Source organism: Balaenoptera borealis (assembly GCF_965194805.1).
Source record: "Balaenoptera borealis genome assembly, chromosome: 9".
Lineage (NCBI taxonomy): Eukaryota > Metazoa > Chordata > Mammalia > Artiodactyla > Balaenopteridae > Balaenoptera > Balaenoptera borealis.
In genome coordinates, this window is record NC_138873.1 from 36443477 (window position 1) to 36731834 (window position 288358).

The 288358-nt window shown below is 38.8% G+C and overlaps 3 protein-coding genes across 15 annotated transcripts; all 3 read right to left on the bottom strand.

Moving 5' to 3' along the window:
- Positions 1 to 7564: 7564 nt before the first annotated feature.
- HINT3 (histidine triad nucleotide binding protein 3) lies at positions 7565 to 24384 on the bottom strand. Of its 2 annotated transcripts, XM_082406297.1 has the most exons (6): positions 24065 to 24384; positions 19436 to 19487; positions 16719 to 16836; positions 12333 to 12402; positions 10082 to 10208; positions 7565 to 7957 (listed from the first exon to the last, which is right to left on the bottom strand). In XM_082406297.1, the coding sequence occupies exons 1-6, from the start codon at positions 24202 to 24204 to the stop codon at positions 7925 to 7927; spliced, it is 540 nt and encodes a 179-aa protein (XP_082262423.1). In that variant the 5' UTR covers positions 24205 to 24384; the 3' UTR covers positions 7565 to 7924. The 2 variants fall into 2 exon arrangements, with proteins under 2 accessions (XP_082262423.1, XP_082262422.1); XM_082406296.1 differs by lacking the exon at positions 19436 to 19487 and having other exon boundaries at positions 24004 to 24363.
- A 12530-nt stretch (positions 24385 to 36914) lies between these two features.
- Positions 36915 to 191280, bottom strand: NCOA7 (nuclear receptor coactivator 7). 12 transcript variants are annotated; one of them, XM_082406126.1, is made up of 17 exons: positions 189552 to 191280; positions 183876 to 183961; positions 155676 to 155786; positions 115680 to 115900; positions 98373 to 98452; positions 95099 to 95206; positions 91032 to 91145; positions 90351 to 90476; positions 88695 to 88879; positions 83557 to 84602; positions 82145 to 82313; positions 53855 to 54002; positions 46579 to 46704; positions 44763 to 44915; positions 39939 to 40034; positions 39426 to 39499; positions 36915 to 39047 (listed from the first exon to the last, which is right to left on the bottom strand). In XM_082406126.1, exons 3-17 carry the CDS (start codon positions 155723 to 155725, stop codon positions 38912 to 38914), a joined length of 2832 nt encoding a protein of 943 aa, XP_082262252.1. In that variant the 5' UTR covers positions 155726 to 155786; positions 183876 to 183961; positions 189552 to 191280; the 3' UTR covers positions 36915 to 38911. The 12 variants fall into 12 exon arrangements, with proteins under 12 accessions (XP_082262252.1, XP_082262255.1, XP_082262253.1 ...); XM_082406129.1 differs by having other exon boundaries at positions 188797 to 191280; XM_082406127.1 differs by having other exon boundaries at positions 183876 to 191280.
- Positions 191281 to 198333: 7053 nt separating this feature from the next.
- On the bottom strand, positions 198334 to 216847 carry HEY2 (hes related family bHLH transcription factor with YRPW motif 2). The gene is made up of 5 exons (XM_082406244.1): positions 216599 to 216847; positions 214598 to 214676; positions 214378 to 214461; positions 211967 to 212048; positions 198334 to 207356 (listed from the first exon to the last, which is right to left on the bottom strand). The coding sequence occupies exons 1-5, from the start codon at positions 216679 to 216681 to the stop codon at positions 206671 to 206673; spliced, it is 1014 nt and encodes a 337-aa protein (XP_082262370.1). The 5' UTR covers positions 216682 to 216847; the 3' UTR covers positions 198334 to 206670.
- Positions 216848 to 288358: the final 71511 nt, after the last annotated feature.

The window sequence follows — 288358 nt, forward strand, 5'->3', positions numbered from 1 at the left end:
GAGAGAATTTATGTGAAAAATTTGCAAAATGCTGCAAATATTTTTCTCAGCAGAAGATACAACAAGAATATTCCTGTCTTACTAGTCAGAATGAGAACCTAAGATAATCTCCTTAGCTGAGAAAATACCTAGTATAGCCTCCAAAGTTAGGTGATTTCCTGTGGACCAGGCATGTTGACTAGAACTAAGGCTTCAGAGAAAGTTTTTAAAATTCCAGAGTGAAAATAAGATAAATGTATTCCAAAAGCAAGGAGAGGAGAAGTAGAGGAAAAGAGAGTCAACAAGATGGCAGGAGCTAGACGACACTTTCCCCTTGCCCTGCAAAAGTTTGGTTATTAGGTGTTTGAAATGCTTGGCGTGGGTGGATTTTTTTGAAACTCAACGAGATTTCACACCTGAGTTATATTGGTCATGGATACTGCCATGAAGGACATAACGTCAGGGGGATCTTGACATCTAGGTTACACTCTTTTTTTTTTTTTTTTTTTAAGTACATTTTTTAAAAAATTAATTAATTAATTTATTTTTGGCTGTGTTGGGTCTTCGCTTCCGTGCGAGGGCTTCCTCTAGTTGTGGCAAGTGGGGGCCACTCTTCATCGCGGTGCGCGGGCCTCTCATTATCGCGGCCTCTCTTGTTGCGGAGCACAGGCTCCAGACACGCAGGCTCAGTAATTGTGGCTCACAGGCCCAGTTGCTCCGCGGCATGTGGGATCTTCCCAGACCAGGGCTCGAACCCGTATCCCCTGCATTGGCGGGCGGACTCTCAACCACTGCGCCACCACGGAAGCCCCTAGGTTACACTCTTGATTTTTGGATTGAACGTTGCCTGAAATTAGGGTTATCGTTGTGTTTGATCTGATTTTGGTTTGTTATGGTAACGTTTTAAGGGACTGAGAGATTAATATACAACATTTACTGACTAGTAATATGGATCAGTCACTGGGTTAAGGCAATGGGAATACAAAGATAAAAAATTAGATCCCCCAACCCTAAAACAGCTCTAAATCCAGTGGCAAGAAATATAACATTATTTCCTGGCTAGACTGTGTAAGGTCTATGCTAGGAAAATGCCATGGATCACAGCCGAAGGAATATTTACTAATGCTGTGGTTGGGGATGGGAAGTATTAGAGAAGACTTCCCAGAGGAGGTAAAATTTTTACCTGGCCTTTAAAGGTGAACAGGTTTTGAAAGGTGTGCTCAGTTTAGTTAAAATAGTAAAAATGTCTGGCATGTGGAGTATAAGTACAGGAGACAAAGCTGAAAAGGCTGATGAATAATCTTGAGGGTAAATGGTGAGGTTTTCATAAGCAAGAAAATTGCATAATCAGGTCAGCAATTTAGAAAGAACTCTGATGGAGGCTGTGTTAGAAAGGAAGCAACTGGAGGCATGAAGCCCAGTCAAGAGATTCTAGTAATATTCAAGGCAAGAGAGGATGAGTGTCTGAAAAGGCAAAGACTCTGGGCACTTAAAGGAATGAACTGATTTCTGTTTTAGGTCCCTTTAAGGCAACATCCTTATGCCAAAACTTTTTTGTGTCTATCTGAGGGGAAAGTGTTTGGAAATTGTGGGCCTGAGAGAACACTCAGGCATACATGTTCTATTTATTGAATGTATAAATATGTTGAGAATAGACTGTAGGGTGGGCAAGGACAAAAGCAGGGAGAAAGTGTGGGGACTAACTGCAATAATCTAGGTAAGAAACGCTGAGAACTTGGCCAAGATGACAGCAGTACAAGTGGTGAGACGTGGTCAAATTCTGAATATATCTTGAAGATACTGCTGACAGGGTTTACTGATGGGTTAGATATGAAGTGTGAGAGACAGGAGTCAAGATTTTTGGCCTGAGCAACTGAAAGATTGCAGTTGCCATTAACAAAGATGGGGAAGACTGAAAGGAATGGGTAGGAGAAGGGGAAATTTTAAGCTTGAGATGCCTGTTTTATATCAATAGAAAATATAATACATGTACCAATACCTGAAAGGTATTTGACTTTGGGATTGGTTTAATTAATGGATGATTGTTAATTGTGGATCCATCTCTACCTAGGTGGCTTTAAATAACTAATCGTACAACAAGGATCTGATTCTTCTTAGTCAAAGGTACACTTAGCCATTTTAATTAAGTTTATTTAAGCTGAATCAGAGATCTGGTTTTTTGTATTTATATTGCTAAAATAAAAGCTGACTCATAAACAGATGAATCAACAGGTATCAGCTTTATTTTAGCAACTTAGAGTACTGGGCACTTAATGAAAGTGTGGGCATCAACTTTTGTAGATGACCTTTTGACATCAAAATCTAGAAATGTATGAGTGTTGCAATAATAAAGACTGCACTCTTGACTTTGGGTTCTTATATGAAAGAAGAGGTATGTCTACATCTCTTGACAGTGAACCACTCCTACTTTAGGATTAGCCAATTTATTAAACATCTTTCATTTGAACCTCTGTTTATAGTACTGCTGAAAAAGTCCAGATGACCAAGTGGGATTTATCCCAGGTATGCAAGGCTCGTTCAACATCTGAAAATCAATTAATGTAATCCATCACATCAACAAACTAAAAAAGAAGAATCACATGATCATATCAATAGATACAGAAAAAGCGTTTGACAAAGTCCAATACCTATTTATTATTAAAAAAAAAAAAAACCTCTCGGGCTTCCCTGGTGGTGCAGCGGTTAAGAATCCGCCTGCCAGTGCAGGGGACACGGGTTCCAGCCCTGGTCCGGGAAGATCCCACATGCCACGGAGCAACTAAGCCCGTGCGCCACAACTACTGAGCCTGTGCTCTAGAGCCCGTGAGCCTCAACTACTGAAGCCCGCACACCTAGAGCCCGTGCTCCGCAACAAGAGAAGCCACTGCAATGAGAAGCCCGTGCACCGCAACGAAGAGTAGCCCGCGCTCGCCACAAATAGAGAAAGCCCGCGTGCAGCAACGAAGACCCAACTCAGCCAAAAATAAATAAATAAATTAAAAAAAAAACCTCTCAGTAAACTAGCACTAGATAAGAACTTCAAATTTGACAATTTTTACAAAATATCTACAGCTAACATCATATTTAATGATGAGAAACTCAAAGCTTCCCACTGAGATCTGGTACAAGGCAAGTATGTCCCCTCTCACCACTGCTGTTAAACATTATAACTCCAAGGTTTAGCTAATGCAATGAGACAATAAAAGAAAATTAAAAGTATACAAATTGGGAAGAAAGACATAAAACTGTCTTTGTTCATAGGTGACATGATCATCTATACAGAAAATCTGAAAGAATCAATGAAAAAACTACTGAAACTAATAAGTGATTACAGCCAGGTGGCAGAATACAAACTTAATATGCAAAAGTCAATTGCTTTCCTATATACCAGCCATGAAAAAATGGAATTTAAAGTTATAAACACAATACCTATTTATATTAGCACTCCCCCCCAAAATGAAATACTTACGTATAAATCTAACAATATATGTACAAGATCTATATGAGGAAAACTAAAATACTCTGATGAACAAAATCAAAGAAGGACTAAATAAATAGATACTCCATGTTCATGGATAGGAAGACTCAATATTGTCAGGATGTCAGTTCTTCCCAAATTGAGCTATAGATTCAATGCAATTCCAATCAAAACTCCAGCAAGTTATTTTGTGGATATTGAAAAATTGCTTCTAAAGTTTACATGGAGAGGCAAAATACCCAGAATATCCAACACAATATTGAAGAAGAACACAGTTGGAGGACTGATGCTACCCAACCTCAAGACTTACTATAAAACTACAATAATCAAGATGGTGAGGTACTGGTGAAAGAATACAGATAGTTCAATGGAATTAGACTAGAGGGCCCAGAAATAGATCCACATAACTATAATCAAATGAACTTTGACAAAGGAGCAAAGGCAATACCATAAACTAAAGATAGTCTTTTCAACAAGTCGTGCTGGAACAATTGGATATCCACATGCAAAAAAAATGAATCTAGACCCAGACTTTATACCCTTCAAAAACGTTAACTCAAAATGGATCATAGACCTAAATGTAAAATGCAAAACTATAAAAGTCCTAGAAAATACCAGGAGAAAACACAGATGACCTTGAGTATGGCAATGACTTTTTAGGTATAAAATCAAAAGCACAATCCATGAAGAAATAACTGATAAGCTGGACGTAATTAAAATTAAAAACCATTGCTCTGTAAAAGATCATGTCAAGAGAATAAGAAGACAAGCCACAGACTAGGAGAAAATATTTTCAAAAGACATAACTGATAGAGGACTATTATCTAGAATATACAAAGAACTCTGAATACTCAACAACAAGAATATTAATAACCTGATTAAAACAATTGGAAAAAGATCTTCTACCAAAGAAGATACAGAGATGGATAATAAGCATATGAAAAGATGATCCATATCATATGTCATCAAGGAAACACAAATTAAAACACAAGTGAGATACCACTACATACCTATTAGAATGACCAAAATCCCAAACACTGTCCACACCAAATTCTGGCAAGGATGTGGAGCAACCGGAATTCTCATTCATTGCTGGTGGGAATGCAAAATGGTACAGCCACTGTGGAAAACTTAGCAATTTTTTACAAAACTCAACATACACTTACCATATGACCCAGCAATTGTGTGACTTGGTATTTACCCAAAGGAGTTGAAAACTTTGTCCACATAAAAACCTGCATATGGGTGTTTAGAGCAGCTTTATTCATAATTGCGAAAACTTGGAAGTAACCAAGATGTCCTTCAGTAGGTGAATGGATAAACTGTGGTATTGCCAGACAATGGAATATTATTTAGTGGTAAAAACAGATCAACTATCAAGCCACGAAAACACATGGTGGAACCTTGAATGCATAGTACTAAGTGAAGCCAATTTGAAATGGCTATATACTGTATGATTCTAATTATATGACATTCTGGAAAAGGCAAAACTATGGAGACAGTAAAAAGATCAGTGGTTGCCACGGGTTGGAGGGAGAGGGATGAATAGGCAGAGAATATAGGACATTTAGGGCAGTGAAAATACGTATAGTCTGTATGATACTATAATGATACATGTCACTATATATTTGTCCAAACCCATAGAATGTACAATACCAAGAGTGAACCCTAAGATAAACTATGGACTTTGGGGTGATTATGATGTGTTAGTGTAGGTTAATCATTTGTAACAAATGCACCACTCTGGTGGGGAATGTTGATAATGGGAGAGGCCTTGCATGTGTGGGGGAAGGGTATAAGGAAATCTCGGTACCTGTCTCTCAATTTTGCTGTGAACCTAAAACTGCTCTAAAGGAGTAAAGTCTTTTAAAAAAAAATTTTTTTTAACTCCATAGGCAAAATTTTACACAGTATTTTTCCATATTGATTTAGCAGAAATTTAGCTAAGTAAACAGTTTGAAATAGTTCATTATTAATAATTTTACAATTCTGCAGTTAAAAAAAAGTATCACAACATGCATAAATAATGCTCTTGATACTATTTTAAACATTTTTAAGACAGGTTATGAATTAGCTTTGTACTGAGCTAATGTTATAGATGACTAGAGAGTTACCAAATAATTGAACTACTGAAAAGGCTGAGTGAATTTTGTCATAATTTGATTATTAATCTTTACAAGAGAAGAGCCACTGAAAATGTAAGGTTCCAAGGGTTTTCCAACAAAGGAGAAAAACTTACTATGAGAGGGTATAATCTCATATAAATTAAATCAAATGGCTAATCACATTTTTAAGAGGTCCATAAGCCATTTGAGAATTCCTTAAATACCTTACATATCGTTATCATAATACTGTCAATTATATCACTATAAGTTCACATAGTACAACATGTTGCACATGTTGAAAATTCCTTTTCTGAAGCTGATCACAGTTGAACTGATTTATAGAAACATGTAACTGCTAATCTGTGTGGGTGCTCAGCAAGCTACTTAACAAAGCAGTGCTGAAAAACCTGTAAATCTAATTTTGAGAGCCCATAACCCCTACTTCCAAATTCCTCTCTCCACCTTCAGTGAACAAAATGGAATTTGGATCTTCAGTTGTTAAGTAAATAATAATGGAAGCAGAACCCAAGGAAAGTACATGTTGGTCTCTCAGCCTAAACTTCCACTATCTACCTGCCTAACATTGAGTCTCAAATACTCAGTTCTACTGCCACCTGCTCTCAAAATTGTTTCCCTCTCCACAGCCTCTGCTATGGACATTTTTGTACTTAACATACCAAATTGTACTCACTGGTTTTGTCTGATCCTCGTATTAGCAATTAAAGGCAGACTGTCCTTTCTCACTTCTATATTTCCTGATCCTGGCAGTGTCTGGTACATGTTAAATGCTCACCGAATTTTTTTTAATTTTTTAAATTTTTGTCTGCATTGGGTCTCCGTCGTTGTGCACAGGCTTTCTCTAGTTGCAGAGAGCGGGGGCTGCTCTTCGTTGTGGTGCGCGGGCTTCTCATTGCGGTGGCTTCTCTTGTTGTGTAGCACGGACTCTAGGCGCAGGGGCTTCAGTAGTTGTGGCACGCGGGCTCAGTAGTTGTGGCTCACGGGCTCTAGAGCGCAGGCTCAGTAGTTGTGGCACACGGGCTTAGTTGCTCCACGGCATGTGGGATCTTCCCGGACCAGGGCTCGAACCTGTGTCCCATGCATTGGCAGGTGGATTCTTAACCACTGTGCCACCGGGGAAGCCCACCAAATGTTTTTTGAATGAATTAATGAACAAATGAACTAAACAATATTGATTCCAGAGGTTGTAACTAAGTATTTCATTACTTAAAACTATGTTTAATATCATCCCCCCAAAAAAAGGAAAAAAAAAAAAAACTACTCTTCTCAGCCTGTTTCTAAGATCAATACTTTAATCCTTATGTTCATTTATATTCATGTACATGGTACAGTTATACACTGGCACAATGTAAGATTAGCTTTCAGTACTTATTTTTCATTCACATTCACTATTGTTAGTGTAGATTAGCACCAAAAGACAATTCCTAAAGAAATATGTCTCATTAAATGATTTATAAATATACTAATGTTGTTATTAAAATAAATTTTCTCATCCAACCTATCTCTACTTTCAAATCAGGACTTTTTCATGATAAAAGACAGGTCTAACCACTTTTTAATTCTGATTTTCCTTTGGTACAATAAACAAGCCATAAAGCAACAGTTTCTGCCAGTTTTAATACATTAATGTAACCACTTATGTTTCTTCCCCATTTACGTTCTTACAGGTAAAATTCCATTGCAATGAATTCTCTTGGATAGCCAAATTGATTGTTATAGCAAATTCACTGTTACAGTGAAATTATTTTATATATATTACATAGCTTCAGGATCAATTTATTACAAAGATGCTAGGATTCAAGAAGTGAAAACCAGTATCTGAAACCTGAGTAAAAAGTGACACATATACAGTTCTTTCCATCAATAAGATCAGAGATCACTGTGTAGTATGGTACTCTTTATTTTGAAATTTTATGTGTAAAATTATAGAACAATCAAGAAATAATTTCTCTTTCTCCTTCATATAATAAAGGCTCCAACAAAGTACTTTTTATTCCAGTTTATTCTTCATAAATAAATCACTATTACAATTGACTATCTATTGAGAAATAAAAATGTTTGAACTTTAAAAAAAATACAGAGCCCTTCTTGATTAACAGAATTTGTTTTAATGGGATTTTATCTATAGTATCTTATACCTTAGACAAGGAACCACTAAAACAAAGTCAATGACAAAATATTCATATAACTATATCACAGATTTCAGGAAACAAACATTAAGAAACAATTTAAGACTACCCAGTAATAGCTTCTCATAAAACCCAATTGTAATTAGACTTCAAAGAGACCAGAATATTAGTTTATGTTGAGCCAAAATTAGGAAAATCTTCCACTGTTGACATTTTCACGTTCTTAGATTGTCAATCAAATAATCAGGCTGTAATGAAAACATAACACATTTTTTTATTCTAGTTATCATAGCCTACATGAAATAATTCTACTGGCACCCCTATTATAATAAGCCACAGCAGAAGAACTGGATACTACATATTCTGTTCCTAAAAATATCTTACAAAAAACTCTCAACATAATAGTTTTCAAACTATAGTAAAGGTGTTTATTCTATACTGTATATAAATAGGCAGATTTTTATCCACATTGCCTTTTTGTTAGATAGTTTCAATAAGGAAAATAAATATAATACTAAAGACATGGAAGAACCTGAAATGCATTTTACTAAGTGAAAGAAGCCAATCTGAAAAGGCTACATACGATATGATTCTAACTACATGATATTCTGGAAAAGGCAAAACTGGAGACATTAAAAAGATCAGTGATTACCAGGGATTAAGGGGGAGGGAGAAATGAATAGTCAGAGCACAGAGGATTTTCACGGCAGTTAAACGATTCTGCATGATACTACAATTGTGGATATATGTCATTATACATTCATCCAAACCCACAGAATGTACAACACCAAGAATGAACCCTAATGTAAACTATGGACTTTGAGTGATAATGACATATCAATGTAGTTTCATGGATTATAACGAATGTATCACTGTGGTGTAGGATGTCAACAGTGGGGAAGACTGCGAGTATGTGGGGACAGAGGGTATACGGGAACTCTGTGTACTTTCCATTCAATTTTGCTGTGAACCTAAAACTGCTCTAAAAAAATAATAAAAACAAAAAGAATAAAAAGTAAACTAAAGCCTTCTAGTTACATCATTTCAGATACTTTTCTCAATCATTATATATCTGAAAAATTATGTAAGATTTCAGAATAAACGTTAATATTTTTATCTTGATTTTTTTCAGTCTCATAATATATACTTAAATACCTAGATTTAAGGAGAGTTGAGATTCCCAGGATGAACCATTAACAGATCTCATAACTTTGTTCATTCATTTTTTCCCAACTAAAAAATCATGTAAGGAAATAGTTTAAAAAGTATAAAAATGTATTTCTAATTATTTTTTACTATAAAAGCATAGATAGTGTAGAAACTTAGAAATACAAATAAGAAAAAAATATCTGTTTTTTATCATACTGATTTTTTAAAGAGACCACACCAGCTTCCTACAAAATGTCCCACTTTTTAATTTCAAATATATACACCACATCCCTTAAATATATTTTTAATAAAATAAAATCATCTGGACAACAAGTTGAGGAGAGAGATAATAAGTTTGAAATATGAAGTTTGTAGAAATCAACTGCTTTTTCATTTCTTTTGTACTATGACTATAATAATAATCTGCATTAACTAATGGTAATTACTTAATTTGCAATTTGATGGTTTTTCAGATATAGCAACTATAGGTCACCTTATCATCATGGACACATAAAATAAGAAACATAAATTACTATCAAGTGGCCCTGGAAGGACAGAGTCATTTAATAACTAAAGCCTGACTGTCAGATTACAAGCCAATAATCAGTTGAATTCTATTCTACTTTTGCCCTAGTAAAGCAGAATTCTGCAATTTTTTTAGGCTCAAAGCCTCAACTTCAGATCTAGTAGCTGATGCTACTACTTGCATCAATTTCTGCAATGAGGTTGATGATGACAGAGGCAGCAGATAACATTTACTGAGCCCTCACTATTTGCAATGTACAGTTTAAGTGCTTTACATGTTAATTATTTCATCAATCCTCTTATCAACCCTAGATGTAGGCACTATTACCTATACGTAGGTAGTAGATAAAAAAACTTGGGCCTTAAAAAGTTTAAGTAACTTGCACATGGTCACTCAAGTAACTAACAGAGCCACAATTCAGAATTCTGAACTATTAATGCCATGAACTTCTATATCATATCCTCTGCTTACAACTGAGAGACTTTGCCATAGTATCTCTTCCTACAGATTTGATGACCTGGAAAAGTACCCCAAATTAAAAATATTATTTTAGATATGTGCAAATAGAATGTTAAAACAGATGATCAAGTCTATAAGAGGTGTAAGTGCCCACTGTTGCCAAGAAAAGAAAAACTACAACAAAAAGGACAAATATTTTAAATATTTTTGATGCTGCTAGCATAACAATAATACTTACTGTGATAAACCAATAGGAATTCACTTTATAAACCAATTTTGATAAGAAGCTAAGCTGATCGGCTGGTGCCAGAACATGAAGGTGCAAATGGGAAATGGAACAGAATGGTGGCACATGGAAACCCATTCTGAAACAGCAAGGTAAGAGATAATTGACAAATTAGTTCTACAATAGTTTAAAACTACATTTTCAGGTTAAAACACATAAATATTAAAGATATTCAAAACAGGTTACCTAAGGTAGACAGATTACCACTCAAACATCTCTTTCACTGTTTTTCTTTATGAACTTGAGAGTATTCACACAGTTCATCTTCATGTTGAAGTTCACAATAAGATAAACTCTTCATTGAGAAAGGCTTTCACAGAATATTATGCCTCTGTATAACCCTTATGAATTCTGAGCTGGCAGTATGTCTTATTACTTCAGTTCTTATCATATTAAGCTTTAACTCTCCTAAAAGATGCCTCTGCAGTGAATCTTAAAATTACTGAACGCTGAAGTAGAAGTAGGATTCCTTTTTCCAAGACATAGCCAGTAGATGGCGCGCTTTCTCCTTTAATGAAGTGGTCATTTCCTTACCCTCACTAAAAAAATTTTATCATCACTTAAGTTTCTTGAATACTAAAAATAAGTTAGATGATAACTATTCATAACTATTTGCTTTATAAAATATTTACAAGAGAATTCCTTTGGTAAAATAATTTTCTAATATGATTTAACCTCTTAAAAATCCATTTACAAACAGTTTTGTAAGTCTACTTTGTAAGTGGAGCAAGGCACACCTGTAACAATAATTCAAGCCTAGAAATATTTGCCTGTTCAAACTAGAAGTAAGTCTCAATTTTTAAAAAAAGACTAAAAATGACTGGGAATGTGGGAAGAAGGCAAGGAGAGGTGCTATAATGCAGCAATACAGGACAGACTGTGGAGTCAGATCCGTAACATATTGAAAAGCTTCTACCACCACCCAGAAAAGGAGACTAGGTTTTCCCTCTATGAAACAGGAGTCATATAATGGAATCAAGTAATCTAAAAGCTAGAAGTAACTCAAAGGTTCACTCAACCTTTTCATTTTAAAGATTTTAAAGATGGGGAAACCAAGATCTAAAAAGTTGAAGAGACTTCCCAAGGTCACAAAGTTAGGCAGTGGTAGAGCTAGAATTGAAACTCAGGGCTCTTGACAACCAGTCCAGTGTTCATTCTTCTAATGAGCACTTCTATGACTGGGAAGGGAATGTGCTGATTTTGACCACAGGGTCTCAAGTACCATCTGTTCCTTGTCATTATCACCCTTGGATATAGTTCATAATAGTTTTCACAGGATTTTCACACATTCAATCTCATTTTAGACTACAAGTAGGCAGAGCAGGTATTATCTTGGAGAGTTTAAATGACTTGTCTAAAGTAACACAGCCAGTACAACTATAGTAGCAGCAAGTAACACTGATAGCATTAGAATTCAGGCCTCTGAATTCCAGTTCAGAGGTGTCAGAAGTAATCACTATGCCTGCCTTGGTACTACTTTGATCATACAAGGCAAAATCGAAACCTTTTAAAAAGAAAAAATAAATAGATTAATTAAAACAGTTACCAAATTGAATATTGTATGCTTTTACTCAAACTTTGGTTAATGTCAGAGTTCAGTTCAACAAATTCAAGTTACTTTCATGCTAGAAGGGTAATAATGTATTTTTAAATCATATAGAATAAATTTTTTCTAAGGAAATTCAATTTACTCACAATTTTATAGGAATGCACATATTGAACAAAGAGGACTAAGTAACTAATTTTACCTACCCACTGCTTCAATATACTTGTCTGTCCAAAACTAAAAGTGGTGATTATTAGACGATGTTGAGATGTGAAAAAAAGTTTTATTAAATTTACCAATGAACAATATATTCACTTTCAGGAAAACTGCATTTAAACCATGAATTCCGCCATCTCTACTTTCATTTTCCTGAGGAAATAACATTTCAGAAAAACCAACTGCATACAAATCAATTTTCACTGCAAAGTAAAGGAGCTGTTACAGTGGAGGATTACTAGACTGAATGTCAATATTATGACATAGTATGAGTGTGTTTCATGTTTGGTAATTGCAATCATTGTTGCTTTTGTTGTGATCATCCATGTACAATGCTTGGTGTCAGTCTATTTATCTCTTGTAAAAATAAAATACAGTGTGTGTGTGTAAAAAAAAAAAAACCAACTGCATATATTGGTTTTTATCTGGAAGTATACATACCTCATATTTTTGAAGTCAGTGAAATTATTCCTTTCAAGAATGGTTTTTCCAACAGTTACCATGTTCTCAACTACAAAACAGTAAAGAAACTACATTACACTATAGGAGACATTAAGTTCACTACCTAGTTATTAACCCGAACTTTTAGGGTCCTAGTAAGAAGTCGTATCAAATGGACACACATTTAAAGACTCATCCAGTAGCTCTAAGTTACTAAGAAGTTTGCTTATCAACAACTGAAATGAAGGTTCAACCTATCACAAACTATCACACATAAGCTGACTTTGAACAGCTGTTGAGGGATATTATCAAGTGACTGTTTAGGACATCTGATCCTACTGAGGTCTAATTCTAATCATAAGGAAACCAAGTAATTAAACAAAAACTGTTTGAGTTAAGAGGACAAGAAAACTTTGAATTTGTCTTTGAACTCAAATTAGGAATATGACATCCCTTCATGTTGGCCCAGCCGTGACTAGCTAAATGTTTGTTTTGGCTTCCAAACTCTCATTTGCCTTAGCATCTTTATTGTCTCAATGTTTTATGGCCTTCCGGTGGGAATATACTTCTCCATTAAAAAAATTTTGGTAACCCGAGATCTTCAAAGCACAATGCCAAACTTTAGATCTCTTTTGTTTCTGAATGGTGTAATCAAGCATTCGAAAAGAGAAGAAGTGAGAGAATCTGCAGAGGACAGTTGTTATAATGAGGCTTATAAAATCATTGCTAACAGTTTACTTCTCTAAGTCAGGCTTGAGTGCGAAGGCTTCCATGACAAGGCCAGTACCACAAGGTCAAAAAAAAAGCTCATGTTACTTCGAGCCAGACTGTATCTTGTTTTCTTTTAAAAATACTCCCAAGATGCAGGGGTTGGGGGGAGGGGTAAATTATGAGGCTGGGATTAACATATACACACTACTATATATAAAATAGATAACCAACAAGGATCTACTGTATAGCACAGGGAACTATACTCAATATTTGTAATAACCTATATGGGAAAAGAATCTGAAAAAGAATATATCTATATGTGTCATTGAATCGCTGTGCTGTATACCTGAAACTAACATGATATTGTAAATCAACTATACTTCAATGAAAAAATTTTTTAAAAAAAGAGATGGTAGAAGCATGCTGCATTCCATGTAACAAGATAGAGAAGGATTTTCAGCATCATAAATCTAGAGACTTTAATTGGATGACAAATTAAACTGAAAATAATCAGAAGAATGTTGACTAGTTTCTGGTTCAGTATGGAGACTTGTGTGATTATTCAATTTGCTTTTGCTTTCAACATAAAACCATCCTTGAAAGTATAATTTGAAAAAAAAAAATACTCCCAAGATGCCAAACATTTGAGTAAATAAAAAAGATTGTTTTTTATTTTCATTTCTTTAAAAGACATATGATTATTTAACAGCACCATGGCATTATAAAGTATATAGATGAAATATAAATGACAACAATAACACAATGTGTTGCAAAGTTTCTCACATTTTACATGAATTGATACAATGTTAACTCTAAGTAGGCTGTGATAATTGCAGGATGTGTATTTTAATTTCTCTAGAACAACCACTTTAAAAAAATACAAAGAAAAATAGCTAAAATGGCAAGAGATAAAGTGGAATACTAAAAATTATGTTTGATCAACCACAAGAAGGCAGGAAAGAAGAAACAGGGCAACAACAACAACAACAAAAATGGGACAAATAGAAAACAAATGGCAAGACAGTAGACCTAAATCCAACTATGTCGGTAGTTATATTAAATGCTTCTGAACTAAATGCTCCAATTAAAAGAGATTTTCACATTACATTTTTTTTAAAAGAGTCAGACCCAATTATATTGCTATCTTCAAGTCTTTAAATATAAATATTCAATTTGTAAGTAAAGGATAGAAAAAAATACCCAATGCAAACAATAAGTAACAAGAAAGTTGGAGTATCTAAATTAATGTCATACAAAATAGACACAAGAAGTATTTCCAGACATAAAAAGGAACATTTTACAATGATAAAAATGGATCACTGAGAAGACATGACAATCATAATTATGTATTCACTTAAAATCAGATCCAAAATACATGAAGCAAAACCTATTGTCTCTTTCCTATTTCATTGATATCTACTCTACTATTTCCTTCTTTATACTTTATTTTGATCTGATTTGCTTGCCTCTTTCTAGCATCCTAAACTGGAAACTTAGGTCATTGGTTTTGTACCTCTTTTTCTAATATAAGCACTTAAAGCTATAAATTTCCCTCTAGGCACTTCTTCAGCTACATTCTACAAATTTTGTTATGTTGTATTTTTATTACCAATCAGTTCAAAATATTGTCTTTTTTTACCTATTTATTTAGAAGTTACTTAAAAGTGTTTTAACTTAAAAATATTTAGTGCTATTCTAGATTTTATTATTTATTTTAATTCCATTGTCATCAGACAACGTATTTTATAATATTTTGATCATTTGAAATGTATTGAGACTTATTTTATTGTCCAGAATATGCACTATCTTGGTGAACATGTGCTCATAACAAAGTGTGTATTCTATAGTTAGGTGAAGTTCTGTTAATGTGAATTATAGTCGCAGTGCTTGAGAGTATTATTAAGCTCTTACATATGCTTATTATTTTCCCAACTTTATAGACTGTATAAAAATATTAATTGCAAGGACTTTTAAAGTTTTATTATGGAAATATTCAAATACACACAAAATCAGTAAAAACAGTACATATAATGAAATCCCAAACACCCACCATGCTGCTTCAAAATTAGTTAACATTTGATTTGCAACTGTTATAAAAACTTTTAACAAGAAAAGAAATACTAGAAAAAGAAAAGCAAGCATAAACACATTTCTCCTTCCTTAAGAAAAACAGTATAAAAGGAAATACTTAAGGCTATGGTGGCTGTTGCCTAGTACTAAATACTGCGTGTATATTGGCCTCCCTCTGTTGGAATGAGCATGAAACATACTGATAGAACTTAAGATGACTAAGGAATTTCACAATATCTAGAAAAAACAGTTTAAAAACTGGTAATTCAGTAGTCTAAACACTAATAAACCACATATCGAGGTTTTCATCAAAGAGATTTCTTAGTCACCTTCAAAAATCTGGCCCAATTTATCTATCTTGCCAGCTACCTTAAAGTATTGACCAAACATCCCAGACCCTGATGACAATGGCTATTGAAGCAGGTTTGAAGTAAACTTAGCAATGTCTTAGTAAACCGTAGCTGACAAGTCACAGGAAATCATGTATAGGAAAATACAGGATACGCCTGTAAGAGACAAGATTTCAGAATCTCTTTTTCAGAGGCTAAAAGTTCATCACTAAAATCTCATAATTAAACTTTGGTCCTACTTCATCTATGCAGGAAATTACAAGGTAGGAAACTACAAGGCACGTACCAATATGGTCTCACTCTCAGGTAATATGTACTCATATGCCATACTATAACTTATTTGTTTATAACTTTTTTAAATTAATTTTTATTGGAGTATAGTTGCTTTACAATGTTATGTTAGTTTCTGCTGTACAGCAAAGTGAATCAGCTATATGTATATATATATCCCCTCTTTTTTGGATTTCCTTCCCATTTAGTTTACCACAGAGCACTGAGTAGAGTTCCCTGTGATATACAGTAGGTTCTCATTAGTTATCTATTTTATACATAGTAGTGTATATATGTCAATCCTAATCTCCCAACTCATCCCACCCCACCTTGCCCCCTTGGTATCCATACGTTTGTTCTCTATGTGTGCATCTCTATTTTTGTTTTGCAAATAAGTTCATCTGTATCATTTTTCTAGATTCCACATATAAGTGATATTATACGATATTTGTTTTTCTCTTTCTGACTTACTTCACACTGTATGACAGTCTCTAGGTCCATCCACGTCTCTGCAAATGGCACAATTCCATTCCCTTTTATGGCTGAGTAATAGTCCATTGTATATATGTACCACATATTCTTTATCCATTCTATTTGTTTATAAGTTTTCATATTATCTTTCACTTTCAGAATCAAGAAAGCCATCATTTAAAAAGCATAAAGAGGCATTATCTTTTAGAGATTTTAAAAATTAAATAACATGGCATCTGAGATTTGCTTAAAATCCACTGTGGGAGAAGGTTAATACATGTAAAGAGATTGGCCACAAGTTAATAAATGTTGAAGTTGGGTAATAAATACATGGAGATTATACTATTTTCTTTCTTTTTGTATATATTTGAAATTTTTCATAATGAAAGTTTCAAAAAGCCATAATGCTCCTTTATCACAATACCTGGCTAAACTGTTTCTTTTCATTTGTCACTGCCATCACTGATGTCAATTCAAGATGATATAACCATGAAGAATACTGCCATCAACTTACCCAGTTCTATTTGATCTTTCTTTAGATATCTGCAGTTTCCAATATGCATCTTTGGCACCACAAGGTAATGATGAGGTGCTGCTGCCTTGGTATCTTTGAAGCAAACTAGGTCTTCATTCTAAAGGAAAATGTCATTTGTTAGTGAATTTTTAAAAAGAATTTCCTAATGCTGTTCTGGCATGTCTTAAACATCATACATAAATCTCAGTCTGATAGGGAAATTATGCTTATGTTACAACTAATCTCCATTGGGCAATTTTGTGATTATGCATTATGTCCATAAAGACAAGCTTTAGCTTCCTTCATGAGATGCTCATTTATTCCAGAGAAGAAAAAGACTTATATAAAATCAATTTCAGGAAAACAATTATGAATGAAGTTCATTAAAACTTCATTACCATAATCCCAGAGTTTTTTTAAATTTCATTATATATTTCTCCATCTCTACCCTAAGGTTTTTCTACTCCTAATATGTACTTTTAAAGGTTCTACCACAGAATCATAGCAAGACTGATAAATTCTTTTTTACATTTAATTTTTTTCCAAAGTGCCATTTTCTTCATTTATAACATCATCTAGCATCTATATATCCAGGGGTTACATTTTTAAACATTTTTTACAATAATTATAAATACTTTCTCTTTATGTTTACTTGCCACTTTATAGCATTAAAAAGACTGTGAAAGGGCTTCCCTGGTGGCGCAGTGGTTGAGAGTCTGCCTGCCAATGCAGGGGACACGGGTTCGAGTCCTGGTCTGGGAAGGTCCCACATGCCGCGGAGCAACTGGGCCCGTGAGCCACAATTACTGAGCCTGCGCGCCTGGAGCCTGTGCTCCTCAATGGGAGAGGCCGCGATGGTGAGAGGCCCGCGCACCGCGATGAAGAGTGGCCCCTACTTGCCACAGCTAGAGAAAGCCCTCGCACAGAAACGAAGACCCAACACAGCCAAAAATAAATAAAATAAATAAAAAAAAAAAAGACTGTGAAATGCTGAAACAAACTCTACTATACTGTACTAAGTTATGTGTCCAGTCCATTACATGTATGGTATCAGTTTTCTGGTTTCTATACTCCACACAGTAATGTAAGGAAAAAAGAAAAGGAAACAAAAAAGGGAGTCTTTCAACCTATTAACATTTGAGTTTCAAGTTTTTTCAAGAGAAAAATCTATATTCCCTAAATAACCTTATTCAATATCTTATATTAAAAAATTAGTCAAAATTAAATAAAATCAGTATCAATAAGCATAGTTTCCCAGAATGCACTGTTGCTCATTAGTTCCCCATTCCAAGAACTAAAATTCAGTTGGAACAAGGGCCTCATATCCATGCCAATGATCTTGATTTCAATGAGAATAATGATGAAAGGCAATTGTACATACTGTACCACGAACTTCCTTACCAGTATCCATACTGCTCATCTAAGCTTCAGGTGACTGACAAATTGACCTGCAGTGAGACCACAATTCAGTGAATGGGACTTTTTGTCTACTTTAGCCCCCAGCAGAGCCATGACTGAAATGGAGGGCAGCAAAAATACGGTATTACGTGTCCCTTTCCTACCTCAAGGCTTCTATAAAATGTCCACAATATCACTCTATTAAAATATTGCTTAAATATTGATTTTGTTGCTGTCCTCATTTACATACCTTCAACCAAGAGCTGCTAAACTGTGGGGGCACAGCAACACAAAAATTTCGATTATTTTTCCAGCTATTGAGTGTAACCTGCCTATAAGATGAGAATAGAGAGGGGGAAAACTTGTAACTTTTAAGACCTTGAAGTAAACAGTGATGGGTCAACTGAATGTAGCATGAGCTATGAGGAAAGTACACAAACAAGAAATGAATTGAGGTGCTTGCCTACAGAAACAGGGATTTATGCTGTGTTTAAAGAATATGAGAATCCTATTGCCCCCAAACTTTGAGGAAAAATCTATAGCAGCTGTTGCTTTGTGTTAATATATCAGGAAAATGAAAGGAAAAGAATCTGTTACTCTCTTCGGCTGATGCAAGACAAAGGTTTGAGGATGAGATAGAAAATTTAGTAGAAACAGAAAATCATGAGAGGTGACTAGGGATAATGTATGCAGCATACTCCCCCCAGCGCCGAGAGGAAATCTTCTGATATACTGGGGAGCGTGATGGGTTTCCTGCAGTTCAGGGACAGAGACTCAGACCAGGTGTTGTGTGTATGTGTGTGTATGTGCATATGTAAATTTATGTAAATATGTGTACATGTGTATATATATGTATGTGTGTGTTATATATACACACACACACACGTGTGTGTATAGTCCCAGAAGGCTGGTTGACTTGGGGAACCCCAAGAGCTAACCCTAACCCTAAAATAACAAGCATGACAATTATTTCCATTTTTATTATGGTTTTTCCGTCTAGTAGTAACTTTAAATATTCATATCCATGGAATGTTTTAGAAAGGGATAAGATCGAAAGGGATAAAACCGCAATGTTTTTGAATGTTTAAAGTTTTCCATTATTTACTTAATGCTTCCAGCTGAGAAACAACTAGTATCGGGGGTCAAATCTAGTACAACAAAAGTGTACTTCCCAGACTGATTCATAACACAACAATTTTATATGTCTTTATTTCCCCCTCAATTATGGCATTAACTTTTAAAAAATCCAGAGGTAATTCTTTCTGGTACAGAATACATCCCGATTAGAATTATTTTGAGATAATATAGCTGAATTCTACCTCAAAGCAGGAGTACCACTTCTTTAGATTCATGGAACTACAAAGTGCCAGTCTAAAGGATAACAGGAGAAAAACATTAAAGAAGCTCTTAAAAATCTGCTGTCTTACATGACTCAGCCATAAGAATGAACAAAATGCCCAGTTCTGTCTTCATCTCCCAAAACCCTATTTTGAAAGGTTTTGTTTACTAAATGTCATGTGTGAATATTTTATTTTCCCAATTCTCGTTAATTAAAAAAACCTACCAATTGACATAACTGTCATCATCACCAGTAGATAAAATTCCTGTCAAAAGCAAAGAAACGACGTTTTATTTAGCCTATGCAATCAATGATTGAATTAGATTTCCATTAAGCTTTCTAAAATACTGAAACTGGCTCTCTGATGTCTCTCCTCATTGCTACTACTGATCTAGCCAGTATTTAGACTCTTCATTTAAAAGAAAGACTGTCCTCCCATTCCACAGATAAACAGGCAAAAAATATGAAATGATATTTGTACAAGGCTATTCTTTGCAGCATGATTTATGATAGCAAAAGACTGAAAATAACCCAACTGTCCATTAAATTCAACTAAGACTGGCTGAATAAATTACAGTAAATCCATACAGTGGAGTATTGTGTAGTTATAAAAAGGAATGAGGAAGATCTTTATACACTTATGAAATCATTTCTGGAATAAATTCCTAAGGTAAAAAAGAAAAAGCATGGAACAAGGTTAAGCTATCTTTTGTGTAAGAAGGTGGAGTATAAATATAAACACACGCATACATATCTACTCACAAAGGAAAGATAAACCAAAAATATTTTTTTTGGTTTCTTACGGGGAAAGAGGTACAGGGTAGAGATAACAAGAGAATGGATACTAGACTTCAAATGTACTTTGCTGTACAATTTTGATTTTAAAAGCATGTGAATATTTACCATACATTTTTGGACTCAAAAAGAAAAAAAAAAGAGTAGTCCTTAACAATGGAAAACAAACAGAAATGAGTGAACCTAACTATATGTCATGTTGGTAGCATAATTACACAAAGAAAAGATAATTTCAAGTGACTAAAATACAGAATTTTGACTACTTATACCTAGTGACACCCACTAAAAGAGAATTTTTCATTTCAATTCAGATCATAGGCAAGCTTCTCAAGTGTAGGACATGCCATATTCATCTTTGGGCTCCAAGTGAGTAACACATATCAATAGTAAGCCTGCAAAAACTGTTTAGTAAATGACAGTTGCTTAAGTAGAAAGATAAAACTACCGATATTCCCTTATCTACCCCTTAAAAAAATGATGTGTCATTAGGGTTTTCATATACTTTTCCACAGAAATGGATGACCTTCGGGCTTCCCTGGTGGCGCAGTGGTTAAGAATCTGCCTGCCAATGCAGGGCACACGGGTTCAAGCCCTGGCCCGGGGAAGATCCCACATGCCGTGGAGCAACTAAGCCCGTGCGACACAACTACTGAAGCCCGCATGCCTAGAGCCCGTGCTCCACAACAAGAGAAGCCACCGCAATGAGAAGCCCGTGCACCACAACGAAGAGTAGCCCCCGCTTGCTGCAACTAGAGAAAAGCCCGCGCAGCAACAAAGACCCAACTCAGCCAAAAATAAATAAATAAATTTATATTAAAAAAAAAGAAATGAATGACCTTCTTAAAGTTGGAATTATGGCCATTGTTTGATTATAACAGCGTTTCTTAAACTTTTCTCATTATCACCCTCCTAAGGAACATTTTTAGACTTTTTCCTAATTGCCCTCCCATGATATGTTAATATCACAAATATATTGTGTATCTCTCATGTCCTATATGGCATAGCTGTACTTTATATATAAAGAGTAAACCATATACTTTCCTCCTTCACCTCCTTCAGGGCTTCATTCAAATGCCACCTTCTTAGTGCAGCTTTTCCTGACTAAAAATTTAAAATTGCATCCCTTTTCTCCTTTTTTGTTCCCATCTAATGAACTATGTATCAATATTTTGAACTATGTATCAATATCTATTCTCTATATAATATTTTACTTATTATGTTGCTTACTGTCTATTTCCTGTGAGTAGAATGTAAGCTCCATGAGGACAGGGATTTTTGCACATTTTATTTACTGCTATATCCTAATGCCTCCAACAGTGCCTGACACACAGAAGGCACTCATTCAAATACTGAGTAATGGATGAGTGACTGAGTTTCCTCTTTCTCAGGGACAAAGCTCTACCACCCTGGGCCATTTTAAACCTCTCTCCATTGGCACCTTCCCATTAGGATTTAAACGCACCAAAGTCTTCACTGTTTTAAAAAGCTTTCTCTCGGGCTTCCCTGGTGGCGCAGTGGCTGAGAGTCTGCCTGCCAATGCAGGGCACACGGGTTCGAACCCTGGTCTGGGAGGATCCCGCATCCCGCATCCCGCATGCCGCGGAGCGGCTGGGCCCTTGAGCCACAATTGCTGAGCCTGCGCGTCTGGAGCCTGTGCTCCGCAACAAGAGAGGCCGCGATGGTGAGAGGCCCGCGCACCGCGATGAAGAGTGGCCCCCGCTTGCCACAACTGGAGAAAGCCCTCACACAGAAACTAAGACCCAACACAGCCAAAAATTAAATTAATTAATTAATTAATTAAAAAAAAAAAAAAAGCTTTCTCTTAACTCCATCTCCTCCTGTAGTTACCTTACCTTTTCCCTTCTCCCCAAGACTGCCAAACTTCCTTCAAAAGTTGTCTGTATTTGCTGTCTTCAATTTTTTATCCTTCAGGTTCTTATCAACTACAATCTGCCTTCTGCCTCACCACTGCACTGCAGTTGCTCTCCTCAAGGTCAATGACCATCACTCTGGGGACAAAACCAGTTCTGATCTAAGTTGCCCTCTCTGCAGGCATATTGGAGAATCACCTAACCCAGATTCGAGGATTAGGGAAGGCTGATGTTGCTGCCAATTCCTATCTTCCTGACATACTCCCTTCTCTTAGCTTTCCTAGTTATCCCTCTGTTTCTCTCTTCTCTTTTCAGGTCCTCTTCCTCTGCCTCTCACTTATGATGTTAGTGTTCTTTACAGTTCTGTGTAGGGAGGGGCCCCTTCACTTCTTACTCTACATATACTTCCTAGGTGATCTCATTAATTTCCCTCTTTTCAATTTCCATCTATAAGCTGACAGTTCCTATAATCTGAGCTAGAGATGCATATCTCTGCAAGTGTCAGACGCCTAAATATCCTTAAATTGATTGGCTTTTCTTCATTCCCACTACTACATCTTATTTCAGGCCATCATCAGGCTGGATTACTTCAACAGCCTCATAACTGATCTCCATGCCTCCAGACTGGTCCTCTCTAAATCATTCTACAATGGTGTCAGATAATCTTTCAAAGATCAACCCTTTCATATAACTTCTCAACCCCTTTCTTCCAACCCAGCATTAACAGTAGCATTAAACACTGTAGAGCTTCCCTTCACTCTTCAAGTAAAGCCAAAACTCCTTAACATGAATTACAGTAGCCTTAATAACGTGGCCCCTTGTCTACCTCTCCAGCCTCATCTTTCACCACTCATCCCCTCAAACTCCATGCTCCAGTTAGACTGAATTTCTGTTCTCCTGTGGCAGAAACCAAACCTCTGAAGGTGCTCTTTACCAGGGGTATCTTCTCTCCTCCTCACCTGACCAATGCCTACTTACTTTTTCATGTCTCACTTCCTCTGGAAAGCCTTCCCTATCCCTTCAAATCTGGGCCAGATGCTCCTCCCACCAGCCTTGCAAAATACTGCAGGTGGTAAAACCATCTCACCATACAACAGGGCACTGTTACCAGCTGCCTCTTCTGTCCCTTTAGATTATAAAATCCAGACAGGGACTATCCTTTACCTTGCTCACCAATGAACAGTGCTTAGAAGGAAGTCAATTTACTTTTAACAAATGAATGAATGATTACTACAAAAACAACAACAACAACAACAAAAAACCACAAAGAAGCCCAGAATCTTTGGAGCTGAGTCTTTCAAAAGATGTTTCTTTAAAGGCAAGTCGAGCTGGTGGAAGAAAGTGCCTACCAGATCATCTGTTTTAAAATATCTGGACAAAGTCTTAATGCTCTGAAAATGTCCACATATCCTAACTGATAACATTTCTAAGGAACTGGACCCTTTAGTGGAAATCAGAATCTATTAAGTAATAGTTTGACCTCCGACTCACTCCTGCCAGCCTATTTTCAGTCAATATAACAAACAGGCTTTTCACAATTACCATTATCTATTTTCTACTGGTTTCTCTTCAGTACCAGTATTAAGAGTGCGGAATGTAAAAGCAGTGTCTAGAAAGGCGGGGGGAGGGGGGGTCCCTTTAATAAAATCAGAGGCCATACATGGCTATTGTCCACTAAATACCTCGGCAGCTGCAGAGAGACTTTACCACTACATTTTCTCCCCTTAGCATAGCAAAGAGGTGGCTGGTGACACTCCCCGCGCCTAGAGAAGCAAGTCTGTCATTATCACTAGGACACCCAGCCTCCCCCAGCCCCATTTAACAGGACCCTCCCCACCCGATCCAGGAGCGATCGGGTCCCCGGTCGCGCGTCGCCGCCAACCTCACAGTACAGGAGTTCAGTGCTGGGATCCTGCTGCGCCGCGATCCGGCAGAACACGCACTTGCTATTGTAGTTCTCGAGCTCCGGCGACTCTGCGGCGACGGCGGTGGTCTCCGAAGGGGACCCCAGAGGTTCTGCAGCCGCCGCTGCCTCAGAGTCGGCACATGACTTCCTGAAATCGCATTCTTGCTCCTCCGCCATCGCCTCCGCTCCAGCGCCGCCGAGAGCCTCAGGATTCTCCCGGACAACAGGGCCTACGCAGTTAGCCTCCCGCACCTCCTAGATTTTACCTCGAGGCGTCGCCCCTCGCCTGGCGCTGGGGCGGACAGGGAGTTGGGCACGCGCGCTGATCTCGGGCTACGCTAGACCGAAGGCGACTGACTAGCTGCGGAGCCGCAAAGCCAGAGGCTCGCCTGCACGCCGGCTGCCACCAGGGGACGTGCGAGGACGCTACACGGAAGAGCGGTCGGCCGCGGCAGTCGCCCATCCCTCTGCGTCTCGTTGGTAACTACGCAGGACTTCCGCCAAAACGCAGGCTCGCGCCCCACGTCGCGGTGACGTCACGGGAGCGCCCTGTCCTCGGGGCGGAATGGAACCTGTTGACGGTACTGAACGTCGTTTCCCTGAAGCCTGTAATGTAAGGTGCCCCAAGAGTGTATAACGATGTCTTAAAAAAAAGTTTTTAAAGTTTAATTTTTTAAGCTTACAAATTCGTAGATTTTAAGAGAATGAACAAAATTTCTAGAACTTTGTTTTCAACAAGATCATATTTGATGCTTTGCGTACGCATTTTCAGCTATGATAATTTTAGGTGCTAAGCTCAAAATGTGAAACTGAACTTCCCATCTGTCTTTAATTGTTGTTGTTGTTGTTAACAGCACCAGCTAGATCAAAATAGCGCGCTTTATCTCATTCTTCATACACGGGTAAGGCGGAATCCTGTAGTTTATAGTCTGAAATATTCCGGAACTTTACTGCCTGTGCCTCATTATGCCTCACCTGGACCACTGCGATATCCTTCTAACTAGTTTTCCTCCTTGAGTTTTCTGCCATTCAGGCAAAAACCGTGTGTTACCAACCCAGGTGCTTGGACTCTTTATAACTTTTCATAAGGAGTCTCAGACTAAACTTTTAAAAGGCCTCTCAGGGCCAGGAAAGCCATGCCAAGGGATTATCACAGATTTTGCCTAACAGATTTGGATGAATTCCTCCCTTTTTGAGGTTCCCCCCAAAATACCTTGAAACTCTTGCATTTGTTTGGAGGTGGCCTTCCTTATATATTGGATAAAGTTTCTGGGACCCTCTGAGTTTCCAATTTCTGGAGGGTTCAGGTAGAGAGAAAATATAAATGTTTCAATTCTACTTAGGGGTGTAATTTACCAAACTGCTATAAATCATTATTAGCTTGAGGGGAAGGGTTTCCTTGTATCAGGAGAACACAGAATAAAAACCAGTAATATCTCAGGCGAGACCGAAAAATTATAGCCATATCCATCAGTTTCCTCAATCCCATGTAATTAATAGTTTTATAGAGCCATCTGGTTTACCCAGTTCAGCGGTATGATATGAAAGTTATCAGAAACTTGTACTTGTCAAAAAGCCCTTTCTATGAACCTTCCTGAAATGAAGCATTTTTGTTTTTTTAAATTTATTTTATTGAAGTATAGTTGATTTACAATGTTGTGTTAATTTCTGCTGCATAGCATAGTGACGCAGTTATGCATGTATGTACATTCTTTTTCATATTCTTTTCCATTATAGTTTGTCACAGGAAATTGAATATAGTTTCCTGTGCTATACAGTAGGACCTTGTTTACCCATTCTCTTTGTAATAGTTTGCATCTGCTAATCCGGAACTCCCAATCCACCCCTCCCCCACTTGGCAACCGCAAGTCTGTTCTCTTATGTCTGTAAGTCTGTTCCTGTTTTGTAGATAAGTTCTTTGTGTCATATTTTAGATTCCACATATAAGTGATATCATATAGTATTTGTCTTTCACTTTCTGAATTACTTAGTATGATCATCTCTAGTTGCTGCAAATGTCATTATTTCATTATTTTTTATGGCTGAGTAGTATTCTATTGTATATATGTACCATATCCTCTTTATTCATTCATCTGTCAGTGAACATTTAGGTTGTTTCCATGTCTTGGCTGTTGTGAATAGTGCTGCTGTGGACATAGGGGGAGTCGCACCTGTCCTGACGATGTCCCTGGTGATACCTGCGATTGCTTTGCTCACTTACCTGTTACTTTCAAAAACTTGCTTCCCATTCCCAAACCCTGGACTTGATATCGTTCCCTACCATGGAAGTGGGAGGAGCAAAACAAAGTATTTGAAAAGTGTCTGGAGTATATGTCCTGGTGTGGGAACAGGCAAAAATATAGGCATTGTGTGTGCACAGACAGAGCTGCTACCAGGTGGGGTTCTGGATAGCTCCCCTGAGAAACAGCAATTTGAGTTGTGTGACAATAAACTAATTTTAAATTTTATTTGCGAAATGGAGTGCTCTTTTCTAATTTCAAAAGGTCACCATATGGGCCAGTAGCACCCCTGCTTCAGAGCAGGCTCTGGAGTTAGACAGCTGTACAACTTACCATCTGTGAAGACATGGGCTAAGTTTTTTATCTTTCCCTGAGAGAGAGAGATATATATATATATCTGAAGCACTCTGTTGCACACTTGAAACCAACACCTTGTAAATTAACTACACTTCAATAAAAATAACCAATATTGAAAATAACATACAATATGAATGTAAGTCACATTACTGTTATCAGTAGCAAACATTTATTAAGAGCCAACTCTGAACATCATACCATACTAAAACAAGCCTTTATTTGTCTGGCTTTCCTCATCGCTTACTGATCCATTTCTCTGCTCTCCTTTGCAACCAAGCTCCCCCCCAAAAGTTGACTGTACGCTTCCCAATCCCTCTCCCCCTCATCTCTCACACTGTCTCCCATCAAGCTTTCACTGCCATCATCCCGTCCAAACTATTCTGTCAAGGTGACCAATGACCTCCATGTCACCAAATCTAATTGTCTCTTCTCAGTGCTCATCTTTTCAGCAAAAGTTGGTTATTATCTTCCTCTTGAAAAAACTTTTTTTTCCTCTTGTTTTCCAGGACACCACACTTTCAGCTTTCCTCCTACTTGATTGGTTGTTCCTTCTCCAGTCTCCTTGGCTGCTTCCGCTTCTTCCAAACCTCTCTCATCACTAATGGGCTTTGGTCCTAGGTTTTTCTGTCTCTCTCTCCCTCCTTCTCTCTCTCCTTCCCACTCACACATAAAAAGCTGTACATATTTAACATATACAATTTTTATAATACTCTTCTCTTTAGCTATACTCACTCCTTTGGTGATCTCATGCAGCCCAATATCATCCCATTAGTCAGTGACAGAGCGGAGAGCCCAGCCCAAGCAGTCTAACGGGAACCAGTGCTCTTAAATCATGGTACTTTGACGTGTACATGTGTTCAGATATGTCTAGTATGAGTCATGTTTATTAAATATACATATGAATTTGTAAGAAAAATGCCTGAAAGAATACATACCAAATATATTTGCATTGTGATCTCTGGATGGGTAAATTATGTCTTGATGTTTTTCCTTTTTTTGGTTTACCTGTATATTTTATGTCTTCAACAATGAAAATATAGTACTTTTGTCATAAGGAAAACATTTTAACAGATTTTTAAAATTCAGGATTCCAAATAAACTTCATTTCCTTTAATCATTCTCTGTTTCATAAATAATCTCATTCTACAAATTTTTGAGTTGTTCAACCCTGATGTCAAAAGCCATGAAGCATTTTTAGGCAGATTTCTTGGTGTTTTGGGGAGAGACAGACAGTGGAGCTACTACAACCATATGTCTGATACAGTGCAGTATTTAGTCCATTTTGCGGTGAGGATATGGAAAGTGTGTTGGTGAGTTTGTCTTAATCTTATAAAGTATCATCTCGACAGTAAACACCCCTTTTCCACATCCTAAATAGAAATTTCCTGAACACAAATACAAAAACCTTCTCTGGCTTATATTTAGTAAATAGGAATAACTTTTTGCTGTTTCACCAGTGTCTCAAGAATTTTAGATTATTCTGAAGGTAAAAGAAAAGTGTGGACACATTTCCCTCTCCTTAAGAAAAACAGTATAAAAAGGAAATACTTAAGGCTAGAGTGGCTGTTGCTTGCTACTAAGTACTGCATGATTTTGGCCTCCATCTGTTGGAGTGAGTGAGATGTCTAACAGGCAAAAGAAGGGGAGGAAGGAGTGCTTGTGTGTGGGAAAGGAGGGAAATTTCCAGTTTCCGATTATTAAACTGCCTTATTTAGAGCTCTCTTTGAACAAATACTGGCAAGTGGCCCAGAGTCCCGACTTGTGACTGTTTGAGCTTTGCTGAAGGACTTTAAGGGAAGTCCTGATTTGTTGTTCTGAAGTGGAAACTGTGTAAATTATTTGTAATGGAGAGAATGATAAAAGAAAAAAAAAATCCCCTCTCCTTATAGCAACTTTCCCATTCCTGCTGTTTCCCTGGTAAGTTATTTTGTTTACTTGCCTACAGAATATAATGCAGACACTTCTGCTTTTTTTCATAATACTTTCCTGAGAGCCATGTCTTCAAAGCATTGAAAATAATTTCTACTTTTATCAGAAATAAGATTACACTTAGACTTTGCATTTCTGGTAAAGAATTCAGCATAAACAAAGTTTGATGTGACTAACACCATAATAGTACTCCCTTACCTTTGTCTGGCATTTTGCAATTTTCTAAGGCACTTTCATGTATGTAAATTAATATGATTCTCATGACAAATCAGAGAAGTAGATTTTATTACCCCTATTGTAGAAATGGAGAAAATGAGACATAGGAAGATGAATCAGCCTACTCACGATCATTTAGTTGGTGGATGATAGAGGGATTCAGACCTTTAGTGGAACCAGACCAGAGGCACTTCCTTTCTCCCTCAAATCAATAGAAAACAGCTACCACGTAAATCAGCCCACCTCCATTCTCTTGAAGTTAATGTAAATTTTCTTGTCAAATTCACACCTGTATTTTTTCGTAATCTCAAGGCCAATAAATCTCATCTTCACCATTCATTCTTTTTCTTGTTAAAAATTTTTTTTAATTTTTCTTAACTGATACCCAAAGTGTCTTATGCTTCTTTTTCCCCTAACGTTTTTCCATCTCTGACCTCTTTGAATCTCTTTCCACTTTAAAAGCCACAGTTTCTTTGTAAGCACCCTAATCTGTATCCTCAACTTCCTCACAGAACCATACCTTCACCTTCTTGCCTTAACTGAAACCTGGCATTCCCCCAAGGATATCACTTCCCTTGAGCATTGACAAACAAAAACTGCTTTTTCTCCCCACCTTCCAGCATGCTGAGAGAGCTTTGGAAGCAGTGCTGGCATTCTCTGGCTTCTAACTGCCAGTCCAGGGGATCCCATTCCCACCTGTATGCAGCTCCCCACCCTCTGCGCCCTTTCGAGTGTCACGCTATAGCACGAAGCATAATCATGTCGTGCACCAGCTTCTTGGTCACTCCCCCAGATTCACAGAGAGCTTCAGGACCTGGCCCACAAATGCTGCCAGACTCCCACGTTATCTCAGACAACCTCAGCGTCCGTGACTCATAGCTTCTCAATCACACAAAGGGATTCCAGTGCCCTTTGCCTCCATTCCTCTTTAACACAACTCATTCCTGTGGCAAAATCCTAACTTGACATTTACCCAGATGCCCTGAAAACCTAAGCTTTAATGACTCTTCACACCTCTGAAAGCACCTGTCCTAGCAACTTCCTGACTTCTTAGTAATTTCTGTTCTTGATCTTTCTTCAATGCTTTCTGTTGCATTCCTACCTTCACTTCCTTCCCTACACAGCATAAACCCCAAAAGCCCATCATTTCCCAGAATTGCTTCTGGGCACCCACCATGCCCTCCCTCTATTTTTGCTGTACTGCCACTAACTTGCTATCGCCTATGGTTATCTAATTGGTTAAAGACATGGGCTGGGGAGTCAGACTCCCTCAATTTCTACCATTTAGTAGTGATTCCACCTTAGGTAAGTCATTAATTTTTCAGGGCTTCCGTTTCCTCAATTGGGAAATAATAATAGAGTACTTATCTCATGACCGTCACAAGTTATTGTAAAGATTAATTGCGATAAGATATGTAGAGTGCTTAGGATAGTACCTGATGCATAAGCGCTCAATAAATATTTACTATTTGGATTGGCCAAAAAGTTCATTCGGGTTTTGAAAAACCCGAATGAACTTTTTGGCCAACCCAATATTATTACAAATAAACTGCTTGATGCTGCTTCTAAAAAAAAAAAAAATCACATAATCAAATTAATAAGTGCCAATATATGCCTAAATCTGCAAAGCAAAACACAAATCAAATATTTTTTCACCTCTCTCCCTAGATATTGCCCACTTAAGGGAGATGCTTGAGAAAATACCCTTGTAGGGCCTGAGGACCTCTGATACCATCATGTTATCTATTTGTCCTCCTTATCAAAGGTAAATGGGATTAACAGACTGACTAATGTCTGTTATTCTTAAGGTAGTAACAACAAGGATTTTGTGCGACCGCTTCCCAGAAGACAGACTAGAAGAAATAGGCATAAGATGTGAATAAGACATCTCACAAAGGAGAAAACATAAATGGCTAAGAAATACATTAACAGATGCTCATCCTCATTAATAGGGAAATACAAATTAGAACTACAATGAAATAACATTGCACATTCTTGAAACTGGCAAAAACTAAGAAATCTAACAATATCAGATGTTGGACAGAATATTCTAATAGGCATGTAAATGGTACAATCACTTTGTGAAACATTGAGGGGTTATCTTGTAAAGCCAAATACTCACATACTCCATGGACCAGCTGTTCCATCCCAGTGAAGCTCTTTCTCATGGGCCTCAGGACAATGGTTAGAGCCAGACAAAACTGCAAGCAACTCTGTGCACTGACAGGAGAATGGATTAAATAGTGGTATATTGGTACATTCACACAGAAGAATGTTAAACCCACACACAAATGAAATATAGCAGCAATAACAACATGAAAAAATCTTAGAAACAGTGTTGAAGGGAAAAGAAAAAAGCGCATCTCTAACAAGTAAATGTATATATTGAATAGTATAATGACATTTTACATCTATTAATCCATTTAATTCTCCTAACATCTCTTTGAGGAAGGTAGTATTGCTTTCATTTTACAGATGAGGAACCTGAGGCACAGAGAGTTTAAGTATTGATAACTTGCTGATAAGTGGAGGTTCCAGGATCTAGCTGACATTTACTTCATGCTTACACAGTACCACACACTTGCCTAGATTATTATTTTATGAAAAATGCTCCACATAAAATGTCCTTGATTTATCTGCCTGATTTAATCTTTCTTCCAAAATCAACACAATGAGTTAGAACTGGAGAATCCAGTTTATCATATGCCTTTGCACTCTTTCAACCTTATCACAAAAGTGCAAGCTCACTGGATAGTTTGATATTCCTAAAATGGTCTTCTGAACTGTTTTCTAGATTTCACATGTGGAAACAGAATGTGACTCACTTTCAATGCCCTAAATTAGCCCTGAGGCCTGGAACTTCCCTTCAGTCTACACTTTTCAGAATGCCAGTAACCAAGAGATCTGAAAATGAAGGAATTCGTTTCCCAGGAAGCATCCACACACACCACCACCACCACCCTACCCCCCAGAAATCTCTTCCTCAGTCTTTACTTAATACCCCTAAGACCCAAAGGACAGAATTTGAACAGCTAGAGGAAGAATCATTTCTTCCTGACTCACAGTCTTAAGAATAATGCTTGTAAACTTGTGACTAAGCACTATATAGCAGGGAGGGGAGGAGAGCCAGGAATCCAGAACCTTTGTTTTATTCCCAGGTTCTTCTGCTTAGCTGTGCAATGCTGGGCAAATTCAAATTCAAATTCTCTGGGGTTCATTTCCTTTAGTTATGCACTTTGCTCAGTGACAAACATTTATCAAATGCCTCCTAGGTGCCGTGCACCCTGCCAAGCACTGGGGCTATAGGGGTGCATAAGACGTCATTAGCCACAGAGGACCTCCCAGCCATTAAAGAGCTGTCTTTCCAGAGTGGAAAACTATGGATCTTGGTGCCTGAGGTGGTTAAGCAGAGTGTGGGTAACCTTGTGGTGGAGATGTAGAGACTACACAATGGTCAGCATACTGTTGTGGTTAAGAGCTCAGCTCTGGGGTCAGTCATAACTATACATATCCTGGCTTTAACCCTCATGAACCCTGTGACTTCAGGCAAGTTACCTAACCTCCTGAAGAATCAGTTTACTCATCTCTAACACAGAGATAATAATTACACTATATTCAATTTGAGGATCAAATATGATAAATTCATATAAAAAGGAGGGTGAAAGTCATGATAAATAAATGTTACCTGTCTTCCTCATTCTCCTCTTCATATTATTATTGTTAATACATCATTTGTTTCTCAGCAAGGCGTTGTTGCAGGGTTTGGAGGTTTAGAAGTCGTCCATCAATCTTGCTCAGCTCTAGCTAACTCACTGGAGGATGGTACTTTAGATGGATATTCAGATCTTGTCCCAAGACCTTTCCTGAAGATGTTGACATGTGTTAATGGGATGATTACAGGCCAGTGCAAAGTGAAGTTGACCTTGGAGGTGGTTACTTCTAAATGTTCTGAAGTATGGGGGATGGTGTAATTAAGCATAGAATAAACAAGAGGATGCATTTTAGATAAAGTGAGGATGTGTTAATACATTCTATTGGGAGAGGTTTAAATAAAGAGTGAAAATCATGCAGAATAAACTTGACTTGATCTAAAAAATTGTGGTCCAGAAATTTTATCAGGAATGAATGATGAATATGACTACAAAGAAATTGTAATTAACTTCTCATGTATTAAAAATGCATGTATTTCAAAAATATAAACTGAGCGAAATATTTGCTATATTTTGTCATCTATGTTTATGACAAAGGGCTAATTTTGTGAATATACAAAAGAAATCTTACAAATCAGTAAGATGACGAATAACTCAATAGAAAAATGGATAAAGGACTCGGACAAAATATTCAGGAAAAAAGACACAAATCTGGCCAATACGTGTGGGAAGATGTTCAACATCATTCATGATTAGAATATGAAACTTAAGATAACATTCAGCAAAGATTAAAAAGAGATCAGTATAACCAATATTAGTGAGAGTGTGAGGTAACAACTAACTGGCATACTCATACACAGTTGGTGTAAACTAGTATAACTTTTATGGAGGAGTAATTAATATCTTTTAATATAAAAAGTACATATACTCTGACTCACTGCTATAAGTTATCTTACAAATATACAAATTCATAATGCACAAAGTTCTATATGCAAGGATGTTCACTAAGAATTATTTGTAATAGCCAAAAAAAATCCATTAGTGAAGAACTGTTTAAACAATGACAGATCCATGCAATGAATAATGAGGTAAGTCTACCTATATCGATAAAAAATGCTGTTCATAGTATATTGTTAAATCAGAAAGACAACTAAAGAACAGTGTGCATAGTATGCTTCTGTTTATATGAAGAAGATATAAATAAGGATATATGCATAGAAATGCCCTAGAAGGAAACACAAGGAACTTTTGTGGTTGTTACCTCTGGGCATATAGGGGAGGAAATGTTTGTCTTTTACTGAATTCCCTCTGTACTGTTTGAAAACTTTACCATGAACACGTATTACTTTTATAATTAAAGAAAGAAACAAAACCTCAGTTTAAAAATTCTAAATAGCAAATGGGAACCATTGAATATGTCTGAAAGTAGTTTTCATAACTAAGTTGCTATCTTAGAAGATGAACTTTCCTTTGCAACTCTCACATCATTAGTTGATTCCTCCATTCAAGGGAAGTATTTCTTCACTAATTTATTTATCTAACCCTTAGCAGTGCCTACTTTACGTCAGACACTATTTTAAGTGCTCTAATCATGATACAATCATGGGGTGGTTATTATTATCCCCATAATGGAGATCAGGAAAATGAGGCACATAGAGGTTAAACTACTTAACCAAGGTCACATAGCTAGTAAGCTCTAGAGCTGAGATTCAAACCCAGACTGTCTGGCTCTAGAGAATCCATGCCTTAATCCATGTTTTGTTGCCTTTCGAAGTCTTTAGAAGCTTTGAGTTCTACCTGGGTGATCTGGTTGTGTGATCTGCTGAGAGGGACATATGTCATATACCCCCCACCTCTCCTTGGGACACCCCAGGTCAAACCTACCCACTTTTCTGACCCTTTGGAGAATCTAAGAGGGAAACAAATGCTGTAAGAGAACAAGACTAGGCCTTGCTGGGTATGGAGTAATAATGGGGCCTTTTAACAGCTCTCAAGGTCAACACAGTACCTCAACACAGCGTATCTTTGTAGAAATATTCTTACTGTTAATTGGAATCTTCAAAGATGAAAGGGCTGATCTCAGTCAGCTGTTAGGTAAAATGTGGCTGATCCACCAGCCTGTAGAGATTGTGGTTAAACCATGGACTGCTGTGGGGATTAAAGGCTGAATTGATTGGCTGAATTCCCATGTTTTCAAAATATGTCAGGGTAAGGAGGATTTTTTAGCTGCAGAGACATGAGAAGACATGCCTTATCATCCAAGTTTGTTGAATGTGAATGTTTCTTGTAGGTGTTTCTTGTTTAGCATATTCCTCAGTGTAACCTCAGAGTTATATTAAGCTAGATCAAGGTTACTTTTTGTAACCCTAGAAGTGGAGTGGTTGATGAAATGACGGGCTTTTGTTGATAGGGAAATAGGACACCAAGATTATCTAATCGTCTCTTTTCTTATGCCTTTTGATTGCCCTTCATTCTAACAGGCTGATATTGAAAACTTTCTCCACAGGCAGTCAGGTTCTCTGGGTGTGCATGTGGCCATTGGGCATCCCAGCTGGCAAGCTTAATAAGGAAGATTGGTCACTGACTAGAACTGTTTGAGGCATTTTGGGCAGTTCATTATTCCTTGATGATTCTGAAACTGGTTGCACAATTCTGTGTAAGGAATGAATTGTTTTTCCTTCCTGTGGCTCATTGTGATTGTGATGGGTGCCTGGTGAGGGGTATGGCTCCTATAGGACTGCCATGGCAGTAGAATGTCCAGTATGGCAACAAAACACATACTGATGGCCAAGGCAGGAAATGTTTATTTGAGACAAGGCCTGGGCACTGGGAGAGGTTTTTCATTATTTTTCATTGAAGACGAGGATCAGTAATCCTATAGAGATCTAAGTTTTCAGTGTGATCAGGGAACTGAACCCTCTGGTCACTTTATTAGTTGACGACCTAAGCAGTGAGATACAATGTTACTTTAGGTGGTACCACGTTTTGTAAGGATCCGTAATGGCAGGGACAAATCAAAGTACTGAGAACTAAAGGTTCTCTGTGGTGAGGGAGTAACAGTCTGAGTTCATTGCTGATGACATAACGATTTGGCTGTGCCAAATCTTGATCTCAAGTTGTGCTGTTCAACATGGCAGCCACTGGCCACATGTGGCTAAACTTAAAACTTTAAGATTAAATAAAATTAATAAGGTTAAAAGTGAATAAAATAAAAAATTCAGCTCCCCAGTCATCCAAGTCACTTTTCAAGTGTTCAACACCAGTATGGTAAGCTAGTGGCGACCGTAAAGGACAACGCACATTCATGGAACAGTTCTATCAGAGTAGAATGTTCTGTTGAGCAGCACTGATCTAGAAAATAAATAGGTCTCCAAAGATATTCTATCAAAAAACACCATTTGGATGCTTGCTTGACCATACCATGGAGTCTCTGTCTGGTTTTTATTCTGAACCACTAGAGATCTGAAGTAGAAGGGTGGAGGCAGTAGGATTTTAGATTTTGGTGTGAATTGTAAAGTCATTTTTTCAGTTAAGATACCTTTTGTTGGCAGATCACTATGGATAATGGTCATAGGCAAGGAGGTAGGAGGATGCGATGCTCTGAGGTTAGGACTTACCCTGAATGAGGAGTGTGTGACCTGATTGGGCAGAAGGAAGTAGTCAAAGGTACCTTTAATACTTGCACAAAGGGCCAGTACAGCTGTTTAGTTTCTGGAACTTCCTTTGGTTTCTGACCTCCGTACCTTTATCTGATTATATTGGTAAAAATAGGTTAGGCATCCTAAGAAGAACATGAATCTCAGCTTCCCTTTCTGGTTTAAGAGATTCTTATTGCCTTCCTCAAAAGGCAAGTACTTCTTTTATTAGTCCTGTTTCATATGCCTCTAAAACTTCAAAAGGATTTAAGGAAAGGGAAATCAAATGAAGGCCAATAATACTTCTCACACTAGTTCAGGGTGTTCCTGGTGGCTTGTAGCATGGGGTTGTATCTAAATCATTTTCAACAGAGTCTGGTGAGACATTTGGTTGCCCCCTCCCGTCCACATCTCTTGATGTAGACTCATGAACTGAGGAATTGGCAAGGAATGAACACTGTTTGAGGTCTTCATCTTTAGGGGCTAGGAGACAGGATGTCAAAGAAAATCAGAGGGTAAGGTAAGGTGTCTCTCATGGAAGTTAGGAAGTAGGTCAAGAGAGAGATGTTAAAAAGAAAGTCACTATTCAAAGAACAGCTAGGATTAAGAACAGAGAAACTGCTAGACAGAGCCAAGAGTTTTCTCTAGTAACTGTAACAGGAGCAGTTTTCATGAACTGATGAAAGAATAGGAGAGTGGCTACCAGGAACAAAGAGGGAATTTCCAAGGCAGCAATAAAAACACGAGCACTGGACCTTATTTATTTAGTCTTGGATATTTCATCAATTCTCTCATGCAAGTAAAAGCTCTAGCATGCAATAAATACTTGTTGAATGAATCCTCAGGAAAGGAAGTCACACTGAATGCATAAATTCCTTTATTGAAAATATTGGTCTAGCACTGCATTACATATATTCAATATCCATAAATAAAGGGCCACACATTTCTGATTGGACAATACTGTTTTAAATAGAGAACACAGCATCTGGATATGCTCTCACAAGTATAATATCATGGACTAAACTAGGTAGGAGTGAACTATATGCAAAATGACCATTTTGTTAATAGCATATGGTTGCAAATGGCATAAATGGTAAACGTGATCATCATGAGACATTCCTGGTATCTCATACCAACACATCATTTAACAAGCAGATTAAGGTTAAACTGCCAATAAGTTGTTAATCAAGAGTTCTCAATAGGAGAACTTGGGTGAAAGTACACCCAGGCTATAGACTTAAGATTTTATAGCGTTCATTTAAACTTGCATGGAATGTGGGTGGAGTAAAGTAACTGTTGATCTGACAGGAGGCCACTTGGCAATTCGTTTGTTCTCTTTTATAAATAGTCTAAAATAAGAGAATAAGCTAAAGGAAATATTCTGCCAGCTTAAGGCCAACATTCTAAGAACTGTTTACTTCTTTAAAATGCAGGTAAATAAACACTACTTTTTATTAATTTTTCCTTCAAAGATCACGGGGTATGTAACTTATGACAGACCACTTTCTCAGCTTTGGCTATTATTTAACATTTTTTTCCATTAGCAGTCTTTGGCTTTCATAAAAGTCTGACAGTCAATAATATTTGTTAAAATTTAACAAGTCTTTATTATTAACTTTAATAAAAGTGTTTTATGATGTGAAAGTGAGTTGATATTAAAAACAAGTTTTTATTCCAATTTTGGTATGAATGCATTTCTTTGCATTGATTTTTCTCAAAAGAGTCTAGAAATCAAGACAATTGGGATAATTTGACATTTTTTTCATTTGATATAAAATATACAGAAATTAAAACAGTCTCATTTCAAACAGAGGCCTGTTCATTAATGCAAAAACTTGGGGAAAATTATGCAAAAAAATCCAATAAAAATACAATTTTTGTTATTAACACGTGATTTTATAAGAAGCAAAACATTTTCTTTTCAAAAGCAGGGTTTGTTCTAAATCTAGGATCATAAAGGTATACATTTCTGTAAATATCAACTTATGACTGAGAGAAATAGCTTATTCTTCTTTACACAATTATGTTCTGAGTAAATAACTAAAAATGTACCTTTTGAATGACTAAATGGAAAGCTGGCCTACAACAGTCAAATCAATAAACATTGGTATTGAGTTTTAAAAAATTCAGGATTATGTGCGTATATATATGTGTGTATACATATATATATTTGGACATTAAGCAGCACATACATATACATATCACCCTAAACAATCAGGGCAAAAAAAATTTAATATAAAACTATATAAATCAAATGGGTTTGTTGCCAAAACATAGCACAAAATGTGTACATTTCTTTATTTCAAGATTTGACATATTAAAAGAAAAAAACTGCCAACACATTTCAGACAATATACTAGAAATAATAAATAAAACAGTTTTTAAAAATCATATATTCCCTTTAAGTGCTGCGCACTTTGAATTTTTCTAAATGAGACTAAACTTTTCCATGGCAAACAATAGTATGCTGTACATTTTGGTAATGAAAATTATATTGATAAATATACAAGGAATGTATATATTTCCACAGTATTTTCTTTTTCACAGTTACCAAAAATAAAAATTGCATTCAACTCACATCTGTAAATATTCTGATTCCTCACTGTATGGATCTGAAGGAAGTGAGAGTATAAAGTCTTTCAACAATCTGGACTTCAGATTTCTTTCTTCATCGTCTGCCTTCCACATGTACCTTTCAGAATCTCTCTGCAATGTGATCACACGCTGAGATGATGGCAGAAAGAAAGCACTATGATGGGATGAGGCAGTCTGGGCTGGGGCTTGGTCTTCCAGCCAGCTTTCGCAGGCCTGATTGAACCCAGTCTTTTTAATGTTGTATTTTAAGGCAGTCTGAATTTCACTCAAATGTCCATACCTCGATATCTTGAACTATGAAGTCTTCCTTTTTGGAAAGAATATCATTATTAAAAGTGCTGCAGGAGTTGCTTCGTCCATGGTATAAATCAGCATCTAGCCATAAACCAAATCGTCCCCTGAAAAGGTTAATAAAACAAAATGGTGAAAACATTTCAATTTTATGTGCACACTTTCTGTCCTCCCTTGCCCCAACTTCTTTCTTTTATGCTATAGACAGACAAAACCCTAAACTGCTTGTAAAACAAAAGGTACGTTTCCTTTATTTCATTTAAATGACCCATCTTTCCTAAAAGATGGGTGGCAGTAGTCCCTCATTGAGAGACATAAGTAGGTCATTTTATCTTCAATTCTTAGTGTCATGTGTTAGACCACACTGTCCTAAATAATCGAAGCACATGGGCTAGCTAAAATCCCCTGACACCAAAGTTTCAGTTACCTGGGTCAAAACAGACTCACTCAGGTCAGGTGGTAATTAATAATAACAACAACCTTACCCTCCACCACCAAGTTCCAAAGAACTTATGTCTCCATTGATAAAGTATGAGTTTTCTCCACTCCACTTAAAGACCTTAGGGCAGAAACACAAGACAGAGAACAGATATTTCAATCTGGAGAATTCGCAAAGAGGGAGTATCAGCATAGTACCTGTGTGTGTGCAAGGGCACTACCCATTGGCTGAGGAAGCTGACTGCCAGACCTCTCCCACACCAGGATGAGATCTCCAGAGGGGTTATGAGGTAGGAAAGACCTCTCAGGCACATGTTGGCTCTGACTTGCAACCCCTCCCTGACCTTAGACCATGCAAAAGAGCAGTTCCCAAGGCCTGGGGAGGGAATCTAAGCAGTTTCTGTGCTGCAGTCATGAAGTGCTGGCCAGGCTAGAGTGAGGCCAGAGGAGGTTACAGGATGGGACAGCTGCTGCTCCAACCACAGCCCCCCACCTCCAACCCCACCGACGCTCCTGACATTGTGACACCAGGAAGTTGGGTATTTCTTTCATCTAGGTACCTTGAAGTTAGGGCTAAACGTGTAGAGAAAAGTTTCGCCTGTGCCATAATAGTGATCACTGAACTTGAAAGGATGAGTTGCGTATGCTCCAAAAACCTGTCAAAAGAAAACAGAAACCTTATCTACTTTCAACCAGAAACCTCCCCAAAAAAAGACTTTCTGAAATATTTTAGCACAATCCTATTCTGAGATCTCATTATATCTCTTTCAGCAAAGATCATTACTAAATCAGAGTTCCTGAATAAAAAAGACCACCATCAAACAAATAAAATGTCCCCAGTTCTCATTAGAACCCAAGTGGCTTAGAGAACTTATCTGTCAAAGGCCAACAATTGCTCCAGTTTTAAAAGACTTCCGAAGTCCACTATAGAGACAAATTTCTTTTAGTGAATACAGAGGACATACTGGAAACATTAAATAACAAGATGCATCTTGCACACAGAAATGAGTGGTTGAGAGAATGAAGGCCTATCTCTGATGTGTTTTATAAGTAAAATGGTGGCCAGAGATTTCCCTGGAGAAAATAATTTTTTCTTTCCTTTGATTCGTAAAAATGAGTTTTCAACATACTTATTAAAACTGCATGCTTAACATGACTGATCCAATATATCTTAGTTCAAAATGGCTTTTAAGAAAAAAGTAACAATTCCATAATACTGTGGGCTTTAAAGGTGGTTTAGATGTATCTGAATCAATGATTTTTCTATTATTTCTTATTGGGGTTGGAAGGAGGAGTGTTTTCAGAACACGCGTGTCCACTGCTTCAGCTTCCTGTTCTCTGCTCAGATCCTGACCAGTGTGTGCAGGAGTGAGGACTGGCAAGAATATATATTCTGGAAATGTCCCTAGGTGATTCTGATATATCTTCTCCAAATCCCACTTGAGAAACAATGCGTTTTTTTTTTTAACATTTATTTATTTATTTGTTTGTGCCAGGTCTTAGTTGCGGCATGTGGGCTCCTTAGTTGCAGCTCGCTGGCTCCTTAGTTTTGGCATGCGAACTCTTAGTTGCGGCATGCATGTGGGATTTAGTTCCCTGACCAGGGATCGAACCCGGGCCCCTGGCATTGGGAGCATGGAGTCTTAACCACTGCGCCACCAGGGAAGTCCCAAGAAACAATGCTTTAAATGGAGTCTACCTGAAAAATGCCTTATAAGTTTTCAAACTAATTTAAATTGGATTATCATCATCATGGAATCTCTTCTTTACCAAGTACACTCAGTTCCTAGCTCCTTGAAATACTAAAAATTAGGTAGAGTAGAAGTCTAGACACTCTTTCTAACCCATGTTCTTCATACCAAAACCTGTCCCTAGAGCTGTTAAGAACAAGGAAAAAACAGTAACAAATTTTCTTAGCAATCATGGAAATCTGTTTAAGCACTGGAGATATGATGATACTAAGAAATTACTGTTAATTTTTTAGGTATATAGCATTATGGTTATGTAAGAAAATGTCCATTTTATTTCTTTCTATTAACTTAGGAAGAAATTGTAGAATAATGGTATTGTTGGGTCTATACCATCGAAAATTTTAACATGTTTGACAGTAACAGAACAAAGGAATCCATGGGAATGAATGAAGATAGCCCAAAGTGGTAAAAGGAAGGTTAATATGACAAAACCTATAAATGTATAATTGCTCTCCTTTCTTCTCTCAGCTTTCTTAGTAGATAAAAATTATACAAACAACTACGTAACAATTTATTGTTGAGTTTGTAATATATATCAACGTAATATAACAAAATTACCACAAAAAGTGGAAAGATGTAATAGAGCAATATAGGAGTAACATTTCTATATCTCACTGGAATTAAGTTAATATAGATCGGACTCTATTACCTGATGATCGTTCTATTATTTTCCACAATGCTTTGTGGTATAAATTACTCCACGGTCTCATTCAATTAAATTTGGGCCCCTTTGCAGGGGTAGTTTCTGTGGCCAGTCTATGAAGTTTATCCTGACTCCAGGAAGGCTCTCCTTAGCTGTCTCTTTCCCCGGTTCTCTCTGGTAAACTAGATGGTCTACAGCTTAGTTTGCTGCCTTCATGGAACTATCAGCCTCCTCTTAGCTGTTTACCACCAAAATTTTCATTGTTCTCTAGAGTGCCCCTTGGCTTGACCTTCCCCATGTTCTTCTAAATAACGTCAGTTCCTTTGGGGAGAGCTTCTGAGCTATATGTTTTATGGTCCGCCTCTTCCCCTGGAGCTGGGGGCTGGACAGTGACCTGCTTTTCTCAAAGGTACAATCCTGTTTTATGAGCAGGGTGCTGGGCAGGGGCAGTAGCCACTGGTCTTGGCTCTGCTCATCTGACATGGAACTTCTGCCCTATGTGCTGGAGCAAGGGCAGTAGAGACCCCTGTATTCTCGGCCTGCCACGCAGAAGGTAGAGCAACTGTCCTCTGAGAAGGGGCTGGTCATAGGAAGAGAGCCCTGAAATTTAGCCTCTGAAACAGAGATCTTGGGTAGGGGATAAGACGTGCTGGGGACCTGCCCCTAGAGGAGGCATATCATAGTCTTTGCCTGGGAGCTGGCGGCTGAGGGATCCTCATCTTGTCCACACGTGCCCAGAAGGAAGCTTCTGTCTGAACAGGGGTTGGGGGAGGGAGCAGGCTGTGCCTCCAAATGCCACAGAATCTCACTATTATTACTGGGCTTCATTAGATTTTCTTAAATAAATGGTTCTTCACTTGCTGTATGCCCTTAGGGCAATTTCCAGAGACTTTAAGTGATTGTTGTTTTTATAATTCCCACCAGTAATGGTTGTTTCACTGGGGATTGATTCTGTAGAACTCCTCATGCCTGCCATTCTGCATGTGTAATGCTTTTATATTAGAATTTTATATAATTCATTTCCAGATAAATTTACAGGTGTTGTTCTATCATGTTCCCAAACACAGCAAAGCAGCATCCTTGCCTTAGGGGTAGATGGGGTGGGGAAAGCAGAGTTGGTGTCCAGGTGCCTTCAAATAACACAGATGCCTCCAGGGCACCAGATCCAGTAAGATTATACCTCTAGACAAACAGTGTAATCTTCAGGTATAGGCAGGCCTCCTTTACATATCTGCTGATAGGAAGCTGAGTAATACTGTGCATCATCAAAACCTGCTCTGTGAGGCCAACACATTCCCCAACAAGTCATCTTTTGGTAAATTAATAGAACTAATCTATACTTATGGTGCAGGTACGTGTGTGTGGTCTAAAACCATCTAGCCCTATCTCATCTAAAAAGTAGCACCTAACTTTGCAAACATTTCACTAAATCCCTAAGTAATTCCATTTTAAACCTTTGTTATTATTATTTAAATTTTTAACTTGACTCTCCCTACTATTCAGCTTGGACTATGATTAAATAAAGTGTTCTCAATCAGTAAATAACAGTAGTTAACAATGATAATAACTAAACTATTCCTCACAACTCTTAACCTACTTACAGGAAAGATCACAGTTGAGAAAGACAGTGCCTTTAGTACCCCCCTTCTCTCTGCTAATTTTTCCCAAGACAAATTATGACAGCAAAAATCTATTTCCCCTAAAATGATCCCAATTATATGGCTTCTCAGCAAGCCCCCCAATGCTTAATAGTGCCCCACATCTAACAGACACTCATTATACATTTTCTGAATGGATGAATAAATAAATGGTTGTCAAGTAAACCCTGCTTCCAAATGCCAGGAAGAGAAAATAATGACACCTACATCTTAAAAGTGTAAAGAAATTTCTTCTTGCTATAATAGAGACCAAGTTGAAATGAATAAAGAGCAGACTTGAAAGATGCTTTCCTTTTGTGAAGCAGAAGTCTGCCTGGATGGTACATGAAAGAAACCTGGACAGATTCCACTCATACTCCAGGCTAACCGAGGGAAGAATTATTAGCCTAGGGGAGATGGGGGTAATATCTAGATTTCACCAGTGCCTCCAAGACCGACAGCAACGTGGGTGAAAGTGCACTAAGCAATGGTCCAGAGCATTTTCTCCTGTTTCATAACAACTGGGCCCTTCAGGTACAACACACCATGGCCTTAACTGGCTCTCCATCTCAGCAACTATGCAGGCAAGGTTGGTGGGCACTACTTCAGCTACCTGGAAGAAGTTCTGGTATGGCACTGGAACTTCTTTCTGCAACTATCTCCAAATCTAGATTTGACTTTTCTTCCAGCTTCTCCAGTTTTAGGTTACAGAATATCATTATAGCTTCCTACTCCATGATGAGTACAGGAAAAAAATTCCTTAGAATGTGACTATTTGGAGATGCGCTCCATTTTCTTTTTTAGAGATGCATTCTGAAGTATGTAGAGGTGAAATGACATAATAATTGGGATTTACTTCAAAATACTTCAGGGAAGAAAAGCCAATAAAGGAAAGAATGAAGTGTATGTGGCAAAGTCCTGCTAACTGTAGAATCTGAGTGATGAGAGGTCATTGTATTAGTCTCTCTACTGTTGTGTAGGTTTGAAAAGCTTCATTAAAAAAATCTTCCTCTATAAGAGGAACAGGGCTTCCCTGGTGGCGCAGTGGTTGAGAATCTGCCTGCCAATGCAGGGGACACGGGTTCGAGCCCTGGTCTGGGAAGATCCCACATGCCGCGGAGCAACTGGGCCCGTGAGCCACAACTACTGAGCCTGAGCGTCTGGAGCCTGTGCTCCGCAACAAGAGAGGCCGCGATAGTGAGAGGCCCGCGCACCGCGATGAAGAGCGGCCCCCACTCGCCACAACTGGAGAAAGCCCTCACACAGAAACGAAGACCCAACACAGCCAAAAATAAAAATAATAAATAAATAATAAATTAAAAAAATAAAAAAAAAAAGAGGAACAAGCCTCACCTGATTATCCATATCTTTGATGACCAATAGGACAGGACTGTCTAGTGATGCTGACTTCCGGTAGAGAGTTTTCAAGCTGGTCCCATGCTCTAATGTGCTGTATACGAGTCTCCATGGATACCCCTGTACCCTTGCTGGAAGGCGTCGGGCCAGCTGTGAATCCAAAGATGAGGATGTAAATACACAGTCTGCCTACAAATCACTCATGAACTTGTAGCACAAAACAGATGCCTGTGGCTCAAACTCGATAATTACACTACTTCCATATTGCTCTCCTATACTCTAGCAAATATTTGCCACTATAAACCAAGAAGGGAAAATCATCCCTTGGCAGGGATGCTCCCCAGAGCATGCATTCCCTCTCAGGGATGATCCTGAAGGGTCACTATGCCACTATATATTTGAAGATATAGCACCTAGCTTGATAAAGAGGTATGAATTAGACACATGCTCTCTTGTTTACACTTCAACCTGACTTTCACCAAGCAGTTCATGTTTCTCGAATTGTTCTTTCTAAACCTTCAAAGGCTGCTACTGACAGCTGTAAATTCCCACCAAAGTGAGAACAAGAAGACACGGGTGTTTTATGCTAGTAATCAGATGTACTCTGTCCTCATTACACTTGTATCTTTCACTTACATTAATATTTAACTTAAACTTGGCTGCCATAAATATCAATAATGCATATCTCTTCAAAAATACACACAAAGGAGGCTATATAAAATGTTGAAGTCCTCAAGAATGCTTGACATAGTTCTAGAATCAGCATGAACTCCATCCCTGTAACTGCTTGGTCAAGTCGCTTAGCTTTCCTGGGCCTTCACAGATGGCATTTGTAAATTGAGGGACTTGAACTTGATGATTCTTTAAGGTCTCCGAAATTCAGGCTTCTAAGCTGACTGATGGGGGAAGTACAAGAGGTCCCTTACTAAAGTTCAAATACAAGCACATAGTATTTCATAAAAACTCAAGTAAGAGATGTTCAGAAAATAGAAAGTAAACCAAAAAAAAAGTACAGAAAAAGGAAAATTACTCCTAGTGGTAGGTGGTTTTCATAAAGCAAGTAAAGTGTACTTGCTATATGACTTTTACTGAGCTCAATAAATTGAAACCATCGGAACTTTGCGATAATCATTAGGATAAATTTGGATCCTTTTAAAATACATTAGGACGGGGCTTCCCTGGTGGTGCAGTGGTTAAGAATCTGCCTGCCAATGCAGGGGACATGGGTTCGAGCCCTGGTCTGGGAAGATCCCACACGCCGCAGAGCAACTAGGCCCGTGAGCCACGACTACTGAGCCTGCACGTCTGGAGCCTGTGCTCCGCAATGGGAGAGGCTGTGACAGTGAGAGGCCTGCGCACCGCAATGAAGAGTGGCCCCCGCTTGCCGTAACTGTAGAAAGCCCTCGCACAGAAACGAAGACCCAACACACCCAAAAATAAATAAATAAATAAATTTATTTAAAAATAAAGAAGAATCACCTGGGGAGTCTTCTAATACAGATTCTTATTCAAAAAAAAAAAATACATTAGGACTATAGTAGGACACTTTAAAAATTGTTTTGAAGACAAGAAATGGCTTTTTGTTCAGGTTTGGGGAATGGATGTAGGTGTCTGGCCAAGTCCTCGCACTCCCAAGAAGGTGGCAGAGATGCTGCCTTTCAGAAGCAGAGAAGGGCCCTGGTTAGGCTGCTGGTGTTCTTCCTTTAAAACTCGGCTCATACTTCACCCCAAGTGAGAAGAGCAAATGTCAGGGGTGGGAAGTGTGTTCTAAGGTTGGGGAGACACCCATCCTAAGTCCCCAGGAAGAACCCACCTGCTCGACGTGCATGTTCTCCAGAAGCGCACTGCGGGGCTGCAGGATCGGCAGGGCTGCCTCCTCCTCATCTTCGTAGTAGCTACACGTGCTCTTCCTGCGTTTTGCCTCCTCAACGGTGATGATCTGAAATGGAGAAGACAAATAAACCAAGAAAAACGATATTTTTGCTTTTCCTTCACCTGCTATAAAGGACCTCAGGTACACAATTGCCTGTAACAGGTAGGGTTTTAGCAGCAGGACGTAAGTTGAGCCAGCACTTTGGGGGAAATGGCTAATCACAGTGTCAATTTCAGAGCAAATGGAGAATTTAACACAGTACAGCTACAGCACTTAATATGTACAAATTAAAGTCACAAGTTTTCCAGTTTTACTATTGCTCAGTCATCAAGTAAGAATTATGTATAACTCCACAAGCGACTTATACCCTTGAAATGCCCTAAATTATTCTCCATTAGCCTGCCTCTAAATTTGAATTGTTAAGGGACTAACAGATATCATACTATGAGCAAGTCTTCTATAAATAGGGAAATTGGGAAGATAAGGATAGTCCTTTAATCAGGAATCCTAATGTTTTCTCTCAAGGCTGTTCGTAGCAACCAACCCTGACAGAAATAGCGGATGATAACATCTACGGAAAGCAACAACAATACAAAGAGACACAAAGCTTTAGTCTAAATTACAATTAGGTATGATTCTTTATGGAGAGTTGAGAAACCATCAAGATAATCTTTCCTTCAAAGCTGAGAACAGAAACATGATGTTGTACACAACATTTATTATTTCATCATAAATACACTTATAAACTACCAGGTTAAAAGTCTTTTTTCTTTTGCCTCTCTGAAAGTCTGGATAAATCACTAAATTATTTTGAAATTGAAGGATACAGACAGAAGGTAACTAATTCACCAAAATTCCTGAGTACAAATATTAATGACTTTTGCATCATAGAGAAAAAACATTTACATTACATTTAGTGAAGGCTGTCAGACAATGACTACTTAGTTTCCAAAATGCTGTCATCTGAGCCGGATTTACAGGTAAGGAAATAGGCCCTTAAATTTTACCGTCTTCTCAAGGGGCATTTACTTAAAGAAAACACTGTTGAAGAATCACAAATCCAGCATTTTAAATGTATTAAATAAAGCACATATTTTGGGGGAACTCTACATTTAACACAGGTACAAAATGGAGCTGTGGAATGAAAAAATCAGTATGGAGTTTTGACTCCAAAGGGAAAGGGCAAACCACACCATCTCTCTCTCCAAAGTGAATAAAATACCTGCTCTGGCTGAAATATCAGCACGATCCTTTCTAATTAGAAAGCATTTCGAAGCGTCTGAGCGGCAGAGCTTGGAGGATTCACGGGCACATGATTAGCCCTCAGGACTCCAACATACCTTCACAAAAGGCTCTTGGTCCGGTCTGGCACAATAGAAAATCTGAATGTCCAGGGGCAATCTTCTCATGGTGAAGTAGTGGGAACTGCCTGCTTGCTCTCTAAAGAGGTGCAGGTTTTTTCTCTTATCTGCCTCCACACCACTGTTACTTACAGCCACACTGAGCTACAACTGTTTATGCAGTATCTAGTTTCCTGCATGATTGAGTTTCTGTTTCCCTTAGGAGAGAGTTCAATATTTCTACAGGAACACACCCAAATTAGGATTTAGAGCAAACACACACTTCCTGTTAGGCATAGCTGTGAGGCTGTAAGAAGACACTTTCACCTTTGAAACGGTGGTTTCCTAACAGCACAACAAAACCTCAGTGTTTTGTGTTTTTTTTTTCTTCTTCTCCGTCTTGTACTTTTCTTCCCAATTGTCCTCCAGCTGGCCTGAGCTAGCTTTTCTAGCCCTGCCTTTTCAGATTTTTTTTTCTGCATCCTAAAGCGAAACCTTCATTTTAAAAGTTTATGTGTGTTCCCTGACATCAGTTTGAATCTCAAAGGAAAGATGAAAAGGAGCCTTTACCAGAGGTAGGTTCATTACGCTTAGAACAATGGTGTTTCACTTCAATACCGTCATGTTTGTTAGGTATGAGAAACTTCAAAGAACTGAAAGAACATCCGGTTTATATGAGGCTGAGAAAAATGTTAGTTTAGATTCAGTTTTTCTAAAGAGCTGGCAAAGTAATATTTACCTTTTAACCTTTCAAAATATTAATCTTAATGACTAATAAGCATGATGAGTCCTCCTCTACTGCCCAGATCAGATATCAGCGGGTTGGAAAGAAATGTAGATTACCACTGGATCAATTTTCAGGGATCTTTCTGTGAGTTTTCCAGATCGAAAATGGCCTCTTGGTCTCCGGTACCCCTGGGAGATCGGGCGCCACTACACAGCTCATCCCGGGGGTCAGTTCTAATGAGGCTCTGGGAGATAATTGGTGACCAGTCTCAGGTCAGCCAGAACTTATTCTCAGTGCAAGAGCCTGGACACAATCTAGGGCAGAATCACTTGGATTTTGTGCCAGTGAGACAGCATTCTTTTCAGCGCCTGACACTTCATGACAGCTAACATTTACTGAGTGCTTTCTATATGATGGCAAGTGCCAGGTGCTTTGCCAGGCATGTGGCACAAACAATTCCAATATATCATTTATCAGCTTTTCAAATTAGCAAAAGTTTTAAGAAAGGGATAATAGAAATAGTACTTTCTGTTGCCAGAAGCACAATGAGAAGAAGGGTATTCCTCACATTTCTGGAAAATTGTCATTATATAAAAGATTAGGAGCCTTAAAAAAAATCAATACCATTATACTAAGTAATATCACTTCCAGGAAATTAGGGGAATAGTCAGAGTTACAGATCATCTCATCCTTGTGAAAAACTTGAACGAACACGATTCCTAAAAGTGGGGAATTGTTAAATAAATTCTGATTGAGGTTTAAAATATTATGTAACCATTAAAATGAGGCTTCAAAATCTTTAATATGATACAATTCTCACAAGATGTCAGGTGAGAAAAGTCAGATACCAAACTATACATAGAACATTATCCCATTTTGCAAAAATACTCTCCCCACCCTTACCCCCTAGAAAACACCCTAAAATAGGAAAAAAAAGAGTCAAAAAAATGTACAAAAGTGATAAGTGTGGTTAGATATTATTTTCTAAATGTTCTGCATTGTGCTTTTCTGTAGTTTCCAAATTTCCTATAATAAAAGCAGGTGTTACTTTTATAAAATTAGGAAGTAAAGCTTATTTAAAGAGCTTGGGTGTGGAGGATGGACTAGTGGCTGGGTTGACTGGAGGTGCCCTAGAGTTTAAGTGAAGGGTGCAGACAGCTGACTAGGGCAGTGGTCCCCACCCTACGTAAGATCAGAATCAACAAATTCTAACTAGAGATGACTGACTACATATGATGATGAAAGAGAAGAATCTGGGTTGATATCTAGGCTTCTGGCTTGGGGCACCACTAATTAAGATGGGAGTACATGAGAAGAAGCAAGTTTTGGGGAAAGATGAAGAGACGTTTTGGACATGCTGAGGATCAGACACCTGTCAGGGAAGTGAAGGTTCCTCTTCCCCACCCACAGAGAAGCAATTCTATCACAGTGGCCTGGCCTTAAGGTAATGCTAGTAAGCAGAATTTGCTCCTGCATGGGAGGGAGCTTGGACAGCATTCTTCTCCTCATTGTACTTTTGGACTTTCTCTTCCATGTGGCAAGAAATAGGGATAACAGTCCAGTCACCTCTCTCTCCAGTTATCTTTTCTTTCCATGTCCCAAGTGTTAACAAGTACACTAGGAGCTTGCAACAAGCCAACCCATTTCTTCCTCCTTCTCCATCCCTTCTTCTTTTCTTCCTCTTCCACTACAGGTCTAGAGACACCTTCTAAAGGGATTTGCCCTCTCATTCTCCTCAGTGGCTCAGTCTGAGTGGCTCACTCAAGCCCACTCTACCCTAGATCCGGAAGGAGACCTTTCTCTCTCTGCATGCCCCTTTAGCTCCTTTTCCTCTGGTGCTGGTAGGTGTGGCCTTTTCTCCCACAGGAGTTGTCAAGAGCTGAGATTCAAGGTTGGGATTAGTGGAAAGATGCAGAATAGGCCTAAAAGAGGGCTGCTTCAGTTCAAGATATTCAGGCCTAGTCGGGAAAGGATTAAATCCCCAGTGAAATTTAAACCTTCTCTCTGGCCCTCCATATTGGGCAAGAGACCATAGCCTCACTAAGAAAATACACATTTCCTAGCTATGCTTCCTCTGTGCGCATATCTCATGGGGGTGGGGGCCTCTTGGGCACAGATGGTTAGGCGAGGAGGACGGGAATTGATATTCTTTGACGCCTTGGCCAGAAGGCCAGTGTCACACCATCTCTGCCTCGTGGAGACCCAGTCATGCCTGTGGGGCGTCTATGTGCTCTAGAACAGCAGCCTGGAAGAAAGGTGTGTGGAGGAGACAGAGGTGGGAGTCAGCAGCAGAAACCTCGAAAGCCGATGAGCTTGTCCAAGGAAGATGTAACAGACGAGAAGAAAAGAGAGCCAAGGATAAACTAGGGAACACCATGAGAAAAGGGACAAGCAAAGTATACTCAGAAAGACTGGCCAGAGACAGAAAAAAACAGAGTTGATATGAAGAGCCAAGGGAGGGAGAGCCTAATAGGCTTAAATATTTTTAATCAATGGTTTCAAACAAGAAGCTTATGAACTGTGGGAAGACAAACATGCAAACAAGTAAAGTGCTGAGCGATACACTACAGAGCTATGAGCTACGGGCTGTGGAAGGACAGAAGGAGTAACTCTGGCTGAAAGCATCACAGAAGTGACAAATGAGCTGGACCTTGAAGGATGACAGGAGTCTGACATGGAAAGCTGTGTGTGTGCATGTACACATTCGGGCTGGGAGGGAGTGAATGAGAAAGGGACGAGTAAGGGCAAACACACATATGAAAGGACCTGGCATTCCAGAAGGAGCTAGACCCAAGGGGCAGGCCTCATCACCCTTAATCATCCCAGTCTGACAGAGTTCCAGCCTGGGAAGATCTGACTGCCCACTTGATGAATCTAAACCCAGACTGGGAGTATTGCTGGAGAAAACCCGCCCTCACTGCAGCCTGGTGCCAGACCCCACCAGGGCTTTCAATACCAGACAGCCATCCTACTGCAGTTCTTCAGTTGGTATTTTTCCTAGTCTCTATAGCTGCTACTTCAGACCTTCTCCGTATTCCTCTAAGTCTTCCCTCCTTCACTTCTAGGAGATGCTCCCTCCTTCTGCTGCAAAGAAATAATCAAATGAGCAATGCCACAATTTACCACCACTGAGTCTACATTCTATATGCACACATCCTATTCTTTTCTGCTGCCCGACCACCTAAGACCAATTCTATCCCTACCCCCACATTCCCGGCCAATTCTCGGGGATGCAGCCTCCCGCTTATTCCCTCTCCTATTCCCTTATCTCCTGTACCTTCTGTTCCACCGTTCCCGCTGACCTCATCCAAAAGGTTACAGTCTCCCTCACGAGAGGGAAAACCTCCCCACCCTCACCTCTTCTTCCAGCCTTTCATCTCATTTTTATTCTCCAAAACCAAATTCGAGTTGTTTGCCCACCTTTACCAGCTCCACTTACTCACCCCCAATTCATTCACTGAACATTGGTAGCTACATTTTGAAGCTACCACTTTAATGAAACTGCTTTTTGTCAAAGTCACCAACTATTACCTCCTTGGTTTTAAATCCAAAAGACATAGCTTAGTTCTTACCTTTTGACTCCTCTGCAGCATTAGACATTTTTGACCACTACTCCCCTCTTGAAACATTCTCTTCCCTTGGCTTCTAAGACATGACTTTTCTTGTCTTCCATGCCCTCCCCTGGCTGTTCCTTCTCAGTCACCTTTGTGGGCTCGACTATCTTTGGCCCCTTAGTGCTGGCATCCTGAAGGGTTCTCTCCTGAGCCCTGCTCCCTTGCCAATGGACACACTCTCCTAGGCTGACCTCACCTACACTCACAACTTCAACTTTGCTAATCACTTCCGAAAGTATATCTTCAGATTTTTTCCTAAGTTTTATTCTCAGTTGCCTCTTGGACATTCCACAGACGCCTCAAATTTAGATTAAAACCAGAACACAGAGCATTTTCTGCTGAATCTAATCCTCTTGCTATGCTCCTTGTCGCAGTGAAGGGCAGGTACCTCGATCCCTCCAGTTCCCATTCTAAAAACCAAGAGATCAACCTTGACATCTTCCTTACTTTCCACATGTAATTAATTACTCTTAAAACCCTGTTTTCCTCCTTCTAACTATCTTTCAAAAGCACTCAATTTCCTCTATCTGCACTGCCACTCTTTCAGCAACTGTTATCTCTCAACATTGATTACTGCAAGAGACTCCTAATGGGTCTTCAAGCCTCAAGGGTTGTCCAACTCCATGAACATCTGCCAGCAAGAGCAAGCTCTCCAAAATGCATATCTGTATTTATTTCTCCAGGCTCCAAACAGCTCCTACTGGCTGAAGCTGTTTGAAGACAGCTCAAACTGCTGCCTTCCTACTGCCCTTAGGAAAATAACCAAACCAAACCTATGACAGTTCATAGGTCCTTCGTGATCTGCCATTTCATTATCTCCAGCTTTGTTTCTTGCCACTCCCTCAGCTTTGCACTCTATGATCCAGCTACACTGAACTCTTACTAGTTCGTCAAAAGCCCCACACTCTCTGTTTCTCCCCTGGGTCATTCCTCTACACAGACTTCTCTCTCTGGCCAGAACATGTTCCATGTTCCATGTCCCACTTTCACCCCAATTGCCTGTCCTCCCACTTCTGATCTCAGCTCAGATTACTCCTTCTGGGTCGCTTTCGCTGATCCCCTAGCTCCATTCAGGTGCCTGGGTACATGCTCCCATAGCACGTGGCACTTCACCTACAATGGTAATTATCTCACTATATTGTAATGATTATCTATACTCCTTGATGCTAAATTCTACTTATCTCATCCACCGTGCCCCTAACATGAGAAGGGTGTGGTAAGTGCTCAAAAAAATTATGAACAGTTTTTTAGGCCAAATTAAGAAGCTTGACTTTCATCCTGTACGTAATGGAGACCCTGCAGCAGTTTCAAAAAAGAGAAGTGAAATTACTGGGTTGTAGGGGTGGAGGTGAGGTCTTTCTGACACACATAACTAGCTTCAAACAGAGGAATAAGGTTTTTTCCCCATGTGATTTCAAAGAGACACAGGAAATCTGACTTCTTGCCAGCCAAGAAGTTATTGGAATTTGGACACAAGAACATTTTGTTTGTGGACTGGACTTTAAGGGACAGTCTAGCCCTCTCTTGAGTCTCACCTCCCAGCTCTTGGTGGTCGGCTCACTGAAGAAGTTGTCAATCATATTCAGTTCTTCTTTTTCCACCACCACAAAGCCTTGCTCTTTGGCATCTTTCCCATAGACGTCAGGAGACCACTGAACAAAGAATGTGTACAAGTGATCCACCCTGAAAAACATGTTCATCACAGGGGTTAACACCAAATCTACTTTCCTGGCAGGCACCAGTAGGAACTTGGGCATGTACAGCTATCTTTTTCCTGCTTGGCAAATCCATTTTGCTAATTGGGAAATCTCCCATGTTGAAGATAATCTCTGCTAATGCATTCCAAACTTTGAAAATAAGTCAATAAATGGAAGCTAAAGTCCACAGACACTGAAAAAATGTCTTTGAATCTGAGGGAAAGATCAAGAAATGGGACATAAATGTAAAAAACAATGAAATATTTACACCAAATGTTTTTTCCTCATTGGGTGTTCATTTATTGGACACCTGTATTCATGGGAAAAAAATTAATCTGAAGCTTTAGATGGGAACAAAGATAAGCAATATTCCAATGGGTCTTATGTAGATTGAAGCATTATTATATCATAATTTTAATAAAATATCTTTAATAACTAGAAAATATCAGGGATAGTATTAGCTGTTATTTTAACATTAGAAAGAGACAATTTTATTGATATCGGAATGCAGTTTGCTTCCAATAGCTCTGTTCTCTTATACATATTTAACATCTGAAGCATCTTTCCAGACTTGATCAATAGAGAGGTGGCTAGTTCCTGAGCAGAGGGTGGGGCTTTTGGTCCCAGCACCTACAATATCCCCCCACCCCCTGCCCATGTAGAACAGTCAAAAGCTCTCTGACCTTAGATTCTACACCTGCAACCATCACCGTGGGGGAGTGGAAGATAGATAGGATCAAATGATTCTTAAAGTCTTTTCTAATTACAAACTGGTAATTTCAATTTGAGGCTACTGTTTGGGACAATGTTAACTTACTGCTAAGTTTTTAAAAGTTATAATTGTAAAAATATTATAACACAATTGCTATAGATTGAATGTTTGTGTGCCCCTAAAATTTGCATGTTGAAATCTAATCCCCAGTGTGATGGTATTTGGATGTAGGACCTTTCAGAGGTGCTTAGGTTATGAGGCATGATTGGGATTAAAAGAGACCCCACAGAGCTGGCTAGCCCCCTGTGCCATGTGAGAACACAGTGAAAAGACAGCCGTCTATGAACCAGAGTGAGCCCTCACAAGACACCGAATCTGCCAGCACCTTGATCCTGGACTTCCCAGCCTCTAGAACTGTCAAGAATAAACCTCTTCTTTATAAGCCACCCAGTCTATGGTATTCTGTTATAGCAACCTGAACAAACTAAGACAAATATTAATTAAAACAAAAAAGAAATGTCACTATAATTCTAATATTCCCATCGGTCAAACTGTCTTTAGGTTTCTATAGTCCTATCTGTTCTTGAGCACATGTACACAGTTTTCTTTCCATTGTTATCAGGGCTAAGACATAATTGTTTGTTATATGTAACATAAAATAATGCATATTTGCCATGTTGCTAGCCCTTGTACTGACTTCTAAAAAAAATTATTTATTTATTTATTTATTTATTTATTTATTTATGGCTGAGTTGGGTCTTGGTTGCTGCGCGCAGGCTTTCTCTAGTTGCGGCAAGCATGGGCTACTCTTCGTTGCGGTGCGCGGGCATCTCACTGCAGTGGCTTTTGTTGCGGAGCATGGACTCCAGGAGTACGGGTTTCAGTAGTTGTGGCACGCAGGCTCTAGAGTGCAGGCTCAGTAGTTGTGGCGCACGAGCTTAGTTGCTCCACGGCATGTGGGATCTTCCCGGACCAGGGCTCAAACCCGTGCCCCCTGCATTGGCAGGCGGATTCTTAACCACTGTGCCACCAGGGAAGCCCCTTGTACTGACTTTTAATGCCTACATTTCATGAAAGTAATAAACCATAATTACCCAAATTCCTATACCTTTGGGATATTTAGGTTTTTTCCATTTCTTTGATTATACAAACAACGTTACGATGAACATCCTCATGATCTATGCCTTTTGCCACCTTTTGAATTATTTCCTCAAGATTAGTTCCCAGAAAAGGGATTATTAGGCCAAAGGGCATGATTTTATAACTTGTGATTCATCCTGCCAAACTGCTCTTGAAAGGCTGACTAGTTTACTCTGACACGAGCATTGCAGTTTGCATCTAAGTCTCCTAACAATCCTGCTTATCCTTCTTTTTCTAAATGAATTTAATATATATTTTAAGTTTTACCCGACTCACTTTGCATTTCTTTGAGTGGTAGTGGGTTGAACATTTTTTAAAAGTTTTCTTCCGGGCTGCTTTCATGAATTGGCTCCTTGTGATTGTGGAGTCAATGTTTTTCTTTTCAATATGTGGGGGCCTTTATATAATGTAAATTAACCACTATCAAATGTATTTCTAAGCTGTTTTTTCCTTTTTATATTAATTATGCCTTTTCTTCCATAATATAGAATTACCAGTTTTCATATATTTTATACACACACACACACACACACACACACACACACACACACACACACATCCTCTCGGTTCCGTTTCTCTTGAGATCCTTGACTAATACAATGGACTACTCTGAAAAGCTGTATAAGAAACTGATCAAAATGGTTATCTCTGGGGAATGGAATGAGGTAGAAGAAAGACATATTACATTTTATATATAGATATATAGATATATAGATATAGATATATAGATATCTTTCCATAAATTATTTAAATTTTTGGACTAGGTAGTACATTTTATAATTTGAGAATTAAAATTATATTTCAAAAGGCAAATAATGAGAAGTTTCCATCTCACTCATATCCCTGTCCGTCACATTCTGGGTCCACCTTTTTCCCCTATAGTTGACCACTTTAGTATTTCCTTGTGTGTTCTTGTAGTGTTATTTTTGTAGATAGAAATAAATATGAATATAGATTCTCTTTGTCTTTCATTTCTACAAAAGATAGTACTATTCTCTATCTAGCTTTTTTCACTAAACAATATAGCCTGGATATCCTTCCACAACAGTATAGAGATGGCTTCCTCATTCTTTCATAGCTACACAGTACTTTACTGTGTGGATTTATCATAGTTTATGTAACCATCCTCTCCAGCTGGACACTTGGGTTGTTTCCAAGACTGTGCTTTTATAAACAATGCTATGATGAGTAACTTGGTATGTCATTTTTGCACGTGTACAGGTAGAGCTGTAGGACATATTCCCAGAAGTGGGACTGTGTTATCAAAGGAGCAATTCACTTATGCTTTCTATATATAATACCATGTTGCCGTTTTTAGGGAGGGAATCATTTTTTGCCCTCCTACCAGCAATATGTATACTCTTTTGAATCTCTGAACTATTATTAACATGTAGTATGACATTTCCTATTAAAAGTTAACTTAGAAAAAATCATGACTCCAGAAAGGTTTGATAAATATATAATTCTAGTGCTTCCCTGGTGGCGCAGTGGTTAAGAATCCGCCTGCCAATGCAGAGGACACAGGTTCGAGCCCTGGTCCGGGAAGATCCCACGTGCTGCAGAGCAACGAAGCCCGCACGCCTAGAGCCCACGCTCTGCAACAAGAGAAGCCACCGCAATGAGAAGCACACACACCGCAACAAAGAGTAGCCCACACTCGCCGCAACTAGAGAAAGCCCACGTGCAGCAACGAGGACCCAAGACAGCCAAAAATAAATAAATAAAATAAATAAATTAAAAAAATATATATATATATAATTCTAACTCTTTTAGTTTTCTAACACCTAAAATTTAGTCCATCCTAACTGTATTTTAGAAAAAAGTTGAGAACCAATATGCTTCACTTTAACTTTTGGAAAAGGACACATTTATTACATGCTTATCCACATCAAATAAAATGACTTCCTAAGTATTTGTTGGCTAGCTTATTTGTGAGAAAGAGGAAAGCAGTCCCTGATACGTGGGAGCTAGCCTGCTCCTATCGGCCAGGCCCCAGTGTTGGGAGAAACTGGCCTGGCACTCACAGCTAGGCCCTGGTATTCTCCCGTTGAACATTAACAACTTCACAAAACATCAACGTCCGGCAAAGCCACTCTATCACCATGATGAATCATGACAGAAATGAGACCACTGGGGTCTGATATCTAAACACAAACATTGTCCAACCACAAAAATGACCAAACATCTCTCTAATCTGGCTAATATAAATGACTGTGCTTCTTTACCAATTATGGCACTAGCCTCTCTAGTTTTTCCTCCTTCTACATAGGATTTATAATATATTCAATCACAGACTGACTTTTGCTTCCTGACAGCTTCCAATCTAGAGCAAAGTCCCACTTTTTTAAGTTATCCCTCGAATCACCTAACATAAACCTACATCCTGTGACCCCTTTCAAGCACCCTCTTACTGACATGGCCCTCGGTCCCATGCAGTGCATTCTCCCTCGTTGCAACAAGTCAACCCAACACATTCAATTTCAGGTGTGTTCCTGGTTGTCCCTGGCTGCAGTGCATCGCTTCCTTCAATAATACTCCCTGTGTACCCACTATGTGCCAGTGACCCTGACCTTGAGGAACTACCTTCTGGAATATTAGGGTTGGTGGAGATATAGGATATCATTTAATCCAACTAACTCTCCTTAGATGTAAGCCCCCTTAGATGGGGGCTCTGAAGTCTACTATCAGCATCACAGCCAGGACTAGATCTCCTGAGGTGGCAATCAGGGTTCTTTGAACCACACTACAAAGTCCTCCCCTTATCCCACACTGATTTCTGAATTGTTTCCCACTTAACTTCCTGGTTATGACACACGACACATTTTTATCACTTTTTGAACCTACTTTCCATGAAGCACTGCTCGTTTATCCTCTAACATTTTACTCTCAAAGGAGAAGTCATTGTACAAGCATAAACACTGAAAAAGCATCCCAAGAAATGCTGAAAGCTCATGCTGACATATACCCCTGTGTAAGACTGCAAGGGAATGAGGGATGAGGCACAGATTTGAAGTTAAGATTTCATTTCTTCTTAGATATTATAAGAAAATATCAATTGTGAAAACTGCAGGTCAATACAGATTTTAAGGTGAGATCCGATCTTAGCAATTGCCAGTCACTTCCCTTTTTGGTGACAAAGACATTAAGTTGCTTGGGGAAACCATCTGAGCAATCCTTTTTATTATGTAGATGCAAGGTGAGTAGGACTTATTATTCTGGAGGAAGTTATAATTGAACATTCCCTGCTTGAGGAAGACAACTCGTTCCTCCAACCCAGGGGATGGGATGGAAGGTGGGTGAGAGAGAAGATCTGTATAAGAAGGAGGATGTCCTAAGAAGGAGGAATTGTGTGCCTAATACCTCTCTTTCAAAGTTCAGGATTATCAGAGCATCTCTGATGAATTAACGTGGTCCTAATAGAGGTAAGACCTTGGGAAAGGATAATACCCCTTCTTCCACCCCATCCTTCTTGACGAGAAACTATTCAAGGGGGTGGGGGGAATGGCCTGGTCTAGACTCATGACCCGGGATCCACATGAATGCCATGGTTATCTTAGGAGCAGGTGAATGTGGGCATGGTGTGCTGCTGGGAAAACAGTGGGCATACTATGGAAGGAGATGGCTACATGTGTCATACACATATGTGTGAGTTCCCAGGAGCTGTAACAAGTGAGGGGCGGGGGGAAGGTGAGTTTTGGCACTAAGTATTCTTGCCTGCCCTGTGCCTTTCTCTCTAGAAGAAATATGTCAACCCGGGGCAAGAATCTGGGATGACCAAGTAAGAGAGGATTATTCCAAATCTCTTCTCTTGGGACTGCTGGATTTCCAGTGAGTGGTGAATCAGGCCTCTGGGATCATCTGTTGCCAGAGTGAGTGGCCTATTTTGCAGCAAGGTCAAGAGCAGCTAGGGCCAGCACTGGGATTGTTGAACTTACCACAAAAGGAAATATCTAGAAAGGAGGGAAAAGGCATTCTCAAAATACCACAGAAAAGAGGGTCAAAGTCGTAACAATTTTAATGTTAAACAGAGAAGCAACCTTCTGTTTTAAGCAATGCTGATGAAATATGTCAGCTACCTGAAAAGAAAAGACGTGATTCCCTGCCTTGAGGACTTCACATTGCACAACAGCTCTAAGAGGCAAGTGTTACTATGCCCAGTTTAAAGATAAGGAAACTGAGGCTCAGAAGATTAATGTGCCCAAACAGCCCATCTCTGGAAATGTTCCAGCCAGTCTAAGCTGACTGCCTCTTCTTTTGTGAATGCTGAACCCTAAGGGGGGTGGTACATTTTTGTACCTGTCCACAGACAGAGGTCTCATACTATAGGTCAACTACTTCCTTGGCTTTGGGTTTTATTAACGAAGCTCAAGTAAGTGTGAGATGCCCTGAGTGGCCCTTAGGTCACGTGCGGCCCACCCCCCATTCCTGCTCGTCCACGTTGCACGCACAGGCGCCCATCACCGCCAGCACTGTGCTCCACGCTTGGGGAACATCGCGGGGCAGCCGCCTCGCCTCAGCCACGCTCCTGGCAATGGTTCTCCACTGGCTGCAACAGGCAGGGCAGCAGCCCTGGACCACCTCCCACCTCCCTCAGGTGGTGGGCTTTATCTCTGCAACCAACGAAGTCGCCCCAGCCTCGAGAAGCCTCAGGTGAGATGGCAAACCTCCGAAGTATGTTCTGCTATGGGGCAACCTGATGGGAAGTGCTCGTGTCTCTCCTCTCAGACATCCAGGGCACTGGCACACCCCAGTTTCCCTCAACTACAGGCTCCCACATAAAATCTTCTCATTCTCTCATGTAGAGAGGGCCCTCACGCTATGCCTCTGGGGGAAAAGCGGGAGTGGACAATTAAAATGGCCTGTTCCACAAGAGAAAATTAAAGTTTACTTGGAGCCAATCTTATTGCTTAATTCTTAGGCCCCTGGAGACCAAAGAGAAGAGGATGTGACTTCATCTTTTCTCCTTCTAGATTAGAGTGGCACTAAGTTTATTTAAGTTTATCTAACCTAATTCTTGGAATGGCTCTTTTTGGCTAACTTAACTGGATTTTCCTGGTGGTTAGTTCCCAGAACTGAACCCTGCCCTCTGGAAACAGGCCTAAAGTTCTGAAAATTCCCCTCCTAGTCCCTCTGGGTTCACCTCGCCCACTCCTTCCTCCTGACTATACCAGTTCCACTCTCACCTTGACCCTCAGCCCTCCTCTTTCCCCAGCGTTAGCCCCTCCTGGATTCACACACCTCCAGGCCAGTCTTTCCACCTCACCTGCACCGCCGCCCCCTAGAGGCACACAGCTTTGATCCTTCCATTGCACTTGCCCTTCCAAATGCCTGCCCACAGAAACAAACATCATCTTTCTAACTGCTCTCTTGGGATGATGCATGTTGCTGAGTTTGCTTATTGGCGCTTAATGGATCCACTACAAGTCAAGGGCACCTAACACTGGCCAGGAGAAACCCTCCCTCGTGGGATTCTCTACTCCCCTCTAGCACTCTTCCTTCACTGCTTTGCACAGCAGCTATTCCAGGCCTCTACTTTCTCAAGCTCTCACCCCCGCTCTCCTACCCACCCACCCTCCCTGAACAGAGGACTCTCCGTTGTACCATTCTAGTAATGCACTCCCCTCTGCTCACCTCTTAATGACCTTTCTCTTCAGAAGAAGGAACTACTCTCCCGTTCTAACCCTCCTCTCTGAACTTTCAACAGCCCCGCTCCTTAGTGGATTCCCTCCATTATTCCCACCCCACTCCTCCATCCCTTTATCTCCTTCACCTTAATCCACAAACTTACTTGCACTTCCTTAAAAAATAAGCCTCAAGATTTTGTTTCTCCCTAAAGTCTCCTTCCTATACCTCATCTTCCCTTCAGATTGTACTGTTAACATCTGGGTTATGCATTTTTTTCCAACTCCTTTTCATTCCTGATTTTATTAACCTTTTAGTATATGCCCTTTCTTAAACCTGCCTCAGATACTGTCTGGAAGGAGGCAGGGTTTTTAAATCTTCTTCCCTCCTTCACTACTTTAGTGAAGCTGATTTCCTCAAACTCGACCTATTGTGAGTTCTCAACAGTATCTCAGTTATCATTTCTCTTGATCTCTGAAAACCTGTTGATGGCTTTTTTGAAACTCAGTGACTCACCCTGTGGTCTCCATGAGTCACTGAGCTTCTGGCTTCAGTTACCTCAGGACACTATCTACAGCCTCTGGCCAAGCCAACACGATTACCAGTAATACCACCATGCTAGCTACTACGTGGTCATGAAGCAATAAATGCAGTAACATGTGTGAGCACGGAACTCACAGGTCAGGTACTGGGTCCTGGAAAAAGCTAGTACTTAAGGAAGAAGCAGTAGAAGTGGTCCTGGAAGGAAGCCAAGAGAAAGTGGCAGGGAAGTAGAAGTGAGCTGATAAAATGCAAATCTGATCACTTTACCCAGCTGTGTAAAATCCTTCCAACATCTCCCTGTAGGTTTTAGGATAATTTCAAACTCCTTAGGCCAATCTCCCAAATGTGCTCTTTGCTCCAGCCATATGCTCTTGTATCTCTGCTCCAACATCCATTCTAATTATTATTATTATTATATACATAATATAATTATTATTATAATATATAATAATTTTTATTATTATTATTATTTTAAGAAGAGTGATGACAAAGGTAAGCCCAGTGGAGAATCATTTCACACTGGGGTCAGGGACGGCTTCCCAGGGGCCAAGGGCAAGCTGAGTTTGTTTGTTTGTTTGTTTGTTTTTTGGCTGTGTTGGGTCTTTGTTGCTGCGCGGGGGCTTTCTCTAGTTGCGCTGAGTGGGGGCTACTCTTTGTTGCGGTGTGCGGGCTCTAGGCACGTGGGCTTCAGTAGTTGTGGCATGCGGGCTCAGTAGTTGTGGCTCTTGGGCTCTAGAGCACAGGCTCAGTAGTTGTGGCACATGGGGTTAGTTGCTCCACGGCATGTGGGATCTTCCTGGCCCAAGGATCGAACCCATGTCCCTGCATTGGCAGGTGGATTCTTAACCACTGCACCACCAGGGAAGCCCCCAAGCTGAGTTCTGAAGGAGGAGAAAGAGCCAGTTACTGGAGGAAGAGAAGTGGCATTCTACTGGAGGGGACATGCGCAAAAAGACCTGGCATCTTAAGGGCAGGGTGATGCCGGAAGGAGGTCAAACTGGATATGGCAGAGGGAAAGAGGGGCAATGCAATCATGTCACTGGTGGCTTCTGACAGAGGATTCTGTGATAGGGAAAAGCTGCTGAGATGCAGTGCCTGCCCAGAGTGATCCAGGCCCTGCCCTAGAGCGAGCAGGTTGAGAGAAATAAACAAAAATTCCTAACACAGTTCCAACAACACAGCCAGTGGGCATCTGAGCTGGGATGTCCATGTTGAATAGAAACTCATCAGGCAGGGGAAGAATTCCTGACAGGTAGAATGAAAGAGCAAGTTTTACTCTTTGCTAATGGAATGGCAGGAAAGGAAAAAAAAAAAAAAAGAGCCAGAGGGGCCGGGTCACTGGGTCAGAGAAAGCCCTGGGCATGAGATAAAACGCTTTGACCTTATCCTGAGGCCACTGTTTACCGAAGTGCAGCAGGGGCAGCTCCACTGACTTCAGGGGATACACAGAGGAACCCATTTTCATATTACGTATTTATCTAAAGAGTATTAGGAGGAAATGCAACTAGCATATTATATACTTCAGATTTCACAGATATTACTGCTCAGGAAAAGCCGAAGTAAAAAAAAAAAATGATTTGATCTAAATCCTTTGAAGACAACTATTAAGTAAACAGTAGTACAGATGGTTCGCAGATATGGGGATATTTGGAAAGGAAGTGAATGACCAAAGCCTGAGAAGCACCACTAGGCAACACCCAGGGCTCCAGCAGGGAAGAAGCCTGGCCAGATCTTTAGTTTAGAAAGACTGCGGTGGAGCCAAGTAGGGAAGGTCAGGAAGAGATAGGACCGACTAGAAACAAAGGCTCTGTGGAGAAGGCGACAAGGTGATCCAGCCATGAGATGATCAAGGCCAGAGCCCAGGCGAGGCAGTGGAGATGGGGAGAAGATTGCCATCCACACTCCTCCAGGCACAAAAATAATCCCCACCCATCCAGCAACTGGTAATACCAAAACCCAGCACTCAAGCTTTGTTCAGGTTTTCTGTCTAACTACAAATTTGGGCTTCATCAGATTTCTTCAGAAGCCTCAAGGCTCCTTTAGAGATTCACCCCAAAGGAGACACCATATTCAAGTTACAAATCCCCATTTAGCAGATAAAGTTGTCATCTCTGAAGAAGAAATTCTTTGAAGGTAAGTGATAAAGGTCCTCAGAAGGCAGCAGGCTTACCTTAGAGGCAACAAAGCACTGCCAATTATAGCAAAGGAAGCAACAGCAGCAGTAACAACTAACTTTCATTTAGTGCATGGACAAGCTTATTTGTTTCTCATGATAACCTCAGGAAGTAGCCACTGTAATTATCGGTCCTATTTAATGGTGGAAGAAACAGATGCTTACACAGATTAACTAACTTGCCCAAGGCCACACAGTATGTTAGGGGCGGACCTGGTATTAACCTCAGGTCAGCTCGTGGTCCCTACCAATATGCTTCACCATTTCCTTTATGGTCAGTCCCTCTGTCCTGGTTTTACTATTTCATAAAAGCCCATCACTGACAAAGCTGTAGGGTTGAGGGATATAAAAACTGATGACAAATCTGAGTTGATGCTTGGAACAAAACATTATTCTAACTATTCATAGATTAGGTGTATGGGCTTTAGGTATGATTGTAATCTATGCTATCAAACAAGACTACTAGTTACGGTGGGATTTTATTTACTGTTGCTTTTTTCCCTTTTTTTTTTTTTTAACATAATTGTGAGGTAAAGTACAAAAAGCACACATTTCTAAGCTAAAGACCTGACCTCCCAAGTTGGTGCCACTTGTTATCAGCTGGAAGCTTAGAGAAAGGTCCTTAATCTCCCTGAGCTTCTAAAATGAAGATAAGAAAACCTAGCTCCTCAGATAGGTATCTGGAGCATTAAATGTATAAGTTCATTCTACTTTCGAACAGACCTTTTAGAAAGTCCCTTCCGTGTGATTCTCTAAAATCCTGCTACCACATAAACCAACAAACTTGACCAAAATGACCCAGAAGCAGTTAGGCACTCTTGTCTTATCAAAGGTCACCTGACCAGTAAGAAAAGAAATTGGGGCAATACACAGCAAGATATAACCCCTAAATCACCCACTTGATTTCAAAACTATAAGCAGGAACCACTAAATAACTTAATAACTATTTCATTAAAAATATACTTCAGAGTACATTATGGCACAGAGAATAGGAAATAAGATAAGGAAAGGGAAGAAGAGAGAAAGAATGTGACCTAGAGAATACTGAACTATATACGTATGCAGTCCCACTGTTCACTTGTATTGATTGTAAATTAAAGATATTTCAAGGCACTTTGGCCTAAAACCTTCCCAGGCTCCTCCATTCTGAATACAGCCACAGAAACCCAATAAGGCAAAGCACTCTTGACCACAGAGGTCGTTACTAGAAAACTATCACCTTTTAAAACCCACCCTCAATGGCCTGACCCAAGGTCCTTATATGAAAGGGGTCATTTTAGGGACTTCCCTGTCAGTCCAGTGGTTAAGACTCCGCGCTTCCACTGCAGCGGGTGCAGGTTCGATCCCTGGTTGGGGAACTAAGATCCCGCATGCCATGTGGCGTGGCCAAAAAAAAAAAAAAAGAAAGGGGTTATTTTACTTGCTTGTAAGGCCCCTTCTGGAGCCAATATTCTACAACTCCAGATGAAATCAACGGTTAGTAATGCCCTGATGTAATGCCCATTCTTAAAGGTTCTTTGTGTGTCTATGAAAGGAAAACATTATTTAAAAAGCACCAACTAAATAAGCTTCTTTGTTCTAGTTCACCAAAAATAATAGGAATCTTTTGAGAATCACTATCAAAACAAAAGTTATAGTTACAAAAAGGATCACTCAAAAATAAGTAAAAACTGGGACTTCCCTGATGGCCCAGTTGTTAAGACTCTGCACTCTCAATGCAGAGGGCCCGGGTTTGATCCCTGGTCAGGGAACTAGATCCCGCATGCCTCAACTAAAGATCCTGCATGCAGCAACAAAGATCCCGCATGCTGCAACTAAGACCCGGCACAGCCAAATAAATATATATTTAAAAAAATAAGTAAAACCCAAAAGTTTATGTTAATATCAATGCTGGAGGCCTTCAGTTGGCAGCCTGTGGCTTGGATTCAGCAGCAGATGGGTGCTTTTTAGACTGCTCACCATTTTTTTTTTCTTAAACAGTGGCTAACACCGTAAAATTGGGGAGATTTGACACACATAATCCATAATTCAATTTCTTTTGAAAAAGATGGGAAAATGTAGCAACACCAGGCTCACGTTCCCACATAATAGCATTAGGTTGGAGGTCGTGAGTTACCGAGCAGCTGATTCCCAGAGCAGGTAGTTAACACTGGCCCCTGAGCTTCCCTCCCTCCATCCTTCCATCTGGCCCCTGCAAATATTTAGGTTGCAATAATCACTGTTTCTGCATACTTACTCCCAAACGCTATGTGCAGCACCCATCGGCAGGGACTAATTATCCTGCAGTGGAAACAGGAGACAAGCTACTCTCCAGAGCGCTGGCACTCGCTCCTCCACCAGAAAGCACAGCCACGACAGTAGAGCACTCGCTTAAAAAGGGGGTTATTTTTTCACGTGCTTAGGTCTGACTATAGAGTCACTGATTAACTCAAGGCATTTGCCAAAGCTGGTTAGTGAAGTTACTGATGGGTGGCTGCCTAAGAAGGTGCTTCTGGAAAACGATGACGAAATTCTAGAATTTTAAGTCAGTGAAACAAAGGTAAAATGACCAGGAAAAGAATGAGAGGAAGAAAGATCACTTCAAACCATTTTAAAGTGTTAAAAAAAAAGAAGTGAGAATATTTATATAAGTAACTAATAATCCTATCACTTATATTTGTTCAGTAGTTTCCTCAAACTTAGAACTTGTGTTAAACACAAAGAGAGAAAGATAATTCCTTTAAGGAATTATTCTGGAGACCTTTTTGAATTTTGTCTTTATTAGTGACATTCTCACCTTAAAACATCATTATAAGACTACAGTATGACATAAAAATCACCAGGTTTGTATTCTGAAATATACCTAGCTTGGCTAAGTACGGCCTAAGTTGTTCTAGAAACTATAGTACTTTAAAGATTATTCAGCACTATGGTCTTCTTGTCACAGACAGTTATTAAAGATTTCAATTTAGCTCTGATCCCATTAAAAGATAACTTTTGATCAGAAAATCTAGCATTAACTATGGTTAACGATTTCATGGTAGAAAACTAGGTCAGTCTGTGATTCCTTTAATTAACCCTTTTTTCTCTAAGGAAAATGTAAAGAGCATTTTGCTTAGTCTTCATGAGGGTCCTTAGGACTTGGCTATCTTCCCATTGTAAAGTGAGTTTAATAGGAGAATCAATTTTTTTAATGATTTTACTTCTCGTTAACAAAAGTAATGCATGCTCACTAAATGCATGCAGATAGAATATTTAATGGCAGAGAAGGATACTCTTAAGTAAAAGCAGTTTACAAAAGAGTGTGTGTATATCTATACATACACAATTGTATATATATATACACTATTATTACATTAATCCATCCATAGAAAAAGGCTGAAAAGCTACAAAAATAAAGATAAATTGTAGTTATCTTTGTGTAACAAAATTATAAACATTTTGTTTTCTTTTTGCTTTTTTATATTCTTCTAAATACTATATAAAGTCTATGCATTATTTTAATTATAAGTGATGTTATTTAAGCATTTTTATCTATTAGACTACAGGCTAATTTATTCACGCACCCATCCAACTAACATTTAGGAATATATTATATTCTAGACCTTATGCTGTTTCTAGGACACAGTGTCATAAGACTTGGTCCCTGTCCTCAGAAGGTTAAAGTCCAGTAGGAAAAAGCCACAAGTAGTCCACATTTGTAGAAGAGTGTAGTAAGTGTTATGATAGAGGTGAAAGTATAGGGGAGCGGCATCTAAACCAGACAGGGGAAGTTCTTAGAGATGATATTTGAACTAATTTGTGCACTTAGGTGGGGTGGGTAGGGGTGTGGGCACCCAAGCAAGCAGCTAATAAGTCTGATTCATGTTTCTTAACACTGAAACACAGAAGGGTCATAATGGGAGCAAGAGATCCTAGAGATGTTAAATGGATAGAATAAGCTGGATGTGGTGACTGAGCAATGTGGGGAGATGACTGAGAAGCAGGATTATGCCCACATTCTGGCTTTGGGGACTGAAAGGCTGGTGGTACCAGTTACTGTGATGGAGAAAACAGGAAGCAGGAGTTAGGGGGACAGTGGCAGGGACAAAGATGGAAATAAGGGGACTTCCCTGGTTAAGACCTCGCGCTTCCACCGCAGGGGGCACGGGTTCGATCCCAGGTCCGGGAACTAAGATCCCACATGCCGCGGGTAAGACCGAAATCCTAAGGAAAATGAACAAAATTTTTCTTAAGAAAAATGGAAATAAGAAGCCCAGTTTAGGGCATGATCTGTTTTGAGTTTGTTTGATCCATGGATGATCCAAATATTGAAGGTTACTAGGTATATATGTGTTTGGGGCTCAGTAGAAAGTTCTAGACTAAAGATAGCTGGACATGATTGGCACATAATAAAAAGAATTAGGTGCAGGCAGTTGTATATACAATAAGGAAGAGAAAGAGTCATTTAAAGGGTAACATTTAATGAAGAAACAAACTAGGAAGGGATGATAGAAGGAAAGAAGGTGTGAAAGAAATGAGGGATGGTCAATGGAGTCAAATGCTGCAAAACGTTAAAGTAAGATAAGAACAAAGTAACGCCCATTTGTTTATCACAAAAGGGAGAATGCCTCGCAGATTCACCAATCCAAAGCAGCAGGATGCTCAGGGAAGGACCTGGGTACTTTGTATGTTTAAAGGCTTCTAGACGACTTTATTACAAAGCTAAGTTTGGCACCCATTGATCTAAGCCATAAATTCTTTGTTAATGCCATATACTTTCATATCTGTGAAACAGAATACACTCCGCCACAGGCTTCAGTCCCCAACATGCCTGAATCTAGAAACTGGGGATGACCACTCCTGTGAGGGGAAAAGGTGCCGGACTTCACTTCCTCTCCCCAGTGCCTCAGTACCTGAGGGTTGTTCCCCTGTCAAGTGCAGGCTGGGAAAGGGCTGTAACTGTCAGTCTAGGGAGGGATCACTGCAGGGTGTATTGTTTGGGGAAACAAGGATTTACACAGGTAGAGAAAAGAAGGGAACCACCTGAATTCGAGAATATAGTATTTTTAGAGGTGCCAAGCTAGAAAGGTCCTAGACTTACTGAGAAAAGCCCACAAAATGACTAATTTCAGTAAAACCCCAGATTCAGGCAGATCAAGAAAAAGCTAGAAAGGTAGGTCAGTCTGCAAAGAGCTTTTAAAAACAAACAAGGGGTTTAGACTTGAATCCTGAAGGCTTAAGATATTTTGGGGGCAATGTGACAAGATCAAAATATCTTTTTAGAAGATGTGGCCATAAGGTACAAAATAGATTTTAAGGGGGGACTTCCCTGGTGGTCCAGTGGTTAAGAATCCGCTTTCCAATGCAGGGGACGCGGATTCAATCCCTGGTCAGGGAACTAAGATCCCACAAGCCATGGAGCAACTAAGCCCACGCGTCACAACTACTGAGCCCGCGCACCACAACTAGAGAGAAGCCCGCACACCGCAACGAAGATCCCGTGTGCCGCAACTAAGATCTGACGCAGCCAAATAAATAAATAAATAAATAAATAAATAAATATTTTTTTAAAAATAGATTTTAAGGGAGTAACTAGAGAAGCGGAAATTACAGTTTACGTATAAAGTGCTGTGTTCACGGTAATAGTCATATAAAATAAGGTACCTGGGTCTTCAGAAGATGGAATATTATGTGGTTTTTTGTTTGTTTGTCTGATTTTGGTCAGATAACCACTGTAGCACATAAAAGTTCATTCTAATAATAAGCCAATGCTAGAACCAGCCTGAACTAAGTTAAGACATCTGGTATCAGAGAAAGGACATTTTAGTCAAGCTCTTTATTTCCATACAATGTTCTGATTAGACTACTTCAATTCAATTAATGAGCACCCATAGAGTATCACCCATAAAATACCAATCACTTCCTCTCCCCATAACCGCTGAAATATATCTAGCCAGACGGAAGGCACTTTATCAAAGTCCGAGTTGAATAAATTTGAGGATACTGCAAATTTTCATTTCCTCACTAGCCAAGAAATGACTTTGACTGTATGAAGTATCCCTTTCCCATTCCCATTTCAGTGATTTGTTAGCCCAAAGAGTATAATCAATACAGTTTCGACTACTTGCTCTGGAAACTGGTTATGAGAATGGGATTTGAAATCAAAAAGATTTGAGTATAAATCCTGGATTTGATATTTGCCAGTTTGAACAAGATGTTGAAACTCAGTGTGTCCCAGTTTTTGTATTTGTAAAATGGGGAATAATGCCACATGGCTCACAGAACCATCATGAGTATTAAGTGAGATAACCCATGCAAAATAGCATCCAGAGTACCATGCCCAGCTCAGAGTCAAGAAGGGTATCGAGTGCCCTGCCTGCCCTCTTGGCTCTCTGACTTAGAGCTGGGGAAATGGATAGTTCAGCTGGTGAATTAGTTTCTTTGATATTCCCCTTTGAGTTTCTAAGAGTGGCAATCCTACTTTAGAGGATGAAGATATCATAAAAGCATCTTTGTAAAGGTAGGTGCTCAACCAGAATAATCTGATGCATTTTACAAAGTTGCAATTCAAGCACCAGAATTATATAATGGTCCAAAGATGCTTAGACCCATAGTTTGAAAATGAGTAAGATTTCAGATAGATAGCACATCATGAAAAGCTCAGTACTCATGACTTTCAGAATTTATTCTAAATATTCCAAAACTAAGACAGAATACTTTTAAAGACAAAAGGAAAATACAAAGAAGAGTTGAAATGTAGATCCTGACTAGGATCTGACATCAACCAGTCCCTCCTAACAATGTAACATAGCTTTGATGGCCAAAAGGTTACATAAAGGGTCTTTGTATCTTTGGCTGCTACTTCTAGAAATGTGAAAAAGGGAAATAAATCTCAATTTGTATTTACTATAGTATAAAACCAACAAAGATTGGACTAAAATGGTCTCTAGATAGATAGAGATATCCAAGTATCTCATAAAATTAAAATGTGATTAGAGACAAATTTTTTTTTAAAAAATCAATTATATTCCATTATCAGTACAAGGAAAAACAGTAAAGAATAGAAAATAAAATTAAGAAATTCCTACAAAATCCTATTTAGAAAACAGTAACTATGAGCATGAAACTCTAGATAGAGCTAAGGACTAGCAATGAAACATTTAATATGAAATACTTATTACTTACTTATCCATGGGATGAGCTTTCCACTGAATATCTTTGGGGGAAATGCTGACCTAAAGAAAAGGCACCCTTCCTAAAAATGGGGGCTTGAACACTTGGTTCTACCCTTTGAGGTAGGCAACCATGGAGAACCCTGGAGAGAGAATACACACACTTGCAGGAAGTACCTACTGCTCACAAATTGGATCTGAGAAATATGCATATGACATGGATAGCACCTTTTAAAAGGACAGACACCTGTGTGCTCATGGGTACATAACTTAAATTTTGTAAGTATTAAAAAAAAAAAAATCCCAACCATTACAAAGTGCTTGGGAGCTTCAGTTATTCTTGACATTATGTAAGGAAATACCACGCTTTCTAAAACAGAATCAACTTAACATATATGATGAGTTTACTCTAAATGTGGGCAGGCACAAAATGTTAATTATCCCACGTAAACCAAAGGGCTTGTTGATCTCAATTAGAAACAGATTACAGAAACATGGTATTTTAGAATAATTTTTAACAAATATATATTACAAAATATAAATATCAAGGTATAAATTAATTTCTCATTAAAAGAGTCACACAGAATAAAAATCCCCAGGCCACTACTGACTTGACTCCGTAACAAATGTTATATAACAAGTGTTCACTCAACTTTAAAATAAAACATTTAAAAAGCTATATTTGCTTCCTTTCTCTTATACCAAATGGACAAAGAATCATACCGCTTAGATTTCCCAGTATGTGGGGCAAAGGGCACTCATGCTGGTGGTGTATAAATTGCCACACACTTTCATGTGCAACCTGTATTTAAATGCCTTAAACGTATCCTTTGGTTTGGTAAGACAACCTGAAGAATTTTACAAAGGTGTTTCATATAGCATTGCTTATAATGGAAAAAAAAATTGGAATAACCTTATATACAAAGCAGAAACATAATTAAATCAACCAGGAAACATAATGGGGGCTACTAATTATATTGTTCATATACATATAATAGTATAGTAGTACATAATGTGGAAAATATGCATAACCTATTAAGTGGGGAAAAAACCAAATTGCAAAATAGATTCTACCTTCCTCTCCCCTCCCGCTTATCTGTATGTTCAAGTGTTGCTAAAACTATCTTACATAATTATTTTCAAGTTTAAACACATTTAAAAATACTCACGGGCTCTCTCTTTCCCCCTTCCCCTCTCTTATTAGTTTACTTATTACACAAATCACACTAACCAATTAATTCATCTTGGATTAAACATTTATATATGATTTGGTAAATTCTACATAATTCCCACTGTTAACTCCATTTCCATCTTATTTATTTTAGAAGCTGGATATTATGAAATCAATTATTATGAAACATTTCAGAGATTGAGGCCATAAATAATTGAAAATAAGAAAACTTTTAATTTGAATAGGAATTATTGGTTCTTTCTAAGAAAGGAAATATCTCAGTGTTAAGAAAGGAAAAAAGACAATTGTATTTTTTATATAGAAGAGTATCCAAATGTTTGGAATACAATCTATATTGTCTCTAGAAAGTGCGAGGAACTGTTTTCATAAGTCTTATTTATTTATAACTAGCCCAGTGCCTGCCAGGACGTACACACTCAGTAATTGTGCAACTATGATCTAGTTACTTAACCCTCACCATGACTCGTTTTTCAAATTAGGAAATCATGTTTCAAATGGATAATGTATCTCATTCTAGGGCCCACAATTCCTAGGGATTCTCATTCATCTCAGTCCAATTTGGGGGCTCATTATGCCATTGGCCAGAGCCGGGCAGCCCAAGGCTCCACACCTCTTCCAGGGCAGGACACGATTCTGTCTTCTTAGACATCAGATAGCTTCTGGCACAGGCTCGCACAAAGTAAAGGTGCAAAAAATAGATGCTTGTCAATAACAACAACCTTATTGCCTGTGGTACTTTATCAATTTAGGATTATCTTCCCGATAAAATATTCCTTTAGGAGCAATAGTGTTGGGTTTTTTTTGTTGTTGTTGTTTTGTTTTCAAATTGAAGTATAACTTACAATATTATATTAGTTTCAGGTGTACAACATAATGCTTTGGTGTTTTATACATTAGGAAAGGATCACCACAGGCAATCTAGTTACCATTTGTCACCATACAAAGTTATCTATTGTAGATTTCTGATTTGTGGTTACTATGGGATTCATGTATGTTGACCTATAACTACATTTACTTGTTTTAAGCAGGTAATTATTTAAGTTCCACCACATTCTAAAAGATCTACGTTTTTACCCCCCCCCCCCATTTTGTGTTTTTGATGTCATATTTTACATCTTCATGTTTATCCCTTAACTGTTTATTGTAGTTATAGTTGATTTTACAATTTTTTGTCTTTTAATCTTCTTACCGGGACTTCCCTGGTGGCACAGTGGTTAAGAATCCGCCTGCCAATGCAGGGCACACGGGTTCGAGCCCTGGTCCGGGAAGATCCCACATGCCGCGGAGCAACTAAGCCCGTGCGCCACAATTACTGAAGCCTGCGTGCCTAGAGCCCGTGCTCCGCAACAACAGAAGCCACTGCAATGAGAAGCCCGCGCACCACAATGAAGAGTTGGCCCCGCTCATCGCAACTAGAGAAAGCCTGAGCGCAGCAACAAAGATCCAACGCAGCCAAAAATAAATGAATAAAATTTAAAAAAAAAAATCTTTGTACTGGCTTATTTCAGTGGTTGATCCACAGCCTTTACTATATATTTGTCTTTACTAGTGGGATTTTTCCTTTTCTATAAATTCTTCTTGTTGAAGCTTTTTCTCTTCCACTTAGAAAAGATCCTTTGACATTTGCTTTTAGAGTTGGTATAGTATTTATGAACTCCTTGCTTATCTGAGAAGTTCTTTATCTCTCCTATTCTGAATGACAATCTTGCCAAGTAGAGTACCCTCGGTTGTAGGTTTTTCTCTTTCAGCACTTAAAATTTATCATGCCACTCCCTTCTGGCTTGCAAAGTTTCTGCAGAGAAATCAGCTGATAGCCTTATGGGGATTACTTGTACATGACTCTTTTTCTCTTGCTGCCTTTAGAATTCTCTCTTTAAGTTTTGCCATTCTAATTATGATGTGTTGGTGTGGGGTTTCTTTGGGTTCATTTTGTTTGAGACTCTCTGTGCTTCCTATATCTGGATATATGTTTCCTTCTTCAGGTTTGGGAAGTTTTCAGCCATAATTTTATCAAATACATTTTTGACCCTTTTCTTTCTCTTCTCCTTCTGGGACCCCTATAATGTGAATGTTAGTATGCCTGGTGTTGTCCCAAAGGTCCCTTAAACTGTTCTCATATTTTTCTTTTTGCTGTTCTGATTGCATGATTTCCATTATTTTATCTTCCAGATCACTCATGTGTTCTTCTGTACCACCTTGTCTGCTGTTAATTCCTTCTAGTATGTTTTTCATTTTAGTTACTGTAATTCTTCAGTTCTGACTGGTTTTTGTTTTCTAGTTCCTTGTTAAAATTCTCACTCTGTTCATCCATTCTTTTCCCTAGTTCAGTTAGCATTCTTATTACTAATGTTTTGAACTCTTTATCTGGTAAATTATTTATCTCTCTTTCATTAGTTGTTTTTTCAAGGGAGTTTTCTTGTTCTGTTGTTTGAAACAACTGTATCTGTCTCTATGAAATTAAGTCAAACAGTTACCTATCCTGGTGTTGACGGAATGCCCTTGTGTGGAAGCATCCCGACACAGTCTGCATGTGGCTTTGGTGGGAGAGCTAGATATGAAATGAGCACAGGTCATGTCTTTCCCCAGGGTGTGCTGGCAGCTCTCACCTTGGTGGGAGGTGGAGCTGGTGATGGAAGCAACAGAGCCAGAGCCAGGTGTGAGCTGGGGCTTCTCCTGTGCTCAGTGGCTGACACTTCCTCATTGGGGGCAGGGGCAGGTCCCAAGGTGCTGAAGCAGAAGCACTGAGGTTCAGGTTTGAGCTGGTTCTGTCCCCTCTAAGTGTGTGCCCTCCCTGCTCCCAGCATCTGCACCTTTGCCCCAGAGGAGAGCAGCACTGGGGCGGGCACCTGGAGTGGGCCGGGGCAGCTGCTGGGGCAGTCCCAGAATGCCAGTCAGCGCTCCAGACCACACTCAATCTGCCGGCTCCATGAGCACCAGGAATGGCTCCTCTTTCTGCATTCAGAGGCAGTGCCAGGTCCAAGCTGGCTCCTTCCCCACAGCTGTGCACTCTCCTCGGCAAGAGCAGCCTTAGCCCTAGCGGGGAGCTGCATCAGAGAACAAGAGGGGCCCAGACATGCACTGGGGTGGTCATGGGAAACTGCCCATGGGAAACCAGTCAGCATCCTGGGCAGTTTCATCCATCTGCTTCCTCCGCCTTGTTTCAGGAGAAAGCAAGTGTGTGCGTGCTCTTCAGGAGCAGAGTCTAAGTTCCTTGCAGCCCCCCTGCTATTCCCACTGGTCTTCAAACAAGCCAACGGGTATCATCTTCCCTGTACTGGACCCCAGGGCAGGGGCACCCAATATGTGGTTCAAACCGCCCACTCCTCAGGGAGGATCTCCCAGCCCATGTAATCTCCTTCCTTTTCTGTGTCTCCTCCTAGAGGCACAGGTCCTGACCTGATCATTTCTCTTCCCTTTCTGACTTTGTGTGGATCATTTTTTACAGCCTTGGTTGTACAAGAGTCTTTCTGCCAGTTTCCAGTTTGTTTTCAGTGAGAATTGCTCTACATGAAGATGTATTTTTGATGTGTTCGTGGCAGAAGATGAGCTCAGTGTCTTCCTACTCCATCATCTTGATCTTTAAAATTATTACACTATTATTGACTATATTCCCTGTACTGTACATATATCCCAGGACTTACTTTATACTTGGAAGTTTGTACCTCTTAATCCCCTTCACTTATCTTGCCAATCCCCATGGCAACCATCCAGTTTGTTTTCTGTATCTGTGAGTTGGTTTCTGTTTTGTTATGTTTGTTCATTTAAATTGTTTTCTAGATTCCATGTAAGTGAAATCATACAGTATTTATCTTTCTCTGTCTTACTTATTACACTTAGCATAACACACTCTAGGTCCATCCATATTGTTGCAAATGGCAAGATTTCATTCTTTTCTATTATGGCTGAGTGATATTCCATTGTGTTTCTTCCTTACCCATTCATCTATCGATGGACACTTAGATTGCTTCCATACCTTGTTTATTGTAAATAATGCTGCAATGAACAATGGGATGCATATAACTTTTTGACTTAGTGTTGTTTTCTTCAGATATATACCCAGAAGTGGAATTGCTAGACTGTGTGGCAGTTCCTTTTTTAATTTTTTGCAGAACCTCCATACTGTTCTCCATAGTGGTTGTACCAATTTGCATTCCCACCAACAGTGCATGAGGCTTCCTTTTCTCCACATCCTCACCAACACTTGTTACTTCTTGTCTTTTTGATGACAGCCATTCTGACAGGTGTGAGGTAGTATCTAATCATGATTTAGAATTTATTTATTTATTTTTGGCTGTGTTGGGTCTTTGTTGCTGCGTGCAGGCTTTCTCTAGTTGTGGTGAGTGGGCGTCTCACTGCGGTGGCTTCTCTTGTTGCAGAGCACGGGCTCTAGGCGCTTGGGCTTCAGTAGTTGTGGTGCACAGGCTTAGTTGCTCCGCGGCATGTGGGATCTTCCCAGACCAGGGCTCAAACCCGTGTCCCCTGCATTGGCAGGCAGATTCTTAACCACTGCGCCACCAGAGAAGTCCTCTAATCATGATTTTGATTTGCATTTCCCTGATGATTAGTGATTTGAGCATCTTTTCACATGCCTGTTGGCCATCTGTATGTCTTCTTTGGAAAAATGTCTATTCAGCTCCTCTGCCCACTTTTTAACTGAGTTGTATGAGATCTTTATGTTTGAGTTCTTCATGTGTTTTGGATATTAATCCCTTATCAGACATATAATTTGCAAATATCTTCTCCCTTTCAGTAGGTTGCTTTTTCATTTTGTTGATCATTTCCTTCACTGTGCAAAACCTTTTTAGTCTGATGTAGTCCTATTTGTTTATTTTTGCTTCTGTTGCCCTTGCCCAAGGAGACATATCCAAAACAATACTGCTGAGACCGATGTCAAAGAGCTTATTGCCTATGTTTTCTTCAAGGAGTTTTATGGTTTCAGGTCTTACATTTACATTTTTAATTTATTTTATTTTTGTATGTGGTGTAAAAAAGTGGTCCAGTTTTCCCAGCACCATTTATTGAAGAGACTGTCTTTGCCCCCATATTCTTGCCTCCTTTTTTGTAAATTAATTGACCATAAAAATGTGGGTTTATTTTGGGGCTCTCCATTCTGTTCCATTGATCTATGTATGTTTGGTGCCAGTATCATACTGCTTGGATTACTATAGCTTTGTATTATAGTTTGAAATCAGGGAGTGTGATGCCTCCAGCTTTGTTCTTCTTTCTCAAGATTGCTTTGGTTATTTGGGGGGTTTTGTGGTACCATACAAATTTTAAGATTATTTGTCCTATGTCTATGAAAAACACCATTGGAATTTTGATAAGTATTGCATTGAACCTGTGGTATGGACATTTTAACAATATTATTCCAATCCATGAGCATGGGATAGCTTTCCATTTATTTGTGCCTTCCTTGATTTCTTTCGTCAGTGTCTTATAGATTTCAGCATTTAGGTCTTTTACCTCCTTGGTTAAATTTATTCCTAGGTGTTTTATTCTCTTTGATACAATTGTAATTGGAATTATTCTCTTAATTTCTTTCTGATAATTCATTATTAGCATACAGAAACAACTGATTTTTGTATATTGATTTTTGTATTCTGCAACTTACTGAATCATTTATTAGTTCTAAGAGGTTATTTTTTTGTTTTTGTTGGACTCTTTAGGGTTTTCTATATATGATATTGTGTTATCTACAAATAGTGACAGTTTTACTTCTTCCTTTCTGGATGACTTTTATTTCTTTTTCTTGTCTGATTGCTGTAGTTAGGACTTCCAATACTATGTTGAATAAAAGTGGCAAGAGTGGGTATCCCTGCCTTGTTCCTGATCTTAGAGGAAAAATTTTTCAGCTGAAGTGAGTCCTTTGTATGCAGCATATAGACAGGTCTTGTTTTATCTATTCAGCCACCCTGTGTCTCATGATTGAAACATTTACTGCATTTATATTTAAGTCATTATTGATAGGCGTGTACTTATTGCCATTTGGTTCATTGTTTTCTGGTTGTTTTTGTAGTTCTTCTGTCCCTTTCTTCTTCTCTTGGTCTCTTCCCTTGTGGTTCAGTAATTTTCTTTAATGCTATGTTTGGGTTCCTTTCTCTTTATTTGCTTGTATCTATTGTAGGCTTTTGTTTATGGTTACCATGAGGTTCATACATATTGACATGTGTGTGTATGTACATGTATATACATATGTATACATATGCATACACACACATGTACATATACATGTGTATATATATATATAGTCTATTTTAAGCTCATAGTCATGTAAGTTCAAACATATCCCAAAAGCACTACATTTTTACCACTCCCCTCCATGTATTATGTTTTATGACATCCTATTTTACCTTTTATTTTGTGTATACCTTAACCATTTATTGTAGTTATAGTTGATTTTACTCCTTTTGTCTTTTAACCTTCACAGTAGCTTTTTAAGTGGTTAATCCACTGCCTTTACTATATATTTGCTTTTATCAGTAAGATATTTTTTTCATATATATTTTTATTTCTAGTTATGGTCTTATCTTTTCTGTTTAAAGAAGACCTTTTAACACTTCTTGTAAGACCTGTTAGTTCAGTAGTGATGAGCTCCTTTAGTTTTTGCTTGTTTGCTCTGTATCTCTCCTTCAATTCTGAATGATAAACTTGCCAGGTAGAGTATTCTTGATTTTAAGTATATTTCCTTTCTACATTTTAAATATATCCTGCCACACACCCTGGCCTGCAAAGTTTCTGTTGAAAAATCAGCTAATATCTTATGGGGCTTCCCTTGTATGTGACTAGCTGTTTTTCTCTTGCTGCCTTCAAAATTCTCTTTAACTTCTGCCTTGTTAATTATATCTTGGTATGTATCTCTTTGGGTTCATCTTGTTCGGGACTCTCTGTGATTCCTGGACTTGGATGTCTGTTTCTTTCCCCAGGTTAGGAAAGTTTTCAGCCATTATTTCTTCAGATAAGTTTTCTGCCCCTTTCTCCCTTCTTTTTCTGGGACCCCTATTATGCAAATGTTAGTGCATTTGATATTGTCCCAGAAGTCCCTTAAACTACCTGCATTTAAAGTTTTTTCTTTTTGCTGTTCTTATTGGGTAATTTCCACTATATTATGTCTTCCAGATCACTGATCTGTTCTTCTGTATCATCTAATCTGCTGTTGATTAGGAACAATAGAGAGGAATAGTGAAACATGTTTGTGAACTTAAGTCAACAGGAAAACATTAAGGAGCTGCGGTACATTGCATGAGCCAAAGAGACCTGCCCATGAGAGTACACTGTCACACAGAAGGTCTATGAGAGCATCTTATGACCTAGAAAGAAAGCCACTGCTAGGGCAACTTCACTCTGCTGCTGAAACTCCAATGATATGAAGACCCATTAAATAGAAAGGCAAGAAGAAATGCTCAGTTTGATGTAGCAAGGGAATCCAGAAATTATCATCAGAGTGAGAAAAGCACTGCACGCCACTTCCTAGCTCCTTAAGGACTTTGTTGAGCTTAAAGTCCTGAAGAATTTCATAAATTGGAAATAAAAATGAACTTTTATTTCTTGTGCACTTGGAGTTCTGGGTGGGAGTGAACTATAGAATTTCTTCATCTTTCCCTATCTTAAACTAAAATGTAGCTTTACTTAAGGGTAGGTAGAGATGGAAATACATAAAGGAACAACTGAAAAAAAATTCCTAACATCTACACAAAAAATCATTAACATAGTGAGATAATGTCTCCCAGAAAAATCTTTGGTTAATTAATGAATAGCTTAAGAAAGAAAACTAAGAATGTCAGGTTATTTGTTAGCCAAAGACAAATAAATCATGGACACTATAAAACACAATGTAATAGAATTCAACAAGTGACCTACTTTAAAAAGCTCACAAAAACCACCTCTGTATGAGGTCAAAGAGAAGTACTATTTCAGCATTACAGACTTATTCTGGGTTAAAGAATGACAGTAAAATAACTACATGTGTGAGATTGCAAAAAATTTACTCTAGAAGATTCCTTGGTATGCAGAAGTCTCATTAAAGATAATAAAATTGAAAAATCCTAATGTCCTCATATTATAAACAGTACATTTCTCCAGAGAAAAAAACATATGATAGGTAGTTTTCCTGACGGATGAGGAATCCACATAACCTAAATGTGGCTGAAAGTTTCAGTGCTTTGTTTTCCCCACCTTTAAAATCAGTTTGACCATCTATGACATCTGATTCTAGAACTCTGATTTTAACAAGGTTTCAGAAATTTATTATTTAAAAATATTTCAACAGAAGAAATGTGAAAGACACACATTTTCTTTGTATCTCCTCAGTGTCCCTAGTTTAAAGTTTCGTGGAGATAGCATTGGGGCTGCAAGCATAGGACAGGAGTGTATTTTGTAAATAGGAAACAGATTATGTTTAACATCTATGTAAACATGGGTCTGTGTCTAAGACAGAAAAAATATTAACAAATTTGTTCATTAAAATCCTATTAATTATCTTCACATTAAACTATGATTTATTAAAATCAGGCAACTCGATGAGAATTATCATTCTGGGTACTAATCAGCCAGAAGGTGTGCTCGTGCTTGAAATTTAATTTTGCTTTATTAAAAATTCATGCTTGGGAGTTCCCTGGCGGTCCAGTGGTTAAGACTTGGTGCTTTCACTGCTGTGGGCCCGGGTTCAATCCCTGGTTGAGGAAATAAGATCCCACAAGCCACAAAGTGCAGCCAAATAAATAAATGAAATGACCTCTTCACTACTGAGATATCAGGGGGAAAGTTCATTTTAAAAAAAAATAAAAATTCATGCTTATGGACGCTCAGTGAGTATTTGTTCTTGGTAGGTATGTTAGCCAAAAAGTATGCCTTGATGACTAGTTAGGAGAAGGAAAAATGTGTGGATTTAACAATTTTGAAAACTAATTGCAAGGCCTTTGTAAAGAAATTTTTATTCTATTACATACAAAAGAAAAACAATTTTTTCTAAAAATGTTTCCTAAATATTTCTATTATAAAGATGTCTTCAGTGACGTACGGCTGAAGAATGTCCATGTCACTATCCCTGCTATGCTAGACTGTCACATCACCAATAAATTTTCTTCTTTGGCAATTTAAAAATACAAATCTCTTTAGAGGTATATAGCCCCTCGAGCGCACCCAGGTGATCTCATGTTACACTTCTCATGCTGTTGAGTCACAGATACTTTTCTCCATAAGGTGAAAGTAATCTTTAGTCCCCCCAGAATAACAGGCACTTTAAAATTAAAATCATGCCTCTCTATTGCACTTGGGGTTTGGATCTGCTCCATCATATTCCTTTATTCCCAACAGAATAGCACTTCCAATTACTGGCACTTTAGAATATCTCAATCTTCCTTCATTTAAAATTCAACTGGGTAGAAAGTTTTGAAAGTGGTTCGGCACACAGTACCTATGATGATCTCAAATTTGCTATATTGAAAACACCCTTTAGCAGAAAGCTACTGAAATAATATCCTTCTAGAAATTCTAAAATGTACAATTAAGAGAAACCTATTATTCAAGAATAAAATTATTTCAAGATTAAATTAAAAATCAAGATGCAATTAGAATCTACTTGACCAACAGAATTCCCATTCTAGCTCACACTCACCTCTCCCGAGGAACAGCAAACCAGTACTCTGGTTGCTTTCTTCGTTTGCCATACTGCTGGACCATGGCTGCAGTGTGAGTGGCAAAGGACTTTCTCATTGGTTTTCCCACTTTAATGCACAGAAACATGGGTGGAGTCTTGCTTTTCTCTTCTTTTGAAGGAAGTATATCTGAATCAACATGAAAAAAATTTCCTCATTATTGACGATATTGGTGATAGTTGGCATAAACATCATACAACATCGTCATATTAGGACTAATTAAATTTTTCAGATCTTCTTTAGCACAAAAGGAAAAAGCTTTGGATGCTTCAGGTTTGTCTACATCACATGAGATGCTACAAACTTAGGAATAAGGATAAAAACCAACACACAAAACAGCAAAGGGTGGAGAATTGTGACAACCCACAAGAATACATATTAATGAACGGTACTGAGGACCCAACCACACCATAACGCAATTCAGTTTAGAACTGAAATACCTTCAAAAACCTTTTAAAACTCCTTTAGGTTTAGAAATACAAAGTGAAAAAGGAAAGTTACCTGAAAGATGTAAAAAAGCAAACTACTTTTGAAATAAAATTCTATATCATAGTTTAATGTTCAAAATAGATAGCATATATTGCTAGTTTTTCCCAATTACAGTTGAGCCCTGAACAAAACAGGGTTTAGAGGCGCTGAAACCTGTGCAGTTAAAAATCTGTGTATAACTTTAGAGTCGGCCCTCCATGGATTTAACCAACCATGGATGGCGTAGTACTGAATTTCGTATTTATTGAAAAAAATCTGTGTATAAGTGGACCTATGCAGTTCAAAACCTTCTAATGTAAAGATATACCCTATTGAGAAAATACTGTTCTCAAATAATTATACTACTTTTGCTATTGCATGTACAAGTTTTAGGAAGGCAGCTATACAGGCATACCTTGGAGATATTTGTAGGTTTGGTTCCTGACCATCACAATAAAGTGAATATCGCAATCTAGTAAGTAACACAAATGTTTTGGTTTCCCAGTGCATATAAAAGTTATGTTTATACTATACTGTAGTCTGTTAAGTGTGCAATAGTATTATGTCTAAAAAGGTACATCTTAAAGAATCCCTTATTGCTAAAAAATGCTAACCATCATCTGAGCCTTCAGTGAGCTATAGCAGTAATATCAAAGATCACTGATCACAGATCACCATGATAATGAAATGAAGTCTGAAATATTGCAAGAATTACCAAAATGTGACACAGAGACATGAAGTGGGCAAATACTGTCGGAAACAAGGTGCCCATAGACTTGCTTAACACAGGGTTGCCACAATCTTCAATTTGTAAAAAAAAGAAAAAGAAATGCAATATCTGTGAAGCACAATAAAACAAGATATGCCTATACAACAGAATATAAAGAAATTAAAAATGGCTTACCTTCAATGGGTACCTGAATTCTCTTTAAAAGCCATAACTGAATTTCAGATTTATTATCCATTTGTGCACCTTGGCAGCTGTTGTCCAGAGTAGATTCCAAAGAGGAGTCTGGATACACTTTATTCATATTTTCTTCTGTAGAAGAGCCTAGTTGCAATGGAAGGGGTGCTCTCTCTTTCACCCAGGTTTTAGCTGGCTGTTCACTGCCCTCAATTGGGGGATCACCTTCCTGGGGAAGAGAACTGCTAAGAGTGATGTCTATTCCCACTGGCTCAATACTTTTGCCATCACTTAATTCTGCCTTCTGCAAGTTATCAGGTAACTGTGACCCTTCTTTGTTCTTATTAAGGTAATATTCAATGAGCTTAACTTTACCTAGATCTTCATGGATGTTCAATGTGTTTTCCACCTGGCTTTCTGGGGAACCAGACTGCTTGTCCACCTCTGGCATTATATCTTGCTTCTCACAGGTTTCTAAATCTAGGGTTCCCTTCAATTCAGCATCACACTCTGTTCCTGAAAAGTTCAGGGCTGACTGCACCTGCATTTCCGTAGTAGAACTGATTATTTGTGATTTAGTCTTCCTTAGCTCTGCTGGGTCAAGAGAAAGGCACTCCTTTGAGGTGTCTCTTTTGTCCATTCCACTATCATTTTGAGAAGAAACTTCTTCCAAGTCAACGAAGTCGTCTTCTTCTCCTAAGAGAGAATTTTCTTTGGCTATAGATTCAAACGCAGCCTGAGTGTCAGAAAGTTCCTTGCTAACTGTAGCTACTGCAGTAGACCGTTTGATTGCCTCTGCAGAGAATTCCAGTTTCTTTAACTTGTCTGACACAGAGCTGTCTGAGGGCTTCTTTTCTGTGTATTCTGTTGACTTCTCCAAAGGTCTTGTTGTTTTGGAATCTGAAGTGATGGTTCTCTCTCCATTCTGCTGCCGTTTTTCTTTGTTGAGAGATTTGAACTTACTGAATGGGTTGATATCCTTTTCTGAAGCCAGGTCTTCCCATTCTCCAGGCCTGTACAGAGGACAAAGATCCTGAGGTAGGTCACTGTGGGGGGAAAAATGGTGGGTGCACATGGAATGTTAAAAACAAAAACAAAAACGAAATGGATGAAAGGCAAAAACCAAAACAAAACCCAACCAAAAACCAAAACATAAATATATAACAACTTAAATTTATGTTTAAAGGACTTTAAAATAAGGAAATGAAATCCAGAAATTGACTTCAAAATGAAAAATAAAATCAACTATAAAAAGTGGCAAAATAAAGAACCATGACAGTTGCTCGCATATCCTATTAGAAGCAAATGAATAGTATTTGAGGTCATTTATGAACATGGATATGTCACCCACCAGATTTTTAATGATGAAATAATGTTTCTGATTTTCATGAAGGACAAAGGAGAGGGACTGTTTCAGTACTATGACTAAAATTCCTTAGATATTCAAGGCTTTTCCTTTTTTATAAAATAGTACATAAACCAACTACATTAATTCTGAATGGCTCATTGACTGAGTATCTACTCATTTAACTGCTCTATAAAATGACTGACACTGAACCATAATTTTGGAAGATCCGATGCTTCCAATAAAAGACATCCTTCTACTCCTGAAGGAGATGCAAGAGGATTATTTCCACTATTATTGTGGATATATAGCACCTGCTCCATTTTACAGTTTAAAATTTTATAGTTACCTGGGACACAGTCAATTGTTTTTCCTTAATAACAGATGCTTTACTACCCAGATTTGAGGTTTTATCAGTTACTCATTGCCATAAAGTAAAATTGATATTGTAATAAAAGAGTTAAGAAAGTTATACTAATTATTATAAGTAAGAGCTCATTTAATTTACTTTTCTATAAAATTTTAAACTGGGACACAGTTAATTGTTTTTCCTTAATAACAGATGCATTACTACCCAGATTTGATTTACACAGAAAATATTGATTAAACATGCTCTCCAAAGTGTAAAATAAATTGTCAAGAAACACTTTTTTAAATCTGTATTTCTGCTTATCTTAGTGTCGATACTGGGTTAAAACACAGAGGTATAAAAACCCTATTTAAAAATAACATTTTTGGATTTCAGAAATAAATTTTCCAAAAAGGCTAGATCATATTCAGGTAATACTTTATTATTCTGGTTTTGAAATAATTATGACAATACTCAACAAAGTGCCAGGAAGTTCAAGTTACTGAACTTGAACTGTCTCCCCAAAGTTACAGAATAAATCACTCGCATGGAACATCCATGCTTTTTCCAGTTCAAAATAAAAGCCTATGTAATTGTTAGGCTCTGACAAATGCTTTAAAAGGCCTCTAATTCATAATTCATTACAATTCAATAACCATTCATCGAGCCCCTAAACGCCATATGCTAAAAGACAATTGTGACAGTATCTCTGCTCTGCAGGAACCTGCACATACAAAAGTGTTCAGCTCAACATGAGCATCTCAGGAGATGTTAAAGATGCTTCAATCCTAGAGTCAAATAAGTTAGTGTAATGTAGTATAATTTCCATTTTCAGACCCAAAATTTCATTTGGCACATTAAAGGCCAAAGTAAGTCCTGTAACAAAGAAGCCCAGCTTTTCACATACTTAACTAGCAAATTAATAAGCAAAACCATCTTCCATGAACACCTAGGCCCCTTCCTCATCTCTTCATTCTCGAGCTACCTTGACCCCCACAAAGAATGCATTCAACTGCACTCTAATCAGCCTCCTATATTACCTTCTTGTCTATCCCTCCCTTCTTGTTCTACCTAATCCAAGCCGGGATTAATTCAGCCATCTCTTTTTCTGCATCACAACTGCCAAGCTCTGCTGGGGCAAAGCACATAGTGGTGTCAACTGGCTCTGCTGTTAATTAATGTTTTCTAGACTCAGCCAGAGACCTAATGCTGACCAATAAGCCTTTCGGTGGTTCTGTTCCTAGTCTCCATGGCAGCTGGAGTTACAAAATGTCTTACACAAAATATATAAAGCCTGAAGGTGAGGATGGAGAGATTTTACACATGCACACACACACACACACACACACACTCTTTTAAAAACTATTTGCACGTGGCAGCTAGATAATTTGCACTTCTTGTTTTACCATACAACTTTAAATAATGAAATTTAAACTACTTTAAACAATTGATGGAATTCTGAGGTCAATACCAAGTTCATTTCACACTGATTCCACTACCACATTCTATTTTGCTCATTGGTGCACATACTGTTCATTAGCCTAAGAAGTCTTTATATACCTGCATCCGTGGTAGCAATCACTGTACAATTCTGAAATAATTTCAACACATTAGGAGCCAATTCTCAACTCCTCTCTCTCCCCCCATCTACAGCATTAGGCCCGGATCATGAAACACAATCTCACATTTAGAGAAATCTTTCTGTAAGAATGTACCTTCCCTATTATTAAAAGAATACTTAACATCCTAAGCTGAAGATGTGTAACAGTATTACTCCACTAGAAGCCATCATTGGGCAAGAAATGCCCCTATCTGCCTGTCTATCCACTTCCAAACTTAACTGTATCTTTACCTACTCTTATCTTCTTTCTTCTTGTCACCCCATGTTCACACTTTCTTCCCAAAAGTAACTCTTTCACTCCCTCTCCTCCTTCTCATCTAAAATTCCAAGGTAGCTGGACACTCCTTCACGTGGTTCTCATGGAATGCCGTGTGCACGTCTATATCTACAGTGCTGTTCAATTACCACTTCTCTCCACCTGTCGCACCCAGTAAACTGCAGGACAGGGGCCGTGACCCACTTATCTTCATATCCTTGCCACACAATAGACGCGCACTAAGATGCATTAGAAGCCTCAATCTGCGTGAATAAAAGATTCCCACAGAACAATGATTAGAGTTTCAGATATGAACTGAAGGTTCAAATAAACAGCCTATACTTATTAGGTATCAGGTTATTTTCTAAGAGTTTTGGTATATCAATGCTTTTAGATCTTGTAACAGCTCTGCAAGCTGAAGAATACTATTAATTCCATTTTACAGATGAGAAAACCGAGGCTCAAGATTCAGTCACTCGTGAAGGTCGAGGAGCCGTAAGTGGCAGAGCCAGGGAAACCCAGGCATCATCATGCAGGACTGCCTGGTCTGCTACACTGCCTCCTAAACCTCTAGGCGCTTCTGCCAGAACTTGGAAACTACCCAGTGACCACGCTCCAGTGGTTCCTTCAGTGGCTGGGCATGTAAGGGTCTAGTGGATCAGATCCTAAGGACTGTAGAAGTCCAGGGGAACCTGCTGGCATAAACCCCTAGGGATGGTGTCTGGGTTAGTTCCCTAGTTACCTTCCCTTCTTTTCCTGAGTCCAAGGGGCTAGCTTCCCTTTGTCCTGTTGGACCCACTGCTTTGCCTTTACCTTGCTATCACTGAGAGTTTCTAAAGAGTTTTACTGCTAGCACATATATAGTATACAGAAATAGGCACATTGACAAAATGACAGAAACAGTCAGATTATCCCTACAAGTGAATCGATTCTCTGAGTTTTCTTAAACTCTTTCTTCGTGGGGAGCTTCTTTAAATCAAAATACTCAGTTTTAGAAGGCAAAAGTAATCAGGACTAAAGTAATATCCATCTACATTTCAGAGGCAAAACAAACTACTATGACAGCCTTTGCACACCACTTAAGGTATTCTGGCTACAGGGGCAGTGCCTCTGCACGTCCACGCAAATCTCTCTCCACATGGGATTAAGGAAATACACGAGCTGGGAAGATTGCCTATCCTAGAATTTGAATGAGGAAGAACGTAACTCTGCTTACCAACTAAACCAAAGAGAAAATACTATTCTCTTATCGATATTCAGACAAATATTTTCAGAGAAGCTTCATTTATTCTTTCATAAATTAAGAACATGCATTGCTCTTCAGAACAATAAGCCAAAGAAATACCATTTTTACGTGATTTTTTGATTTGAATGTTTCACTCTTCCTTATTGACCTTATCATTTCCATTTCCTCTCCTTTTTCTATTTTTTAAAATTTAGTGCACAAATATTCTACCTTCAAATTCACCTCTACACAATCTCTCACTCCTGCCAATGCCCTCACTTTTTAATTGCATTTAATTCTCCCAATACCCCTTTTTCTGGTAAACAAAGAAAGATCTCTTACGATGGCAAGGCATCTTTGATCTTCATGTGGGAGATGTCATTGTAGAGTGCGATGGAAACAACCTCTTCCATGGGGCAAATGAGGCCGTACTCCTCACACCCATTTTCAATGACCAGGGGATCGGACTTATGAGGGTCAAACATGATATTGTTAGGAGTAACGATCATGACACCTCCGACCACACCCTGAAGAAAAAGACAGTACAGAGTCGCTACAGGCAAGATGCAACCACCATAGCAGCTTTCATGAACTTATGTTGCCATTCCATTGACCTTCTGAACCACGGTATCCTACAGGGAGGGCAATTGCATCCCCTCTACGAGGGCTGGAAAAAACAGGCTGACAAAATACAACGTTGGGTGTGGTGTGCTGAGCAGAGAAACAGGCTTGCCTCGCTGGCAATCAGCTGAGCCTGGTTCTAGCATGGCTGCTGCAGTAGTACAATTGTGGTAGGATCTTGGGTTTCACATGTATGTCTCAGATTCGCCAACTCCCTGTCTGTAAAATGAGAAGGGCTGTCCCAGGTACCTTCCCAATTGAGAGCTGGGTACTCTACAATCCACTCAGCACATATTCACTACCTGTCCAGCAAGTGCCTGGTACTGTGCTAGGGGAGCAGCTGTACTTCTAATATTTTGCTCTAAGATGCTTAGAAAGCCCACATTCAGCAAAATTTGACACAAATAGGAGTAGGAAATTTTTGCAGACAAAAGTGAATATATCCAAACTATGGAAACCGAAAGCAAAGAACAGTAGCTTGGTGGGAACTTAAAGTCTGAAACTTGGTCAGTTTACATGGTAGACCCTGTTGGCCACAGGGATGTTATCTACCAGGGACAGCAGGACATAAATGACTCCCTTTAGGTAAGTTATTTATTTTGATACTCTTAATGAGTTTAGTGATCACCTTGGCAAAAAGTTTTGCCTTTCAGCATTACTTAGTCTTGGCTGCAAAAGTTTCAAGTGCATATCAATAATGTAATTTCCTACCATTTGAACCTGGCATGAAGTCTCTACTATGAGCACAAGAATTCGCTTTATATCAATATTACCCCTTCTTCAGAGGCTCACAAAATGTCAGATTTGTTCTTTATACAAAACACCAACAACCAAAAAACTGAAACCACGATATAACAGACATTTTTCATACCAGAATTTCTAGCAGCAAACAGGTTGAGAACTTAACCATCTTCCAGGTTAGGTGCTAAGCTCTTCTTTTAATACCCTATTAGTTAAATTTTATTATTGTTCTTACTTTATAGATGAGGAAAAATGGAAACTTAAGAAATTCAAATACTTTGCCCATCGTCTCAGAGCTAGTGGTGGCAGAGTTGGAATTTAAGTTCAGTGAGCCCGACTCCAGCATTTGCTCTTAAACACATTCTATACTGTCTCTCTAACAATTTATGGGCTAAGAACTGAAATATAAGTAATAAATCCAAGGTCACAAAGAACCACATTTCAACGTGATGATTATTATTCCCTCAGTAAGTAAAATGCCAGGCATCCAAGAAGGGAAAACTAATGGACAGTTGTGAAATCTTAAAGCTGAAACTTTGGGTAAGATATTTTAAAGTAGCCTGCCTTCAGTAATTTGGAACTAGTTTAGTTTTCCATAGACTCCAAGAAAAGGAAACAAATTGCATAGCCATATACCTTTCCATCGGTGAAGTAGCGACAATTCATTTTTAAAAATTTTACCACGCCTGGCTCGTCCTCTTCAGAAGTGGATGATAAGACTCTCTCAATGGGTTTTAAGGCCTTTCTTGCTAAGTCAGCATCCTTAAGAAAGCAAAAACTTCCAAAATCAAATAGAAGCACTTTTTCAAAAGATTATTCATTTATTTGATCAAGCCATCTACGTTCCCTGTAAGTAACCTGTTCCTATTTAACTTGAACATAAAAAAAGGCATATGTCTTTCAACCTTCAAAAATATCACCCAAATCAAACTAAGATTTTTAAAAAGCACGTATGTATGAACCCATAAAAATGCCTCATCAAGTGCCTTTAGAAAATATCTTAAATGAAAGAATTTATATTGGACTCATGGTTCAAATTCTTTAGAAAAAGGAGTAAAGTAGTACAAATAAATTATTGGTCTCATTGAGAGTTTAACTTCATACTTCTACATAAATAAGACATGCATTTCTGCCTTTGAGACCTTAAATGTGAACAGGTTTCTTCTCTCAACTAATGACAAATTACTTAACCCCACCTCTTTGTCGAGGGAGGAGAGTTTCAGATGAACTCTTGTGAAAAATAACATGTAGAATTCTGCAATAACTCGAAACCATTGTTGAGAAATATGAACTTCAGCACATGAATGAAATACATACAGGCAGTTTATCATATTCCGCATCTGATGATGAAGGAGAGACAGTAGCACCAGGACTGGATGAAGATAACCTTAAGGTACTGGAAGGAAAGTTGGCATCTGGCACAAAAAGAACCTGAGAATGGGAAAGACAAGCTAGGTGAGTCCCAGGAATCGGGCAAACCACAAGGCAGTGTTTAGAGCAATTACTCTCTGTACAGTATCATGCTGGGTGTGTGACTAAGACCTAGTTGGCTGTCACAGAACTCATGAGCTACTTGGGGTCTTCCAGACTAATCCATGAAACTATACTCAGCAATATGAATGTGTGCAGATGTGTGCAGTGCAAAGGGTATTGAACATACTGCAGGAGCTCACAGAGGGGAGAGGAAAGTGGGGGAGTATTCTGCAAAGGCCACATGAAGCAGGTGGGTCCAAGTGAAGCCTTGGACAATACATAGGATTTGGATGGGGGGGAAGAGCCTTCCAGGGCAGGGTACTAATAGTACAAGGGAATAGAGGAGAGAGCCGCGTGGCATGCTTCTAAATATAATTCCTGTGTCAGGAAGAAAGGGGACACATCTAGGCTTCCTAACTCTAAGCAGGCCCTGAGTGCTAACGCAGTAAGGTCCTTATATGATAAACTGTACAAGATAGTATCAATGTACAAGATAGTATCAATAATCAATACTTTCTCTTCCATCACTGTTTAGGTTATCTTAAAAAAAAGTAAAATAAAATCCCCTAAATTGTACTAAATAGCTTCCTTCTGTAAAATATTCTGGTTCCCGAAATGTTATTGTGATTCTGTTTTTCAACACTCTTTTCACGAGACATGGCTACATTCTGGCATTATACCAAAAACGGTCTTAAAATGACCTCTAATGTTATAAAACACAATTCAGAGCAAATCATGTAACAGCTGTTCAACATTGTTATTCACTCTTCTCCAACCTTCCAGTCATCTCTCTATTTTAACTTTAGTTATTTTAAATCTCTCTTCAATCCAGAAAAAATGAGGCAACAACAAAAGACACATTAAGCTAAAGGTGGGAAAATCACCATCAAGGAGAAATAAGATGAGGACTGATTATACTGAAAACGTGCTCCAAAGTCACCAAACATTCATTGAGAAGTGGGCCATAAAACTGGCTTTAAGTTTCCAAATAACCAATGCAAAGAGGTAGACATCATGAATTAACAGAATTCAATGTCCAGAAAATAAAAACAAGCCAGTTTCTTAGAAGTACAAGTATTCTCCCATGAAGTCTCATTAAAAAAAAAAAAGTGTCTCACGGTGAACTCTTTGTCCTTGATGACACACTGACAGTAAATACAATAACCAGTTTTGGAGGACTGTTCTTCATAACAACTTCAAAATGGGTCAGTGGAAAATGTCAGAAGTTTAGAGTTCCATAAAAGCAATTTACAGAAGGCTAAAATTACATGGTCTTAGTATACAGCTCTTATTTATCGTATGTATCTAGGCTAGAGGGATGGATAGATGTCATTTCTTCCAAACAATTCTCCATTAATATTTTTTTTGCACCTGAGCTCTTGACAAGCATTAGGCAACATAGTGTGAGATTTTACTGTCTGACATTCTAAATGTCAAATCAAAGGGATAATTCCTATGCATAAACAGTTCACTGCACTGTAGACAGAAGTAACAGTTGAACACTGGGAAGCTCAGTCAGAATACGTCTTACTTCAAAATGGAAGTGAGCCTGGATTACTCTTCTCAGTTCCTTATCTTTGCCAGAAAAATCATGAGTAGAGCTAGATGCTGGGACGACTAACAGCACATAACTGTTTAGTTATATGAGGGCTACACAGCACAGTAAAGGCTAGAAGGGACATCCAAGATAGTGCAGCCCAACCCCTCATTTCAGAGATAAGGAAACCAGGGTCAAAAAAGGAAGTGACTTACCCAAGTCAAATAGTTACTAAAGGGTCAAAGGAAATGAAGCTTTGGGGCACCTATTTCTATATTTTTACCCTTAAGTAGGCATATTAAATACCTCCTATTAACTACTGGACCTTAATCCAGTTCACTTAGTAAATGAATAAGGAATCACCCTAAATTATTTTACTAAGTTCCAGGACTACAGTCTTCAGCCTTGAATTAGTAAGCCTAGGTTCACTGCTATGGGTCAGTTACACATTATGCAGCGATACCCCAGATTATAAGAAACCCAATAAAAGTGCCTGAAATCTAATTTTCCTAGAGATAAAAATTTATTAATTTTTAAAAAGTTTTAATTCATATTTCCCCTCAATTACCTGGTATCAGCAATATAGTAATATCTCCTTTTGACAAGGACATAAATACCAAAAGCATGATAGTACAAACTGGCCAATTTATGGTCTGTTGGTTTCATTTGCTGCCCTTGAAAGAAATGCAAAGAATACCACCATTGCCTGAATGAAGTTATACTTAGAAGAAGCAGTATACATCCTGAATAAAAATGTCACTATAATGTAGAGATGCAGGAACATGGTCTAGTAAGTCAACAATGGAACCAGAATGTGCTCATGGCAACCAAGTAGTTCTACAGATGGGACTGGAAACTTGGGCTCAGCAAGGATCTGCCTATGACTGGGTCATTTACATTTATTGGCTAAGTGTAGTTTTCAAGTAGAAAGATAAGAATATCTTATGCAGAAGGTATTTAAAAAATTGCTGGATTAACCGAGAATGGCAAAATTATATGACATGTCAATTTCATTTAGTTTAACAAAGTACTAAAAGCCTGGGAAAAATGTGTGGCTTTTTTTTTTAATTGAAATATCATTGATTTATACTATTGCGTTAGTTTCAGGTGTACAGCAAAGTGATTCAGTTATATATATATTTTTCAGATTATATTCCACTATAGATTATTTCAAGATATTGAATATAGTTCCCTGTGCTATATGGTAAATGCTTGCTGCTTATCTATTTTATGTATAGTCGTTTGTATCTGTTAATCCCATACTCCTAATTTGTCTCTCTCTCTTTCCCTCTCTCCTTTGGTAACCATAAGTTTGTTTTCTACATCTGTTAGTCTATTTCTGTTTTGTATATAGACTCATTTGCATTATGTTTTAGATTTTAGATTTCATGTGTAGTGATATCATATACTATTTGTCTTTCTGTCTTATTTCACCAAGTATAATATTCTCTAGGTCCATCCATGTTGCTGCAAATGGCAATATTTCATTCTTCTTTATGACTGAGTAATATTCCACTGTGTGTATGGGCACTCGGGTTGTTGTTTCCATGTCTTGGCTATTGTAAATAGTGCTGCTATGAACACTAGTGCATGTATCTTTTTGAATTAGAGTTTTTGTTTTTACTGGATATATACCCAGGAGAAGGATTGCTGGATTATACAGTAGTTCTGTTTTTTAAGGAACCTCCATACTGTTCTTCATAGTGGCTGCACCAATTTACATTCCCACCAAACAGTGTAGGAGGGTTCCCTTTTCTCCACACCCTCTCCAGCATTTATTATTGTAGACTTCTTAATGACAGCCATTCTGACTGGTGTGACGTGATACCTCATTGCTGTTTTGATCTGCATTTCTCTAATAATTAGCAATGTTGAACATCTTTTTGTGTGTCTGTAGGCTTTTCTTGATGGTCCTGCTGAATGTCTCCACCTTTGGCTGCATTGACTTCTTTTGTCATGGTATCAAATCAAGACCAAAATGACAAAAATTTTGCCTAATTTAAAACAAAACAATGACCATAATGTACCCCAGGAGTGGACTAAACTGAAACTTGCAATTCTAAATTAAATATTCTAAGAGTATCTGTATGAAATTCTACAGGGAAAAAAGTTACATTAATTTAACTTCTCTTGATGGAAACATCTATAACACAAATGATAGTTTGTCAACTGTGTTAATCATTTGCAAAGCATTCATCTCTGAACAGTTCATAAGTACCAGGATGCTTTCAGAAGTCTTGGATCTAAATGGAAGACTGAACCAATGCACATTATCACTGATGATAATCCTGTGACACTAAGAGTGAGTCATTAAAAATGGCAACAAAAATAAATGCAAAATTTCTAAAGTAAAATTCAACAAGAAAATCATTACCTGGCCTGGAACAATAGTATGTGTGAAAAGCTTATTCAGTTCCACTAGTTTATTGGGAGTGATGTTAAATTTCAGTGCTATGGAGTTTAGGGTGTCCTGGCTTCCAGCCTAGAATAATCAAACAAACAAGATTCAATACACAAAGCAAAAAGCAAACAAAACCTTCCTCTTGATAGTCAACATTAATCTATTTGTGATATGAGTGAATAAAAATGTAACACATACATCCAAATGTATTATGAAAAAAGCGAATACATTCTCAATTCTTAACAAAAATGTCTTAGATATTATTCATTTCTGGGCTCCCTTATCTTCAAATTTCACTGTCCACTAATAGATTTCTAAACTTACTCTGGCACAACTTAGGTGTATGGAGTAGAGGGCGCGTGAGGTATAATATAAAGCTAAGAAGAAAAGAAACATTACAGACAGTACCACTCCTAGGGGTAAAAGGACTACTTTCTCTCTTTGCATTTTGCTGTCTATTTGCCTGTTTCTTTACTGCACTTTAGGCTCCTGGATTGTGGCCTGTTAATGGCCTTTTCCCCCACAGTGCCTGACACATAGAAGGCACTTAAATATTTGATGAATGAAAAAAGTGCAAGGCAGGGAAATCTAAAAGAACTTCAGATTAGCTACAAAAATTGTTCACTGACATTAAAAATGACAATTTCCCATGGTCAGCCAAATTAGTGTTATTCTCTAAATCTATAAAACTTGTGATATGTCTCAGGTGTGCATGTTTCTTTCCTTCTCTAATAGAAGGGGAACAGGAATAAAAAGGGCAGTAAGAAGATGTGAAACTTCGGTGAAAAAGCTCCACCCAAAAAGAAGTCTGCTGCCTCTGGTAAGGTCAATATCCCAGGACAGGCTCCCTCTCCAGGGTCACTGGATGGAACCTGTTAGCGGGAGGTCATTCTGGCGAGTGTCACTGAGAAGTTCCCAACTATAGCCCTGGGTCAACGCCAGTGGCTGACCCTGTAAGCAGAACTGGCTCCACCAGGGGAGCCGTGAATTATAGGTGGAAATTTGAGGTGGCTGCAGGAGGTTGTGGACAGGTACAAAGGTACAGATGTAGAATTCAACTTACCACTCACTGCCCTTAAGTGTCAAAAACCCACCAACTAGATGAACTGTCTCAGGCTAACCAAGTTCATAGTTACCGACTGCATTAAAATTACCTCAAAGTATTTCTAGAACAAGACATAAATACGTATATTTTTAAAAACTCATTGAGAGCTTAACCTATGCCCCTACCTTACCCTGAGCAAAATCACCTGTACTAAAGTGAAAAAACTTCTTTAAAATATATTTTTTAAAAATATATATTTACATAATATAGTCAAATCCGGGGGGTTTCAGGGTTTAGCATCAGTGTAAGACACAGATTGATAATATAGACTAGAGCCAGACTGCTGGACCTGAATTCCAAATCTGCCACTTGCCAGCTGTGTGATCTTGGGTCATTTGTTTAACTTCTCTGTACCTCCGTTTCTTCATCCAAATTGAGATACATAATTGTAATTTCTAATTCAAGAGCACTTACTTCATGGCAAGTGATCAATAAATTGGCTTCATATTTTTACACAAAAACTTGAAGATACTATGTATAGGGGCTTCAGGAAAGGAGAAAAATTTTAACAATCTGCCGTTATTACACAAGGATAGGACATACATATGGAACCAAGTTAGAGACCCTGGGAGGGATATTGGTATCATTAAATGTTTGAAACTAAACAGAATGCTTGAACATCCACAGCTCTGGGGCGATATAAGCAATCGGTTAAGTGGTTCTGGTCCTGGTTCTCTAAACATGAAGTTATGGATCACCTTTTATTTCTGACGACAAGTACACAGAGTAACTTGCCAACTAAGACTAATCTCCATAACGTAAATCAATCAGGTGGACAGATCTGAATTACTAATTTGATCACCTGCATATATGAATTAATTTGGGGTTGATTTTCTTTACTCTCACTGCATTATTTAGTACATCCTATGTGAAGCATCTCCTAGCAAAGATACTTCTCATTTCCTTGGAGGGGCTCGTGAATCACACTGTAGGATACACACATGGCTTTAGAATTAATATTGTTATTAATGATAAATAATCCAACACTTCCTCAGTGTCTTCTAGGAGGTAAGGAACTGTGCTAAGTGTTATGGGGATCAACAATATATTGTAGACAGTGGTAATGTGAGATATATAATCACCCCCAAATCCTTTCTGGAAAGGACCAAGCCTATAAACCATAGAAAGATGCCTAGGGATATTCACAGAGCACTGAGCATGAAATGCTGGTGCCAGGGCTCTTCAGTGTGATGCTATAGAAGCTTGGAGAGGACTCACCATTCCAGAAGAAATGGCAGGGAGGGACAGGCCTTGCTGCTTGCCTTACATAGGGCCCGGCATGGCACACAAATAATGAGTAAAAAATAAATACACATGAGGAAAACACAGGGGCAATGGCAACAGCACTTAATTTCTTTCTAGAAGTCAGAGATCACTCTTCAGCAATGCTAGCTCAAAGTGAATTAAAACAGATTCATAACTGAGTGCACACTTTATGCCAGGCTTAGGATAAGCAGACACAGTTCCTGGGCTCCAGGAGCTCATGGCGCAATGAAAGAGACAAGCACATTAATATGGAGATGCAGTAACGGACACATGCATTGCATTATTCATGTGTTGATTCAACCATATGGAGGCCTATACCCTGCAAGCACCAGAAGTAGAGTGGTGATCAAAGAGGGACCTAGTCTCTCTCCATGGGTATATGAATTAAGGCACAATCTAGATATAACAATCACACTAGTGAATCAATATTGTTAAACTGAGATAAACTAGGTAAAGGAACGTGATACCATGAGAGAGAAAAATGAAGGGATCTGGCCTAGACTTGCTGGATGGTCACGGAAAGGAAGACTGAACATGGAGAGTAATGGGAAGAAGATGTTAAGGCTAAGGTTCTGGTTTGTAGAAATGTATGGGTGATGGAGCCACTGCTTCTTGAACAAAGACCAAGCACGGAGGTCTAAGTTAATGTTTGAGTAGACAACTGAATCTTTGGTTTGGGAACTCAGAAAGCATGTCTGGGATGGACATCTAAAATTGGTCATCCTTGGCATATCAAAAGGTAATTCAAGTAACAGGTATACCCAGGGAAAAAATAAGGAAGGAAGAGAAATGACTAAGGGGCAGGATGTGTCAGGAAGAAATATTATGTAAATCTAGTGGTATGAACAAACTTTCATTCTACCTGTTTATACTTACAGTGTATTCCATAGTACCCTGGGGCTTCTGAACCACCATCTTCTTTTCTTTTTTATCATGTGTTTTGTTTTGATTGTCATCTGAAGAATAAAATGTATATAAGTGAATGATTTCATTTTCAGAAATTGAGGATAGGGTAATCTACAGTATATTAAAACCCACTTTCGAATTGACTTTGAAAAAAAAAGATTAAAAGAAAAGTGGACTAAATGTACAAATAGACCAAACTCATAAAAACATATTGTTCATCCATGTGTACTTGAATAAATGATTAATGTTAACTGTGATCAAATAGCACAAATAACAATGAGGTTATGCTTTATAGTTATTCAAGTATTCGTTTAAATGATAATGTATAAAGACGAAGTTAAAGTAAAACTAGTACAGTCATGATATAAATGATGTATAATGATGTATAATGTAAATCAGTACAGCCCTTTTAGAAGGTGATTTGTTAATATGTAACAATAGCTATAAAAATGTTCATTCTTTGACTCAGTAATCTTTCCCTTATTTATCCTAAGGAAAAATTCAAAAGAAGAAAAATGCTATGCACAGCATATGGTTACTGCAGTATTATTTATAATAATTAAAACTTGTAAAGACCTATATGTTCAACAACATATTAAGTTGGACCACAGATTTTGCTATTTTTAAGGGTCAAACTGGTCAACCTGATAGTTTGGCAGCTACATATGATTCAACCTAATTATTATGATTAAATGTATCAACCCAGACACTGAAAACCAGAGAGACATATATCAATGGATACAAATTAAGTGACGAAAAGTACAAAATTGAATTAACTATGAAAAGATGCTCTAACTTGTATGAGATCAGAAAAATGCAAATTAAGACATAGCATCATTTTACATCTATTAGTGTGGCAAAAATCAGAAAGCTGGATAATTCTAGTGTTGGCAAAGATGTGAACTGCTACTAGCAATGTAAACTGGTACAGCCATTCCAACCAAATAAGTATCTGTAGCCCGTATGAGTCAGCAAACTAACCACAGATATACATCCTCTCCCAGGAGATATCATGAAGTAACCTGCTGGAGGGTACACAGAACGACAGTATCTGTGGCAGTGGGGAGCAGGAGGGTAAGCAAAATATATCTAATTACTGCCTAGAATCCCAGCGCAAAACAAGCCAGAAGTATACACTGCGACATGTTTACATCGAGAGAAACAGAATGAGAGGTACAGAATGGTATCATTATGTATATTTTAAAAAGCTGTCCACAAAACAACTACACTCATTTTTCAAGGCCACATCCAGACAAAAGCCTATACACACTGAACACAATAGAATGGAGTGGAGCGGGGAGAGAAACGGGAGTGGGGAATGACGATAAAAAGGGACTCATGAATAAATAACGAAGGGCCCAGCTCTGACCAGTGATGACAAGCCACGCACTCTGAAGTGTGATTAACGCATCCCTCTACATCTGAGGTCCTACAACTCCCCACACCCACACGCAAACCAACAGTATCATTTCAACTACACAACAAATGTGGGTGAACTGGATGAGAGCTGGAAGGTAACACAGAAATATGAAAATAGTTCATTCACATGGGATTTACTGCCTTTTAAGTATTTCCTTTACCTTATTTTAAATTAAGAACCAAGAAAAAAAAAATAGATGCTGCTATTAGTATCCTTTTCTAGTCATTTGTAGAACCAGAGACACCCTGAAAAATCCCTCTGCTGTAAAAAATGACCTCCCTTCTGTCAGGTGACCGCATCTAAATTACTTCAGGAAGGTGAGCCTGTACTGACTGTGGTTTTCAGATCTCCAAATTCTGCAGATCAGGAGATTCCACAGAGCCTACTGAAAAATCCAATCACAGTATTCTACAACTCTTATCATCTACCTGGTGTTCATTCTTGTTAATATCTCAGCTCCACTCTCTGTCCCACACTCCTGCCCTTCTCTTTGTCACCATAAACAGCTGTCCCTTTAGGTCCTCGTGCTTTCAGCACAGTCTCTGCATGTCCTTCCGTAGGTGCTTCCTATTTCTAGAACCTAAGCTGCTGTTTCCCATCTGTGGCAGCTTCAGCCCATGCCCTTCCATAGGCTGTGCATAATCATCTCTGGTCCCAATGGGGGCATTGTTGTAAGCCACCAAATCATGAGAGTTTCCATACTGTTCAGCTGCCAAAGAAAGACAGGTGCTGGCTGAACTTTAAGGATAAACTTAAGTATGTACACCTGAATTAGTACAAAAATTACTTTCCTTTGGCACAAGTAGGTAGGCCAGAAAAATGGCAATCACAGTAGTATTATTAAAAGAAAACAAAAACCCGCCAGAGTCTAAGATTTTGAAATACTTGAGGTAAAGACCGTAATGTACCCATCTTTGAGCATCCTGTGCCTTAATATGATACCCGTTATATACGCTTGCATGAACTTTCCAATATAGATCAATGAGCCTGACAAGTTTGATGGTCGGTAACATTTTCACTGATAGAGCATCACACCAGGAAAATCATCGGAACCAATCAAAGCCACGACCCGAACACTAAGTTTTACAGTTGACTGAATACAGAAAGCAGAGAAGTAACTGGCACATTCTAAGGACCCAAATGTCTTCATATCAGTATAGCCCAAGGAAAGGCTTCATATTACTTCCTAAATATTTTCTTGCAGTAAGTTTTCAAGATGGCCGGCTGCGTGTCTCAATAAGCGAAGTCCTGGATACCTTATCTAGATGGGTTCTGCAGCACATGGTCCACAAGGCACTGGGGAGAGCGGGGAAGAGACCCGAGCCTCCTTGGAAAGAGCTACTTTGCTGTGCTTCAGGAGGGGGCTCCGCCTCCAGCACTTCAGGTGAGGACTCATGGCCATCCACAAGGATGGAATTATCTCTCAATGACACCTGACGCCTCTACTTCAAGCTTTAGGCCTCCTCAGGCCCTTTACACCTATCCAAATTCGGATCCTTCCCCTGCTTACAAAAGCCTGAAGCAAATGATGTAAAAGTATCTACTGCCAGAGGAGAAAATTGGCCAGGTCATCCTCAGAAGCCATTCAGAACAAAGCAACTATACCTCCTCTTTGCCCCACCTTTGAAAAGTTTCAGAGCCAGTTTTTCCCACCCAGTAAGAATGTAACTGGGACAAAATTGACCAAAACCCTAGAAGAATGAAACATAAGCCCTTTTGCCTAACCTGTCTCGTTTCTCATAAATCCTGGAGGGGCTGAAACAGGGAACGGGGAGAACCCGTGTTGACCTCAGGTGGACCTGATGTCCTGCCCACAGCCCTGCCTCCTCCTCCCTTCCCAGCCCACAGGAGGGCCAGGGGTGTCCGGAAAACAAGGCTCTTGCCTCCTGCATCTGAGGAGATGCTAGATATGTTTACAGAAAGACTTTTCTCTCTCCATGTGTTGGGGCTAAAAGAAGGTGATGTTCAGGAGAATGTCCAGGGTCTGAAAAGGCATAAAAGTCGGATGTAAAGGAATCCTTTCACTAGGTGACCTGTGAAGTCGTGGAGGTTACAACTGCCAAGAGAATATCCGAGGTTTGAGAACAGAACCTAAGGAAGGCTTAGATTTGGGGGCGGGGGGGGGCGAAAAGAAGTGTGGCTGATTGACAGGTGGGGAGGATTGAAAAGATAGGAAAATGAGTGTAATGTCACAAAGGCGTGGAAAAAAGTTAAAGTTGTACTGACACTGTCAAATGTTACCCTGAGGATGAGAGATGGAAACCTGGAAACAGGTAACTGGGAGGTCACAGAGGTCCTGAGGTGAAAAGTGGAGGGATCTCAAGACAGATGGTGTTAACCCTGTCAGTAAAGTTATTTGCTAAAATGTAAGGAGGTGAAGACAGGACTGGGGGTTTAAGGGGTTGTGACATTTGGAAGAGTTATTGTGGCAAAGATCAGGTTTTAATAAAATGAATACCGAAAGAAGCAACGAGAAGAAGCAGTAAGGGTTCCCCCAGGGGTGGGTCTCAACATCAGGGTGACAGACCATGCAAGAAATAAGCAAATCCCCTGCTGTCATGGCCACCTCTGGGGTTAGGACATGCAAGCAGGGCAGCAGGAGCTCGAGGAGTGGTAGGTGGGGGGCACCGAGACGGGGTTAGGAGAATGACATGATGTGTTAGCTTCCTATTGCTACTGTAAGACATTACCACAAATCTAGTGGCTCCAAATAAAAAATAGACACAAACGTACTATCTTACAGTTCTGTATGTTCCAAGTCTGACGTGGGTCTCACCGGGCAAAATTCATGGCGTCAGCAGGCAGTTCTTTCCGGAGGCGATAGGGGAAGACTGGTTTCCTGGCCTGTTCACGTCAGAAGTAGCCCACTTTCCTCAACTCAAGGTCCCTCCCTCCATCTGCAAAGCCAGCAACACCAAGCCATGTGCTCTCATGCTGCCGTTTCTCTAGATCTTTCTCTTCTGCCACCTTCTTTCACTTTTCAGAACCCTCATGTTTATACTGGGCACCTGGATAATCCAGGATGTGCTCCTCCTTCAGGTCAGCTGATTAGCAACCTTAATTCCATCTACAACCTTAATTCGCCTTTGCTGTGTAACCTAATAGGTTTTGGAAATTAGGACACGGATATCTTTTGGGGAGGGTGGGAGGGCATGAGGGCATTATTCTGCCTACCACAGGTGGAGAACAGGTTTATGGGAAAAGATAAAAGAGGTTCAGATCTAAAGAGGGGATTTTTGAGGATTCAAGTAGTGATCTCAGGTGTGAATGTGAGTGTGCTGGGGAGAAGGGGGATAGGGGAAGGTGGATGGAGGTGTTCAGGAATGCAGCTCTGGTTATATGTTTCAGTTCTGGAAAAATTCCGGCAAGAATGAGACAATGTCAATGTCACTGAAACCTGAGCATCTGGCTCCTGGCACAGACCACTGGGGACTGAGTGAAGTCAGGACAGTGGACATTATCCATTATTGTACTTGAAAACAGAAACAAAGAGATACCTGTGAATTCCCTGGATCCTGATTCCATAAGCTCTACATAGATAGAGGAAGGATAGAAAAGTCAGTGTGTAGCTTTGTTTTTTCTATTATCAACTATCTGAACAAGCACAAACAGAACGTTGAAAATTATCAGGTTTTCAAATTATATCAGAACCAATTTTTCTCTGACCTTACATCTACCGGGTGTGTGTGCCCCTTCTTCCCTTATTCATCTTGAACAATCAATTCTCTCCCTTCCTTCCATCTCTATCATAAGACCATCTGAGTAGGTACACGAAGCTGAAAGCACAGGACCCACTACACACTTGTCTGAAGAGGAAGGATGGTTTCCATGGCATCCAAAAGATGTGGATTCAGACAGCAACAACTGTCTATCTCTCTCTAGATCTAAGAAAAGGGTACCCTGATTTGTAAACAGGAAAATCTGTTTCCAATGACAGACATAGCCCTAAACTGGGAACAGATGCATTTGGTTATGGCAATCTGATGATATTAATCAAAGTCAGGTCATGTGCCATTTCCCTTATGTCACCCAACATTTTTCTGATTATTATTTGGTTTTGGGGTCAAAACCAGCTGGGTTCACCAAGCAACCCTCATAGCTGTGCAATGTTAAACAAGTCACTTGAAATCTTTGTGCCTCCGTTTCCTTATCTGTAAAATGGAGACCTCACAATGTTGTTCAAAAGATTAAATGAGAAAATGGGCACAGTGTTTATCTCAGAGCCTGGCACAGAGTAAGTGTTTAACAAATGCAATTAATAATACTGCAGTCAACATAAGTAAACAGCAATTTGAACAGAGTAGGGTGGTAAAAGAATTATACCATAAGCAAAAGGTTTCATTCCAGAAATACGGGATATAGCATTAATGTGATAGATGATTATAAATTGCTTAAAGGAAAAAAACCATATCTGATCACTCTGATACATGTCAAAAAATCATCTGATGAAATTAAACAACGATTATTATATTTTTAAAAAGAATAAAATTTTTAAAAATCCAACTGTTAGAAAACTAAGAATAGGAGTGAATTTCCTTAACATGATGAAGAATGTTCAGTTGCTCTTTGATATTAATGAGAAATATGCTTCTGAAAAAGCAATGAAACCCTAAAGGTTGTATACCAAAAGCAATTTCCCCATAAGAACGAAAACTAAATGACTTCATGACATCACTTCCAGGACTGCAGCGCCTGGTTAGTTACCTAAATGCAGCCTGAACTAACACACTAGTGAGGCCGCCACCCCAGCCTTACAGAAGATTCCAGGGTATGCAGTGGGAGGGATACCCACAGGCACTGCCCAAGCTCCACCCATTCTTTTTATTCCTGTTGTTCTACGAAGACAAGTGCCTGAGAGCACTTCCAGCAAAGCTTTTAAGGCTTCTGGGCATAGTATCTCCCAGTCCACTAAATTACAACAAAGAGGCTAACCTTATGTGAGGCAAGGCTAAACCACAAGTACTCAAGGTCATAAAAATAAACTCTGTAGTGGAGATGAAAGCAGAAACACTTCAAACATAAGGAGACAGCTTGGAAATCCCGAGGAGGAAGAGGGAACCCCTGCCCTTTACTGGAGGCCACCTTTTAGAGCCCTGAAAGGCAACATGTGTGCAGAATGGACTCCATGTGCCCACTTGTTCCCCAATGGTCTCTAGAATTAAGCCCTATAAACACTATTCTAAATCCTCCTAAAGCATGCCTGAGTAAACAGATGAATTCTTATAGCAGAAACCAAAAGCAAATATAAAAAGTAAAACACTAACTAAAATAAATACAGGAATTCCTACTATCATAGTTTATACTCAACTTTGTTCTGGAATCTCTAGTCATAAAAAAGTTTTAAATACTGAAAAGAAAGAAATGAAAATTTGATTATTAGCAGATGAATTAATTATCTGCCTCAAAAGCCAACATCATAAAAACATCCAGAAATCATCAAACTGTTCAGTAAGGTGACCAGATGTAGCAATCTTTTATACTTGTGATAAAAACTATTTGGAAAAGTTCCAGCATAATGGTATCAAACTAGAAAATATCTAGCAATAAATACAGCAAGATAATGGCAAGAGATATATTAAAAAAGTTTTAAAGGTTCTCTGAAGTATACAAATGGAAGCTTGAATACAGGGTGGTGCATATAATGTTCCTAAATAGGAAACATCATTCTTGTGAATATTTCACTTTCTCTTCAAATTAATTTTTAAATTATATGCGATTTAGGTCAAAAATTAAAAAACATTTTGGAGAAGGGAAACGTGTCAAACTGTTAACCAGGCATAAATATATAAGACTAGAAGCTAAATACATTAAGACTATCCAAAATTATTTTTGAAAGAGAAATGAGGGTAGGTATACTGTATTGATGTTAAAACACACAATTATAAAGCCATAGCAATTAAAACATTGTGGTGAAATAACTAAAAATCAGAGCTGTATTGAAAGAATTTCATGTAAAATAAAGGTACCTTTATAAACCAGAAAAGAAAAGGCTGAGTTTTCACATAAATGTCTAACTTATTGTTATAGAGGAGGCTCTAGCATCAGGCAGACAGACAAGTCCTTGTCCGCCCCTGGCTCACTGTGTGACCTTGAACAAGTGACTTTACTTAATGAAAGCAGTTTCCCAGCGTGTAAAATGGGAATGCCAACTGGACTCTCACAGAGAGTTCCTGTAGGGATTAGATAAGGCAATTCGATCAGGTAAAGTGCTCCACAATGTACGGAAAAAGGGCTCAGGAAACCTTACGGATTATTATTCAATGATGTTGGTGAACACGAGCTAACATTTAGAGAAAAACCCAGATCACCCTCAAATCAGTGCAGAAGGATCAAAGATTTAATAGTAAAAAGTCAAGTCATAAATGTCTTTGAAGAAAATACAGGACTTGTCTTTGATTAAAGAATTCACATCTTCTCTACTACACACTTCTCTATGCACACTTCCTATATTATTGATCTGCCTCTGTCAAGAGTGCAATTAAAACATTCCATATGATTATTTAGGATTCTAAGGGTAACTTCTGGAATACCTGATCATAAACTGTTAACAGTAAAAGTTTAAACAGCTGTGCCCTGCGGAGCCGTCCTCTCCCGAGCCTGGAGAGGGTGGGAACATGAGGAAGAACTCTGTACTCAGTGTAAACTCCTTGTTTCATCCTCAGTCGACACAAAGGGAAACAGCTTGCAGTAGATGTTATTTTCCTTCCTTCAAGCACATCACAGGCACTACAGTCCTTGATTAAAATGAGTCACACTGACGTAAAACCTAGACTGTAAGAAGGGCAGAGGAGTTGTCTATCACGGAACGTTTTACCTCAGAGCCCAATGCCACCCTCAGCTCTGAGCAAGCCCTCAACTGTCTGTAGAATGAATGGAAGGTAGCTTTGCTCACCACTGTACCACCAATGCTGTACTGTGGAATGAATGAACTAGTCTCACACTGACTCTGAGGAACCAGGTTATTTCAGTTGTTCTCTCAGCATTTGATTTCGTTGTAAAACCAGTGAGTGCTCTGAATGTAACTATGTATGTGACTAGGTCAAGTAGTTAAGCCCAGAGAGAACTTCCAACCTTATCATCACTCCTCATAGCTCAGGGGAAAAGGTAATTCCACGTACAGTCAACTTTTTCTTCCTTACTAAGATACAACAATGTTCTTGAGGCAGTGGACAAGACACTAAAATGTGATTTAATTTTCGCCTTATTTTTCTCTCGGAGTTGATTCAGGAGAAGCAGAAAGATGGGGGAGGTTTCACTCGGGCTTTGGTACCAGAGACCTTGGCTTAAACCCTGCTTCATGCTGAGCTGTGGTGGGAGCTTCTGCAACTTTTTCAGCTTCTAGATTTTCTCATTTATAGAATAGGCTACTACTGCCTGCAGTAGATCGTGATAAGTAGAAAATTAAAGAATGAAATAAAGCATCTAGCCCACAGGAGACACTCACCCAAAATCCCCACAGATTCTTTCTGCTCTCCCTCATGTCTGGTGCTGCTTCTCCTCTCCTTCTCACCTTCCTTCCCACCCTCTGAAAAACTCTTTCAAAATGTCTTTTTTCTTTTTTATAAATGGATCAAGGGCTTAACTGAGTGAATTTAAGCTTTAGGAGAAAATTTAGGAAACATGAAAACCAATTCTATATGAATCAAAACTATCTGTGGTCATTTTAAAATACAGTTGAATGAAAGAAGAAAATACCAATCACCCATTTTACCCCCATTCAGAGAGAAACAATGTTTGCATTCTGGTAAATATACTTCCAACAGCTCTCCTTCTTTTACACAAAGATGGAATTGTAGTCTATACACTATTGTCAACCTGCTTTTCTACTGTAACAATATTTTGTGAAAATTTCCCACGTCATTAACTGTTTTTCTTCATCATTAAAAAACGGTGGGACCTCCCTAGTGGTCCAGTGGTTAAGAATCTGCCTTCCAATGCAGGGGACGCGCTTTTGATCCCTCCTCGGGGAACTAAGATCCCACATGCCACGGGGCAACTAAGCCTGCACATTCTGGAGCCCGCGCGCCACAACTAGAGAGCCCGCATGCCACAACTAAGACTCGATGCGGCCAAATAAATAAATATTAATAAGTAAATAATTATTTTAAAAAACATATATTGAAAACCAAAAAATGGCGCATAGTATTCCATTTAAAGTTATTTTAATTTTCCCACTATTTTAAACATGCAATGATAGTCACTGTGGTCAAATCCACTACGCTCATGATCATTTCCTTAGGGTAAGCTTCTGCAAACAGAATTGTTGGGGAAAAGGGTGTGCAAAAGTAAAGCTCTTGATAAAAATGGCCAAACTGCCTTCCAAAAAGATCCGACCACATTCCTCCTATCAGTGTTTTCCCCTTGCACTCTCCCCAGTTCACTTCTAATTTGATTTTTCAAAATCACTCAAACTGAAAAATCACTAACCCTATTTAGTCTAATCTGTTGTCCTTCCCTTGGCCCCAACCACATCTGAGTGTTTCTCTAAAAGTGAGATTTCTCATAATACGAACGTGATATCACACGACGGACTGAGCAGGAAACAAGACTTGCAAGATGCAGACCACTATAGTCATAAGAGGACTAGACTCTCAGCTGGAACTAATACAGCAGGTTTTGTCAAACACAGCTGCTGCACTAAGTGACTAGAATGGATTACAATATACTGCATTAATGGGAGGGCTGGAGCTGTGAGGCAAAGGAAGGAGGTTCCCTTGAGCAAAACCTAGCCAGTTAGCAGGGCCTGGGGGCTGTGGGAATGGGGAGACGTTGGTCAGAGTACAAACATCCAGCGATAAGATGAATAGGTTCTGAGGATCTAATGAACAGCGTGGTGATCATAGTTAAATACTGTATGCTATACTTACAAGTTGTTAAGAGAGCACTTCCTACATGTTCTTACCACATAAAAGAAATGGTAATTATGTGACCAGATGAAGGTGTTAGTGAATGCTAGGGTGGTAATCATTTTGCAATATATCTGTGTATCAAATTAACACATTGTATACGTTAACCTTACACAATTTTATGTCAATTATATCTCAGTAAAGCTGGAAAAAAGAATTATGATGCCTTTTTATATTCCTACTTATAGTCATGTTTACAATCATTATTATGTACTTTTAATTTTATGTTTTATTAGTTGCAATGCTGACCACCAATTCTTTTATAAAATGACTTTTTCAGGACTTCCCTGGTTAAGAATGAGCTTGCCAATGCAGGGGACATGGGTTCCAACCCTGGTCCGGGAAGAACCCACATGCCTCGGAGCAACTAAGCCCGTGCGCCACAACTACTGAGCCTGCGCTCTAGAGCCCACGCGCCGAAACTGCTGAAGCCCGCGCACTCTAGGGCCCACATGTCGCAACTACTGAGCCTGCATGCTGCAACTACTGAAGCCCATGCACGTAGAGCCGCAATCCACAAGAGAAGCCACCGCAATGAGAAGCCCTCGCACCGCAATGAAGAGTAGCCCCTGCTCGCCACAACTAGAGAAAGCCCGCACGCAGCAAGAAGACCCAGCACAGCCAAAAATAAAAAATAAATAAATAAATAAAAATGACTTTTTCATTCTTGAGGACTACATTTTGACATGTGTCTCAGAAAAAAACATCACTCCCTCTCAGTAACTTTATTTTAAGAAAGGTATGATACAAAAGGTATGTTTCCTGAAACCTTAGTATGTCTGAGGATGTCCTGTTGTCTTTGAGTCTGAAAAACAACTTTTACTTCACAATTCTGAAGGAGATTTAATTCCTCTGGTGTTCACTGCTGTGGAGAAGTCTGTGCCTCTCTTCTCTGCTCCTTTGTAGGGAACATTTTGTTAAGTTTTTTGCGGTTTGTTTTTTTTTTTTTTTGCCTGTTTGTTTTTTTGTTTGTTTTTACCATTTATCCATAACCTGTAAACATTTGCCACATTTAAGTGCAGAGTTTTCCCCTTAATTTTGCTTAAATATGATGAGCTATTTGATTTCAAAAGTCAGATACGAGTTTCAGCTCATGAAAGCATTCTTCTTATCTTACACTATGTCTGATTACTGCTTCCATTCCCATTGTTCTGACCTCCTCACCAAGAACACCTTTGATTCCTAGGCCCTTCACTTATGCCTCCCATATCTGTCATCTTCTCTCTTAACGCTTGCATTCTTTCTGTGATGATCCTTTGCATTCTGGGGGCACTTGTCAGATTGGACCTGTTCACCACCTAGGCTTTCATGGTATGACTTCACTTTAAACATTAGTCTGACTTCCTTGATGGCCCCAAGAAGCACAACCCTAATTATTTCCATCCTAATAATTTCAAGTTATTTTATACCCAAGTCCCTGAAGTCTTTATACACTGCTTGATTAAAAAAAATGAATAAAGGGCTTCCCTGGTGGCGCAGTGGTTGAGAGTCTGCCTGCCGATGCAGGGGACACGGGTTCGAGCCCTGGTCTGGGAGGATCCCACATGCCGCAGAGCGGCTGGGCCCGTGAGCCACAATTACTGAGCCTGCGCATCTGGAGCCTGTGCTCCGCAACAAGAGAGGCCACGATAGTGAGAGGCCCGCGCACCGCGATGAAGAGTGGCCCCCACTTGCCACAACTGGAGAAAGCCCTCGCACAGGAACGAAGACCCAACACAGCCATAAATAAATAAATAAATAAAATTTAAAAAAAAAATGAATAAGGTTCTTGATATTCTCTTTCCACATCAAAGTCCATTTTAATCCTTTAATTTGAGCTCTAAAGCACTAGAATGATCATTACTTTTGAACAGAGGAGTCATGCTAGTGTATGTTTGTGGTTTGACCTACTTTTATGTTTAGGAATTAATTTATCAGAATAGCACATCTTTGGCTTTCTGAACTTGCTAAGTGAAACAAAGATAAGCAACAGATAGGAAATCTTCACACACGTGGTTAAAAAATACCCTAAGAAAAAGTAATCTGTATGAGGAAAAGTGTCAGGGTTGCCATCATGAGAAGTAATTCAAGAGTTGGTTACTTTCATCCTGTAGCAAACCCCAAAAATGTTTAACGAAGGAAAAGTGGAGAATTTCATTTATTTTACTCTTGTTAAGTTCCTTTTGAACTCAGGAGGGAAAACTATGATGTGAAATGATTTAGACATTGCAGATTTATTATTGAAAAGCTAAATTCATTCTTCTACACTGCAGAGGTTTTCTCTAAATAAATCTTTATTGCAATAACCACAAAACTGACCAAACTCTTACCTAAGTACTTTCTGTTTGTTAAAGTAACCTCCCAATTCTCTTACAATATCTACTTTACTACCCAGGATTCTTAGTATTAACCTTTTATATTAAAACACTACAAAAACATAGTGATATATTTTATCCCAATTTAGGCTTGCCTCCCATATTTATAAAATTTCTCTATCTCTTTCAGGTCTTACATCTAGATATCTGTGTTTCAGTTAAAGAACTTCCCACTGAGACATTATCCACATTTGTAAAATTCCCATTCCTATCTCCACTTCCATAGAAGCAAAGATGTGTACTATTCTAAGATTAAGGAATAATGTATTCCTTTAATGTAAGAGAATTTTGAGATATAATTCATGCAACTTAATATATTTTGATATTGTAATATGGACCAAACATCTTTTGAAACATATGTAAACATTCCTACTACTTGTGTCAAACTTAACTATAACTTAATAGCTAATTTTGAAAAATACATTAACATTGTTAAAATATAAAATTATAAAAATATATTATCAAACAATTCCTTAAGGGTTTATATAAATAAATAGAATAAGTGAATAAGGAGCCCTATATAACAGTAAATACAAGTGCAAGCATAGAAGGGTTGAGTTCACTTATGTTAGAAGCTTTCATGTGGAAGCTTACCGTGTGCCCCGTGCTACACTAGGTGCTAGATCTAGATTTATCTGATGCCATCTGCCTCGATGTAATTAATCCACTTCCTTTCTCCTACTTCCCTTCTCAAAAACAAAACACTTTTTGAATTGGCACCATTTTGTTACAAGGCAATTCTAGTGACTCAGTCTTTCCATAACATCTTTTATCAGTATCTTAGCTGTAGTGTTTTTCGAAGTGGTAGGAGAGAGTAATGAATTACTACCCAAGGCTTACATGAGGCACAGATAAATCTAATTTAATAAGTAAAAAACATTATTTTGTCAAAATATGCTTCCTTAAATCAGGTAGGTAATGTTATAGACGTGGAAATAGATACCTACAGAAAGTAATCATTTTCTTTTATATTGATGATAGAACTTTACATTTATCTAATGTTCTTTTTCTAAAGCCCTTGGGTTTGCTCTATTACATTATTCAGTTCTCTATAATGTTCTGATTAATATTAAAAATAAATTTAAACTGTGTAATGTGCAAGAACATAAAGAAAACAAAACTCCTTTGCAATTTCTGTACCCAGAGAAAACAATAATCAACATATTGTTATAGATCCTTCCAGTCTGTTTTTCTATAAGTTATCATTTGTCATCCATTAACTTTTTATTTATTTATTTTTGGCTGCGTTGGGTCTTTGTTGCTGTGCGCGGGCTTTCTCTAGCTGCGGCGAGCAAGGACTACTCTTCGTTGTGGTGTATGGGCTTCTCATTGCAGTGGCTTCTCTTGTTGTGGAGCACGGGCTCTAGGTGCGTGGGCTTCAGTACTTGTGGCTCGTGGGCTCTAGAGCACAGGATCAGTAGTTGTGGCGTACAGGCTTAGTTGCTCCGAGGCATGTGGGATCTTCCCGGACCAGGGCTCGAACCCACGTCCCCTGTATTGGCAGGCGGATTCTCTACCACTGCACCACCAGGGAAGTCCCTCCATTAAATTTTTGTTTTGACTTTCTGTGCATTCCCTGGATTACTTCTTTTACACATATTTACCTCACACTTTTAAGAAGCAATTTCTAGGCCTTTCACCTAAAATCCAGGTCCTTCTAGACAAATCCATTTGGTACCTCTAAAATACCTCCAAACACAAATTCATTATTTTCCTTCTTTCTTCTTGAGTTTTCCAGTTTGTCAGTTCTTGACTCTGTTCTTTTTCTCCCTCACACACTACATTGGTCACCAAATACTGCTGTTTCTATGAGCAAATCTCTCCTTAGGGTGCTGTTTCCCTTCTGCCCCAGTCTCCAACCTACCTTCAGGCTCACTTCCACCCATTGTCCTTAGATTTATCCTCTTAAAACAGACAGTTAATGGAGTTCCCCCAGCGGCTTCCCACTGATACAGGATAAAGTCCAAATCTTTAATGTGGCTGACAAGATCCTCCCATTTTAGCATCTCTCCTCCCCAGACTAGAGCCACCAAAAGAACTTGGACTAGAATTACTTTTGACTTGAGGTCTAATACTCCACCTAGTGGTACGGGACAACATTCTGGGATGGGAATCTAGGAAATATGCCACGTCAGCCCTATGAGATCAAGCAAACCTGCCAACACAGCTGTCTGTCACCTAGAGTCAGATGCGAAAAGGGACAAGGAACCCTGGCACTCAATGGCCCACCTAGTAGTTTTCTATAAGCACTGGATTCTCCTAAGAAAATGCCTCAAACCTCCAAACCATTGTTATCATTGCCATTCTTGAGAGAAAATGAAAAGCTACAATGGCATCTCTTTACTTAACTGTCACCAAATAAAATCACAGGATAATTCTGACTCAACTATTGTAATGTTGCCTACATCCTTCCAGAATTTTCATGAAACTCAAACAAATCACAGTATTCGTTCATCTATGTACATGTCATCCATTCAATGCACATTTAAAGAGCACCTGTAATGCAGATACTACACAAAGCTAATAATACAGGGTCCAAGCCAAGGCAGCCTGTAAACAGGAGAGCAGATAAATAAATCCATGATGACAATGCAAAAGGGAAGTCTAACCTGTCCAGGGACAGGGAGGGCTTCCTGGAAGAAAAGATGACTGAGGTGATTTGGTGAAGTCTAGTAAGAGTTAGTTAGGTAAAGAGCAGAGTGAAGGGTACTGTTTCACATTCAAAGTGTTACACATGCAACAGAGTGCAGCACGTTAAAAAGCGATCCCAAAGCAGCATCTGCAGTTAGTACAGCGTCATGAAAAAAGAAATCTCAATGGATAGGACTCTATTAACCTCCTTCAGGGAAACCCTACAGAGCAAAATGTCTCCATTTAAAAATACTTCTTAAGCAGCAGCATTTAAAGTAGGATGAGTAAAGATAGTATTTTAAACTGCACAACTGTAAAAAACCACACATTTTCAAATGTCCAATGTGTACACTGTAAAAGATGTGAAATGCAACTTTCCTTACTCCTCTTTCCCTTTTAGGGATAATACTCAACACTTAAAATTTTAAGAGGAAGTTTATTAATCACACAGAAGTCTCTTTCAATAGGTTGACAGTTACAGCTTTTTATAAAATGCTGAATGGCTTCAGATTAAAAGCATCCATGAAGCTATGTAATATATGACATAATCACGGGAACCCACTGGAATACTACAAACCACAGGCTTTCCACTGCAGATACCTCATCTGCCTCTGTTGGAGCAATGCCAGCAAAACCTCATTTATAACCATCCCAATGGCAGCCCACCTTTATCTTTGATGAGCACTAGTAGAGAGTTATATTAACACAGAGACAAGATCTGTACCCCGGTAACTTTGGCATCAACTGGGACCAAGTGCCTGCTACCAGCCCAGGTTTCATACACTGGACTGCAGTTTGTTCTCAGAGACCTACTTAGTCTTCTATCTCTGAGCCTAGCAATCTCAAGTACACTGTAACCCATGTGCCACATCAAGTTTCATCTCCTGGTTCCCTTTCTTTGCATTCTTTTTTTTTTTTTTTTTTTTTTTTTGGCTGCGCTGGGTCTTCGTTGCTGTGAGCGGGGGCTACTCCTCGTTGTGGTGCGCAACCTTCTCATTATGGTGGCTTCTGTTGTTGTGAAGCATGGGCTCTAGGTACACAGGCTTCAGTAGTTGTGGCCCACGGGCTCAGTAGTTGTGGCTTGTGGGCTCTAGAGCGCAGGCTCAGTAGTTATGGTGCACGGGCTTAGTTGCTCCGCGGCATGTGGGATCCTCCTGGACCAGGGATTGAACCCATGTCCCCTGCACGGGCAGGCGGATTCTTAACCACTGTACCACCAGGGAAGTCCCTTTGCATTCTCTTTTGAACATACCCCAGGCCTGCGTGCGATAGGAGCAGTAGGTATGAGACGGATGGTAAAGTAAAGCAGGATCATCACCCCCATCGTGCTAGACAAGCCACCTGTGCTAATGCAGCTGCAGATGCAATGACTGTCCTCAGAAACTACATGATACTGTGGACTCATTTTAAGATTCCCCTCAGCTACAACTCTCAAGTCATCATCATCGTGGTCTTTTTTTTTTTAACCAATGGATGCTAGGCCATTTCTCCTCCATTTCCTATTGCCTAGGAAACAGTGCAGGCATTTCAATCAACATTTTTATGGACATGTCTATAAATATTAAGAAAAATATTTCTCATACAAGGAAAGTGACCATTCATTTAATAAATATTTATGAGCAGACACAATGTGCTAGACACTGTGTTAGATGCTGGGAACATAAAATTAAACAAGACACACCAACATTATTTAATTGTTATTCCCTTTAAACAAGATTATATATATATATTATATATATATATCTTTACACAAGATTTATATATATTTATATAAATATAAATTATTATATAATTGTTCCCTTTACACAAGATTATATATTATATATATACACACACACACACATAGTAGCTGCTCAAGAAACTGTTACTATTATTATATATTATGACCAGTTACAAATTATCATTTTTTAAAAACTATTACAGATTTTTTAAATGAAAATACTGCAAAGTTGCCACCAATACTCACCAATACTATAATATCTCTTTAGTTCTGTACGCCTGATCTCCTTTAACTGATTACTTTTTCTCTTTTTTTTCTCATCAGTAATATATTCCTCTTCCACAGCAATGTTGCACATGTCTTGTTCTAAAATGACTGTACTAGCATCTTCTTTTCCAGAATGAGTCCTTGTAGCCATAGCTGAGGCTGTCTCTGCATTTTGTTTGGCTTGCTTTTTCTTTTTCAATCTAGGGATGAGAAAAAAAAAAAAGGAAAAACATTGGAGAAATAATTTGCTAAGAGAAATCATATTAATTTCATGCTACTGGGCTTTGAGAAACTAATTAACTGATATTGAAAACTTTATATTACTGTTAATTACACTTTCCTGTTATTTTTTTTTTAATCACTTAAAAATTCTTATGTGGAGATCTGTGGCCTTTCCTCAGTTTTATGTCCCGCATACTTATGTCTCAAAAAAAATCACTGGGAAATGCTTTAGACCTGAGGAAATACTAGATTCTTCTATAGGCTATAAAATGTTGGGTATTTTTTATCAAGATATGCAGCTACCCTACTACAATGCCATGTTTAGGTGTTACTTTTTTTTTTAAGTGTTTCTGGTTTCAAGGGTACCTTTGGACTAATGGGCAAGCACATTTATAAAAACAAATCCTTTATAATTGGCTCACACACTGAGTAGAAAGGTTTGGCAAGGTATGAACTGGTTCAGGTCTGAGTAATTCCTTTCCTTTACACATATGATAGTAGTCATGAAGAAAGAGCTGCATTTCCTGAGATAGAAAATGCCACAATGACAACATATAGTTGTTATGATTACTAATATAATAGCTGACTGATATATTAGTTAACATATTTGATGTTTTCAATTCATTTCTAAGTCAAAGACGTATAACAGAAGAAATTTATTATAATTCACTGAAATCCAGTAACTCAAAATATTTTCCAGTTGATGTATCAATCTGGTTAACCGACGTGTCACTCTGTACTCACTAGTCCTTCTTAAGAATGTTTTTACCACCCCAGAATGTAAAGAATAAGGGCCTTGGCCTCTACTATATGTGGCAGTCTGGTCATATATAAACATTTTTAAAATTAGGATCATCTTCCCCCCTTCTATCTAGGCACAGTTGGCTTTCTCACACGCATGTCTATTTCCTTTGCTCTCTTGAGCATCTATACAATTTGATGTTGGGCAATGGATGAAATGTTTTGGGAGAAAAAGGAGATAACTGTAGGATCAAACAGGGACTAAGGTTTGATTTTATGCTGATTTGCTCTGTAATGTTGGAAAAATTAATTTAACAGTCTAAAGAGGTCCCTCACGAAGGCTTAGCTATCTAACGGGGTCTTTTATTAGGATCAATTGAAAAAATATGTGTCAATAGTAAAATACAAACAAACAGAAACAGTAGAATATACCCAAATGCAATCACAGGATGACATGAGAACTAAGCATGGTATAGTTCATGCCTAGTTCAAAAAGTTCATGGTATAGTTCAAAAACTCAGCTTTTGAGATAAAGGTACCATACCATGTGCTAACAAAACATTTCAACTAAGCTGTTATTCACTGAGCAGCCAAGTTCTTATATTTTCATTAGCTAATAAATGAGTATATGGCCAAGGAGAAAGGAGAGCTGGAAAAAAATCATAAATGAATATATTCCCCATCTCTTAGCTTAGCTCCCTCTTTAGGTTTACTTGTTAAAAAAACAAATAAGAACACAAACTAAGCAAAATTGGAAACTCATAAAAAGGAATTATATCCAGTAAGCATGTTTTTATTTTCTATCCTCAGATTTTAAACTGTTTTTTTCTGGTGAAAGAGTAGGTGGCTCTTTGCAAAGGTGAGTCAGATAATGCTCCTAATAAAACAATTTCTCTCTCGATCAAGATTTCTGTATGAGGCTGAAATTAATATGCAGTAACCTGGATATCACACAGAGATCAGCTCTTTGCTTAGGGAGGTCTATGCAAAGAGCTGATCGCTGTATCCAGAAGGACATGCTGATCTTGTTCTGATATACTTGTTTAACAAAAACATGCTTGAGATGAACATTACTGCCCACTTCCAAAAATGATTCCTTCCAGGGAGGAGAGAAAAAGAGACTTCAAAAATTAGTTCTGTGCAGACTGAGATATGTTGCTGCTTCTTACTCTCCTGAATTTTTCTACTGTAAGTTAATTTAAATGTCCTCATTTCACTGTTCCCACTATAATTAAACTCACTCAGATCTAGGGCACATGTTTTGATGAACAGCAGCACTGCTGGAGACATCTCATTAGAGACTGATTTTCACACGTGGAAATAACAAAATGGGATACATTGTTTCATTCATTCTCCCCCCTTTCCACACAGACCATTATTGTCAACCCATACAGCCAAACATAGTTGTTATTTCAGAAAGAAAAAAAAAAGCTAGATAATAGCAATACCAAACTTGTTTAACAGAAGACAGTACAATTTAACACTTCAGTAATTTTACAATCAGCTACATCTTTTGCTTTGACTAGAGAACTCATGAGAATTTGTTTCTCTGGAGGTTAACAATACGAGTGGAACATTCTGATCTTGTAACTGGAAATCATATGTGAGTTCTGGAAGCCCACTGTAAAATCCTTCCCCAAAGCATGGAAATACATTGTTAACAATTTTCTAAAGGGGGTAACTGCCAATCTGATAAATGTGGTATAGTTAATGCTCTTCAAACATTCCTTTTTAGGGCTTTTATCTTTTAAGCCTTCCCTTTTGTTCTTCGAACCAATATCATTCTAAGACATTCTCACAAAAGGGTTTTGTTATTACTAAATTGAGATAACTGGAAACAAAAAGTTACATAAGAAAATAAACTCCCTTTATTTCACCAATGCTTTTTTTTTTTTTTTTTTTTTAATTTATTTTTGGCTGTGTTGGGTCTTCGTTTCTATGCGAGGGCTTTCTCTGGTTGCGGCGAGTGGGTGTCACTCTTCATCGCGGTGCGCGGGCCTCTCACTGTCACGGCCTCTCTTGTTGCGGAGCACAGGCTCCAGACGCGCAGGCTCAGTAGTTGTGGCTCACGGGCCCAGTTGCTCCGCGGCATGTGGGATCTTCCCAGACCAGGGCTCGAACCCGTGTCCTCTGCATTGGCAAGCAGATTGTTAACCACTGCGCCACCAGGGAAGCCCTCACCAAAGCTATTTTAATGGCCCCAAATGTACACATTTATATGGTGGACTAAAAAAATTACCTGGGGGGCTTCCCTGGTGGTGCAGTGGTTGAGAATCTGCCTGCCAATTCAGGGAACACGGGTTCGAGCCCTGGTCTGGGAAGATCCCACATGCCGCGGAGCAACTGGGCCCGTGAGCCACAACTACTGAGCCTGCGCATCTGGAGCCTGTGCTCCGCAACAAGAGAGGCCGTGACAGTGAGAGGCCCGCGCACCGCGATGAAGAGTGGCCCCCGCTTGCCACAACTAGAGAAAGCCCTCGCACAGAAACGAAGACTCAACACAGCCAAAAATAAATAAGTAAATTAATTAATTAAAAAAAAAATTACCTGGGGCTTCCCTGGTGGCGCAGTGGTTAAGAACCCGCCTGCCAATGCAGGGCACACGGGTTCGAGCCCTGGTCTGGGAAGATCCCACATGCTGCGGAGCAACTAAGCCCGTGCACCACAACTACTGAGCCTGCGCTCTAGAGTCTGCGAGCCACAACTACTGAGCCCGTGTGCCACAACTCCTGAAGCCCGCACACCTACAGCCCATGCTCCACAACAAGAGAAGCCACTGCAATGAGAAGCCTGCGCACCACAACGAAGAGTAGCCCCCGCTCGCCGCAACTAGAGAAAGCCCGCACAGAGCAACAAAGACCCAATGCAACCAAAATTAATTAATTTTTAAAAAATTACCTGTCAAGTCATCTTAAACAGATGAGTGATTGAAAATGGTGAGACATATTTAAAATTTGATTGCTGTGAATCCAAAAAAACCCCCAAAAAACCAAAAAACTAAAAAACAAAAAACCTTTTGTGATGCTCATTTGTCTTTTTTAAAAGTAGATCACAATTTCATAAAACAAGTGTTTATTACACAATCTCCTCTCACTACTGTAACCAAGCCCTGTCAATTCTATTTCCTAAATCTCTCCCTCTCAAATACACCTCTTTTTCTTGGTCTCTGCTCCCATGGAATGATTTCAGGCTTTCATCATCTCTCTGACTGAACTATTTTTTTACAATATAATTTATTGTTCTTTGTTTTATTATGAAAATAATATGTGTTCATACTAGGAAATTTTGAAAATGCAGAAAAATAAAAATAACACTTAAATCAAATGAAATGCTAACACTAAGAGGCAATCACTGTTTGGGGGAGAAAATGTAAAGGTAGGGGCAATTACACTAGGCAGACCTTCCCCAAGGGCAGAAGAATGAGGCAGTGTGGCTCACCATCGCGATTCTGAGCTTCTTATACGTACCTTTCCATAAAGGATATTAAAGGACTATATAAAATAAACAAGGACCTACTGTATTGTACAGGGAACTATACTCAATATCTTATAATAACCTATAATGGAAAAAAATCTGGAAAAGAATATATATATGTATGTATGTATGTATAACTGAATCACTTTGTTGCACACTTGAAACTAAAACAACATTGTAAATTAACGATACTTCAATTTTAAAAAAAGGAATACTAAAGGGCTTATTTTGGAATCTCTTGGCTCTTTTTACATTAAAATTGTGTGCACTTGTAAGACATATGCACACCTCACTTTTTCCCCCTACTTTTATCCTAACCCAGAGATAGCAGACTACAGAAATAAATAAGGTGATACTGCTAAAGAAAGCATTTTTTAGTAGCTCAATGAAAACTGTTTTCCTCTGAAGCTTTTTCCTTTACTAAAGGAAATAAGTTTAGAGCACTGGCGGTCATCAAAGCCAAGGGCCTGGAGCAAGTTCCTTTCTTTGTCTCTGCGGAGGTCTCCCCTGTTGCTTGCTGACCGCCAGTGGAATGTAACACAAAAAGGCACCAAATGGAGAGAGGAGGCTTTCATTAGCACTAGAGTGAAAGCTTCATGAGGGCAGGGACTTGTTTAGGTTTTGTTAATGCCATACTCCCAGGGCCTATGCATGGTACACATTAGCTATTCAATAAATACTTCTTGAAAAAATAAATAGATAAATGAGGTTACGTTCTGATTTGTTTGAGATCTGCTCTCCTACAAACATGCCATTTCACAGCTTTCTTTGATTAGCAACATGTTCTCAAAAATAAACTCTCATCTCCTTATCTAGATACTTAAAAAGAAAATATATTAGCCACATACAATTAAAAATATATTAAACTACAGACTTATTTCATTAATATTAACTTAGTGGCTCTCTATGACTCTTTCCTTAATTCCATAATTTGAGGTCCATGTGTTTCTATAAAAAGTGCCATAGACATAAACATCTAGCACAGCACAGTCTAATATGGTAGCCACTAACTAGCCACCTGTGGTTATTAAATGTAATAAAAATTAAATAAAACTTTAAATTCAGTTCTTCAGTTACAAGAGTCATATTTTAAGAACTCGACAGACGCATGTGCTAGCGGGTACTGTATTGAACAACACATGTATAGAACACTTCGGTCATCACAGAAAGTACTGGACAGTGCTGACCTAGAGCTGACTCAACAGACAGCCCTATTAGCAAGAGACTAGAGGAAAAGACTGAAGACAGAAATCGTTTCATATTTAAAGCTTATCGAGTATGTGCATAGAATACGTCTACAAGGGTATAACAAAAAATTTGTAAAGTGAGTTTCCAGCTAAAGAAAGGTAGTAGCTGTGGGGAAAGAGAGAGTAAGAAAAATTACTTTCCGCTTCTCTTTTATATATTTTGGATTTTAAACCATGTACAACATCTAGTCCCCGCCAAAATTTTTTTAAGTATTTAGTCTTTGAAGTCTCCTTCCTACAATAATTTAACACATATATTGTCACATTTTAAAAATTGAGTTCTACTTTTTAAAAAAGATTATTACGAAAAGTTTGAAAGAGCTTTCTTCTAACAGCAACTACTATTGAGTTGACTAATGAACCAGCCACTGTGTTATGTACTTTATAAATATTATCCTATCCTCACAAAAGGCCAAGGAGGTAGGCAATCTTATCTCCATGTTACAGATAAGAAAAGGAAGCCTGAGAAAAATGAGCGCCACTTTGCAAGGTCACAGGGCTTGGTTAAGTTGTGGAGCAGGAATTCACAATGGCCACAGGGCCTCCAGGATCTCTCCTAAAGGTATGTTATGGCATATATATATCTTGACTTTAAAATAAAATCCACTGGACTTTGGAAATTCTCTGAACTATTTGAGGGAGAATGGTTTGGCAACCTGGTGGGCTTCAATGGAGAACATGCTCACAGGAAGGAAAGAGGTTCTGGGCTTGGCTGTCTGACAGTCAGTTGTGACCTTCTTTGGAAATAAGATAAACTCTCCAGGACTTCTAAGGTAAACAAAAGCAAGAGGTTGACATGATTTTCAAGGTCCTGTCTGCCTCTAACAGTTGGCTGAGCTTAGGAAATGTGCTAAAGCTATTTTTGAGGTTAAAAAAAAAAAAAATCTTTTAAATCCAAACTAAACCTTCCTAAGAGTCTGCACTTTCCTGTGCTCTCTCACATCTGATTACATATTCCACTGCAGAGCTTCCAGCCCTGGAAAAATCCAGAGGTTAAGAAAGAACACCCTTCATATACAAAGGATGTTTAAAAAAAAAAAAAAAAGGCAAAGAAGCTCTGCTCTACAATTTGGAGCTAATATCTCCATGAAGAAAAGTAGAAAATGTCAAAACTGAGCAGCCATGGAGGCAATATAATCTTCTTTTTCTTTTGCCTTTTTTTTTTTTTAAGTTTTTTCATTTTTTAATTTTCTTAAGCATACCCCTTGGTGTCTCATTTCATCCAGTTACAGGTAAAGAGGGGATGAGATTTGGTCTGTGGAACTCCAGAGAACATATTAATGAGCAAGAGGAAGTCACAAAAAAATAAACATTAGTTCAATATAACTTTCTAACAGAGCAATCCAATAGTGGAACTGGCTGTTTCACCAAGAAGGGAACTCCCCGTCACTGGAAGTATTCAAGCAGGTCAGGTCCAAGTTGTGACCTCCCAAACCGCATGTAATAGCCTTGCGTATTTTTTTATTGGAATATAACTGACATATTATATTAGCTTCAGGTGTACAACGTAATGACTCAATATATGTATATAGTATGAAATGACCACCATAATAAGTCTAGTTAATATCCATCATCACACATAGCTACAAATTTTTTTTTCTTGTGATGAGAAATTTTAAGATCTACTCTCTTAGTAACTTGCAAATATACAATACAGTATTTTTAACTATAGTCACCATGCTGTACATTATATCCCCAGAACTTATTTTATAACTAAATATTTGTGTCTTTTGACCACCTTCACCCATTTCACCCACCCCCCAATACAGTCTTCTTTGATACAAATATTTCTCCTCAAAATTGCTTCTGTACGGAAATAGGAGTATTAACATAAAAGATGTAGATGTAATATTATTTCATTTAAAAAGTTACAGAACAGTATGATAGTATGACCCTATTTTTGTGAAATAAAACAAAAAATACAAGAAAACCCTCCAAGACCAACAACTATTCCATTTAGCTATATATGTACATAGGTTTAGATATATAGGTACGGGAAAATGGTTGGTCAATGGGGAAAGAGAGAAGAGGGGTAACTTTTACTTTACACTTATATAATTTGGCGTTGAATTTTTTTATACAGCAAGCATATATATTAATTTTGTAATTATAAGGCAAATACATTTTAAAAAACTAAACGTCTATAGCTATGACAACATTTTGCTAAATCTCGTTCAGAGGTATATTCTTTTTTCTGAATCCAGCTAGCACAGTAAATTTGCTGCACTGCAACCCCAATCCCCTTCTTCATCAAGGCAGAGCTGGTCTGTGGCCCTCAGGGGACCTCCTCTTAGTTCTTGATCTTGGCTGTTCCACTGCAACCTTGTCATTGTACTGTTCTGACCTTCAGAGCCTTGGCTGTTTTTTCCCGGTTGCCTAAACCAGACTCTTGCCATCTCCAGACTCAGGGAAATGGGTGTTGCCACAGAGTAAGTACGGCCTGTGAGCCAGAAACATCTGTGTTTGAACCCTCATTATTCTTTATTAGGTATGCATCTTCAGGCAAGTTACTAAATCTCAACTCAGGTTCCTTGTCTGTGAAAGGGAAACAACGGCCTCAGATGGGGTTTTTTGATGATTAAACTAAGTAGTACACGGAAAGCTTACCTGTACTATTAAACACAACCTGTGCCCGGCTCTCAGTAAGAGCTCAATAACCAGATGTTCCTACTTGGTTGTGCCACTGTTGTTGTCACTACTTGGGGATTTCTCAAGATCCAAGAAAATGAGGTAACATATAAAAAGAGTATAACACAACAAAGAAGGTGTCTGAGAGATTCTAGACATTATTCTTCTCACTGTACAAAAATATTAACTTTAGTTAACTATGCTATGAATTTAGACACCAGCACAAAGCTATTTATTATTTCTAGGAGAACATCACTTCTGGTATTCCATTTCATTTTGTGATTTCACAAATGGAAGGTCAGTTTTCCGTTTCCACCGCAAATTCCCAACTGGGATAAATGCCAAATAAAATCAAACTTAAAGCCGGGGATGGGGGGGAATCATTGAAAAACAAAACGAAACAAAACACTCACCTAATGAAAATTCTCTCTTGGAACTATGATCAAATAAAACCAAAAAGTTCAGGTGTAATCCCTGGAAAAATCTGTAGATGTACCTGATTCTAGTGCCACCCTTTGAAATGTGCATTCATTTTTTTCATTTAGTCTAATTTTGATCCTGAAATCCCCCTCTCCCTCAGGAGAATTCATCAGTTCAAATGGAAAAACTTTGGTTCCATAGAACCAACACAGTTAGAAAATGAAATCCTTTGCCTTTGAATTCACTAACCAGCAATACAACCATCCAGATGAACACAGGTAACAGAATTTCCCTTGGCCTCAAGAAACAACTGTGTTCCAATAAAGACTGCTAAATACAATGCCAATCAGGGACACGCCACAAAATTTTCCCTTTTCTAGGATTTCTTTGTACTATTTTAACAGTGGTGGAATCAGCAGATCTGAGGGGACTCTGGTAATCAAAGTGCAGGTGCCAGGAGTGGACGTAAACAAATTGTCACACTTTCAGAGAAGGCTTGGGGGGTGGCTTCATAAGGGACATTTCAGAGAACCTTACATGCTCCCCCCAGTACCAGGATGACAATGGTACTGCCACAAAATGGATGCCTACTGTGTAGAATGTTTGCCTTGTATTTATGAAACAAGACAGGCTTTTGTTGCATATATAGCGTGCCCGTGTGGGAGTCCGGTTCCCTTTTCCAAAAATCGGGATGCTGAGTCACAACCTGAAAAAGTTACATGGGAATCAATAGTACGGACAATAGCAATATATACCTCAGCCATAAACTGAGGAAGGGAACCAGAAAAGGGAACTTGCTCTGGGAGATAAGAGAATTGCATTCTGCTAAGAGTAATCGGCAAAGTCCTATAAATATAATATTTAAATATTAGGAATTTTAGTGCTTATCAGTCAAGAATAAGCTGATAAACACAGCAATACAGAAATTAACCAAAATCTGCAAACAGAAACGTTAAGAAATGACTAAGTATTTGGCAGTTTTTAAATTCCCTTTTGCTTTATAATGGTATTATGTATGTAGTTTATTTAACTTAATATCATCAAATTAACTAGCTGTATTAGCTTCCTATGGCTGCTGTCACAAATTACCACAAACTTGGTAGTTTAAAACAACACACACATATTCTCTTACAGTTCTGAAGGTCAGAAGTCCGAAATCAGTCACGGGGCCACACTACCTGCAGACACTCTTTCCTTGCCTTCTCCAGCTGCTAGAGCTGTATTCCTTGTGGCCCCTTCTCCCATCTTCAAAGCCAGCAGCACAGTTTCTCTTTTCACTGTCACACATTCTTCTCTGCAGTCAAATCTCCCTCTGCCTTCTTCTTATATGAACACTGAGATTGCATTCAGAAGCCAACCCAGATAATACAGGATAATCTCCCCATCTCAAGAGCCTTAACCTAATCTTATCTGCAAGGTCTTTTAGCCAGAGAAGGTAACACTCCCAGGTCTAAGGATTAGAAGCTGGATATCTTTGGGGGTCATTATTCAGTCTACCACACTGGCTAAATTAGCTTTTGCGTCATAAATAATTGTAAACTGAGCAGCATATCACTGTAGTGTCTTAGTTTCCCATGTCTAAATCATTTCTGCATCTATGCAATGTGTTGTCTACATTACTTGAAAAAGTTCACTCCTGTCAGTGACCAGCAGTAAGCAAATATTTCTCAAGAAAAAATTAAAAGTTTACTCAGGACCATCTTGAAATCTAAAGGTGCAATGAAAACACCACAAACATGAGCTCTCACTTTATGTTGGGTGACTGCAAAACAGCCTCTTGGAGGTGGAGATAGTGGAAGGAAAATTTTTAACAGGCAGGAGATTTCTAAGGAGTTCATCTCATTTTCATATCTGATTTCTTTGATCTTCACTGAAAACAGGTATTCACTCTTTATGACCAAAGCCAAGAAGTCCTCCAAATATTTTTTTTCTTTTACTAGAGCCCCTTAGCATGCCCAGAAATCTTTTTTTTTTAAAGTCAGTTAACTATTTTTTAAAATATCTTTTACTCAGAATGAATCATATGCTCAGACTCCCCAGTGACATTTACAGAAAAGAGCATTGGGATATATATTTCAATGACATATACATCTCAGCATAACAGCAACATATTTCAGCGACACTATTCTTCTGAAGAAACAGAAAATTTTGATTTATTGAAGTCATTTAAGCAAAACAAGCAACTAATTAAAGAACACTGCTCTGAAAATTTTCAAGCAGAAATACGAAGATGCCAGGGATCTTGTTCTCAGATTTTAACCTAAGTCCCTGTTAACTGCTTAAACTACAGAAACATGGAGAAAAATAAGGCTGAAAAAAGACAATCCTGAAAAAAAATCAGTTTAGTATATAAATTAACATTTTCCTGAAGGCCTAGTGCGTGAAACACAACATTTATGATCAGCAGAAATGGCCTGCTTACAGAAAACAGTTAGGAGTGGCATAAAACTATAATATGCTCTAACTCAACTTTTCTCACCCTTCCAACTTTTAAAATATATTCTAATAATTTTTAACTGCTTTTAAACAAGTTTAGACACACACATATCCTTTTATGATAACATTATTTCTATGTCATAAACTAGACACGGGATCATAACTCCTCCTATCATTATAGGTACTTTCAGAAAGAATAACCTTATATCAGGCATGAAATTTTTTGAATTATTTTGGCAGATGCCCATAACTTAGTTGGTTTACATCCAGTATGTAGATGTATTTCTTCCAATTAATATATACTGGTCATGTCCTTGGGACGTGACACTGCTCAAAAATAAAATTCAGGGAATGGGAGACTAGTAATACCTACTTTGAAATTTTTCCCTACTGAAATTAGTGTAGAACTCTGGGGTAATTCATTTGTGTGTAAGGGTGAACCAAACATAGATTTTTGAAGAAAAATCCTGGCCTTGCTTTCATGAATCTGAGGGCCCATCTCTAGGGTGATGATCTTCCAACCACACGGCAGTCTTGGTCAGGGTCTTCAAAAAACCTCAACACTGGTCATCTCTCAGGTACACTAGTTTGCTTGTAACCAACCAAAATAAACACCTGTGGTTTAATAAAAAATAATATTTGATGTTTTTCTTCCTTTGGTTTCTGGCACAGAGTTCCCAGAACATCTGGTATCTCCTGAGTGATGAGAATGTGTCTGTATGCTAATGAGATGACTCTGGTATGCGTGGGGAGGAGGGGTAAGGAGTGAGGGGGCCCAGACAGCTTCAAGATAGGGCTTGGTCACCAGAAACACCAAGGCTTGATTAGAAGCTTGGAACTTTCAGCCCCAGCCCCAGACCTTGAGAGAGGGGAGAGAGGGGAGGGGCTAGAGATTGAGTTCAATCACCAATGGCCAATGATTCAATCAATCATGCCTACCCTGTGAAACCTCCGTGAAAGCCCTTAAATGACAGAGTTCAGAGAACTCCCAGGGTTGATGAACACATCTATGTTCTAGGAGGGTGGCACACCCAGAGAGCACACAGAAGCTCTGTTCTCCCCACCCACATACTTTGCCCTATGCTTCTCTTCCACTGGGCTGTTCCTGAGTTATATCCTTTATAATAAACTGCTAAATGTAAGTAAAGTGTTCTCCTGAGTCCTGTGAGTCATTCCAGTGAATGAGTAGGGGATCATGGGAACCAAATTCATAGCCAAGTTGGCTGTATGTATGGGTTGACTCGGGATGTGGAACTTACAAGGAGCATCTGGGGTGAGGGCAGTCTTGAGAAACTGAGCCCTTAAACCTGTGTAGTCTGACACTTACTCAGAGCTGTCAGTGTGAGAACTGAATTGAATGGTTGGACACCCAGCTGGTATTGGAGAATCCAAGAATACCAGATGCTAGACTTTGCCAAAGAACCAACCTTGAGCACAGCAGAGAAGATGGAGGTGAGACTGATAAAGACTTGTGTGAAAAACATGCAGGCTCCCCCTTCCTCTGATGAGAGTTGAATGATTGAACACCTGCTGGCAAGTTCTGCTTGGCCCACAAGCACTTTCTAAAAATCCAAATGACCTGATGGTGAGCATTTAAAATGGGGACATCTTACATTAAAATCCAGATTTCAGGCTGACCTTGAAGAATCAGAAGCCACAACAGCACTGGACTAGAGCCCCACATGGCAAAACAGGATGCAGCAGAGCGAGAGCAGCCCCCCTCCTCTGAGAGGGCACGTGCCACGCAGTCACCAGTCTCTTCCATCCGTGCAGCACCTCCACGCCCAAGGCTGACAGCCACCACGTAGCATGCACTCATTTACATCACTGGTTTGGTTCCTAAGGTCACTGTTTGCATTTTTTGCTACAGACAACATACAGTTTTATTCTTAGGTCAATTCAGATCATCAGGAAGCTGCAGTCTTGGACTCCACTGTGTTGGCCTACTACAGAACGTCTTTAGGTCACGTTTTGGCTTCATATCCTCTCTTTTCACTCACAGTCGCTGCAATAAATTGCTCTTATGGATGTTAAAGACACTACCACTAAATTTTTAGTGTTCCTTTTATCTAGGACGTGCATCCTATGTAATTTCAGAATTAAAGGCTAGGAAGGGCTTTGTCACCTGGGGAACTGGCGTGCTCCACTCATGATTAGGGAGAACTATGGAAAGGAGTCCCTTTATATCACTAACCATGAAGTAGTCATCCCTCGGTATACATGGGGGATTGGTTTAGGACCTGCAGCCAGATACCAAAATTCATGGATGTTCAAGTCCCATAGTCGGCCCTCCATATCGGCTAGTTCTGCATCCATGGCTTCAACCAACCCCGGATCCTATATTAAGCTTTTGATCCACAGTTGGGTGAATCCAGGGATGCAGAATCTGCAGATTCAGAGAGCTGAGTGTATTTATTGAAAAAAACAAAAAAAATCTGCATATAAGTGGACTGAGCAGTTAAAACCCATGTTGTTCTACGGTCAAGTGTAGTTCTGAGTCAACTACACAACTAATAACATGACATTTAGTGTTCTATTTTTCATCTCAATTTATATGTTCCCTAGCCTGGACTTTCAGTTTTTAATTAGTATTTTACAATTTTTTTTATAAGGGTAACACAGAGAAAATATATGAATATGTGGATAATTGCAACCTCATTCCTTGTGCTACCTCCTAAGGGAAACTTTGGGTTTGATTCTCAGCTTTTTCCCCTTTCGCTGGTTCTGGGCTTACTGACACAAATGTGAGAAATAAATTAGCAGGAGGAGAGAAGTGGAGAAGAATATACAGTGAGAGAGGAAATAGAAGAAAAGATACTGGGACTTCCCTGGTGGCGCAGTGGTTAGGAATCTGCCTGCCAATGCAGGGGACACGGGTTCGAGCCCTGGTCCGGGAGGACCCCACATGCCGCAGAGCAACTAGATCCGTGCACCACAACTACTGAGCCTGCGCTCTAGAGCCCACGAGCCACAACTGCTGAGCCTGCGTGCCACAACTACTGAAGCCTGTGCACCTAGAGCCCATGCTCCGCAACAAGAGAAGTCACCAAAATGAGAGGCCCGTGCACTGCAACGAAGAGTGGCCCCCACTCGCTGCAACTAGAGAAAGCCCGCATGCAGCAACAAAGACCCAATGCAGCCAAAAATAATAAATAAAAACAAATAGATTAATTAATTAATTAAAAAAAAAAGAAGAAAAATACCTAAAAAAGAAGGTGGAAAGAAGGAGAAAGGTAAGGACTGACTGGATTTGAGGAGACCCTTTGTGTAAATTTCAAGACAGAGAAAGTTTGGGGAGATAACTGACAGCCATGTAAAAGTTCAGAGAGATGGGCAAAGAGGATTTTTTAAAAGTTCTTTTATATATAATGCATTTACTCCCCTTTTGGATGTTTTCTGAGAGGTGAAGTAAGTATTTGAATTATTTTCAATTATTTTCACTGTCATACTTATTTCTTTGAATATGACTTAATGCTGGGACTGGACCACAACAAGTCTGCTTATATATATGGGTTACATAAATGTAGTTTTTATAAGGTGCCTCAAATCTCTACGGAATAAGATGGGGCATGAATGAATGAATGAACAGATAAGAAATAAATAAACTTCAGTGCTGCAATGATAAAGCAGGCCAATTATAAGTTATCTATGTCAAATTCCACAAACCGTTAAAATCCTTGAATCCCACCATGTCACATAGACTAAAAGGGACTAATACGACAAGTGAAATTGCTTGATACCCTTACAATGACAGAAATCAAACTCTGCCCAACACCAATGTACTAATTTAAAGAATATAAGGTGCTCTGAGGGGGACAACTACCCTGAAACCTAACAACTCCCCTACCACTCGAACACCTGCCCATTTCCCCAGATAAAGAGAACTGGACTTTTCCATCATTAACTCTTCTTCATACTTAATATGTCACTTGGCACACGGAGGTGAAACAAAATTCATTATATGCCATTAACTGAGTTATCAAACCACCTTCTCTAAGAGCAGTCTTTACCAAGAAACTTTCACTTTGATTTTATTACATTTTCTTTTTGATTTTTTAATAGTAGTTGATAAAAGGCAAGGTAATTTCATATAGATTTGCATTTGTTTATGTAGTTTTAATTGTTCTGATCTGAGAAATTCCTTTTAATTTTCATACACATTATGGAACTCTTTTACACCTTTGTAATATTGGAATAATAGTCATCCAAATTTCCTGTGGATTTCCATGTTCCTGTGTTAAGCCATAAGAAAACTCAGCTGGACTTTATTTTGGCTGAGATTGAAGAAGCTTCTGAACAAAACCAAAATATAATGATAACAATATTTCATAAGATGAGGAAAAATAAATATGTTTTTAACTATCACTGAGATGCTCTGCAGGGAGTATACTAGCTGCAGTTCAAATGAAAGTCAAACAAAGGAAAGTTTCATTGCTGTTTATATGGATTAGCACAAAGAAGCCCCAATCAGTAAAAAGCAAGGCTCAATATTTAACCCATGTATTACACATTACAATTTCACAGCAACATGAGCAAAAACTAAAATTCAGCATTTGTCAACTATTATATCCTTAGTAAAACTATTATACACACAAAAAATAAGGAGTTCTTCATCAATATATATTAATTCCTCTATATTCAGATATTGTTTTAGGGGACTTGTGATGTTAAAGCACTAAATTGAGTTTTCAGAATTCTACATAAAGCTGTCACAATATTAAAGATTCTAAAATGGTAAAATAATAATAATTTAAAATGATAAAATAATTACCTAAGCTAATAGAAAATTTATCTTTTCCATCTTGTTTTCCAAGAAGCACAAATCATAAAATTTCAGGTAGGAAAGCTCCTTAAAAGTCATCTCACTGAATTATCTATCCAGTGATGGGATTAACTATTATATTTACAGACTCTTTCCAAACACTCCAGTGCCTAGAAATTCACCAAGACTCAACATATATCATTCTTCTTTTTAAAACTCAACTCCAGTGCCTAGTTCAGTATCTGATACACTATAGATAATTGTAGTAGACTTTTGTTGCCCTCCCTACAATCTTTTCCTCCTTGTTTTGCCATCAAGCACCAATTTTCAATAAATATACCCTTCCCCCACTTTTAATACCATATCTGGGTAGGGTTCCACCCCAGCTCCAGGGACGAAAAACACAGTTGGTCCTTGAACAATATTAAGTTTGAACTGCACAGGTCCACTTACATGGGGATTGTTTTCAATAGGTAACACTACAGTACTACATGATCTGAGGTTGGTTGAATCTGTGGATGCAGAACCATGGACACATCAGAACTGCAGATATGGAGAGCCAACTAGAAATTATATGTGGGTTTTTGACTATATGGAAGGTTAGCGCCCTTAACTCCTGTGTTGGTCAAGGGTCAACTGTATTTAACCCAGGCCAATCAAAGCACTGAGGCCCCTCCTGCACAGCTGCCCAGAACCAGCACATGATCTAATCTGGTCCAATCAGAGTGAACCTCAGGACTCACGTGAACTACAGGTAACACACTCACTTTGCCTACTGTTGCACAGGGGAGATCCTGTGTTGTCAGTGTTTATCAAGTAAATCCTGGGAAGGAAGACAAAAGAATGGAAGAGCTTATATACAGAGAAACTGAGTCATGATGACATTATTTGGGCCCCAAATCAAGGTATTCTTTAAATCAAATCTAAATCCCAGGACTTTTTAACTTATGGGTGCCAGTAAATCCCCCAACTCCTTTCCCCCTAAGCTGGTTTGATCTGTTTTCTGTTATTTGACACCACCCACCCCTCAAAAAGAGAGTTCAGACTATTATGTAAATTTACACGTGAATGACCCCCAAATGTGGACTGGCTGAGCTGGGGTTGGATAGCAGCTGGGAAGTTCGCCATCTTTGTCATGTGACGATAAAATGGATGCCTGCTGTATCCTAAAACTAGATCATGTGTCTATCAGGACTGCATCATTAGGGGACTTAAGAGAATTTTTAGGATTCTAGAGTAAACTGTCTACTTATTTAGCCTTCAGTAAGGTCTTCAGTAAGAGACAAGTTTGGGCTGTAACTGATCTGCTGAAAGTAGAGCCAGATGAAAATACGATTTCACAAAGAGAAAACCTTTGTTTGCGGCTAAGAGTGTGGTGACCTAGAGTCTTGCAGAGGTGGGAAAGCCAAATTATCTGCCCCAAACTAAAGTCAGTACAAGGAAAGTAGGGGACTTCACTATTCTTTTGTTTAAGTCTTTATTGAATTTGTTACAATATTGCTTCTGTTTTATGTTTTGGCTTTTTTGGCGTGAGGCATGTGGGATCTTAGCTCCCCAACCAGGGATGGAACCCGCACCCTCTGCATTGGAAGGCAAAGTCTTAACCATTGGACCGCCAGGGAGGGACTTCACTATTCTGAGATGAGGATTTGTGAGAAGCTGATCTTCCTCAGGCCCCTTACCTCCAGTTATTCCCTCTGCCAGACACACGTGATGATGGCCCCATTGCACAAATGCAGCAGAAATACAGCCCAGGGCTCCGAAGAAGGAAATCAATAGTGCCTCCCCAACTCAGGTCACTGGTTTTCACTGCCCTGAAGCACAGACACAGAGGGTAGTGCTACTCTCAAGGCTAAGGAGATGGGATGAGTACCAGCCCACAGCTGAGAGACCAAAATTCTCAAGCCAAATTCTATCTTCATCCAAAGACCATGGCTCTGCCAAGTCTATGGTTCTGGTTTCCAGCCATGGTGTTTGGCCAATGAAAACAGAATGAAAGCCTGCTAAATTTTTTAATGGAATTGTATTGCCAGGAAAAAACCCCCTGATTTGTCAAACAAAATGGACTTGTAACTGCTCAACTCCCAAAGGAATCCCTCGATCCCCAAATCTATGCCATCAGAAGATGGCTACTAGAGAAGTCCGGCTTCCAGAAGGCTCCTCCTCCACGTTGTCAAAACAGTGGATGAGAGTAAGCGGCTCTGAGCAGAACTGGGGCTGCCCTAAGGCTGCCCAGGGAACCGATCCGCCGCCAGAGCAGCAGAACCTGCCCTCCGGCCGAGTACAGCAGACCACTGGCCACCGTGTGCGCCTTCCCAGGCTGCCTTTCCCAAACCGGAGTTTTTTAATTTTTATTTTTGTTTTTTTCCAAATGGGAGTTTTCACTTAGGGAGACTCTAAGCTGGACAACTAGATGAGCTCTTTCCCACCCAGGAAGGTGTGAGGCTGGAGCTGAGGCAGTCTGCTTGTCACCGCATAATGAGGGTTCAGAGCCACCCTGGCAGCTCCCTGTGGGGTCCGAGAATGGAGAGGAAACAGCTGAGAGATGTAGTGTATGAACCCACTTAGTGCCCTGTCTTTGTCTACTCTTGGAGATTTTTTTCCCACTTGCATGAAAAGAAACACTAAACAATGACGACTTATAAGTAAATCAATGGCATTTATAAAGTTCTGCGTGAGACTGAATGCCATATTCCAACTCTGAAGTTTCTACCCATTGGTTTGACTTCCCGCTTGCACCAGAGAACTGAGACTTTTGCTCCTTGTGGCAGGCCTTTCAAAATGTGAGACAGAGAGCACACCCACCCCTCACACCAAGTTTTTTTTCTTCTTCTGACTAAATACCTCCAGTCTTTTCCATTTCTCTTCACACAAGATATGCGTATGCTCCTACTATGCTCATTGCTCTCAAACGAACACAGTTCAGTGCCTGCAGAATCTTGCCTGGGCCTGGGCAGGCAGGCATGGAATCTGCTATCCTCTCCTCAGGGTGACACTAGCTGCTTAGGGTTGTCACAGCACACTGTCCAGTGTGGAACAGCCTCTTAGAAAATACTGGTGACTGGATGGATGGTAAAGGAGAAAGGGAAAAAAGAAAGGAAGGAGAGAAAGAAGAAAGAAAAATAAGAAAGACATAAAATGAGGAAAGACAAAAAAGACAGGAAAAGAGAAGGAAGGAAGGGGGAGGGAGAAACTTAATAGACCAAGACATCCCCAAGTAGCAACTTTTAAAAGCATGTGTTTTACAGCAGAATGGTAACATCCTATGAAAAACACTGCTTGTAGCCGCATAGCACAGGGAGATCAGCTCGGTGCTTTGTGACCATCTAGAGGGGTGGGAGAGGGAGGGTGGGAGAGAGGGAGGGAGTTGCAAGAGGGAAGAGATATGGGGACATATGTATAACTGATTCACTTTGTTACAAAGCAGAAACTAACACACCATTGTAAAGCAATTATACTCCAATAAAGATGTTAAAAAATAAATAAATAAAATAAAAAATTTAAAAAAAAACACTGCTTGTGGGAGTGCAAACTGAGACAAAATTTTTGGAGGGCAATTTGGAGTAATTATCGAAATTTTAACTTTACGTAGGCTTTGATGACTACTAGGAGTTTATTCTACAGAAATATTCGCACAAAAACACGAAGATATGTATAAAATGCAATTCAATGCAACAATGTAATAGCAAAAAAATGGAGCCATCATGGAAAGATGTCTATATTATATATAGCATTAAGTTTTCAAAAAGGAAGCTATAGCAAGTAAGAGAAAACATGATTATATATGCATGCATATTTCTGAAACGATAGGCATGATTCTATTACCCAGGTTACCTTTGAGGAACAGAAATTGCAGAGGAGAGGGGGAAAAAAGAAGGTCAGAGGACTTTAAAAATCATGTGTGCTACACTCTTTTATACTGTTTGAATTTCTTATTGTTACCACTTACTGCTGTTTCAAATCATGAAAAAAGGGTGAACAGGGAACTCTGCTCATTACTCTGTAATGACCTATACGGGAACAGAATCTAAAAGAGAGTGGATATATGTATATGTATAACTGATTCACTTTTCTGTACAGCAGAAACTAACACAACATTGTAAATCAACTATACTCCAATAAAAATTAATTTAAACAAAAAAAAATGAAAAAAGGGTGAGCCTCTGCCATTAGTAAAAACCGTGTTCTTTCTCAATTACTCTTCTGTTCCTCTAGTCCTTATTTCTCGTTCTAACAAGAATAATGCTTCAGTGTGCAGTGCCCTTGACCAGTTAGGATACCAAGCTTCTTGGTGGCACAGATGAATTACACACTCATCCCAGCCAGCGACACTGCAGTCACAGAGCAGCTGGCTTCAGGAAATGCTCCACGCAGGGTGCAGCAGTGATGGAGCCAGCAGAGGCTGGGGGCTGTGAGGCCCCAGTAGACGATTTCTAATTCTGGTTTCATCTTACCCTTCAGCTGCAATCAACACTACTGACCAGACATTTTCTGCCCTTCTTGACACCACCGCCTCCTGGTGTGGAGGGGTCTCTCCATCTCAATCCCCTTGTGCTTGTGTTCAGGAGGAAGGTCGTCGGCGACAGGGAGGTGGTGCCCAGGTGAACACTGATGAGATCAGAGAGACTGGCAGAGGCTGGGACACACAGGCTTTCTACCAGAATAAGGAGTTTAGAGTTTATTTCAAGGGCTATGAAAAGCCATTGGAAGATTTAATGCAGAGAATGAGATGATCTGATTTGTGTTTTAAAAGTTTTTCTCTGGCTCCTACATGAAGAATGGGTTGTAAAGGGCAAGGATGGAAGTGAGGAGATCACTTAAAGGCTATGGCAGCAATCCAGAAGAGAGGTGATGGGAATTAGGAGATGAAGTGGATGGATTTAGCTTATGCTCTGGAGGTAAGGTCCACAGGGCTTGCTAATGGATTAGGTATGGAAAGTGAGGGAAAGAAGGTTAAAACTGACTCCTAGATTTTTGGCTTAAGCTAATGGGAAGCCTTGTTTACTGTGATGGGGAAGATCAGGGATGGAGCAGGTTTGGGACTTGTCTCCTCACACTCTCTTCTCAGAAGACTCACTGCCCATGGCTTCCATTTTTATTCCCAAACTCCTGACTCTCAACTTTATACCAACAGTTCAGAATTATGCTCCGAGCTTCTTCCCTGTGGATCCAATCACCTACTCCACTTTTCTATGTGCTCTTCTCACAGCACACCAAACTCAAGATGACCAAAACTGAGCCTGAAAGTTGCCTCCCCAAATCCTGCTTTCCCTGAGGTGAAACTTACCACTATGTACTTACTGGAGTACATACCACTATTCATTAAGCTGTTTACATAGAAACCTGGACCCTGCATTCTGCTCCCTTTCGATCTCCACATTCCACCATTGCTATTTCCTACTGATTTTACCTTCCTTCTACCTTTATACAAGCTCTCCCTCTACCGAGAATGCATCCCATCACCCTTTAGCTACCTCATCCCTATCATCCCTCAGAGATCAGGTCAAACATTACTTCCTCAAGAAAGCCTTCCCTGATCCTCAGACTTGGTTAGGTCTCCCAGCTACAGACTCTCTTCTGCCATCTATCAATACTTTCTCTTTGCAGCACTTAGCAATAGTGTAATTGAGTAATTATTACTTCAATTAGCTGTTTAATAGCTGGCTCCCCCATTAGAATGTAAACTTCATGAGATAAGGGACAGTGTCTGTTTTAGTTATCACTGAAGGCTCAGTGCTTTGCACAGTATCCAGGCTATACAACAGAACCAAAATACACATTTGTGGAATGAGTGAATGAATGAATGAAAATTCCCTAACTAGCCACTAACTCACCCTGGTTAAATAACAACCTCTCAAGACTCAGTAACTCATCTCTACCAAGAAGTTAGCTTAAGTGGTTTTTAAGGTATTTTTTAGCCCTAAATATCTATAAAAATAAAAAACTAAGTAAATAACAAGCATAAACCATATGGAGATTCATTATTCAGAAAATAAAAAATCTTCATTATGTTTTTTTGAAATTTCTTAGAATTTTCTTATAGCTGCAGAGGACTATTTTATGTCCACATGTATTTAATAAGTATTATTTATATCAATATTTTTAAGTCACTTTAGTTGTATCTAGTGATTTCAGATAAGTGTTTCATGAGAGCTTGCTTTCCATGGTTAAAGCCAAACAGGTTTGTTTATTAAAAACAAAAACAAAAATAACCCACTCACAAGTTCCTTTTAATACTCTCCCACTGTGTATCAAAGTACATCTTATTTTTAAAGATTCTTTATCGTTTCTCGATAATCTGCCTACCAAATATTTTTGCATGCATTATGATTTTTAAAGAACAATGAAAACTTCACAGCTTAACATAACAGTTTTTTTTTTTTAAAGGGCCATTATTATTTCTCAGAGGAAACAATTTTGTAGAACCAACAAAAAGGAAGGAAGAAACAGAGGGAAAGAGGCCCTACTTATGCTAGTGACTGCTCTATAATTTCTCTACAGGAAGAAGCGAGGGGCAGAAATGAGATTTAGAAAGCTTAAGGAAGACTAGGGGACTTGTGTTAAAGCTGCATCTTTTATTAGGACTACACATTTCTTTGGGGTGGCATGGAGGAGTACTGATGGCAGTGGCATGAGGGAGGATGCCAAAGCCCCCAAAGCATCCTGCCTCCACCCAGACTGACAGCAAAGGCCTGCCCCACTTATTTCTTCTAAGCGTTTTAGTTGTCTGCCTAGACAACTAAATATTTTATGTGTCTGTGCGTGATCTTCACTATGAGCACGTCTGTCTTTCCTGGTTTCTGCTTTTTCCTTCATTTATCATGTTCTCCATGATGAGGTCAAATTATGAGAATCACTTAAAATTTATGACCTCGAATTAATAAGTCACTAAATTTCTAGGACCAACAGTTTTACTCTATGGTCACACAGATTGGAGCAAAATTTTATCTTGAAAAAAATTAGTTTCATTAAACACAATTTCTAGAAGGTGGAAAATAATTTACATAAGATGCAAGAAAGAAAGTTATTCAGTGGCTCCAGAGAGAAACTGAAACTAGTAACAGAATTTTGGTGGGCAGAACATGTGGCAGGGGAGAGAGCAGGCTCAGAGACCGTGCCACATTGGGGACACAGGATGATGACATCACACTGGTGTGAGATCTGGACCAGCCTGGCTGTGGAAAACCACAGAAGCTTCTGAGATCCTAGCTGTCCTTCATGAGTCCTGCCAAAGAACTTCCCGTTCATAGCAGCACTTCCCCAGGAGGTAAACTGGGTGCTGTGTCTCATTATACCTGGTTGTGAATTCTGCGTAGCCCATCAGCCAAAGCTGATTTAAAAAACTCAACTTCTAAGTCAGAAAGAGAATGACAAATACCATATGATATCACTTATATGCGGAATCTAAAATATGATACAAATAAACATATCTATGAAACAGGAACAGACTCACAGACATAGAGAACAGACTTGTGGTTGCCAAGGGGGAGGTGGGTGGGAGAGGGAAAGACTGGGAGTTTGGGATTAGCAGATGCAAACCAGTATATACAGGATGGATAAACAACAAGATCCTACTGCATAGCACAGGGTATATTCAATACCTTGTGATAAACCATAATGGAGAAGAATATGAAAAGAATATATATACGTATAACTGAGTCACTTTGCTGTACAGCAGAAATGAACATGACATTGTAAATCAACTATGCTTCAATAAAATTTTAAAAATTAATATTAAAAAAAATTAAAAACTCAACTTCTGAGCATCTTTGGTACCCTAGACCTTCATGGGCCATAAATGAAGCCTCTTTACTGACCAATGACAAATGGGACTTGTTAAAACTAATTGCTTGTGGGCTTATGGACTCATTCTTCCTCTCCAGAATTCAAACTTCAATCCTTCATTAGCATTACCAATGAATTAGTGTGTGACTTCTTATCTAGCAAGTAATAAATTAATTCAGTGCTTGTTTTATTGATTGCTATAATAGTTAAAAGAGAAAGAGTAAAGTACTGGGGGCTCCCTGTAAGGGAGGGGGGTTTGAAAGCAACCAAAATTTGACCAGGTTGGGTTAGTTAGGACAAAGTGGCAGAGAACCTCCTAACAATTATCAAAACCATCAGTCAAGAGGAACTTGTCCAGACACATGGTCAAGGGATTGATCCACAATGGAAAAAAACTGAAATGATTCTCTAGTGACTTGGAAGTTCTGGGTAGGAATCTTGTGGATTTGGGTCTTCAACGATGTTTTCCCCTTACCTTTCAGCTGAAGATTATGACTGTAAATCAAAAGGAAGATATCTAAGTATACAGTAGATAGTGCAAGACAACTCACCCAAATGATCTAAGGAAATCTCTCTCAGTGTCCCAGTCACATGCAATCCCATGCACTTTCATGTGACCATGCATCTACACCGTCTTCCCTCCTTCATTCTCTCTTCATGGTGTCTGAAGACAGCCCAATGTCACCTATTTGATGATGATGCCCAAGCTCCTTTGGACAGTCACTTCTTTTGCCCCACACTCATAGCACTTGGCAGTCACACCGGTTCCAGTACTTATCCCATTGTTACTACCTTATAAGCATCCTGTTATTACACCAGACCGTGCATTCTTACAAATGTTTGCTGAGGGAAAGGACAGATGAGTATGACTTCAAGGCCAGAGTCTAAAAGGGAAATGGCTCAAGAGGCATACGTTATTTCAAAACAATTCTGCCAACTCCATCACAGACGAGCCTGTTGAAGAGGCAAAGCAGAAAGCATCTCCAGAAACAAATGTTTCCTGATGAACCCATGTTTTCAATGGGCATAAATAAGGGATGGCAGAAAGGCACATAATGAAACTCAAACAAAAACAAAAAACAAATGACACAAACCTATAAGAACAACAATAGACAGCTGAAGATCAGAATGAATAGAAGTTTGTAAACAATGCAAAGGAAAAAGTAACAAGGAAATTCTATGGATGTTGAGAGGATGAAGGGATGAGAAGCAATAGGCCCGCTGCCTATGGTACCCAGGATGAAGTTAACTTACAAGAGAGAGAAAGTAAATCTAGTCCAATCCTATTTTGCAGCTCTATCAAACAGACTAGGTGAAAAACTAAAAAGCATAGAGCATCCATGGCTAAAAAGAAAATAAAATCCAGGATGAAGTCTCTAGCCCTATAAGAAGCAACTCCTTGCGTGGTAGAACCGTTACCAGTAAGAATCACAGAAAAAGATTAAAAGAAAAAAAAAAAATCCTGGTTAAAAAAAAAAAACAGAGATTCTAGAAATGACACACTAAAAGCAGCTTGATACCAACTCCCAAAAAAATAAACTGACAGATATTAGACAAATCATTTGTGATTACTTAGAGATGAATTATTGGCTGCTTGGAGCCACCATTGGTATGCTAAAATGAGTGAATACAAACTAAAATAATTATCTTTTTAATAGGGCTACTAGATTTGGCATATTGATGAACATGTCACAGGAGGCAGTATATCAAGATTTCACTAAGGCTCTTGAAAATGTCTGTTGCTACCTTCTTAAAAGTAAGATGGAAATAGCTGAGCTAGAGAATTTGGTTAAGTGAACTTAGAGAAAATTGATTTACAGCAAGTAGAAAGACTTAAAGATAATTATTTAACTACTAATGGTAGTAGTTAAATACTGAATATGCCAGACTGCATAAAGCTCTCCAATCCAGCACTTTTATCAACTATTTGGATAAGGACATAGAAGGCATGCTGCTCAGGTTGTATAATTTGGCCCAAGCTGGAAAGGACAGCAAGTAGGTTTGATGTTGAAAATCAGGCTTCAAACTTCCTGGTAATTGAATAATGAATGGAAAACAAGATAAAATTAAAATTACAATTCACAAGGAAAAACACTCTTTTCCCTCAGTGTGAATATGATTGTCAACAAACTAATGAAATATGATGCTGTATTAACAAAAGTAAGGATAACAAGTAATATTCCTATAAATGCATTACTCAAGACCATACCAAGATGGTGAAGAATCTGAAAACTATTTTATGTGAAGAGATTTAGAAACTTAGGATAGTCAGCCTGGAAAAGAAAAGGTTCAGAGAGAATATGATGTTGTCTTCAAATATATGCGATGCTAATATACAAAAGAGGGATTTTATTTATTTTGTGTGGATCCTAAGTAACTGGGAATGAGAAGAATAAGTTGAAAGGAAATAAATTTTAACTAAAAATTAAAAAACAACTGTCTACTAACAAGAGCTTTTCAAGCAAGAAACAAGTAGCCTTGGGAGTCCCTGGGACATTCCTCTGGCTGGAAAAACTCAAATCCAGGCTGGAAAAGGCCTATTTGTCAGATGCAGCGGAGTTGCCGGCCATGGCTTGGTAGCCCAGATGACCTTTGTCTTTCAACTAGAAGATTTTATGTTTCTGAACTTAGACATGGTGCCTGTAGTAAGATGAAGAGTGGAAGAAAAGGAGATATCAAGTTTATATAAACTTGACACTTATTTAAGGAAATGCTGTCTTTTCTTTCTGATCTCTCAATCACTTCTTTCAAGCCCCCAGGACATTACCTAGTTACTATATTACCTGGTGCTTCTACATCCCAGACCTACTCTTAGAGAGGGGCTGAAGTTTCTCATACGATGTGCCTATAAAAGAAACTGTGTACTAAAAGAAAGTCATGGAGACACATTAGATTTCTGAACGCAGGAAAAGAAATTTCCCAGCTGTTATCCAAGTCATACAGACTCTCCACTGCACATTATTATTTACTAGCAGGAAGATTAGCTAGTGCCTTGCTTTCTGTACACAGAAGAGGATACTTCAACAGGCCCAACCAGCCCTTCTCAACAAACATACTGTCCATCAAGTTCCTATACAGATGTTACTGCCCACAGCATTAAGATTAGCATTTTTCATTTAAAATAGACATGAACGATTGATGCTCACCTACAACAGAATGATTATATTAAAACATTAATATTTTAAAATTCAGTCACTTTTAGTTTATTTTTAAATCCATATTGGTAAAAAAAAAAAAAAGTTAATACCACCAAGGTACTCTAATTCCAAGCTGGTACATCTGTTTCTTAAAATAATACCCAAAAGTTCTATAAACTTAAACACTTAGGAATTCTCCAACTACCTTTGGATATATACTCCAAAGAGGGCACATTCTAATAAATTATTTAAGTAACTGTTAAAAAACCTTTTATGGGAAAATTTCTATAAAGTTTTCAATGAAGATATTACAACTGGACATTTCTATTATGGAACAGATTTATTCTACTTTTATATTATACTTGGAGGGTGCTATGGGGGTAGTGGTTCATGAAGGCTTTGGAGTAGGACACAAGAAGGAAGAATTCCCGGCTCCATTACTTGCTAGCTGTATAACTTGGGAAGTCACTAAACCACTCTGAGCCTGTTTCCTCATCTGTCAAAATGAGGAAAATACCATCATCTAGCACAGAGGTTGTCCTGAGATTTAAACGAGGTCATATCTGTAAAGCTCCTGGCACACAGTGAGCGATCAGCAAAGGAGAGGGTGGTATCATCAATATACACAATAAAGTCGTCATAGACCCTGGATGGACAGGGTACAGGTGACCTGGTGTGGCTCATCTCCTGCTTTATTGCTTTGCTAATATTCTCATGACTTTACACAAGGGTCAGTCATTAAGTTAGCCTCTCGGAGGGACCCCCCTGTCTGAATGATCATATCCATTACCTGACAGACATGCTCAAATAGCTTCTCTTCCTCCTCCTTCTTCAAATACATACTTCTCCTTGACTTCCACATCTCCCTCCTACCATGGGCCTAATTTTTGGCTTCCCTTCCCAGACAAGTTCCGAGAAGAACTGCCTAGAAGCTCTGCTTCCACTCCCTTATTCCCCATTTACATTAAACTGGCTTCTCCCATCATGGTACTGCAACTGCTTTTATTCAAATCATCAGTGACTTCGATGTGGCCAAACTTAATGGATATTTTTCAGTCCACATCTCAACTTAATGGATACTTTTCAGTCCACATCTCAATTTACCACTCTCTGCTTTCAAAACTTCTGATCATTCTCTCCTTCTTCAAATGCTTGCTCTGTTCTCCTGACTACTGTGATTCCACTTCTGCTGGATTTCATCCTACTAGATCACTATATGTTCGGTTTACCCAATTCTGTTCCCCATTTCTTCTGTTCTCTTTTCACTTTACACTCTCCCTACATGATCTCATCCATTCCTATGGCTGGGGCCAACAACTCTTCAATTTCTATCTCAGCCCAGACCATTCTGTTTTCACTCCAGATTCACATACCCAATTAACTGTACATACAATGGTTCCACTGGGATGTCTCATAGACATCTCAAACTTAACACATCCAAACTTAAAGTCTTGAGATTCCCTCTCAAAATTGTTACTTTTCTAGTTTTCCCATTTCATGTCATGGCACCTCCATCCATGCTTAATCCTTATTCCCAAACATCACCAACGAGGCCCTGAATGACCTGCCCCAGACTACTCTCCACCCTTCTTGTGCTATCCTCGCTAAATGTACTCTCTTCCAGCCACACTGACCTTCTTGCAGATCCAAGAACCTGCCAAGCTTTTTCCCACCTTAAGGATGTGAAGTCTAAGTGTTTCCCCCTACTTAGAATAGTCCCTCCCTTCCTTTTTCCCCAGTCCTTCTCCTAAATACATAGATCATGTGGGAAATTCACTCTCATACCCAAGATCTGCTTAAATGTCATTTTTCTCCAGAGTTCTTTCTTGAACATCACTCTTGTCTAATGTGGATACTTCCCTTGCAATTCTTTCATAACATCCTGTTATTTTCCCTCAGAGCAAACACTGCAATTTCTATTGACATATGCATTTATGTGTTTCTTTAATGTCTTTTTGAAAAGTAATCTCCATAACAGCAAGACCCACATTTGCTGTGTTTGGCACTCTGTCCTCTGGGCTTAACAGGTGCAGGCACATAAGGTCTGTCTGAGATATAAGCAATGCATAAGGTTCTCCTCCTAACACAACACTATACTTCAAATTCAATGATAAACATCAAATGACTCTAATAAAGTCTTACCTTTGATTAGATCAGAGAACTAGGGGATGTCTTAAGTATCTACTTGTATCAGATAATATAAAAACCAAATTCAAAATTAGAGAAAGATTTTCCTATGCATTAAAAATAAACAGGAAGGTAAAGATTACATAGATTAGGTTTATAACTCAATCAATTTTAAGTTTTCAATGACCTGTTAAGACAGTGCAAATTTCACTTAAAGATAAATACATGTGTTAATAACTATTTCTTTTATTTAAAAAATCCATATACTCTTATAAAAGAAAAATTATGTTTTCATATATATAATGTGGACATATTACTTATTTTTACATTTAAAATACATCTACTCTTATAAAAGAAAAAATATCCTGAAATCCTGATTACATAAGCTCAGAGTTGCAGTTAAAAAAAATCAAATTTCTCTCAGTATCTAGTGAAAGCAGTTGATTTAGCAAAGTAAAAGGAATTACCCCCCACTTAAAAAAATGATGGAGCCATTGAAATGGAGATGGCTCAGTCCCCAATGACCTCACCAGCATCTGCTTCAATTACTTTCTGAAAATGAAATAACCAAATTACCATTCAGCTTTCTGCTGTGCTAACAAAATTAATCTGAAATATCAAAATTCATCTGCTTTAAATTATATATTACACAACTTCTAAACCAAAATCTCTTCAAGCTCTAAACTGTGAAGAACAAGCACCAAGGTTGTCATAATCAACAGTAACATTTTCACATACACAGGAAAAATTAATGGAAAGATTAATGACCTAGCTCACATCAGCCATGACAGTAATTTGATTCAAATCATGCCACCTAAAAAGCAGGATCAGTCAATTTTGAATCTATTCTGCCTCGTACAACAGATGTGTTCTTGAACATGTATGTGCAAACTGTATTTCAAATGCCACAGAGTGATTTAGAAATATAATTAGGTTTCATGGTTGCTTTTTTTCTAAGTATAGAAAAGAATATTTTAAGCATGAATAACTGGTCTCTAATTTAACCATTTCCTAAGTTCACAGGATCGTATTTTGGCCATCTAGTTTGTCAAGTATTCCATAAGTACATTAATAAATACCATTTTTAAATTGTGATGTACTCCATAGCCTTGTTTTCTGGTTCTTCTATATGTACATCATACTCTCTGTTCACACCTAAAGAAACCTTGTCTCAAAACCACCAAGCTACATTTCTCATTTCAGTACATGATATATCCACCTCAAAGTCACCTTTGATTCTTTTCCAAGTGAAATCAGTTGCACGGTTCTAGTAATGGAACCATTAAGAAAAGCCCTCCTTGCTCTTCACCACCTTCTGCCTCAGCAGATGCTAGATCATGTCTTGCTTTGGGAAGAGATCCAGGTCCCCCAATCCAACTAACATTTTCCCTTCTCATCCCTAGGACACTCAGATTCATGCTCTGTGGTGCTGATTCATCTGTCTATTCAGTGCCGAATCACATTTGCAAACCATAGGCCACCCTACGTCTTGCCCAGTCTCTTTAAACCTGGCCCACTATCCTTTTCAGTACTGTTTTCATTTACGTGTGAGAAGCAAAAAGCTAAAACAAGTAGGCAAGCCTGCGGCATGTTCACTGGCATAATATACCATAAAATGAGTACAGAAAAAAAAATGGGACATTAACCATTTTGGTTATGCAAACTTTATTTAAAATGGTAAATGAAGGAAGAGGGAAGTAAAAATGCATGAACACATGCCCTGTGGCACGAGCACCAGGTCACTGTCTTTACAACAGAAGTGACCAAAGTGGGAGATTTTCACCTGTTAGGGCCTCCAACTCTGACTTAGAGAAGAAATAATAGGGGAATCCTTGATATACCCCCAAACTATAGAGGAAGGTCAGGAGATTGCTGACTTTTTCACTGGTATGTAGGGACTTACAAAGTTTCCTTGAAAGAGCCGAGATTCCTTAACTTGTTCCAAAGTTCCTAATAATTTCTCTACACTGAAAATCAGAAAATATCAGTTTAGTACTTAAACATTTAATTATTGTATCATTTAGATCAGTGAGTCCTACTTATGGGTAACTGATAAGGTTCTATGAAATTCAATTCAACATAGTTTAATGAAGAATATGACATAATAATTAAGATTGTGGTCTGTGAGGTCAGGCATACCAGGGTTGAGTCCTAGATCTGCTACTTCAAAATTATGTGACCTTGGCAAATTACATCTATGATACAGCTTAGCATCTTTGCCTGTAATTAGGATGATACCAGGGTAATTATGAGATTAGACAAGTACACAAATCAATCTCTGTTAAATAGTACATGTTGGTTATCACTCAGAGTGGGTGACTGTTAGGTTCAGGGCATGAAGCTAGACCCTGTGAGGAACACAAAAACGAAAAAGAACTGACAATAAATAACACGAGCAAATAAGGCAGAGAAATGAGAGTGCTACTGGGTGTATCCAAAGACAGACTATGTTAAGGGCCCCAAGAGAAGGGATAAGGAAGCCTAGCAATGCCTTGGCTCAAGTGGCAAGGGAGGGCACATCTAGTTATGTGCGTGGGTGGTGGTGAAGGATTAAATGAAACAGGAAAGGCCTCAAGGAGACAATGTCATAATTAAAGATGGGTGTGCCCGAGTGATGGGTTTGACATCACTGTAAATAAAAAGAGGATCGTGAAGGGCAGTTCTTTGTATAATGAAAGCAAAGTTCTGAGGGGGCAAAGAGTAAGACATGTATAGAAAATCGAAGTAGGAGATAAAGACAGAAAGGTAGGAATGAGCCGTATTGTGCAGAACCTCAAATTCAAGAGAAGAATTGGGGATGCAGAAGTGACATATCTGAAGTGTACCTCAGGAAGACTAATGTGGGAGGATGTGAGGGAGGAAATGCAATCAGCATTTGACTTATGAGTTAGAGGGGGTGAAGAGTGTAGGAATTTTCAGATATGAATTTGTGTGCGTGTGGGGGGGGAAGGCAGGAGAATTTCTACTAAAATCACCAACATGCCAGACTACAAGCATAAGCGATAAACTTTCAGAGCTGTGAGCACAGAGCATTTTCTGGTTCAGAACTCAATTTTCTCTGGCTGAAAAGTTGTTGTACCAGCAACAGTGAACGGTTTCAAATGCATGTGACAAGAGTATCTTGAGCCAGTCGTGTCAAATTTAAGTCTAAACTCAGGAATGAGTTCAGCTGAAGTCTTTCTTGACCGTCAGCAGCAACATTTAAGAAGGAGGGAGGTGGCTTAAACCATGTACTTTTCACGTGCTTTGGTCTTTCTGTGTCTTGGAGTCATGTCTTGGGTCTTTCACTGATGGCCGTGACTACAGCATGGACAAGTTTCAAGGGATAGATAAACTCCCTGAAATGTACACAAAATTTATGCCTATATATTTATTCTTGCTTTTTCTCTATTTCTCATTTATTCCTATATTCCTTACTTAGGCAGCATGCTTTTATATTAAAATTCATTAGTGCTTATTTTTCAATAGTGCTTATTACAAAGACTTTATACATTTTAATTCAGTCAACCCTCTCAACAATCTTAAAAGGTAGGTACTATTATTATTCTCATTTAAGAGAAAAGAAAACTATACAGCTCCACATAGTAAGTAGTCTTACAGAGAAGAAACCTCCAGGAGGCCCCAAAGTGGAAGTTGCCTAAGCTTAGTTCCATCTGGTGGTTTTGTTGAATTACAGTTTCCTTGGGTCTCGCTCTAGGATCTGGGACAGTCCAGATCGGCAAGGGAATTTCAGGTTAAACAGAGACATGCTTGTCATTTATCCTTAAAATTAGTTAGACCCACTACACTGCACTGTGGGAAAGTATATTTATATAACAAGTACCTTATGTACAGCTTTCTTTGAACAACTGGTTAATGTGCGTTAGATCAAGGAAATTTGTTTTTCAGTGAGGAAAAATAACCTCACTGCCAGTATACTAAGCACCAAAGAATTCTCTAAATCAATGAGTCATTGTTCAATATGGCCCACGATAAAAAGAAAATTTTAATTGTGATTCAATATAAACATCCTTATAAATATTTAAAAGAAAATTTTCATGAAATATTATTTATTCTGACTACATACAACACATGCTGATATTTTCTATTCAGTCTAGCTCAGTCCAGATTGATCTATCCTATTCCATTCCATTAAAACAATGCTGGTTCCTATCCACTAAATTGATTTCATGATGCCCCAATGGGTTGGTAACCTACAGCTTGAAAAGCAGTATTCTCCATGGAATTAAATCAAGTAACTCTGCCTGTTCTTTAAAAATGAAGCCAAAAGCATGAGTCTAACTGTTAATGGCTAAATGTTTATATGCATTTTTTTTTTAATCTGTAAAAAAAAAAGTTAATGATTTCCTGAAAGCATTAGCAGGTCAAACTTGGCCATGGCTGTTTTTCCCAGTAACGAATGACAAGCAATATGTAAATATTCCCTTAAGAGCCACTTGATTTGAATTCAAATCAAGAAAATAGGAAACATAAGCCTGAAACGACATTACAGCTCAGGCAAGAGTTTACTTGGTAATTAGTAATATTTTCCAATAAGGCACACACAGCTTTTTCACAGGAAATAGTTTTAAAATATTCTCAATTTTTTTAAGATAAATAAAATTCCTGAATACTGAAAAATCTATAGTGACAAAACTTAAGACTCACAAACCATTTATATCCTACATTAAAGAAGCTGTTTTAAATATTCTCAGTCTGTCAGTTGGTCAAAAAATACTTAACACTTGTTACATGTCAACCAGTACTTAACAAGGCACAAGGAAAGAGCACTGAACTATTGCTGAGTCCCTTCCCTCCAGATGGCCCATCTGGGGGGAGAATGACTGTAAACACATAAACAGCAAATAGGAGCTCAGAAGGTCACACACGAGACTGTCCTTGGATAGGCCTATGGATCTCTACAGGCATGTGTCCCTAACAGTGCCAACAGCCCTCTAGGATGGTTCTTAGAAGCTGAAATCAGATATGGTCTCCAATAAAGTTAACTAGAACATTTACTTCCAAATCCATATACAACTTCCCCTACTTATGAGGCTATGAATATGTTCTAATCCCCCTCTCAGACAAAGTAAAAATTAATGTTTAATGCTATTTAAACCGATACAACATGGAATGAAGAAAAATAATCAGAGATACAGACAAAGCAGACTGGGGTTCAGGGCCCAGACCCTCCATTTCAAGGCTAAGTGATTGAAGGCAAGTTATTTAACCTTCCGAACTACAGATTCATCATCTGCAATTCTATCTACTCATAGGATCATGGTGAGGTTAAAGTGAGGGAATGCACAGGAAAGCACTTTAGAAAGCACCACAAGTGCTATTACTATTAACTTTAGAATCGGTAGGCATAGTAAAACTGAGAAGATATTAACCAAATATTAAGAAGGTATAGAGTTAACATGTACCAAGCACTGAAAATGGGTCTATTTGCTTTTCATACACCGACTCAATTAAACTCTGCAATATGACAATATCTGAATCCAACAACTGGTAATAATAGAGTTTTTCCTCAAATCTGGGACATACTAAGTTTCTTCTCTAATGGTCCTTGGCTAGCAGGAAAAAACAATTAGAGACTGTTAATTAAAGGAAGGGCAAGAGTTCACACCACACCACTCCACCCAGGTGGTATATGCATTCTTAGCCCAGCTGTACCGCAAAGAGAGGGCTCTTCCCCTAAAGTTCAAAGACTGCCTCTGTGGGGCTGGAGCTGGAGATCAACTGGCCAGACACATCCAGGTGACGCCTTCCACTGGATCTTAGACTCTGTACTTGACCAAAGGGCAAGCTGAGATTTTCTGTCCAAATGTTATCTCTGCATTCATTTCTATTATGGGCAACTACTCTTTTTAGACAAGATGCAATCCTAGGGTGTAAAGTGGATCACTGTAATGCAAACCACTGACTTACACAGGTGGGGTATACAGACTGCATGTTTCCTATTGCCTTGGTTGGTTAATAGTCTGACATTAACCATATTACGGATGGATAAAGTATATAAGACATGGATTATGGGATGTCTTCAAGTTATAAACAAGTTGTTTTTAGAAAAGGTCACTTAGATCTTTGGAATCCAGGATGCATTTCTGCACATTAATTTACAGTGGTATAAATTAATGTTAAGCTGCCAGGACTGCCCACAGAAATCTACTCAACCCATGATGTGAGTAGCACGAGGTCAGGTAACCTGTGTTCTATGGGTGCCATTCTGCCACTGAGCTGCCACATGGCCCCGGGCAGCATCTAGAGCATAAGCTGTGGATGGAGAAGGACAGAGTTGGGCTCAAACGCTGCCTCGCCCACCTGCTGTGTAATCTCATTGAAGTTATTCAAACCCCTTGAGTCTAAATTTCCACAGCAGTCAAATCATATTTGGGGATGAAACATATATACAAAGAGCACAAAGGGACCTACACAAAAATCACTAAAAGGGTACTAAATTCTGCAAATGCCAAATAATGTCAAAATGAGTGTGGAAGAAGGGAGCCCTTGCAGCACTTCTGAAAAAAAAATGCCTGCATTCTAACTACAAGGGAAGAAAGAGGGAGCAGGGGCCATAATGAATAACGATCACTCCAGAGGATAGTACAGAAAGTATAATTTGCTTTAGTAATTCAGTTTTCCATTTGGTTTCAAGACTTGTCAAGTATCAAGGAATTAATACACACATATATAATACACTAATTTTGTATATACAAATTATTTGCAAAAGCATGGAAAAATGTCTCATGAATCATTTGATCTGGAATAAACAACTGGTATAAAACACTGAAGATGGTGAAAACCAGGTGGGGTAGAGCCAGGAGATCCTGAAAACTCCGTAGGGCTTATCCCGAATAGATTTATCTAGTAGTGATGCTGAATCACATGTCCATGTAGATCTACACAGGCATATTTCAAGATAAATTATAAGAAAGAAAGTATTGGGTGATCCTCAAATCACTAATTTCAATCCAAAATTATTAAAATGGGGCCTTTTAAACTTAACTTTGCTTTGATGTTAACTTCAGAGAGAGAGAGAGAACCATCAACAAAGGGGGTGGGTAAAGGATTATTTACTACATACAATCATACAATGTTTATGAAACCACAGGGTAAAATAGTGCACCAAGAAAACAGAGACTATTTAAATACTCAGAAGGGTAAAGCGATGGGGGGGGGTGTTAAAAGCAATTTTTAGGATTTCTGATACATATTGTGGTAGCAGGCAGAAATCAGGGCAAATCTTCCTTTTGCTCTCCTCCGCACACTAGCAGAGATTTGCGTAAGGTGGTATGGCTGCACCCTTGGCCTGCCTCTTTATATTCCTCCCTAGAGATCTTGCTTGGAGGGCCCGTATACACACACTCCAGAGCAAACTGCCCTAGGTTGTCAGAAGCCAGCTTTCAAGCAGGTCCAGTTGGTGATTGCACTTTATGGAATTCCACAGTTTAGTCAGAGGCAGTTGAAAAGATTTATAACTTTGGCTGCCTCTTTTCTGATAATAAAGTTTTTGGAGTTTTTGTTTTTGCTTTTTGCTTTTAATAGCTTGACCATTTGGGGCTGCAACTGCATTACAACAGCTAAACTGCAGGTTTATCTTTTTTCTCTCGCTCTCATTTCCTAGTAACTAATCACAGTGATTTACTGTTTTAATAGTACCACTGACTACTGGCCTTGTCCTGCTATCCCTATGCTCCGAGGATCACTCTCCATTTTTGGATATGTTTTTCTTTTTCACTGCTAGAATACTTTTCACAAGAGGTCAAGGCAAGCATGACAATTAAATTTTGTATTTCTGAGTTGGAAAAAGTATGCTGTTCTTCCAGAAGTTTCATCTTGCATTCTCAGTTTAAGGGGCTCCCCTCACTCTACATTTAGGAACAAGACGTGGTTAACTCTGAGCAGGTTGTTCATGAACCACAGTCACCTTTACTGTTGGAATCAGTTTGGAAGCAAACTGAGAAGGCACTACAGCTTTTGAAATCACTATATAGAGCATCCCTAGGCAAAAAAAAAAAAAAAGAGAGAATCTTGACCTAAATTCACATCTTATATAAAAATTAACTCAAGATGGATCACCAACTTAAGTATGAAACATAATACTATAAAATATTTAGAAAAAATGAAAGAAAATCTTCAGGACCTAGGGCTAGGCAAAGAGTTGTTAGACTTGATGCCAAAAGCACAATCCACAAAATGAAAAACTAATAAATTGAATCATTAAAATTAAAATTTAAAACTTTTGCTTTGCAGAAGACTGTTTTAGCACGTTGAAAAGAAAAGCTACACACTGAAAGAAAATACTGGCAAACCACATATCAAAGGACTAGTATCTAGAACGTATAAAGAACTCGCAACACTGAACAGTAAGAAAACAATCCAGTTAGAACACAGACAAAACACATGAAAAGACATTGTGCTGAAGAAGATGGACAGATGGCTAATAAGCACATGAAAAGATGTTGCACCTCATTGGTCATGAAAGCAATGCAAATTAAAACCACAATGAGATATCACCATACACCTCTCAGTATGGTTAAAATAAAAAAGAGTGACAATACCAAATGCTGATGAGGATGCCAAGAAACTGGATCATTTATACATTGCAGATGGGAAGGAGCAGAGAATGGCATAGCCACTCTGGAAAAGAGTCCGGCAGTTTCTTATAAAATTAAACATGTACTTATCATTTGACTCAGCCATTCCATTGAGCCTTCATCCCAGATAAATTAAAACTGATACTCCCAAAAAAATTTTTACACAAATGATCCTAGCTTTATTTGTAACAGTCCCAAACTAGAAACAACCCAAATGTCCTTCAATGGGTGAAGGGTTAAAAAATTGTGATACATCCATAACACGGAATACTACTCAGCAATAAAAAGGAACAAACTGTTGATACATGCAACATCTTGGGCGGATCTCAAGTGCTATGATCTGAATGTTTGTGTACCCCCAAAATTCATATGCTGAAACCTAATGCCCAATGTGATGGTATTAGGAGATGGGAGTCTTTGGGAGGTGATTAGGTTATGAGGGGCAGAACTCTCATGAATGGAATTAGTGCACTTATAAAAGAGGCCTGACAAAGCTCCTTGCCGCTTTCACCACGTGAAGTTACAGTGAGAAGGTGGCCTTTGATGAATCAGGAAGGAGGTTCTCACCAGACATAAAGCCTGACCATGATGGCTCCCTGGTCTTGGACTTCCAGCCCCCAGAACTGCGAGAAATAATTTCTGTTGTTTGTAAGCCACTCAGTCTGTGGTATTTTGTTACAGCAGTCCGAATAGACTGAGATATCAAGGGAATTGAACTAAGTGAAAAAAAACCCTCAAAACATTAGATACTGTATGATTCCATTCATATAATATTTTTGCAATGACAAATTATAGAGATGGAAAACAGATTAGTGGTTGTCAGGAGTGATGGGCAGAAGGAAGAAGGTGAATATGGCTACAAAAGGGTAGCATATGGGATCTTTTTGATGGAATTGTTCTGTATCTTGATTGTGATGGTGGCCACACAAATCTACACATAATAAAACTGAACAGAACTAAATACACACACACACACACCCATACACAAATGAGTGCTTCAGTGCTTGTAAACCCTGGTGAAATCTGAATAAGGTTAGTGGATTGTATCAATGTCAATTTCCTACTTGTGATATTTATTATACAATAGTTATGTAAGGTGGGAAACTGGATGAAAGGTATAAGATATCTCTGTATTATTTCTTAGAACTACATGTGAATCTACAATTACCTCAAAATAAACATTTAGTTCTTGTTTATTCTAAGTGTCCTATCTTTCTATGGTTCACCCATTAGATGCCTGGTTTCTTCCTTCCCCAAACAATCTTGCTACTCTCTGGGGTCCTAATAGGAAAAAATAATTCACTAAAATTAGTAGTATAACTCTTGTTTTCCAAAAATTCTTATTCATGGTTTACTATTACTAAGTGAAACATGTCCTTTGGATACAACCCTATATTTGAATACTGACTCTTACACTACATGAAACGGACAAAATACTTACTTCCTGAGTTACCTCATTAATAAAACAGGGAGAAAACCTATTTCACAAGTTTATTGTGAAGATAAATAAAATAATAAGTAAAGTACTTGGCACATAGTAGTTCCTTAACAATCTAAAACCTAGCTTAATTTCTGAATAAAAACATCAACGAAAAACTTTGTTTTTCAGTTTCCAACACTTATATTCGGAAAACAGGAAGTGCACATTTAACAAGCATATTGGGGCTGGGGATGTGGTGAGGCTGAATTAGTTCTTAAGAAGTATTTCAATTTAGGAGACCATAATGATCATTTTAAGCCTATGTTCTCACTCTGAGTTTGAAAACATTCCAGCCATCAAAATGATTTATAAATGTTTTAGTGTACCATTCATGTTATTATGATTAGTGAGTGGCTGCCATACAGATGTTTAAATCTGTAAATAGTAACCAATAATATAGTAGATTACTCCTATTCAGATACCAACACATGTACATATGATGGACGAGTTCAAGGTTTAAAAATGACAGGTACTACAATGATCCAAGGTCATCCATTCCATTTACCTACAAAAATACTTTTTAGTAATAGACACCCCACAAAGTAATAAGCTTTAAATATGTCATAGATTTTTAGTTATAACTCAACTAATTAAGCTACAGAGCAGCAGGAACTAAGTACTTAGGATTTAAAATTCAATGTAGGTTGTTAAACACGGGATTCTGAGCAATCTGCAGTGCAACGCATATAGAATGTTGGATTCCCTGAGCAGCACTGGCCTGACAGAACTGTCAAGGACAGAAAGAGAAGAACCAATCAAATGTGATTTCTCTAGTGTAAATAAGAAAAAGGATGAAACAAAGTGCATTTAACTTCTACTGGTTACCTGCTCTGTTTATGAACAGTCACAAGTCACAAAATGCCAAGTAATACTTAAGAACAAGGTCCCCTCAAACGTTTTTTAAGCACTGATATAAATTTGCAAAATGAATGCTTACCGAGCAAAGTAACTTTGTTTCCGTTCCTTCTTCTCTTCCTTGGTATCCATAATATGCAATCAAAAGTGCAAAATATTTGAAAAATTCCTTTTTAATCAATGAGTCATCACCCTGTAAAAAAATAACAAAGTGACTGTAAATTAAGAAGTTTATAACGGCCAATATGAAGAATGAAGCAGGGTGGAGCTACATGGCCCCAACAAATGGAAGCTAAACTTTAACCAGTAAGCACAGTCACATGAGTCATATATGAAATACAAATGCCCCCGCGGGAAGGGGAGGGGGGGCAGGAAATTACAATTAGAATGGAAGAGTTAAACTATAAAATAAAAAGTGGCTGGAAAAATAAACTGAAGTATTTTCCTCATAATTAACAATTATTTCAAAATGTGCTAAAACAAAACCCACTGATTTTAGAAGGCTTTAGGCTAGCTATGCAGAAGCTAATTTTTTTTTAATATTTGAATTCATAATCACTCTTTTGAAGCCATTAATAACATATGTCTCATACATAATGAGGAAAAATGGATCACTTAGGTGTTTTACAAGAATGTTCTTTCTTTAAAAACAAAAATAAATCAGTATTCTATTTTACTTCGGAAACATGCCAGCGAGTACATCCCACTTGAGCAAATGTGGAAATGAAAGTACAAAGCCTCAGGAAGCTATTCTTCAGAATGGCTTTATATGCTTGTCTCTGCCACTCCTTCTTTCCCACCCCTGCAACCCTCACCTATGTTTCCCAGAAGCAACCCGATTTAAACCTGTAATAAGAGGTTGTCTCCAGATCAATCTTCCTTAAATACCACTTTCATCATGCCATGCCCCTGCTCAAAAATTCCCAATGTCTACTTACTGCCTGGTTCACTAATCTAAACTGTCTGCACAGCATTACCCTTTCCTAAAATCTGTCTTTTCACCCTGAATGAGTCTCAAAGTAAAAGCAAAGAATTTTCATTAATCAAAATTATTTACTAATCCACCTCAACTCCATAAACAATTTAATTCACAATATATATTACAGGGAAGGTACTGTGATAAGTATCAGAGACCAAAGATAAAGAAAACATGATATTTGGCCTAATGAAATTCATTGTCTTGCAAGGGAGACACAGGATTTCAGGTCAATGGGATACAAATCACTATGAAGAAGGCACAGGGCCTAGAGGAAGAACACTTAGCCTTATGCAGGGCCCACCCCACTGCAAACCCCACATACACCAAGATCTCAAGGATGAGTATGGGTTCCTGGTTAAACGGTACAGGAAGCAAGTCCAGCTTGAACAAAAGCAAGGAGACACAATATTTCTCTGTTGCTCCAGGATCAAATGTGAAGCAGGGCAACAGTGGGAGATGAGGATGAAGACATGGGCAGGGCTGGGGTCATGAAGACCTTTCATGTCATGCTGAAGAGTTTGAACTTAATCCTAGCTATGCATTGTGTGCTGCCACCTCCTTCCCTGCACCTATGTCAGCACCTATGTCACTAAGTGATCATGCTGACCCAAGGGCACCACTCCCGGCAGACATCACCAAAGGGAAGGAGGGAGTGTAACATATACAGATCACAGAGGATGGACTTGAGAGGATTGAGAACGGGGAAAACAGACGCACTAGAAAGATATTACAGTAAAACTAGTAGAGAGAGGAGGGCCCACACTTTGGCCAGCAGTATTTGACACAGAAAGAGGGGGCACAAGTTCAAAAAATATTTAGGAGGCAAGTGAGTTCAGATTTGGTGACTCATTCCATGTAGACAACATGGGACAGAAAGGAATGATAAATGCCTTCCAAGTTTCCGCTTCAGGGACTGGGTAGACTGTGAAACCACAGATATGATACAATCTACAGGAAGTGGCATGCATTTGGAGGGGGGAGCAGAAACAGATGAAAGATCAGCTTTGGGCACGCTGCCTTTGAGTGCTCATGGGATAGTCAACTGGAAACATTCACCAGATGTTTGATTTCATGTAAAGCACAGGAGTGCAGTGAGGGCTAGAGAAAGAGATTTAGAAATTATCAACATATGGTTGTAGTTAAGGAAAAAAGAAAAAGAAAAGAAAAAAAAAAAAACCAGTACAATGATAACACCCTGCAGGTATGACAACTATGCACAGGGTCCTGTATGGAAACAATGGATGACACAGTTTCAACTCTTACTGTTTTATCTCCATGTCTTTGACATGGTGGCGCCCTCAAGGGATTTACCAACCAGTAGGGAAAATAAGATGAGTGTCAGGTCAATGGGATACAATAAAATGTGGAGTTAGTAACCTGGAGCTGTCCAAACAATAACACTAAGAATCCGGAAGACACAAAGTTCAATTTTGATTGAGGTGACAAAGTAAACCTTCTAGGGTGGTGAGGATTTCAATAAGTAAAAAGGAAAAAGAGACAGCATTGCAGAAAGAGGGAATACCTGAGCACAAGTATGGGCATGAAAAGGGCAAGATGGGCAGAGTAGCTACCGGGCAGAGAAAGGAAACCAGCCACGATGCTTACCTTCTGTTAAGTCACTATTTCAACGTATTATCCCCATGTTCTCTCTTTTAATCCTTACACCCACAGTATGAGTTAGGTATCCTTACTTCCATTAAACTGAGGCTGAGAGATACTAATTTCCCTAGTTCAACATTACCAGCCTTGGTGGAGCAGAGATTTAAATCCAGTTTGGTGTACATTTATTTCAATGTCTTTCAATAACCTTTGGAGCCAGAAAGCATTTGGAGATGAGTTAGAAAGAGTGGTCTGGAATCAGCAGCTTCCAATGCCTCGGCGTAGACTCTACAGGTTAGGACAAATGTGCCTGGCCGTGAGTGGGATGGGGGTCACTGAGACCTCCAATAAGACTGCCTCAGTGGAGTAGTGGGGATGGAAGCCATGCCTCAGTGAATGAGGGAAGTACTCATTCAAGAACTGTGGTAACAAAGAAAAGACAGTGGCCGAGTGTCCAACTCTCATAACCTCCATTTCACATGTGGCCTGAACCCACTGGGCTGCTCCCCAACTCTATACCTTAATCCTTACTCTTTTCCCAAGCTTGAGGTAACCTTGCTACACTCCTCCTTCTGACCAGATCCAGCACAAGGGCCCAATTCTGCTTCCCCGACCACTCGTGTGCCCTTCTCTCTCGGCCGTATAAGCGTACGTCACGTGTCACTTATCGCTTACTGTGAGGCACTTAATCGTACGCTGTGTGACAATGCCACTTCACTTAGCCTCCTCAGCCCCAAACAAACCAAAGTTCCTCCAAGTCAAAAACCATCATGTTTCATACTTTCCTTATACTTCCCTAAATACCTAACACAAAACTAGGCAGAAAAGCCACATAAAAGCTAAGCAAGGAATTAATCCAGTCCTGGGGATAAGATCAATTATATGGCAAACTGATATCAATCCAAGGATTCCTCCCAAATTAACAATTATTTGGAAATGGAGAATGTAGATTCAAGCCAGCCTCTCTGGAACTCCAGATAGAATTAGAACCCTGACTTTCTGCCCTGCCCTGGCCAGGTGGTTTATTTTAAAGTTCCTCTCCTGCATGCCACCATATGTGATGATCTCTGTTTATTAGATTTCCCCTCATGAATAAAAATGAAGTCATAACAATCTAATTGGAAAATTTTTATATTGCAAGCTGAGCCAGAAACTAATATGTGGTTCTAGTGGAAAAATATTGACAAAAATAAGTACAAGAGAAAAAGATTAAATGATCCAAGAACTGACATCTGGTGCTGCTGTGTCTGTTTAGAACTGGCAGAGCCCTTTTTCCATTTTCTATTTGATAAATAAAAAAAATCCAAATCTTTGGTTTCTTTTAAATTTCTGGGAATTTATATACATTTCTTAAACAAGACAGATGCAGTTCTTTCAGGTCTAGACACACCAACAGATTGACCAGAAAGAGATCAGCAAAGGATGCTATAAAAATGATTTGCACAGCGCACCACCCAGCAGCCTCCATGCTTCAGTGAAGAACCAGAGCTCCTTTAAATCAATCTCTAATGGGAACTACATTTTCCATTATAAGTGGTTATAATGGGCTTCTTAAAAGCCCTTTTTTCATTTAATGCTGACTTTCTCCTCACATCAATAAACCCCAGACTTGTCCAAACACTGAATTACAAGAGTCTCCTGCATTTACGGTGTATTACATTTACGGTGTATTACAGAATTACAAGAGTCTCCTGAATTTACGGTGTATGAGGGAACACAAGATGTATCTTCTATCTAAATATTTTTTTGTAATCTTTAATCAGGATGGTCAATTTAAACCTACATTCAGTTCATTATTCAAAAAAACAAAAAGAAACCAGCACATACAAAATCCTTACTTCATAAGAGCTGTGTTGAAGACAAAGTATTTTCTGTGTCACCAGCAAATGTTTGATGCTCCCCATGACGCCACTCAGAAGGGATTTAAGGACAGAGCTACCAGACTCCCTAACTACATCAAACCAGCGTGGACCCACACAGCCCAGGGTGGCTTTTTGGCTTCACAGCTACACTGCAGCTCCTTGTTCATTCAGGTATAACCAGCGAGGACTAGAAAAACACCAGAGCACCCATGATGTCCATCAACTGTTTTCCCAACAACAGGTTTCCTATTATACAAATGAAACAATGAAAACAACATGCTTTAAGCCTTGGTCACACTAAATTTGGCCACATAAGGAACAGACCAAAATGTACCGTTCTATGCAGACATTTCCTCCTAGAAAATACTTAGACTTATACTGAAATATGACAGGTGTTCAGTCTTTCTCAAAGCCATACTGTCATCTAAACACATAAAGGGTATTCAAATATCAGTGTTAACCAAGGTCAGAAATTTGAATATGCTTTTGAATAAGAAACCTGGGAAGAAAGACACAGAAATAGAACAAAAGTCTGCCACAAACATGTACGGGGAGCACCTAGGAGATGACACCCCCAGATAAACAAATGTGTGTCACAGAAGCAAAGCAACAGAAAACAGAACTTAATGGCAACAAAGAACTAAAAAGTTATGCCTGAATCAAGGTGATGATCAAGGACAGGCCAGTGGTCTATCACTTGAATGGAACAAAGGCAATGGATGGCAAAATGACTGGAGACCTCATCAACTCTTACTCCATTATTCTTTGCCTAGGGAAATGAAATTAGACCTGAAAAGAATTAAACAAGTGTGGGTTTCAGTGCTCTTTTACCTAAGATGAGTACAGAGGTTTCATCAAATCTCCTAGACACTCTAAATGAAGAACCAACTCTGGGCTAGACAGATCACTTTATAAGTTCTCTCTAGGAAGAGAACGTGCAAATGAGATTTCTAAAACATCACTGGCAGGGTCAGGAGTTGTTGAATATGTGGAAAATGCCAAAAGCCTGACAAGAGGCAAATACTTTTTAATTTTCAACAAAATAGAAAAGGGAGTGTGCAAATTACACACTGGAGAACATCACATAGATCCGTAGCAAAACTTTAGACATGATCATTAAAGGCAGCTTGGCAAGGACTTAGAAGAGGAGGCAGTGAACCCTGAGATCCAGAATGTTCACAGACAACCAACCATTCAGCAGAACAACAACAACAAACAAGCAGATCCCTTTTTGAAGCATCTACCATGGACCAAGTACTCTGCTGGAGATACAAAGATGAAGACAGCACTCACAGGCCAGGAAGCTCAGGTGGAACAGGCAACGGACACCCATCAGCTGGTAAGACAAGTGGTCCAATATTGGTGGGTACAAGGAACCACACAGCACAGAGTAGAAGCAATTACTCTGCCAGGAAGGGAAGGAGGGTCAGGGAAACTCCACAGATGATGGCAGAGCTGGACTACGAGGGAGGAACAGGAGTTTGATCCTGAATACAGAAGAGGTTGGTCTCACTAGGCAGAATGAGGATGTACGAGCCATCGGGAGGGAACACATGGTACACAGGGAGGCCTGCGTGGTCCGGTGTGGCTCTCGTATAGGGCTGGTAGAGGGGAGGATGTTCACAGAATGGTGGCCTCGCCAAATTATACTGACCTAATTTCCCTCTTGGACATAGTTACTGTTCCAGTGCATCAAGGAAATTAGGTAACCACTGTGTAACTGTACTTAAAAGGCACTTCATAAGTTTCTCTTGATCTGCTTATGAATAAGATTGAGAAATGTGGCCTAGACATGGATGGATGCTTCTATGATTAGATGCATTACAGAAAGCACTGAACCACTGTACCAAGAGGTATGTGCTGACCAACTGACCGGCCTCAACCCGGAGCTGGGAGCTGACCTCCAACTTCAACCTGGAGGGAAGATGTTAACAGCTTAATGCAGTGTTCGTCCTTAAGCCTGGTCCTCATCAGTAAATTCACCACTGACTTGAATGAAAATAGGGGCCTCATTAGACTTTTGGAGGGATAAATAACATCCTGGATAACAGCATTTCAATTCAGACAGACATCAGCTGTCTGTAGATTAATTTGGGGTTCTACATCTGGGAGAGGTGCTAAGGAATGAGAGAAAGGGACAACCCAGCATGAGCACAAGTGAATATGACCTGCAGTTTGAGGTGACAGTAAGATCCACATACCCAGGGGTGCGATGCCACTGCTTCCCCACCCCTCCCACCCCACCTTGGCAAAAACAAAACAAAACAAAACAAAACAAAACAAAACAAAACAAAACCACTAATGCAATCAACCCAGAATAAAAAAGACTATGGTGGTCTGTCCCACCCTTTTTGAGGATTAGAATATATCAAGATTACTGCACTTAGCTCTGGGTCTCCCACTACCGTATAGGAGAAATATAAGGAAACTGGAACAAACAGAATGATTAAGTAACATAAAATTAAACTTTAAGAAGAGTAGTCAAAGGAGCTGGTCAGGGTTAGCATGGAAAGAGTTGAGAGGAAAGGACAGCTATTTCCAAATACCTCAAGGATCTTATCTGGTAGAGGATTTAGCCCTGTACCAATAGAACTTCAAGGGTGTGCCTAGGACTAGGCACCGGATATTGAGGGAGAGAGTCTTGGCTCAACATAAGGGCTTGATGCAAAGAACTGTCTCCAGAGACAGCAGCTTCCTAATCGCCAAAGATGACTGAGCACAAGCTGGACAACCATTTTGTGGGGTCGCTGTAGACTGGCAGTTCTCAACCTTATCAAAAAATCAACACCCCTCACCTAAATAAATACAGTTGCCCCTTGAACAACAGGGGTTTGAACCTCGTAGGTCCACCTATACTCATATTTTTTCAGTAACTATAGTACAGTCCTACAGGATCCTTGGACATAGAGGAACTGCATATACAGAGGGCCCACTGTGAGTTATACACATTTTTTTACCTACATGAAGGATTGGTGTTCCTAACCCCCCACATTTTCCAATGGTCAACTGTATATAAGTATTTTATAACATGCCCTTTATAATGCTGAGATGAAGTTGATAGATAATATAACCCATTTAACACACTGAATTTTATGAAGTCGATGTAATGCCCCAAAGGAAAGTAATTGATAACAGGTAGTTCAATATGTAAATTCTCAAGTTTCAAAAATCAATATAATGCCAAAAGAGAAGTAGCTTACAACAGGTAAGTTATAAGTTAATAATTTATAATAATAAAGTAAATTCTGAGGCACAATTTCATTAGAAGACACAACAAAACACTCAGACGCTTATACCAACTTATTTAGGACAAGTTTAGCTATAGGTGAAATAAGATCAGAAATAATTTCACTACATATGAGAAGTACAGGAAGATTAAAGAGCAGAGGTGAGAGGATGGGAGGGGGTGGGTAATGGGTAGGTGGGAATGCACAGAACATTAGAATAAAAACTAGTGCTATAAATAATAACCAGAATTTCTATACATAGTAATTTAGAACCAATCTCTTTCTTTTCTTTAGAATGTCCCAATAAATATTCATGTAGGTCCTACAGATGACAAGAAATTCGAAATAGAAGGACAATTATTTGTTGTCTAGGACTGTCCTGCTCATTGCAGGGCACTTGGCACCTCTGCTTCCCCCAACTAAATGCTAGTGCCCCTCCCCAGGAACCACGCCAACCAAACTGCACCCCAGTGGGGAACACTACACTCACTGAAAACCACTGTTACAGAGGAAAGTCAAGTTCCATGGATAAACTAACATTTTTAATTAAAATTTTTTAATTTCAAAAATTCCTTCAAAGCTGAGATCTTACAAACTCCACACACCTGAGTCGTTCTCTGTTTTCAAGATTCTCTGTGCTTTACCTGACTAACCCCTCGGACTCTTATTATTAAGGCAGCACAGCACCCTTAAAGCAGGACAAGCCCAGTTGGAATCCAGACTCTAGCATCTCCAAGGTATGTAGCCTTGGGCAAGTTACTCAATTTCTCTAGACCCCAGTTTCCTTATCTGTAAAAGGCCTGGTATAGAGATGAAATGTGTCCAAGAGGCATCTATCGAGTCTAGCGCCCCATGGAACAGAAAATTCTCTCCATTGAGATTTCAACAAGCCCAAATGTTCCTGTGTTCATGAAAGTTACACCTACCTTCATCAACACCTGGAGAGCCAGATTCAAATTTGCCCCTAAACAGAAACATTAGATCATGAACTAACTCAAGCCAGGCAGCCCGGGTGAATGAATGTAGAGATGACAGCAAGCAGCAACAGTTAAAACATTTATTGAACATTAACCATATGCACCAGATTTTTTTGTTCAATGCTATTACACACACTGTTTAATCTTTATGACTATATGAGAGTTCATATTCTCAATCCTTTTTAGATAAAGAATCTGAAATTTAGAAAGGCTGAAACATTTATTCAAGGTCAAACAGCCATAAAAGTTAGAGCCAGAATGATCAGCTTTATCTAATGCCAAAGTCAGAACCACTCATAATGGCCTCTAATGAGAGGCAATATTACTACACAGAATTTTCATGTCAATTGCCTGGTTCTTTCCAGATTTACCCACCATTAAAAGAACAAGAGGGTGAACACCAGTTTTCTGGTCAATTGTCTTTTAGGACATCGATCCTGAACTGTATTCAGGTTAGTCACTGCTATTCATTAATAAATGCACTGCACTGAACATGTTCAAGCATTTAATAAACATTTATTGCACTGAATTAGACTTTTAAAGAGCTAACTGGAAAGCACATTCCCTTAATTCACTAAATTAAGTGAATTACCTCTTAAGTTTTAAGGACAGAAGTAATAATATAACTTGGAATATGCCAGAAATATTTCCCTTAGCAGTTGGCAAATTTTTTTTGTTTCTGTTGTTTTGAAAAGTAATCTTCTGCCAATCCAATTATTTCCCCGCTGAAAACGAAATTAGTAAATATAAAGAATCAGAATTTAAAAATGGAATTTTTGGAATTTTGATCTTTTTAAAAAATGTTCTTTATTGATTTTAAGTTACAAAAGTCCCCCTTTTTTTTTTTAGGGGCTAAAACTGAAGGTTCTTTTTAGAACTAAAAATTATGATTCTATAAACTTCTACCGAGGTTTTTAATATACTGCATGCATTCTCTCATTAATACTTATAAGGATATAAGAATTCTGTCTTGTACAGTTTTCTACCTGTACACAAAGACAAATTAAACAGGAAAAATACGCAGAAAGTCATATAAAAAGTTATTGGAGACAATGAAAACAGAACAGAGTCTGCTCTGCTGATCTCACATCTCAACCATAAGAGGAAACTTCCTCTTTCTCACCATTAATCACTATTTATTGGTTGTCTGCTCTGTGCATATGATTGTCCCTACCCTCACAAGAGTTGAAAAAGATCTGACGCCTGCATCCCCACAGAGGTAGTTTCTAGGGACACCCCCTACAATTGCTCCAGTACTGTAAGATCACTGCAGATCATCTCTAAGGTGAGTCTAAAGGTGGTAGGTTCCAAACAGCATCAATAAACAAACAGGTGACATGGGAAGAAAAGTTTGTCTTCAATTACTTCTGGAATTCATTTTAATATTATTCGACAGACCCACTGCTAAAATCCTAGGATCTCTGGCCTATTTGACTTTTTTTGCAGGTATCTTCTAGCCCTGGCCAAAAAGGAATTTAAAAAAAAAGAAAAAAGTTCCACAGTCTTCTGGAGTCTCTACTAGTATAGAACTCAAGCCTATTCCCCAAGGCCTTCCAGAGAGTAAGCACCAATGTGAATCACTACACCAGCTGCCTTGGCTCACAGCAAATGCCATCACTGCTGCAGGGGTTCTGGTCTTGCATCATGCCCCAACTCCTTCAATTTTAGGACAGAAATAAGTGTGGCCAGTGGTTACTACTAATTATTATTATTATTATTATTATTATTTGATGGGAGGTATCTATTTGATGGATCTGAATTAGGGTTAATTGATGCAAACAAAACCAATAAAATTTGATGGATGAAAGATGTAATAAATGGAATGCCTTTCCAAAGAACATACAGTATATGGACTGCAAACACTAGTTTCCAAGAATTAGAGTGTCTTTTGAGACTGTGAAGAGACATGAAGTTCACTTTACCAGGTGAACTGCCATTTCACTGAGGAAAAGTCACATGCTTCTTTGTTCTCATGTGGATGGTATTGGCAATTGAATGCTATTTTCAAAATACACTGGCATATACCCAATATGTGTAAAAATGCAAAATAAAAAATAATTGAATTATCACCCTTTTTAATACGCTTTCAGCATATTTATTTACATGGAATGTACAGGTGGCAATAAACAATTTACACTTACTCCAAAATAGTGCCTTGTCACATACTGACAAGCAATCTCTTCAATCAGTAAGCTTACTAAGAACCCGTTTTATGCCTATCACTGTACAATTTATCTAAAACCTATGCATATAAAGAGGACTCAACACACTCTGAGAAAACTTCGATTTTTGATAAGGAAATAAAATCTACAAAAGTAAAACAATCAGAAAAAAAGGATATGATAGAAAGTAATGCCAAATAAAATTTGTTATGCACAGAGAAGTACCAATGGAAAGAAAAGGGCCAGGTCACATAGGCCAGTGTTCTTAGGGAAGGTGTTTGAAGTGGGACAACACCAAAAACCACCATTCCGGTTATAGTTCAACAGTGCTACCCAATGAGCAGTCATGTCTGTAAACCAGAAAGAGTTTTATCCTTAATGAAAATGCTCTCTATCAGAGCATGCGCAAGAGGACTGGAATTCTACCCTACCCTCGGATGCGTAAGGCAAAAATGGAGAGGCGCATGTAGTGCTTTGGTTGGTACGACACAAAATGTGGGAAATATTCAAACGTGGGTTCAGGAAGAAGCATAGTGAAAAGTGCTACGGGGCAGGAAATCTGCTCAACACAAAATTAAACCAGCATCGGGAAGTACTGTGACCTCTTCTTTGAAAAAAATTATGCGTACGATATTCAATTCTAATTTTCCAAGAGATTGGGTTAAGAAACCAACTCTATGGTTTAAGTATGTTTTCTTTTAAAGGTTTATTAAGTTGTTTGATATAAAAGTTCTTGCAGAATTCAAAAGAAAATGGACTCTTTGGCCACTTGGCCAGACTGGATTGTTGTACTCAATTAAGCACTCCCGCCTTGTAAGAGAATTACACGTGCAAACCCTCTGCTATGCCACTCTGTGGTGCTTTGCACTAGTACACAGAGTATTCTTCTCTACCCAGTTGGCCATGTGGCTTGTTTTAACCAACAGACTGAGGACTAACAGTGTACCCATTTCAACTTAAGGCTCTAAGAGGCCTGGCAAGTTTCTGTTCTCCACCAGAAAAGTATGCCTCAGGTAGTGGCTTTCCCTTCTTCAGCACGGGTCCCAGAATGAAGATGTGTGGAACAGACCTGAACTCCTACCTCAGCTTTGGAGCCCAGCCCAGCCCTGCTGGACCCACTCAACAGTAGCCAAACCACAGTCAACCTGCAGATTCATGCATGTGAAATAAATATTTGTGGTTCTAAGCCACTAAGATTTGGAGGCTGTTATGCAGTATTATTACAACAAAAAACCCAACACATGTTTAGAAATATCCTAATCCACAAATTACTTTGTGAATTTTTACCAGGAAGATCAAAACCACACAGTACATGTTACTATCTATAGGCATAATTCTACCGAGGCCTGGAATACCAAAGCCCAGAGACAGAAGCAACCAATTAACAAAAACAGCCAAGAAAGCATCCCTTCCTTCCAGTTGTCATTTACCTCATAACCAATGTGCATGGCTATGGAAGTTTAGCCATAAGGAGGCATCACTTGACACCAAGCGTGACTTATGTACATCTTGGTACATTCACCTACAGACTTTGATATTATTTATTGTTATGGTTGAACTGTGTCACATCACCCCCCCCCCCAAAAATGTTGAAGTTGTATCCACTGTAACCCAGGATGTGACCTTATTTGGAAACAGAGTCACTGCAGATGTAATCAGTTAAGAGGAGGTCATACTGGAGTATGGTGGGCCTCTAATCCAATATGACTGGTGTCCGTATAAGAAGATGGCCATGTGAAGATCAAGACACACAGGAAGAACTCCACGTGAAGACAGAAGCACAGATTAGAGTTAGGCAGCTACAAGCCAAGGAATGCCAAGGACAGACAGCAAATCACAAGAAGACAAAAGCAAGAAAGGATTATTTTACAGGTTTCAGAGACATCGTGGCCCTGTCGACACCTTGATTTTAGACTTCTACCCTCCAGAATTATAGACAATGAATTCCTGTTGTTTTAGGCTACTCAGTTTTTGGTAATTGTCAGAGCAGCTCCAGGAAACATTCACTTACCTTAAATCTTATACACTATCACTGTTCCAAAAGGATACTACCTCAAAAATATTATTACTTCCCCATCATGTCTATTCTGCCACTTTCTCATATAATTTAAAGGAAATGTGGGCATATGATTGAGAGCATCGGTAAATATTATTTTGAATATTAGAGCAGAAAGCTCACATAGTTAACATCTGTACCCAGGAGACAATTCAAGCACAGCTTATTGAGTAGATGGACTAAGAACTGACCTGATTATCAGGGAAAATTCTTAACATAAAATGAGTTTTGAAATCTTCTGAGAATGTAGCATCACCATTGTGGCATGCCACTCTTACCACACTTTAGCAATTTTAATCTAACAAACTCATACTGCTACATTTCTCACACACACTTATGCTATCTTGTACCATTTTCTAATTAATGGCTCCTCATGCCCACATTCCTTTCAATCAGACTGTAAGCTCTCAAAAGGAGTGTCTCATGTTCTACATGTATGAGCAAGTGTGCATGTGCACGCATGCACGCACCCACGGTGACATACATTACAACTTCTAGTTCAGGTTAGACATAGGATTTATGTTTAATAAGTTGACTTTTTATTTGTTATGGCTAAATACATAACAGAAACTGACTGTGGTTATAGAACAATAAGGTCTTACCTTTTATTTAGATTAGTGGTCTCCATTTTCTAAAGTTATATTCCACGTCAATAAAAGCATCCGAGCATAAAATCCTAATACGTATATTTTTCACATAAAAAATGTCTTCTGCACTAATACATGCATTATAAAACACATAACAAAATAGAAGTCATGAAAAGATGATACAGACATTCTAACAATTTCTTCCCATACCCTCAAGGGGCTCATGAACCCCACTGGAGAACCACTGGTCCAAACTATGAGACCAGACACATGAAAATATTTCCTAGGATTTGGTCCTTTCTAGGAAACATAAGACCTATGAGAATCTAAAATATTTACAAACTTTAAACACATTCTCTGGCAAACTCCTGAAACTCTCTTGATCAAACAAGCAATATTTTACAGCTGATGATAGTTATCCTTGCAACTAGGATTAGTCTGTATATTACTGGACCCTAACTGTAAATGCATTTAGTAACTGTGATGTTCTTTGCAATTGAGTCCTTTAGTTTTTAGACTTCAGGAATGAAAATCTATTATCAAAATTTCAGGCAAATATCTGTAAGACTGAGAGAACCAAATGATATAACATTCTGATCTTGAAAATAAAAGAATGAGAAAGATGGGCAAAGAGGAAGATGGAACAGAAAACTCATAAACCATCTCCTAAGAATGTTATCAACACAGCAACATCCAGTCTTCTTGTGTTCCATGTGCATGCATGTGGACAACCATGTGCTAGAAACCTGAAGGGCATAGAGTAATACAATACACAACCCCTACAAGCTAACTGTAAGAACAACTAAGTCATAAAGCAAGCCTATATTTAATTTGCAGTACAAGATGCTACCAGAAAACTACTAGAGCTAATCAATGAATTTGGTAAGGTAGCAGGATAAAAAAATTAATGCACAGAAATCTCTTGCATTCCTATACACTAATGATGAAAAATCTGAAAGAGAAATTAAGGAAACACTCCCATTTACCATTGCAACAAAAAGAATAAAATACCTAGGAATAAACCTACCTAAGGAGACAGAAGACCTGTATGCAGAAAACTATAAGACACTGATGAAAGAAATTAAAGATGATACAAACAGATGGAGAGATATACCATGTTCTTGGATTGGAAGAATCAATATTGTGAAAATGACTATACTAGCCAAAGCAAACTACAGATTCAATGCAACCCCTATCAAACTACCAATGGCATTTTTCACAGAACTAGAACAAAAAATTTCACAATCTGTATGGAAACACAAAAGACCCCGAATAGCCAAAGCAATCCTGAGAAAGAAAAATGGAGCTGAAGGAATCAGGCTCCCTGACTTCAGACTATACTACAAAGCTACAGTAATCAAGACAGTATGGTACTGGCACAAAAACAGAAATATAGATCAATGGAATAGGATAGAAAGCCCAGAGATAAACCCACACACATAATGGTCACCTTATCTTTGATAAAGGAGGCAAGAATATACGATGGAGAAAAGACAGCCTCTTCAATAAGTGGTGCTGAGAAAACTGGACAGCTACATATAAAAGAATGAAATTAGAACACTTCCTAACACCATACACAAAAATAAACTCAAAATGGATTAAAGACCTAAATGTAAGGCAAGACAGTATAAAACTCTATAGGCAGAACACTCTATGACATAAATCACAGCAAGATCCTTTTTGATCCACCTCCTAGAGAAATGGAAATAAAAACAAAAATAAACAAATGAGACCTAATGAAACTTAAGAGCTTTTGCACAGCAAAGGAAACCATAAACAAGATGAAAAGACAACCCTCAGAATGGGAGAAAATATTTGCAAAAGAAGCAACTGACAAAGGATTAATCTCCAAAATATATAAGCAGCTCATGCAGCTCTATATCAAAAAAACAAACAACCCAATCCAAAAATGGGCAGAAGACCTAAATAGACATTTCTCCAAAGAAGATATACAGATGGCCAGCAAGCACATGAAAGGATGCTCAACATCACTAATCATTAGAGAAATGCAAATCAAAACTACAATGAGGTATCACCTCACACTGGTCAGAATGGCCATCATCAAAAAAACTACAAACAATAAATGCTGGAGAAGGTGTGGAGAAAAGGGAACCCTCTTGCACTGTTGGTGGGAATGTAAATTGATACAGCCACTATGGAGAACAGTATGGAGGTTCCTTAAAAAACTAAAAATAGAACGACCCAGCAATCCCACTACCGGGCATATACCCTGAGAAAACCATAATTCAAAAAGAGTCATGTGGCACAATGTTCATTGCAGCTCTATTTACAATAGCCAGGACATGGAAGCAACCTAAGTGTCCACTGACAGATGAATGGATAAAGATGTGGCACATATATACAATGGAATATTATTCAGCCATAAAAAGAAACAAAATTGAGTATTTGTAGTGAGGTGGATGGACCTAGAGACTGTCATACAGAGTGAAGTAAGTCAGAAAGAGAAAAACAAACCACCGTATGCTAACACATATATATGGAATCTAAAAAAAAAAAAAAAAAAAGGTTCTGAATAACCTAGGGGCAGGACAGGAATAAAGATGCAGATGTAGAAAATGGACTTTAGAACACGGGGAGGGGGAAGGGTAAGCTGGGACGAAGTAAGAGAGTGGCATGGACATATATACACTACCAAATGTAAAACAGATAGCTAGTGGGAAGCAGCTACATAGCACAGGGAGATCAGCTCAGTGCTTTGTGTCCACCTAGAGAGGTGGGATAGGGAGGGTAGGAGGGAGATGCAAGAGGGAGGAAATATGGGGATATATGTATATGTATAGCTGATTCACTTTGTTATAAAGCAGAAACTAACACACCACTGTAAAGCAATTATACTCCAATAAAGATGTAAAAAAAAATTTGCAGTACAAATAGTTAAGTGCCAAAATAAACTGAAATTAGGGGTAGAGCAGATGTTTGGAAAGTGTTGATGGAATTAAGTATCAACCTGGTGCAGAATATTGCCTTCAAAAGGAAGAAATGTGTAAGGAAATTCAGATAGAGCGGGCAGCCAAAAGCCTGAAGGCAGGAATTACCCCATGTGCGTGAGGGGTACTGAGGACCCTTCTGACCCTACTAAAGTGCTGAGTTTATGCAGGTGAGGAGTGGGAGATACGGCTGAGTGCCTGCAATGTGGAGAGGATACAGTATCATTATCACCTAAGCAGCGTTCTCTGGCTTAAATTTCCAAGAGAAAGCCACCACCATGAAAATCTCATAAATCATTTCACTTACTCTACTTATTCTTGAGGAACTAGCCTTGGGGTTGATCTATACATAAAACAAGCAAGCAAGCTAAATGCAAGAAAATACCAAGCAGATGGCGTGTGGGTGAAGATGTGGAGGAAGTGAAATATTAGCAGCTTTGAAAAGAGGAAGAGAGAGTAAAATATGTCAAAATGAATATGCATTTGATACAGAGAAGTCAAGAATATAAGAATCCTATGATATATTAATTTTAATTATTTCTAACAATTATCATTGTAATATATACAGATAACAAATAAAATGTGAAAATAGAAATTGCCTATTATCCCAGCAATGGAGACAAAAGTCTCAATATTTTGTCACTTTCCTGTCTTTTCTTCCATGAAGCTGCATTTTAAAATCAAATTAGGGTCTTTTTGTACATACTGTTTGGTATACCATCAAAAAAGACTCCATTGTCGGATTTGTCTCCAATTTTTACAATATCAACCTTGCTAATAGCTAATACTTATATAGTTGCTTACTCTGCGACAGAATTCCAAGTGCTTTACATATATTAACTTATCTAATTCTCAATACAATGTGAGAGGTGGATACTATTATTATCTTCATTTCACAGATGAGAAAATCAAGGAGAAATTAACTTGCCTAAGTTCACCTAGCTGACAAACGGTGGAAAAGGACTCCAAGCCAGGCAACAGGCTCCAGCATCCCTGCTCTTAACCCATCTACCATACCACCTGCCTCCCAGAGACAATGTGCTCACCACTGAAATTAAGCCTCATCTCTGATTTTTTTAGGATGTACTCAGAACAGAATCATGGGTGCCAAGGGATTCTATGAGTTGAACTGCTCTCCATCAAAGGCATAATACCCCCATATAACCTCTTACCATCTGTGAAAAGGGAAAATGACCCAACTTCAACTTGCCAGCATTGTTATGGACTTTTACAATCTAATTATAGTCTGCATTTCTTTGATGCAATGAAGTTGAATATTTTTTCATGTTTTGGCCATTTGTAGTTCCTGTTTTGTGAATTTTCTATTCCTGCCATATAGATTGTTTGTGTCCCCCATCCCCACCCCAAATTCATACGTTGAAAACCTAATGCTCTAGGTGATGGTATGAGGTAGGAGCTTCAGGAGGTGATTAAAGCATGAGGGATCTACCCTCATGGGATTAGCGCCCTCATGGGATTAGTACCCTCATAAAGGAAGCCCAGAGAGATCCCTAGCCCCTTCTACTAGATGAGGATACAATAAGAAGTCCATGACACCCTGAAAGAGGGTTCTCACTAGAACCTGACCATGCTGGCACCCTGATCTTGGACTTCCAGCCTCCAGAAACGTGAGCAGTAAATTTCTGCTGCTTCTAAGCCATCCAGTCTATGGAATTTTGTTCTAGCAGCACAAATGGACTAAAACGATTCCTTCCTAGAATGTTTTTTAAAGAGTTAAAGTGTGTTAAATTGAAATTATTTTAGAAGATATCAGAGGGTTGCGAACGAGCTGTTTCAGTGGGAGCCTAGAGACTGGCAAGTATTATACCTTGGGGGAATCACCAGGAACCAGGGCTGAGGACTCAGCTGTAAATACCTGGGACCATAAGGACTGAGCAAGCCCTCCCAACAGACTAATAGCCTAAAATTGTGCTTTACAGCATACAGCAGGGGCTGTACCTATTGGATGGCTGGAATAGTCATTACTGCTACTCAAGACACACTCAATTCCTCATATCAACATGTCTGGGTAAACAAATTAGTAAATCTGATGTTTGCTTAGTGAGGTCAGAATTACAGAAGGAAAATGAAAGATTTCAAGGGATCTCACACCTATGGAGCAGTCTTACAGATTTTCCCTATCCTACATGGCTAGTTTGGTTAGTGATCAGAATCATCCACTAGCCAGAGGATTCCACAGGAACAGTGCTGAAAAAATGCTATTAAATTCTTACTGGCTAAATCCTCTGTTAATCAGTCAACAGCAATTTACCTCATGTCAGGCACTTTGCAATAAAATCAAGCACAGAGGACGCCCTCTGATTACTTGGCCTGGAAAGAAAAATACCATATTCACATACTTAGGAGTCACTTCGTAGGATGGGCTACTGTCTCCAGATGGTTCATGTCATCCATCAGGGTTGGTGGTTAATACTTTCGATGTTTAAGAGTAACACCACATTCGGAGGGTTTCACTCCTTTATGTACCAACTACAGAGGCAAACCCAGAGGCAGAGGCAAAAAAAAACAAACACTCTCTTAGGTGAGGGCCATAATAAATATGAACTTTTTTTTTTTTTAAATGAGTGTTAACACAATGTTTCGAGAGAATTAGTAAAATAAGGCAGGGATGCTAAAGAAAATGATACAGACACGTATTCTACGGAGGATGGGGGGGGAGCGGAGTAGAGGAGGGACGAATAGTTAAATAAAAGCTTCAACCTTGGGCTTTTTTTTTTTTTTGACCAATCATAGCATGTTATCCAAAATCATAATTAATTTTTACTAGAAGGGCAATTTTGCTATTTATGAGAAATGCCTGTTGCCAGTATGGAAGCCTACTTGGGATACTACATTACATGTGGAAGGCTCCATGAGTTTCTAGAATCTCAACCAAGAATGGCCCCTAGAGATGACACCACAACTGAGTGTGGCTTGCTAATGAAAATAGGAGGACCGAGTGTTCCATGCAGAGGAAACAGCGTGGAGAAGAAAAATCATATGCAGCGCACGTGCAGGAAGTGACAAACAGTTTTATGGTACCAACATAGAGATTCTGAACTTGGGGTCCATAAACAAGGACATGTAGGCAAAATGGTGTGTTTAGTGTGTGATGAGACCATGAACTTTCATCAGATCTTTTTAAAGGGTCCGCGACTGGGGATGGGGAGGTAAGTTAAGAACAACTGTGAGTCAAATGCATGACAGGGAGGGGCAGGGGACAAGAGATGAATTCCTCAGGGCCCAGGAGACCAGGCTAAGTAAGATTCATGGAGGACTCCTTCCTGCGCAGGATGGGAATCCTTTAGAAGGTTGAAAAGGGAAGTTTAGAAGGAAGACTGGCTGAAACGTAGGGGAAAGTAAAGTGCAGGCAACAGTCCAAAGCATCCGAGGAGCCATAAAGAACAGTGGGAATGGAGAGAAGGCAATTAGAGAAATGATTAGGTGATCAAAGGAGCAGGCTGAATGTTCACATTTGCTTGTAAGTGCACAAAATGTCACTGGAGGATTCTCAATTAACTGATAACTCCGGTTGCCAGTGGACAGGGGAAGCATGTAACTAGGAAAGAGAATGAGAGGGAATCCTTTCAATGTTTACCCATTTGTACCTTTTGAATCACATGAAGGTATTGCCTACTACAAAAATAAAACTTTTTTTAAAAAAGACTTTTAAATCTTTAAAAAGATTTAAAAAGAATCATTACCGGAATGATATGCCTCTGTGTAAAACTTTGCCCACATCTCTCTCCAAATCCCCTCCTCAATGTTTCAAGTTGCACTTTTGAATTCAGATTATTTTTACCTCAAAAGCTCCTGGACTGCACCGATCACTATCCCTTGAGAAGGGCCAGTCTCTCTGTGTGGACCGGGGTGATAAATGTATGAAAATGAAGTTGACACCATACAGATGTAAATAACTATTTACGTGGTTAAATTCAACCAACTTAACAGGTAGTTGTCAAAATACCAGAATGAAGAAAGTCTGATCAATTAACTCAGGGAGCTCAATCTTTTAAATTTTATGGTGAATAAAAGAGACTCTAGGAAGAATCTCTATGATTTATTAAAACAAAGATGAATCCAATAAATTACTGATGTGAAAGAGGTCAGATGTGAGGTCCAGTGTGGTGAGTGTTAAGCTAATTTAGGCTAGCCTTTTGGCTAAAAATGACTTTTTTTTTTTTAATTAAATAGAATGAATCTCCTGGTCAATCCAGAACTGACTTAAACTGAATGGTTTTACCAATCTTAAATTAGTCAATAGTAGACATAAATTTAATAGTTAAAAAAAAGTGGATCTTAGTTTTGCAAAACTATGTAACATTGTTTTCCAAAACATTTCCATTGTTTTCTATATAAGCGTAAATATACTAAACTTGCAATACTTGTTCAAAGCATATTTAATGGAACCTATTAAACTTGTTAATCAAAACATACTGTATCCATAGATCAATTCTGCACATGTTTCCATTTATTGGTTTCATGTTTTATATTTTTCCTTGTTCTACAAAAGATGTGAGTCAGCTTAATAAATTCAATAAAATGGGAAAATATACTTAGATTAAAAATATCAGAAGAAAAAAAAAACAAAACAAGGTAGAACAGAAATTCAAAACCAAAGGGAAAGTTAGAACATCAATAATAGGCCATAGGTTTTTACAGGGTTATTAAAATTAAGTTGTAAATTTGACTCTGTGTTTCCTAGTTGCCAAATCAGAAAGGGAAATATAATCGACTATCTAATTCTATTTTTGCATGATGAAAAATGGACGCTCCATAACTGTTCAGGGGAAGTAAAGCTTTTCTTTGGCATTTAGAGTTGAATGGAATTTCTTGCAAGAGTCTTCAAGCAGGAGCTGTAGAAGGAACTATTATCTTAATAACCACATCTCTTAAGTAACATAACAGTAGGTTTCTTGTGACTGTCTTTATTAATAGAATGCTTCAGTGTGAGCACAATTTGGGGGGAGGGGTGCAAAGGATGCAAAACAAGGTAACCAAAGTATACAGTTTCTGAAGATCTGGCTAGACTCCTGGCATAACACCTAGAATTGGAGGGGCATGGGTGGACATTATGGCCTTTGTTCAGCCAACTCTCTATAAACATTCTTTCAATTAAGCTTCTGGTCAAATTTATGAGCAGACAATTCATTGTCTCTGGCATTCTTTACCATTTTTAAAGGGAGATTAGTATACAACAATTATTCTTCATCCACTAGTTCCCTGTATTTGAAATTCAAGGTTATACAAATTTTCTTTTCTATACTTTTTCTGCAACCATAACAATTTTGGTTCTAACATATGTGAAATTGAGTGGATCTTACTGGATGTAAACAACAACAAAAAAAATCATGGGCTGGGACAAAAAACGGTGGGATAAAAAAGGGACAGTAAGGGACATTTAGCAAGGAAGGGATAGGGGGTTTGGTAATAAAACCTTAGGAAAGATATAGAAAAGTAAGATAGAGTAAATCTAGGTCTTAGGATTTCATTCCAGTGGTGCATGTGGAGTCAGGGTACTGGGGGGCTCACTTGTCAGGACCCAGGTAGTGAGTCATTCAATTGCAGGGGCGCTGTGCATTTGGATGCAGGACACACACAGAAAAATGCCTCTTCCATTCTGACATTAGGAACTGATTTCAAGGTCAAGAGTGCTAGCACAGTCAAGCGCTCAACTTCTCTTTGTCAAATGAACAAATAAGTGTTTATTATCTGCAACAAAGTAAAGAGAGTTTACTGTAACCGTAGGGGAGGGCTCTTTTGAGAAGTTTAAAGTGAGCAAGGAAGAACAATATAAATTAACTGCTCAATATCCTTGACTACAAATATAAGATGTGTAAAATGTAATTATCTTTATTTCATGGGAGAATTTTTGCTCTGTTTGAATAAATCATAACATATTTTTCATAAGCTCCCTCCCACTGCTGGTTCCCCCAATCTCACTACCTTTTACATAAAAGTGTTATTTCCTCACCAGCTAGGAAGAGCCCAAGTAGGCTGGAGAAGCAATAGTAATAAACTAGGGCTTAACATAGTTTTGTGAAAATAAGTCTTTTGGGTAATATGTAGTAAGGATGGTGAAGAGGTATTAAAATGACAAAAGAGAAAGAAAGAAAATAAGTGACTGGACCACTCCCAGATAATTCTGGGAGTTAAACAAAGTGACTGAGAAAAGGTTAATACTGACTCAGAAAACTTACGTAACAGGAAAATAAAAACAAAACAGGAAATATTGTATCACAGTGCGAAAATAAAGCAAGTGAAATGTGATGCAGTTATCCTTGATTATTTCAAGATAACATAAGATTTAAAAGCAGAGAGGCACCAAACCTTCCAAACCTGCAATGTCACAACCACCCTGGGTGTCAAACTTGAAAACCGATATGTTTATATACTGAGGAAAACCATGCAGTTGAAAATGTGTATCTATACCATGTATTTTGAATCATTTAGGAATCACAGACACTTCTAAATGCTTTATTTCCACTTTTACCTGTAATAAATACATTATAATTAGGTCAGCCACAACAACTCAACTCTAAAACGAGTTAATATGTCACTTATTAACCAAATCATTGTTACCTCTGGAGTAACCTAGAATTTCCTTTAAACATGAATTGTACTTTTTAATTGTGTTTTAGAGTTTAATTAAAATAAGTTTGCTTACCAATTAGAAAAAAAAATTGCAAGCTTAGAAATGAAATTAACTTATATTAAGAGTTGGGGAGAATTACCTTATTTAATAACACATTAAAGAAGGAAAACATATGGTCCTAAAAATGTCAAAATTCAACTTAAATGCTGGGATAACCGAATTTGACTATTTATACAAAGAAGTAATTTTTAAAATCCAGTTAAACTTCAACGGCCACAGGACCAACACATTTTAATCCTAAACTGTCTTTAGATGAAGCTTGAAACACAGTTCATTCAACAAATAACTAATGAGCGCCCACTATTCATCAGACTAGGGGATTACAGGACTGAACAAGACGAAGACTCTGTCCTCCTGGAGTTTACACCGGTTCATTTTCCAAAGCTCTAAACCTTAATACGTTAATAAAATTGGCGCTTACAATGATCCACTTTCCAAAACTCTAAACCTTATTGCTTAATACGAAATTTAAAAATGATGGCCTGTGAAGAGATAATCTTGCCAAAAGCTCTGATGTATGAACTTTACACTTGGGAGAGGAGAAAGAATTTATAACCAGCTTCTCAGAAATACAGACCTTATTAACATCTAGTTGAAAGCTAGGCTGCGCCCAAGGCTGCCTCTGCTGGCCGACTCCGTGCATCCTTCCAGCAGATTCTCAACTCCCTACACCTGTATCAAACTTGCCACGCTCTTCACGAAAGCCGAAGGCTCCCAAGTAGGCAGCCCGAGAATTCCTCAGCCTCATCTATCTCTTGAATATTTGACTCCTAGAGGAGCCTTCTCTAACTGGCCCTAAAATGTTGACTGTAAGGGTTGGAGACATCAATTTTATATATCAGCCAGCCAACTCTGAAATACACAAAAATCCACAGCGACTTCTCTATGCTGCTGAAATAACGCTGTGCGTGGCTACATATTGAGAGAAAACAGGAAGAACGCATCTGTTCATCAAGCCGAAAAAATACGGTGACATATTTCCACCTGAGCTGCTGAAAATTCAACGGTATTTCCCCCTTCACCCCCCAGGAATCCACACAGCAACCCATCCTCCCCGCCCCTGCCCGAAGAGCGCACCCCACCGGGCCCTGGGTGTGGGCGGGGAAGGGTCAAGCTCTCCTTCGCCACAGCTGGGCCTCACGGGCTCAAGAAGAGGCTGTCAGGTTAACAGGGGGCTGCGCCCAACGCCATTAGGACACCTCCGAGGGCTGCACCGAGCTCCAGCGGGAGGCAAGTTTGGCGGGTCCTGGCCCCGGCCCCCCGTCCCTACCCAGCGGTAGCATCAGCAGCGGGCGGCTGCGAGGGCTAGTCCCCGCCTCACCTACTTACCTACAGGGCGGGGGCGCCAGCTCTTCGGGTCCGGGAGAAAGGCAGCCGGCGCACGCATTTCTGGGAGCGGTGGCCTCTGCCGCTCGGCGCCTGGGAGCGCATCCTCCAGGGTGGGTGGGAGGAGGGGTCGGGGGAGGACCTTGCGGTGACGCGGTGCTGGGGCAGGAGGGAGGAGCGCCCAGGAGCGCGCCCCGGGGGACCGGCGTCCGGTGCTACTGGACGCGGCCGCCGCCGGGACTCCTCAGGCCTTTCCCCAGGCGCGGTGCCTAGCCAACCCTGCAGATGCACCCGCGGTCAGGACATCGGCCACGACAGGCTGCCGGGCCCGGCCGGAGGCGGGGAGCTGCGGGTGGCGCGACGCGGGGCAGACGCCCACCTCTAGCTCCGCCCGGCCCGCGCCACGCTCTGCGCCCCTCCGCTGCGGCGGGGGCCGGGGAGTTCGGAGGCTCCGCTCGGCCGCTCGGGCTGCAGCTGCGGCATCCTCCCTGCCCCGGCGACCTCCGAGCCTGCGGTCTGGGCAGCCGCGCCACCCCCTGGCGGCTGCAGCCTCCGCTGCCCCGGCGCAGCCCCAGCCCGAGCCCGGCGGCTCCGCCCCGGAGAGCTGCGCGCGAGGCCTCCGCAGGCCTCAGCCCTTTGTGACGCCTCCAGGGAGCGAGCTCGTTGCGACTCCGGCGGCCGGACGCCCGGCGGCTAAGCCTGGGAGGGTCTTCTTACCTCTCCCCGGGCTGCATCTCCTACAGCTGGCTCGCTGTGGCCACCACTGTTCGTGGGAATAAGGCTCTGAAAGCAGAGCTGGAGTTAAAAGAGTGTCTCCCCGAGCTTTAAAGCCTTGAGTTTCCTTCCAGTTCGGAGACCACTGGTCACAATAAATTCATCCTTCTGTCTTTTCCGGCGTTGTGTTTCTCAAAGGGGCCCACCATCTCCTCCCTCTTCCCGCTCCCATCCTAGGCACAGCATCCCGGATGCTGCCAAGTTGCTATCATTACAGCAATAGGGACGTAGCAATTGAGCCCTCCAGGACGACTCTTGGCAAAGACCCGAGAGAGCCTGGGTCGGGAAGATTTGCATCAGCTGCTGGGCAGTGCCTGTGAACTTCCCATCCCCATCTGGGAGCTGTTCCTCCTACGGTCCCGTGACCAGCACTGCAAGATGACTAGGAGGATTTGGCCGTGAGGTTTTACCCTTACGCACAGAAAAAAACTTCATGGTGGAGCCTGCAGCTGGTGCGATAACATTGGTGTGTCAGAGGCCAGACACAGGCACACTAGATAGCGGCCTCCTCTGACTTGTTGATGCTGCTTAAGCTGTAACAGCCTCTCGTGGAAGACTGAGCGAAGCATTTAACAGTGATGGCTTTGGGATTTCAGTTGCAAGTGGTCATGCTATATTATCTTGCAAAATATGGATTAATCGCCCATGATATACTGAGCATGTATAAAATTGGACCTCAGGTTTACATCTTTTTGGTTTGAATGTGAAGAACTGGGTATTTTACTCTTTTTTCTTTAGGCATTCATTATGCTATCTGCAAATTATTTCCAAGGGAAAATTAGGCTTCTAAGGTGTAAAGAGCTGATTTCATTGAATCAGAAGAGCATGGCTTGGGATCACCAGAGAAAGTGAGCTGCTCTCACACTTCTTTGATGATTTTGAAATCTAAGATGAATTTTTTAAGAACAGGCAAAGAAGAGACATGTTCCATAGCAGTACAAACTGTGATAAAATTGCTAAGACTTCTTGAGATGAGTTCTTCTAAGTAAAGTGGACATCCAGTGGGGAGCAGGGTAGGAGCTGCATTGTGTATGGATCAGGAAACACAGGGCACATGACTTGGTTACTTCCAGAGACTCTGATTTGATCTAGAGCCCCAGTTTCTTTTCAAAAGTACCTATTATTATTCATCATATCTAGCCCCATATTCAGAACGAATTGACTATAGGAATCTATATGTATATATGTGATGAATAAGTGACAAAACAAAGTCACTTAAAGAGAATTTGGCAGTTGCTGAGTCTCACATTTGTAAAGAGGTCTGCTTTAGACTGTAGTTTCTGCATGAAATATCCGTTGAGCTGCAATTCTTGACTGTTTCCATCCTTTCACCACCAAGAGTTCCCTTTTGTTTTTCTCTCTATGGACCCCAGATTTTGTCAAGAAAATAATTAAGCAGTGATCTTTTTTTATTAGGCAAAGATATAACTATGTGTTTTAAAAGTAGTAACCATCAATTATAAATGGTTTGTCAGCCTTTCAAAAACATTGCTTATAATTTAAGGATCCTCTTTACCGTCTTCACGAACTGCTCTAGGACTGCAGGCTGTATCATATGCTTATTATAACATTTTATTACAATGAAAGTCACAGTAGAATAAAGGTTTCTGCTCTACAGTTTAAAGAGGGAGAAAATTCCCCCTTACTGATTGTTCATTTATTCTTTTTCATTAACTCAGCATTTATTGATTTGCCTAAGCCTTGTCTGTATAGAGAAATCCAAAGAAATAAAACCATTTCCTTATCCTCTAGATCTGTGCTGTCCAATACAGTACCCTCTAGCCACATGTGGCCATTTAAATTTAAACTAAATTAAATTTAAAATGTAGTTTTTCATTTCACTAGCCACATTTCAAGTGCTAAAGAGCCACACGTGGCTAGAGACTACTTATTGGACAGCACGGAATAGAACATTTCCGTTATTGCAAGAAATTCTTCTGGATAGCACTGCTCTAACTAGAAGGTGAAATTTTAATTGGGAGAATAAGATATAGTATATAAAGTTATTTGGGAAATCTTAGTACACTACAGATCAAACCTCATTAGAAAGTGTACTTCTTAAGAACAGGGTAATCTCTAAGAGTTCAGGCTCTGGCTTCAGACTGAGGCTCCATCACATGCTGACCTTGGGTAAATTACTTAACCTCTGTATCTGTAAAAGGGGGATGATAATAGTACCAAATTTCAGGGTGGACATAGGGATTAAATGAGATAATCTGTGAATGATGCTTAGGCTAAAGTCTAGAACGTGACCTTCAAGAAAAGTTAGGTATTTTTATAGCAATATACATTATTATAATACAGGTTTTCTTTTTAAAAAATTGTATCCTTAGCACCCCTCACTGTACTTAGCTAATAGAAAGTGCTTGGTAAATGCTGAGTTGATGAAAAATTATAATGCTACAATGATTTTATGGATATGAGGGCCTCTATTAAAAATGAAAACTGATCTATTTCTGTTGAAGGGTAGAGGCCATTTTAGGGCAATTTAGGCAGAATTGTCATCTCACTTTTTCTGGGGTAAAGAACCCTGTATGATGAGACTTTGAGGGTAGACAGAGAGAAGCAGAAAGGCCTTCAGCTCTTAAAGGAAAAAAAGAGAGTCACTTGCCCTCCTTTTTTTTGCTCCTCAGGGCAGGAATTGGATAGTGGGAGACAACTGGATCCCTGAGTTCAGGCATCAGGTGTTCACCCAAGGGACTTCCTGGAGGAGGTGGGTAGGAATTCCGCATCTTTGGGAACATCACCAAACAACAGCAACCATTATTGTAAATGTGTTCTGTATTTTTCTTACATATCTATCCAAGAATAGTTTTGTAATGAAGTATGGCTAGTATGTCTGTTTCTAACCACAGCACTGGTAACCTCTCATGAAACTGGAGTTCCAGAAACACTGGCAAATACTGCTGCAACACCTTGTCAAAATGAAAGCTCCCTGGTAAGTAATGAGCTCACAACTACAGAAAGAATTGAAACTGCTTTGGGAGTTTTCTCTGTAAAGATGTTGAAGAGGAGATTTTTATACTGGTTGGTGAGTTTAATCTACCAGCACCAAGAAAGTTCATTCTCTAGTGGTTAAACCCATCCTGCTTTTCCTAGCACAAAGAGAAACACACCTCCTTGCACACACCTGACGTAGGCGAGTTGAGACGCAGGAGTTCCATGGGAGGGAAACACTGATGACATCTTGGAGGTCTGTGGGGAGCCATCTTGCACCTAAAGAGGCAGAATAGAGTTCACTGTTTAATAGTGTTGAAGGCAGTAGCTCATTTTCACAACTGGGGTCATTGGTCCAGAACATCTTAGATACCATCTTGAGTTTTGAGAAGAATGTAAATAGGTTCTTTTGTGGATAGGCCTAGGTTCAGTGCTTCTCTCGGCTTGTTATGAAGAAGAGGGAGAAATCTTGTCTAAAGAGGAGGTAGAAATCTCCTTGTCATTTGAAAAGAGAAAGAGCCTGCCAGAGTGTATTGAGAAAGAAATACTGACATATATAGGAACGGATTGCTGTCTGGGTGCCTGTTAGTAGGTAGAACTTATGGCTGCTTATTTGGAATAAGCCCCCCCAAAATTTGTCCTTTTCTTTTATTCACAGTTAATTAAAAAGTATCTACCCTTGGACAGTTTCTGCTGCCTTATTTCTGCTAAAAATAGTCTATTCAATAGCTTGAGAATTCTTTTTTTTTTAAATAATTTCTGAAAAACTTATTTAAATAATCTAGTGCTAAGATACAGTGCTAAGATATAATTTAAAATTTTGAAATGAATCCCTAAACTCAAAGTGATGTTAAGTGGTGATTGTTTATTGGACTTAATTTGAGTGAAAGAAAATTACAGTGCAATAAGCTGAAAGGCGAGTTTTTCGAAGGAAATAGAGATTCACCAGAAGTTGCAAAAATGTACAGGGAAGTCCCAGGTTTTCCCCCCAGTTATCCCCCAAAGATAACATCTTGCATAACTACAGTAAATATCAAAACCAGAAAATGACATTGGTATGATCTTTAGAGCTCATTGAGATTTCACTAGCTTTACACATGTTCTTGCCTGTGTGTGTGTGTGTGTGTGTGTGTGTGTGTGTGTGTGGTTTCTGTGCAATTTTTTATCATCGGTATAGATTCTTCTACCACCACCACAATAAGCTACAGCAGCGGTCCCCAACCTTTTTGGCAGCAGGGACCGGTTTCATGGAAGGCAATTTTTCCACGGACCGGGTGGGAGTGGGGGAGGGGATGGTTCAGTGGTAATGTGAGCGATGCGGGGCAATGGGGAGCGGCCGATGAAGCTCCACTGCCTGCAGCTCACCTCCTGCTGTGCGGCCCGGTTCCTAGCAGGGGGGTTGGGGACCCCCGAGCTACAGGACTGCTGTATCACTCCTACAAAGGTACCACACCTACCCTTTTACAGTCACCTCCATCCTCCTCCCCACCCCATCTAATTCCTGTCAATCACTAATATGTTCTCATCTCTATCATTTTAAAAATTCTAAATAAATGGAATCATACAGTGTATAACCTTTTGGATTGGCTTTTTTTTTTAATTCAGCATAATTCCCTTGGGATCTATCCAAGTTGTTATATGTATCAATAGTTTGTTCTTTTTTTTGATAAATATTCCATGGTATGGGTGTACCACAGTTTAACCATTCACCCACTAAAGGATGTTTCCATTGTTTCCAGTTTTAGGCTATTATGAATAAAGCTACTATAAACATTCATGTGCAGATTTTATGTGAACATAAATTTTCATTTTTCTGGTATAAATGCCTAAGGGTACAATTGATGGGTGCATAATTAGTTTTATAAGAAACTGCCAAACTATTTTCCAGAGTGGCTGTACACTTTACATTCCTATCAGCAAAGTATGTGCGATAACTAACATGTTTTTAATGTATTAAATGAACTTATTAAATTGAAGTATAGTCAAACGTTTCTTTTACTATCCACTACTCTACTAACTGTAATTGCTTGTTTACTTGAACCCTGCCAGACTAAACTTCAAGATCAGGCATCCTGTGCCTAACATAGTGACTTACATATAATAGACAGTCAATAAATATTTGTTCAGCAAATGAACAAATTAATGAACAGAAGAAGAATAGCTGAGTGAGGTTGAAATCAAATTGAAAAATTAAATTGCCCATAAATTATAACTAGAACTGAATTTGAATTGGATGCCATGATTTTTCTTCCAATATATAACATTTTCAAGTCAGAAATTGGCAGTCCATAAGGTAAGTCATTTGTGGGTCAGTTAATAAAAACTAAATGCCAATTATGTGGCACCAAGGTTATTTGTTGTACTTTGGTAACAGCAAAAAATTGAAAATAATCTAAATGACCAATGATATAAAACTACTTTAATAAAATCTCTATACAGTGGAATATCATGCAGTTATCAGAAATAATGAAAAAACTCTTTATGTAAAGAATGGACATGCTTCAAAAGAAATTAATTTAAAAAAAGGTTACAGAAGAGTATGTAGAGTAATGCCCCTTCTCATGTAAAATTTTACACAAGGAAATTAAAAGAGAAAAGATACATGCATAAAGATGTTAATTCTCCATAAATCAGTTTATAAAGTAGAGGGTGTGCCTGCACCATCTTATGCTAGAAAGTAAAGAAATGCTCAAAAATTTATAGGGACATGTCAAAAGAATACAGGAGCCAGCTTAAAGGGACTCCTTCTGGCCATATTTGGAACAATTTAAGTATTAATAATGACAGCAGTAGATTATAACACATTGACTAAAACCACAAAAATAAAAAAAGAATATGAGTCCAAACTGATATTTTAAAATTAAATAAAGAATAAAAAGAGGGAGGACAGAAAGGAAAGTTCTTTACATGTGAATGATAAAATAACACCGTTTTGCAGTCAACATAGTAGTAATTGATTCAGGCAAGCATCATCGGTGGATGCTAAAACCATTGGATGAAACTTTGTGGAGGAACAGAAAATTCATACATTTTCAAAGTATTACTTCCATGGGTGATATTTGCCTTTTTTTTTTTTTTTTTTTTTGATATTTGTTAATTACAAGTGTAAAGGGTAACTTTGCAATGGAGGAATATGGCAGACACCTTCACCAAACGATCAGACTTACTCTGTTTGTTTCCTATTGGTGCTGTAAAAAAATCACCACAAACTTAGTGGCTTACAACAGCACAAATTTATTATCTTACGGTTCTGTAGTCCAGAATTCTGACATGGGTCAGAATCTAGGTGTTGGCAGAGCTGCTTTCTTTCTGGAGGCGCTGAAGAGAACATTTTCCTTGCCTTTTTCAGTTTCTAGAGGCCCCTTGCATTCCTTAGCTCATGGTCCCCTTCCTCCATCTTCAAAGCCAGTTAAAGGCTGGTAGAGTCTTCCTGGGATCACATCACTGGGACTCCAACTCTCCAGTCTCCCTCCTTGACTGAAAAGGACCCGTGTGATGATTTCTGGCCCACCCAGATAATCCAGGATAATCTCTCTCTCAAAATCCTTAATTTAAACACATCTGCAAAATTCCTACTGCCACGTGAAGTAATATTTATATATTCTGGAGATTAGGACAGGTACAATCTCTGTGGGAGCCATTATTCTGCCTACCACATTTACCATTAGAGATAACACAATACATCAGCATTATTCGAATTATGATATAATGCACTGAGAAGGACATATCACTTAAGGTAGTTTTCCTGACAAAAGAAATATTTGTCTAAATTGAGGGACTTTCTGAAGTAAATGTCCTCCACTATTCAATGCTGTAAAAAAAAAAAAAATTGGGTAATTGTTTCAGATTAAAGAAAGGAGACTACAGAAACTTGGCAATTAAATGCAATGTATAATCCTTGAATGGATCCTGGATAAAACTGAAAAAGTATAAAAGGTGTTAGGACAATTGAAAAATTTGACTATGAACTGTATCATAAATAATACTGTACTAAATTTAAATTTCCTAAGTGTGATAATTGTATTGCTTGTTCTTAGGAAATATATGGTATAGTTTTTCGAAGTAAAGTATCATGGTGTCTGCAACTAACCTCAAATGGTTCAGAAAAAAGATCAAGAGAAAGCAAATATGGCAAAATATTGACAACTGGTGAATCTAGTTTAGTACTATAAAATAGAAATATAATGCAAGCCATATATATATATATATATATATATCAATAATTTTAAATATTCTAGTAGCTAGGTTAAAAACAAAAAAAGAAAGTGAAATTAATTTTAATATTTTAACTCATATTCAATTAGCATTTAAAATTTACTCAATGTAAAAATTATTAATGAGATATTTTACATTCTTTTTTTTCCATACTAAGGCTTAAAAATCCAGTATGCATGCAACACTTATAGAACACCTAAACTCTTACTAGCCACATTTCAGTGCACAAAAGTCACACGGTGGATGCTGGTACTACTAAATTAGCACAGGTCTAGATGAAGGGTGTATGTGTGTTCATTGTTCTATACTTGGAGTTTTCTGTAGGTTTGGAATGTTTCAAGATAAAAAGTTGGGAAAAAAGGAAATAGATATTTCTAGGAAATAAAAAAATAAAATAAAATTTAAAATAGCATAGACAATTTCTAGGAGGATACAGAAGAAACTGGTCAACTCTGGGAAGAAGAAATGAAGAGTGATAAAAGAGTGATGGTTCTCGCTGTTCCCTTTCGTACCTCTTGTACAAGTCTGTGACTAAACCTATTAAAACAAATTTAAATTATTCTAAAAGTAATATCTACTTTATCTTTTAATTCAAAACCAGATGCTCTTTCATGCTAAGCTCTGAAAACCCCCAGTTGAGAGGTAGAAGCTCCACCTACTGCACTCGATTTCCTAAAAATTCCTTGATATAGGAAAGGGGTGTGGGTCCCATCTAAAATATAGTAATTGTTTAGCAATTTCTTCTGGTGATGTTTCCGTCTTTACTTATTAGTCTTAATAAGTCATTTTAATCTTCCTGTTTGCATATTATTAAATAATTTTAGATAAGTTTTATCAGTAATCTAAACTCCATTTCTGAGTTGCTGAAAACAAGAAAAAAAATTCTAGTTCAGGCTCACCTAAATTCTAGGTGATGGACGAAGGCTGTAATTCACAATGGCGCCGGAGGTTGTGCGCAAGTTCATTACAAATTTATAGCTGCTTTACTTAAGCCTCCTTCCATCTTGCAGCGGAGCGGGGTCTCTAGGGTTACATTTGTCCAACTGTAGCGGTTGGCGCTTTCAAAGCTGAGTTACATCCTATTGTCTTCTGCTCGTATTTCATGAGGGCTTCCGAACTGAGGCTGGGCTGGAAGGTTTCTTGACTCCTTTGGTAATTGCATCATTTCCTGGCCGTTTCTCATACATAATGCGGAGAAAGGAAGCACTTGCCCAGATAATAACAGTTTGAAAAACAGGAGGATAATGGAAACAGTGCATTTTAACGTTTTACTCCGATCCGGGTGCAGATGCCCTGGTTCTTCACTAAGCAAATTGCCCACAGCCCTCCCCGCTTCGTTAATCTGACTCTCAAATAAGTAAATTAAGTAGTCGCGTCCTAAAGGCCACGAGTCCCTTCATTTCCCACACTTACAGAGCATCTGCTCTGTGCCAAGCTCTACACCGGGAAACGCTCTCCGCCCGTGGCAATCTTACCGTTAGATTTAGTAAAATGTTTAGTGGGATTTAACATCTGCGTGAGAGGGAAAGACAGAAAGACATACACAGAGAAAGAGGTTAGATTTAGAAAGAGCAGCTACATGATTGAGAAAATGATAAAGCAAATTGCAAGGTTCTGGACAGTACTTTAACATTGTCTAGGTATAGATATTTACATGTTACATAATTAGGATGAAATCCCAGGACGTCTTTTCCAGCACGGCAGTCGGAAGAGGATTCGATTTGGAGGATCCAGCCTTTCCCCTTAGGAGCCGCCGCGGAGATCGCCTGAGAGCGCAGAGCGTTTGCCGGGTTTAGGCAAGTGAAGAAATTCTTCATTTCTTCTTCCTAGAGTTAACCAGTGTCAACAGTTTCTCCCTTATCCTCCTAGAAATTGTCTATGCTATTTTAATTTTATTTTTTATTTCCTAGAAATATCTATTTCTTTTTTCCTCAACTTTTTATCTTGAAACATTGCAAACCTACAGAAACCCAAAACAGGAACGAAGTGGGCGGGGCTTAGAGGCAACAATCTTTTTTTCTATTGGCCAGGTTTACGTGGCGATTTCTAAAGACACAAATAAACTGAGAGAAAAAAGCCACTAAGTTCCCTGGTGGTCTAGTGGTTAGGATTCGGCGCTCTCACCGCCGCGGCCCGGGTTCGATTCCCGGTCAGGGAAACTAATTTTCTTGCTTGCAAATGAGTTATGATGGTTGTTACCGATTTTTTTCTATTATAAAAATTCAATTAGCTTTAAATATTATTGAACCTAAGATTTAAAATACGCCATACCTTTTTACAGATATTTGCAATCAAATAAACAACAAAATGATCCCTGATTCTAAAGTACTCTAAATACAACTAAGTCACTTATGAATTTGCATTTTCCACCTTTGAAAATAATTTGGATGTGTATACAAGCATTAATTTATTGAGCCTTTGTTAATCTGGAGTTTCGTTTGACTAATAAGAGGAGGAAAATAATTTTAGGAGGGATTATACCTATTTTGCATCATGCTGAGAGTCAAGTTTCATATATTCAGATTATGTGCTTTGTAGATTGCGTATGTTGGAGCTGTTCTTATCCGGTTCTTCTTTACGAATCTAAGATCCTTTCTGAGATATATTGTTGGTTAATTGTCAAGTAGCTGCTTTATATTTTCTGTTACTAACGCACTGTAGTAATTACTTTACCTGTTGTATTTTAACTTTTCTCAAAGACCTTCACGCAAATATGGCAAATTTCTTGCATCCAGTGTGTCGATTCCCTGTAGGTTAATCATATAGATCTTTCAAAAATAGTTAAGTATCATTTGGAATTCTTACATTCAGGGCAAAGAAGGACTCTGGGAATTCCCCAAAAGAGAATATGGAAATGTTGGAGTCAAAAAGAAGATAAAATGGTGCTATATAGACACTACATTTTTTTTAATCCTGAAATTTCAAAATCATTCTAACCTTTGCTAACTTTTAAGCTACTGGGTTTTTTTTACCATTTCATTTTAAGCCTGAAATTTCACAATAGCATAGAAATAAACTAAGAGCTTAATTACAGCTCCTGTGGCTTTGTCTTACTTTCCTTTTAGCTGTGCTGAGACTGGTTTGGAACAGGAAAAAGAAGAGTATTTATTAATGGTCCAGGGGGTAGGAAAAAGCAGAAGTGTTTAAGGAGTCTTTCACTGAGGAATTAAGACAGAAATATATTTGTTATTATTATTGCCATTAACAAAAACAAAGTCACCATTCCTTGACTATTTGCTATGTGGTAAGTACTTCAAATAATTGAAATATGTAATGAGGGAAGGGAGAAAGAAGTGGATATGAGAATGAAAATAGGACTGGAAAACTGGTTCCCAAAATAACCTAGAGGCTAGCAGGATCTGGAAAGCCTGAGAAAGTGGGAATGGGCATTTAATCTTACGGGATCCAGGATGACCAAGGTCTGGGCATCCAGGGTGGCTGTACCAGGCTGGCTATAGAAGGGCACCTGTGCTAGGGAACAGTGCAGGTCCAGGTAAGACAGGTTAGTGCAGCCAGATTATGGAGGACCTTAAGACAATCTATGGAGTTACAAAGGGAATAGGGAAGAATCAGTAATGACACTGTGAGTTGTGTTCTATGTGGTTAGTAAAATTGGAGTGGCACAAAAAGTGGTAGGGAGGTTGAGGTGGGGAAACAGACTTGGGACAGAAGTTAAGTTCGGTTGGATCCCAGCTGTGGCAGCACAGGTAAATGGTGGTTGGAAATACTGGATGGAACTTAGGAAGGTAGGGATTTTGGAGCTATTAGCTTAGAAGTTTGAGAAGATACGAGCTCTCTCAAAAAGAGAATCTAGAAAAAGGACAGAAGACCAAGGAATAAACCAAGGTGAGAATATATTGTAGGAGAATGGGAAGAAGTAGAATAACTATAAAGAAAACAGCAAAGGAGCAGTAAGAGAGTTTATAACCAGATCAGAGAAATTCAAGAAGGAAGTAGCAGTGAAGAGAATAGGATATTGTAAAAAGGTCAAGGAGAAGATGAAGGAGAGTAAGTAAAGATGGGTGGTGAGACACGGCTGTTGGGTTCAGAATAGACCAGTGGAAGCCAGACCACAGTAAGCAACTCTGTCTAGGAGGCCATAGCTTTAAACATGACTCCACGTGCTGAGGGTCTGGACTAGTGTGAGAAAGAGACAGCAAACCTATCAATAACTAGATATTGCAGAAGAGCAAATATGGAGAAGAAAAAGAGGTCTTAGGAAGGCAAAGAAAACACTCTTGTTCAAGAGCCAGAGACTGTGAAATAATCCTGTCTGCCAATATCAGCTGAGTTACCTTGGGAAAGTGACTCAGCTTCTCTGAGCCTCTGGATCTTTTTCTGTACGATGGAGATGCTACTGGCTCCCATGCATGCTTCACAGAGTTATTGTCACTCATTCATTCATTCATTCATTCACTGATTTAGCAAACACTTCTGTAATTCTTACTCCATGCCAGTCACTTTTGTAGGCACAGGTAAGAAAGGGCAGTAAGACTGTTTATCACAGTTGAGTAGGAATCAAAGGGGAAAATGATTAAGGTTTTGATTATGGCCTATTAATTTGGAAAGGGTGTTGATTCAGAGAGAGGCACAGCAGGAAGTCAAGTTGCATTTAGGTTTGGACTAAAGAGAGGGCATCCAGGTGAAGCTGTCCTATACATGGGTTGACATTTTTGACTAATGATGATAGATTCTGAGGAGATTCATCTTTGAATTGAGAACTGAACCCTCAAGAATGGAAATGCATGCCAAGAGATTGAGTACAGCAAAATGAAGAGTGGAGGTTTGCAGGCCTGACTGGCTAGAGGAGGACAAAGGAGGAAAGTCTGAAGGAGCAGAGTCAGGATAAGTCAAGGTCAAAGAAGTCAAAGAAGAAAGAGTCTGGAGATTGCAGGGTAGTCATTAATAGTAGTAGCATATTTTTCTTGTTTGATTTATTTTTTAATGGAGTTTTATTTTGTTATGGTTAGAATAATTTTGTGTTTTATCTATTCTACTTTTTTTAATGTATATATACCACTATTTATTTATTTATTTAATGTAATTTTTTTTTTTTTTTTTTTTTTTTTTGGCCACGCTGCACAGCTTGGGGGATATTAGTTCCCTGACTGGGGATTGAACCCCGGCCACCACAGTGAAAGCCCTGAGTCCTAACCACTGGACAGCCAGGGAATTCCCTCTACTGTTATTTTTAGTCAGTTTTTCTACATGACATTGTCATTTAGACGCAGAAATATATCATATAACCTACACATAGTATGAAATTACTGCTTCATAGAGCCAGAATATTGTGTTCCATTTCTGTGCTTTCGAAGAGTGGGGAAATGCTGAAGAACTGTCTGCAGAAATACTTGACATATGAAGAGGCTCCTTAAGGGTAAAGGAATAGAAATTATTTAACCTGCACAAAATATAGCAGGGGTTATTTGCTGTATACCAAAAATATATTTCTGGACGTGTCAAATTACTTTATTTAAATAAATAATCATCATTCATCCAGGGTTGGGCTACTACAGTGGACCTTGATTGGGCTGACAAATACTAGAATTATAAAGGATGTCTGAGAGTAACTAAGGTAGGAAGGAAGGGAAGGACTTTCAACAGCATCTAGTACAGTGCTTGACATATGGTTGGTGCTAAATCAATGAATTAAATAATCAGTTAAACCAAGAAGTGGATTGCTAGGACTTCACTTGAAAGCTAACCCCTCATAATACTATTTTTTATGAATCACACTGCTATATTTCTGCTGAGAGCAGAAAGCGGAAAAAGAATTAAACTGAGTCATCCTGAAAAATGTCTATCTCTTATTGTGTTCTTTTAGATGAATTTCTAAATTATTTCTATGAATTTCTATAATATACATAATATAATATATAGTACTTTTAATAATTTGTGTAAGTTATGGTTTTGAATGCTGAATCCACAATATTAGAATCAATTCTTGCAATTATCCTTGCTTTGTAGTTTAGAAAACTTAGAAAGTTTATAACTTATTTATAAGTTATACAAGTATGTCATACAAGTATGTCGGGGAAACAGGATTCCAGCCTGGATTTGCCCAGCCTAAATCCTGTATTCTTTAAGACTCCCCAGCTACAACAAATTTTCTGGTGGCACTATGGAGTGTTCTTTAGAGCAGTCTTTACAAATAGGGTGGTTCATGGGGAGTGTTCCATAGAAGGAAAAAGGAATTATATGATATCTCAGGTTCTATTTCAAATGAATAATTGAACTCTATGCATTACAATTTTGGTGAGAGTCAATCCTAGTAGCTGCTTATTGGAGGTTACCAAATTCCCCAGAAAGTTGGGGAAAACTTTCAATTAAGAAATAAATTTAACAGCAAACACAACATACTTGCATTTATTGGATAAGCATGTTGATTTGTGAAAGTGTTTCTTTCTTCAGTATAATTTTTATTTAATTAAAACTAATCTTTGCCACATCTCCATGTTGATCACTATTATCCTATTGACTTAAATAAAAATGGTTCTTTTTTTCCATTTTCCTCATTTAATGAGTAGGCTATAGAAAAAAATGTTTTTACATTAGTTACATGAAAGAAAAGAAATTTAAATTTAAACCATGGACACACTTGATCAATTACTTTTTTCTGCTTATTACATCCTCTGAATTTTTATAATATATGTAACATAATATACGGTACTTTTAATAATTTCCTATTGTTTTGTGTAAGCTATGGTTTTGTAAATTCCTTGAAGTTTGAGTTCATAAAATGTACTTCTGTCTTACAAAGTGATAATCATATAATTGGTGCTCAAGATTGTTGTTTTTTGGTCTTGATTATTAGTATGATCCCTGAAAGCAATAATGATAGTAAGCCAAGAGCTTCATGAGGACAGGGTCTACATCATATTCATCTTTGTATCCCCTAGACAATGACACTACTTGGCACATAGTAGCAAATCAAATGACTCGAGTGGATAAATGAAAGAATGAGGCAAAAAATTGAAACTGGCACTTTTCAGAAGAAACATGGTCACCAATAAACCTTTGAAAAGAGGACTGACTTCTTGTGTAACCAAGAGATGCAAATTAAAACAAAAGAGATTCCGATTATACCCATAAATTAGCAAAAATGGAAAAATCTAACAATATCAAGTGCCGGTAAGGATATAGACTGAAACTTGTATACGCTAAAGGTGGGAGTGTAAATTGGTGTGATAAAATAACTTTGAAAAATAATTTGTTATTATCTAGCAAAGTTGGAGGTTCTCATGCCCAGCAATTCAACCCCCTGGGAGAAATCCTGCACGTAAGCTCCAGAAGACATATACAAGAATGTTCACAGTAGCACCATCATAATAGACCCAAACTGGAAGCAACCTAAATGTCCATCAAGAGTAAAAGAGCTAAATATATTGTGGTATAGTCGTAAAATGAAATACTACAGAATGGTGAAAACAAATGGATCACAGCTCCTCTTATCAACATGATGAATCCCAGAAAAATACTACTTAATTTAAAAAGCAAATCAAATACAGAATGATCTCATTTCATATGCAGTTTTAAAATGCTAAATGAAAACTATTGCTTATTGATATGTACATGGATGGTAAACTATAAATAAAAGCAACATAGTGGGTGTGCCTGGTTAATAGAGAAGATGGAGAAAGGATTCAAAGAGAAGCACACAGAGCTCTTTCAAAGTACTGGTAGTGCTAAGCTGGGTGGTGAGTACACAGGTGTTAAGTCTCCTTTGATTTTTTATAACACATATATTATACCATTTTTCTTTACCAATTCAATATTTAATTAAAATAAAAAACAAAAAGGAATGAATGATAATGTTTGAATAAAGTCTTTGGGATAATGACATGCAAGCAATATTTAGATGAGCAAAAATTCCACTCCTCTCTATTGCTGTAGTTTTTTTTTTTTAAACATCTTTATTGGAGTATAATTGCTTTACAATGGTGTGTTAGTTTCTGCTTTATAACAAAGTGAATCAGCTATACATATACATATATCCCCATATCTCCTCCTCTTGCGTCTCCCTCCCACCCTCCCTATCCCACCCCCCCATCCCACCCCTCTAGGTGGTCACAAAGCACCGAGCTGATCTCCCTGTGCTATGCGGCTGCTTCCCACTAGCTATCTATTTTACATTTGGTAGTATATATAAGTCCATGCCACCCTCTCACTTCGTCCCAGCTTACCCTTCCCCCTACCGGTGCCCTCAAGTCCATTCTCAACATCTGCGTCTTTATTCCGGTCCTGCCCCTAGGTTCATCAGAACCATTTTTTTTAAAGATTCCGTATATATGTGTTAGCATACGGTATTTGTTTTTCTCTTTCTGACTTACTGCACTCTGTATGACAGATTCTAGGTCCGTCCATCTCACTACAAATAACTCAAATTCGTTTCTTTTTATGGCTGAGTAATATGCCATTGCATATATGTGCCACATCTTCTTTATCCATTCATCTGTCAATGGACACTTAGGTTGCTTCCATGTCCTGGCTATTGTAAATAGAGCTGCAATGAACATTGCGGTACATGATTCTTCTTGAATGATGGTTTTCTCAGGGTATATGCCCAGCAGTGGGATTGCTGGGTCGTATGGTAGTTCTATTTTTAGTTTTTTAAGGAACCTCCATACTGTTCTCCATAGTGGCTGTATCAATTTACATTCCCACCACCAGTGCAAGAGGGTTCCCTTTTCTCTACACTCTCTCCAGCATTTATTGTTTGTAGTTTTTTTGATGATGGCCATTCTGACCGGTGTGAGGAGATACCTCATTGTAGTTTTGATTTGCATTCCTCCAATGATTAGTGATGTTGAGCATCCTTTCATATGTTTGTTGGCCATCTGTATATCTTCTTTGGAGAAATATCTATTTAGGTCTTCTGCCCATTTTTGGATTGGGTTGTTTGTTTTTTTGATATAGAGCTGCATGAGCTGCTTATATATTTTGGAGATTAATCCTTTGTCAGTTGCTTCTTTTGCAAATATTTTCTCCCATTCTGAGGGTTGTCTTTTCATCTTGTTTATGGTTTCCTTTGCTGTGCAAAAGCTTTTAAGTTTCATTAAGTCCCATTTGTTTATTTTTGTTTTTATTTCCATTTCTCTAGGAGGTGGGTCAAAAAGGATCTTGCTGTGATTTATGTCATAGAGTGTTCTGCCTATGTTTTCCTCTAAGAGTTTTATAGTGTCTTGCCTTACATTTAGGTCTTTAATCCATTTGGAGTTTATTTTTGTGTATGGTGTTAGGGAGTGTTCTAATTTCATTCTTTTGCATGTAGCTGTCCAGTTTTCCCAGCACCGCTTATTGAAGAGACTGTCTTTTCTCCATTTTATATTCTTGCCTCCTTTACCAATATTGCTGTAGTTTTTAATGGTGTTTTTTTCTGAAGCAGGAAAGTTCCAGGCAGGTTGAAAACGATAAATGTGAAAATAAACCACAAGGTGGCGTCCTAGTCTCATGTGTCTCATTCAGACACGTTTAATCCAAGTAACCCATACTTACCTTGGAAACGTTGGATATAGTCAAAACTTAGAGTTTACTGTATTCATAAGGAGCAACAGGATTTTTTTTCTTTTAGCTTCTTTCTTCTCATTTCATATGCTTGATTTTACTTGCATATGTACTGTGCTATCAGATTAAATCTGGGGGGAAGCAATTCAGATAAACTCCATACAACAAGTATGCAGGTCTAGCATATGACATTTATTCATTCATTCCTCATTCAGTCAGTCATGCATTCATGTATTCAGTCACTGAACTAACATCCACACATATTTTTTTTTTGAACTTCTCTTCTGTACCAGACACAGGGCAAAGAGGTCCTGGACACAATGATGAACAAAAACATAGTCACTACCATTTGCTTTCAGTGTAGCGGTGGAGACAGATTAATCATATAATCACAAATTTAAATTGCCACTGACAAATTCTGTGAAAGAGAAGTGTGTGGTTCACAAGATTCCACAATATGGTTTTGAACCAGTTGGAGATGTTTGAGGTGTGATCCATCTCTCGAGATCTGAAAAATAAGATGAGTTACCTAGGCAAGAAGGAGAGAAAAGAACATTGTGAGTAAAAGGAACATGTGCAAGGCCTTGTAGCAGGAGAGAGCAAGGAAGAAAAGGGCTGGAAAAAAGGGGGATGGCTGGGTAGCAATTCAGAGGTAGCAGAGATAGGTGAGGTCTAAGAAGTGGGCAGGGGACAGATCTTGCATGGTCTTGTGGCTTGAGGTTAAGGATTTTGTCTTCATTCTAAGAGCATTAGGGAGGCACAGAAAGGAGGGTGGGAGCAGCTCAAAGTCCCTGCCTAGTCACTGGTGCGTCAGTAGCTTCGTCAGGGTTTATGACAGATTCTGCCCTAAGTGCTAGACAGTGGCACGACTCTGTCCGCCTATGTGTGATTAGCTTTTTGATAGTGAAGGACGTCATTTAAAAACAGTAATATAATTTCAATCTCGGCTGCATTTATTAGATTTAAGATTTTTCTTTTAAAGAAACATGACTCCATTGTATTTATTTTGGATCAAACGGAAAGCCATTGCTTTTTGAAGACAGGAAACATAAAGTGTGCTATCTTAACAAATAAATAGATCTATTTAGCACATCCACAACAAAATAAAAACCCTTGGCACCTAAAATATAAAAGGGATGAAAGAAAATGTTTTGTTTATGGTCATACTGTCTCAGAAAGAACCATGTATTGGCAATTAGGAGACCTGGGTTAGGAGATGACTGTGGGGAAAGATCATCGAACTTGACTGAGCTTCCGCTTTTTTCACCTGCTAAATGAAGCACTGGTCTAGGTTATGTTCTTCCAACTCTGAAATTCTGTGAATCTCTAAATATATTCAAAAAGAAATATGTACGTGCTATTAATTTAAAGAGAATGGGTACTGGGGGACTACCTGGGCATGTATTTGAGTAAAGTTGTGTGAATGGGACCGAATGAGACTTATTTTGGATCTTAAGAGTTTTTTTTTTTTAACTTTTTGGCCACACCACGTGGCACATGGGATCTTAGTTCCCCCACCAGGGATCGAAACTGTACCCCCTGCCGTGGAAGCATGGAGTCTTAACCACTGGACCGCCAGGGAAGTCCCTTAAGACATTTTCAATGGACTAAATTTGAATAAGCTACACTACCATTTATTGATAGTATACCATGTGCCAGGTCTTATGAACATTATCTCATTTAATCCTCCAAAAATCCTTGTGAGATAGGTGTTGCTTTTTAAATCCTATTTTACTGATGAGAAAAACAAAGCTTACACAGATACAGAAATTTGTCCAGAGTCACACAATTAATACATCTCAAGATGTATCCAGATCTGTCTGATTTCAGAACTTGTCCTTTTAGTCATTATACTATTTATTATACCCACTGAAGAGCTGAGATTTTAAAAATGACTTATAAATATTGAGTAGAATAGAGAGACATTGACTAGAATTATAAATATGGAGTTCAAGTTATTTGTAAGTGATTTGAATAAGTACCAAAATTTTTAATAAGCTCCCACATCTTAAACAAAATTGCTTAATAGACTTGATTTAGTTAAGTTAAACATGCAGTGTCCTAGATAGGGCTGTGAAGCGGCACTATCATTTAGCAAACCACCTCCTCGCTAATATGTCTTTACTGTATCAATAGGGGATATGCCTACAGAATTAAACTTCTAATCTGTACATTAAAAAAGAACAATTAAATAACTTTTACAATTCTCTCACTTGTCATATCCTGAAAATAAACAGTGGTGAACTTTTTTTCTCCTTCTGTCTCAAGCTCCTGATACCCAAAGCAAGTAAGCTGCCTGCTGGACCTCGGTGTCTTGAGAAGTGACTAAAGGCACTTACATTGAGTTATTGCTCCTGTGTTGTTTTGTCTGTGGCTCCTGCTGTTGGGCACGCTTGGGGTTTGACAGTCACATCAAAGCGGTAGACTGTGTTGTGAGAGTAGTCAGCGTGGGCCAGATAATTCATGGGTTTATTGCTGAGACCTGTTCCCATGATAGTCATGGTCAGGTGGTACTTGGTGTTTAAGTCTCTCTTGGTGTAAAACATATGCCTTAAGCCTGCTGAATGACTCAGCAGTTGTTGACTCATGGATATTTTTGGGGGGGCTTTCTGAATTTTGAAAGGGGACACAATGGCCCATCAAGCCTCCTTATTGTAGCAGTAAAGGATGTTTGTCATCATAGGCGATGCTTGCCCACTGAGCTTGACTGTACCCTCATCTGATGTCACCAGGCTGTCTGTGAGTTTTGATGTTACAGCACTCAACCATTTGTACTATGCTATGCTTATCTTTCTGCTGTCAGAAATATGTCAAAATAACAAAATAAATTTAACAGTGGCTGCTTGTGAGACAAAAAAGTGACTGGCTTAGTTCCTGTTTAGGAAGTGGCTGGTGACTGTGACTGAGAAGTGTGCTATGATGACAATAAAATATGGCCTGTGTGCCTCTGTGTTTTGCCCTCCTGACTGTGAACACGTCTCCGTCATCTTGCCAGGCCCCAAGGGAAGCCTATTTAAAGCAGCTGTGCTGGGACAGACTGGCTAGGATATGGGAAGAGGCCAGCCATTGCTGGCCCAGGAGAAAATTTACACAAACAGAGCTACACGAAGCTCTCGTCGTGTTGTTTTGGTGGGAAAAAAACAAAATAAACAAACAAACAAAAAACGCTGTCTTTGGGTTCTCTGCAATTAAGGGAAAAGGCTAAAAAAAAAAAAACAATGAAAGACCTAGGCAGCAGGCAGAGTTTTATAGTTTTACAGTATGATAAATAATATTCAGTTCAATAGCTTATAATCAGGAAAGAAGGGGTTAACTCAAGATGCTCAGTTTTTTTAGGAGTTTATGAGCAATATAAAATTTATCACCCTACTTATACAAGTGAAACATTATGAATAACAGCCATTCTTTGCAAAGTAGTTTTTCTTCCGCAGGAGAAAATTTGACTGTTTTCACAGCAATGAAAACATAAAACTATTACAACGCAAGCTTAATGCACGAAACTTTAGAGTTAACTTGCCACTTTCTATCCCTTAAAAAATAAGCTTATAAGGCATTCTATTACATGCATATTCCATTTCATATGCATAAATCTCTTCATTCCCACAGACTAACAGAATGACAGCAGAGGTCAAGGAAACAGAAATATTCAGTTCTCAGAAGACTAAGAATTTAGAGGCATATAAAAATATATCTCTGGATATAAGATTTTTGCAAAATTATACACATATGAACTGTTAACTGCTATAGAAAGCATGCTTAACTCAGGCCGAAGAGTTTAGGTTAGTTAAAAACCCCTTCCTGATAACAAGACTTGTTAAAGTGAATGGATTACTGAGCAGGTCTTCACAGGCCAAATGAAGAATGTTGTTTTATGACATGATGGACCTGGAATGTATAAACATTCAGAATAATCCAGCATTTTTCCCTCAAAAAAACTCTTATCCTTTATATCTAATGGAAGACAGGATTTTTTTTTCAAACTCAATTTACTCAGCTATCTAGTCTTAATATGTCACTATTTTGCCTCACTTTTGTCAACCACCTTGACTGAGATTATAGAATATTTTTGGTAGATTTAACAGAGGGTAACTTCACTGATTAAGATAAGTAATTTAAAACTTTATTAACTCTCAACTGCTTGACAGGTGAAAGTTAAAACTAGGGAACTGTCAAAATAATTTCCTTTCACGTTGCATTACAGAATAAAGTGGAGTTTTTTTTATCCTCTCATATATTAAAAGGGAGAGATGGTGGAGATTTTTATGCTAATTTACTCGTATTTAGCTCAAAGTGATCTCAGGCAGGTTGAGATTCTTGGTTAGTCTGAATGAGTTAGTCCAAAAGTACTGCCAGAAGCCACAGCCTAGAGGTCAAAGGTATGGGCTTAAGAATCAGACAGGCCTGGGCTGAGTCACAGCTCAAACTGCTAGGTATAACCTTGGACAATCAACCTCTTATTCTCTAATTCCTAATATGTAAAGATAATAAGAGTATCTACTCTATAGGAGAGTTAACCAGGCTTAAGTGAGGTAACAGATTTCAAGCACTTAGCATGGAGCTTAGCACAGAGAACAAAACAACATTAATAGTTAGTATTACATTTTATATCCGTTTCTAGACATGTGACTTAAAGAGTGTGTGTTGGTTCTGTCAGTTCTAAAAGAGGACCTGATTCCCTAACCAGCCAACCCCATTCATGTCTGTTCTTCTAAAGTTAGAAGTGAGGGAGAAAGTGCCAACTGGGACCTAAGGAACCATTTCTCATCTGCCTCTGGCCCCTCATACAAGTTTGTCGATGGAAGCCAAGGGACTTTTCTTCTTTTAAAGATCTCTCATCCAAGTTCAAAGACTTATCCTTCCTTCCAAAGAATATGAGCTATAGTCACAGTTTATGATGTCATATTTGCTGTAATGCTTTGTTGTAGTTGCTGAAATGCTCACAGCCTCAGTTATTGCTTAGATCTTAAAAGAATTACAAGGGGAAGTCAAACTCCATTCTTCAGTAAAATGCAGAACTAGGAATAGTCCCATTGGGCAATAAAAACATGAAAAGCTTAAAAAATATATATCTATCTTTAGATCATTAAGCCATTACAAAGTCAACCCAGATTCTTTGATTTGACTAAGACCCTATGCTGGTATTTTTAAAGTAAGCTAAATCACCCACATTTTAATCTATGTATATTTCTAGCCATGGATTTTAAAAATCACATTCGAATATAATATTATAGTAGTGCCTCAAATCCAAGATACAATTTTGAAAAAAAGTTTTACACTTTGGAAATTGGGATGTGTAAAGTTATTTCATGGTGGTACTTTTCCTTAAAAACTGACCTTAAACTAATAGTGTATCTTGTAATTGATGGAGTCTTAGACTTAAGAAATTATGAAATTCTAAATTTATCTTGCTTTGTGATGATGTTACCTGAGGTGATTACTCTTACTTTGTGTTAACTTAATTACTGGCAAAGGCACAAGATGAATATATAATAAGGAAGGTAATTTAAAAGGCTTCATTAAGACTGATGATACGTAAGTACATGTGGATCATACAACCATCACTCTAGTTAATATTTGAACTATTTTATCTTTGAACATTACTTTAAAAGTCCCTCAGGGACTTCCCTGGTGGTGCAGTGGTTAAGAATCCGCCTGCCAACGCAGGGGACACAGGTTCGAGCCCTGGTCCAGGAAGATCCCACATGCCGCGGAGCAACTAAGCCCGTGCGCCACAACTACTAAGCCTGCGCTCTAGAGCCCGTGAGCCACAACTACTGAAGCCCGCATGCCTATGGCCCGTGCTCCGCACCAAGAGAAGCCACTACAATGAGAAGCCCGAGCACTGCATCGAAGAGTAACCCCCGCTCGCCACAACTAGAGAAAGCCTGCGCGCGGCAACGAAGACCCAACAGCCAAAATGAAAAATAAATAAATAAATTTATATAAAAAAATAAAAGTCCCTCAGATTTCTCCAAATATGATAGGAAATATCATATTTGTAATTGCCAAAGATCCCAAGGAGAGAAAAAGCTTCCCTGGCTAGTTCCTAGGAACCCCTTTCCTCATTCTCAGGGCACCTGCTTCTTTTGAGGGTCCCTATGAATAGCTAAGGTGGTAGTCATACCCATCATTGTCAGGCTGTGGGATCCCATAACATTAGAAAGCTGATGTAGACAGCACAAAGCTAGGCACACAGTAGTTATTCAATAAATACTTTCTGGCTCAATGATGTGAAATATAAAACTGGGTTCTAATTAGACATACATATAGCTTTCATCATTTGGGGAAAACCAAATTTCTAAAAAAGTCCTCCTTTTTCTTTTTTTTCCTCCCCCCCCCCCCCACCAAAAATCCTTTGAGTTAATTTTGGGACTAACTTTTACACAAACAAAACCCACCAAAAATCAAACCCTAAAAGTTCTTTTCCCTTGAACTATAAACAACATTTTTCTTTTTTCTGTTTTGGTAGTGAACATGAAAATTACCACAACTAAAGGTGAAACACCACTTTCACAAAACATTGGGTCAGAGATGGAAAACTCAATGGTAAAGTTAATAGAGTGAAATATGATGTTAAAAACTGAAGGTATGAAACATTGATCAAGAACCAATGAACTTTAAACAACTGAAATTACTGACAATGATTATCTTTAGGAACACTGACACCCTTAGCAATTATGTAGCATGTTGGCTGGCAAATATTTTAATCAAATGATTTGAAAAATAATAACCCATATGTAACTGGGAAGAAAAAAAATGTAAGAAAAAAAAAGGAAGAGGATAAAAAGAAGGAAGAAGGGGATTTATCTTAAAATATTTAATCCAAAAAAAAAAAAACCCCATCACTAAAATAGTTTATATTGCAAAAAAAGAAGTTATTTGAATGCTGACATTACAACAGGCACAGAATCAACTATTAGATCCTAAATCAAAATTATTTCTATGCCTGCTATCCACAAATCACGATTAAAAAGCAAACTCCAAATACCACTAAATCCATTTTCTTATTTGTTACTTAATTCTATCAGCGCTGACAATAGTCACAGAGCTTACAGACAAGGGGAACAAAGGTGATCTGTTTTTGCTCATTTTTTCACCCACTTACAGAAAAAAATTAGATAAACTATATGCTTGATTTTGCAAAACTAAAATAATATAAGAGGCTCCCACTTTTTCCTTTAACTTTGAGCATAATTGATAAGCATAATAGAAACATTTAAAAAAAAATTATTCTCATCTGTTTGGCCCAACAGCTTCAGAAACTCTGAAATAGTCTATTTTAGGCCTCACTGAAGAAGGAGGGATACCTGCATAATTTCTACAGCATCAAAAGAAATCTTGAGGTAGGTACAGAGGATTTATCATCAGGATGCATATATATATATATATATATATATATATATATATATATACACACACACACACATATATATACACACACATACACACACCTATCATGCATGCATGTGATGTTTTAAAAATACTCTATAAATATTTCTGAGTTCCAAAATGTATGACACATTCTAGCTTATTACCGTATGTTCGGTATACTGTTATTTGACCTTCTGGTATTTGCACTTTTCCAAGAAGAATGGTTAAGAATAAAAGGCAGAGGAAACTGATCACTTCCTGCCTCCAAATGATGTCATACTCACCTATGCTTAATTGGTTTACAAGCTCAAATACATGCTATTTTCAAGGCTGTGAATTATATCAAATGAGTTTGAAAGAGAAAAAGAAAAGCCATGGCTTAATTTGTTAGTGAAACAAGGCCTTGCTTGAAATTCACATCAACTTTCCATTCTGCAAAGCAACTCATCCACATAAAAATGGTCAAAAAAGGACTTCATTTAATTAGTGATATGTAGACTTTTGCATAGAAAAAGGTTACAAAGTAATACAAAAAAGACTAGGTACAGTAATTTTAAAACAAATATTTAAAAGTATAATTTTGCATAATGTTTAACATTCTCATAATGTTTATTGCTTTCTCCACACAGCAGAGAAATGAAGTGCATAATAATACATGCTGTGTCTTTGTCTTTCAAACATAAATTCTCACGTGCTCAATTTCAAAGTATTAAGAGATTATTTTGTCATTAAACAAAATAAAAACAACAAAACCAAAACACCATTATGTAGCACTAGTCTAGGCATGGACAAAAATAATTTATGTACATCCCATTGCATACATTCATCTTGATTTGGGATCAAATACAATCACAAGCTTGACAAAGGACATTTAAAAATCGTGGCTTTTCTCTTCCCATTGTTCTCTCCCTGCCTCATCACTTCCAGAAATGCAACTTCTCCCCAAAAGGTGACAAGACTAGATTTTACATGTTATCGGGATGAAATGAAGAGGATAAATATGCAAAAATAGTCCAAATGAAACTGAATAAATTAAACTTTTACAAACTGGAGAGTTTTCAAGTTGGCATGAGTCAGATAGCCTCTGGTGGGCACACAGTAGGCAACTGCTTCTAGGTGCACTCTATAAATGCATGTTTTATATAAAGAAGCACCATATTTTGAGCCATAAAAAAAAAAAGTGCCTGGGGGTTTGCAGGCAGGGCAGAAATGCTTGTTAATCTGAGCACTGACGTAATAATTGCTTATACTAATACATTGTTAAATGTCACAACTTGGCAAGTTTGTACATAAAAAGCAAACTAAGATAAAACTAGGTTTCTCAACTTGAAAATTACTTTCAGCAATCCTTTTGGCCAATAAAAACCTGTTGATTTCAACAGAGTGCTCTTTTCTGGTATTTGTACTAAAATGTCTGCAGCCTAATGCAAGACTTCTGTCCCTTATCCTTTCTTAACCTAACCTCTATGCTCTTCTTTACTTGTGCAACGTTGTATGTTCAAAAGAAAACTTTACTAGCTCAGGCACTTATGAAACACGAATATTTTTTTTTCCATTTAGTTTCAAGAAAATTAAGTCAGGGCATTTTTCTTCCCCAATTCAGACATCGTGATGCACTGCTGGATGGTTCAGTCCATATATTTTCCAGGAGACTTCTAAATGAAAACAAGTGTGACATTTTCAAAAGTTGCTGATGTCAGTTACCAAATTGCCTTAAACCAAAACAGAGAAAAAAGATAATACCACATTTCCACTTCTGAGGTTTGTGTCTCAAATAGCTTTATTGTTCCTTTGTGGATCCGCAGACATCTGTATGGCTACTTTCAGGGTGCAGAGGTTTTAAGCTGACTCTGAAATGAAGGACATTCAGTTACTACTGCAAGAAGTTCAATGAAAACTTAAAAAGCTCCCACTTCTGTCCCCCAGGGTCGGTAAGGTTTACTGTTTGTTCCACTGCTTGTCTGCTGAGGGCTGGACGTGGCTGATACCGACAAGGGAGGGCTGATGGCTGTGGCAGCTGCCACTGCTGCAGCTGCGTTTGGGGGGAGCATGGGGAACGCCCCAGCGAAGGACAGAGGGAAGCTGTGCGCAGCTGCCGTGGCTGCTGCAGCGGCCGCGTGGACAGTGGCTGAGAGGGACAAGAGAGAAGTGGAGAGAGGCGGCACACAGGGGGCGACACTGCCTGTTGACGGCATCCGAAGGGCAGAGTCTGCGTGGGCAAACGTGGCCGTGAGGAGGGTGGAGCCGTGGGCGGGAGGCACTTCTGAAGTGGTGGAGAGGCGGCAAGGCGTGGGCTCCGAGGCGTGGAGTCCGCTGGGTTGGAGCAGGGCTGCCGGAAGGTGGTGGAAGGCCGCCGCCCAGTGGTGCGGATGCAGGGGGTGATGGTGGTGGGCCAGAGACGAGGTCATTGCCGCCGCCTCTCGCTGTGAGGCACACGTGCTGAGATGAGAGACCAGGCGCACCCGCAGTGGATCGGAGGAGTCCAGGCCTTCCACAGAGCTCAGGTACCTTGCCACTTCGGTTAAGCACTCTCGGAATCCAATGCTCATGAAGTCCATGGCAAGAGCGTGGGCGTCAAAGTAGCCTGAAAGGAGGTTTGAGCAAAGTGGGGGCCAGGAGAGACAGTGAGAGAAAGAATGATACAATTATGAAGCGTAGCCACAACCTACGTTCCACCCTGACCTTCAGAGATTTAAGTAGAACGACGATACTTTCTGAGAACGTTGCCAGCTATTTATGGTTGTAATTTTTGCAGAAGTTAAGAAAGTGCACTTTGCAATTCACATGTGTGACAACTCTGGCAATGCTATGTACTGCAGTTGTTCCTGCAACCAAATAGCACAGTGGGGAAAAGAATTAAGAACATCTGTGTTTCAAACATTTCCAGAAAAAAAAAATCGTGTCTCTTCTTTTGTATTGTGGGATAGTGAAATTTTCTAGTAAACGTTTCCACGGTATAACAGAGTACCAGTCTCTCTGTCTCTGTCACGTGAATTGGAGATTAAAGGGTTTATCTGAAACATCCTCACTCTCTTGGCATTTATAACCGAGATGTGAAATGCGTATGAGCAGTTTGAGGACTTTTTTTAGAAATGTGCCAGAACTGCTTAATAAATTCATAAATGCTTCTTGACTCATAGTGTTTTTCATCAACAAAATGAAAACACCATTACTTTGTATGGAAAAAAGTTAAAGAAGCAAAATGATTTTTAAAAATTTGGTTACTAATTTGAAGATCTTATTTTTCTATCAGGTAATATAACATTACTATAACTCCTAGTTTTCCTGAAGTCCAAATATACATTTCTTTCATTGGTTAGCTTACTTTTTTCTGGCATCCTTCCAAGAAAGAAATGTATATTAATTGTGTCAGTGTGCATGCACATACCCTTACACCTAAGGTTACTACCATTAAAATGGCTAGAGCTGGTCACATTTATGAGAATCCCTTTTTATCCAAAGATAACACATTAGAATAGAAAATAGTGGGCTTCCCTGGTGGCGCAGTGGTTGGGAATCTGCCTGCTAATGCAGGGGACGCGGGTTTGCGCCCTGGTCTGGGAGGATCCCACATGCCGCGGAGCGACTGGACCCGTGGGCCACAACTACTGAGCCTGCGCGTCTGGAGCCTGTGCTCCGCAACAGGAGAGGCCACGATGGTGAGAGGCCCGTGCACCGCGATGAAGAGTGGCCCCCGCTTGCCGCAACTAGAGAAAGCCCTAGCACAGAAACGAAGACCCAACATAGCAATCAAGCAATCAATCAATAAATTAAAAAAAAAAAAAAAAAAGAAAATAGTAACATCTGATTAGTATCAGTGCCAATTTAGGGTACTGATAATAATCAGACATTTGGGGAAATGTCACCACTTTGAATAAGTGATCTCTAATGTGTATAAACGTATCCTTTTTAGACTTTTTTTTCTCATTTGCAACTTTTTTTTTAAACAATTTTCAAATTAAAATTTAGTCTACTCACTTCGGGTATGTGTATATACGTAAACGAGAAATATCACATTCAAACAAGGTTATTTTCATCTAAGGCATTTACTACATTCCCTTTTTTATGATTTTGTAGATTAAAGTATTACCTGTTTTGTTTATCATGTATTAACAATTAGACTAGCACTTTGGAAAATAGTAGTCACAATATTCAAAGTCCAAGAGCTAGAATTTCAACAGAAATTTGGAAGTCCTGAAAAGAAATTTGAGGAAAAAATATACACCATTAAGACAGTAACAACAACAGCACAAAGCTGACATAAGAGAATATCATGAAATGTGGAAGATCAGCAACAAAAAGAGTCATCATCCCAGGACTTCAGCATGGTTAGCAATAAAGCCCCTGGCATTAGGAGGGAAAGTTCTTCCTGAAGAAGACGCCTCCAAAGAAAGACTTCCCGTAAGAGTCCTCAAGGTTCTCTGCAAGGCTTTGCAGACTGCTGACTTCATGAGAGAAGGGAGATAATCATCAGAGTAGACAAGAGTCCAGAAACCCAGAGGGATCTAGAAATTTAGGTTACTCTACTAAATCCTCTCTAGAAACTCCTGCAATACCAAGACAGACTAAAGAATGGACCAACAGAATTGTACCCCAGGAACTTCCAAGAATCTTCATGAGTCGGCATGAAGTAATTGAAATTTGTGATTTGCCAGCTGTATGTGGTTGTATATGGGTGAGTTCTCTGTTGCATCTTAAGGAATATAAATTATGTAATTCCTATACTGTTGCTGAACGCAGAGGGAAATGACGATGAGCAACTGTTTCCTGCGACCGCACCTTGGGCCAATAATCATAGCACAGGGGTCCACACCACTTTCATCACTGCTCTCTGGGCTTTAAGTGAATAAGCTCACGACAACCTTGCGAAGTGAACACCATCACTGTCCTCATTTTACAAATGAAGAAACTGGGGCTCAGAAAAGGTCAGTCCTTTATCTAGGGTCACAGACCAAAAAAAAAAAAAAAAAAAAGAGGGGCTTCTCTGGTGGCGCAGTGGTTGAGAATATGCCTGCTAATGCAGGGGACACGGGTTCGAGCCCTGGTCTGGGAAGATCCCACATGCCACGGAGCAACTAGGCCCGTGAGCCACAACTACTGAGCCTGCACGTCTGGAGCCTGTGCTCCGCAACAAGAGAGGCCATGATAGTGAGAGGCCCGCCCGCACGCAGCGATGAGGAGTGGCCCCCGCTTGCCGCAACTAGAGAAAGCCCTCGCATAGAAACGAAGACCCAACACAGCCAAAAATAAATAAATAAAATAATTCTTAAAAAAAAAAAAAAAGACAAGAAAAACGAGCCAGGATTTGAAACCAGGCAAGCCAAATGCAGTGTCTGTCCTTCACCAGTACATTTTGAGGCCCCCATAGCAGCTGTGAGTCTTTAATAATTCGAGCCCACACTGCCAGCCCCCCTTCTTCAAGGCCCACACGTTCTCCTGCGAGGAAACCTCTCTAATGAGCTGGCAGTCAGGCGACTTGTATGGAGCTTGCTCGGAAATGTCTGTTCACAAACTATTTTGGGATGAATTTTAGGACTGTTCAGGTAGCCAAGAATAGCAACCAAGATGGAACTTAGTGTTTATAATAAGGCATAAGAACAATATTACTCTTTAGAAGTATAGCTCATGCCAAATATTTGAAACGCTGATAAAAATTCTTAGCCTTGTGGCTAACAATGCCAAGGGAAGTAAAGCAATCAAACAACTTTCCCTGCACGATCACTAACCCGATCAGTCCCCTAACGTCCTGAGGGAGCAGGTGTAGAGGCAGAATCCTGGGGCGGCGGGGGGCCTTGAGGGCTCACAGTGCTAGTACAGGTCTACCTGTGCAGCCCAGCACCTCTGTCTCGGCTTAAAGGTGGGTCAGTGGCCAAGCTGGGCTGGATCACAGGCTTCTAGAATTTCATCCAGTTCTCTTCCCTATTACGTAAGAATATTTGCAGCCTATGCTGAGGGTTACATTTTAAAGAGTAGAAATCACAATTCCATACCCATTCAGGATGGTTATTCAGGCAGGACGGCTCCTTGAGAAGGTACAGCAGAGGGTAAGTCACACCGTGTGTGAGGGCGTCCCTTTACAATGATCACCCCCCCCACACCTGACACAGGTAAAGGATGGTGAAGGTCAGGGCTGATGCTCCACAGGTCCTCAGCTGGAGTTAAACACTGAAATACTTCTGTACCAACTGATAAACAGCTATTTCCCTCCAATGCCCTGCCCCTGTCCTGATCTAGGGCAAACTCTGATACTACGTAATAAAAGGCTAATGCTGAGCAGAGATAAGCGTTCAGGGTGTAGCTGCAGCACTTAGCCCCTGTGGTACCCTCTCCTTACCCAGTTATCAAATATATGGAACAGCACCCTTGGCTAAGATGAATACCAAAGGCCTGCCTGAAGGGTGAAAAAGATATAAAAGGGCAAAATCAAGTCTGAGTGATGTGTGAGAAGTGGGATAATGAAATCTGAATGAATACTACATCGTTTAGGATCTCAAGTCCATTCATAGCATGAAGTGAGGGTCAGTCCCTGACCCTCTGGACTATTCTTCCCTAAATCACTATCCAGTACAGAAGACATCTCTCCACAGCACTGGGCCCAGGGCACCTGCTCCTGTTTGCTCTTCACAGGAATGACTGCTCCATCAGTGGTTTCCAGGACAGAGATTCACTACCTGCACTTCAAATGCTCTGTGTGGTCTAAATACAAAATCAACCAAACTCTGAAAACAACAATGAAAATTCACTTCCTTTGGAATAGCTGCATTATAGTGAGTCCTATCCCTGATTTAATGGGGAACTGGGGAGAGGGAAAGAAGAAGAGAAAAAGATTGCCTCTAACCTCCTGTTTATGTTTGGATGTTTGTGTGTTTGTTTTGTCTTTCTGTACAAATTCCAGCATGCACTTCTGAAAGTCCCAAACAAACCTCTGACCAGGCTGCTGTGAATGAAGCTTTACTCCCACAGTATTATAAAAGCAAACACAAGCCCAGGGTCAAGTGCTTCTTTTGTTCCAGAAGTTCTTTCCCACGAGTTCAATCCTGCCATTAGCATTGATTTCCACGGCTTTAATCTGGGACCTCCTATCTCAGCTCGTTAAAGAACTGTTCAACTATGACTTCCTTACAATCTTAGGGAGAAAAAATGAAAAGAGAAAGGTAGAAGGGGCGGGGGGTGGGGATGAAGTCACCTACTTACCTTTACCCCCAGTTGCCTGGAGCATCTTTAAATGATCAACTGTCATTTGCAGTATTTCAGCTTTTTCTAACTTTGCAGATCCCTGAATAAACAAATAATAAAATCTTATAAGTCCTATGGAAATGAATTTGGAACAACTTACCCTGAATTTTTAATTTTCCCTCTCACTAGAAAATTCTAAGTTTAACTTTTTCACAGAAAAATATGAATTCTTCCTGAACTTTACATGAAAACACTAATTGCATCATACCTAATGACAGATGTTTGCCATTTTAACTTTTAAAGACTAAAAGGCATAATAAATAATTTTTAAACACACAAAAATAATTATACTAAGATCACTCTACCCAAACTACTACAACTGCAAAAATCTCAAACTGCATCAAACTGGTTAATAATATACTTTATTTTATCAGGGGATATACAATAGTCTTATATAATGCTGAAGTCTAGATCAGTTGAATCCAGCTCTGGAGGAAAAGCAGACAGGATCTCAGCAAATTATTGTTAAAAAGCATATTTTTCAAAAATAGAAAATTCTATTATGTCTTTAAGGTAATTCATACTACACCACTGTAAGTATAGAACCAAAAGTGCGATGGGAAGACTTTCAAGGGTTTTTTTTTTTTTCCCCAATAATTACCAGCAGGTGTCACTGTAAATTCCAAGATCATAAACAAGGAAGCATAATCTAACTTTAATCTAATAAGCATCAAAAATGCTTAAGGATATTTGAACCCTTTAAAATAGTTCTTAATAAAATTGTCATTATATTTTTATGCCCCTCCCCCATTTTAAAACAAGGCAACCTCTGGAAACCAACTGAAATACAAATGTGCCACTTCAAACTGTCTCAGAGGGCTGTGGGTGGCTTCTAATTTCTTAGAAGAGCTAAATAATTAAATCAGTATGTTGTCTTGAAAAGGAAACTGCAGTTTATTTCAGGTTCCTATGCTTTACTTGTTTTGTGAAAATTGTCAGCACCCATTGCATGGTGAGAGTGCCAGAGTGATTTAAACTGCTTGAAAGAACACTCTTCTAATTACATTGTGACAGGGCCAGCTCTCTAGGGTTGGTCGCCAAGCTCAGCAAATGGGAAAGCCTGTGTTTACGGTAACTAACTGCCAAACTACTGAGGTTTGCTTTTAAGGTTTAAGTCGACATTTAAGAAAAAAAATCTAACGAACTCCACCCCCCCAACCCCCCGCCAAAAAAATCACCAAACTGTTTCTCATAACTGTAGACATTACAGCACTGAAAGTAAAAACGTCACTGATTACTGATATTTTCATTTTCAACGTATTGTCATGGGAAATGCTAATAATCAAAACTACAATTTGCCCATTACATTTAGCTCATTAAAGACAGTTTCAGCATATAGAGCGGTGCCTTTTTTCTCTTAAAAATGTATAGTCAATAGCATTTGACAACTTGTACTTCTGTCAATGTTCAGTTTTTCCATGAATATGTACAGTAGTTTCAGTGAAAGTGACTAATAACAAAACTGCAGTTTCTGGATAATTTCCAAGGGCTTTGTAGGGCTTGCTTTATAATGTTTGTGGTTCATGAAGTAAACAACAAAATGGAATAAACAAACAACAGCTGTCTTATACCCTATTTGAATTTAATTGAAAGTTATTTTCAACAAGGGTATGATGCCATACTCTTTGAAAGATGCTCTTTGAAATCTATCAGCCACGGCGGCAGGAGGAAAAACACAACTCTTCCAAAATGAAAAGGAAGATTTAAACATTTGGCTTCCTACTTTACTAAGTGTGCAAATCTTTTTTTTTCCCTTCCTTCTTCTTTTTTTTGTAAAGGAATACTTTAATTCTGAAAAGGGCAATTTATGGCTAGTTTGATTTTTACCAAACTTCCACAAAGATGCCTCAAAACAAACCTCATTCTATTAAGCCAGGGATTAAAAATGAAACCAAGTGGTTTTGTAAATAAATTTTGTTAGTATTATTGTTTAGGAAATAGAGCTAGAGGTGTTACTTCCTCGGCTTTGATTATTTTTTAAAATAAAAAGCTTACTTTTTAAAGAATAGTTTGAGACAAAAATGAAATTTCAAATAGATATCTTTTCTGAAGAAGAAGAATACTACATACAGCTCAGTTTTAAATAAAACCACTACTGGTATTCACAGAAGGAACAGAGAGAGCATGAACATGTTACCCTTAAGGGGAAAATAAGCTAGAGAATGGAAATGTTTTTCAACTTCATGATGGATTATGTTTTTAATAGTTTTGCCACAACAAAGCATTTTATTGAAATAGCTGCTCTGTGCCAGATCACGGCACATACACCATTATTTTAATGAGCTTTAAGAAGAACCCACGTTGCCAGATGAGAGAATCAGCTTTTTTGAGCTCACTGGTGGGGTGGTCAGGATGGGGGGGCAGCTTACTTGTTTTTCAAAAGCGGTTGGCACCAGTCGTCTCAGCTCAGATAAACTGTTATTTATCCGATCTCGACGCCTTTTCTCTATTATCTATCCCCAAAAAGCAAAACAACAACAAAAGTTCATGAATACACAAATGATAAAATTACTCGTAATGGAAAAATACAACTGCTACACATTAGGCTGGATTACATGAAATAAAAAGACAAAAAAAAAAATCACATACCCCTCTCCTTTTCTTTCTTGCCATAATCTGAGATGTCGTTGTTGGAGAATTCGATCTAATCACAGAGCTAGTACTTTGTCTACGAAATAAGAAGAGTTTGTCAGGTGCTGCATTAACATAATAATTGTTTTCTTCTGGGTGCTTGATGGCACCCATTAAATATTCAGAGTGACAGCACAGTTCAGATCAGCATTATTTTATTCTTAATTCTTGCTCTTTACAGACTTTGCTCTCAGCCCTTATATCTCTTTTCAGATAGGAATCATGCCTTTTTTTCTTTTAATTTTAATGAGTAATCCAGATGTCAAATCCACTGGCAAAAACATCCCTAAACTTTTACTGAGCCTCCCAATGAAATAATTATGGGCAGTCAGGGTGAGAAGTTAGATATTAGTACTTCCTAGTTCCACTCATGAATGTTTCTTAAAAGTCAATTAATCTCTAATAGCATCCCTCCTCCTCCCTCTGGTAAGACCCACTGAACAAAGCAAAGCTATTTTAAAATAATTACTATCAAACAGATATACAGCCATCACATGTCAAACTGTTGTCCCTAGATGCAATCTTTAAAATAAACAGAAGTTACCTTACTATTTCAAAACTCCAAGTAGTCATACAAGAAAAAAATGACAAATTCAATGTTTTCTATATTAATCTTCCAAAAGAATGACCCCAAATTAAATATGCCACTAATAGAAAAATTAAAATTAGATCAACTACTAGGTAAATGTTTTACTTTGAAAATAAAACTCTAGGTGAGTATCTCTCAGCCTTCAATCTAAGCTTAAAACTCTCAGAGTTGTAATCCATCTTGAGTTTGCTAATGAAAAAATATTTTATATCAAAAGTTCAATCAAATCACTTTATTGTCACATAATTTTTATGATCCTTTCTAGTTTGTATCTGTTTCTCTTCATAATTCATGGATACTCTGCTTCCTCATGTTCTCAAATTCTCCAGGTTCCTGTTATTTGTTCTCTTTCATTATAGAAATATTGCACACACCAGGTTCTTATTACCTCACCTTCTCACTTCTGGATCTTATTTCTGAATTAACTGTTCCCCTCATTCCCATCCCCTTCTCAACTGGTTTCACCTTTCACATGACATCTTTTGTTTTTCGGATCTCATTTTTTAAGATGACACAACACTTTAATAATCAGAAGATACTTTGCAAACAACGTTTCAAGTAAATATCTTTGCTTTTGCTGATTCCAGGCTAAGGTTTGTACATATTAGAAAAATAATATTGAAAGAAAAGCAGTTTTCCAAACGTAGAATTTTACTCTTTGAGTGACAGCTGCAGATAAATAATTAAGGTGCTTCTGGGGATGCCAATTAGAAGCAATTATCATTTGACCCGCCTTGGCACTAAAACGCCTCCATAACCTCCCTCTGTCACTGGAAAGTGGAGGTCTGGCTTCCGTGATCACGATCTCAATCTTCTCCAGACTCAGGAACAAGCAAAGAGATGCATGCCTGAAACGATCCTTCCTTCATCTGTCACTCACACTCCCGCCAGCAAAGTCACATACGATCAACCTGGAAATCTCAGCCTACTTAGCCTTGACATCGCTAATTGTTTTAATGGCTCCAAAAAGCAAGTCATCTTTTAGTCTCTTTAAAAATAAAAAAAATCATTTTTTTCTCTCTTCGCCTGGCCCATTTTGAAAGTGCTCCCAAATGCAGTTTCGGTGGCGGGGGCGTCGCCCGTCGCCCGGGCGTGCCAGTCCGCACGCCCAACGCTGACAGCCGGGGACCCTCCTTCGCCAACCTCTGCACACTTTCAGCCGCCCCACCCCTAGAGTGCAAACCCACATGCCTCGCCCCACCCGAACACGCGCTCCGTGAGCGCCCACCCCTGAAAGTTTTTCGGGCAAAACTTTCCCCGCTCGGTTAGAACGCGGCGGAGAGGAACCTCGGGATTTCCAAGAAGCCGCTCGTACACAAACCTCCCCGATGCCTCGGGCTCCGGACAGCTCCCGCCGAGCCCGCGCTCACCCCGAGTAATTGTTCTCGCTCCCCACGTCGATGGTCTCGTCCATGTCGCTCTCAGAGGTCGTCTCCTCGCAAGGGCGCTTCATCACGGCGAACACCGCACGGGGTGCAGCCGGGCCGGAGCCTCGGACACCGAGCCGGACGCAGCGCCCTCCCTGCTTGCCTCCTCCCTCCCGCCCTCCCTGGGCCCGGGCAGGCGCGGCTCGGGCGGCGGCGCGGTCGGCTCCTCGCGGCTCTTTCCCACGCTGCAGCCCAGCTCGGCCGCAAGAGCCGGCGCCGGCCACGCCTCCCCGCGCGGGCGGGGCCCCCTCGCCCGCCTCCAGCGCGCAGGCCCCCGCAGTTCCGCCGGGCACCGCCTCCTCGGGAGTCAGCGTGTCCCGGGATTGGTCGGAGCGGAGGGGCGGGGCCGCGCTCGCCAAACCCCGCCGCGGAGCTCCGGCTGAGGCGTGGGAACGCGGCCGCGCATCTGGGGCCCGGGAGCTGAGCGCGGGTGGGGAGAGGCGGCGGCGAGCGGGAGCGCGAAGTCGCTACCTCTAGATAGGGAAGCGCGCGGACGTGGGCACAGGCGCCGGCGCCGGCGCGGGCGCGGCGGGGGCGGGGGCGGGGGCGGGCTGGCGAGGGGCGGGCTCTGGACCTCGGGTTTTGGCGCTCCTCCGCACCCAGCCGTTTGCCGGTGAAGTTTCAGCCCTGTGTTTAAAGAATAACCCCAAGCGCGTGGCTGAGTGTGAGCGAGCGTGTGTGACGTCGGAAGGCGCCGTGGCTTAACCGAACCGCCCCACTCGGCTGTCCCTTGTCTGGACCAAAACTGCTGACTGACTGACCCTGGCGGTCACATTTGCCCTCTGGGGTTTTCGAAAACCCTAAATCAAAGTTGCTTTTCTCTTTGGCAACTCCCAAGGCTACTTCCGCGGCCTCTGGGCTGTGAACAGATAAGGACGCAAGTTTCCCCGACCAGGTACTTAACAGCTGGCGGTCGGAGGGTCTGAGAGACCGGCCACCAAACGATTTTCGATTTGCACCTAATCAGTTCTTTGCATTTGGCCACTGAGGCTGCGGATAATAGATCCCGCTGAGTAGACCGTGGGCTGGAGTTGTGTCTACTCTGGTGGCAGGAAGGACTAGAGCAATGATGAGGGTATTTCAGGACACAATTTTAGTAGTTTTTCAAGTTCGAGTTTTTCGGGCTTGGATTATCCAGATAATTGCAATTCTCCACACTCCCTGGTTTGGGTAGTCGCAGAGGTAGAGTTAAGTAGAATCCCGGACGTGAAAAAAAAAATTGCGCTTGGAAATTTAATTTGTTTTCTAAAAGACGAATGCGTGTTCAGTTTTTAGTGCATTGGACAGCGTGGGTTGTATAAAACTCTAGATGTGCTTGTAAAACATGTTTTCAAGCTGCTCTTTCCCTCCATACTCTGAGGTATTTTTTTGAACCGGCTACGCAGTTGTGTCTATGCGAGGGCAGCGGGAGGCGGTGGGCCCGCCGGGGCGCCGCGGTACCGGGAGGCGGGCGCCGGGTTGGTCGGGGTCGAACTCGAGACTCCACTCGTTGCGCCGGGACAGCTCGGTGCTTAGGGCAGAAAAGCCTCTGAGAGAGAGGCGTCAATCAGTCGCCACAGCCCTACGCCACGACGGAGTCTTATTTTTCTGGGGATCTGCTTAGCGCGTCCCCCTCTGACACTCCAGTCTCTCCTCACACAAGACCGGCGCGGGGCGGGGAGGAGAAGAGGAAGGAATGAGACTTGAAAAGACCGGGCCCGGGTCTGGGCAGGGCAGGGGGAGAGCGGGAAGGACCTGCAGTCCGCGGGTTAAGCCCTCGTTAAACCACAAAACCCCTTCCCCACACGCCCTCGTCTCTTTTGTGCGGTCCCCACCGCGGCGCCTGCAATAACCGTGTGAACAGAAACCCGAAACGTTCCGTCCTGACTTTTGAAACTTAACACCGGGCAAAACACACAGTCGTCGGGGGCCGGGCGGGGCCTGGTGGGGATGCACCCGGTCAGCTCGAGGCCGCGGGGGGCGGTGACCCCCCAGCTCGGCTGTGGGCCTCCCCTCCGCGCGGGTCTCCGGGCCTTTGCTTCGCTGCAGCGCCGGCTGCCTGAGCGCGCTGCGGGGAGCCGAGCGGGCTCGCCTCCCTTAGGCTCTGACCTCCCCCGACGTCACTCGGCTCTCGGTCCTCACAGCCCGGCTAGGGAAGAGCCAGATCTGCGCGGGTCGCCCGTCCCACCTCCCCGGCGGATGCGCCCGCGGCCAGTCCGCGCAGGCCACGCGGGGACACGCCGCCTCCGGCCTGGGGCGAACTCAGCCTTCACGACTTTAAGCGAAGGGTGCGCCTTTTTCTGAAAGCGAATGTCTACAGATGCAATTAACCTTGGCCACGCGATCAAATTAGCGGGCGCTTCGAAACGCCGGGGGCAAAACCTGACATCATCACTGAAAAAAAAATTTAAGAGTTCTTTCTCACTATCTTACTGTATTTAATTATAATAATTGCGAAAAATTGCGAAGAGGGAAATGACTTGCTTGAAATAAAGTTGCAGCTGGTTAAAGTTTTTCCATATTTGTCTTTTAAGACTTAACCACTGTACCATGCTATAATGAAAAATACGGCAGGGACGTTCGAAATGCACACGCAGATTTACTGTCGCTTAAAATACTTCTTAAGCAAAGAGGGTCATATTTTAAAAACGTTTAGAACAGTGCCTGGTACGTGGTAAGCGCTCTATACGTCTGTTAAATAAACAAGAAGGCATAAGGCAAAAGACCTCGGTGTTTTGAACACGACCAAATTAATAACATGCTAACTTAGCTGCAAGATACTTGATCGCAATTAGGCAGCACGAGATTTTTCAATTAGGTCTTTTATTCCCCTCGAATATCCCATTTGCCTATGCCCTGGTCAGGCGCCTTGTCTAACACTGAAAGTGCTTCTCGGGTCAGAGGCAGAAACGGAGGAAACTCTTTAAAACGCCCCAGCATCATTAAAAACGGTGGTGGATTCTCTGGAGTACGGGAGCGAGGTGTAGGGGTGGCGTCTGCAGAGAGAAAGAAAAGAGAATGAGAAAACCGCGGGATTTCAAGCTTCATCGCCCCTCAGCGACATCCTTTTCAGTGAAAGTTGGTTGAAGGCTTAGGAAGAACTCGGGCAGAAGAAAAGATGTCCGCGCGCAGAGCAAACCACAGTTCGTTCCTTTTCAAAGATTTGTACAATGAGATAATTAGACCGAAATATACGAAGAACTTCCCTACAAACGAAATGCCATTAGGAAAGAAAGCCCAGAAAGACAGATCTAAACGAAATGGAGGAGGGAAGACTCAGCTGTCTTCCCGAAATTGGTCCTTTCCTCCCTGTTTTGTCCTTCTGTGATTTAACTCACTTAACTGACGTGAGTGAGATGTCGAATGCTGAGATCTGGAAACATCAAGCTCAGTGGTCCTGATCCGCCTCCCCAACTCTTCCCTCACTCATTTAATATAAAGTTACAGTTTTTGCACCTGTATTTTATACATCTGGCCATTTTGACCCTGTTATAGCTTGTCCCACAAAATTTGAGTTGTGTTGCATAAATTAATGAAGTGATTACTTTGCAGCATTCTAAAATTCTCCTTGCAGCATTTTTGGAAGGAAAGTAGGATTTTTTTTTTTTTTTTTTAAATTCTAGGTCTGCTTTTTTCCTCATTAGAGCACTCTGATTTTTCAAGATCAGTGGTCACACTTTGTTACTTGTTACTTCTCTGAATCCTTTGAGGTACTGCTTACAGTTACTTTAAAAAGTGTCAGCCACTCCAGTGTTTGGGTTCGTTAGAAAGTCACTAAGACATGACACCACTTTAAAAAAATGTTTTAACTTAGCTTCACAGTGAAATACAGGCAGCTCTGTTATTTAAAGACCTTTATGTTAGTCTGAGACGACTAAGTGCACATAGTTCATATTGAGAAGTCCAATATTTTGCCCTTTCTGAAATATATTTACACAGCTTTCTCTTGCAAATGGAAGACAAGCAGGTCGCCCCAAGATGTGCTAGTCTATTTGCAATTGCTGGGGCAGGTGACATGCACGTGCATCTGTGGGCAGCCTTGCTGGGCTGGCTTCCCTGACTACAAGGCTATTGTGAGCTGGCAACACTTTAAAGTGTGTGAGAATGCTGCGCCCTGAGAGTGGAGGCCAAAGGCAAGATCCTTGTAAATTTCAATACCTTTCTCAACATCAGTCTGGCAGCAGGCAGGCCAACCTAGGGTCACTGTGTGACACATATTTGCAAGCTAGTAAGGCAAAACAAAGCTGAAAGCAAGGGCAAATTTAGGCCCACCAACCTTGAAGTCATCTATAAAAGGGAACTGCTTTACCAGTTAACAATTATCCTTGCCTGGTTACCCACAAAAAGTGCATCGTTTTTTCTTGGCTTGCCCCAATAGGTGCTACTTATTTTTTACATCAGAAGCTTCAAGGTAGGAAGTCTAAGACCCAAAGGCCCCTTTCTTGGAGATTAGAATGTTTAAATTGATCTCTGTTATTAAGGGGCAATTTATTTAAAAGCTTTTATTTCATGAATGATGTTATTAGTACCTAGCACATGCCCAAGGAGGAAGGCTGGTTTTATTGCAGGACACTGGAGAAGAGGGTTGTATAATTAAGTAAGTAGTTTTCCATACCCCTGTAAGCAACAGTCAAAAGATAACTAAACTCACTATATTAACTTCCTCTTTGTGAGTGTTAAATTGATGTTGGTAGGCTTTTCTATTAAGGAAATTCTTTTAAATTTTCATTTTCTTGAAGTTGGTTTGATTGAGAGATTTTTTTCCCCCTCTCTCTTAGGAATACAATAAGAAATATTCGCTCCTCTCATGCAAATCATCTTTTAACTAACTTCATCCCCATCCTCTAGAATAGAATAGTGCCTGACACATAATGGATACACAGTAAATGGTTTGTGAATGAATTTCTTGTCAAAATTAATGAACTCCTTGCTTCTTTCCATATATACAGAATTTAGATACATCAGAATAATAAAATGGAAATAAACAACCGTGAAGTAAAAAAAATCATGAAAAAAATTGAAAAGAATATACTTAAACATGAGCAGGAAACCATTTGCTGTGAATGGGCCCTGAGGTCACTCCTGAGCTTCCTGGCAGCCAAGTCAGAAGAAACAGAGTGAGTTTTCTAGTTCTTGTAATCGGAAAAGAGGAAGCACATTATTTGTCAAAAAAGAAAAAGTTTATCCAGCTGCTGAATTCTAAACAAGCTACGTGATTGCCTTTTTCACAGATTTAAAATTTTTATTTTGTTTAAAACAATTATTTTCTTTGTCTGAAATTCTTCCCCAAGTATCTACATTAATTATTGCATGAACATTCGTATTATGTATAAATGAAGACAATAGTTTATCTCCTAATAGCTGAATAAGTCATTTTCTATGCTCTCACGATTAATAAACTGGCATTAATAGGACCAGTGCCTCAGAGAGTTACAAAAATGTGGATTCTCCATAGGAAAATTTCTTTCAGTTTTAGAAAAAGTTAAATCAAAGATTAATGGATCTGGTTGGTTGGTATTACTTGATGAAAGTGAAAGAGACTCTACAGGTTTCTGAAATATCAAGTGCTATAGAAAAGTTTAAGACTAAAAGAATTTCCCAGTATAATGCAAATGACCATGTATATTTTTCTTCACGCTTTTATTAGGATACTTTTATTAGATGTGTGCACATTTATGCCCTTATCTGCTTATTTTTAAATTGATAGAGACTTTATGGGGAAAAAAACCCCCTCATAGATTGGAAATAAGAAGTTGCTAATTTTAGATTTATTGTAGAAAAATTGAAGGCTATTTTTGGACCTTCATGTTTTGTAAGCCTATTGAAGTAGTAGTATGTTACAAGAAACAGAAAAATAGCAAGTTTGGCATCTATTGTTTGAAGGGACAGCACAGAAGTTGTTTTTTTTTTTCTTTCTGGCTTTAGACTTCAAAATAATTTAATAACGTCATAATGTATTGGGAACATATGACTAAAATTTTTTAGAGATAGATTTTGGTCTTAAGTAATAGCTCATTCCATTTCTAGGGAATGAATAAAGAAAACAGTTCTGTGACGAACTGCAGTATTCATCAGGGCAGTGCAGTCTGTTTGGAAACAAAATGTCATGGTGCTTAGTAGAGAGCAACCATGCTCAGCTGCAGCATGGAGAAGCTGTGCACTCTGCCTTGAATATGTAAGAAAGGTACATGGAAGGTACGTTTCCATAGCATTTTTAATCTGAGACTCCTAGGGCATTATTGAATCATGGATCTAAACTCACACCACTGCAGTACTTGTCAAGGCTGGCTATCAGGATTTTGCTAGAAAAACAGTCTCAACAGAAGCATTAACAGAGTCTGAAAATAGAAGGCCAAGTTATGGATAGAAAACAAAAAAACAATAAAAGGGTGTATGTGGGTGTATATGTATCTGTCTCCCTGTATACAAGTGGATAGATAAAAGTATCTGTATCTAGACAGATATAAAAGGCACAAAATAATTAAAGGTTTTTTAATTGACATGACTTGATCGTTAGTTTATAAAAGGCTATCGTAATATCTGGCACTGACCAGTAGCTCACATCACAGAGGAGAATGCTGCATTTTGTAATTAAACCACCATTTGTAACATGAAATTTACAAATTGTATATTTTTGTGTGTATTTTCTCCACTTTTAAAAATTACATTCACTGTATTCCAGTTTATATTATTTTAGATACTGAAATATGTTATCTTTTATCTATTCTATCATCTACATTTAAAATTAGTTTCCTTATGCAATTTAAAAAATGTGGATCCTTAGAAAAGCAGACTAATAGTTGAACCTCTTGGTGCAATGTTATGTTAAAGCTTTTGTTATGTTAAAGGGTTGGGAGAGTGATTCTCTCTGGTGTTCAGGTGAACAACTGAAAAATCGTGTTCTCTGTACATGAACGCATAGAATATTGATAAATTAACTAACTATATACTTGCGTGCATAGCTTCTAGTTGAAATAACAAAGATTTGAACAAAATTTAAAATGAAAACATACTAACCATAAATTTATTTTTTTGTGTATGTGCGAATTGGGAAAAGGATGTCCATACTTTAATTTTAACAACGAAACTCTTTGTTCTCATTAAAAAATGTAGTTTGGGAACTAATACATTAGGAACATCAGAGTGGGGACTAAATAAACAGAACTGAGGGAGGAAATGATCTGAAAATAAAGCCAAAGAGATTATAGACAGAAATCACTGACAGAACTATTAGTGTGTGTACTTGAAATTAATAAGGCTAACTCATTAACCATGGCTTGATTTTTCAGACTGTGCCTCTCAATTTGTCTGTTCTTATTTCCAGGCCACTAAGTACTGAACACCTACTTCGAGTAATGCTCTCTCTCTGTTAAGCAGTGTGAGTGATACCTGGTGAGTAAGCCTCAATTCCTGCTCTCAGGAAATAGCAGGGGAAATAACACGGCAGTCTAAACGCAAACAACTGTTACCGAGATGGGATGTAGTCAAGGCCAAAGTAAAAGGAAAACTGCACGCTATGGGCACAAAGAGAAAGAAGATTCATTTTTAAAGGGAGATCGAATCAGAGGCAGCGCCAGAATTTTTGGTAGCAACCCTGTTGGAAGGGTGGGAGTGGCCCAAAGACTTTTGTCTTCAATTTCTGTTTATACGACAATCACACTATTCTTATTTAGATATTATGTTTATTGAGATGTCTTTGTATTGCTCTTAAGCATTATGAGAAGGGGAGGTTTCTAACCCCTTACCTCTCCTTTGGTGCAATCATAGGATTAAGGGAAAAAGTGAGCAGAGCCTTGAAGGATGTCCAGAATAACTACACTCACAAATACACTCTGCTGGAGAAGGACCAGCATTTGCAAAGACACCTGAAGAGTGCAGGCGGTTCTTAGGGGAAGATGGATGATCCTCTGCTGGAGTGAAGGATATGGAGGAAAGGTGGGTGGAAGGGAAAGAGTTAGTTGTCTTGGGAAATGAATTAAGCTGTAGCCAAGTCCTGGTGGAGCTTGCATGCCAACCTGCATGTCTTGAAGTCATTTGAGAGTCACTGGAGGTTTTTAAGAAAAGTGACATGTTTAGAGCTATAATTCATTAGATTGATCCAGTCAAGTTTCTTCCTTGTTTTAGTTGTCACTAATTTGAATTGAAAACATTATAATAGAAGAAAAATTCCAGGACAATTTGTCTTTATAAATGGAATTCTTCATCTTTGTTGCTCAGTGCAAGTCATTTAGCCACCAGAAGAGCATTGTCAGGTAAGACTGTTAACTGAGTCTTGAGGAAACTCACTGCTTTTAATTGGGTTCCTTGGGTTTATTTAATATGACCCAATTTAGATGAAAGAACATGTTCACTACCCGTTTTGTGGAGTATTCACAGAATTATGCCAGGACTTGCACATCAATATTTATAGATTTGTTTTACAACCTGTCATGTCATAATTAAAATCAGCACACTGTTATACTCTCAAGGATTAAGAGAACTTTCTAAAGTGAGGTTTTCAGCTTCATTGACTTCAAAGTAACACATGGCACATGAACACTGCTAGCCATCTCAGATTTATCCAGATTGAATACTTCCAGTGGAAGATTGAGCCCTGATTCCTTCTTGCTACTTTCTTGCTGAAAGAGAGAAGTAGGTTACAGTTACTTTTCTACAGGGTGCCATAAATAAACATTCAAGGATGTTACAATTCAAGTGTTATTTAACGATTTTTAGACTAGTAAAATTACATCCTTCCCTGAAAGGCCTTGTTGAAATGAAAGCACCTTGCATTTAAATATTGGATATGCAATCAGTAAACGGCAATAATGTTTAATAACGAAATGCAAGACAGCCTTAAAATTGTGATTTTCTTTTAGTCACTGCATTGCAGGTGAGAATAAAACAAGGCTCCTATTAGTGAACAAAGGTTAGCAAGGTTGGGCTCTCGATGAAGTTGAATCAGAGCGGAAAGCTTGCAGTACAGAGACTTCCCTTCAGATTATACTTCACATTCAGCTTCAATCCACTGAACAAACATCTAGTGTGCTCATTAAGAAATTCAAAAGCAATGTAACATGTGATTTTTGCCCTTGGAGAGTTTACTATCCAGAGAATACATTAATGGTTTGAGTAACTGCCATTTATCAAGTGTTTGCTATGTGTCAGACACTAAACTATCAAAGCGCTATGTGGATTAGTTTATTTAATCCTCACCAGAACCCCTTGAGGTAGGACAATCATTGCATGTATGTATGTATGCATGCATGTATGTGAATTTAGATTTATTTATTTTTAGTTTTTTCTTCCAGGTTTATTGAGATATAATTGACATACAGCGCTGTATAAGTTTAAGGTGTACAGCATAATGATTCAACTTATATGCATCATGAAATTATTGCCACAGTAAGTTTAGTGAACATCCATTATCTCATATAGATACAAAATTAAAGAAATGGGAAAAAAATGTTTTCCTTGTGATGAAAACTGTTAGGAACTACTCTCAACAACTTTCATGTATAATGTACAGTAGTGTTAATTATATTTATCATGTTGTACATTACTTCCCTAGTACTTATTTATCTTATAACTGGATGTTTCATTATCTTTATCTTACAGATGAAGAATCAGACCCAGTGATGTTAAATAACTGCACAAGTTTTATGGGTCTTAAGGGATAGGTAGAATCAGGTTTGACCCAGGGAATCTAATTCTGGGCTAGTGCTCTTACCCAGTACTGGACTTTGCCTCTGAGAAGAATTTATGTGACACAGACACAGACTGTGCAAATCGGTAGAAGTGACACACTTTAAGAAAAATTTGTTTCCCAATGACCATTTCTAAGTGTGTTGTTTGGAATGCCAAAACATTTTCTCATAGAAACTGTGATACCTGGTGGTTAGTTTTTTGTCTACCCTCAAAAAGCCTAACTACTCCATAACAGAGCCAGGAAAGTTTGTGGTTAAGAACATAAGCTTTAGCATCAGACACCAGGGGGGCATTCCTAGCTCTGCCACTAGTTTCATGGCCTTGAACACACTCCTTTTTCTAAACCCAGGACCTCATTCATGGGGTTAATGATACCTAATAAAAGGGTAAGGATCAAATAAAATAGTGTCAAGTGCTCTTAGAAATGTGCTTGACACAGGGAAAGAGACAGATATTATAGCTGATTAATCATGGGTCCTGAGAACAGAGGCCAAACTTCCTTGCTATTTTATTTCTTTATGAAAATTAAAGCCATCTTTTATTGCTTTTATATTATAGTAGCAATACATGTTCATTGAAGAACAATTAGTAGATTGTGTTAGTAATAATAACATTTAAATTGCCATTTAACCTGGCAATCACAGACAATCACCATTAGTACTTTGATAATTATTCTTTCAGTTTTTGTATTTTTTCCTTTTCACAAAACATGGGATCATTTTGCCTAATAATATTTAACAACCTGCTTTTTTTTTTTTTAATTTTTATTTATTTATTTATTTTTGGCTGTGTTGGGTCTTCGTTTCTGTGCGAGGGCTTTCTCTAGTTGCGGCAAGTGGGGGCCACTCTTCATTGCGGTGCGCGGGCCTCTTACTGTCGCGGCCTCTCCTGTTGGCGGAGCACAAGCTCCAGACGCGCAGGCTCAGTAGTTGTGGCTCACGGGCCTAGTTGCTCCGCGGCATGTGGGATCTTCCCAGACCAGGGCTCGAACCCGTGTCCCCTGCATTGGCAGGCAGATTCTCAACCACTGCGCCACCAGGGAAGCCCAATAACCTGCTTTTAAATCTAAATATATATAAAATGAACATTTCCCTCATTTTGTTAAATAGTCTATAACATTTTTTTCTCCTGATAGTGTAGTATTCTTTGGTATGGATGTACCATAAATTCACTTAACGATTCCTTATCGCTGGACATTTAAATGTTTATAATATTTTTTCTATTATGAACAATGCTGAAATAAACAACCTTGTAGGTTAAAAATGTGTATGTGTTTTAAATTATTTTTAATCTAAATTATTAGAAATAGAATCAGGTGACCAAATGGTATTCACATTTTAAACAGTTTTGGTATTTCCTGCCAAATTATCTTTCATAACAGTTCGACCAATTTATATCCCTTCCAGCAATGTGTGAGAAAACTCATTTCTTGAATCATTGCTAACACTAGATAGTTTGATAGTTGCCAACCTGATGGGTGAAATAGTATCTATCATTTTAATTTTAGTTTTTTTGATTATTAATGATGTAAGATGTTTTTCATAGTCTTATTGGTTATTTGTAGTTTTTTATGACTGTTGATACACTTTATTATTCTCTTGAGGTAGTTGTCCTTTTATTATTGAGTTAAAAGTGCTAATTATAAATAAAGGCACAATGTTGGTCTCATATATTACAAATATACATATATAATATTTTCAGCTTCTCATTTTCTTTTTTTTTTATTATTATTTATTTATTTATGGCTGTGTTGGATCTTCGTTTCTGTGCGAGGGCTTTCTCCAGTTGTGGCAAGTGGGGGCCACTCTTCATCGTGGTGCGCGGGCCTCTCACTTATCGTGGCCGCTCTTGTTGAGGAGCACAGGCTCCAGACGCGCAGGCTCAGTAATTGTGGCTCACGGGCCTAGTTGCTCCGCGGCATGTGGGATCTTCCCAGACCAGGGCTTGAACCCGTGTCCCCTGCATTGGCAGGCAGATTCTCAACCACTGCACCACCAGGAAAGCCCTTCTCATTTTCTTTTAAATCTTATTTATGCACCTTTTGATGTATATGTACAGAGGTTTTTACTTTTTCATGTTTATCAGTATTTGATGTTTTTTTCCAGTTAAAAAAATTTTATTCAATCTAGAATTTATTTTGGTATATTTTATTATATAGGGATGAATTTTAATTCATTCAACAAACCTTAACTGCATGCCTACAATGTACCAGGTATGACTTTGCTTGGGGAATAATTGCTGTGTAAGGCAGGCAGAATTCCTGCCCTCAGGAGGCAGTTCCTCCTCAAGTGGCTCATTAGTTGATGCTCATACATTACTTTCCTCTCACTGACTTAAATTCCTCCTTTATTCCATACCAAATACATGTGTGTAATCAGGTCGGCTTATAGACTTTCTACTTGATACCATTTATTTGTTTCTTTGTTTCTGTGCCAGGATCTCACTGTTTTAATGATCATAATTTTAAAATAATGCATTTTAATAAATAGCAAGGCAAGGACTAATTTCATTCCTCTTGCTTTGTTCTTTAATTTTTTTCTTGACTTGTCCCTTCTTATTTTTTTACTATTTCTTTTATTGTGGCATAACATGCATAACATGAAATCTTCCATCTGAACAATTTTTAAGTGTACAATTCAGTGGCATTAATTATATACACAGTATTGTGCAACCATCGCCACTCTTTTTCTAAAATTTTTATCACCTCGAACAGAAACTTTGTGCCCATTACGCAATAACTTCCTATAACCCTCCTCCCCCAGCCCCTGGTAACCTCTCATCTACTTTCTCTCTCAGTAAATTTGCCTATTCTAGATATTTTATATAAGTGGAATCATACAATATTTGTCCTTTTATGCCTGGCTTATTTCACTTAGTATATTTTTAAGATTCATCCATGTTGTAGCATGTATCAGAACCTAATTCCTTTTTATGGCTGAATAATATTCCATTGTAGGTAATACCACACTTTGTATATCCATTCAGCTGTTGGCCGTGTCCTTTGTATTTATACTTCTGGAAGAACTTTAGAATCATTTTGTCAAATACCTCTCCCAAATCCTCTAATGTCTTCTTAACATCCTCTCATATCCCTTTTTATCTACCTTTTATTCTATTAATCCTATCTCCCCAGGTTACTAGTACTGAATGCCTTCATACTGGCCCAAGCCTAGCACTGTACCTTGATCCTTGAACTTCCCTCAAGCTGCCCCATGCTTCAAAATTAACTACTTTCATCTTCATTCTCCTAATAAAAATGGACAGTTCCTCAGTGCAACTGATCTCACAGAATTATTGGGAAAACCATCTGAATTATCCCTAAATTGTGAAAGTTAGATGCCCCTTGGTGGAATGTGTATTTTAGGAAAAGGATATTTTATCCTTTAAATGAATTTAAATGATTTGCTATTTTTAAAAAATTCCAATAGCATAACAAAGTATCTTTTAAAATTTCAGTCTACAGGAGGGTAACTTACTTCTGAGTTGAGAGCTTCTTGAGTCGGCCTGCCCATCCACAGTATCTTAAGGCATTCCTGTTTTGTCAGATACTTTCTGTGTTTTCACTGATGAACTCAATAATTTTCTTTCCTTTTGGAATTCCTACCATAGTCATGACTTTATTGACCCCAGTGATGGTAGAAGTGTTGGAGGTGGTTTATGTGTCTGATTGGCAGTGGGTAGGTATAAATCAGGTACTATTTTAAAATAGAGGCTTCCTGTAAGTAATTAAATACTAAACTGTATATTCTGGTCCACAATTCAGGGATGGAAAAGAGAAATGAGGGCTTACGTGGTATGAGACAGCTTCACGGGTATTTCAAGAATAATTTATTTGAAAAATATATGTTCCTTCGGTTCTTTGCAAAGGTAAGGACAAGCTCCTAAAAGAAAGAAACTATTAGATTGATGGTGTTTATTAGTCCACTGCTGTATGTGTAATGGAAAGAGCAATGGCTTTGGAATCATGCAAAATTGGCTTAAGTTCCTGGCTCTGTCACATGGTAGCCTATGTTATCTCAGCCAGATTAATGTTTCCTCTAAGCCTTAGTTTCCTCAACTATAAAATATACCTCACTGAGATGTTTTAAAGTTCAAACAAGATAAATAATGTGAAACCTCCTAGCAATGTGTAGTCCATTGTATACCCTCAGTGAAGATCAATTTTCTTTACCTTCCTTCCCTAAATAACAACAGAAGTGTCTGTATGGGGGAAAGCATTTGTAGTACTGAATGTCAGTCCTTCTTGGTTAATAGCTGAATAAAGATAATGTCTTAATTTTTCAAAATACCTCAACTTTCCTATGTGTAGCTTTCATTTCATGCTTCACTAAATTATGGTGCTTGCAAAGCACCTTGAACTTTTCCAGTACAGAGCACACTGTAAGCAGGATGGAATTAACATTACCCCTGGTCTATAAAGTATCGTACCTACATTCTTACTGATTGACACGATACATGTTTATACAGTTGATGTCGCCTAGGGACATATTCTTGCCTGAGTCCTACAGCAGTGTTTTGCCACCTGTAACTGTGCTGAATAAAAATGGTCCCATCTATTATTTCTGTAGCTTTTCCTCATAGAAGCAGTCTTGATAAGGATATGAAATCCAGGACATCATAGCATCAACAATCTTTTCCTCTTCAAAGGCATCTTTCAGACCAGGCTCTAGCAGTCCCTTACAAACATTAATTATATAAATCATACACACTATTGCTTTGTGGGACGTGAAGTGTTTAGTAAAAATGATCGTCTGAACACAGGTTGGCTGTGTGGGTGCAGGACAGAAATTTGGAAAGTGGAAAGTGAGTGCTCAGTGTGCATTCATTGCTGATACGAAGTCAACTGCATGCTTGGGTCATCCTGGGTACGCTTCTGCTAGGTTTTTGACTAATATATAAAATTCAGACTATTCTTTGTTAGAGGGAAATTTGTGAGTGGTATGAGCTATCTGAACACTAATGATATTAATTCTTAAGGTTAATTCTTGTACTGCATACCCAGTGGCACCCTGAGGTCTGGGGTTGAGTGGCTCCGTGTCATAGGATGAAGAAACCACCCCAGATTGAGCTCAGATTGAGTCCAGGTGGCTCGGTCTGACTCCTGTAGGGGAGTAAATGGTAAATAAGAAATTTGGAAGCCCCTCATCAGAGTGTATCTTCGTGCTAGAGAATGATTTAGTGGAGGATTGAGCTTTAAAGTTAATACCAACAGTGTATAGGATTTATATGATTTATGCATATATATTAGGATCTACACTTTTTGTTCTATTTTTATCATTGCTCCTAATCTGGGGCCCTCGTATCACTCATGATACACAATGGTAGTCATGAATATATTTTTTTGGTGGGGGGGGCCTATTTCTAAAAGCCTAAGAGAAATCATATATGTTATTTATTTAAACTTTAATAATATGTCTTAGGCTACCAGCAATTATATTACCTATTTATTTATATCACAATGATACTTAATAGACTAATAAAAATATCAACCTAGCACAGCACCTGGTATATGTAAGTACTCAGTTAATATTTGCTAGATGAATCAGAATTACATAAACCATTTTCCATAGTTGAAATTCTTGCTAATTTGACTCTTTGATTTGTTTCTGATAAACTCATTATTTCTGCATTCGTTAAAAACATAATTTAAACAGAAGGGTTGTTTTTTCTCGTGAAAATCTTATACTTTCCCATAGTTATACTTGCCCAAAAACATAAGCGCTGCTGTGACCGTTTGCACGAACTACCTGTAGTGAACATCAATTATCTTCTGGTATCCTATACACCTTTTCCCTCCTTCCTTGCAGTACTCAGATTTTCCTCGAAGAGTCACCCCTCCTCATTGTGTAGCAGCTGTTAGTTGCGTGGGATTGAACTGCCTTCAGTTCAGGAGTGGGACCTGAATTGGTATAGACCAATCAGTAGATTGCACCGAAAATTCAATCTCAAGCAGGTTAGGAGATGTGAGTAAGAGCACATGAAATCCACCTTCCTGGGAGACTTGTTTTGGAATCATGAGGGAAGCCTGAAGATGACATTATGAAGAAGGGCAAAACCAAGAAAATTGTAGAAAAACAGAGGCATGTTCTTGATTGAGCTACACCTGAACCCAGTCCTAACTCTGAACTTTACTGTTATGTGAGTCTCTTTTGGTTTTTAAACTAGTTTGTAAGAGGTTGTCTGTTCTTTGTAAGGGGAAAAACAAAAACAAAAACAACCACCTTAATTGATATACAGCCTTATCTTAATTATATTATTTTACAAGTAAGTGTTAAAAAATACTAGGTTCTCTGCAAAATATGTTAACTTTTTGCTTTTAGAGAGAGGCACAATTAATTCCAAAAGCACAATAATTTTCCTCTGCCTAGAAGACAAAGATACATTTATGTATTTTAGATAACAAAACCACTAGAAAAACAGGTTGAAGTTTATGAGAAACTCATAAATATTGTCCTTTTTTTTCTTCCACCAGTACCCAAGATGTCATGGGGTTTTGCATGGCACAATTCGTCTATTGTTACACGCACCTGAAATTTATCATTGCACCTTTTCGGCATTGTTCATTTAGGAAAAAAATCCCTATTATGAAGGAGGTTGGAAAAAAAAATCATGTCAACAATAAGTCCATTTAGGTAATCTTTGCAGAGTTGGTGTTTTTTTTATGTCAACAAGTCTTTTGCTTTATATTCTGCCTTGGTTTCCATCATTGTTCATTTCAAAAACCTCCCCAAGTCAGATTTTTCATGAAGAATCATTTAAAACAAAATATATCTGGAATTCTACTTCTCATGACCTAGTTGTATCACAAGAGGGATCAAAGAGGTTTTGTTCTGTTTCTATAATCAGCTATTTCTTTGAGAGGGCAGATTCATAAGAGTTTGAATTATGCTTAGAAATGCATACAAGGCAAGCAGCTACATGGCATTTTAATTACCTCCCTCCACTCCAGTGGAAAAAAAAACAGGCATAAACAGATGTCTAAGTTAAATTCAGTTTGATTCTCTTAACATAGCAAATAATTGGACTGTTTGCTTTCTTCCTAGGCTTTTTCTTTTTTCCTGTCTTTAGTCTGTTTTCTCCCCAGCTCTTCCCTTTTATTTCCTAAGCATTCACCTTTTGCTAATGTTAAGAGAATTTCTACTTGACAAATTCTTTTCCTTGATAGACGCTATAGGACATAGTATTAATACTCACAAAAGGAACAGATGGCTGCCTTTGGAATCCACCAATTATAGTAGTACCTTGCTTAATCTGAATTGACTAATTAAAATCCTCAATTAACTGGAATTGATAATTCAGCATACACGACCCCTACGGTGACCTCATGATATAGTGAGCTTGCTAGTGAGTATTTAGAATTATTTTCCTGCCCTTTGTTGTGAGGACATGAAGACAAAAGGCAAGGTAATCGACTCGTTTAAGGGATTTATTAAAACTCTAAAAAGATCAAACCCTAGTACCCTAGGTTTGCTATGAAATCAGAATACATATAACCTAAGTTTCCATATTTTCAACATATACCTGTGTAACTTTAGATTAATCACTGGTACTTTGAGATTTTCCATTTTTCCATTCAATTTGATGAGCATTTATTAACCTTTCAAAATATTCAATATACTATGCTGTCAAGGCAATAAGAAAAAAAATGTTTCCAGTTACCATTGTTGTCTAAAAAAATCACTCCAAAACTAATGGCTTAAAATAACAGCAGTCACTTTATTATGATCATAGATTCTGTGTGCAGGAATTCCGGAAGGGCTTAGATGGGTGGTTACAGCATTGGGTGCCTTATATGGTTGCACTCAGATAGTGGTTGGAGTTGGAAGAGGAGGGAGCTAGAGGAGCTGAGGACTCTATTTTCCTTCAAGTAGCTTCAGGGCCTGTCATTGTGGTCTCTCTGAGTGGGATAAATTGGGCTTCCTTACAGCATGGAGGCATCGAGGCAGTTGGATTGCTTACATGACAGCTCAGAGCAAGAGGTTAAGGTGACAAGGTAGACACTGTATCACCTTTTATGACCTGGCCTTGTAAGTCATGCAGTGCCATTGCTGCCACATTTCATTGATTACAGGTGTGTCAATAGTCCCTTCAAATTCAAGGGGAAGGGAATTAGACTTCGTATCTCCTTGAGAGAGTGGTAACTTTCTAGAAAAGCCTGTAGGACTCGAATGTGGTCATTTTTGGAAAATATAATTTGTCATGATGAATGAGACTCAATATCTTTTCCAAAGAAACTCATACCCTAGTGGATAGAACACAATTCCAAAACTGTGCAATGAGGTATTCCAGGTCTCTGGAAAATTCATAGGGTAGCTGCAGGATACTTTACATTTTTGAGGGAAACAATGTGACATCTGTAAGATATCATGTGAATTACTACTATTAAGTAGCTTGGATTTAATAAGTGGAACTGTTAAGCATTTCTTTTGCCCTAGTTATGCCATGAAAAAATTACAAAGATACTAAAAGATTATAGAGGCAGAGAAAGTTTAGGAACCTCTGGGATGAAAAACAAGACATAGACATTCCAACTACAGTCTTAGCAGGCCCATAACTGACATTTGTAGGGTCCGGGGCATGATAGAAATGAAACTACTAGCTTGTTCCTTTCTTTTCCCATTACAGCATAGGATCTCCCCCTTTATATCCAAGCCCTGTACCTTCTCCCCTACTGCAATAACAGCTTCTTTTTGGCCCTAGGAGTGAGCATACCAATGGCAAATCAGCTCTCTGGAGGAAGGACCAGGGTAAGAGGCCCGTGCAGAAGCAGATTCAGTGTGGATTTAAGCAAGTAATTCTGGAGTCCCAGGTATGTGATTTAGGAAAGGAGACCAGGGCTCTGGATGAGCATGCCCCACCGGGCCCACAGACCTCCAGCCCATTTGGAGGGGCGTGGCTGGAGGGCCTTCTAAAATTCAGGATCCTGGGCAAGGCTGGGACCAAAGGAAGTACTGAGACTCAGCACAGAACCCAGCATATAACTGGTCCTCAATATATATGTGATGTATAAATTAATCCAGGGCAGATTCTGATAAGTGTGATGTCAGAGGCAAATATTGGCTGCTGTGAAAACTGTAAACAAGAACCATTAATTTTGGCTAGGTATCTTGGAAAGCCTTCTGTGTGTGTTACCTTCAAGGATGAGGGATCGAAGAAGTAGGGGATGGTGGCACAGTGGTTGGGAATCCGCTTGCCAATGCAGGGAACATGGGTTCAATCCCTGGTCCAGGAAGATTCCACATGCCGCGGAGCAACTAAGCCCGTGTCACAACTACTGAGCCTGCGCGCCGCAACTACTGAAGCCCGGGAGCCTAGAGCCCGTGCTCTGCAACAAGAGAAGCCTCCGCAATAAGCCCATGCACCCCAACGAAGAGTAGCCCCCCCGCTCACCGCAACTAGAGAAAGCCCGCGCGCAGCAACAAAGACCCAACACAGCCAAAAATAAGTAAAAAAAAAAAAAAAGAAAAGAAAAAAGAAGTAGGGGGAAGTGGGATGGGAAATTAGGAAAAGGCAGGGATTAACAAAGCTGCTAGAGGCAACCATCAAAAGAAAACTATGTTCCCTGTCAGGGTGAATCTGGGTTTGATGGCTTCCTGAAGCATATAATAATTTGAGGGGCCTTCTTTCAAAAAACGAATACAGAATTAGGTACAAAAAACACACACAAATTACAATATAGGAAAGTTCATAAAGTCACAAATACAAAAAAATCTGAAAAGAGCAATTTTTAAATTAACTGTATGCCACACCTCTATACTACTTTTTAAAAAATACTGTTTTGTCTGTATACTCTTTGCTGCTTTACTAAATATCAATTTTATGTTCTGTAGAGAGACAAGAAAGATATTTTAGTCTTGATTGAATATTTTTAAAAATTATTAGTTTAAAAATTTTAGCACCATCGTTGTCAGTAATGTCGTAAATTTTTACAACTGTTGTCAAATTGGGAAAACCTTTTATCATATTGTTGAACTGTGATAGACCTGCTCTCTATTTTTAATATAGTTAAAGGTTTGTTCCCTTCAAATCTAGAAATTCTGATAAATTCTGTCTCACACAATTAGCATAAACTGTGAGAAATATGGACCTTTTATAATTGTATGCACTGCTTTTTAAAATATATTCCTGACAAGAGAAAACATCTGTTTTGATAAGAACTTGATGAGAACCAAATCCTCTGTTAAAATTTTACGCACTTGATATTTGAAAGGATTTTCTATGGATTAGCTTCTGGTTCCATACATTTCAACATCATCTCTCCACCATCACATGCTGTCAGAGCTGAGCTATGAAGGAATCACTGTCTGGCCCTGAACCTTTGTGTCAGGAGGCCAGGGGAGTTGACACAGTGGGCTGTAAGGAGATTCTTAGAATCTATACTCTATACTTGCATGGGGATAGCTGGTGACGACTTTCATGGGAGTATCTGTGAACCATATACATATATGACAATGTACTGAAACTATATGTATCCACAGCTGAATCAACCACCCCTTAATCATGTCCTCCAAAGTCACATGGCCACCCAATGTCACCTAGTAGGAGGAAGTGCTGGAGTGGAAAGAGACAGTGGCCTGAACCAATTGCTGTTAAAAAATATTTTACTTTGCACATTTTACAAAATCAGGTGCCCATGTGAACAAAATGCTATGGCCCTCTCAGGACATGAGAAAGGGCCCATGCAAATTAGGCACTTGAAGTTTAAACTTCATTCACTTAAATCCAATTCTGCTCACCATTCTCTCTATATTCACTAAAGAAGAGAAGTAGCCCAAACTGAGAAAGTGTGTTTTGTGACAGAACAGACACTGGCCTGGAATCTGGAGGACAGGAGCTTTGTCCCAGCTCTCCCAGCTCTGTTCCTTTGGGCCACCCTTTAGGATTTACTCTTGTTATCTGTTAAGTTTTGGCCCTTCCTCATCTGCAAAAGGAAGTGAGAAATTGGAATTCCAGTTATGGGACCCTTTGTGGCCCCACCTGGAAGGTAAATCATATTAAATTATGCCAATTATGCACATTTTAATCCATATTGTTTCCATCAGTTAATACTGCCATTTCCATAACTCACACTAATGTCATCATTTATACAGTGATCAAGAATTTAAAAATAGTTTAACTCGACCATAGAGAGGTAGGTGTAGCACAAAGCACTCAGGAGAAGGGAGAACAAACAAGGTATCATTCTGGATACCATCACTCAAAGTACACTGGAACATTTTTTTCCAGTTTTAAAAATGTTTGTCTTTCAAGAAAATTTGCAAAAGTCACACAAGCTCCTTATAAAAACAATTCAAATGCAGAAATTTATATAGCAAAAAATAGAGATCTCATCCCCAAATTTCACTCCTGAGGAGAATTACTGCTAACAGTTTAGACAAGTGTAGCCTTCCAGAAGTGGTCTATGCCCACACAGTGGTAATATGACATTTTGAAATATTAACTGAGGTTTTTTTTTCCCACTGTATTTCCTGGTGGTCCTGGCCTTTCACCCATTCCATAAACTAGCACATTCTGCATTCACTGCCTCAGGGAAAAGATGACCCAACTGAATGCATTTAAAAAAGGAAGTCAACAACTTTTGAGTTGCAACATTTTGAGCCCTTGTGGGAATAGAAAAAGACTTAGGGAATAAAAAGAGATTTGGAAGAACATATGGTAAGTCAGAAGAAGCCTTAGAGCTTTCAAGACTAGATAAAAAAGCTATCAATTCTTGGGAGAAGAGAGAGATTTAGAGAGGAAGAAAGGACCTCTAGCTGCTTATGCAGCTTCATTCTGAAAATTAGAAAAAGGCCACATTTTGGTGAATGAATTACAGTAAAGTGCCTTGTTGAGCAGATCCTTCCCAAGGGCGGTGGCTTAGGTGGCTGACAACACTTTTATACAAAGACAAAAGCTGCTCCTTCTTCCAGCGGCCTTGGCCTCATGCCAAGGGTCTTGACTTTCTAGATTTCATCCCTACTCATACTCAAGCAAGTACCTTTGTGCAGTGTTCAAACCATACAACTGTATGTGGCATCCTTTTTTATGGGTTCCTGGGAAAGAAGATCCTCTGCTCTGACTCCCCAACTCAAGTGAACTTGGTGGTGGAGAGACAGGATGCAAGCAGGTTTAGTGAATCTGAAGGTAGAGAGGTTGTGCCTGCTGTCCTGGTAGACCCTCAGGCAGGGGTGGTGTCAAGGCCCCAGGAAAATGCCACTAGGGTGTGTCTAGACCCATTGGACTTTAGACAGTCTCTCAGAATTTCCTACAGTATAGCATGAATGGAATGACTCTAGGGAAGGGCATGGAAGTAGCCAGGAGAGCCAGACTCAGGAAGGGGAGGATGTAGAAATGACTGGAGTGATCCTAAGATGGGTGACCGGACAGGGTGAGAATGGATCCTAGGATCCTTGATAGAGGACAAAATCAAGGACAAGATGTCTCTTCACCCATATGTGGACCCTAAATAAGCCTTCCTGGAACACAACTGCAATATCAGGAATTAATTTCTATTACCACATAAAAATAAGTTTCAAACAGAAAATAAGTTCATCGTTTTAAAAAAGTTACCTTTCTTGCATATTTGAATTTGTGAATCAAGATTCATACTTCATTAACTTTGTAATGCTAATAAAATTGTATGTACACTTGACAACATATTTGGAACAATCTTCTTGATGAGCACATATTAATCAACCTCCTTAAAAAAATCCCTTCAAAGTATGGCTCAGTGTAGCATTTACCTGACCATTTGCTGGATGTTTAAGTTGTAGTTATCAGTGTTTCACTCTTATGAACAATGCAGCAGTATTTATCCTTTTACATAAACCAACTATTGTTAGCACAACCTCTGTGAACAATTTTTTTGTGTACCTAGATGCCAGGTATTGAGAGAATTACATTCCAGCTGGAAATACACACACACACACACACACACACTCCTATCAATATGAGAAATCATGTGCTAAAATTCATGTTCAGTTCAATTTTTTTAGCACCAATATCCTTTTTTTAAAAAAATTATTTATTTTATTTTTGGCTGTGTTGGGACTTCGTTTCTGTGCGAGGGCTTTCTCTAGTTGCGGCAAGCGGGGGCCACTCTTCATTGCGGTGCGTGGGCCTCTCACTATCGCGGCCTCTCTTGTTGCAGAGCACAGGCTCCAGACGTGCAGGCTCAGTAGTTGTGGCTCACGGGCCTAGTTGCTCCGCGGCATGTGGGATCTTCCTAGCCCAGGGCTCGAACCCATGTCCCCTGCATTGGCAGGCAGATTCTCAACCACTGCGCCACCAGGGAAGCCCAGCACCAATATCCTTTTATCAAGTGAAATATTATTTTGCGGCAAGTGTATACCTTAAAGCTATGAAGTGGAGGCACTCTGCATGGGTGGAAGTAGAAGGCTAAGAGATGTTCTGCTCTGACCAACTCTCTCCACCTCAGTGCCTCACCTCTTCCCTGCCTCTGCCTCTGAGTCATTTCCAAGGTGTAGGGATGATACCTCACCCCTTTCCATGTTCAGGGGTCAGGAATACCACAGACAAGATTTAGGATGTTGGTCTGGAAAAGGCAGGTAGCTTAGGTGTCTTTTATGGCTTTTTTGACTCTTGTTCTGTGATTTAATATCAACTGTTGTGAGGTTAATCATGCTCTCCTTTGTGTTTCCATAATACTTAGTATATAATTCAATTACAGCACTTACCACATTGTTCCTTCCTGAAAATACTGTTCCAGAAGAGGAACATTTCCTTTAGCTTCAAAATCTGTAGAACTTATCCATAAAACTTGACGAGTACTAGTTTTTCCATCAAGGCTTTCTGAGTGAATGAATGAATGAGTCATACACATTTTGCACAACGACTTAAATATAGTGCAGACAAGCTTTTCTTCAAGTATATAGATACTTTTAAAAAAGTACAAATGTTCCTATTTTAGTCTCCCTTAGTCGTCTTTAGACTGACTATATAGGTGTCTAAGAGTTCCTGCTTTAGAATAGATTTATAGAAAAGGATTGGAATTGGCCCAAATGTCTCACATCATATTCTTGCAGCCACCTTTGGTAGATGACATAATGAGAGCAGCATATGTACCTATAACAACTACTACTGTGTGTGAAGGATGGATTTGGTACATGTTAAACAAAAATGGGAATATGTCTGCTTTTCACATCTGACAGGAGAATCAAAAGGCTGCCCACTCCACCCAAACTTTCAATTTTGTTACCACGATGTGTGGGTGGAGGACCCCATAGAATGCAACACAAAATGAAGTAGAGAGCATGTGATAAATACACAGTAACTAATGGAGGGATGGACCACAAGAGGATAATAGTCTTTTTTCTTATGTGTTTTTATTTTGACATAATTTCAAACTTACAGAAAAGCTGCAAGACAATTTCAAAGGATTCTCTTATACCTTTCACCTAGAGTCTCAAAAAGATAAAAACTGAAACTTGCAGACATGATGCCACTTACCCCTAATTATTTCAAGTGTATATCCTGAAATCAAGGACATTCTTTTACATAATTAAATGTAATCATCAAAATCAGGAAGTTAACATTGATACATAACTATTATTTCACATACAGTCAGATTTTTCAAATTGTCCATGTAATTACCTTTATAGAAAACAAATAAACAAAAACACAACAGCAGCAAAACAAACAAACAAAGCCCCCTGCTGAATCTCACATTGCATTCAGTTTAGTCTCCTTTAACCTGGAACAGTTCTTCAGTCTTGCTTCGTATTTTATGACACTGACACTTTAAAGTGTGTGGCCAATTATATTTTGTTCCTCACGTTCCTCAATTTGAATTTGTCTGATGTTTCCTCAGGATTAGATTCGGGGTAGGCATTTTCAGCAGGAATTCCACAGGAGTGATGCTGTGTCTTTCTTAGGGTATCATACCAGGAGGCATGTGATAGTGACATGCACCGTTACTGATAATGTTTAATCATTTGGTTAAGGAGGTGTCTGCCAGATTTCTCCACCGAAAAGTTACTGCTTTTTTCATTGTAGTTAATAAATATCTTATGGGAGAAACTTTAAGGCTATGTAAATACTCTGTTACTCATCAAATTCACACATACTAGTTTAGTACCCATTAATGATTCTTGCCTGAATCAATTATTTCAATGATGGTTGTTAATGGTGACTTTCCAAGTCCATCATTTCTTCTATATTCATTAGTTGGTTTTGTACTGTAAGGAAGAACTTTCTCTTCATATGTATGTGTGTATGAATAGGACTATGGACTCATGGGTTCTTATTTCATTCAATGGATTATAATAAGTTACTGTTATTATTATTTCGATGCTCAAATTTCCAGATTTTGACTAGTGGGAAGTTCTTCGAGCTGGTTTCTTTGTCCTTTTGGTATGCCTCCACCATTCTTTGAAGCACGTCCTTATTTTCTGCCACAAAAAGATTTTCCAGACTCAATTTGTCCTTTCCATGCCCCAGACTTGTTTTGTTTTGGGAATGGAGAATGGGTGTCACTGCTTCTAGGTCTTCTGAGTAGACAGAGCTGGGAAAAGCCACAGGAATCATTTAGACCTTCCTTCTTTCCACATTTGTAACTTTGTCAGTGAGAAATCGGGCTCCCACTGACCACTGTATATTTACTTATTTGCTTAATCCTAGAATATACGAAAATAGTTTCATACCTTTATGTCAGTGATAGAAAGAAACCCTTGCTGACTGCACTTCAATAATTGTTAACACTTTTTGTCTTTAGCCTGAAGGTATATAGTCCAACTATTCCACTTAAAAGTTACTTGAGTTAGTTTTCTCCCCCGTCCCCCAGCTGGTTCATTTGTTTGTTTCCGTTTGTATTCCGTTTTAGTTTCTGCCCATCCTTGTTTTCTTGAGTATATGAAGAAGCATTCACATGATTCCACAAGTCAGGATTGTATAAAAAGTGGTATAATTTCCTACTATTCCTTTTATTATTTTCAGCAATATCATTAGTTTCTATTTTGTCCTGTGTTTCTTTATGTGCAGATGAGTAGTTATATGTGTATTTTCTAAATTTCTCTTCTCTCTTACACAAAAATAACTTACTATAAATATGCTTCTCTTTTTTCATTTAACAATATATCCTGGAGAGCACTCCATATTGGTTCCATAGAGATCTTACTCATTCTTTCTTACAGTTGCCTAGTACTCCATTGTGTGGATGCATCATTGTTTATACAACTGCTCTCTTGTAAATGGGCATTTAAGGCTGTTTCCAATATTTAACAATTATAAACAATACTGCAATGAATAATCTGAGTAATATTGTACAGATATATTTTTATAGTTTTGGAGGTGTATTTTCAGGGTAAATTCCTAGAAGTGGTATTGCTGGGTCAAAAGGTAGACGCACATGTAATTTTTTTAGATATTGCAAATCCCTGTCCATAAAGGTTTTGTACACACCCATTAGCAATGTATGAGAGTGCCTGTTTTAAATTTTTGCCATATGCTGGATGAGAAATATAATTGCACTATAATTTGAATTGACATTTATTTATCTTACCATGACTTAGGTTGATTATATTTTAATATTTTTATGGGCCATTTGTATATTTCTTTTGTTGAATTGTCTGTGTTTTCTGGGGACAATATTTAGTTGTCCCATAGAATAAATGGAGTAAGTGAAATAAACATGCTCATTTAAAACAGTTTTTGAGAGAGTAACCAACTTTATATTCAGAGGATTGTTGGTTTCCTCATCTGTAATCCATTGTCTACCACTGACAGGACTCTCCCTAAGCTATCTCAGAGAGAGGGGAACCTACCTTGTTTAAAAGGATATCCAAAGCGGGAAGTTCCATTAACAACTAGAGACATTGTTCTGATGCTTGCAATTGAGTTTGGGAAGTCAGGGAAGAAAGAATGAAAATAAAAGCTGGTTTTTCCACTTAGTAGGGTGGTTGAATTAGCTGACCTTTAAGGTTCTTTTCCACCCTGAGTTTTATGATTCCATGAATCATTCCTCTGACTCAGGCAAAGTTAACGATGAAATGGCTGGGGAGGTGTAGGGGTCAGAGGTGACCTGGAGAGGTGGTAAGTGGGTGAGAACAAGGGGAAGAAGGGAGAGATTTTAAATGAGAATGCAGAGTTAAGAAATAAATAATTTTTTTTCTTCTTTCAAAACCTGGTACCAGAAGGAGGAGCAAAAATGTCCATTGGCAGAAAGGAATATTGAGTGGATAGGGAACGGCAGGGGGGTGATAGTGTGGTTGTAGTAGGGGATGGATTCAGAGAGCTGGACAGGATTTTAAGGATGAGTTGCATGACAAAAGTGTCATCAGCCACTGTGCCACAGGGAGAATAAAGCAGTTATGGGGGTGCACAAAGTCCTTAGAGTGATTTTTCCTTCTTCCAATTCCAACTGCTTTGTATTTACATATATTAAAAAAAAACTGCTTTGGATGAAACAAACTAAGGTAAACCTATAACATTTTCTGAATAGAAATAAATGCACTGCATTTTGAAAAACTATTTCAGATTTTAAGGCCTTACTTAGAGGAGAGACATTAAGGGAGAAGTGAAAATCTTCTATACATCAAGGTATTTATAAGAAAAGATTGAAAGTATCTTGAGGTAACAATGTTATTTAGCTATTCAATTGTAGAAGATATTTTCCTTCAGTTGACCAAGGAGAGGTTGAGTTTGCAAATCATTGTATATGAAAGTAGACATGCCATTTTCATTTTGTCTTAAAGAAATATTTGAAATAATGATATACAAAGGAGAAGAAAGCCTGGAGAATGACTTCGGTGACTATGGCACTATGGTCACTTAAAATGGGTATATAATGTTTGCTTATTATAGCAATGATGATGTTGATAATGATGATGGTTATTATGATAGTGATAATTAATGAAAAGACTCACTGGAAAGCTTGAGCTTCTTTTTTGCTGGTATGATGGAATCTTTCTATCACCACAGGGTTGAAAAAAATCTGAGAGTGGAAATTCATGTGCAAGCAGCACCAAGGTAGCATAAATAAGGAAATGATGTTCCCTTTTAAATGACCTCCGTGGTTCCCTTGTTCTTCTGTGTTGGTTTCACTTTGCTCAACTTCTAAATGATTGAGCTGCAGAAGACAAGTCCTTAGTGCTCTTTGATCAGTGCTCTCATGCTTTTTCTCTCTCTCCTCCTATGAGAATGTGCTTTCAGGACTTTCTTTACACTAGGATATATGTGTCCAATAAGTTTAACATGCTATTTACCTCTTGAGTATTTATAAGAGCAGAAGCACTAAGAAAAAGGAATAAACCTCTGATTGTAGAATCTCAGTCACCAGCTACTGGGAACATTTTTGAGCAGATAGGAATCTCTAAAAATGCTCCTTAACTCATACCACTTTATCCATCCATTCATTTCTCAAATATTTATTAGACACATAATGGGTGTGTTGCAGGTTGTGTTCTCTGGAAGCATCTGGAGTCCAAGATATTTATTAGGCATCAACACCTATGAAAAGAATGGGACAGAAGCAGAATTGGGCCAAGAGAGAAGTCAAATTGCAAAGTAGAACTGACAAGATCTCAGCTCATTGAGCAGGGAGCTCTGAAGTCAGATTGCCCATTAGAGTTGTCTCAAATCAGCTTCAGGCCTTTATCCTCCAACACCACTCTCCTCTCCTTGCTCAGTTACTGGATGCAGGCTTCCGGAAAAGGCATGATTTCAGGTGAGGCAATTATCTACAGCTGAGGCCAACCTTGCTGGAGCTAACAGCTGGAGGCTGACCCCACTCTCAGCAGCTGGGCAGCAAGTCTTTCCTTGAAGGGGCATCTGGGAGGCACATCTCTGTGCCAGACCCTGGGCTAAGTGCAGGGAACAAGTAGGTAAGGAAGACACAGTCCCTTTGCTCGAGGAGAAATAATTCCACCTGATCTATCGATGGTTATCTCTGACTAATTTTTTTCTTAATAATTCTTGATTGCCCAAAGCCCTGGATGAGGTTCTTTCCTATTCATGGGCAAACAGTAATGGTGTATTGAAAATAGCACAGAGAGACCTGGGTTAGCCCTTGGAGAAGTCACGTTTCCTGAGTCTTCATTTATTTATCTATGTGATGAATATCACAATATCCTTTAGAGAGAGTTCTAGAAATTAGACAAGGTATTTATACATTTCCTAGCAAAGAGTTCTAATACTTAGTAAGTGCTCAATAAATGGTAACTGTTATTATTACCCTCCTCATCCTCATTGGATTGATGGCCACCACCATCAATCAGCCTTCTCTATAAATCCATTATGATGGGCTTGAGTCATCTTTTCTGTCCTTCATTTTGACCATGACGTATCTTCTCAAATATGTCTGAGTCCTCACATCCTATTTCAAAGCTCTTTAGCTCTCTGATTCTTATGAGTTTACTAACGTCTATTTCCCCCACCCCTGCTACTTATATTTGCTCCTTTCTAGGAAAAATTTCCTTAATGCTTCTACTCCATCCTTAAGTTTTATCTCCTTGGCTACAACTCATGTCTAGAAAGCTTGTACCCTTTAGTTCAGCAGACATTCTTACACATTAAAACATTCTATATTTTTCATAAATTTCTGCAAGATGACTGGAAAAGAGCAGCAAATTCTCACTGACACACATCCTTCATGATCCCTTTTTTAATACTATTATCAACTATATCTTACTGCATATGTTTTCTACTTGGCTTACATGCAGCATTCATAAAAATTCATTACCTGGGTAAAGCTAGAAGTAATCGTAGAAAATTTTGGCCTCATCTCTCTCATTTAGAAGATGGGGAAATTGTTCCTAGAGAAGTTAAGTTGCTCATATTCACACAGCTAGTTAAGCAGACACTAGAATTCTGATGATTAAAGTTGTTTAACTCTATGCTTCTGTCTCTTCTTTATTTTCTGTGCCAATAATGCCATCTTAAGTTTATATCCCTAAGGTATAAATAAATGAATCAACATAGTCAGCAGAGAATTACTCTTTAAGAGCTTAATAAACACATGAGGGAAGATGATTCTCACTTACCTTTTGTTTTCTCAATTAGTCATCCCAGAATGAGGGGAGATGGGCCAGTCTTGAGCAGTAAGCTAGCTGTCTTTGTCTCCATCTTCCCTTCTCCCCTCTCCATACACCTCTGCCAGGAACCCTACAATGTTAGCTAGGCTGTCTCTGTCAGGTGATGCTTTGGGAAGAATTGAGATCCTTTGCTTACCTTCAGGTTCTGACCGTCCTGCAATCCTGGATCTCAGATATCAGTTTCCTGAGACCTTTTAAGATGAGGGCAGGACCCTATACTGCAAGTCTCAGAGTAGATATGAGAATCTATAGGTCCAGCAAGTGCTCTTAAAGGTGAGCTGCTCAGAGGAATGCACATTTCACCTGGAATAGAGAAAGGGAAATCATTCCAGTGGTATGTTCATGAGGAGGTTTTGTTGGCGGTTGGATGGACACATTTTAAACACGTGAATAATCCCTGGAAAACAACTCATGGAACTAGTGACTTCAGGGGCTGTGGGGTTTTCCCTTTGTTCAAGTTCTGGGTCATGGTGTTCTTTGCTGACAGTTCAGTGTATATTCAGAAAAATTCAGTTTGGCTTGGACCAATTCCAAACCACAGACCTCCTTTGCATTCCTGCCCTCTCTACTGTGTCCTTTGTGGGATTTGTAGAGGAGGACAAGACAGTCTGGAGAAAAAAAAGATTTTATATTTATTAATTATAATTATAAATTTGTCAAGTTGGGAAGTTTATCTTTTTTTTTTTTTAAATTAATTAATTAATTAATTTATGGCTGTGTTGGGTCTTCGTTTCTGTGCGAGGGCTTCCTCTAGTTGCGGCAAGCGGGGGCCACTCTTCATCGCGGTGTGCGGGCCTCTCACTATCGCGGCCTCTCTTGTTGCGGAGCACAGGCTCCAGACGCGCAGGCTCAGTAGTTGTGGCTCACGGGCCTAGTTGCTCCGTGGCATGTGGGATCTTCCCAGACCAGGGCTCGAACCCGTGTGCCCTGCATTGGCAGGCAGATTCTCAACCACTGCGCCACCAGGGAAGCCCGGGAAGTTTATCTTTAAGTCAAAAGTTAGATCTCAAAGACCACGTGAGAAATTACAGATTATCTCAGGTGTTTCTGAAAGATGCAATTTAGGTTTACAGAGCTCCCTCTGAGTAACTCAACAGGTGTCACATGGGGTATCCTTTCAACACAATGGCTGTTTGGAAAATTTTTTTCTTTAATTTTTGGAATCATAGGTTCAGCAAACATACCTTTTCCATTTTTTTTTTTTTTAAACATCTTTATTGGAGTATAATTGCTTTACAATGGTGTGTTAGTTTCTGCTCTACAACAAAGCGAATCAGTTATACATATACATATGTTCCCATATCTCTTCCCTCTTGCATCTCCCTCCCTCCCACCCTCCCTATCCCACCCCTCTAGGTGGTCACAAAGCACAGAGCTGATCTCTCTGTGCTATGCGGCTGCTTCCCACTAGCTATCTATTTTATATTTGGTAGTGTATATATGTCCATGACACTCTCTCACCCTGTCACATCTCACCCCATCCCCTCCCAATATCCCCAAGTCTGTTCTCTAGTAGGTCTGTGTCTTTATTCCCGTCTTGCCACTAGGTTCTTCATGACCTTTTTTTTTTTCCCTTAGATTCCATATATATGTGTTAGCATACTGTATTTGTTTTTCTCTTTCTGACTTACTTCACTCTGTATGACAGACGCTAACTCCATCCACCTCATTACAAATACCTCCATTTCATTTCTTTTTATGGCTGAGTAATATTCCATTGTATATATGTGCCACATCTTCTTTATCCATTCATCCGATGATGGACACTTAGGTTGCTTCCATGTCCTGGCTATTGTAAATAGAGCTGCAATGAACATTTTGGTACATGACTCTTTTTGAACTATGGTTTTCTCAGGGTATATGCCCAGTAGTGGGATTGCTGGGTCGTATGGTAGTTCTATTTTTAGTTTTTTAAGGAACCTCCATACTGTTCTCCATAGTGGCTGTATCAATTTACATTCCCACCAACAGTGCAAGAGTGTTCCCTTTTCTCCACACCCTCTCCAGCATTTATTGTTTCTAGATTTTTTGATGATGGCCATTCTGACGGGTGTGAGATGATACCTCATTGTAGTTTTGATTTGCATTTCTCTAATGATTAAGGATGTTGAGCATTCTTTCATGTGTCTGTTGGCCATCTGTATATCTTCTTTGGAGAAATGTCTGTTTAGGTCTTCTGCCCATTTTTGGATTGGGTTGTTTGTTTTTTTGTTATTGAGCTGCATGAGCTGCTTGTAAATCTTGGAGATTAATCCTTTGTCAGTTGCTTCATTTGCAAATATTTTCTCCCATTCTGAGGGTTGTCTTTTGGTCTTGTTTATGGTTTCCTTTGCTGTGCAAAAGCTTTTAAGTTTCAGTAGGTCCCATTTGTTTATTTGTGTTTTTATTTCCATTTCTCTAGGAGCTGGGTCAAAAAGGATCTTACTGCGATTTATGTCATAGAGTGTTCTGCCTATGTTTTCCTCTAAGAGTTTGATAGTGTCTGCCTTTACACTTAGCTCTTTAATCCATTTTGAGTTTATTTTTGTGTATGGTGTCAGGGAGTGTTCTAATTTCATACTTTTACCTGTACCTGTCCAATTTTCCCAGCACCACTTATTGAAGAGGCTGTCTTTTCTCCACTGTATATGCTTGCCTCCTTTATCAAAGATAAGGTGACCATATGTGCGTGGGTTTATCTCTGGGCTTTCTATCCTGTTCCATTGATCTATATTTCTTGTTTTTGTGCCAGTACCAAACTGTCTTGATTACGGTAGCTTTGTAATATAGTCTGAAGTCAGGGAGCCTGATTCCTCCAGCTCCATTTTTTGTTCTCAAGATTGCTTTGGCTATTAGGGGTCTTTTGTGTCTCCATACAATTTGTGAAATTTTTTGTTCTAGTTCTGTGAAACATGCCTGTGGTAGTTTGATAGGGATTGCATTGAATCTGTAGATTGCTATGGGTAGTAGAGCCATTTTCACAATGTTGATTCTTCCAATCCAAGAACATGGTATATCTCTCCATCTGTTTGTATCATCTTTAATTTATTTCATCAGTGTCCTATAATTTTCTGCATACAGGTCTTTTGTCTCCTTAGGTAGGTTTATTCCTAGATATTTTATTCTTTTTGTTGCAGTGGTAAACGGGAGTATTTTCTTAATTTCACTTTCAGATTTTTCATCATTAGTATATAGGAATGCAAGAGATTTCTGTGCATTAATTTTGTATCCTGCTACTTTACCAAATTCATTGATTAGCTCTAGTAGTTTTCTGGTGGCAGTTTTGGGATTCTCTATGTATAGTATCATGTCATCTGCAAACAGTGACAGCTTTACTTCTTCTTTTCCGATTTGGATTCCTTTTATTTCTGTTTCTTCTCTGATTGCTGTGGCTAAAACTTCCAAAATTATGTTGAATAATAGTGGTGAGAGTGGGCAACCTTGTCTTGTTCCTGATCTTAGTGGAAATGGTTTCAGTTTTTCACCATTGAGGACAATGTTGGCTGTGGGTTTGTCATATATGGCCTTTATTATGTTGAGGAAAGTTCCCTCTATGCCTACTTTCTGCAGGGCTTTTATCATAAATGGGTGTTGAATTTTGTCGAAAGCTTTCTCTGCATCTATTGAGATGATCATATGGTTTTTCTCCTTCAATTTGTTAATATGATGTATCACGTTGATTGATTTGCGTATATTGAAGAATCCTTGCATTCCTGGAATAAACCCCACTTGATCATGGTGTATAATCCTTTTAATGTGCTGTTGGATTCTGTTTGCTAGTATTTTGTTGAGGATTTTTGCATCTATATTCATCAGTGATATTGGCCTGTAGTTTTCTTTCTTTGTGACATCTTTGTCTGGTTTTGGTATCAGGGTGATGGTGGCCTCGTAGAATGAGTTGGGGAGTGTTCCTCCCTCTGCAATATTTTGGAAGAGTTTGAGAAGGATAGGTGTTAGCTCTTCTCTAAAAGCTTGATAGAATTCGCCAGTGAAGCCATCTGGTCCTGGGCTTTTGTTTGTTGGAAGATTTTTAATCACAGTTTCAATTTCAGTGCTTGTGATTGGTCTGTTCATATTTTCTATTTCTTCCTGGTTCAGTCTCGGTAGGTTGTGCATTTCTAAGACTCTGTCCATTTCTTCCAGGTTGTCCATTTTATTGGCATAGAGTTGCTTGTAGTAATCTCTCATGATCGTTTGTATTTCTGCAGTGTCAGTGGTTACTTCTCCTTTTTCATTTCTAATTCTATTGATTTGAGTCTTCTCCCTTTTTCTCTTGATGAGTCTGGCTAATGGTTTATCAATTTTGTTTATCTTCTCGAAGAACCAGCTTTTAGTTTCATTGATTTTTGCTATTGTTTCCTTCATTTCTTTTTCATTTATTTCTGATCTGATCTTTATGATTTCTTTCCTTCTGCTAGCTTTGGGGTTTTTTTGCTCTTCTTTCTCTAATTGCTTTAGGTGCAAGGTTAGGTTGTTTATTCGAGATGTTTCCTGTTTCTTGATGTAGGCTTGTATTGCTATAAACTTCCCTCTTAGAACTGCTTTTGCTGCATCCTATAGGTTTTGGGTCGTCGTGTCTCCGTTGTCATTTGTTTCTAGGTATTTTTTGATTTCCCCTTTGATTTCTTCAGTGATCACTTCGTTATTAAGTAGTGTATTGTGTAGCCTCCATGTGTTTGTATTTTTTACAGATCTTTTCCTGTAATTGATATCTAGTCTCATAGCGTTGTGGTCGGAAAAGATACTTGATACGATTTCAATTTTCTTAAATTTACCAAGGCTTGATTTGTGACCCAAGATATGATCTATCCTGGAGAATGTTCCATGAGCACTTGAGAAAAATGTGTATTCTGTTGTTTTGGGGTGGAAAGTCCTATAAATATCAATTAAGTCCATCTTGTTTAATGTATCATTTAAAGCTTGTGTTTCCTTATTTATTTTCATTTTGGATGATCTGTCCATTGGTGAAAGTGGGGTGTTAAAGTCCCCTACTATGATTGTGTTACTGTCAATTTCCCCTTTTATGGCTGTTAGTATTTGCCTTATGTATTGAGGTGCTCCCATGTTGGGTGCATAAATATTTACAATTGTTATACCTTCCTCTTGGATCGACCCCTTGATCATTATATAGTGTCCTTCTTTGTCTCTTTTAATAGTCTTTATTTTAAAGTCTATTTTGTCTGATATGAGAATTGCTACTCCAGCTTTCTTTTGATTTCCATTTGCATGGAATATCTTTTTCCATCCTCTCACTCTCAGTCTGTATGTGTCTCTAGGTCTGAAGTGGGTCTCTTGTAGACAGCATATATATGGGTCTTGTTTTTGTATCCATTCAGCCAGTCTGTGTCTTTTGGTGGGAGCATTTAATCCATTTACTTTTAAGGTAATTATCAATATGTATGTTCCTATTCCCATTTTCTTAAATATTTTGGGTTTGTTATTGTAGGTATTTTCCTTCTCTTGTGTTTCTTGCCTAGAGAAGTTCCTTTAGCATTTGTTGTAAGGCTGGTTTGGCAGTGCTGAACTCTCTCAGCTTTTCCTTGTCTGTAAAGGTTTTAATTTCTCCATCAAATCTGAATGAGATCCTTGCTGGGTAGAGTAACCTTGGTTGTAGGTTTTTCTCCTTCATGACTTTAAGTATATCCTGCCACTCCCTTCTGGCTTGCAGAGTTTCTGCTGAAAGATCAGCTGTTAACCTTATGGGGATTCCCTTGTGTGTTATTTGTTGTTTTTCCCTTGCTGCTTTTAATATGTTTTCTTTATATTTAATTTTTGATAGTTTGATTAATATGTATCTTGGCGTGTTTCTCCTTGGATTTATCCTGTATGGGACTCTCTGTGCTTCCAGGACTTGATTAACTATTTCCTTTCCCATATTAGGGAAGTTTTCAACTATAATCTCTTCAAATATTTTCTCAGTCCCTTTCTTTTTCTCTTCTTCTTCTGGGACCCCTATAATTCGAATGTTGGTGCGTTTAATGTCCCAGAGGTCTCTGAGACTGTCCTCAGTTCTTTTCATTCTTTTTTCTTTATTCTGCTCTGCAGTAGTTATTTCCACTATTTTATCTTCCAGGTCACTTATCTGTTCTTCTGCCTCAGTTATTCTGCTATTGATCCCGTCTAGAGTATTTTTAATTTCATTTATTGTGTTTTTCATCGTTGCTTGGTTCCTCTTTAGTTCTTCTACGTCCTTGTTAAATGTTTCTTGCATTTTGTCTATTCTATTTCCAACATTTTGGATCATCTTTAGTATCATTATTCTGAATTCTTTTTCAGGTAGACTGCCTATTTCCTCTTCATTTGTTAGGTCTGGTGTGTTTTGACCCTGCTCCTTCACCTGCTGTGTGTTTTTTTGTCTTCTCATTTTGCTTTTCTTACTGTGTTTGGGGTCTCCTTTTCACAGGCTGCAGGTTCGTAGTTCCCGTTGTTTTTGGTATCTGTCCCCACTGGCTAAGGTTTGTTCAGTGGGTTGTGTAGCCTTCCTGGTGGAGGGGACTAGTGCCTGTGTTCTGGTGGATGAGGTTGGATCTTGTCTTTCTGGTGGGCACGTCCACGTCTGGTGGTGTGTTTTGGGGTGTCTGTGGCCTTATTATGATTTTAGGCAGCCTCTCTACTAATGGATGGGGCTGTGTTCCTGTCTTGCTAGTTTTTTGGCATAGGGTGTCCAGCACTGTAGCTTGCTGGTCGTTGGACGAAGCTGGGTCTTGATGTTGAGATGGAGATCTCTGAGAGATTTTCGCTGTTTGGTATTACATGGAGCTGGTAGGTCTCTTGTGGACCTGTGTCCTGAAGTTGGCTCTCCCACCTCAGAGGCACAGCCCTGATGCCTGGCTGGAGCACCAAGAGCCTTTCATCCACACGGCTCAGAATAAAAGGGAGAAAAAAATAGGAAGAAAGAAAGAAAGAGGATAAAATAAAATAAAATAAAACTATTATAATAAAAAATAAGAAAAAAAATTAAGAATAAATTTATTAAGAAAAAAATTTTTTTTAATTTTAAAAATAGATTTATTAATTTTTTATAATAAAAAATAAGAAAAAAATTAAGAAAAAATTTATTAAGAAAAAAATTTTAATTTTTAAAAATAAAAAATATGAAAAAACTTATTAAAAATTTTTTTTAATTTCTAAAAATAGGAAATAAAGAAAAAATTATTAAGAAAAATTTATTAGGAAAAAAAATTTTTTTAAGTAAAAAAAGAAAAAAAAACCAAAAAAACAAAAACGGACGGACCTAACCCTAGGACTAATGGTGAAAGCAAAGCTATACAGACAAAATCTCACCCAGAAGCATAGACATATACACTCACAAAAAAAGGAAAAGGGGAAAAATTAATATATCCTGTTCCCAAAGTCCACCTCCTGAATTTGGGATGATTCGTTGTCTATTCAGGTATTCAACAGATGCAGGCACATCAAGTTGTTTGTGGAGCTTTAATCCGCTGCTTCTGAGGCTGCTGGGAGAGATTTCCCTTTCTCTTCTTTGTTCATACAGCTCTCAGGGTTCAGCTTTGGATTTGGACCCGCCTCTGCATGTAGGTCGCCTGAGGGCGTCTGTTCCCCGCCCAGACAGAACGGGGTTAAAGGAGCAGCTGCTTCGGGTGCTCTGGCTCACTCAGGACGGTGGGAGGGAGCGGTATGGAGGAGGCGGGGCAAGCCTGCGCGGCAGAGGCCAGCGTGACGTTGCACCAGCCCGAGGCGCGCCGTGCGTTCTCCCGGGGAAGTTGTCCCCGGATCACGGGAGCCTGGCGGTGGTGGGCTGCACCGGCTCCCGGGAGGGGCGGTGTGGAGAGTGACCTGTGCTCGCACACAGGCTTCCTGGTGGCGGCAGCAGCAGCCCTAGCGTCTCCTGCCCGTCTCTGGGGTCCGCGCTGATAGCCGCGGCTCGTGCCCACCTCTGGAGTTCGTTTAGGCGGCGCTCTGAATCCCCTCTCCTTGCGCGCTGCGAAACAAAGAGGCAAGAAAAAGTCTCTTGCCTCTTCGGCAGCTGCAGACTTTTTCCCGGACTCCCTCCTGGCTAGCACCGAAGCCAGAGCCTCGGCTCCCAGCCCCCGCCCGCCCCGGCGGGTAAGCAGACAAGCCTCTCGAGCTGGTGAGCGCTGCTCGGCGCCGAGCCTCTGTGCGGGAATCTCTCCGTTTTTCCCTCTGCGCCCCTGTTGCTGTGGGATCCGCTGATAGCCGCGGCTTGCGCCCGTCTCTGGAGTTGTTTAGGCAGCGCTCTGAATCCCCTCTCCTTGCGCGCCGCGAAACAAAGAGGCAAGAAAATGTCTCTTGCCTCTTTGGCAGCTGCAGACTTTTTCCCGGACTCCCTCCCGGCTAGCACCGAAGCCAGAGCCTCGGCTCCCAGCCCCCGCCCGCCCCGGCGGGGGAGCAGACAAGCCTCTTGGGCTGGTGAGTGCTACTCGGCACCGATCCTCCGTGCAGGAATCTCTCCGCTTTGCCCTCCGCACCCCTGTGGCTGTGCTGTCCTCCGTGGCTCTGAAGCTTCCCCTCTCTGCCACCCGCAGTCTCCACCCGCGAAGGGGCTCCCAGTGCGTGGAAACCTTTCCTCCTTCACGGCTCCCTCCCACTGGTGCAGGTCCCGTCCCTGTTCTTTTGTCTCTGTTATTTCTTTTTTCTTTTGCCCTACCCAAGTATGTGGGGATTTTCTTGCCTTTTGGGAGGTCTGACGTCTTCTGCCAGCGTTCAGTGGGTGTTCTGTAGGGGCAGTTCCATGTGTAGATGTATTTCTACTGTATCTGTGGGAAGGAAGGTGATCTCCGCGTCTTACTCCTCCGCCATCTTGCCTCCGTTCTCCATTTTTTTTTTTGAAGCCCAGACACTGCTTTTGCTCATTAATTGATGATAAATTGGTTTATATTATTAAGAAGTTACTAAGAGTATAAATGCTCTTTGTAATTCTCAAGAGGCATAGAATTTTAACTTACTCTTCTTCACAGTTCCTAAACAATAAAAACATCATGGCACACTTCTTGTTATAAACATCTTTTCACAGGTGTGGAATTGTGATTAAGCAATGAACTGTCCCTGCCCTCATGGAGTTTAAAGTCTGGAGAGAAATCAGACATTGAGCAGGCATTTATGTACCAGGAAGACAACACCTCCGTAAGTACTGAATGCTGTTGTTTAATAAGATTACAATTGAACACCAGGTAAGAATGATTAGAAGTGGCCAAAAAGATAAATGCACATACGAATATTTTAATCTGTGTTGAATACAGTGGTGATTGCTTGGCAACTCTTACTTAAGAGGGTTGGAGAAGAAAAGTGAAAAATTTTTACAAAGATAGCTATTGTTTTTAAGTTTGTAGTTTCTCCTTTCTCAGAAGAAACCTAAATAATGGCCTTTAGGCTTTGGTTGGGGCATAACTATTTAATCTGGTTGTTCCTGGAATGGCCTGGAGGCGGGGGGTTCCCAGTGGGCAGGGAGGGAATGTTGGCCTGGCTTCATGTTTGCTTGCACAGATTCAAAACACTCACTTCTTTTCAGAGACCCTAAAGATATTTTTTATTTAGAAATATAAATTAATAAATAGGAACAATGGAAACTTCAAGAAAAGAGACTGTATTTGAATATCAAGAAGCCTGTCTCAGTCAGATCTGCTAGCCTCTGGAATAGCATGTCTCAGGAAGTATGAGAAACCCTGTTGCTTGGTATCACTTCAAACTGGAGTGACTAATCTGATACTAAAACAAAAGAAATCATAGCTTGCACCAACAAAAGAATAAATGAAAAGATAAAAGATTTGGTAAAGATTTTCTACTTTAAGTTTTTTGCCATAGTTTTCATATTTGACCGACCATTACCAGCATAGTAAAAATAATCATTTCCTAGCTTAATAGGTTTCTATTGGATATATATCCTCATAAACACATAGCACAATAATAAAAAGCAGGAAATTTTGAAATCATTACATGACAATAAAATTATAGTGAGGCATGTACTTGCTCTGCACATCTGGAATAAATATTCCCCAGAATAAAAGAGACTATTGGGTGAGTTTTCAGTCTGTTTTAATTCCAGAAGCTCATGGTGGATATGCTGATTAGAATCCTCTTTTGCTTTTGTAATAGATAGAAACACACAAATGTGGCACCACAGCATCAACTGTAAAGTCATAGCTGGAGTCCGCTGCCATTTCTCTAGCACCATCCATCCCAAGCACTTGGTATCATTTTTGAAATTCAGCCCAGGATGCAACAGTCAGATTCACTGCATTATATACCTTCAGAATGCATTGGTTTCAACTTTTTAACAGTTTAGATTTATTATTATTAATAGAATGAATGTAGGAAGATATTTGCTTCTATATAGTAAATGTTGAATGAAAATAATTTTGTTTTTACTGGAAGAAAAAAAGATGAACCTGACAAACATCCAGATAATATGTATCTGGAGTATGTTTCATTAGCACAAGGAAGTTTTAGCATGTAAACAAGTTAGAAAGGATACAGTCTTTCAGGTGAATCAGGAGATAGTTCTGAAGTATCCAGACCAGGGTGTGGACTACAGCAGGCCAGGGCAGTTGGTCAAATTCTAGAAATAGAGACTGGGTTGGTTGCTTCAGGTAGGAAGCTCTGAGGCAGGGAAGAGCTGGGCCCCTGAGCAGGAATGGTCAAGCATGTCCTATAGGCAGAAGTCAGCAGGCCCAGTTTCTGGGAGGCGAGTGGATCAAGAGACACTCAAGGTGAGCAGTGAAAAGAAGACAGAAGCGATTTGTTCTCGGCCTCTTTTTGAACTTCTGCTATGTGGGTGGGCCAGGGCTTGCAGGTGTCTGTAGCCAGGAGAGAAGGACCTCGCTAAGATCAGCTTTCAGTTTTCTGTTATCCTCACCCCTTGTCTCAAGCTATTCAGCAATATTGCATCTTTAATGGTTAAGCTCTGGGGCAGGTGGCTATTTGTAAGCCTACTAATTAGATAAAGGGACTGATTTGCACCAGGATGCAGATAATGCATGGAATTGTGCCAAGACCCACAGCTCAGGAGTTTATGACCCCCAGCTACCATGGCGACCACAGCTATTCAGTTGGAAGAGCCTTTTTGTTGTGGGATAGTAGGCAGCACACAGGGCAGAGCATCAGCTTCTGTGTGGTTTGAAACAGAAAACTGAAAATGGAAGAGAAGAGACAAATAGGCAAGAGGGCATTAGATTTATACCCAAATGGGTATAATATTCTGTAGGCTCACTTCCACCTGCTTATTAGAAAAAGCAGGACCTTTCCTTGAGGGCAACTGTCTGATAAGCCGGAGATTTGGAAAGAAACATGTGTTTGTAGATCTTCTTGCACTATCTTCACACTTCACAACCCTTACCTCTGTGCCTTTGATTTCTTATTCTTATCTTTATTTTTTCCAAATGTTTTGTTGTATTCACTAAGCAGAACATATAGTAAGCTGCAACCTCATGACTCCAGAAAAAACAGAGATCTATTTTCTGGTTTTAATGTGTGTAATATAATCATATATTCTAGAGCTGGAAGAGGCTATAGAGATAGATGGTCACATGCCCAGTTTCACTGGGACTGTCCTGTGTCCTGGTGCAATAATTAATAGTTCCTCTTTTCATCCTTGAAAGCAACCTGGTTGGGGGCAATGATTATCCTAGTTAGAGATTATGTTATCCAACTCTTCATTTTGTAGGTAAAGACCCAGAGTATTTAAAAAACTTGAACACCAAGCTGAAGAGTTAGAACTCTTGAAAATGGAGACAACTATTATAAAAGGGGAACATAAGAGTGAAATGAAGAACTATTGAATCTAGGTTGGATCGGGAAGAAAATAAATCCAGAAAAAGGCTGAAAGATGGGGAAGCAGGAGAGGGAGGGATCAGGCGCAGGAATGGAGAAAGCACAGACAGATTAAGAGTCATGGAAATAGCGAACTGAAAGGATAGGAAGTTGTGGTCAAAGACTGGGATATTGAATTTGTGATTTCAAAGGTGAAGCATTAATAGTGTGGCCTGGGGTTGTGGAAGCCCCAGCAGGAAACAAATAACCCATGTAAGGATTAACCGGAGAGAGTTTAATAAAAGGACTGTTTACAGAGGTGTGAGCAGGTAAAACAAAGAAACAAAAAAACCCAACAAGGGATGGTGATACATTCAGGAATGAGTAGAGACAGAAAGCCATGCCATTTTCATCCCTAGGCTTAAAAAACCAAGGAGAGGGAGTGGTGTTATTGAACCCTGGCTTGTGTTGTAGCCATGCGAGAGGTACTGTGCCTAGGAGCTCTGGTCATAACTAGATGAATGCAGCTATTGGCAAAACTTTGGTTAGAAAAGGATGTGTGAGGATGGGATCACTGTCTCCTTCTACTCTTGGATCTCCTGCCAGGGCCTCCTGTTGGTTAAGTCTAAACAAGAGGCAGAAAGAAGCAGAGAAGCTCAGAAGATGGATCTGACAGGCACTGAGAAGATAATCAACACTTTAAAGTGTTGTGAAAATAGAGAGTTGCAGCAATTGTCTGTAGATATTGGCTTCACCCAGGATGATAGTGAGAGAGGGGGTGGAGAAAAGATGTAATATTCTCTCCCAGAATTTTATATATATTCAATATCATTCTGCAGAACTATAATATATGATAACTGATTCTCAGAAATATGACCAGAAGGCAATCTAAGATTTTGAGGTCTCATAAAAAGTAAAGCTTATTCAGATAGTTTTGGTGTTATCTGTGTTTTGTATTCCTATTATTTACAAATTATAAATCCTTGTGTAGGCCATAATAGAGTAAAGGGCTGGATATACATTCCACCTTAAACAACTAGAAAAGTAGAGAAAATATATGAAGCAATGGTTTTTAGACATGGTCAAGGCAGCTGAGGAGAGTGATCACTGAGAGAAAGGGAACAATGAAGAGAACTCTATGATTTCCACAGTTTACTGCTTGGGAGAGATTCCAGGCTGCAACACAGGGAAGGGAATCCAAAGAGATCTTAGATAATTTTCTAAATTAAAAAGACAGAATTTGCAGTTCGGGAGACCAACATGGCTAGAATTTACAGAGAAAAATGCCAGAAAAAGGGAACTACCAAGTGAAAAAGAATTCAGAGAGATTTACAGAGGGGTTCCTTCAAGCCTTTGAATACTTTTATGAACATGCATATGAACAAACTCTTCAGGCTGGGAAAAGAACCATTGCAAAGGAGTAGTAGAATAATCTCTGGAGCTTAGACAGATTGGGAATAGTTCAGGTTTCCACCAGCCAGAGTAGAAAGATATTCTAATACATGGGGCATCAGGTAGAGTTCTTAAAAAGGACCAAGTTAGCTGTAGACTAAAGGCTGCTCTGGACGTACCCTAACACATTTTAAAAGCAAACCTTGACAGAATCAAACTGATTTCAAGCAACAAAACTGTGTCCCAGAAAAGCTTCATAATATTAAAAGAATACAAAAAATCCAGCAGCTAAAAATATAATATTTGCTAAGTCTGTCCTACAAACAAAAAGATTATCAGACATTCAAAGAAACAGGAAAAAAAAGTAGTGCTGATGAACCTAGTTGCAGGGCAGGAATAAAGAGGTAAAAATAGAGAATGGACTTGAGGACATGGGGTGGGCAGGGGAAGCTGGGGCAAAGTGAGAGTAGCATCAACATATATACACTACCGGATGTAAAATAGTTGGCTGGTGGGAAGCAGCAGCATAGCACAGGGAGATTGGTTCAGTGCTCTGCGATGACTTAGAGGGATGGGATAGGGAGGATGGGAGGGAGGCTCAAGAGGGAGGGGATATGGGGACATGTGTGTGCATATGGCTGATTTGCTTTGTTGTGCAACAGAAACTAACACAGTATTGTGAAGCAATTATACTCCAATAAAGAACTATTAAAAAAAGAAAAAAGAAACAGGAAAATATAACCCAGAAGATCATCACTAAAGTAAAAACAAACTCAAAAATGACCCAGAAGTTAGACTTAGCAGATAAAGGTAGTAAAACAGCAATTATAAATATATTCTTATATATTGAGAAAGATAAAGGACAACATGAACACAATGATCAGAGGAAACAGAAGATATAGAAAAGACAAAAGTGAATCTTCTAGAGTTGAAAAATACAAGTCTGAAATAAAAAGTACAAAGGAAGTAATTAACACCACATTAGACACTGCAGAAGAAAAGACTAGTAGTGAACTCAAAAACATAACAATAGATTCTATCCAAATTGAAACACAGAATGAAAAATGACTAAGAAAAAGTGAACAAAGCATTAGTCATGTGTGGGACATAATGTGAGACAATATCAAACCATTTAACGTACATGTTACTGGACTCCCTAAAAAAGGATGGCAGAAAAATATTTAAAGTAATAATCAATCACTTTATCTACCAATATCTACCCTCCCTTTCCTTCCTCGTGATCAAACAAGTGACAACAGTCAAATCTCTTACCACACAATCCAGAAATTACACTCCTTGGTATTTACCCAGAGAAGTTGAAAACATATGTCCACACAAAACCCTGCACATGTTATTTACAGCAGCTTTATTTATAATTGCCAACACTTGGAAACAACCAAGATGTCCTTCAGTAGGTGAGTGGATAAATAAACTGTGGTGCATCCAGACCATAGAATACTATTCAGCTCTAAAAAGAAATGAGCTATCAAGCCATGAAAAGACATGGAGGAACATTAAATGCATATTGCTAAGTGAAAGAAGCCAATCTGAAAAGACTATATACTGTATTATTCCAACTACATGAGAGTCTGGAAAAGACAAAACTTATAGAGACAGTAAAAAGTTCAGTAGTTGCCAGGGGTAGGAGTGAGGAGGAATGAATAGCAAGAGCACAAAGGATTCTTAGGACAGTAAAAATACTCTGTATGATACCATAATGATGGATATGTGTCATTATATATTTGTCCAAACCCATAGAATGTTCAAACACATTTTTGTCCAAACCCACTCTTACGACACCAAGAGTGAACCCTAAGTAAATTAAGTGCTTTGAGTGATTATGATTTATCAATATAGGCTTATCAGTTGTAACAAATGTACTACTCTACTCTGATGAGTGATGGTGATAATGGAGGAGGCTATGCATGCATGTGTGGAAGTAGGGGATATATAGGAAATCTCTGTAACTTCCCCTCAATTTTTCTGTTAACCTAAAACTTCTCTAAAACTATGAAGTCTTAAAATAATTAGTATAGTAGATTTAAACCCAACCACATTGACAATGATATTAAATGCAAATTGTCCAAACTAGATTTTTAAAATAGAAATACAATATGAACCACATACATAATTAAAATTTTTCTAATACTCATGTGATGAATAAAATGTATGAAAATAATTTTAATAATTTATTTTATTTAACCCAAAATATATAAAATATTTCAATATGTAATTAGATAAATATTGAGATATTTTCTATTTTGATTTCATGTAAGACTAAGTCTTCAAAAACTTGTTGTATTTTACACTTGAAGCATATCTCATTTTATGATAGCCATATTTCAAGTGATCAATATCCACATGTGGTCAGTGGCTACCATATTGTACAGTGTATGTCTAAATACTCCAATTAAAAGTCAAAGATTGTCGCATTAAAAAAAAGTAAGACTCACTATATATCCTTTATAAGAAACCCACTTTGAATGTAAAGATAGATAGCATAAAAGTCAAAGAATGTAAGAAGATATTCTATGCAAACACTCATCAAAAGGAATTTGGAGTTGCCATATTAATATTGAAGTAAATTTCAGAATAAGGAATATACCAGGGATAAAGGGGGACATTTTAAAATGATAAGTGGTAAGTTCATTATGAGAACTTAACAAGCCTAAATGTTAATGCACATAACAAAAGAGCTTCAAAATATATGAAATGAATCTGATAGAAATGAAAAGAGAACTAGATAAACCTACAAATATAGCTGAAGATTTTAACAGTCTTCTTTGTCGATGGAATAAGTAGACAGAGAACTCATTGAGGATAAGGAGACTGACCAACACTATCAGCCAAATTGACCTAGTTGACATTTATAGAACCATTCACTCAACAACAGCAGAATAAATATTCCTTTCATGTGCACGTGGAATATTCACCAAGGTAGATCGTATTCTGAGCCATAAACCAAATCTCAATAAAATTAAAACATTTGAAATTATACACAGTATGTTCTCTAATCACAATGATTTTAAATGAGAAATCAATAAAAGGTAGATATCTATTTGAGGAATCTTCAAATAGTTGAAAATGAAACAAATCCATTAAAAAAAAATGGGCCAAAGAAATTACAAAGAAAATTAGAAATTATTTTGAACTGAATAAAAATGAAAGCACAATTATCAAAATATGTGCAGTGAAAGCAGTGTTTAGATAAAAATTTAAAGCATTAATTTCTATTAGATACACAAGAAAGTTCTCAAATCCATGATTTAAGCTTCTACCTTAAGAAACTAGGAAAATAAGAGAAAATTAAACACAAAGTAAGCACAGGAAGGAAATAATAAAGATTAGAACTGAAATAAATGAAAGAAAATGGAGAAAAATCAATGAAACTTATGATGTTTCACAATAATTCCACTCCTAGGTACTTACTGAGGAAAAATGAAAACATATGTCTGTAGAAAAATTATATTTGAATACTCAAAGCAGCAGCTTTATTTATAATAGTTGACAGTTGGAATGAACCCAAATGGCTATTAGTTGGTGAGTGGCTTAACGATGGTATATCCACACAATGGAATATTACTCAGCAGTAACAAGGATTAAGCTACTGATACATATAACAATGTTGATGAATCTTAAAAGTATTATGCTAATTGAAAAAAGTCAGAAGCAAAATTTAATTTTATATGATTACAGTATATGAAGTTCTAGAAAAAACAAAACTAGTGAAAGAAAGCAAATCAGTGGTTTCTGGGACCCAGGGATAGGGTTATGGGATTGGTAGCAAAGTGATAGGAGCAAATTTTAGGGGTAATGGAGATATTCTATATCATGATTATTATGGTGGTTACATGACTGTATACAATTCGTCATAACTCATTGAATTGTTCGCCTAAAATCAGTGAATGTTATTGTATTTAAATTGTACTTCGATAAAGGTTTCTTAGGAAAAAGAGAGACTTTGGGCTATAGATGATGTTTTACAAGTTAGCTTTTAAAAATTATATGCTTACATGCTTATTTAAAAGAAAAAAAATCAAACAGAAGGGTATAAAATGAAAAGTAAAATCATTTTCTCTTCAAATTCCCACTTCTTGGGGGCATTTTACTAAAAATTTCTTATGGAAATTAAAAAAATTTTCTATGTTATATCTATTATTTGTTATAAACAAACATTTACCAGATGTGCCTTATGCTTTAAAATTTTTCTTTCTTTTCTTCTTTTCTTTCTTTCTTTCTCTCTTTTCACAAGTAGACTCCTATTTTATGAGTTAAAAAGTTTTGGACACAGAAATAGGTCGATTTACCTTATTCCTTCTTACTGGCGGTATGTTCTTCTATTGAATGGATTATTCTAATTCATTTAGTCGTTCCTCTACTATCAGATATTCAGACGTCTTCCATGTTTTGCTAGAATAAAAATTGCTACAAGAGATACTCATAGGTGTGTATACATTTTTGTATCTTGTACCTAACCATGTAATTGTGGGGCCATTGTTTATGCAAATTAAAAAATTTGATGAACATGGTCAAATAGTATTTCCAAAATCGTACTTACTCCAATAGTATCTATTTCCTTGTATCTACACAGATTCTGGGAATTATCAAACTTTCTCATCTTCACCAATCTGATAGGGAAAAAAAATGCTACCTCCTTGTTTTTTTACTAAATGGTATTTTCCTTGCTACCAAACAGAGCACAAGATCATAAGACTGTCTGATACAATAAATTTCAGAATAACCGTATCCGCCTTCTAGAATTTTTGATGAAGACCTAAATGGCTCTATGTGGACAGCTGCTGAGAGGTACTACCTGTTGTTTTCAGGAATCCCTCCTCTTTTCTCATAATGATCATACTGCAGTATGTTTTCTGTATAGACCTACCACTTTAGATCTTACAGGAGTAGAATATATATCCACGTGTCTCTTAGAGTTCATGCTTTTAGTCTCTTCTTTTTTTTTTTTTTTTAAAACTTTTTTTTTTAAATTATTTACTTATTTATTTTTGGCTGTGTTGGGTCTTTGTTTCTGTGCGAGGGCTTTCTCTAGTTGCGGCAAGCGGGGGCCACTCTTCATCGCGGTGCGCGGGCCTCTCACTATCGCGGCCTCTCTTGTTGCGGAGCACAGGCTCCAGACGCGCAGGCTCAGTAGTTGTGGCTCATGGGCCCAGCTGCTCCGTGGCATGTGGGATCTTCCCAGACCAGGGCTCGAACCCGTGTCCCCTGCATCAGCAGGCAGACTTTCAACCACTGCGCCACCAGGGAAGCCCTAGTCTCTTCTTTTAAATGCTTTTGCTCTCCCCAGTGTTCCTTTCCCGCATGGGTATTTAATCATGTATATAACAAACCAGCCTTACATGTGACTCTCCTAGTAATGCCATATGGTTTCCCTGAATGAGGATAGATGGAGGAATTTATGGACTTTGATCAGCGCACTATAACAAATACAATTATGGCATGGGAAATTTCCTACTAGAGTTCAAGGGAAAATGGGGTAACCCCCTCCTCTGGATGATTTGTGTGTCTGAATGAATCAGGAGGTTTTCCCCAGATCCCATCCTCTTTCATATGTAATCATGGAGATGATGTGCCCATATGCATTACTGGTGAAGGATTTCTCTCCACTCCCATTGCCAATCAAATAATCACTCCTTTAAAACAGAGGGAATGATTTAGCAGTTCAAGTGTTGGCTTTGAAACATTTAGACTTGGTGGCATCTTTCAAAGTTTCATCAGGATTGACTTAGTCCTTCATTCTGGAAATATCACAACCACATGGAATTCTAAGCCATTACAGAAGAGCTCTCTTTCTAAGAAACTGCAAACTTGGGGGCCATATTTTCTCTGAGATTATTGTACATACAAAGTATCATTTTCTGAATTGTGTCCTTATGAGACAAACTAAGAACCATCAGATTCTGATCTTAGTTATCCCTGGTAGGTTTCAGAATTTTAAATAGAGAATATAAACTAAATATTTAGTTGAATTCTTAACTCACAATGCTATCTGCATTTTCATACAGAGTGCTTTTATGCTTTTTATGGTTCCATAGTTGTCCCTGTGAATAAATAAGTCACTTTGTTTAGGTAATTTGCCATTTTAGTGTTGCTTTCTGAAACTCTAGCAAAATTTAGCCTTTTGTTTAATCTGTGTTCTTAAAAAAGGGAAAAGATGGAAGCTAAGTAAGTTTCAAATCCAGGCCACCCAGATAGAATTCCTGCTTTATGCATTATTTCCAATGAAGGGAATTATCAGGGAGTTGGATGCCTCCTCAGCCTTGGCCTGGCCTCTTTGAGGACCATCACTGTCATTATTGTGACCTAAGCCTCAGTCAAAGAATTCTTTATTAGAGAACGGAAGAAGTCTTGGGAGCTCACAAAGCAACGTCATATGTAGCACAGTGTCCGAGGGAGGCGTGCAGAGGTGGGAAGCGAAGGGTAAAAGCAAAGGTCACTGAAATACAAGGAAATGCCTTTGTGTGAGAGGCACAACCTGCTGTGTGATTGCCAAGATCTCTCTGGAGAAGAATCAACCAAATTTGTTCTCATACTTGATAGGCTAGGAAGGATTCTCATGGGTGTGTAGTCCGAAGGTGGCTGGGTCACTGAGAAACACAGAAGCCCACTTAGCCCAGACCTGAACTAAAACAATAAAAATACAGCAGCTTGGCCCTTTCTTTCATGTTTCATCTAAGTGTCAACAGTTCTGTGTCTCTTGGCAGCCCTGAAGCTTCAGCCCCTGTTGTCCCAGGAGTTTGGCATCTCCCAAAGTTGGAGAGCTGTTCGGAAAATCAGCCTCTGCGCTCCCACTCCGAGGTGGCTATATCCCTGACCTCCTGGGCTCCTGGGTAGTTTCTGATGTGTTTTTCTTCTGTACGATGTGCTTGTGTTCTTGTTGTTTGGTGAGTCTGTGGCAAATCCTCCCAGCCTTGGGAACAAAGAGGTTCTGATAAGAGTCTCTTCAGTGGCAGATCTCTATTAAACAATACATGGCTTTTCTTTTTGTTTGTTTCTAACACCCTGCTGGTTGCCAATGGCACCGTGTCGTCCTAGTCCAAACTCCACTGAGGAGTGATATCCTTTTTTTTTTTTTTTTTATAAAGCAGTCTGTAGGTCTCAATAAGGACCCTTTCTTAACATCAGCCACCATCCTGTTGAGAAGCCTGGGGAGACCATTTTAATTGACCAGAACCTAATCCAGTTGTTGATCACAGAAAATGAATGCTTTTAGGTTGGTTTCCCTTTGCACACTTTACAGAGCTAAAGATTAAATATACAAGCACTCTGTTACTAACATATAAGGAGACAAATAATTTCAAGATCTTTTTTCATTTTGAAAATTGGATGGAATTCCAAGCATCATGATAAAAATATTCTCTGTGCTAATAGAGGGTTCTGTGGATCTTTAATTTTTCCCTTATATAAGTGACATTGATGTAGCATGGACAGATGGTTAAGGGCTCCGTTTAACTGGAGTGAACTTGGAGACTTTTTCTAGTTACTCTGAGGCTTAGTCTTCTCATCTGTAAAATGGGGATACAGACAGCACCTATCTCCAAGAGACATTATGAAGATTTAATGAAATAATCCATGCACGATGACTTCCATGTAGTAAAAAATGTTAGCCACAAAAGTTTCCTTAGTATAAGTATGCAGAAATTTCATAGCTGGCTAAATGCATTTGATTAAAATAAACATATAAAATTAAAGCTTTAAAAAATTACAGGGGGGAAAATTATAGTTGTGGCCCACATTCAGTGGGTTGTGTCATTATGCTAGATAAAATAAATACTTTTGTTGTCTCCCCACACCCTCTCCCCCACCCAGGGTTGATGTATCTGGTGTTTATTAACTCATTAGGGAGAAGAGGGAGTATATATGACTGATTTTGCTTTTTTACTCCCTTCTCTGAGTCCATACCTACTGTGCATAGATCTCTCTTAGCACTTACTAAATTCTATTGGGATTGTGCATTCATCTGTCTGAATTATCCACTAGGATGAGAGCTTTTTGAGGACAGAGACTGTGTCTTATTATCTTTGTCTCGTGAGCAAATTTTATAGCACTTGGCACATGGTGCCATGGTAGGTCCTGAATAAATGTTTCATGACTGACCAGATGTATTTTTAAGGACTTTCTGCCAGCTGATAGCAGTACTTAGCTATTATTAACTACAACAAGAAAAAAATTTTTTAAATAAAATAAAGCATAAAATGTGTTCAGGCTGAGAAAATATTATCACAGTGACAAATATATCATGTTTTTAATATCACATAACTTAAAAATAGTTTTAAAATTTTGAAATATTGAGTTCAGAAATTAAAATAATAGATGCCTATATATCTATCACTAAAATTAAACAAATGTAAATACTTTAGCTTTCTCTATATCTTTATAAAAACATAATGTTAAAGATAGAGGCCTCCCCCATCCATCTCTCCTCTCTCCTCATTACTTCTCCTTCCCTTCCTCTCTGGAGGTAACTGCTATCCTGAAATGGTATATATTTTCTCTGTGGTAAAAGTGCAAAACTATTCAGTTGTTTGTTTGTTTTTTTTAAATAGAAGTAGAGTCTTTTCAAATACAAAGTCTTTCTTAAACTTTCTCTTTTTTTGGTGACATGCTTTTTTTCTCTCATCTCAAAAGACCATGCTAACTAGGACAGCGGAAAATGTCACAGCCCCTCTGGCTAGAGAGCCTGATTAGGGAGGGGTGCAGATTTAAAATTAAACATAACTATGCCCTGACTTTTGTTTGCTTAATAGAAAAGTGTGATCTAGGAATTTAAACACCTTGCATTTTTGGTCTCAAAACCACCAGTGACATATCTCAGCACTAGACACTTCATTTTTCAAAGTCTACATCAGTTCTGGAAATAGTCACTAACCTCCTTGTCATGGGTGCATAATAGTTTTTCTGCCTGAAGGAAAAGAAATATTGATTTTGTTCATTTTTTAAGTGATAGACCTCTACCTGTCTTCTTGAACTTTACCCTCACTGTGCGCATGTAACACAGCAGAGTACACGCCAGAATATATAGTCCATTTGATATAACTTGTTACTCCCTAGATTCAGATTTTTTAAAAATTGAGGTTTAATTCACATATCATGAAATTCACCCTTTTAAGGTGTACAATTAAGTGCTTTTTAATATATTCAGAAGGTTGTCCAACCATCATCACTAATTCCAGGACATTTTCATTATCCCAAAAATAAACCCCATAACCATTGGCAGTTACTCCCCGCTTCCCCTCCTCTCTTTAAGCAACCACTAATATACTTTCTGTCACTATGGATTTGCCTGTTCTGGACATTTCCTATAAATGGAATTATACAGTCTGTGACCTCTTGTGACTGGCTTCTTTCAAGGTTCATATATGTTGTAGAATGTATCAGTACTTCATTCTTTTTTATGACTGAATAATATTCCATTGTAGATCACATTTTGTTTAACCTTTCATCAGTTGATGGACATTTGTGTTGTTTCTACTTTTTGGCTATTATAAATAGTGCTGTTATGAACATTCACCTACAGGTTTTTGTGTGAACATACATTTTCAGTTTTCTTGGGTATACATGCCTAGGGGTGGAATTGCAGGGTCATATGGTAACTCTATGTTTAACTTTTTGAGGAATTGCCAAATTTTTTTCTAAAGTGGCCGCACCATTGCATACTCCCACCAGCAAAGTATGAATATTCTAATTTCTTCACATCCTCAGCAACACTTGTTATTGTGTCTTTATTACAACCATCTAGTGATTATGAAGTGGTATCTTGTGATTTTGATTTACATCTCTATAATGACTAAAGATACTGAGCATCTTTTCATGTGCTTATTGGTCATTTGTATATGTTCTTTGGAGAAATGTCTATTCAAATTCTTTGCTCATTTATTAATTGGGTTGTCTTTTACTGTTAAGTTGTAAGAGTTCTTTATGTATTCTGGAAACTAGATCCTTTTCAGATATATAATTTGTAAATATTTTCTCCCATCTTGTGGTTTATCTTTTCCCTTTTTGATAGTGTCCTTTGATGTATAATATTTTAATTTTGATGAAGTCCAGTTTATCTATTTTTTTTCTTTAGTTGCTTGTGCTTCTGGTGTCATATCTAGGAAGCCATTTCTTAATCCATGGTCATGAAGATTTAGTCCCACGTTTTCCTCTAAGAGTTAGATAGTTTAGCTCTTACATTTAGGTCTTTGATTCATTTTGAATAAATTTTTGTATGTAGTATGAAATAGGGGTCCAACTTCATTCTTTTTTTGAGCCTCAGTAACTTTATTTTTTTTTAACTTTTTATTTTATATTGGAGTATAGCCAATTAACAATGTTGTGGTAGTTTCAGGTGCACAGCAAAGCGACTCAACCATACATATACATATATCCATTCTCCCCCAAACTCTCCTCCCATCCAGGCTGCCACATAACATTGAGCAGAGTTCCCTGTGCTGTACAGTAGGTCCTTGTTGGTTATCCATTTTAAATATAGTAGTGTATACATGTCAATCCTAAGCTCCCTAACTATCCCTTCCCCCCGGTAACCATAAGTTCGTTCTCTAAGTCTGTGAGTCTTTCTGTTTTGTAAATAAGTTCATTTGTATCATTTCTTTTTAGATTCCACATATAAGCGATATCATATGATATTTCTCTTTCTCTGTCTGACTTCATTCTTTTGAATGTGGATATCCAGTTGTCCCAGCACCATTTGTTGAAAAGTCTATTCTTTCCCCCATGAATGTTCGGTACCCTTGTCAAAATCAACTAATCATAATTGTTTAGGTTTATTTCTAGGCTCTCTATTCCATTCCATTCCATTGATCTGTTTATCCTTATGCCAGTATCACACAGTCTTCATTACTGTAGCTTTGTGGCAAGTACTGTAGCTTTGAAATTGAGAAGTATGAGTCCTCCAAATTTGTATACTTTTTCAAGATTTTTTGGCTATTATGAGTCTTTTGTATTTCCATATGAATTTGGGGATGAGCTTGTTAGTTTCTGTAAAAAAGGTAGCTGAGATTTTGATAAGGATTGTGTGGAACTAATTTGGGGAGTATTGCTATCTTAATAGTATTAAGTCTTCCAATTCATGAACATGCAATATCTTTCTATTTATTTAGAAATAGAAAGATTTTTTTCTTTAATTTTTTTCAATGATGTTTTGTATTTTTCAATGTGTATGTCTTACACTTCTTTTGTTAGGTTTATTCCTTAAGTATTTTATTCTTTCTGACACCTTTATACATGAAGTTGTTTTCTTAATTTTATTTTCAGATTGTTTATTGAAAGTGTATAGAAATTTCTGTATATACTATATTGCATGTAACCTGCAAATACATATAATTTTACTTCCTCCTTTTCAATCTCAATGCATCATATTTCTTTTTCTTGTCTGATTGCCCTGGTTGGAATCTCCAATACAATGTCAAATACAAGGGGCAAAAGTGGATATCTTGACTTAAGGGGAAAAGCTTTCAATCTTTTACCATTAAATATGAGATTAATTGTGGGTTTTTCGTAGATGCCCTTTATCAGGTTGAGGAAGTTCCTTTCTATTAGATTTTTTTTTTTTTAATCACAAAAAGATACTGGATTTTTTCAAATGCTTTTCTGCGTCTATTGAGTGATCATGTTTATTTTTTAAAAATTTTGTCCCTTATTCTACTAATACAGTGTATTACGTTGATTTGTTTTGATATATTGAACTAATTTCACATTCCTCAGATAAATCCCACTTGGTCACGGTGTATGACCATTTTTATATGTTGATTTCAGTTTGCTAATATTTTGTTGAGAATTTTTGCATCTATATTTGTGAATGAAATATTGGTCTATAGTTTTCTTTTCTTGTAATATCTTTGTCTGCTTTTAGAATAATTTGGGAAATCCCTTCTTTCTATTTTTTGGAAGCATTTGTGAAGGATTCATGTTAATTCTCTTCTTTAAACATTTGGTAGAATTCACCAGTGAAGCCATTTGGTTCTGGGCTTTTCTTTGTGGGAAGTTTCTTGATTATTAATTCAATTTCTTCTTTGTTATAGGCCTGTTCAGATTTTCTATTTCTTCTTGACTCAGTTTAGTTAGACTGTGTCTTTTTAGTAGATCATCCATTTCACCTAGTTATTAATTTGTTGGCATGTAATTGTTCATGGTGTTTCCTTATAATCCTTTTTATTTCTGTAAGACTAATTAATATCCCCTTTTTCATTCTTGATTCAGTAATTTGAGTCTCTTCTCTTTTTTCTTGGTCACTTTACCTAAAGGTTTGTCGATTTTGTTGACCTTTTGCAAGAGCCAACTTTTGGTTCTATTGATTTTCTCTATTTTTCAATTCTCTATTTTTTTCATTTCCATGCTAATATTTATTATTTCTTTCATTTTTCTCACTCTGGGTTTAACTTACTTTTTCTTTTCTAGTTTCTTAAGGTAGAAAGTCTAGGATATTTATTTGAGATTTTTCTTTTTTTAATGTAAGCATTTACTGTTATAAATTTTATTCTGAGCACTGCTTTCATTGCATCTCATACATTTTGGTATGTTGTGTTTTTTGTGTGTGTGTGTGTGTGTTTTATGTTTCATCTCAAAATATTTTCTAATTTCCTTTATGATTTTTTCTTTGACTCTGGTTATTTGTGGTGTGACAAAAGGAAATTCATTTCTAATTTACTTCTGTTGTGGCCATACATACATTGTGTTGATTTCAATCCTTTTATATTTATTGAGACTTGTTTTATGGCCTTATACATGGTCTATCGTGGAGAATGTTCCATCTGCACTTGAGAAGAATGGACATTCTACTATTGCTGGATGACGTGTTCTATAGATATGTTAGGTCGAGTTGGTCTATAGTGTTGTTCAAGCCTTCTGTTTCCTTTCTAATCTGTCTAGTTGTTCTATCCATGTTTGAAAATGGAGTATTGAAGTCTTCAACTATTATTGTTGAATTTCTCTTTTCAGTTCTGGTAGTTTTTCTGATGTATTTTGGGGCTCTGTTGTTAGGGGCATATAATTATATAGATTCAGATTAGGAATGTGTCAAATTGTGCCAGATGAAACAATTGTATATGGACTCATATAGTTTCAGAGCTGGAGCCCACCTTGGTCCTTATCTAGAACTCTTACAGATGAGAAAAAACTGAGATACACAAAAATTAAATGAACTTCCAAAGTGATACAGATACTAGTTATTCCTGGAGGCAGGGTTAGAATTAAGGTCTCCTGACTCACAGACACTCATCTCTACTAATGCCCAATAGCAGCCACGAGCTTTTGTTGAAATGGTATACATATATTACCTTATTACTAACCCTAGAAAATAGTCTTTTTCAGTGTAAAGAGACAGATGAAGAGCTATTTGTCCAGTTTTCCTCAAATGGAGAATTTAATATAGTCAATATTAAAAAATCTTAAAGAGAAACTACATGTGGAAGGAATGTGGCTAAATGATGATAATAGATTTTAGGTTCCTAATGGAAAATCTGAATTTTTAAAACATTAGATGAAAGACAAAATTCAGACTAACCTATGTCAAAATAATAGAATGTAATGGAAAAGTAATCAAGGTATTAACTAGCTCTTGCAATCCAGCCATGTTATGTCAAGAAAGATATTAACCTAAAAAAAAATTTCAATTATTGTCACCTGTTGATCTGAGTTAATGGTTTGTTTTTGGGTTGCTTGTTTGTTTTCAGCAGAACTTAGATCTCTGGGCTAGCAAAAGCCAATTAACTCAAATTTGGAAATGAAATTTCCTACTAGGAAAGAAAAAAGACAAAAATAAAGAAAACAGATGTAATAATAAGTTTTGAAGTAGCATTAACTTTGATTTATTTCCCAAGATAACTGTGAATATTTCTTTTAAAATTAACTTTGTTTTCAATAGTCTATGATTTCAATTAAATGCATTAAAATTTGTAGCAATTTAAATCTCAAATACCGTTTCCTACCCGTACCCCTGTTTTTTTCAGAGACACTTAAGTATAGTTATTGGCCTCGTATAGCTGAAGGTGTGTCTTTTTCTATTCTGTAAGTTAAATAGCTTCTTTCCCTAGAGGTATGGATTTAAACTAAAGTCAGTGACACATTTCATGTATGGCTCACAGTTGTATTTATCGTCTCTAATTATATTTTTTATACTCTTTTTTTTTTTTAGTCTTAAGCACATAATTCAGATTTGAGTTTTTCAAAGTTCGCCAATATGTTTATATTCCCTTGCTTTTGTGAACTAGCACTTTTTTGCCCAAGTGACTTATTTGACATACCATCATTCTTCCAGTGATCATTTGTAAGAACCTGAGTGGACAACAAGAAAGCCCAGTAAACTTAGGACTTTGGGGGAAATTTGGCTAAGATTGAAGGTGTATAAATAAGGGATTACCCTTCATTTGTTTAACAAATATTAAAAGGACTCCTACTATGTTGTCAGGCACCATTCAACAGTTAACAAAACTGACAAAGTTTCTGGCCTTGTGGAGCTTATATTCTAGTTATGGGGAAAAGATAGTAAAGAAATAAGCAAATAAATATGTGTCTGGTGTTAATAAGTTCTAGAAAGAAAAATAAAGCAGGTCAGGGGAATAATATTTAAACAGAATGTATGTTTAAGGAAGGCCTTTCCGATTAGGAGTCATTGATCTGAAATCTGAATAAAGTGAGAATTGAGCTAAATGGCTATCTTGAGATGAAAAAGCAAGCCTTTGAGGTAAGAGTTTGCTGGGTAAATTCAAGGAGCAACAAGGAGGCCAGTATGGTTGGAGATGGAAGAGGTGAACCAGCAGGTGAAAGCAGAGAGGTAACAGAACCAGGTCATTTTGGGTCTTGCTGCATATGGTAAGAACTCCCAGTTTTCTTTGAGTTGGGTGGGAGTCTTGAAGGTTTTGAGCAGAGCAGTGACAAGATCTGGCTTAGGCTTTAAAAGGATCACTCTGGCTTTTGTGGGGAAAATGCAATATAGGGGGACAGGCGTAGAAACAGAGAGACAAATGGGGAAACTATTTAATAATCCAGGCAAGAGATGGTGTTGATTTGGACCATGATGGTAAAAGGGAACGTTCTAGCAGGTGCTAAGTACTGTTAGTTTGGGTTGGTGAGAAGGAAATGGAGGTATACAGCAGCTAAGTGACTTTTCTTACTTCTTTAAGTTTTGATTGTTTATAGAATTTACAGGAACAATGTAAAGATTTATACTAAAATGAACACTTGACTATTCATTACCTAGAGTAAGAAATAAAAATATTGCCAGTACCTTGAAAGCCTTTGTGATCCCCTTCCCAATCATATCTTTTTCCTGCCTCCCAGAGTTAACCATCATCCTGCCTTGTTTTGATCATTCTCATACTTTTTTATAGATTTACCAGTGATATATGTATCCCTACACAATATATTGCTTTGTTTTGGAAAACTCTGTGGCAAGCACAAACCTAGCTGCATAGGGGAAGGATAATACTGCCACTGTGAGATAGAGGCTTCTGGGAGAAGATGAGTGACCAGGACTGTATGGTCACAGTCTGGCTTCAGCTTTTCTGATAGTTTGCAAGACCCCTCACCTCGAGAAGTCTTTGGGCAAGGTCTTGAGTAACTATAGGGAAACACTAGGCTGGCATACTGGAGTTGGGCCAGCAACCAGGACTGTGTTGGGGGCTGGGTTCTAGATGTCCAGCAGGAAAATGATAGTGAAGTGAGTTGCTGTTTATTTTCTGCTTCTCAGCTAATCACTGCTACTAAGCTTCTAAGCTTACCTCCAGCCCTTAGGAGCAGGTCAAAGCAGAACACTTCTGTGGAGTGAACTGAGTGTCTTCAGCTGATCTAGGCTGCAGGGCATGGAGTGGAGTGGAGTAACTTACTCAGCACGTAGTCAGGAGAAGCCAAGTATAGATGATAGTTTCTTCTGGCTCATGCAGACATTCTCAACTCATGATGAAAAGAAGATATGATTGCCCAGTCTTCAACGTGGGCCTGTATCTTGAGTCACATTGTTCCAGTCTTAGCTAATTGCTCTGTCCTTCCTGCATAGCTATCATCTGGGATCTCCTTTCACTAACCTTCTTGAGATTCCTTCAATTTTATCCTGCTCCCTGCATCCTATGTTTTTTGAGGTTTGAGCTTAACTCTACTATTGTTATATTCTTTTATAATCATTTAGGTTAACCAACATACCATTTGCTGATGCTCTTTATCTCTTCTTATATCTTTATTTTTCCATCTGGGACCATTTTCCTTTTGCCTGAGACTAGCCTTCAGAATTCCTTTGATGCATGTCTGTGAGTGGTGAGCTCTTTTGGAGTTCTTCTTCCTATTTAAAAAATGTCTTTATCTTCTGCATTGAGAATCAGCAGTATTTTTTAAAAAATTTCCATGTGAACATTTATTGACCTTCACCTGACTTTCTTTTTTTCAGTGTTACTTGTTTGGACCTATTTGGCCCTGCATGACTGGCTCTTTTGTGCCACATTCAGCCATCTGGCTCTACTGAAATGGGAACTTCAGCATCTTTTCATCATTCCCACCCTCATTCTCTCTGTTCCATATGGAGGGTTTACCTCCTGATCTTCTAGACTTTCTTGTCCTCTCTTCCTCTTACCTTTGACCTCACTTCACATTCTTCTCTTCATTGGTCTTGCCCTATTCCTTCAGACCAGGCTTGGCACAGTTTTTTGGCTAGGCTCTTGACTCCCTCCTTGACTGTCACCCAAGTTCTCTTCCAGCTCTGCTGTATCTAGCCACTGTGGATAAATCTCTCTCCAAGTTAGGATTGGATCCTGGAAGCTCTGACTTCAGTACAATTTTTATGGGTATAACTTTTGGTGGGTTAGTTCAAAAAATTCAGATTCTGGTTGATGACACAGTTAATTAAAACAGGGACAGAGAGGATCTTGGGGTGGAAGGGAGAAGTTGCTTCACAATTTATCAAGGTAGAAATTTAAACATTACTTAGAACAAACCAAATGAAACTCCCAACATACACGTACAAAACCTTGTTTAAGTAGGTATAAATTTTATCTGAAATATTTAAGCTGTTTTCCTGTATTAGGGATTTAGGGCAAAGAATTTTTTTTTAAATAAATTTATTTATTTATTTTTGGCTGTGTTGGGTCTTTGTTGCTGCACGCGGGCTTTCTCTAGTTGCTGTGAGCAGGGGCTACTCTTCCTTGCGGTTCGCGGGCTTCTCATTGCGGTGGCTTACTCTTGTTGTGCAGCATGGACTCTAGAGGCGCGGGCTTCAGTAGTTGTGGCACCCAGGCTCAATAGTTGTGACTCACGGACTCTAGAGCTCAGGCTCAGTAGCTGTGACGCACGGTCTTAGTTGCTCTGCGGCATGTGGGATCTTCCCGGACCAGGGCTCGAACCCGTGTCCCCTGCATTGGCAGGCAGATTCTTAACTATTGCGCCACCAGGAAAGTCCCAGGGCAAAGTTTTATTATTTTTAAGTCTCACTATTAAGAAGTAAAAAACTTTTTCTTAGAATAATTAGATACGATTATCCTTGCAAATTTATTGAATCATTGGAATTAGAAGGTGAGTTGGGAAAGATGTATCATCAAATAATTTTCAAATTATTACAAATGAATTAAAACTTGATCTAAAATATATATTGTTCAGAGTACTGCTACAATGATCTATCTTATAGTAGATTTATTTGACTGATAGTATGCTTTCAAATAAAAGTCAGTTTCTTTCTGAGAAAAGCATTCTACCAAGAAAGTAACTTTTATAGCAGGTGTGAAAAAAGAAGTTGCAACTCAGTTTGTGACTCTGATTTTCTGTGTGTTTGAAGGAATTACTTTATTGGCCTGGATCTCACTTTCCTCAGCTATAATATGGGGAGACTAACTGTTGCAAAGTGTTATGAGAACCTTAAATGGAAGATAACTATCAAAATGCAAAGAATAACCAGACATTTCACTGCATTTGGGTTCATCCGATTTTGAAATTTGTGCTCTTTTTTCCAGTTTCATAGAGGAAACACCATCTGCATATTTCATCCTGTTGTGATGAATTATAAGAAGGGATATGGAAGTCAGCTCTGAATTTCCTTTTCTTTTGGTGTGTGTAAACCAGTCTTTAATGTTATTACCCTGTTGTTTTTGTGGTTTCCTTTCCTCTACGTCAACTGCATTCGTGTGACGGGCTTTCTCCAAGATTAAACATTTGCCTCATTGGCAGCTTTTCTGAATTTTCATCTGCCAAACTCTTCACATACAGACTACATAAAGCCAATTTTTATTTTTCAACTGAAAACATGACGATGTCCTGACACCTCATCACTGTCAGGACCTTGACAGGGAAATCAGGCAACTGTTATAATGCAGTGTTGAATATGAAGATGAAATTGTGATGTGGGGAGGGAGATCAAGAGTACTGAGGGGAAGTTCTTTTTATTAATATTAAAGAGAAATCCTTTTTATCCAGTGGTCTGATTGGACAGAAAAATGGTGTCAGTGATAATAAGGCAGAGATGCAAAAGTCAGGCAAGCTGAGAATAGTGGGTGTGTCTGGGGTATTCCTCTAGTCAAGAAAGCCATTGCACTTTTGGAAACTGGAGATGGTCTCTGAATTTGTGAGGTTACTGCAGCAGCTGGGAGGCTGAGTCTGTGGGCTCAGAGGTATGTGCAGAATGTGTTTGATCAGTTTCCCCACTTGGGGTTGAAGAAGGGGGCATAAAAAGGATATGATCGAAATAGGCTGAAAGTATGAGTCGAGTTCTGGGGAATAAATCTCAGCTTGACTTTAGATTCTAGACAATTTCCCTGTTGAAACCTTTTGCTATAGAAAAAGTTTGATTTTTTGAAATTTTCAATGTGTGAAAAGCACACAGGATATTTTAGTGGCTCCATAAGCATTTGCAAGTCTCCTATTCTTCCCCTCCCTACAACATCTCCTGGAGTCTGACACCAGCTCTGCCCTTTGGGGAATATAACATGGAAATAAGCATGATGACGATCTTCATGACTTTATTGTATCCTTGACAACCAAGAGATGTTAGTCAAAAATGGCTTTCAGAAAGCAAGGATTGGAAACCTCAGGTTTTCTTTTGAAAGAAACTTTGGTAGTAGCCTATTTATAAATTTTATTGCTTTTATCCTGCCTTTCCTCATGAGTTCAAGGAATCCACGGACGTTTTCTCCTGCCACATACCCAGGCAGTCACATAGCCTAATGCCAAGAGTATCCTCACGGATGTAGATCTTTATTCCGTGGGTGAACCACCAGCCCAAGGTCGCCTGGGATGTTGACGGAGAGGCTGGGACCAAGCCACAGCCCGGTTCTCAAATTCTGTACAAATAACTGTCTGCAGCTCCCCTAAAACATGTGGACAGCTGATGCAAGGTATTCTTGTGGGAAAAAAACAAAAGGGCGGTAATACGGCCAGGTACTTTTATTTGTGCCAAGAGTGCTCAAGTGGAGAGGTTATTTTGTTGGACTCTGGAGACCTGAGTTCTCGAACTAATTCTGTTATGAGAATTACTGTACTGGTGCTGGATGAGTCGCTTAGTTGTTCCATGGCTCAGTTTACCCATTCAAAAATGAGCCTAGTGATGCTTGATCTGTCTCTTTGAATAGGGTTCTTTTGAGGATTAAAAAAATGATGTGAAAAGTGAAGTGTTATATGAGATGTAATATTTGGCATTGGCACCATATTAAACAAGGGCAATGTAACAAAATATCTTTTCAAAGCAAATTTGCATTTAATAGGTTCTTGGTAAAGTTTGTCAAATGAAAGGAATTGCAGAATGTTGGAGCAGGAAGAGCCCTTGGTAATGATGGGAAACCAAGACCCAGAGGACTTAGCTGGCTTTCATAACTTATTTATGGCTGGGTTCCTTGTCATGCCCCCTCCATGTTCCTGGCTCCTGTTCTATTGCTTTTTCTGATATAACACATTGCATCTCTTAGGCATGACCATGGTAGCTTATACCCTAGATGCAGAATTAAACAACACTGAATTCTAGTTATGGGTAATATTTTTTGAAAGGTTTTAAAATTACCTCCACAAGCTATTTTAAACTTCTTTAACCTGTTTTTTTTCCCCCCCTATTGCTCTACCCTCAGAGAACTACTTTAAACACAGGCATGAAGAAACAAACATTTACTGTAAATTAATTATTGTTTCCATTTCAAAAAGTTGTGAAAGGATTATAGAACTCCCCAAGATTTACCCAAGTTGGTTTCTAAGAATATTTTCCTATAATTATAAACATGCAATTATAGGAGTGGTTGGGAGGATAATTTCAAACTCTGTTCCTCTTGTTTCTTCCTAAGGGCACAAAATCCCATTCAACAATACAATGTTTATTATTTTAAAATATTGATGTAATATTAAAAGATATTAGCAGGAATAGGAAATGTAAATCTTGTAAATGCAATCAATTCACATTCATCAGAGTCAGGACTGTATAATATTTATTTAATTTTTAAAACTTTATAAATTACATACAGAGGATTTGAAAAAGAATCAAGGGAATGCTTTATACTTATTTCTGGCCAAACTAGAAGCAAAATGTATTTGAAACATTCAGAAATGTTCATTTTCGGTTAGGTTCCATCTACATTTAGGAGAGCCAGATAAAGTTTACATGCATCGCTGATAAAAATTCATCTTGTTAAACCTCTTTTAGCTCAATGAACTATATGCCAGTTTTGATTCTTGATCATGAGGTGATTTTAAACACAGTAGTAATGCCTCCTTAGTCCTATTCAAGCTACAATCAAGCAACTGTTTTTTGCTTGATGATTTAATATCATGTAACACTGGCAAATTAGGAAAATAAGCCATATAAAGAGGTAGAAAGGAAAGTATTTACTTTAATTGAAGAGGTACCATGACCTGTACACAACATAAAAATTAATATCTTATTCACTTAAGTACACTTGGGATTTTTTTGCTGCTCACTAGAGATAATGAAAAGTCTTGACCTCCTAAAAATTTTGTTGAGAGAGAGAAAGACATTAATTTAAATTAAAAAAAAGAAAGAAAGAAAAACAAGCTAGAAACATTGGTATTTCTTTGTTTAAAGTTGTGAGGGAAAACACACAATAAGGCATTTATAACCGCCACTGCATTGTTCAAAACATTGCTTCTTGGATGGATCTGACTCAGTCATGAAGTGAGTTCACAGGACAACTCCCTTTTGGTGTGGCAAGAACAGAAGGGAAAATAAGCGAACGTTCACAAAGGCACTTCAAAAATGAAGATCGTACCACAGAGGCATTTATTTAAAAGTTTATATATTCTAAGCCCTTTTAAAAACACGTTGAATCTACGAGTGTTTTGTCTAGGCTGTTATTGAACCCCACAATTTGAGAGTTCAGTTGGCAACACTTGGGCTTCTAAGGCCCTATTCTGCCAAGGTGAGTACTGCCAAGGGGGCACTCCCTCAGCTTTACACTTGGTTTTCACTTTTCAACTGGAAAACCATGTCTGGGCCACAACACATTCAGCAGCTGGGGCAGAAGGTGTCTGGATGGTCACCATCTGCTGTCACCTAATTGACTGAAGCCCTTGGAATCTTCAGGAATGTGGAAGCAGTGGGGAAGGTGGATATTAGCAACGCTTTTGAGACATTTCCATAATTTTCTTGGATAGCTGATAGAACGAGATTCCAGAGAGAACAGACAAAAACTAGCAGTAAAATGAGAGGAGATAATGTCCTGGGCTAAATATAGTCCTAAAGGCTCCATTTCTAGATAGAGGGTTTTATATGCCACTTGGGAGTTCTTTGGCATTCTCAGTGTTCTGAGGCACTTGTTTCTTGAGCCAGTTGAAATCAGCCTTGAAGTCTTCCCATCCTCTGTGTTGGGTAGCTTTCTGTTCTTCAGTTGAGCAAAGAGACAGTGATGAAATCAGACTGAGTGTGGCATTCAGAGCTTTGAGTGAGAAATAAAATCAGAACAAGTGTTACCAGAGCCAGGTGTGTAGAAGATTGACAGTGAGTCAATTTTGAGGATATACCAAGATCCCACCACATACATGGTTTGTATATTTGGAAGATAAAGCAAGAACAAATGATGTGGGAAAAGGAGGCAAATTTAGAGAAACAAGTAGACACTGAAATTTCTTCTGGGAGTGAGGACTATCAATTGATAGCAGACGCTGTTATATCTCCTTAAGCTGCTGTAGTTAAGGTTCTATATCAGAAGGTGCTGAAGGAGCTAGAAACCAGATCACCAAGGTTTTCTGGTTGGTTATCCTGGTTTTAATGTATTCTGGAAGGTATACTTAACATCACAAACCTCTATGACACAAGTATTTCCTCCACGTTTATGGAAGAGATGTGTCATAGTTTGGGTTCTCCAAATACAGACTCTGAGATTTATTATGTACAGTAAATGTGTTGGGAAGTGCTCATGACAACAATACCTTTGAGGGGTAAGGAAAGCAGGATTAGGCAGAGAAGAAGCTGAATTATAATGCTTTTGCAATAAAGGCCTTGGCTCCTCCTACCGGGAGTTCTAGAGCTGGAGTAGTCCTTGTGAGTTATTCCAAATTGGGGCCAGGATGTGAGTTCTGAATAAAAGTCAGTCACAGGATGCACAAAGAAAGGATTTTTATCCCTATTGTGCAGATAAAGAAAAAGACTCAGAGTGGTAAAGTAAGTGCCTAAAGTTACACAGCCTCTAAGTGGAATAGCTGGCGGCTGGTCCTGTTACCACTGAACTCCAGACCCATGGTCACAGCCAGATAATATAACACCTCTGGCAGAAGAGGACGGAATATGGTCTCCCACTGACCTGACCTAAGAAGTAAAATAAATGTGCCTCTGAGGTTCTTTAAAATTATCTGATGTGCATATCTTTTGGTTTTGTATAATACAGATAATAGCACATACTTCATTAAAAATTATTTTTTATTGATATAATTTTCAAACATTTTCTTTGCCACTACAATTTTCCTTTTTAACTTATGGTTTTAATAGTAACTTCACATAAAACTCTTAGGTCTTATGTTAGCTGATCTTTTCTTAAAAACAGACCAGAAAACCATCTCAATGTTTGTACTGAATACTCTCCCTTGAATTAATGTACATCATAATAAATTATAAACATAATAAACATTGAACTTTTAGAGTTTTCTACCCACTCCACACAGAAGTTTTATGGGTTTGAGTAATTGTGGCCAGAGCATAAATGTGGAATCTATGGTTTCGAGAGGTAATGAGATTTGCCTGAGGTTACATAGCCCGTGCAGGTGATCCTCACGTACACCTTTCTGGGATACGAATATCCTGTGTGCTTCTTATATGCTGCCTCACCCTAAGGAACATTCCACCATGGCTCCATGGTATCTAGGAGGTAACGTGTTGTACCATATGAGTCAATGGAAGAACCAGGGCTAATGTATTTTCAATGTGAGAGGCACAGCCAAAACCACTGCAAAGAGACATTGGAATTCTAATCTCCCATGAGTTCTTAAGAAAAATAATTGCTCTGGAAAGGCATTAAGAGTTTCAATTCATCTCGTTATCTATTTTCTTTGGATGAACTCTGCTATTAGTAAACGTTACCTGGGCTTGGGCACCACATTAGAACCAGTAACAGAAAATATAGATCATACAACTTGTGAGAAGCATGAAGCAGGCATGGGTTTATCTCAGTGCTTCCATAAATGGTGACTTTGATTCTAGTTACACGAAGCCTTCTTGATTATTATTATTTGAAAGGGATCCAGCTAAAACAGCATTTGCTTGGATTCTTGGATCAACAATTTCACTTCCAGTGGCAGAAAATATACTACATAAAAGGATTATGTCTATTTTTTTAACTTTCCTTTCCTTTTTGGTCACTTAGCCAAAGTGAGGTCTTGGAAAATATTCCCCACATGCTCAGGTGTGGGGAAAAAGTGTGTGTGTGTGTGTGTGTGTGTGTGTGTGTGTGTGAGAGAGAGAGAGAGAGAGAGAGAGAGAGAGTGCGCACAAGTGAATTACCTGCATCTGAATGTGTTACAACAGTAAGCATGGCTTGTTCAATTGACCAAACCTGTTAGGAACAGCTTTGAGACTGGCTAAGGTTTGGTTTGGGCTGCCTAATAAGTGTTATTTGAATGATGTGTGTATCACATAGTGAGTGTTGGGAGCTGAATCCTTGGAAGCAGTGGTCCAGGCTGTGATATATCTATGGCAGGATTCAGACTCTGTCTTCTTCAGAGAGGTTGTCTCACACAGTGCTCTAGCACACTACTCAGTCTAACCTCTGATGGGGCCAGGTAGTGCCACCTTTGCTGGGGATAATGACCAAAGATATGTTGCTGCCAATAATTAAGATAAACATTTTTAGAACAGATGGACAGCACAGGAAAGGCGACTGACAATTCCTAAGTTCTATAGGGGGACTTGAGGTTACAACAAAAGCAGTTTTTGGTAGAGACTGAAATGCCCATGGTTATGCACATAAAGTTACTAGATGTTGCCAAGAACTGAGAGCTCCAATTTTATTAAATAACCCAGGACATAGAATATCAGCATTAGAAGTCTTATCATTTGACAAATTTAATCATTTTGAAGAGAATTATTAGGTCCTGGGGATTGAGGGCCACAGAAAAATTTCAGGACTGAATCAAATAATTGTGTTGTAGGTTGCAGTACCAAAAACTTTAAAAATGTCCTTGAACCTGGTTGAGCAATTGTTTCTAGGAATTTATCTTAAGTAAATAGTTAAAAATATGTGCAAACAATTTACTACAAGAATTGTCTTTGAAACTTCTCATAAGTTAAAAATTGGAATAAATGAAGTATTGAAAATGAGGAACTTGTTAAATAGATTATTGTTAATCCACATAAGAGAATCACATTTCGTCATTAAATATGATGGGATAGAAATGTTTATTTTTTCATAAGTTTTTTAAAAAATTAATTTATTTTTGGCTGTGTTGGGTCTTCGTTGCTGTGCGCGCTTTCTCTGGTTGCGATGAGCAGGGCTACTCTTTGTTGCAGTGCGCGGGCTTCTTTTTGCTCTGGCTTCTCTTGTTGCAGAGCACGGGCTCTAGGTGTGTGGGCTTCAGTAGTTGTGGCTTGTGGGCTCTAGAGCACAGGCTCAGTAGTTGTGGTATGCGGGCTTAGTTGCTCCGCGGCATGTGGGATCTTCCCGGACCAGGGCTCGAACCCGTGTCCTCTGCATTGCCAGGCGGATTCTTAACCACTGCGCCACCAGGGAAATCCAGAAATGTTTATTATATATATATATATATATATAAATGTAAATATATATATGTATTACTTTGAAACATTTCAAATGCACAGAAAATTTGGAAGAATGGTGCACTGAATATCTGCACCATACATTCTCTTTCTCTCTCCCTCTCTATTTATATATGTATATGAGCATTCTTCCCTTTTGCTAACCCTACTGTAAGCAGGCTGCCAATATCATGACACTGTACCTCTTAGTACATCATTCATCATGCCTCTCTAAAGAGTAAGAGTATTCTCTATCACAACACCGTTACCACCCTAATAAAATCATCATTAATTCAATGACATCATTTACAAACATTTAAATTATCCTAAAAAAATTCTTTATTGTTTTTTTTTTCTGACCCAAACTCCAATGAAGTTTCACTCATGGCATTGGCTACTCTATAGCTTCAGTTCCCCTCAGTCTAGAACACTGTTCCTCTGTCTTTCCATGATATCAACCCTTTGAAAAGTCCAGGTCAGCCTTCTTACAGAATGTAATTCTTCTTACAGAATGACTCACATTCTGGATTAATCTGTTTCTTCATGATTAAATTCAGGTTGGACATTTCAGTCAAGAACACGTTATAGGTGATGTGTGTACCTCCTACTGCATTTTGTCAGGAGGCACATAATATGAGGCAGTCGCATTACTGGCAAAGCTTGACTTGGCTGGTAAGTGCCTTTATTTAAAGGCACATTTTCAATATATTGTGGGCTGATATTTTGAAGTGCAGATGTATGTTTATCAATATGGAATGATGTTTATGCTCCATTAAGTATAGATAGAAAATTACAGACTGCAAGGATCTTAATTTTGTTCAAAGGATTTTACACACACACACACAGAGAAAGGTCTAGAGGGATATAAATCCCAACACATTTATAGTAGTTATGTCAAGGTTGTTTGACTATAGGAGATTTTTATTTTTCATTTATTTTTCTTAATTTTTATAATGACTACATTTAACTTGCATATTTTTAATAAAATGGATTGGATGCAACTGACGTTTTACAGTCTGACTATTTTAAGTAGGTGAACATTGTATGTGTGTTCTTTTACCCCTCCCTGCTTTGGTGACAGTAATGTTAAATACTTTGTCTGCACACTTGGAGCTACTTTTATTATTATACCAGATACTACTGGGTATATTTCCCTAGGAAGGAACTGTTAGATTAGTTCAAGGACAGAATTCTCATACCTCTTTCCAGAATTTCAACATGTATATTTTAATAAGTACAGTGTACTTTAATGAAGACACTTCATTTTATACTTTAAAATAAAGTCATCACAGAATATAAAGCACTTGTTTATTTCTTGCTTTAGAATAGCGTAAAAATGCTGTGATTTTGGCCAGTATTTATGCATTTTGCCTTTCCAAGTGATATATACAGTTGTGGCCTAAGGTCACTCGCCCTCTTGGCAAATGTCCTCTGGCTATTTGAGTAAAGGAAGTAACCTTTATTCGGCACAATCACAGGGAGCTGGTGAGTCAAGGAGGCTGAACCTAGACTCATCTTGTCTGCTGATGCATTAGTGTATGCCAGGTGGTAGGGCCACCAAAGACCAGAGGCTTAGGGCTCTGGGGCAAGGCTCGGAAACCCTGGGGCAAGGCTCAGAAACTGTCTTGGCTGAAAGACAGAGTTGAAGACGGCCAGATCACAGCCTCCTGCCACCTTTGTTATGGATACGCAGCATGTTGTTGCTGGAAGCAAAGGCTGCCACTGGCGTTCCAGGGAAGCTGACCAGGCAAGAGGCAGTGATGTTGGGTTCCGTCCTTGGGGAAGTCTTCATTTCATCCCTGGGAAGGCAGACAAACTGGTGCAAAAGGAAACCCACACCTAGTAACTGATACACAGCAATGACGTCCTGCTGGGAGATCTGTAGAACAGGGCTAGATGGAATTCTGCATTCCATTAACCGTAAGCAGGATGTGAGGGATTAAAAGGGAGTTGGAATGGGCAGCACAAGTCTAAAAATTATCTATTGGAATCACTGATATTTTCCACTGAAAACATAAAAAGCACCCTTGGTATATACTGCAGGAATAAATCATCTGGAATACTATTTCTGGGGAATATAGTAAGGTTAGCACTAGGCAAAACTGATGAGTAGGTGGTGTGATTTTTATAGTACACTACTTCTGTTTTAATGCCCATCTCCACCAACCCTGGCACCCCATTTTTCTTAGTGCTGTATTCCTTTCCATTGAAGAATCTGTTCTCTATTTTATACCTTGGAATTCAAGGAGTAAATGAACTTTGATAAACCTTGGTGGAGCTGAAAGAACTCTAGACAAATCTTTAGAAGACCTGGGCTCAAGTTTCATCTCCATTACTAACTGTTTATATGAACTTGGGCAAGTCTCTTAGCTTCTCTGAGCCTCAGTTTTATCGTCTGTAAGTGGGAATCATAATCCAATATTTAACCTAGGTCTTAGTACATAGTCAGAGAAAGGAAGGAGATGAGAACTACTGCTTGCTGGGCATCTCCTACGTTCCAGAATCTGTGCTGGGCTAACTTGTGTAGCAGAGTCTCAGCTTGAGCCCAGGCTATAGTCACCATTTGGCGTCTGCAATGTCTAGATGTGTTTGGTGACCTGGTAAAATGGATTTTCCAGAAGCTTGGGGGAACTGAGAAGCATCCAGAAAGAGAACTTACCTTGAGGGAAGAACAAGTTCAACAGACAACTTTGTTCTCTAACACATTATTAGCAGAGAGGAGTTTCTAAGTAAAGCACAGTGCTTATCACTCATAGATAGATACCTAAGTCCAGCCTCTCATCGACTTACATCTGAAGTCTATGAATAAGTGGAGCTATATGTGAAAAAAAGACAGACCTTGAGGAAGCGTGGCATTCTCTCTGCGGTAGTTTATATCCAAGATGGCCACCATCGATCCCTTTCCTTCCTGTATGTCATTCCCCTATCAAGAGGTGGAATCTGTTTCTCCCAACCCCTTGAAACTAGACTGACCTTAGTGACTTGCTTGATTAATAGAATGTGACAGAAGTGATATTCAGGGATTTCTGAGACTCAGTCATAAGAAGCCTTGGTGCTTCCATTTTGGGTCTTTTGGAATGATCTTTCTTATAACTCTAAGCATCCAGGTAAGAAGCACATCTCAAGACCGTCATTCATGAAAAGTCCAAGCCACATGGAGAGACCCTGGTGACATCATGTGGAGAGAGTCCAAGGAGCACTGAGGCACCAGATGTTTGAATGAAGAATCATTATAGCAGAGGACTCTTAACTCCCAGCTACCCCACGAGGATGCCAAGTGATCACAGAAGAACCACACAATGAAGCTCTCCCCACAAAACTATGAGCAAAACGTAATGGTTGTTTTAAGTCACTAAGTGGCCTTAAAAGGAAGACTGTGTGTGTGTGTATGCTTCAAGTGTCTTAGAAAAAAGTTTGAAAGCTATTTTTGTAAAATAAAACACGTTTTAAAATCGATTTCTGTGAAATAATGTAGAAAAACTGTGGTCGGGAGTGAGGGGATGGTTGAGTTGGGCACTAACGGAAGAGGACAAGCAGCCAGCTATGAACATTTTAACCATGAGCTTCTCGTTATGCTCGGGCTTCCATAGGAAAAAATTTTATTGATAAATTAAGACATGAGGCCAGTGGTATCTTGGGAGACTTTTGGATAAGCTTTCCTGGATTCCTTTAGTCAGTTCAAATCAAGAAAGCTTTGAGAGAACCTAGCTCCTTCATGTCCAGAATTGGCCCTGGCATTCCAAG

What these genes read in the sequence shown, in the direction of transcription:
- HEY2 (XM_082406244.1), bottom strand. Translation starts at nt 216,681, where the DNA reads ATGAAGCGCCCTTGCGAGGAGACGACCTCTGAGAGCGACATGGACGAG. An exon ending in CAAGAAAGAAAAGGAGAGGG is followed by an intron (nt 214,462 to 214,597) that starts GTATGTGATTTT and finishes TTTTGGGGATAG; the next exon opens with ATAATAGAGAAAAGGCGTCG. An exon ending in CCAGGCAACTGGGGGTAAAG is followed by an intron (nt 207,357 to 211,966) that starts GTAAGTAGGTGA and finishes ACCTCCTTTCAG; the next exon opens with GCTACTTTGACGCCCACGCT.
- HINT3 (XM_082406296.1), bottom strand. Translation starts at nt 24,204, where the DNA reads ATGGCGGAGGAGCAAGAATGCGATTTCAGGAAGTCATGTGCCGACTCT. An exon ending in ACTGACTTCAAAAATATGAG is followed by an intron (nt 10,209 to 12,332) that starts GTATGTATACTT and finishes TTGCTGTTTCAG; the next exon opens with AATGGGTTTCCATGTGCCAC. An exon ending in ATTCCTATTGGTTTATCACA is followed by an intron (nt 7,958 to 10,081) that starts GTAAGTATTATT and finishes TTTTCATTACAG; the next exon opens with CCTGATTATTTGATTGACAA.
- NCOA7 (XM_082406126.1), bottom strand. Translation starts at nt 155,725, where the DNA reads ATGGATACCAAGGAAGAGAAGAAGGAACGGAAACAAAGTTACTTTGCT. An exon ending in CGGAATATGATAAACTGCCT is followed by an intron (nt 90,477 to 91,031) that starts GTATGTATTTCA and finishes TGCTTTCTTAAG; the next exon opens with GATGCTGACTTAGCAAGAAA. An exon ending in ATCAAAGATGCCTTGCCATC is followed by an intron (nt 84,603 to 88,694) that starts GTAAGAGATCTT and finishes TTCCCCCCACAG; the next exon opens with TGACCTACCTCAGGATCTTT.